The following is a 288,358-nucleotide window of genomic DNA, read 5'->3' as shown; positions in this document are numbered from 1 at the left end:
GTGCTGATTGGCTGTTGCTAGGGGACAATATCTGTAGTGGGTGAAAAGGAATACTGCAACGCCTGTTCCTCCCTGCAGCTGGCCAGACATGTCTTGATGTGCCTGGCCTTTGTTCAGGCTTGTGCTTTAAACTTTAAACCAATAACTCAAAAACCTAATTTTTAATTATTTGGTCTCTCAATTGTGGCTAACTAACATTGAGTGAGCTATCTATAGATCTCAGGAATGTTGGTACTTCCATGCCATGAAAGTTCTACTGCCAGGTCATTGGGCTGCCCAGCACAGTTGCCCCACCCTGAGATAGGATATCTTCCTATTCTGTGGTTGCCTCCAGGCTATTCCTTGGGTAGATAATTTTATTATCTTCTTCCTGTCATTGATTTCCTATGGCCTAGTTCCTGGTGACTTGTGTATGGGTGTCACTTTTGGGGGGATCAGGCCTGGTTCTCTCAAGAGGCTGGTTACTGGTGACCTTCACCTGAGGAAAACAGATGTAATCTTCCTCACCTCTGTGTGCAGAGAACTGAAAAAAATATCTGTTCTGGCAGGAGCCATCCAGAAGGCTGTGAGCAGAGGTGGGGACTTTCCAGCACTAATGGAAAGAGGAAGGGAAAAGTAGCAGGGGTGGCCCAACAACGGGACGGACATTTATGGTGTCAGCTGCCATCAGGAGGCAAGCCCCTGCTCATGGGACACTGGCAACTGGACTAATTGCTGTACTGTTCCAGTCATTGTACATACTGCTGGTTTAACATTTTACTCAAGCCCACTGAAACCTAATCTCTTTCTTATTTTGAAACAAGTTCTCACTGGAGATTTCAGACATATATACAAGGGATACAAAACAATATAGCAAATATCTCACTTAAGATAGAGAACAGGTATGTGGGGGGGTGGGTGGGGAGTGGTGGCACATGCCTTTGGTCCCAGGACATAGGGGGGCAGAGGCAGGCAGATCTCTGAGTTTGAGGGCAGCCTGGTCTACATAGTGAGTTCAAGGACAGCCAGGACCATAGAGAGAGAGAGACTTTGTACTAAAAAAAAAAAAGCAAACAGTAACAAAAACCAGAAAGAAGGAAAATAGGGCCGGGGAGATAATGCTGCGCCGATGGATGTTTGAGTCCAGACTTCCCAACCCACATAGAGGCAGGCACAGTACCCCGCGCGCCTGCAATCCAAGAGCTCCTATAGCAAGGTGAGAGGCAGAGACAGGAGAATCCGAGGAAGCTCTCGGCCTGCCCGTGAGCCTGGCGTACCCAGGGGAAAACAGGAGACTTTGTCTCACGTAAGGTGGAAGGGAAGGAATGCTACCAAGGGTTGTTCTTGGACCTCCATACATGGCAACGTAGTGTCTGTGTGAGTGCCCTCACTCGTGTGGACAGGTAGCCTCAGACACATACATCATGTACACATACCCTCCCAAAAGGCGACAATGTAGACTATCTGTAGACTATTTCAGGCGTCGTCAGAGCCACTCTCCGTGTGACCCCAAGGCAACCAAAAGTCTTGAATGGTATTATTATTTCCATGTAGCTTCTTCTGGTTTTGTTACACGTATATTCGTTTTTGATTGGTTGCATAAAACAGAAGGAGCTAATGGAGAGACGAAGCCATATTATATTAATGCAGGTTGACTGGGAGCAGCAAGGGGGGGAGGGGAATGCACGCTGGGGGCAGGAGGGGAGGGAGAGGCTAGGAAAGGGGGAGAAAGGGTGGAAAAGGGGACTCCTGGAACCAAGAGGGCCTCTGGGAGAGAGCCTCAAGAGAGAAGCCCCACCCTTGGGTGGAGGGCAGGATATGGCAGCCACGCCCTGCAGCCGGTAGGGACTTTAACAATTTCATCAATGGTAAATGTACCGGTCTTCTTCGGATTACTCTAGTGAAATCCCTAAGGCTGGTTGTTTGTAAAAAGCGAAAGGCTACACGCCTGGGGACTGAATATTCAAAAGCATGGCGCCAGCTACTGTAAGGACCCCTTGGTTATATCACAAACACAGCAGAGGAGAGCCTGTCGGAAGCACCAGCTAAGGGAGAGATCACAGAGTAAACAGTAAGCTGAAAATTATCTGGGGCTTGGCCTTGCTCTTTCATGACCATTCCCTCTTGCAGAGAACAAACTTAGAGTTTCAAGTCATTACCTTAATCCTTTCTGAAGACAGTGGCCCTGTCCAACTCCTATGAGGCTTATCTCTTTTTTTTTTCCAGAACTTCCAATGACTTTATTTTTATGTCAGCTTTTTCTTCAAGAAGTTTATTCATTATAATTTTTTAATTAATTTTATTAATTACAGTTTATTCAGCCTTACCAGGCCACAGAGGAAGACAATGCAGCCACTCCTGTTGAGACCTGATAAGCTAGGGTCAGAGGGAAGGGGAGGAGGACCTCCCTTTACAATGGACTGGGAGGGGGACACCGTTGGGGAAGAGGGAGGGTGAGATTGGGAGGGGAGGAAGGAGGTATAGGAGGCTTATCTCTTAAAAGTTCAGCCATCTCTTAGCATCTACACACTGGGGCCCAAGCTTTCAACACATTATTGCTTGGGGACACACTAAACTACTTATAAGTGAGATCTAAGTGATCTCCATATCAGTGCTATCCCACTAGAAATCACTCGGGATGGGGCTGGAAAGATGGCTCAGCTGTTAAGAGTACTGGCTGTTCTTCCAGAGGTCCTGAGTTGCATTTCCAGCAACCACCTGATGTCCTCTTCTGGCATATAGGTCTACATGCAGATAGAGCATACATACGTAAAGTTAATAAATATTTTTAAAAAAGAAAAGAAAAAAAAGTATTTCAAAAAAAGAAAAAGAAAGAAAAAAAGAAATTACTAGGGAAACAATTTATAAGATTTTTGCCTATTTTGATATTTTATGAACAATACCACATTCAGTATGGCCTTCTGAAATTTGCTTTTTTCTCACCACACTTTTTTCATATTAGTCTTTTTTTTTTCGGGGGGGGGGCAGGGTTTCTCTCTGTAGCCTTGGCTTTCCTGGACTCACTTGGTAGACCAGGCTGGCCTCGAACACACAGAGATCTGCCTGCCTCTGCCTCCGTGAGTGTTGAGATTACAGGCGTGCGCCACTGCGCCTGGCTTTCTCATCACACTTTTAAAAACTGTGACCAAGTGGATTTGAGACATCCATTCTAAATTCTGTGTAGCACTTCGTCTTCTGAAGTGCTCTCTACCGGCCATACACTGCTGCCGCCCCTGGGAAGCGGGTTCTTAGTTCACAATGAAAGGCCCCGCCTAAGGAGCAAATAGCTCATGTCCTTTATCTGAGCCCTCTTTCCTGGACCTTGGGAGAAATTACCAGGGGCTGTCACTGGATGCTTGCTGTGCTGACTTCAGGACATTATCTGAGTTTGAGAGAGCACTCACCCTTGCACAGGATTACTGTGGGGTCTAAGTGACTCGGGTCACTGACTTCTCTACATCTTTGCCCTGGATGGAGTCCAAGTTAGGCTATCAGTGGGTAATTAGTTTGCCTATCAGAAAGGGGAAATGAGTCCCAACAAAGCGGGAGAACCACACAACTCAGGAGTAGAAGAAGATTGCTGGTCTCCTGTACCTCCCAATCCCTGGCCCCAAATAAAAGACGGAGCGTATTTTGGACATCAGCCTAGCAAGCCATCCGAGCAGCCAGCAAGACTGTTGTCCCTTGGGACCTTTCTAGAAGGGCAAGGCTTGGCAAGGGGGGCGGAAGCAGAGTGCTGAAATGGCCGAGTACCACCTTGGTGACTATTCAGTGACAGGACAAACCCTTTCCCTGTAGACTTAGTTCACCAGCCAGAAATCTCCTGGCTGAAAGGTTCTGTCCTCGGACTTCTGGCACTCAGTTTTCTGGCCCGTGTCAAACATTCCTTGAGAACTGTCTAGGCAGTCAAGTGCTGGCGCCTGCCACCACGTGGTTTGTTTTTTTTTTTAGCCAGATCACTGAAGGGATCCTTTCAGCTGTTAGCCCGTGGAAGATTCTCATTTCTCAGGCTTCCCATCACCCTTTGATCCAATAAGCAGCGACTGAAGAAGAATCCCAGAATGTTCGGGCTGGCTGGCGTGAGTTCTTGAGGTGGTCTTGTCCAGCACCTGATGGGTCATTTGTTAATTTTATAAAGAGGTGCTGGGTCCCTATGCAGGCCAGCTTCCAGGCTGGGCACCAGGAATACAGTGATAAAGAAAACCAGTAGTGGCACACAGCTGTGATCCTGGCTCTCGGGAGCCGTGAGGCGAGAAGACTTAGATTAGTTTGAGCTCACAGAGGCTTCAAGTACAACCAGGGCTATGTAGCAAGACTATGTCTTAAAACTCTCCTAAAAGGGCCAGAGAGACGGCTCAGTGGTTGAGAGCACTGGCTGCTCTTCCAAAGGACCCAGGTTCAATTCCCAGCAACCACATGGCAGCTCACAACTGTATGTAATTCCAGTCACAGGGGATCTGTCACCCTCACATATACGTGTGTGTGGGCAAAGCACCAATGCACATTAAAACCAAACCAAGCCAAGCCAAAACAAAATAAAACAAAACAGAAAACACTCCCCTAAAAATCAGGGCCAGGAGGGAGGGATTGGGAGGGGAGGTGGGAGGGAACTACAGAGGGGATACAAAGTAAATCAAGTATAATTAATTTTTTAAAAAAAAAAAGGACAAAAAAAATATCAGGGCCAGGAACAGTGGCACACAAACTTTAACCCCAGTACTAGTGGGGCAGAGGTGGGGGAGCGATTTCTGTTAGTTCAAGCTTAGTCTCATCTGTGTATCAAGACACTGTATCAAAACAAAAGCAAATAAACCATAGCAACCCAATAAAAAGTCACAGGGCTGGAGAGATGGCTCAGGGGCTAAGAGGGCATTCTGTTCTTACGCAGGCTCTTCAGTATCCTGCACCCATGTGGTGGGGAACCTCACGACAGCCTGTAGCCTCTGCCCTCCACTGAAGTCATGTGTGCACACACCCCTAACCATGCATAGGCACATACCCCAAACTTTAATATTAAAAAGCCTTTATTAATTGACAGGGGGGAAGGGGAGTGAGAACTGTGCCCTCTTGAAGACTGCCAACAGTGGACGGGAGCCAAAGGTGACCAAGCAACCCCCACAGGAATGAAATCGTAATGCTACCGGTCATGTTTATGCAGGTCAAGAAGGCGTTTAAATTACTTTTCTGTTGCTGTGGGAAGACACCATGACCAAGGCAAATTAGGGAAGAGTTATTTGGAGCTTACAGTTCTAGAGGGTTAAGAGTCCATGACCTTCATTACAGGGAGCATGGTGGTAGCATGTTGCCGGAACAGCAGCTGAGAGCTCTCGTCTTGAGTCACAACCGCCTGGCGGGTTGTAGACAGACAGGATCAGAATGGCGGGCTGGAGAGCTGGCTCAGAGGTTAAGAGCACTGGCTGCCCTTCCAGAGGTCCTGAGTTCAATCCCCAGCAACCACACGGTGGCTCTACAGTGAGATCTGGCGCCCTCCTCTGCTATGCAGGCATCATGCAGATAGAGCACCGATATACATAAAATAAAAATAAATAAATTAAAAAAAGAAACGCCCAGTGACACACCTCCTCCAACCAAGTATTCAAATATATGGGCGGTGTGGTGGAGGGGCATTGTTATTCAACCCACCAGAGAGAGCTTCCTGGAAGAGGGGAGGCTCTGGCTGGCAGTGGAAGGAGGGGTATATCGCAGCAAAGCAGGCTAGAGTGAGCTTTGGAGGAGAGGGCAGCGTGCATAAGATGGGACCTGGGCCATCTGCAGAGCGGAACAAAGGCACGTGACCAACTCAGGCAGAAGAAGGAACAGGGTCAGCTGTGCTACAGGAACATGAAATGCAAGGAGAGATATTACCCTCCATCCGAAAAGCGACAGAATCCAGAGGGACTTCGACTAGGACATGGGGCACGCTCAGACAGAACTCTTTTTTTTTTTTTTCTCTATCTGCATGTACACCTGCATGCCACAAGAGGGAATCAGATCCCAGTATAGATAGTTGTGAATCACCACGTTGTTGCTGGGACTCAGAACTTTGACTGCTGTATGGTCATGAAAAGGGACAGGTAGGACACATATTTAAGAAACAAAATCCACACAATGTCTTGGATAGGGATAGAAAGCTTGTTTTTATTACCCCCTTTCGAGACAAGGTTTCTCTGTGTAGTAGCCCTGACTGCCCTGGAACTCGCTCTGTAGACCAGGCTGGCCTGGAAGTCAAGAGATTCACACGCCGTTGCCTCCTGAGTGCTGGGACTAAAGAAAGGTGCCAGCACCACCCAGCTTTAGATACGTGCGCAGGAGGATCAATGCAAGTTCCAGACCAACCTGATCTACATAATGAGCTCCAGGCCAATCAGGGCCACATCATGACAAACTGTCTCAAACAAACCAACCAACAAATAAAAAGCTGTTTTTAACAAACCCAGATCACCAGCCGACAGGCTCGTTAGTTCAGTGTTGCTCAGAGTACAATCTGAATGATCTAAGATACAACTAAAGGGCCTTCTGACCTTTAGAATTCTACAGTGAAGGGCCGAGTCTGCATTTGTGATGAGCTCCCTTGGCAATCCCCTCCTCTGCTCTCATTCAAATGCCTACACTAACAAGAAACCGCTGTTTTCCCCGTGATCAAATAAAGGACTACAGAAGTCTTCATCTGTTTGGGCTGCTATAACAGAATACCGGACTGGATGACTGACAGGCAATGGAAATGTACTCCTCACAGTTCCGTGGGCTAGGAAGTCCAGAATCATGGCATCCCATGAGGACCTGCTTCCGGGTCCTTAGACAGCTGTTTGTCACTCTGTCCTCTGAGGCTTCTTTTACTTTCTCTGTCTTCCTCTCTCCCTTCCTTTTCTTCCTCTTTTTTTAACAGGGTTTCACATAGCCTAGGCTGGCCTCAAATTTGCTATAGAGCCAAGGATGACCTTGAATTTCAGGAAGGTTCCGCTCTGGCCTAATTAATCACCTCCCAAACGTCCATCTCCTAATGCTACCACATCAAAGGCTAGGACTTCAAAATTCAAATTTGGGAAGGAAGTTCCCAAATATTCGATCAATCTCTGGATCCCCCCAGTCTTCTCAATAAAACAGATACTCTTTAGACTAAGGCCCTCCTACACAATGTCCTAAAAAGACTAATCCAAGATGGAGTCACTCATGCTCAGGTTCTATGTCATGAAAGAGAACTCGGGCTATTTATTGGCAAGAAATCAGGGAAGAAATAATAACCAACTCCTACAAAGCCAAATAGAATTCTGTAATGTTTTTTTTTCCCCCCCGAAAGGAAAGTAACTTCAAAATCACCAATCCGGCAAAGAGTGGTGGCAAAGACAGGTGGATCTCAGTGATTTTTTGAGGCCAACCAGCTCTACATATTGAGTTTCAGGCCAGTCATGGCCAACACAGCGAGACCCTGTCTCAAAAAAACATAAGTATAGATGAGCTGAGGTGGGTGGGTAGGAGGGGGCTCTCGAGGAGAGGAAGGAGTGGTCTACAACCAGGATGTTAAGTGAATAAATAAATAATTAAAAACCAACTAAATAGATGGTAGATAGATGAGCATACAGCTAGCTAGATTAAAATGAATAATAAACCTGCTCCTTGTTCCTCATTTTTCCTTTCCTCGGTTCTTTTGCTTTTAGCATGTTTTGTTTTGTGGTACTGTGGTGGACTGAACGAACCCACGACCTCATGCGTGCTAGCCACCTACGCTACCAGTGAGCTGTGTCTTCTGGGCCCCTCCCCCTGTCTTTTTTTTTTTTTTTTTAACTTTGAGAGAGGGTCTAAGTTTCCCAGACCAGCCTTTGAACTTGTGAGCCTCCTGCCTCAGTCTCCTAAATAACTAGAATTGCAGATTTGGATCATCAGCTCAAACTTCGTCAGCCTTTTTTTGTCTACCCCTTTCTGCCCGACTCATCTTGCAGACCAAGTGTTGTGAAGGTCAGTAAGGTTTTTTGTTTTTGTTTTTATAAAAGTCAATTAGAAGGCAAAATGTTTCACCCTATATAATGGATCTTGATTTGATTTTCTGCAATGTGAAAATTAAAGGCAAGCAAACAAACAAAAATTAGACCTATTTTTTTTAATAAATTTATCTTCTTTTATGTGTGTTTTGTCTCCATGTAGAGTACATGCATGCAATGTTCAGGGCGGCCAGTAGATGGCGACAGATCTCCTGGAACTGGAGTTCCCCACGAAGTTGTGAAGCAGGAAGAGGGCTGGGTGCCAGGAATGTAAGCCAGCCAGGTCCTCTGTAAGAGTGGCCGGTGCTCTTAACTACTGAACCCCAGATTAGATCTTTTAAAACTCTCTTGCAGATCTGGATGCGGTGCTACATGTCTGTAATCCCATCATCCAAAAGACTGAATTAGGACGATGTAAAAGTTGGAGGCCGAGTGTAGGCTAGAGTGAAACATTGTCTCAAAACAACAACAAAACAAACAAACAAAAACTCAGGAAGACTAGATTTGCTGAAATGTTTTGGGCAGGTGTCCTTGCTGCTGATAAAATCAGGGCACATACTTCTCTCTCTCTCTCTCTCTCTCTCTCTCTCTCTCTCTCTCTCTCTCTGTTTCCTAGTTGGCCCAGGTACCTCCTTGTCTTTTCGGGGCTTCACCCTCTGAGGCCCCTCTGCCCCTACACTTTAACCTGTGCCTGTTTTGTTAAAATGGCCAGGTAACAGTGTCACCCACCACAAGGTCAGGGCCATGGGAAGGGTGATGAGCCATCTAGATTTCCCAAGACTTTCCCGTTTTCGTACTGAAACCCTGTCTTTCAGGAACTCCTGGGTCCCAGGGAAAGGAGGCAGCTAGTGACCCCACAAGCTGTGTTGGACCAGTGCGGTCCTGCAGTTGGTACCACACCCAGCTCCCCAAGGACCTTTGTTCTGGGAAGTCAGCATGGATGAGCTGGGAAGAACACTCTCCACCGAGCTACAATTTCTTTTTCTTTCTTTCTTTTTGGTTTTGCTTTTTGAGAGAGGGTTTCTCTGTGTAGCCTTGACTGTCCTGGACATGCTTTGTAGAGATCCACCTGCCTCTGCTTCCCTGAGAACTGGGATTATAGGCACACCACCACCACCCACTCACCACTCACGGTTCAATTTCAACAATCTGTGTCAAGGTGGAAGGTGAGAGTCAATACACACACAGAATTAAACATAATAAAAACAAATCTTTAAAAAAAAAATAATCTGGGCGTGCTGGCACTTGCCTTTAATCCCCACACTCAGGTAGCAGAGGCACGAAGTTAGATAACTCCAGGGGTCTTCCTCAACCACACCCCACCTTGTGTTCTGAGGCAGGGACTCTCACTGAACAGGGAGCTTCTAAGGTTATGGGACAAAATTAATTAAACAAAGACGATTAGGCGTACGACAGATCTTATATATAAAAGAGGTTTATTAGATGGATATGGAGAGAGAGAGAGAGAAGGGAGAGCAGGACATGATGGGGAAAGAAAGAGAGAGAGAGGGAAAGAGAGAGAAGGGGAAGAGAGTGGGGGCGCCCCGATAGAGAAGAAAGACCAAGAGAAGCCAAGAGAGAAAGGACCAAGAGAGCAAGAGAGAGACCACATGTGTGGGATTGTCCTTTTGAGGGGCAAGGTAACCACGCCTTCCAGGTGTGGCCACCTGGCTGGCAACGCATGATGACATCATAAGTTGCTAGGCAACCCAGAAGCAGGTTTTGTTCCAAAATTCTAACAGAGCTGGCCAGCAAGCACCAGGGATCCTCTTTAGTGTTGGGGTTATGGTTACATGCCTATGTGCCTGACTCTTTTACATTTGCTGGCTGATCCAGCTCCCCAGCCCTTATTTACCAATTTTCTTTTAGGGGTAGACTTGGGAGTCAGCCCGGTTTTAATGAGAGCTCTCACATGAGAGCAAAGTCCAGGCATTCCTATCATCATTCAGGTCCGGGGGAATCCCACACAGCCTTTCTACACTTGGTAGTTGTCTCTGGCCATTTTTCCCCATTGCTGTGGCAAAAGCCCCTCAAGGGAGGAAGGAGTTGTTCTGGCCCTGTTCCAGAGGGATTTTAGTTTGTTACAGTGGGGAAGGCATGGTAATGAGAGCAGCAAGGCACCCAAAAGGTTTCGGGGTTTGGTATTCAAGAGGAACAATGAGATGGGCTGGCCTTTGTATATGAAACATATTATGGAAGTATTTCTTTTTTTGAGATTTATTTATATATTATGGATCCAGTGTTCTGCCTTGCATGCACCCTGCTCACCAGAAGAGGGCACCAGATCCCAGGTGGTTGCTGGGAATAACACTCAGGTCCTTTGGAAGAGTAGCCAGTGCTCTTCACCTCTGAGCTATCTCTGCAGCCCTTAGGGAAGTATTAATAGCATAAACAGACAGGCACACAGCCCTATGGAGGGGCCTCCTAGGAGAGTCCAGGGCCAGTAGATGCCGGGGAGGGGTAGATTGAAAAGTTTCCTTTTTTGATCCCTAGTTAGCCACTGCTGAGGATAGTTAGCTAAAGATCATTAAGTGAGATAAACATCTCATTTGGCTGGGTAGGGCAGTGATGACAAGGATCTAGAGAAACAACTTGCTTTAGGTCTACAAAACGAATGACTGTAGTTGTTGGAACTGTCACTTCAAATTAAAATGGAGGAGCTCTGTAAAATCACGGTGTGGCCCTGGCTAACATCCCCTGTTGGAAGGGATATGAGGAAGCAAGTCACTTTCTGCAAGCTGACTGGGAAGTAGAAAATCCCACTAGGAGCCTGGAGAGATGGCTCAGCAGGTAAAAGCACTGTCTGCTCTTCCAAAGGACAGGGGTTCAACTCCCAGCACCCGCATGGCAACTCAGAACTGTCTGGAACGCCAATTCTAAGGGATCTGACACCTTCACACTAATGCACAGAAAATAAAATAAAATTAATTATTAAAAAAAGAAAAGAAAATCCCACCAGAACTAGGGGTGGGTATAAATGCCTATTGATCTCCTTCTACCAGCTTGGCCCCACCGCCCAAACCAGTGGTACAAATCAAAGCCCTTACAGATCAAAATCCATGGTGTGTGCTAAGAGTGTGCTAAGTTGAGGAGCTGGGACTCTCCAAGCACTCTGAAATTCCTATCAGATCACTATGCTTACCGGCATGCCTGGGACTGCAATCAACCCTGTTAGGTATCAGTTTTGGTTCTTGAGACAGGGTCTCACTGTGTAGTCCTCACCGGCCTGGAATTCACTGTGTAGATCAGGCTGGCCTCAAACTCACAGAGTTCTGCCTACCTGTCTCTGCATCCTGAGTGTGGGGAGTTAAAGGTGATTGCCGCCATGCCTGAATGATTTATTGTTTTTTAAAGGTTTATTTTTATCAATTTTTTAAATAATTTATTTACCTTTATTTTATGTGCATTATTGTGAGGGCGTCAGACTTCCTGGAACAGGAGTTACAGACAGTTGTGAGCTGCCATGTGGGTGCTGGGAGTTGGACCCGGGTCCTTTGGAAAAACAGACAGTGCTCTTAACCACTGAGCCATCTCTCCGGCTCCCTATTTTTATCATTTTAAACTGTGTCTCTGTGTGCGCACGTGCACGTGAGGGCAGTTGTCCAGAAGATGCTGTTGGATCCCCTGGAGCTGTAATTACAAGAGACAGTGAGCAACCTGAGTTGGCTTCTAGGAACCAGACTCCAGTCCTCTGCAAGAGCAATATGCTCTCTTTCTCTTTTTCGTTTGTTTGTTTGGTTGGTTTTGTGTGTGTGTGTGTGTGTGTGTGTGTGTGTGTGTGTTGGAAGCACAGTTTCTCTGTGTGTAGCCCTGGCTGTCCTGGAACTTACTCTGTAGACCAGGCTGGCCTCAAACTCACAGAGATCTGTGAGCCTCTGCCTCCTAAGTGCTGGAATTAAAGGCATTTGCCATCATACTCAGCTGCTATATGCTGTCTTAATGTCCATGTCCTACATTGTGTGTGTGTGTGTGTGTGTGTGTACATTAGTAAGTGTAGAAATCAGAAGATAACTTACTGGTGTGGCTTCTTTCCTTCCACCATGTGGGTCTCTGAGATCAAACTCAGGTCATCAGGCTTCACAGAAAGGACCTTTACCCACTGAGCCATGCTGCCAGCCCAAATCAGCCCCATTTGAAACATCACTCTGTCAAACATATTTCACAGAACCTGAGCCTCACAAAGAACAGAACACAAACACACCCCAGGAACAAAAAATGGTGGGAGCCAGGCTGGAGAGATGGCTCAGAGGTTAAGAGCACTGGCTGCTCTTCCAAAGGTCCTGAGTTTAGTTCCCAGCAACCACATGGTGGCTCACAACCATCTATAATGAGATCTGGTGCCCTCTTCTGCTATATAAATAATAAATAAATCCTAAAAAAAAAAATGGTGGGAGCCAGAGAGCTGGCTCTGATCTCTTCCTAATATTATACTGTGCAGTACAGAACTGTTACACTTCTTGAGCATTCCATGAACACAGCTGACACTCACTACTACCTCCCCGGCACTGTGCCTGGACTCTGGTGAGTAAGACATGGTCTCAGAGGAAAGAAGCCAAGAGGAGATGGGAGCTGGGCCAGTGGGGAAAGTGCTTTCCACAGAAGCCTGGCCTGTAAACCCAGGATGGGCATTACAGTGACAGGATTCTATAAGACCTCTTGCTGTCCAGTGTCACCGAGTTGGTGACCACCAGTAATCTCACTAGAGATACTGTGTGAAGAACACGGTGGAGAGCGATGGAGGGAGACTCCCAATGCTGATCTCCCGCCTCCACACATGCATGACTATGAGTGTGCACACACACAGGTACATACACATATAAAAGCATGCAATAGCATGAGGCACACCTACAGGGGGAAGGAAGCCGACAAGACAGGCATGCTAACGCAACACTGCAAGGCCCAACTGTGCAGGTGTCTGGGCTGTGCTGGTATAAGGACGGGGCGTCCTCCATTTCAACTGCCTGCTGTCCCTTTTCTCTGTGAAAGCGTCCTCCCGCTGTAACAAGCACTTCAGCTCGGGAAGGAAGAGGGTGGACTACAGCTAAGGCCCATTACAGAGGCCCTCGGGGTGCTCTCTTTCTGACAGTCAAAGCGATCCCCAGGGTAACTGCCGAGAATCGCTGATGACGGCTCACAAAGAAAGCCATTTGAAATGGCAGAAAGAAGCAAATGGAGAAGGGATGCGTTCCGGTGGGACATCAAAAGAGCTCAGACTGCTCAAGCTGCCAGAGAACAGAGAAGGAAGGGAGGATAGCTGCAAAAGGATTGCATCCCACCAGTCCACACCCCAACTGTACGAACGAGCAGATGGAGGCTAGGAGAAGGAAGAACTTTGGTTAGATGTTGGTCTTTGCGGAGAAACCCAAGTGTAGAGTTGAGTTTTGTGCTACAAATAGGGTATTTTCAGCTCCTCACACTGGGAAGTGTCTGTTTCCTGGTCCTTTTTTTTTTTTTTTTGAACTTTTAAAAAAAGATTTATTTTAGTTTTAATTTTGTGCGTGTGTGTGTGTGTGTGTGTGTGTGTGTGTACATGTGCCTGTGAGTATGGCTGCCTGAAGAGGTCAAAATCTGATCCCCCTGGAGCTGGAAATACAGGCACCATGAGTATTGGGAGCTGAATTTGGGCCCTCTGCAAGAGCAGTGTGTGCTCCTATCCTTTGAGCCAACTCTCCAGCCACAAGTTTGTTTATTTGTTTTGTTTTAATCTCTCTCTCTCTTGGTTTTTCGAGACACGGTTTCGGTTTCTCTGTGTAGACTTTGTTGTCCTGGACTTGTTTTGTAGACCAGGCTGGCCTCGAACTCACAGAGATCTGCCTGCCTCTGCCTCCCTGAGTACTGGGATCACAGGTGTGCGCCACCGTTACCAGCTATTTGTTTTGTTTTGAGGTAGGGTCTCACTGTGTAGACTGGACTGGCCTTAAGCTCACAGAGATCTGCCTGCCTCTGCCTCTTGATTAAAGGTGTGTACCAGTGCAACCTAATTAACCACAAACTTTTGGCTTTCCTGCTTCTACCTCCCGAGTGCCTATAGATTATAGGTGTGTACTGTGATGTCCACTTAGGGAAGAAAGGGTTTGGGGGGGTTGTCTGTTTTTTGAGATAGGGTTTCTCTGTGTAGCCCTGGCTGTCCAGGACTAGCTTTGTAGACCAGGTTAGCCTCGAACTCACAGAGATCAGATTGCCTCTGCCTCCTCGATTGCTAGCATGCACCATGCGGCCAGCCGAAAGGGTTTGTTTTAACTTGTAGTTCCAGTTTAGAGTCCATCACTGCAGGGAATTCAAGGCATCATTGGAAGCAGTTGGTTGCATCCACAGTCAAGAGCAGAGAGGAGGTTTGGAGAGATGACTCCCACTGAGTCCCCTAGTGCTACCTGTATGGGCATGGCTGTAGGGCCATCTGCAGGAGCATGAACAACCTTTCAGGGACCACACCTCTGAAGAAAATTGACTTGTCAAAGACAATAGATAAATTGTGCTCATTTAGGGACAGATGCTGCCTTCCCAGGAATACCTAATCAAGGATGTCAAGGACAGTACTTAAGCTAACTTAGGGCCAAAAAGGATAACTGGGTTCCTAGCACTCTCCTCTCCTACACTGAAATAGTGCCTCTTCGTAGTTCTATCTCACACTTGTTTACTGAGAATAATTCTTGTACATTTTTGTTTTAGATTTATTTATTATATGCGCAATGTTCTGCACACCAGCAGAGGGCTCCAGATCTCGTAATAGATGGTTGTGAGCCACCGTGTGGGTGCTGGGAATTGAACCCAGGACCTCTGGAAGAGCAGCCAGTGCTCTTAACCTCTGAGCCAACTCTCTAGCTCCTCTTGTACTTTTTTTTTTTCTGAGACAAGTTTTCTCTGTGTAGCCCTGGCTGTCCTGGAACTCACTATAGACCAGGCTGGTCTTGAACTCACAGATACCTACCTACCTTTGCCTCCCTGAGGGCTGGCATTAAAGGCATGCGCCACCCCTGCCCAGCTTAAACTCTTAAACTTTGAAAATATTGCCTTGGGCTGGAGAGATGGCTCAGAGGTTAAGGGCACTGGCTGCTCTTCCAGAGGTCCTGAGTTCAATTCCCAGCACCCACATGGTAGCTCACAACCATCTGTAATAAAATCTCATGACCTCTTCTGGTGTGCAGGCACACATGCAGGCAGAATGTATAAATAATTTTTTTTTTTTTTTTGCAAGAACAGAGAGCTTTATTGGGGCTTAAACTCGGTCCTTCCACTATCACCAACACAGCTGACCAGAGAGGAGAGCCTAAATAAATTTTAGTTAGTGAGACACCATGATCGAGGCAACTTTTTTTTTTGTAAATATTTATTTATTATATTATGTATACAGTGTTCTGCCTGCATGTACACCTGAACACCAGAAGAGGGCACCAGATCTCATCATAGATGGTTGTGAGCCACCATGTGGTTGCTGGGAATCGAACTCGGGACCTTTGGAAGAGCAACCAGTGCTCTAAACCTCTGAGCCAGCTCTCCAGCCCCTGGGGCAACTCTTCTACAGTTTCAGAGGATTAGTCCATTATCGGTATGGTGGAGAAAGCATGGCAGCACGCGGGCAGACTCGGTGCCTTCTACACCTTGATCTGCACGCACCTCCTCCAACAAGTGCCTCTCCCTGTGGCCGAGCGTTCAAACACTCGAGCCCATGCAGCCCATGCAGGCCATACCGATTCAAACCACCACAGTTTGCATGTATGTATGTATGTATGTATATATGTTATGTGACCCCGTACTTCTGGGGAGACATAAAACAAAACAAAACAAAAAAACTTCTACTTGTCTCAGATAGGGTATCGATAACAAGACCACAGTATAGAGGTCACCAAAGTGCAACGTGGCAAACCAGTGAGATTGACTGGAGTTACTTACAGGAGCAGAAATGACTCAGAGACAGCTGCATCACCAGAGGCCGCCCAGCCTCGTGACAGATCATGGAAGCTGGGAACCTGGAGCACGCTGCACAGCCTGCGGGCAGCTCAACAGGTTGGAGGGTGTCCGTCCTTTCCTGGTGACTCACTGGTCTCGGCCCCTTCCAGGCAGCTAGGCTGTCTTTGTTTCTTCCAGGTCGCTCACTCTGGGCCTGAGAGGTGTAGCTGGCTGAGAGTGCCTATTAACAAATCTTTAATCTCTTACATAGTCTTGAGGAGTGAGGGACCTACTGAGTCTGGTTAGCTTCAAGGACTTCCTGAAGCTATTATGTGTTTACTTCCTGTCTTAAGGAGGTGAGGGATGGAGTACTCCACCTCCCCTTAGAACATCCTGTTGTTTCACCTTCCAGTAAGCGTCCTGTCTTAAAATATCCCATTGTTCCCCTTCCCCTTTCACATCCTGTGTCTTAAATAGTTTCTCTCTAAGACTGAATGTTTCAATGTCTGAAGAAACTGCTACACAACAACACATCACAGACCTAAACCTACTGAAGGTTTAGCGGTCATCTTAGAATAGGAGGCAGGGAGATTCTAAGAGCCAGAGGTGGCCACCGACTCATCGGTAAGAGGTCTTGTCGGCTACTGTGAAACAGTATCTGCTGCTTGGGACAGGGCCCCGGTACACATGACTGCATCCACGGGACCTACAGAAGATCAAACCGACCAAAAATCCGGGCGCAAACGGGGGAGGGGCTCGGGAAGGCCCACCCATAACTTTGAGGAGCTACTGACAACTGATGACTGCTGCAGAGGAAGTCCTGAGACGCTAACCTTTGCACATACAAGCGGCGCTAAGTGGACTCAGGCCGCTTGAAAAAAAAAATATCATGAAGTTGGGAGAGAAGAGTGGTGGGGGTCAGAGGAAGAATTGAAGGGGAGGGAATGGATATGGTCAATACATGACATATGCCCATATGATATTCTTGCTGGGCAGTGGTGACACATGCCTTTAAACCCAGCAAGTAGAGCTCTGGGTCCTGCCTGATCTGCGGAGCAAATTCCAGGATGGCCAAAGATACAGAGAGAGAGAGATCCTGTCTCCAAACAAACAGAAGGATATTCTCAAATAAATAAAGAATGGAGGGGGGGCGGGGTAGAGAGATGGCTCGGAGGTTAAGAGCAAGGTTAAGAGCACTGGCTGCTCTTCCAGAGCTCCCATGGTGGCTCACAACCATCTAGACTGGAATCTGATGCCCTCTTCTGACGCGCAGGTGTACATACAGATAGAGCACTCATATACATAAAAATAAGTAAATAAAATAAAAAAAATAGAGAGGAGAAAAAGAAGTAGGTATGACTCTCCTTTGAGAAGCCCACACTTGTCCTATCCCAGCACATTTTCTTCTCTCTGCCTCTCTGGACTCCCCCCCCCCACCCGTTTTTAACAATAGTTTGTGTGTGTGTGTGCCTGCTTGTCCTCCATGTGAGCACCTGCCATCCTCAGAGTTCAGAGGGAGCCATCACATCAGAGCCCCTGGTGGTAAGCCACGGGGTGGATTCTGGGAACCAAACCTGGGACTTCTGCAAGAACAAATACTCTGAACTGCTGAGCCACCTCTCTCGAACCCTTTGTCTCCAGTTTGAAAACATCCCACTCTTGCTTCATATTTGCCTCACTGTGAAACTGATTCTTGCACAAGCCACCAATCCCGTTTTTGTCTGGGTGGAGGGTCTCTGAGCATAGTTCTTCAAGCAGCTGCCCGCCTGGTAGGGAGCTTTGTAAATTTTTTTTAAATTGACACAGGGTTTCTCTGTGTAGCCCTCGGCTGTCCTGCACTTGCTTTAGTACACCAGGCTGGTCCCCAACTCACAGGGATTCTCCTGCCTCTGCCTCCCAGGCGCTGGGATCACAGGCGTGAGCCACTGAGCCGGGCCACAGTTTGTCAGTTTTCTTTAAAGCTCAAATCGCTGGGCTGTGGATTTGGCTCAGTGGTAAACTAGAGGCTTACCATGAGCAAGAAGGCCCTGTATTTCTTCAGCACCCAAAAGAGATAAATATATATACAAATAAATATCATTTTAAAAACTGCACAATGCCACCTGGCAATCCAACGTCTGGTATTTATCCTAGAAGAAAGAAGGCTCCTGTCCATGCCAAAAACATACGGAAATGATCATAGCACCACCCATCCGTAAGAACCCAAAAGGAGAAGCAACCAAGCTCCATTGCACCTGACACCTTGGGATTCTATACTAGGTAGTTTTTGCTGGAACAATTATTTTTACTTTTTTGTTGTTGTTGTTTTTTGATTACCGTTTTAGGGGACAGGTTCCCGTGTAGCCCTGGGGTGGCTTCAAACTTACCCTGTCACTGGAGCTAGCCTCAAACTCTTGATCTGCTTGTCTTGACCTCCCAAACGCTGGGGTTACAGCGTGTAGCGGCATGGCATACCCGGTTCGTTCCCTGGGGCTCAAACTCAGGGCTTGGTGAATGTTAGACAAGCACTCCACAAACGGGGCCGCATTCCTAACTTCTATATAGGGCAAATATTATCTGATTAATAGTATTTTGAATGATCTTTGTATTATATGTATGTGTCTTTTAGAGTGTACATCCTGTGTACTCACAAGAGGCCTTAAGGGATCACTGGCTTCCCTGGAGCTGGAGTAACAAGACAGATGAGAGCTGCCCAATGTGGTAACAGGAACAAGATTCGGGTCTTCTGTAAGAGCAGTAAGAGCTCTAAACTGCGAAGCCATCCTTCTAGCCCTGATAATATTATTGATACACACACACACACACACACACACAACATGGATAAACCTGTAGAAAATTATGCTGAATGAAATAAAGCCAAACCCAAAATTTCCTATGGACCAGTTTTTGGGTTTTTGTTTGTTTGTTTTTTGGTTTTTGTTTTTTTGGTTTTAATTTTTCAAGACAGGGTTTCTCTGTGTAGCCTTTGGCCATCCTAGATTCACTTTGTAGACCAGGCTGGCCTCAAACTCACGGAGACCCTACCTCCCTGCCTCCTATGGACCAATTTGTAGAATCTTCAAAATGATAACATTTTAGAAATGTAGAATAAATTAGTAGTTATGGCAATTTGAGGACATTGGTGAGAAGGAAGTGGGTGTGGCAAATGCCTGTAATTCCAGAACTCTGGGAGCCAGAGGCGGCTGGATCTATATAAATTCCAGGCCAGCCTGGTGTACTAAGTGAGTCCAGGACAGCCAGGGGTACACAGAGAAACCCTGTTTTGAAAAACCAAAAACCAAACCAAACCAAACAAAAAAGAGACCACAACAGGGAGTCCTTGGAGTACAAACAAACAAACAAACCCCACAAAGATTTACATCCAGAAGCAGACAGAGCCCTGGGACACATAAGACCTTATCTTAAACGGAGGGTGGTGGTACACGCCTGTGATCCCAGTACTCAGGGAGGCAGAGGCAGTGGGATCTCTGCGAGTTCAAGGCCAGCCTGGTCTACAAAGCGAGTCCAGGACGGACAAGGCTACACAGAGAAACCCTGCCTTGGAGAAAAAGAAAAAAAAAGTGTTATTTTTATGTTATGGGTGTTTTGCCTGCAGGCATGCCTGTGTCCTGCATACAAGCCTGGCGCCCACAGAGGCCAGAAGAAGATGCTTATTCTCCTGGAACTGGAATTTCAGGCAGTTGTAAGCTGCCATGTAGGTGCTTGGAAATGAACTTGGGTCCTCTGCAAGAGCAGCCAGTTCTCTTAATCACTGAGCCATCCTTCCAGCTCTCTTGGGATGTACTTTCTTTTTTCTTTGTTTTTGTTTTAGGTTTTTGTTGTTGTTGTTGTTGTTGCTGTTTGTTTGTTTGTTTGCTGAGACGGGGTTTCTCTGTGTCATCTTGGCTGTCCTGGACTCACTTTGTAGACTGGGCTGGCCTTAAACTCTCAGAGATCTGCCTGCCTCTGCCTCCTAGACTCCTGGGGTTACAGGCGTGTGCCACCGTGCCCAGCTGGGATGCACTTTTCAGTGTGATAGCTATATATATATATATATATATATATATATATATATATATATATATACAAAGGATCAAACCATGTAGACCTAAAAATACAGCCAATCACACAGGGACATACCCAAGTAACACTGGAAAAAATATTATTTTCTTCTTTTCAAGAAGTGTGTTTGTCAGCCTGGTCTACAAAGTGAGTCCAGGACAGTCAAGGCTACACTGAGAAACCCTATCTCGAAAAACAAACAAACAAACAAACAAACAAACAAACAGTGTACTTGTATGTGTGTATGTGTATATACACACATCTGTATGTGAGTGTGGGGGTAAGAGGAGGACACAAGATGTTCCACTCTGTCATTGTCCTCCCTATTATGAGGAGACACAGTTTGTCAGTGTGCCCGGAGCGAGTCTGAGAGAGCCTTTAAAGCCCAATAATCCTCCAAGGCCCCCTCCCCAGCAATGGAGTCAAATGTACATGGCCACAGCCAGCTTGGAAAAAAATATTTTTAAGTACATGTAAGATGTGTGTGTTCATGTTTAGATGTGAGGGTACACATACGAACACACATGTGGAGGTCAGAGGACAACCTTTGTCACTTCCCCCCTGAGGACTTACAGTAACATTGGAAGCCATCGTCCCTTGAATCGATCCAGTTGGCCTGGTTCTTAGAGAATTCGGTCGTCTGTCCTCATGAAGTCTGGTTCACCCGAAGCCATGCAACAGAGAGACAGGGGGAGGAATTAGCCCTTTAACCAGCGGATGTCTTTTTCCCTCCCCAGAGCAGTTGGTAAGGAGTCTACTCCAAGGCCTAAATTTTCCTTTGTCTTTTTTTTCTGTTTCCTTTTTCTGCAGTGCTGGCTAGAGCCTGAGCATGCTCCTTAATGCTCTGGAGTTTTCCTGGTCCTCTCAGCTCCACTCCCTGCTGTGTGATTCTTTGTCTACTGTCTGGCTGACCTCCACTGCTGGCCACGTGGGCTTCACTCAAATAGCATGGCTTTCCTCTTCAGCTGCTCTCTTCTGACAGCTGCCTAGCTATCCAGCTTGCCTGCTCTGTTGCTTTCCTCTCAAATTCTTCTGTCATTTTATTAACAACACTAACAATTCCAAGAAGGGGCCTCAATTCCCCCAGTATCATACATTACCCAGGTAGGGCTCCCCAAAATGTCTGGGAACAAATGTCTCCGAACAAAATGTCTGGCCCCAGAGCTTCCAGGAGGGTTCTCTCTCTCTCTCTCTTTTTTTTTTTCCCTCCACCTCCCAACTAATACAGTCAGGAATCACCAAATCTGTTTTTTTGTTTTTGTTTGTTTTTTGTTGACATGAGTTCCAGGGATCCAGATTCGCTCAGCGAGCTTTTGAAAGCTATTAAAGTGCTCTCTAAGGAGTCTGATTCCCATAGCTCCTATGAAGTTCTATTTTGTTTCTTGGTCCCCTCTTCCACTCTTTTCACTGGGATGGGCATGGCAGCGTTTTATACTTGCTTATACACTTCTTCCTGACCACAGAGAGCTAGTTAAAACAGGGGTCTTGAGTATGTTTTTCCTTATAGTTTTTCGAGTCAGCAGCCTGGGAGCCTCAACAGGAGTTGGCAGAATTCAGTTATTCAGCTCCATGAACCCCAGGGAACTGGTGATCCAGTAGTAGACCTTCCAACACATTTCATTGGCTAGAACTGAACTAAAGTGTGACCCAGAAGCTAGCTAGCTTTGTGCTTTATTATCAAACTTGAGGATCACAACCTGCACCCTAAACTGGATTTCCCGGGGGTGGTGACTCCAGCACTCAATCCCAGCACTCAGAGGCAGTGGGATCTCTGTGAGTTCAAAGGCAACCTGTTCTACATAATTCCAGCTCAGCCAAGATTAAGTAAAGACAGCTGTCCCAAAAGGGGGGTAGGGGCAGGAAAAGGAGATTTATCCCACGTTACCACCTTGGGAAAGGGAACAAAGGAATCCATCCCTCTGTCTCAGCTCCCGTCTCGTCTCTCCTGCAAAGTCACCTGAGAAAATAGAAAATTTTCTCCATTTCAGGTCTCAAGGCCTTTCCTTTTCTGAGCATGAGGCTCCTAGGAAAATTTCACCTTTAGGGCTGTCTATTGTTTCCAATAGTCTGCTTGCCATAGTCTCTCTTTACAGTTTTCTCGTTGCCGCCTAGGAGGCCAGCTACAAATGGGTAGGGGGGTATATTTCGGTGGCACACCTTTTCTCCATTCCAAGAAACCGGTCAATGGTCATTAGCGGCCCATCAATTTAGCACCAGATTTTCAGAGTGGGGAAAAAAAAAATTTCAGCCAGTCCATTTGATTTCAGAAACGGTCAGACTGGAGGTCATCACGCCCCTTTCACCGGAGGAACGGTGGGAAGAAACGTGTCATTTTGTCCTGGGAAACACAAACTCGTTTCCCCGAACTGGATGCTGGAATGAAAAAGGGAGGGAGAGAGCGTAGGAAGTAGTTACTAGAGAAGGGCAGTGCCTCTGCGGCGGGCAGGTTACACTACACGAACAAGAAAAACTCGGAGACTTTTTTTTTTTTTTTTTTCCCCAGTGATTCCAGAAGCAAAGGGTGGGAGGACCCTGCGGCCCGGCCCGCTGATGATGCGGACAGCACGCTGCTTGGACCGGATCCAAGACGCCGCTGGCAGCCGACCATTGCTCATACATGGGGGGAAGGGGCGGAGACTCAGCTGCAGTTGAAGCATGGCTGCAGCTCCTTAAAGGCCCCAGCATTTGCTTGCATTGTCATTCCCAAATCTAGCTCCCTTAGGGACTTCATCCAAGTCCTAGGGTTGGCTGTTTTTGCTAGTTCGGACCAAAATAAAATTCCCTTCTGCAGGATTATTTGGTAGTAGCTCTGTGCAAATCGGCCTCTGGCCCTTTAAATTTTCTTTCTTTTTCTTTTTTGTCTTTTTTTTTTCTTCTCACTGCCCTGCGGCAGATGCTTGAAATCCTCTTTGGCAAAAGGAATTCTCCTTTTTCAGACTTCCTTTTTAAATGCAAATCAGGCCCCGTGTTGGGGGAAGTGAATCGGTTTGTCTGAGGTTAGCCTGTAGATTCCTGTACAAAAAAATAAAAAATAAAATGAAATTCTCTGTCTCTCTCTCTCTCTCTCTGTCCTCTCTCCTCCCCCCACCCCCCGCCGCGGATTCTTGCACAAAAATAACAAATGAAATTCTCTCGTCACTTCAATTACGTGTGTAAATGCCAGGTGCAGATGCCCGCAGTGGCCAGCAGAGGGCGTCAGATCTCCTTTAAGCTCGAGCTACCGGCGGCTGAACTCTAGTCCTCTGCAAGAGAGGTAAAGGCTCTTAACCGGGGAGCTACGTCTCCAGCCCTCCCCGAACTTTCTGTTCAAGAGTTACCAGGTGCAATAGCTTTGATATAAGAACTTCACCCCCTCCCCTCGCCAATCGCGCGCGCTCACACGCCCAGTCCCATGCACATAGCCAGGTACTACAGGTACAAACAGAAGGTTCTTCGGAGGGAGGTGCAGGAAACCAAATGTGTAAAGGCGCAATTACATTGTCAGGTTCGTGCTAGAACCGTGCTTACCCCGGCACATGTCATGGGGGCTGGGTTAGGTAGACAATGGAAGGCTTCTTGGAAGGGGTAGGGTTAGCTGAAGGACAAGTTGACATGACCTAGTGCTACAGAAGTAATACGCCATCTCAGTGAGAAATCAGTCCACATACTTAGGAGATGAATGGAATCTCTTTAATAGTGGTTGGCTGATTGGGGCTAATACCCAGATAAGAGTTGACCCCCAACAGAAGATTTTACTAGCTTAATGTTATGAAATATAATAATAATAATAATAATAATAATAATAATAATAATAAAGGAAATATAATGATGCAGCGAGGGGGTACTATGGTGGGTCCATGCCAAGGTATGCCCCAGAGGAATTACACCAGGCAACAGATGAGGTTTATTGGGGGAAGGGAGAGGAGTGAGGGCCTGGAGAAGGGGTAGAGGCAAGCAAGTGGACATACAGACAGGCAGATGGATGGGTACAGGGCCATGAGGGCAGAGAGCAGGACAGAAAGAGAGAGACAAGCTGGGAACAGAGAGCCAGCTGGGGTGGCTGCAGTCCTTTTGTGGGGCCTCACACTCCTATTGCTCCTGACGGTGGTGGTGGCAGGTGATGATGTACGCAATTGCTAGGTCCCTCAGGGGCAGGCTAACCGGATCCCCTGCACCCGAATAATATACATTTCAGGAGGATGTATTCCACAAACATTGCCAGCCTTAAGCCTTTAAGAGACAGGAGAGATTACCAGTAAGGTCACTTGGGTAGATCAGAGGTTTACCCAGCAAAGATACTGCCTATTGCTAGAATTACTTTAAGTATACTAACGGTCTTTTCCCGAATTGGTGTTGCGCAGGGCCATCTTGTTTTCGTGAATGCGAAGCGGGACTTAATGACTGGTTGTAAGCCAGAGCTATCTCCTTTGTAGTGGGAGCGGAGTCTCCTGTCTGGAGAAAGCATCTCCATCCTAGCGTCCAAAGTTTCGCTTATCTTTAACAGGGCCCTGTTAATCGCCGCCTGCCTTCAGTGAGTCAGTGTTATCAGCCATGTCATCACCGACTACCAAATACCATGCAGGTACCCTTTAAAAGGTCCTTGCTCTCTAGGCCTGCTCCCTTGATCTCCTGTTCTGTCGTTCACTCCCTGCATATCTCTCTATCTCTGCCTCCCCCCAGCCCCACCCCAATGACTCTCTTGTGTAGTTGTTTCCCTGGTGTGATCTCTGCATACCTCAGCCCTGACCTGCCGAGGTATTCCTCCTCAAAACCCTAACAGGCCTCGCATATTTTGGAGGAGGCGCTCCGTTAGCTAAATTCTACTCCGCCTGAGTTGATGGCTCCTAAGCAAACCTGTTAGTAAATTCTTCATAACATCGTTTCTATTCTTTTGAACGTCTGCATCGTTAGTGTGGAAGGCAGGAGAATAGACTGCAGAAAGCAACATCGAGGTTAATCCCAGCGGTCTCGAGGCAGAGCCAGGTGATTGAAATTGAGTTAATGGCAAGCCATAGTTAGATATAAATAAATACAGGTTTATTGGGAGCAGCTGGGGAGGGGGAGGGGCAAGGGAGAAGGGAGAATTGCTCACAGAGGGAGAAGGGAGGGGGAGAGGAAGCAAAATGTCTGGATTATATAGTGACGGGGCCTCTGGGAGAGGGGAAGGCCCTCCCTTGGGTTGGGGAATTCAGGGTAGAGGGCAGGGATGCCAGCCACGCCCTGCAGTGGAGAGGGACTAAGGAATGTCCGAAACCAAAAGGCAGGCACATCTCTTATTTTTATTTTGAGGCCAGCCAGGACTGCATGTAAGACTCTGCTAGAGGAGGAGGAGGAGGAAGAGGTTAACTTACGTATGAAGCCAGTTAGCAAAAAAAAAAAAAAAATAGGAAGCCCTTGCACTTACACCTCTAGTGGAGAATGTTCAGGGCAGTTTGCAGGGAAAGACTGGAAGCCTTCTAAGGGATTAGGAATTAGGCAGGCTGACTGAGGCTCACAGGGAGAGGGACCATAATTAGATGATAAAGGTGGCAAACTTCCAAGATGGCTGCCTTCTTCTTCACCCTCCAGACCTGAGACAAAAGCCTGGGTGCTTAAAATTAAGGTCTGATGGGCTTCCCCTCGCACCCCAGCCAGTAGAGCCCCCCCCCCCACCTCCGCTCCTATGAACTGGTTCAACAAGTTCAAGGCCAGATCACAACGTGTTTAAGTCAAAGTTGTGGGCTTATCAGCCACCCTGTCTTTGATTAAACTGAGCTAACCCTAAATTAGGGGAGGAAACGCCTTTAAAGAGCCCAGCCCTCCTGGAAAGACTGGATTTTCCGCCTCCAGAGTCGCCTTCTGCTTTGCAGAGGCTCCTCCTGTGTGCCTTGCTGCATTTGTCTCCTTGCTGCTAATAAAAGCAGTTCTTCGCCAGCTGATTCTGACAGCCGGAGGTGATTTTCCCTGCCGCTACTACCCCTTGCACTTGAGATTTTCCCTGCCTTGTAATTGACTGACAGAGAAAGAAAACTCAGTCAAGATCCCTAGAAGTAACAGTAACCCCTGAACAGGGGGGAAAATACAAGTCAATCACTGAATTTGTCAGTCAGCCAGGACAGCCCAATCAAAAATAATAATAATAATAATAATAATAATAATAATAATAATAATAATAAGTCTAAAACAATCAAATGATGTAGAAGAAACACAAAATAATAGAATTGATGTTAAAAAGGAATTACTCTGTGATTTGTAATGAACCAGCCTGCCTCCATATTAGGCTCGAAAGCCATCTTATAGTAAAGACAAACTAGGTTCATTCCTGTTTATGATTAAATCTGTTTTTCAGGGACTGGGCTATGCCCCATCTGTAACCTCAACCACAAGTGGTTCTCTACTGTCTGTTCTCTCTGCCTGTGTTTCAAAAGGTTATTATGACCAGCTGTTGTTATGACTACCTTACGACCATCTTGCAACCATATCTTTGTTTCAGGAGATTGTTATGACAACTTGTTCTGCTTCTGTAACCCCACCTAGCTGCCAGCCAGCGCCCCCAGTTGGAAACCCCCTACCCCTGAGCTAGAAGAACCTTGTCTTCAGCCGCATGGTGGTGGCTCAAGTCTTTAATCCCAGCACTAGGAAGGCAAAGGCAGGTGGATTTCTGAGTTTGACCAGCCTGGTCTACGGAGGGAGTTCCAGGACAGCCTGGGCTACACGAAGAAACCTTGTCTCAAAAGAACAAAAACAAACAAACAAAAAAAAACTTGTCTTCTATACATCCAGGCTGACCTCTTGAACCCTGCCTTGAGGGGAAGCAGCCCAAGTACAAAAATTTTAAAAAAGCTTGCTTTAATTCATTTGCCGTGATGACTCGGGTCAATGGTCTTTTCCTCACATCTTTGTGATTAACATTTGCTTAGGAGTCGTTAAGTCACACAAAGTAGAATTTAGCTAAGAGAGAGTGAAGGCTCCAAAATATCCCAAGGATAAGTAGTATGCTAACAAAGACTGTCAGAGATAAGTGGGAATTTAGCGTGCTAGGATGTGTTTCTTCACCGGGATTGACTAGCTAGGAGGCTCTATTTGCATAACAAGGAACATGCCTCTAACAGGCAGGCTGCTCGAGGGGGCAGTGCAGGCCTGCCTGTCTAAAAGTCCAAGGTTCTCTTCCTGAGAAAAGCGTGATTCTGTCAAGTGGACTGGAGGACCCCTATTGTTAGCTATTTGAAAAAAATATATATATATATGTATGTATATATATATATATATATATATATATCCAAAGTGGTGACGCACGCCTGTAATTCCAGCACTGTGGGAGGCAGAGGCGGGTGGATCTATGTGAGTTCAGGGCCAGCCTGGTCTACAAAGCAAGTCCAAGACAGCTAAGGCTACACAGAGAAATCCTGTCTCAAAGAAAGAAAGAGAAAGAAAGAAAGGATCTGGGTTCAACTCCCAGCATTCATATGGCAGCTCCTAACTGTCTAACTCCAGGGGATCTGACACCTTCACACAGACATACATACAGGTAAAACATCGACACACATTAAACAAACAAATAATCTAAAAAAAAAAAAAAAGTACAACACTGGTGTACTTAAAATAATCCTGACAATATCTTTGCTGTATAAATCTCCCATCTGCCTCAGTGGCCAGATTTCTTGCAGTCTCCTGTCTGTTTTTTTTTCTTTGTTTTGTTTTTTGAGACAGGGTTTCTCTGTGTAGCTTCCTGTCTGTTTACATTATTCAAAGTGTCACCTGGGGCCAAATGAGATTTAAGGATACCCACATGTGGAATGCATAAGCCTAAAGTGAATGTAAGCTAGCAAAATCTACTCAAAGCCAGCGCCTCTTAGAGCATGTGGTAGTTTGCAAGAAAATGGTCCCAATAGGCCCATAGGGTGTGCCACTATTAGGAGGTGTGGCTTTGTTGGAGTAGGTGTGTCCCTGGTGGGCGGGCTTTGAGGTCTCAGATGCTCAAGGGAGGCCTAGTGTCTCACTGTCTCTTCCTGCTGTCTCTGGATCCAGATGGAGAGCTCTCAGCGGCCTCTCCAGCACCTTGTCTGCCTGCATGCCGCCATGCTTCCTGCCGTGATGATGATGGTCTAAACCTCTGAAACTATAAGCCAGCCCCAGTTAAATATTTTCCTTTATAACAGTTGACATGCCCATGGTGTCTCTTCATAGCAAAAGAAACCCTAACTAAGACGGAACATTAGCCAGAAGTGGATACTCCCATTAAAAAGTCTTTTTCTTAATCTCTTAAGTGTGCTGAGTGACTTCTCACTGGGGAGGCAGATTATTTCCACAACAAAGGAACACACTTGACGTCAACCTCTGACTTATATACATGTCCACGTGCTCTGGAAACATTACAGGGTTTATTTTGTTTTTTTTTTTTTTCTTTATTTTTTTATTACATTTATTTACTCTCTGTGTGTTCACATGCACATGTCCATGTGAGCACATGTTGTATTTCTAAGTTCATGCTATGGCGTGTATGTGGAGGTCAGGGAAGAACCTACAGGACTCAGTTCTCTCCTTCGACCACGTGGGTGCCGGGGATGGAACTCTGGTTGTTGGGTTTAGTGGTGAGTGCCTTTATTCACTGAGTTATCTCCCTGGGCCCAAATTAGTGTCTTGAAAGTGAATTCCAAACAAGTGAAGCTGAAGGACTAATTTGGAGGATTTTCCTCCAGTTTCATCACTGCCTTGATATGGGCAGGGGTGTCCTGCTGGAGAATGGGCAATTCACCTCATCACATTTATGTCGATTCATGCAGCAAGGCTTCTGAAGTAAGCCAGAGAATGTCCCCAGGGTCTTCAAGTTCCCTGCCATTTGCTACCACTGGTGGGACAGAGGTAGCATCACTGACTTTCTTCAGTGTCCAAAGCCTTCACTGTGTGGCTAATGCTTGGAGGACCTGCTGAATACGAGTATAAGCAACCCTGATGCTCAGGCTTTCACAGCACTGGAGTAACCTGTGGCTAAAGCCTTTTGACAGATTCTAGGGGCCTACTCATTAAGCAAAATTCCTTGGGAACGGAATTACAATATCTACGCTGCTTCTCTGTCCCTGATGCTAAAATTCTTTCCTTGAGAGAGATGCAAATGACTTCTACACATTCATTTCTCCTAAGGTCCCATCAACAAAACCAAAGTACCTTTCCACTGAAGCTCACTCTGGGGAACAAATGAGTTTTTTGGGCTTACTTACTAAGCATGGGTGAGGGGTTCCTGACAGGAATATGGGTGACCCCAAGACAGCCATATTGTAAGGTGTGCACGCAGCATGACTGCCCTATGGGTTTGCAGATGGAGCCCCCTAGCCTGTAGTTTTCCCCATCCTATATACTGTAGCCCCTTCCTAAGATTTTGAGGTCACTTGCAGTGACGGCAGACCTGTGTACTGAAAGGAAAAGCCAGATACTCAGGGGAGGGTCCAGTGACCTTCTGGACCCCTCCTTTTCCAAAGGGATATCAACAGTCCACAGACCAGCTCCTGGTGGTCTCCTGCAAGCAGGCACAGCTGATCTGATGGAGATGGCGGCTGTTTGGCTTGGAGGACAGTCTCGTACAACAATCCTCCACACGCAGAAAGAAAGCTGTGCCCTTGATTGAGTTCTGTGGATACTGGAGGACGCGTGTTCTTGACTCAGACATAGTACTTAGTCTTTTGAATCAGTTCATGCCCTGAAGCGGCATCCTTTGAGCAGGGCTCATAACAAACTCTGTCTTTGAAGCCGTCCTACAAAGCCACGGGTCATCTTCAGTTACACTGTGAGTTTGAAGCCAGCTTATAGTAAATAAGATTCTGTTTCAAAAGATAGATACGTAGGTAGGTAGGTAGGTAGGTAGGTAGGTAGGTAGATAGGTAGGTAGATAGATAGATAGATAAAGAAAGAAAGTAGTAAGGTTACATCAATGCTTGGTGATGTGTTTTGGCTCATGGTCTCAGAGAAATTTTATCCACTATGACAGGGAAGACAGGCAGAGTGGCTGTGGCTTATGGAAGTGTGAACTTGGGGTTTATTTGCACGACGGAAGACAGAAAAGAACAAAGAGGCCTGAACCGGAAGTATCTCCTTCAAAGGCCCACTTGTAGTAGCCTTCTCCCAGCCACAGCATTCAGAATAGCTCCACAGCTGGGTACCACACATTCAAAACATGAGCCAGGGTGTATGTGCATGCGTGCGTGCGTGCGTGCGTGTGTGCGTGCGTGCGTGCGTGTGGTGTACGCAGGAGTATGTACTAAACGTGAACTACAACAGGTGCCATGGGGTGAAGACAAAGCAGAAGCAGGTGAAAAAGAGGCAAGCAGTCCATTGGTGAAGGGCTGGGCTATTTTTTTGCCCACCAGCATGATGAAAATGCTTGTCAGTCAGTTAGGGGACACAGATAAAGTATGTGTCCATTGTGGTCTTCTGGGAATCCCTCACAGTTCACAGATCCATTTCAAGAGTCGAGTCTTATCCTCATTTTTGGAGAGCTTATGTGAGGGCAGTCAGTCTACATGACCAGCTAGGGGCATTTTTGTCCACTTGACAGGATGACTGCATGATGACCATGAGTTCAGCAGACATCTAAAGGTCCTGACAGTTATTTAATGTAAAATTGTGTCAGCTGGGTCCCTCTTTGCTATGTTTCTTTGTAGCTGTTTTGTTGTTGTTTTTGTTTTTGGTTATTCTTGTAAGACAGGGTTTCTCTGTGCAACCTTGGCTGTCCTAGATTCACCTTGTAGACCAGGCTGGCCTTGAACTCACAGAGATCCGCCTGCCTCTGTCTCCCAGAGTGCTGGGAATAAAGGTGTGCAAGAGCTGGTAATGACCTGGTGTGGTTGTTGTTTTGTATTGTTTCATTTGTTTCTAGGTAGCTCAGGTTGGCCTTGAACTTTTATTTTTTCAATTCTCCAGCATGTATATCTGTGTATCTTGTGCATGCCTGGTGCTCTTAAAGGCCAGAGAGGTTATTAGAGGATTTTCTGGAGTTACAGGCAGTTGTAAGCTGCCATGTGAGTACTGAGAATTGAACCTAGGCCTTTTGGAGGAGTGGAAGAGCAGCTAGTGTTTTTAACCCCTAAGCCATTTCTCCAGCCCCAGTTTTTGATAATTATGAATTCTCTCTGTGCTGTGTCTAGGCATGCTCCTTCTTCCGTATTCAATGACAAATCCAAGCCATCTGGGCTGCTAGGCTATGCACAGCTCGACCTAAAAAGGCCCTGGAGTGCTGAAACTTCATCCATCAAAGTATCAGCATTCTCTTGTGGACTCTTACAGGGAGCCTGCCAGGGATGACCACTTAGACACAGTTTATAGACAACTGAAAGGATTTCAGCTGCCTGGGACTACACTCAGGGATCCAAGTGTCCAAGTGTCACCCAACATTTAGGGCAAGGGGCTTTTCAAAGCCCCCCCCCCAAAAAAAAAGCATCCTGTTATCTTATTTGGCAGCTGCAGGCAGAGGTTCTGGGTAATCTGAAAGCAAACCTAAAATAAGCTATTTGCTTGGGGGAGGGGGAGGTTTGCACAAGCAAGCTGTTTAACCAAAGCTAAGATAAGTAGATGGAGGGGAAGGTTTGCATAAGTAGACAGTTAAATAGAAGATAAGATAAGCGGTTAGGTGGAGGGAAAGGTTTGCTCCAGCAGACAGTTTAACAGAAGGTAAGATAAGGTAGCTGGAAGGGAAGGTTTGCACAAGCAGGCAGTTTAACAGATGCTAAAATAAGCTAGTTGGGGCATATTGACTTTGGGGTTCCTAGAAGAGGGTTGGGTAAATTTCCATGGGATTCTATATCATAGAGATCAAATTCCAGTTAAACCTGAAATGGCCCCAGCAAGAATACAAGATGGAGGAACTGTCTTGCCTTGTCACAGGACTATCATAATTAAAAAAAAAAAAAAAAAAAAAAAACTGGAACAATCTCTTTCTAGGCCAACTGTATTCAGTGGCCAAACTGATTTACTAAAGCTGGTAGGTCTGGTGTGTGTGTGGGGGCAGTATTGTTGAGGAAAGTCCAGTCAGAAGTCCTTTAAAGATTTCTGGGGAGCTAGGGATATAGCTCCAAGACCAAGCATTTGGTACTTGCAAGCTGGGTTCCATCTTTTATCACACCATTGGTGAGGACTTTTTTTGGTTTTGGTTGTTAGACTAGCCTTCAACGGCTGAGCATCCCTCCAGCCCCGCTGGGGACTTTGTAAAGGAGGACTGGTCAGACTCTACCATCGCAGCTGTCTGTGGATACTAGGCACCATGGAAGGCCCATTGAATACCTTAACAATGATCCCAAAGTGTGTGACTTTTGCAAGAAGAAGAGCATTATTGTCAGCCTGAAAATACACTGGGTGTTTAATCACCCAGATCGGCCTCAAGGGTTACAGTGATTTGCTCAAACTCGGCCACGGTGGAGCAGCAACCCCACAACCTGGAAAAATGCCAGCAGAAATGAGGCCTCCCTCCCCCCACAGGTGCAAAGATGGGCAAGGATCCATCGTGAGGCTGGAGTCATAGGTAGCTAAGTCACGAAAATGACTGCTGCACAAGCATGAGACCTTGAGTTTGATCATAGCTTGGCTCACTTCAGTTGTCTACTTGATACAGGCCAGAATTACCTAGGGAGAGTAACTGAAGTAATTCTCAATTGAAGAATTGCTTAGGTTAGACTACCCCCCTCTTTGCCCCCAACACATACACTGAGACAGGGTTCCTCGGTATAACCCTGTCTGGAACTTGCTCTGTAGACCAGGCTGGCCTCAAACTCACAGAGATCCATCTGCCTTCGCCTCCCTAGTGCTGGGATTAAAGGAGTGTACCACCACAGCCCACTCTCTCCAGATTTGATCTCAGCTATTCATGTTAAGGGATATTTATTGGCTTTTATACAGGATGTTTGCGTATTTGTAGTTGAGGGTTTCTGAATTGGCATGCAGCACCTTCAGCCTTCTTGGTTACCTAGTTCTTTCTAATACAGTCTTCAAACTCCAGGCTTCTGCTACTTACACACACACACACACACACACACACACATATATATATATATATATATATATATATATTTTAGGGGGGTGTTCTAGCTCTTATATCCCCAGCTTGTGGCTTCTCTCTCTTGGCATGAATTCCTCTTGGCTTCTTTGGTCATCTGTCATACAGCATTGTGGTGGTTTGAATGAGAATGGTCCCCATGGGTGCACAGATTTGAATACTTAGTCATCAGGGAGTGGCCCTGTGGGAGAAAGTGTGCCACTAGGAGTGAGCTTTGAGGTTTCAAAGCCTATGCTGGGCACAGTGTCCCTCTCTTCCTGTTGCCTGTGGATCCAGATGAAGAATTCTCAGCTACCTCTCCAACACCATGCCCCTGCCATGATAATAATGGACTAACCATCTAAAACTGTAAGCCAGCCCTGATTAAACGTTTTCTCTTATAAGAGTTGCTGTGGTCATGTTGTCTCTTCACAGCATTAGAACACTGACTAAGACAAGCCACTGTCCTCCAAGTCAAACAGCCGCCATCTTCATCAGATCAGCCGTGTCTGCCTGCAGGAGACCACCAGGAGCTGGTCCGTGGACTGTTGACATCCCTTTGGAGAAGGAGGGGTCCAGAGGGTCATTGGACCTGAACCTGAGGTTATTCCTTCCAATACAAAATTCTAGTGCATAACCAGGCATGGTGGAGCACACCTATAATCCCAGCGCTCAGGGAGGCAGAGGCAGGCGGATCTCTGAGCTCATGGCCAGCCTGGTCTACAAATAGACCAGGACAGCCAAGGCTACCCAGAGAAACCCTGTTTTGAAAAACTAAAAAAAAAAAAAAAAAAAAAAAAAAGAAAAAGAAAAAAAGCTATCATTATTGTTATGACTACTTGGGCACAACTCATTATTTTAATGAATAATTCTTATTATAATATTACTATAGATACTATAACTATAAAGACAATAATATACATACTAATAAAATAATAATTATTATAATGAACAAGGATGTGGATAATGCCAAAAAATTGCTACACTGGTAATTCTTCACCCAGCTCAGATAGTGGCTTCTTTGTAGCCACACAGAGGGTGCCCCTTCTCCTAATGTTCCCTAGCCTATGGATCAAATCAGCTGTACCTGCTTGTAGGAGACCACCAGGAGCTGGTCTGTGGACTGGTTTTTAATTATTTATTTATCTTTATTTTTTATTGTATGTGCATTGGCATTTTGCCTGCATATACATCTGCATGACGGTGTCAGATCCCCCGGAATTGGGTGTTACAGACAGGTGTGAGCCGCCATGTGGGTGCTGGGAATTGAATCCCAGTCCTCTGGAAGAGCAGCCAATGCTCTTAACCACGGAGCCATCTCTTCAGCCCTGGCTGTCCTGGAAACTTGCTTTGTGGACCAGGCTAGCCTCAAACTTAAAGAGAGTTCTGCCTGCCTCTGCCTCCTAAGTGTTGAAATTAAAGAAAGGCACCATCACCCCCAGGTATAAATATCAATTATTAGACTTTGATTTAATACTCATAAGTTAATAAATTAGGCAGTGTGGTGGTTTGAATAGGAACGGACCCCATAGATTCATGGGTTTGAATGCTTGGCTCACAGGGAATGGCACCATTAGGAGGTGTGGCTTTGTTGGAGGAAGTGTGTCACTGTGGAGGCAGGCTTTGAGCTCTCATGCTGTGTTCCAGCCACACAGTGGCACAGTCGCCTTCTGCAGCCTTTGGCGCAAGATGGAGAGCTCTCAGCTCATTTTCCGGCACCGTGCCTGGCCTACACGCTGCCCTGATCCCCACCATGATGATAATGGACGAGGCCTCAATTAGATGTTTTCCCTTATAAGAGTTGTGCTGTGGTCATGGTGTCTCTTCACAGCCATGGAAACCCTAACTAAGGCAGGTAGGTTTAGTGAGAATTTTGGAATTTGGGTTCTTTAAAAAAAAAAAACAAAACACACAGAAATATAAGAATATGTTGTTGTTTTAATCCCATGCCCACGTAGGGGGCATTTGCAGCAGCTGACTGTGATTTGCCTTGTGCTCTGGGGTGGGGGTGGGGGCGGGGGCATGGTTTTGCCAGGTGCAGATAGCTTCCTTGATCGTGGTACATGTGGAATTGGAGGGACTTTTTCAGAGGGTAGATAAGGGCTCCAGACTTTATTCTCCAATACGGCTTTGCCAGCTGGATTTCAACAGGATGTTGGCATGTCAGAATAGAAGGCATTAAGAAGGGGGGTGGGGAACCATGGGGGTTCCCACAGTGTCAGCCCTGCTCAGGCGATGTCAGTAGTTAAAAAAAAAAAAAAAAAAAAATGGGCTTGTGACCTTCAGGCCCTGCACCATAGTAACTTCCTCATAGTTTTCAGCATCCTCTCCTGAAAGGAGTGCAGCTGTTGTCTTGTGCCTGGGGCCCAGCAGCCCCTTTGCTCTTCTGACCTTAATACCTTCCTCATTCCCTGCATTTAAAAGCTATCTGTGCCTGCAATATTCACCATAGGAGGTATGGATGCTGGCTTGAGACAGGGCACATGTATCCCAGGCTGGATGTCTCACTGCTCTGCTTACACCTCTCAAGTATCCGGATTTCAGGTGTTTGCCACCAACATCTGGCTTGTCTGATGCCAAGGAGGGTGTCATTACGTACAAGGCATTCTACTGACTGAGCTCCAGCACCAGCCCCATAGTACATGTTGGTTTTGGTTTGTCTATTTTACTAGAAATCAACATCATTATTCTCCAGCAACCTTTTTAATCTCATTAATCTTTTACACAAATAATGATAACTGAGCACTTCCCTTACTAAGTTCAGAGCAGAGAGACCTGGGACACAAAGATGGATGCCTTGGCCTCTGGCAGTTTAGAAAAGATAATTAAGATAATTATACATGTTCCGAGAAAGCCAGGAGCAGTGGTGTATGTCTGTCGTCTGTCATCTCAGCACTTGGAAGGCAGAGACAGGCAGATCTTTGTGAGTTCAAGGCCAGCCTGATCTCCAAAGTGAGTCTAGGACAGCCAAGGCTACACCAGAGAAACCCTGTCTCGAAAAAAGAAAAAAAAAGTCCTGAAATAATTAATGCAAATTGACCAGAGATAAATGTCATAAATGGATGTTTCTTAATCCATCAGCTATTTTTTTCACAGTCTAGGGCCAGACATGGAAGCACATGCCCTTAATCCCAGCATTGGGAGGCAGAGTCAGGTGAATCTCTGGGAGTTTAAGGCCAGCCAGGGTTGTAATTATGCGTAGTGAGAAACTGTTTCAAAACCAAACGTATGCCAGGCACGGTGGCACAGGCCTGTAATCCCAGCCAAAGTTAGGTGGATCTAGTTTGAGGCTAGCCTGGTCTACAAAGTGAGTCCACTCGAAGGCTGCACAGAGAAACTCTGTCTCGAAAAAACCAAAACCAAACTAAACCAAACCAAACCAAAAAACAAAACAAAACAAAACACTCAAAACAACAAATCAAATATCCAAACCTACAAACAATCCTAGGATACACTAACGACAGTAACTGCAAGATCCGAAGCATCCTAAATAATTATAGATGCAAAAGTCACTTGGAAAATGAAGTGACTGGGCCTGGATCCAAGACAGGTGGGGTAAGTGAAATCAGATAAGAGGGCTGGGGCACAGTTCAGTCGGTTAAAGGTGTTAGCCATGCCTGCCCGCATGTGTGAGTTCAATGGAAAAGCAAGCTAGAAGTGCTGTTTCTAATTGCAGTCCTGGCGAGGTGGGGACATCACCGCCTGCTGCCCTAGCCTAATTACATGAGCCCCAGGCCACTGAGAGGTCTTGTCCCAGAACGAAAAACAAAGTGGATGGCACCTGAAGAGGACTTAATCTGAGGTTGTCTTTGGCCTGTTTTCAGGACTTGAGGTCTGGCTCCTCCCGCTCCCGCGGCTCTGCAAGCCTTGCTGGAGTTTTTCCGGGGGGGGGGGGGGATCTGAGCTGGGAATCTAAGAGAACAGGGATAGAGCCTCTGCTAAGAATATGCTAGGATGGGTTACTTTTGTCATACTGCTACTCATCCATCTCGAACAAGGAAAGTTTGTTTTCGTCGAGGGGTCTATCATTTAAGGAGAAGAAGGAAGGGAAAATGGATACTGTCCAAAGGCAGAAAGTTTGCTGGGCCCCTGTTCTCTCTTAGCAAGAGAACAAAGTGAGGGCTGGGGAGATGGCTCAGCACAGGGGTTCTCCATCTGTGGGTCTCAACCCTTTTGGGGGTCGACTATCAGATATCCCGCATCTCAGATGTTTACATTATGATTCATAACAGTAGCGAGATTACAGTTATGGAGTAGCAACAAAATAATTTCATGGTTAGGGGTCACCACAACATGAGGAACCGTATTGAAGGGTCGTAGCATTAGGAAGGTCGAGAACTGGCTTAGCCAGGTGTGGTGGTGCTGGCCTTTAATCCCAACACAGAGAGGGGCAGGGGCAGGGGGATCACTGCGAGTTCAAGGCCAGCCTGGTCTATAAAGAGAGTCCAGGACAGCCAAGGCTACACAGAGAAACCCTGTCTCAGAGAGAGAGGGAGAGAGAGAGAGAGAGAGAGAGAGAGAGAGAGAGAGAGAGAGAGGAGGGAGAGAGAGAGGGAGAGAGAGAGAGAAACCACTGGCTTGATACATAAAGTACTGCACTGTTTCTCAAGCAGAAGGATCTGAGTTCAGATCTCCAGAACCCATGTAAAACCTAGTATAGGGAATAGAATGGAGACTGGTGGCTGGTGGGGGGATGGGGGAGGGATCCCCCCCCCCCGCCCCGTTCGTTTCAGCTCCAAGGTCAGTGAGAGATTCCATCTCCAAAACAGAAGATGGAGAGTGATTGAGGAAAGCATCTGATACAGACCTACAGACCTCTGGCCTCCACATGACATGTGTACATACACCACACACACACACACATAACCAAGACAGATAAAAAGCAGTGGGGTACAGAGCTGAGTCAGAGTGACTGACGCTATTGCTATGCTGCTGCTGCTGCGCCCGTCCCAATTGTCCTGGAGGCTGTGCACAGCAAGGCAGGACAGGTGACTTTTCCCACCAATCCCAGCCCTGGGGAAGTGGGTACTTAACTTCTAAGCCATCACCTCTTCTGTTTGTTATCTGGAATGGGAAGTCTTTCCAGATGAATTGGCTGGTACTTACTAATCCCAGGGCCAATGGGAGCACAGCCAGTTGTAGCCCTGCTGCAGCTTCTAATGGCTGGTCACAGCGGGACTTGTTTTAGGTAGTGTTTCTGTTGTTGTTGTAAAAAAAAAAAAAACACCAGGACCAAAAGCAGCTTGGGAAGGACAGGGTTTGTCTCAGCTTACCTGTTAGGATCACAGTTTATCAGGAGGGAAATCAGGGCAAGAATTCGAGGCAGGGACCTGGAGGCAGGAATTAAATAGAGGCTATGGAGGTGTGCTACTTACTTGCTTGTGTCTCCTGGCTCTCCGAGTTTGTTTTCTTAACACACCCAAGCACCCACCTAGGGGTAGCAGCTGACCACAGTAGGCTGGGCCCTTCCACATCAATCAAAAAAAAAACAACAACAACAAAAAAAAACACCAAACCAAACAAAAACAAAACATCACAACCTTGCCTAAAGCAGGATCTTTTTGGGGGGTGGGGGTTGTTGGTTTGTTTGTTTGAGACAGGGTGTGTCTGTCCTGGATTCACAGAGATCTGCTTGCCTCTGCCTCTGCCTCCCAAGCTTGGTGTTTGGTGGCACTTTTTTGATTGCCAGTTCCCCTGTTGTGAGGTATCCCGAGAAGAGAAGACGACTTGGACATGAGCTTAAGCCACTCACTACAAGGTCTTTATTAGCTAGCCAGCAACTACACTGGGTGTTCGGTATCCCAGTGAGCCTTTCTCTGGATGAGCCTTTTAAGCATAAATGCCATGTTCTGGGCTGACATGCTTCAGTTAACAAGAATCGTTAGGCAGAAGCAGAACTAAAGAAGCCAAAAAACTAGGCTAGTACATTTAGGGACTTTCCCAGAACTATGGACTTGGATGGATTAGCTTTTTGTTCTTGTTTTGGCTGATGGTGCTGCCTATATGCTGAGTTCTATGGTCTGAATGGTACTTCCTGCAGCTGCGCTAAGGTCTGGGGACTTGTAATACATCCTCTCAGGTAACTCTAGCTCAAGTTGACAAAAATCTAGCCAGCACAGGACTAAAAGGAGGGTAGACACAAGGAGATGATGCCCCGTCCATTCCTGGAGAAAAGGGAGACAGTGGCCTTGGGGAAGTTTGAAGAGGAAGAAGCTGGAAACCAGAGCTAAGTGCACTTCGTTTTGACTGTGTAGCCCAATCTGGCCTTAAGCTCCTCACAGAGATCCACCCGCTTCTGCCACCATGAGCCACCTCTTGCCTGAGACTGGTTCTGGCAACTGGATGTGGTGGAGCAGCCAGTGGACTGGAAATGCTACAGAACCAACGATTCAGCAAGAGCCCTAGTTAATGAGGTCACAGACACTGACTGTGGGACAGCCATACCACCCATGTCCTATCACCCAGAGAGACTTGAGTCTAAACTTGGAGCCTCTGTCTGCTAGCGTCTAGATATCTGTGGCGGTCCAATGCCCTGTCAGCTTGCAAGTAAGGTAAGACTGCAGAACTTTCGTAGTCTTCACCCATAAAGCCCTGGCTTCCCTGTACCGCACCATAGAAGCTAGGCATGGTGGCATATGCCTGCCATCCCAGGTGAAGGGAAAAAGATCAGAACTTCAAGGTCCTCCTCAGCAACATAGGAAGTTTAAGACCAGCTTGAGTTACATGAGACTCTGTTTCAGAAAAAAACAAAAATACATAAATTAATAAACAAATTAAAGTTGTTTAATCTTTAGCAGTGATTCTTTGAGTGGAGGGGATACATATCCGAGAGCTGAGGATGCCTCAGAATTTCCCTGGTTTAATGCCAGAACTCTGCTATGTGCAATACAAGGTCAACTTTTCATTTAGGCAGTCTCATCCTTCACACTACACTCAACCCGACAATTTCCTCTGAGCACAAAAGTAGATTAGTCACTTCTGCCTTCCTGTGAGGATAATACATGACTGAAACACTAAGAAGGGAGGGCTTTATTTCATCTCATTCTTCCAGAAAACTCAGGTCGTGGTGGATTGATCTCATCTCATGTGCTTAACCAGAACATCATGGTGAAAGGAGCGTGTGGCAAAAGCTGTTATTCACTTCTTAATGGATAGGAGGCTGAGAGAAGGGGAATACAGGGAGGGGTGAGGGCAGGGTATAGCCCATACAGAAGTACATACCCCACAATGACCTACTTTGGGCCCATTCTATCTTTCACCACCTTCCATATGATGATTCATAGGATGAATCCATTGATTAAACCAGATCCCCCGGGGTGGTTGTGGGTACCAATCTTGTAGGCATTTTGTTTTTTTCTGATCTATCTATCTGTCTGTCTGTCTATCTATCTATCTAATTTGTTTGCTTATGGTTTTTTGAGACAGAGTTTTTCTGTGTAGCCCTGGCTGTCCTGGGATTACAGGCATGCGCCACCATGCCCAACTAAAAATGCTCATTTTTCAATCAAACCTATTTATTACCTCTTACACATCATTTTTAAAGTTCAATTATTTAGTTTAGAAGGTATTTACCAAGGGCCAGCAAGATGGCTCTGTGTGTAAAGGACTTTGCTGCCAAGCCTGACGACTTGAGTTTGATCCCTGGGACCCACATGGTAGATGGAGAGCACTGACTCCTACAAATGTTCTCTGACCTCCACACATGTACCTACACACAAACACACACACACACACCTCATACATACTAACTAATGTAAAAAGAAGTATTCACCAAAAAGCCTTCGGATTGCTTTTACTATAAAGTTTATTAACATTTTAAAAAGTTGTGTGTGTGTGTGTGTGTGTGTGTGTGTGGTCATGTATGAGGTCAGGTCAAGACAGCCTTGAGTGCCGGCAGGCTGTCTGGCTTTTGTGTTTCTGGGAAATCTCTTCTTTCTGCCTTCTATCTGGACACAGGTATGCCGGGATTGCAGACACGCCCAGCTTGTACTTGGGTCCCTGAGCTCCAAATTCAAGTCATCATGCTTGCGCAGCAGGCTTGTGGAACAAGCACTTTTACCAAAATGAGTCATCTTCTCAACCCAAGTTTATAACTGTTAGAGTGCTTCACACTCAGGCATCAGTATGCCTTTATTTTGTCTGTTGATGGTGGTGGTGAATAAATTCTACTTTCAAGTTCTCCCTCCTAAAAGAATGTATTACAGTAAAAAGTGTCATTATCCCACCATGCTCTGACCCTCCAGCATCTTCACCTGAAGGTTCTAAAAGTTTAGCTATCATAAAACCAGAGCATCAGCTCCTATCGGTATGTTAATCTCCTTTCTCCCCCTTTCCTGCATAGAGTATGATCCTGGGTTCCCTGATAGAACTTAATTGTCATCAAAATTATAAAGAACAGGGCTCCTCCATTAAAGGCAAGGCTCACAACCAGAAATAGAAAATTATAAAGAAAAAAAAATGAGCCAGTTCTGCAGTGTTCATTTTGTTTTAGGTTTTTCGAGAGAGGGCTTCTCTGTGTAACCTTGGCTGTCCTGGACCCACTCTGTAGACCAGGCTGGGCCTTAAACTCACAGAGATCTGTCTGCCTCTGCCTCCCTGAGTGCTAGGATTCCAGGCCTGTACCACTGTGCCCAGCTGAAGCATTCATTTTTAAACTCTATTTTATTTGGGGTTCCTTAAAACCTTTCACCTCTAACCTCCTAATGCTGGGTAGAAGAGAGAGGTTAGTGGGGAGAAGGGGCACAGACCCCTTTACTTCTCCCAGCTATTTAGGGTCAGTGGGGTTCTTTGAGGGCTCTAAATATGTCCATCAACAGCAAACACGGCTAACAGTCTCATCCAAGCCGCTGAACCCCGAAATGTTTCTGTCCATCTGTCTGTTCCAAACCACCACACCATCCATCTCTGGTTTCTTCAGACTGCTACAGGCCACACACCAACACATCACGCACCACACTTGCTCTTTCTGGGCTCTCATCTTTATATCCTAAGAGTCATGGACCATGCCTCTCTCCGTTACCAGCTGTCAAAGGCCACAGCCCACAGGAGACAAGTATCAACTGCCAACGAACTACAGCCCAACCAAAATCCCACACTTGGGATTGAAACAAAAACATTTATGCAACATAACTGAGTTTACAAAGAAACCAAAACTTCCATTACACAGTTCAAGCAGTAGAGGTGAGAAGAATTACTTTCTTTTGTTTGTTCATTCTCTGTCCATTCCTAATGTTTTCTGTTGCCTGGTGCACAGATGCAGGTCAACAAAAAAAGATACACACACACACACACACACACACACACACACACACACACCTGTCATACTCCCAGAAGTTGAGGCGGTTAACATTTCCTCTTTCGTTTCCCATTTTAACATTCAAGTTATGCAGGTACTAGTTTTCTTTCCTGCCCCTACCCAGAGGGATTTCTATGTGCTTAAAACTTATGATTTATTGATTTATGTATCCATTGTGTATGTGTGGTGCATGTGTGTACCATGGCACATGTATGAAGGACGGCTGCCGGGAATTGGTTCTCTCCTACCATGTGGGTTCTGGTACTACAACTAGGGCCATCAGGCTTGGCAGCAAGCACCTTTATTCACTGAGCCACCTCCTCAACCCTTTTACAGTAGGATTTATCTGTACAATAAAACTAGATGCTGTTATCCCTCTCCAATACAAAAATAGGAGCCAGGCGTAGTGGCACATGCCCACATGCCTTTGAATCCCTGTGCTTGGGAACAGAGACTAGTAGATCTCTGTGTGTTCAAGACCAGCCTGGTCTATATATAGAGAGAGTTCCAGGCTAGCCAGGGTTACACAGTGAGACCCTGTCTCAAAAGGGAAAAAAGAAAACTAGGGGTAGAGCTCAATAATAGAGTCCCTGATTGGCAAGTGCAAATGTGCTAATGCCTATCTCCAGCAAAACATTCACACACATGTGCTGGCACTCTAGCTCAGTGGTTAAAAGTACCTTTGATATAAGCCTGACAACCAGAATTCAAGCCCCAGAACCCACAAAAAGGTGGACGGAGAGAACTGACTTTACAAGGTTGTCCTGTGACCTCCATACATGCATGGATCCTCCTCCTACTGCACAACAACAATAAATATATTTTTTAAAACCATCACACACACACACACACAAAACTAAATATGAACATATGAGCTAGGCTACATACAGTGCTAGTGTTTATGCACAAAGATACTTAGGGCAGCAATAGGGCATTTTGTGAAGCCAGGACAACAGCAAATACATACTGACAGAAAGCATAGAAAGCCAAATAAGAACAGGAGCCTAGACTGTAAGGGGTCCAACAGCCCAGTGGCAATGGTTTATGGAAAATCCTAAGAAGGCTACAGCAGCCTGGAAAGGCTGCAGCAACCTGGGTCTTAGAGTCATCCAGCCAAAGCGTGTTTTAGGGATAAAGATCTACACTGAGCATAATTGCTCGCTAATCTAGATTGAACAGGATAGTGACAACAGAGGGACAAACAGATCCAAGATAACTATGATAGGGGAACAGTCAGGGCCTCTTGGAATAAGACAGAGCCCTTGCTTAGTGGGCCACCAGCATCTACTAGGCATTCATTAAAAGGGTTCACGACTGAAACCTGTACGTTCCATATCTCTGGCGCATGTTTCAGGGGCACGAGAGCCATATAAAGAAGATGGATGTAGGTCTGTAAGACTGAGTGGGAGGACAGGATCCCAGCTTTGATCTTTACAAGCCAATAAACACAGCTTACCTAGTCTCCTTTGTACTCAGCGACCCTTTCTACTTTTTTTTTTATTTCTGATTCTGAGCTCCTATGGTCCTTAGGTACTTGCTTTCAGTTGTCTTTGAAAATGTTGCTGAGTAGTACATTATCACTTTTCTAATAGCGTGGCTGCAGATAAAACCTCTGACATACGAGTCTTAATGCTAATGGTTGCCTAGGTTATTCTTTAGAAGAGACTTGAAGGCTGACTTTATTTTATTTGGGGGTCATTTTTCCCTCTTGGAGGCCTGTTGACTCTTCTTTTGGGTCTGAACAGGTGTCTGATGGATGGCCTTTTGACATCAGGAGACTGAAAACTCCATCCTTAGACCATTTTCTAAGCAAACACTGCACAAGGAGCCAAAGAGACTGAGTACATGGGCACAAGCTACCAACTGCTTCACTGCCAATCAGCCTCCTTCAGGCCTTCAGTTACTCTGTTTCTTTACCCCGTAACTATCCCCAAAGATGAGGAAGATTCGAGGCTTGGGTCTCCCATGTCCTACTTGGCAACCTTGCAGATGTGTTTTTTTGTCGTCTGCACACTTATTTCTGTAACCGATGTAGCACTCATTGATCAAAAAGAGCCTGATTTGGTACAAAAAACCGCCACCATATTTTAAGATATTTCACAACAGGAGACACTTTCAAGCCATGAAGTTTGAAAATTCATTTCTGTCTTCTAAAAACTTAGAAACGTTACATTTACTTGACAATGGAAAGCATACTAGAACAAAGGACAAAAGCTACATGGTCATTTGTTGTTTCCCTTTTTTTCTTCTTATAAAATGGTTATGTGGTATTTACTCTGTAAAGCAAAGGTGACAAATCACAATACGAAAAGCCTGTTATGGCTTAAAGTTTTGTTGTGTATGAAATATGCAGCACTGAAAAATGGAAGGGCAGAGCTCTGACCAGCAGAGTTAAGAAGCTAAATCTCGCCATCTTCTTTTGTCATTGTGGGACACACACTGCTCAGTCAGTTCAGAGGAATGAAGACTTGCACTTTCCCATGGACATAAGATCAAGTGTGCCAGTTAGGTCATCACATTACAGTATAAATATGTATATATATATATATATATATATATATATATATATATATAAAACAGACCTGTAGGGAAAGTGAAGGGTTAACTTAACAAGCATGTGTTCACAGGAACACATGTATGGAGGGAAAACAAAAGCTAAGCAAATGAAACAAAGGGGATGCAATCCAGCTTTCTCTGTGGAGCTTTTAACGGTATCCTGTGTGCATATACTTAGGGGACAAAGGGTCACCAACTCGCACCAACACAAGGTTTAAATCCTGCACTGTATTCATCTCTTTCTTTTTGTAGTTTGTTTGTTTATTGGTTTTCGAGACACGGTTGGTTTTTCTGTGTGGCCTTGGCTGTCCAGGACTTGCTTTGTGGAGTTACAAGGGAAAAGAGGCTCACTCCAGGATAAAAGATGGTCTTGCAGGTAGCAGGGAGGTCCAGCGTCTGATGGGCTGAACCTCAAACCACTATGGGGAAGCATATTTATTGCTTGTTACGCAAAAGTTGTTTTAGGGGTAAAACAAGTTCCTCCGGCCCCTGATCTCAGCTGTATGTTTTTGAAGGAGCACTTCATCCTTGCAATTTCAGTCCTTATTGTGCACTATTCCACAATGCAAGACACTCCACGTCTGCCAGGACCATCTTCTGACTAAAGTCATGCAAAGGCTGTAAAGCTCCATCAAAAAAAACAAGAACAAAAACAAACTGTAAATCATAGAAAATACTCTTTTCTACAATGATTTCTTCAAGGTCTAAGTACTTCTAGAAGACAACTACTTAATTCTGATGTTTAACCTAGATATAATGACTCTACTAATTTTTTTTCCCTCTACAATGCCTGTTTCTGGCCTTTGAGGACCGCAGGCATGCACATGGTACACAGACATACATACAGGCAAAACACCCACGCACAGAAACCAAACCAAACCAACCTTATATGACCAGGTGGGCCCACAGAGATAATCTCCCTATATGAAATTACATTATCACAGGAGAGATCGCGTATTCACAGCTTTGATCATATCTCTACATTCTGGATGCTCTAAAAAGAGAGATCTTTGAGGACTGCTAAACAGATATTTCGTGCCTGCCACATCCTGTCCTCCCCCCCACCCCCAGTAGCTCATGCTTCTCCTAACTAGAAATCATAGTCACTCTTTACCAAATTTCCCAGGGGGCTTGTTCCATTTATGCTTGTCCTCAAAGTCCCACTTCCCATCTAAATCTCATAAGCTCCAAAGTCCAAAATCTTATCCAGTCATTTAGCTCCGGTGTGGCTGCGCCTCCTCACACAGTCTCCCCCCCCCCATCTATGGACCTGTGAAGCTAAAAGTACAAACTGCAGAACATGGTGATAGCTGAGGTCCAGGCTAAGAGTTCTTGATGTTCTAGTTAATAGGGAGAAAAATGAAGGGAAAAAAGGAGTCACCAATGCAGGCTGTCGTGGTATGCATCTCCAATGTCAGTAGTGGGAGGCAGAGGCAGAAGTCTGAGTTCAGGACAGCCTGGGTTGCATAATGAGATCCTGTTTTACCTACACACACACACACACACACACACACACACACATACACACCACCCACCTACAGGGCCCTAAGCTAAAGCAGTTTTAAAACCTAGCTGAGAAACTCTTAGGTTTCTTAGACTTGGGAATAGAGCCTCATGGCTCCGGTTTTGCCCTCAGGCCTTCCAGCTCTTCCCTCTGAGTCATCCCTCCCACCCCCCATGAAGAACGTGTTTACAGCCTGGGCAACTTTTCTTTACACACACGCGTGGGGGGGGTCCGCATGGGAACGCATGGACACCTGAGATCAACCTTAGCTCTTATCCTTTGGGTGGCCGTCCACCTGGTTTTTACGAGATAGGATTGCTCACTGGGCTGAAGGTTGCCAAGTAGGCTGGACTGGCTGGTCAGTGAGGCCCAGCCATTCTTTTGTCTTTGCCTCCCCAGCACTGGGATTATGAGTGAACCACCGTATCTGTCATTTTTCCATGGGTTCTGGGGAGCAAATTCAAGTCCTCATGCTTGCAAGGCAAGCATTTTACTAACTGGGCCAATTCTTTTAAGTTTTAACATAACTTGTTTGAAATCTGAAGTTGTGGTTTTCAATCCTCATGACAAATGCACAAACCTTAAAATACCTCCAATTCCCCCTTCCAATTTTACATGTCAGTATTTTCATTTCATTTTTTAAATTAATTTTTTATTTTTGTTATATTAATTACAGTTTATTCACTTTGTATCCCAGCTATAGGGACCTCCTTCTTCCCCTCCCAATTCCACCCTCCCTCCCTCATCTCCTCGCATGCCCCTCCCCTAGTCCACTGATAGGGGAGGTCCTCCTCTCCTTCCATCTGATCCTAGCCTATCAGGTCTCATCAGCACTGGCTGCTTTGTCTTCCTCTGTGGCCTGGTAAAGCTGCTCCCCCATCCAGAGGAATCATTTCATTTTTAATGTACTGTAATTGTATTTTTTAAGAGAGTCATTCCCTATGTAGCCCAGGTTAGCCTCAAATTCAAAATCCTCCTGCCTCATCCTCCCAAGTCCTGCAATCACAGGCATGCACCATGGGAATCTGGTTCATTTCTGTACTTACAGGTAATCAAGATCATATCTAGGTCTTAAATTACAGATGATTAATTAAAAATTAAAATTAAATATCTAGCTGACAATAGGTTCACCCGCATATTTGTTGATTTTTAAAATTACATTTCTTTTATTTTTGCGCATGTGCGTGCACATGCGGAAGTCAGAAGCCATGATGACTTGAACAGGAATGGTCCCCATAGGCACATAGATTTGAAAGCCGGGGAATGGCATGACTTGAGAGGGATTACATGTGGCCTTTCTGGAGTAGGTATGGCCTTGCTGGAGGCAGTGTGTCACTGGGGGTGGGCTTTGGGCTTTCAAAAAAACTGAAGCCAGGCCCAGGGTCTCTTTCTTTCTACTGCCTGTGAATCTGGATGGAGAACTCCCAGCTACCATGTCTGCTTGTATACTGCCATGCTCCCAACCATGAGGACAGCTGACTAACCCTCCCTCTGAAACTGTAAGCTAATCCCAATTAAATGCTTTCTTTTTTTTTTTTTTTCTTTTATCTTTTTTCCCCCAAGACAGCGTTTCTCTGTGTAACAGCCCTGGCTGTCCAGGAACTCTCTTTGTAGACCAGGCTGGCCTCGAACTCACAGAGATCTGCCTGCCTCTGATGGGGTTAAAGGTCAGAAAGCCTGGCAAATGCTTTCTTTCAGCATGGTTGCCATGATCATGGCATCTCTTCACAGCAACAGAGCAACTGACTAAGATGGAGGCCAGCTTGCTGGAGTAGGTTCTCTCCTCCTATCATGCGGGTTCTGGGGATTGGACTCAGTAAGTCAGGCTGCTGAGTTAGCTTGCTGATGGCTACATTTATTGATTTCTTTCCCAAATGTTTCCTAGTGTGTTTGCTTTCTACTGCCGTTTCCACCTTATACTGTTTTTCCAGGGCTTAAAACATTTCTTTCTGAAGCAAATCCTTAAGAGGTTGCTAAGTGATACAGGAAGTCATGCTACATCAACAGGGTGTCAGCACCAGGCTGCTGATTCAAATCCAAAATGATGCTTAGACGTGCAATGAAATTTCATGTGATGTAGAAGACATGCGAGTGATAAGCTCATTCAGCCTTTGTCTGAAAATGCCTTCACTCCTCTTTCTTTTCAATACAAAATTTAGTCTCATGATGTGGCAGCTATGAAAATATGCCACTCTAATCTCTTGCTCCAAGAAACATAAGTGACAGATGGCCTCAGTCCCCTGTATTCTTAATCTATCAAGGCATCAGGGCAGACATAGTCCTTCACAAAGGCTGCTGATAGCAGCCAGTGACTAAGCGTGGCATGGGTATCAAGGCAGTTCCATTTCTGCAGTATGTGTGTTTCCTCTGATGGGTATTTGGGTCTGACGCTGTCTCATCAGCCTGACAAACCTTTTCCAGAACTGCCCCGCAGTGTAGGAATCTGTGCAATAACCTGCCTTCCCCAGGCATTAGGACTGCGTTGTCTGAAGGCTCCTCCTCTTTCACTCTCACAGACATCTCCCTGAACAGTCCTGAGTGGCCAACTTCATCCTGGCTTCTGTCAAAGAGGGTCCAGAATAACACATGTCTTTGAGAAGCTGAACCAATATAAAATATATACACTCAAACTCTGGGTCCTAACCCTGCCCACATCTGCCACCTCTACACACATACAAACACACACATTGTTTTTTTTTATCTCTATTGCTAATACATTATTTTGATTTGCTACGTAAATACACTAAACATGAGCACATGTTTTGCTTTACTTTATTGGAGATACAGTCTTTACCTCCAATTGTCACTTTCACTGCCTCAGCCTTCCAAGCACTGGGATTTCAGGCACCCACAGCCATATCCCACATTCTTCTTCCTTTCTTGCATACAAGGGAACACACTATAAATACTTCTCTTAGCATTACTACTATCATTATTGTTGTTGTTTTGAGACAGGGTTTTCTCTGTGTGGCCCTGGCTGTCCTGAAACTCACTCTGTAGACCAGGCTGGCCTAAAGTTCAGAGGTCTATCTGCCTCTGCTTCCTGAGTGCTGGAATTAAACATGTGCTTCACTACACCCGAATTCTCTTAGCTTTCTATATTTTATCTTCTAAGTCTCAAATGGGTTTATATGTTTCGACATTGTGTTATTCCATGTTACTGCATTCAGGAAAACTGCCTTCATCTGTTTTTGCATATTCTCTTCTTTTTAGCTGTATCTAACCTGCTTTGCAACATATCCACTGAACTACTTTTCAGGGCCCGCATTTAAAAACATATGTTTGCTTTTATTTACGTATATCGGTGTTTTGCCTGCTTGTTTATCTGTCCACCGTGTGCCTTTGGGGTACCTGCAGAGGTCAGAGGACGGTATCAGATTCCCCTGGAACTGGAGATGCTATTGGTCGTGAGTCAGGGCAGGCCCTCTGTAAGAATAATGCATGTCCTTAACATGCTTCGACACCTCTCCTGCCCCTAAAGTGCCTGTATTTTTTTTCTTTTTGTTTTGTTTTCAAGGCAGGGTATCTCAGTGTAGCCTTAGCTCCCCTGGACTCATTCTGTTAGGCCAGGCTGGCCTCGAACTCACAGAGAGATCCCTGCCTCTGCCTCTCAAGATCTGGGATTACAGACATGCACCACCACTTCGAGAAGAGGGCGTTAGGCACCCTGGAGCTGAAGTTATGGGCAGTTGTGAGATGCTTGCTATGGGTGCTTAGATCCCAACATGGGTCCTTTACAAGAGAATTTAGTACTCTTAACCCTGAGTCACCTCTCTAGTCCTAGATTTTCTTTTAAATATATTTTATATTAGATTGTGTGTGTGTGTGTGTGTGTGTTGCAAGTATGGAAGTAAAAGGACAACTTTCAGGAGTCAGTTCTCTCCTTCCACCACATGTGTCCCAGGAATTTGTTAGGTTTAAAAGCAAGCATCTTTATCCACTGAACCATTTCACCAGCCCAAGCTTTTGTTTTTTGGGGGTGGGGGTTGAGGGCCCTTATTCTTCTTTTAGATTTTATGGTTATCCAAACTGAACTGATTTTACATCCTTTTGATTTTTTTTTTTAGCCTACTGTCTCAGTATTCTAAGGATGGGTGCAGGCTCTTATCGTTTCACTCCTTATGTCTCCAAATTTGTGCTAGTGGTGGATTGGTTTTCTGTCGGCTTTTGAAATCTTTCATTATAAGTTTGACAGTGACAGGATGCCGTTTTTCAAATTTAATTTAATCCAACCTGGAGTCTTTGCATTTAGTTTTGCCAGGCGTATCAATTAGGGTGCAGTAAGGAGGCAGAAACCACACCAGTAATTTGAACATGGTTTGTGAACAGAATTAGTAAAGATGATCACTAAATGGATAAAGGACTAGTGAGGTGGCTCAGTCAGTAAGACATTTGCCTAAAAGTGTCAGGACTTGAGTTCAGATCCCCAGAACTTGTAAAAAAAAAAAAAATGAACAGTGATGGCATCTTCTTGTCATCCCTGTGATGGTGAGATGAGAGGCTGAGACAGTTTGACCTCATGAACCCACAGTCCAGGTAGGCTAGTCTACTTGGAGAAGTTCCAGCCCCCTGAGGAACCCTGTCTCGAAAAGGTGGAAGACTCTCGAGGCCTGGTGTCCAAATGTGTTTTCTGACTCATACACACACATGGATGCACCTCCATGCACCCCTCCACATACACCCACCCACAAAGGATGACTGACAGGAGACTGAAAAGAAGGGAAAGTTAGTATTGCAAGAAGCTGCTACCTCTGGAGTGGAAGTTCTGGCTTCGAGGCAGGCCAACGCTTTGGCACTGCCCTGTCCCACCCAGGCTACCGTCCACACCGTTTGACAGTATAGTTTGTGGCTGGCCGGACAGCAGAAGAGTCCCCCAAGGGTCAGCATGGTAAAGCTGGGCAAGGCTAGAGACAAGCGGGCTGCTTGTCGGGGTGCTAGTGAGCTGCTGCTGCTGAGCAGCTGGCACTAAGAAACGGGAGCTCATGGGCGGGAGCTGCTGCTTAGGTACATGCCACCAGGTCTCTACACACTGCTAATAAGGATGCTACCTGCTGGCAATTGCTGAACGGTGGGGGCCACTAGATCGGCTACAAAACCTCTTGGAGTAGACCTGCCAGGAAAAGGAAACCAGCCAAACTCGAAAGACAAGTTCCTGTCGCTGTTGGGCTTTGTACTGTTTCTCCAGCACCTGACTAAGCTCGACAGTGTGAACCTGGTAACAGCTTATAATGCCAATATTACAAACCAGGCAAAGAAGCGGGGGGAGGGGGGGGAGGGGGGGAGGGGGCGGCGACTAGGAACCGTGAGGCCACAAACTGATAAAGGGCATAACGTGTTCTAGGGGGGAATCAACTAGACGGCTGGAGTTATGGTGTTTTTTGTTGTTGTTTGTTTTTGTTTTGTTTTGTTTTTCAAGACAGGGTTTCTCCGTGTAACAAGCCCTGGTTGTCCTGGACTCACTTTGTAGACTAGACCAGGCTGGCCTTGAACTCACAGAGATCTGCGTGCCTCTGCCTCCCAGATTATGGGTGTGTGTCACCTGGAGTGGTGATGGGTGGACTTTTAATACTGACTTTACAGCTTGGGATGACCGAACAAGACGGGTAGTTGAAGTCAGAAAAGTCAAAGTTTAGAGATTTTTTGAATATTGACTTTTTAGGCAAAATTCCTTTCCCTTGAAGCTTTCCGTATACCAATATCTGCTTATAAATGAGGCCCCACTTTTGGGTGGCATCATTACATCCAGAATGTGGATATGAAACGACTTGCCTTTTGGAGCTGGGGATCTGCTTCTGTTGGTAGAGTGCTTGCCTAGCATGCATGGAGCCCTGGGTTCTGGTCCTACACTGCATGAAGTAGGCATGGTGGTAATGCTTGTCATCTCAGCCACTCAAGAGGTAGTCAGGAGGGCCAGAAGTACAAGGTCATCCTTGCCTACACAGTGAGTTGAAGAAGCCACGAAAAAAAAAAAAAAAAAAAAAACAAAAAACATCCAAACCAAAAACCTCCCACTTCAATATTGGAAGATCGATTCTGCAGATTCATTCAGCTAACAGAAACCTACCTCAAATCTCTCATTGCTAGAACACAGACTTCCTTCTATAGATCAAAACTCCACAGACAAAGAACGGTATCTTGGGTCCTGTTAGATGGCTCAGTGGCCACCGACACTTTATGCACCAATTTGGTGACCTGAGTTCCATCCCTACAGCCCCCACACAGGAAGAAGTAGAGAACCAATTCCCAAAAGTTGTCCTCTGCCCCATCTCCACAGGCATGCCCCCACCCCCGACAATAATGATAAAATAATTAAAAAAAAAAAAAACAGGTGTCTTTAAAGAACAAACACACAAATGAGAATAACTGAGAAAGATCCTCAGCACACTTGCTGGGAAGGAGTTTAGGGTCAGAGAGTAGGTGAGGTGGACCTCCCATATCAGTAGACTAAGGGAGGGACATGGGGGGAAGTGGGAGGGAGAGTGGGATTGGGAGGGGACAAGGGAGGAGGCTATAGCTGGGATACAAAGTGAATAAAATGTAAATAATAATAATAATAATAATAATAATAATAATAATAATAATAAATAAGCAGGACTAAATCAAGCAGGAAGCAAAAAGGAAACAGTGATAAATAAAGGTACTTACTGACTCCAAGTTATTCCCTAACCTCCACGTGGCTGCCGTACAATGTACACGCTTCCTCACACACGAGAAACCAGTTTCATAAAATCAAAATACCTTAGGCCTGTAAGATGGCCAAGCCTGATACTCTGGGTTTGATCCCTAATACCCACAAATCTAATATTGCTGGCGTTGGATGCAGCTGCCTACTCATGAAAGAGAAAGAAAAGTAGCGCAAGTATGAGCCCGCTCGGGGGAGTAGCACTGCCCGTACTTAGGGCCTGTGAAGGAGGCCCAGCTGCAAACAGCACCTCGGAGGACCTTTCGATAATTGGTTTGGAAAAGGATTATTGGCAAAACAAAAGGGAGCACTGTATTAGTCACTTTTCTTGTTGCTGCAATAAAATACTTAATAAAAGCGGTTTAAGGAAGGAAGGGTTCGTTTTTGGTTTAGTCTGAGGGCACAGTTTGTCTTGGCGGGGAAGGCAGGTCATCCCACCTCAATTTACTACATCTAGAAATTCCCCCCATGGATATGCCCAGGTGAGTCTACATTCTGTCAAGGTCACGGTTGGCATTAACCATCACAGGCATATAACAGCCAACCACTGTTTTTAAGTACTGTGTATGTATTATTTTGTTACAATCAAATAAAGTAACTCCTTAAGAGGGTAAAGAAGGTCATTCCTGTTTTATTTGTGAGATTGAATGAATCAGGATTTGAACCTAGACAATATTACTGGTAATCTTTTTTTTTTTTAATTTATTTTTATTCTATGTGCACTGGTGTTTTGCCTGCATGTGTGTCTATGTGAGGATGTCGGGTCCCCTGGGACTGGAGGTACAGATGGCCGTGTAGGTGTTAGGAATTGAATCCCGGGTCCTCTGGAAGAATAGCCAGGGCTTGTAACCACTGAGCCATCTCTCCAGCCGCCCCCACCCTGGTTTTTGTTTTTGTTTTTTTAAGTTAGTATTTTATGTATGGGTATAAGCATCATGGTATATATGTAGAGGTCAGAGGACAACTCTGTAAAGTTGGTTCTTGCCTCCTTATACATGGGTTCCAGAAATCAAACTCAGGTCAATAGGCTTGCCCAGGAAGTGAGTTATCTTGACAGCCCCACATCTTTTTTCTTTCGTGTTCTGCTGCAGTGTGGCAGAGCCAGCATTTTCTTCATTTATTCCTAAGCATTTTGAGAGCCTCTGAATCCAAGGCAAATGGTGACTAAAGCAGGGGTAGAGGAGAGGCTAGTTAGAGGTAAGGTACTATCCCAACATTCATTCACCCACTTGCAGCGGGCAGGTACTAAAGCAGGATGGCACAATTATTATTTTTTTTTTTTAAGATTTTGTCTCGGCAGCCTTCTACTGGCCACATGCAGGTATAAGCGCCTGCACATACACATGTGTATTCACTAGGCACATGCCATAGTCCCGTATGACCTACGAAGCAACGGAAGAAGGCATTTTGAAGGCCAGATATCCTATGAGAAGTCCTCAAGATGCTGCTCATTTGCAGAGACTGGGAAATACCTCCCCGAAGGGACAATGTTTGAGCATGGCTGTAGTGAACACATATTGGAAGGCAAGAAATTACTCCCCAAATCTGTCCTCTGACCTCGCATGCATACCATGGCATGCATGTAGGCACTAAATTAAAGAAAAGGGCGGGGCACGTAGTACAACTGAGCTGGCAGCATGAACGAATGCAAGAAAATGGGGGCTTAAAATTCGGTCCAACCACAGAGGGTACTAAAGGATGTATTAGTAAACAAAAGTTTAGTAAACAAAGTTTCAATGCCCTGCGTGATTTATAATTGGGGAAGGTAAATGGGACCAGGATTTTGAAGTCCCTATGACAGGATAGGTTTGATTTTGTGACAGAGCAAGACGGTTCCTCCATCTTGTATTCTTGCTGGGGCTATTTTAGGTTCAACTAGAATTTGATCTCTATGACACAGAATCCCATGGAGAACTACCCAACACTATTCTAGAAACCTGAAATCAAGATGCCCCACTAACTTACCTTAGCTTCTGTTAAACTGCCTGTTTGTGTAAACCTCCCCCCTCCAGCTAACTGCTTAAACTGGTTGCTTGTGAAAAACCTCACCTTCCAGCTGCTGAGAGAGGTAACAGTATATGTGGGGGGGGGGATTCTTTTCTTTTCTTCTTTTTGCCTTTCAAAGCCCCTTGGTCTGTATGCTCAGGGCTACACGTGGGTCCCCAAACACCTCAGTGTAGTCTTGGCTGGCTGGAATAAAGACTTTCAATTGACTATAAATTGTCTTGAGGGGTCATCTCTAGTAGGCTCCTTGTAACAACTTTTATTTTGCTGGCCTGTGTCCTGCTGAATAGAACTGATGAACGAAATAGTTCTGTTCCTGCTTTCACTGTCGCTTGGCCTTCATTTCCCAGCCTACCTTGACTGGAAACTACCAGTAGAAACTTGGAGAGCTTCTAGAAAAGTTGTTTTATAAAGAAAGCACAAATTTCCTGATACCATTTCTTTCATGCCAAGTGTGGGGTTGCAACCATGTTTATGATATGTAAACATGTTTTTGTTCCCCCCCCAAGTGGGGGGGTTTAGTTTGTCCACGCCTGTTAATTATTTCCTGCGGAGCACGGTCTTTGCCAGTGGGAATTAGTTGAATTCTGAGGACTCTGAGGGGGTCTAAATATGATAGCCCAGGGAAGAAGGCGCAGTGGCTTGGAGACAGAGGAGGGCTGCTTGCTGTCTTTGCCGTTTGCTATTTACCTGGAACTTCTGGATTTACTGACAATAGAGGAATCCTACGACCCTGCCCAGGAGGAAGAAGAGGGCTATATCCCCTTTCCCTTACAACCTTCTTTCCCCTACCTGGGGTTAGGGGATTGGAAGGGAGGTACAAGCTTCAAGAAACCCCCAAAGTAGCGTTTGAAAACCTAGGGCCTACACAACCATTTTGTGGTCATGAGCTTATGGAGTACGGGACTCTGATACAATTGAGATACTAACCAAATCTCTAGTAATGAAGAGCTTTAAGCAAAGCTCTGCACACTGGCAGTCATGCTTTCTACACTTGGGACCCAAATTACTCCTAATGGATACAATCGATGGGTGATATTTGGATATTTGGGCTTTTTAGAACTAAAAAAAAAAAAAAAAAGCTGGTCATGGTCATGCATGCCTGTAATCTCTGCATTCCAGAAGCAATGGCGGGAGGGCCAGGAGTTCAAGATCATCATCAGCTACACAGCAAATTCAAGGCCAGCCTGATTTACAGGTCTATGTCTCAAAAATTTAATTAAAAAAATAGAGTAAAAAAAAAAATAAGTGAAGGCTGAACTTCACTTATTTTTGCTTTTCTGAAGTCAGAGCCCACAGTGTTAAAGACTGAGACACATTCCGGTTTCTGGCCCAGGTCAGCCTGGGACTGGGCAAGTCTATAAATGAGCTGTTACAACTACATACCAGGGACAGACAGACAGGCTAAAGTTCAGTGGCATGAGTCATCAAAACAGGACTGTGAATGGTCTGTTCAACCTATTTATTGTTTGTTCTATCTGTAAACATGCTCTGTCATCAAGCCTTGGTGCTGTGACATTAAATCATGACCCATAGTGTCAAGTTAATTGAATACAGCATCCATAAAGAGGAGCTAACTGGCTTTTATTCACATTCAGCAGGACAGACTGGCAATTTTTTGCCCATGTGAGGCAATTTTGTCTAACTTTTCTGCAGTTATGTGGAGATTTCAAGGGCTCATAAAGGATGGACCCAATGTCAGGTTTCAAGGTACAGTTTCATCCCCTTGTACTTGGATATCTTGGTGGTACATGCCTTTAATAGTCTTTTGACAACATTCAGAGGAAGCAGTTTATTTAGCCTTCATAAATAAGCAAAGCAAATCTCAAGTTTCTAAAACAGGTATGGGGGTTTAACACCGTAATCTCAGCACTTGGTAAGTAGAAGCCGGCGGGGTGGGGGTAATACAAATGCAAAGCCAACCTAGGTTACATAATTGAATTTCAGGTCCAACCTGGACCAACCCCCAACAAAGCAACTATAAAACTCAGGTTATAATTTCTATTTTCTTCTGGAATATTGTTTCTAAGCTTTCCTTTTAAAAGCTTAAAATTTGGAGTATCCTTCTCTTTTCACTCATTTCATCCTGTTCAAAAACTGTAGAAAACTAAGAGTTGGGCATGGTGGTTTTAGTTTGGAGTTCCAGATTCAATATTTCAAGTACATTTCTCATAGAGCCCAAGCCACAGTTGCATTGGGTGGTTTAGAGCGGACCTGAGCCCTTTGGACTCAGCCCTGCTTTGAAACCACCATGAAACTGAATCATTTACATTTCACTGGCGCCCCAACATTAATTCCATAACCATCCTGCCTTTCCCTTACTCGGGCAGTAAAAGGCATTATTCCTACCTCATTGTTCTGCATTTATGTATGCCGTGTGTGTACAGATACCTATGGAGTCCCGAGGTGGGTGTTGTAGCCCCTGGAACTGAAATAACAGGAGGTTGTGGCCTGTCCCTTGTGGGTGCTGGAAACTAAACTTTAGTCTTCCGCAAGAACAGCAAATGCTCTTAATCACTGAGCCATTTCTTCAGAACCACCCCCATGCGCTTTACTCTGAAAGATATCATTTCAAAGGGTACTTTAAAAGAATAAGTTTCTCAGTCAGCCTGGAAGCAGTAGTCACCCAAAGGTGCTGGCTGTTACGGGACTTTCTAGCTGTAGTGAGCCCTTGGGACAGATGTTATTTTCTGTTACCTGTTCAGTTGGCTTTATTTGTGTATTATTCCAGGCTACTGAATGGCTGACACACATTTGCACTTTCTCACTCTGAGCTGATTTTTTTTTTTTTTTTTTTTACTTTCTCAGTCCCTTCTTTTGGCCAAGAGCCATGAAATTCAGCCCTCAGAACATGATTTTGAAAGCTCCAAATCTGTACTACTGAAACCCACTCAATGGAAGGCCATGCAGACAGTTGAAGTCAGGCTTTCATGTTCCTTTCCTTGTGAGAGGAATTGTTATTTTATGTAACAGTGACTGAGCAGCAGCATTTATGAATTAAGATATAACACACTTGAATATTCTAACAGACAAATGTAACATATTTTGCTAGAAATTAAGCTTTGTAGTGAACTTTGTAAAGGAGTCAAGGGCCTCTGAGGAGTCCAGAGGCAGATGTCGGTGTAGTAGCTACATTAACCTAGTCTTTCAAAGAAAGTTCCTTATCTCCTATAAAGTACTTGGTGTTAAGTACTTTATAGGACGTACTTTAAGTACTCAGGAAGCTACTTGGTAAACCAAATGGTCTACCACAAAATGTCTGTACTAAAGGAAATTGGGTAGAGAGTGAATACAAACGCAATAGTTGCTTCTCCCCAGGAAGACTTTCTCTGCATAGCCCTGGTTCTCCTGGAACTTGCTCTGTAGACCAGGCTGGCCTTGAACTCACAGAGCTCCACCTGCCTTTGCCTCCTAAGTGCTGGGATTAAAGGTACATACTGTCATCACCACCCAGGTAATAGTTACTTTTTTTACAGTTGAGAAAAGTCACAGCAAATTGCAGACAGGTGTCCTGTTGGCCCCCAAAAGTGATAAAAGCTGCAAAGGACAATATTTAATACTATAGCCATACATATTATCATTGTTTTGTAGTCCCCCTGTGTAGTTCCAGTTGGCCAAGAATTCACTAAGTAGAGTAGGCTGTGTTGGAACTCACAGAGATCTGCCTGACTCAACCTCCCTAGTGCTGGGATTAAAGGCGTGTACCATTATGCTTGGCTACAGTTTAAAAGACTCAACAATTTAATCCTTGGCTTTCTAAAAAGGGAACATTTCTTGTGTTATGAGTGGATGAAATCTGTTCACATCAGCCTATGACCCAGTCATCCTGTGCTTTATGGATACTTTTTTCTTTTTTGAGGCAGGGTTTTTCATGTAGCCTTGAGTGTCCTAGACTCACTTTGTAGATCTGTCTGCCTCTGTCTCCCAGAGTGCTGGGATTACAGGTGAGCACCACTGAGCCTGGCTATCTATGGACATCTTATTGCCCTCTGAGAAACCTGCGTTCAAAGAGCAAGAAACTTGAGTTTTAGTGCTGTGCTAGGTAGTACCAGGCAATGACATTTTTTTAAATATTACAGTTTATTTACTTTGTATCCCAGCTGTAGCCCTCCCATTCCCTCCCAATCCCACCCTCCCTCCCTCATCTCCTCCCTACCCCTCTCTAAATCCACTGGTGGGGGAGGTGCTCCTCCCCTTCGATCTGACCCTAGTTTATCAGGTCTCATCAGGACTGGCTGCAATGTCCTCCTCTGTGGCTTAGCAAGGCTGCTCTTCCCTTGGGGGTGGGGGGAGATCAACGAGTCAGCCACTGAGTTCATGTCAGAGACAGTCTCTGTTCCCCTTACTAGGAGGCAATGACATTTTAATCATAACTAGCAAGATGTCTTCCTATACTTTTCCCCCAGAAGACAACGTGTCTGGCTTTCAATTGTAAAAAGATTTTTTTTTTTGGAGAAGGGTTTCTTGTCCTCAGCACTACTGACCAACAATTCTTCCTTGTAGGAGGGCTGTTGTGCACACTATAGGAGCTTCCCAGTGTCCTTGGCTTCTACCAACACCATCCTAGTACCCGACAATGACAAGCACCTCCAGAGGTTGTGGAATGCTTCTCAGAGAGCAGATGAGCTGCTGCTTCAGAAGATGTGCTCAAAAGTCTTCTTGGGTCTGTGAATAAGAGCTGAACTGATTTGGACAGTGAAGAGTTGAGCAAAATGTAATTTTTTTCTTTTCCTTCCTTTTCTTTTTTAAAACTGAGACAAGGTCCCTATTATGTAGGCCTGGCTGGCCTGGAATTATATATGGACCAGGCTGATCTCCAACTTGCAGAGGTCTACCTGCCTCCTGAGTTCTGGAATTAAACGTGTGTGTGTGTGTGTGTGTGTGTGTGTGTGCCACTATGCCTTATTTTCTTGAGACAAGTTCCCCCTCTATAGCTCAGTGTAGCCTTAAACATGAAAGGATGCCTCTGAACTTCTTGTTCTCCTCTTTCCATTTCCCTGGTATTGGGATTTGTGGTATGGACTACCATGACCAACTGATGTGGATTGAAGATAGGATTTTTTTTCATGTTAGGCAAAAACTCTTATTAGCTGAGCTCCATGCCCAGACCAAGATGTGGTATCTTCAAAAATATTTAGCTGCAATTCCACAGAAGTGAGTACCACTATCTCTGTAGAAAAAAAAAATCAACATTTCTCAAATAGAAAAATATTAGCAACATTTTTTTGCTATTGCTATAGTTGTGTTTTAATTTTTGAAGTTGTGACTTTTTATAAGGTTTGCTGATGTTCAGAATGAATACATAATGATCAGACATATTCATATCTATAGTTGGGGGCAGTTAAATAAAAATCATAAAGGCGTTCCCAGGCTTTGGCTCCAGTTTCTGGCTTAACTTTACAATTTGAACAGATTCATGATAGAGGTGGGAAGGACAGGCACACAAAATATCCTAACTGCATCTTTTAAATTTCCCTACCAGTACTGGTTTTGAATTTACAGCTAGGCACGGTGGTGCACACCTGTGATCCCAGTGCTTAGGGAGGCAGAGGCAGGCAGATCTCTGTGAATTCAATGTTAGCCTGGTCTACAGAGTGAGTTCCAGGTCAGCCAAGGCTACACAGAGAAACCTTGTTTTGAAAACCAAAATAAAAAAAAAAACAACTGTGAATTTGCTGACTGTGGTGGCACACGCCTTTGGTTCCAGCACTCAGAAGGCAGAGGCAGGCAGATCTCTGCAAGTTGGAGGCCAGTCTGGTTGCCATAATGAGTTTTGGGTGAATTAACAATAAAAAAACAAAACAAAACAACAAACACACACACACACACACAAAAAAAACCCCAAAAACCAAGAAGCTAGTCAATGAATGTGGGGCTTGATGATGTGACCGAGGAACTCCTGTCAGTCAGCACCAGCAGAACTGAAGTGAGTGGCATCCTCTCTTGGGGTAAGACACATCTGGTTTACAAAGACAGGAAAAGAGAGCATTGGATGCCCTAGAGCTGAAGTTAGAGGCAGTTGTGAGATGCGTGATGTGGGTACTGGGAATTGAACTTGTCCTGTGGAAAAGCAGCAAGTACTCTTAACTGCCGAGCCAACTTTCTTGCCCCCAGCCCCTCATGATTTCTATTTCAGGCTATTCTAGCATTGTCTCTCATTGACAAGGGTACCGAAACCTGGAAGGTATGTAACTTTGTAGACAGCTACAGCAGCAATCTATGTGCTAGTACGAATGCATTATTCTTCCATCCTAAAGGGCCATAATCTCTGACAAGTATTTATGCTATTTAATTTATATACAAGTGACCTAGGAAGACTGAAGTACTTTGACTGGTTACTCTCCCATAGTTTCATTCCAGCCCCTCTCCATCGAACCTTGGGGCATAAAACAGTTTTGAGTTATGACAGGTAAAGGCTGAAGCAAATCAAATTGGTATTTCTATTTAACTAAATTAATATGCTTTCCTATCTCTTTATCTATCTATCTTTGTGTGTGTGTAGTCCTGGCTATCCTGGAACTCCCTCTGTAAACCAAGCTGGCCTTGAATTTAGAGGTCTGCCTGTCTCTGCCTCCACGTGCTGGGATTAAAGGCATATGCCACCACACCTGGCCCTAAAGATAAAAATAATTTTTTTTATTGAGGCCATTTCAGGAAATCAGGCATAACAGTTATCTTAGCAGTGCGTGTACACGTGTGCAGATGAGTATGAGTGGCTAGAGGGCCTCAGCTGTCATCCACCTCTTTTCTGTTTTGGAGATGTTCTCTCACTGCCTTGGACCAGTGAAACTCTCTCTAGGTAGAACCTCACTATCTAATAGAATAAATACAAAGAGGTAAGGTTTGTGACTGTGTTTATACAAGAAAACACACCTGAAACCGTATCAACGTCATACAGAAATAAAAAGTACTAGAGAAGACTATGGATCATCTTATACAACTATCTTTTGTATGTAACAACCAGAATGTCTTAATTGAAGTCAATATTGTTTTCAAAATAGAGAAAAAAAAACTTTTAATAAGACAAGTCAAAACTGGAAAAGAAAATGAAATGGTCTGATTCTAGCTGACGCCAATGTGTTGTTTCCCCAGGAAAATTAAAAATACAAGATATGACCTTACACCTGCTAGAATAGTTCTGAACCAAAAAGGATGATGATAAAGACAGGGAGAAAAAAAGAACTTTATATACTATTGGTGAGACCTCAAAACTACTACAGCTATTTTGGAAAACTACTAAAGAGATTACCAAATGATCCAGTAATCTAATTTTCTTGGTGTACATTAATTGGAAATGAAATTACTATGCCAAAGAGAGAGCTCTGTGTAGTCCTGGGTGTCCTGGAACTTGCTCTGTAGACTGGGCTTGCCTTGAAATCAGAGATCTGTCTGCCTTTGCCTCCTGAATGCTGGGATTAAAGGTGTGGGCTGCCACCGCCCAGCAAATACTTTTCCTTTTTGAGACAGGATCTCATATAGTCCAGGTTGTTGTTGAGAACAGCTTTAACTCCTAGTCTTCCTGCCTCTACTTCCAAAGTGTTGAGATCACAGGAGTTCATCCACTACACCCGTCCAAGACAGTATCATTCATAATAGCCAAGATATAGAAATAACCCAAGTGCCTATCAACGGATAGAAATCAAATGGATGGAAAAGATGTAGTTTAGTGGCGGAGAATGAGACATAGCATTATAGCATTATCGAGGTTCCGTGCTTGACCCCCAGCACACTCACATACACAGGTAAGGTGACTCATGTAGTGTCCTAACATTCGGGAGTGACTCTAGCTGAACGTCAGTCTCGGTTATATTGTGAGACTTTGGACATATAAACAAGTTGTGTACTGTTTGCAATACACAATGGACTATTATTTAGGCAAATAATAAAATGTCATCTGCAACAACATGGATGGATTTAGAGGATATTTATTTATTATTTATACAGCATTCTGCCTGCATGTGTGCCTGTGCACCAGAATTCACTATAGATGGTTATGAACCACCATGTGGTTGCTGGGAAATGAACTTGGGACCATCTGGAAGAGCAGCCAGTGTTCTTAACCTCTGAGCCATCTCTCCAGCCCAGCGGAATCTTTTTTTTTTTTAATGACTTTCCAGAATTTTTAATAGTTAAATGTAGAGGACTGGTTCATTTCAGCACTTTCACTGCCAAACCAGCGGGTAGGGACTGCTTCAGCTCCTCTGCCTTCTCCTTGTTTGTGATGGCCAGGGTGTAAAGGTACCTGCTGCAGTGAACCTTAAACTTCACATTATCCTTGTTCTTCTTGACCTTGACAGATTTGGCATCCTTCCACCGCTGGGCTGTGAGTAGAAAGCCCTTTCCTCAATTTTCCCAGGCATGGTGATGGGAACTCGGCGCTGGTGCCCGCACAGGGGCAAGAACCGAAGCAAATGGAAAAAGGATGAGACTTCCGCTTCAGAGCAGTTAAACCCGCCCAACCCAGGTGGAATCTTTTTTTTTTTCCCCTTTTTTTAAAATTTTTCATCAATTACACTTTATTCATTCTGCATCCCCCCATAAGCCCCTCCCTCCTCCCCCCAGGTGGAATCTTAAAAAGTCTAATTCATTAAAGCAACAGAGGCTGCGGGCAGAGGAAGGGGAAATCAAGAGATAACACTGTTTTAGTTAGGCGGCAATATCTAATTAATTAACTATCGGTTAATATCTCCGATAGTTAGTACAGCTCCTACAGCCGAGAGTGGGTTTTAGTTGGACCTGAGGTGCACAATTATAACCCCAGTGACTCGGGAGACTGAGGCAGGAGAGCACAAGTTGGATATCAAGTCTTAATTTACGCAGCAAGTTCCAGGTAAATCTATGCCATTTAAGGAGAACTCAATAAGAGGCAGCTGGGGATGTGGTGGCAGCATGTGTGTCTACTACAGGCAATTATTTGGTTGTGTTCAATCCTTAGTCCTGCCAAAAGGCAGCGATGCTACAGTGGGTATGAGAGGTGATAAGATAAAGAGTCTTGATATAGTCATTCGGCAGTATATTCACGCATTGCAATTCAACACTGTGCCCAATAAATATATGATTTATCAATCTGAAAAACGGGTGAGGTGGTGCAGGAGTTTGCGGTCCTAACTACTTTCAGCCCAAGAGCCAAAAAGGCCACCCACCCCCCAAAACACAGCGAGACCAAGAATCAAAGAGTACTGCAATTGTCCAAGTGGGAGAACAAAGAGAATTGTCTAACCTTAGGAGCAGCACGAGCATTTGTTATTCCTGCGGGAGATGAAGTTTGCAAATGATGTTAACAGGAATAGTTTAACAGAAACAGGCGCTTTTAACAATGAATTCTCCGTGAGTTGTGCGTGAGAATCGTTAGGTAACTAAATAAAAAGCAAAGCAAAGCAAAACAAAAAACCCCTCGAAGCCCCGACTGCATCTGAATCTATGGAAGTGAAATCCAAAGGCTTTTTCTTCTTCTTCTTTTAAGGCTTGCAGTTTATTCCAAACGGGAGCCAAGATTACAAAACATATAAAACATGTGGAATTTTGGAGGAAAAAGAGTCAGTGAGAAAAGATGCGGCAATAACCCAGGCAGGACAGGGCGGCTACTGCAAGGGCAGGGACAAAAGCCCAAACTGCCAGCGAAGGGTTTAAAGACTACAAGTGTTTCTCGGACAGGCTTTGGGTGACAGCAATGAGCTAGGCTCAGACGACATGGCATTCAAATGACGTTATCGTGCCGCCTGCCTCTGTTCGTTGTCTCCCATTTTCCCACAGTTGAAAGATACGTACACACACACACACACACACACACACACACACACACAATAAACGACTGTAACGTTTTCTCCCACGCGTCGCGCCAGGGATGCCTTTGGCAGAGGGCGCGTGGGAAAAGTCAAGGCGCGGTCACCGCCGGTGGAAAGCTCGCCCTAGCGCTGGGGCACCTCCCCCCGACACACACACAGGGGAGACCGGCGGCTTCTCCGCCAACCCTCCCCGGAGCCCACCGATGGGCTGCGGCTACCTAGGCGCGTAGAAGGAACGCTCTGGGCTGCTGACGTTGCTGTGACGCCGGCCCTACCGGCGGCGTGGTTTCCGGCGGCGCCTGTTCGGCTTCCCTACCCACGCACCCACCCCCACCCCCTCCCCTCCTACCTCCAGTCCCTCCCACCCTCCACCCCCCCACCTCCTTCCCCCTCAGCGCCGCACGGAGCGGGGGGAACGGTCACAGGTTGCCACTGGAAGGGGGCCCCCGCGGGTTCCTTTTCCGTTCTGTCTGGCGACTTCCGCTCCACAACGCAGCAAACATGGAAGCAGAAGCCGATAGGCCCGGCGGCCGCTGAGCAACCCCACCAAAAACTCCCACCACCCTCGCGGTCCTTCCTCCCCGCGCTCGCCTCCTGGCGGCCGGCTGGACCGTCCGGCCCTGTATGGGGGCGGTCCTCTGCAGCTCCGACTCGGCTTCCTGTTCAGAGGCGGCCTGGCGCTAGGCGGCGGCCACTCTGCCCGCGCCCGCCTCGGTGCGGTCACCGAGCCCGGGAGGAGGCTCCAGGGCTGCATCTCGGGCGCTCGCGCCAAGCCGGGCTGTGCGCCGCCATGGCCCCAGTGCAGCTGGAGAACCACCAGCTGATCCCTCCTGGCGGCGGCGGTGGCGGCGGCGGCGGCGGCGGCGGCGGTGGCGGCGGCGGCAGCGGCTCTGCGTCCGCCCCGGTTCCCCTGCCTCCGGGAGCCGCCGTGGCGGCGGCAGCGGCCGCCGCAGCCAGCCCTGGTTACCGGCTTAGCACGCTCATCGAATTTCTGCTGCACCGGGCCTACTCGGAGCTTATGGTATTGACGGACCTGTAAGTGCCGCGAACCCCCGTCTGCTTCTCGGCTCCCCGCTTGCCCTTCCCGCCCTGTGGGCAGAGAGAGAGAGAGAGAGAGAGAGAGAGAGGGAGAGAGAGAGAGAGAGAGGCTCGCGCCCGCCGTTTACTGAGCTCTACCGTGTAGCGTAGATATTTGAAATTCATGGGGTTCAGATTCCGGGGATGAGGAGGAGGAGGTGGTGGTTGGGGATCTGGTTGGGGATGAAAGCCCGGAGACTGGTTAGCTTCGCGTGTTACACTTGCGCTGAAGACTGTCTTTGGGATTTTTGTCTTGAGTTCCCAACAGCGCTGTATTGATTTCTTGGTGGGATCTTCTGAAAAACAAAACAAAACAAACAAACAAAAAAACCCACCTCAGACGAAGAGAAAGCATCTAGAACTACATAAATAAAATTTGAACGCGATTTTCAAAGCCTGGGTATGGTTTACACCCTTCTGACAATATGTTTTAAATGTAGGTTACGGTTTCTCTGAACGCAGGAGGTAGATTCTGTTTAAAATACTATGATTCTGAGTCTTCCTGAAGCATTTGAAACCGTTCAGAGTCTTTGTGACTGTAGAAAGTAAAATACTTTTTTTTCTATCGAGCCTTCTGATTTCAGTCACCTAGTTACCTAATTTGCCTTGGGGCGTGCTCAGAGTGTTAATCCCTTCAGAATACTAGCAGCATACACCGATGGTTCGGTGAGCTAATAAACGGCCTTGTACAATTTTGAAACTCTGTTTTAAAAACCTGAGGTTCATAAAAGTTTTCACCCCTTCCCTATTGTGAGGCTCAGGAAAACATTTCAGTACGTAGACGTTAGGCTTTATCTGGTGATACTTTTTACTAGAGATTCAAATATTTGTACATGACTAAAAGAATTAGCCAGGGCTTCACTTCCTCTTGTAAAAGATTCCCTTTCAGTTTTGATGTACTGTACTTGTGAATGAGACGAAGCCTAACCTTGCCGAAAGAGGTGGTATTATCATTTAGTTACTCATGGTTATTGAGATATGGTCTTCCTGTATGGTCAGGCTGCCCTTCTAGCCTTCAGTTCTGGCTCAGCCTCTTTAGTGTAGTGTTGGGATTACAAGCATGCGCCACTACAACTGGCTGAGACTCTTGTTCTTTCTTTTTTTTTTTTTGAACGCGTGATCCCGGGTTTTGTAAGCGCTAGGATTACAGGTGTGAGCCATCCCTCCCTCCCCTGCCCCCCACGGCTTCTGAGAGATAAATAGCTGTCATGCTTAGAAATTCTTGTAGCAATATATTTTAGGAGTTCATATGAATTGAAGAGAATATTTCATATATGTCCTATGCATAGCTGTGGTTAAAAACACTGATCATGGATCATGCAATTTGCTTTTTCTATATTTGTAGTAATTTTCTGTGTTTCTAGAATATTTGTAGGATTTGTGGAAATTCATTGAGTTGTGTGCTGTTTTTAATTTTAGTGCTTGGTTTATGGAGAAGCATCTGTTTTATTGACGTGGAATGATACAGTTTTAGTCCTGCACCATTTGTACTTGTATACATCTCTCAAGCGCAGACCTCAGCTAAATTCCACATCCTGTGTCTAGATCCATACAATTCAACATCTAACCCAGAGGGGAGAAGAGGGAGGGAGGGTGGGACTGGGAGGAGATAAGGGAGGCGGCTGTAGCAGCGATACAAAGTGAATAAATTGAAATAAATCAATAAACTAATAAAATTCAAAAAATTTAACCCAGGAGCTGCCTTTGGTAGTGGATCTATGGGATCTATGCTTGTGGTCTCAGTGTTTAGGAAGCTAAAGCAAGAGATCACAAGCTTTAGGCCAGTCTCAAAAAACTACATAGTGAGACCCTATATCCCCAAATACTCCCTTAACTCTTCTCTGTCCCCGCCCTCCTAATCCTCAGCCAGACATGATGGTGCATGGCTTTAATCCTTGCAGAAGTAGGTGGGTCTCTTCGGTTTGAGGCCAGCCTGTATAGCCAATTCCAGGAGAGCAAGGGGCTACATTGCCCCATCTCAAACCATCAGACAGCACCAACCTTCCCTCCACCCTGCCCCAAATACAACAAAAACCACACAGAAAAAAAAGTTTTTAGAGTATTAGTGATCATAAAATTTGTGGTCTAAGCCAGGATACCCTTGAACACACACACACACACACACACACACACACACACACTGCCTTAAGCATAGTGTTGTACAGTGTGCCCCCAGTACTTCAGAGGTCAAGGCAGGAGGATCAGAAGTTAAAGAATGGCCTGTAGGCAACATAGGGAATTTGCTGTCAGCTTGGGCTGGCTGGCATTATGTTTCAATAATAATAATAATAATAATAATAATAATAATAATAATACAACACATTGGGCTAGGACTGTAGCCTAATGGTAGAGCACTAGTGGTAGAGTGGTAGAGCAAGTTCTGGCTTCTGCTCTTCAGCACCACACATTTAAAATAAGTTAATTAATAAAAGCCAGACAACTCACATACACTGAGACTTCGCTATAAAAATCAGGACACGGTCTTTTTTATGTTTAGGGCCTTGATAGAACTGTTCCTTATCTACTCTACCTCTTTAATTCATGTGCTAATGGTCTCATTCTGTTCTATTGACCTACCCTAACCTTGCTGTTTCTTGATAGTTCATGGCGGCAGTTTACAATTTTATGATGTCTTTTCCAAAAATACCTGTGGTTTTCCTTCTCATTTCCTTTAGGTCTTAGCTCATGTATAACTTAGATCAAAGACTTTCTTTCTCTAAGTGCCCATATAACAGTACTTTGCATCTGTTCTCCTCTGGTGTGTTTTCCTTACAGTGCTTACTGCTTGTGACATCATTAGTATGTTGTGCCTCTACCATGGACTAGAAATTCCAGGAAAATAAGGATTTTGATTTGTTTTGCTCTCCCCATGAAAAGAACAGTGTCTGTCATGTACTTGGGGCTTAACTAAATGCTTGATCATTTAGTACATGAATGAATTAATTTTCAGAAATGTCTCTCTTAAAACCATGGATACTTATGGGAAAAGCAACTGTTACTCTTGATACAATTAAACGATCAACTTTCCAATTTGATATGTGCCAACTAAAATTACTTGATTTTGTTTTTGAGACACTGTTGCTCTTTTGTAGATCAGGCTGGCATGGAACTTTGCATCCTTCTGCCAGAATTAGTGTATTAACGTAGAAGTCCTGAGGGATATGTATTTAGTTTTTCAACAATGAGTCTATCAGAAACACAAAAGATAAAAAATAGTTTCAACAATTTAGGTGATTGGTTTGAGCCCCAAATTTCTAGATTTTCTTTTGCTGCTTGTTCATCTCCAGCACATACTTTCTGCCTTAACTTTTTTGGGTCATATATTCTGTTCTTTGCTTTTTAACCTCTTTTAAGATCAGCACATGCTAGGGTTTCAGCCACATGAACTTCTACTAAAGTGTAGCATAAAAATGCTCTATGACTCTTTCACCATTTGCATCTTAGAGCTTTTCCCCCATGTGGTGAATTTTCATAAAGGAATTTAAAATAGAAGTGGAAGTGTCAAGGAGAAAAGGGAGGCAGGCAGCCAATCCTGTCCTTTGTCTTAGAAATGGTAGCATTTCTAATGGGAGCTGATCCTTTAGGAGTCTCTGGGGCAGGTAGGAGCTGGAGCAGTGGGTTTTTGCCTTCCTATTTTACCCATAAGCTCTACTCTGTTCCCATCCCCCTAATCCTCATTTTCCCCCCCTCCCTCCTGAGAACGAGGCCCCTGGGGGAGTACCCTGAGGAGCTTTTTTCATGTAGAGGAACTGTTGAGGGGCTGCTTTTCTTTGCAATCTTTGAGACAGGGTCTTACTTTGTATCCTAGGCTGGCCTGTGGCAAGCCTCTTGTCTCAGCCTCCCAAGTGCTTGTCATTACAGACATGGTTCTTATTTGCAGCCTTCTAATGGCCTTTCCATTTCTACTTGGCTTTCTGGTATGCTGGTCTTTCTGTCTAACACCCCTCCTCCTCCCCATCTGGCTTGGTGTTCATCAGTGTCCGGAACACTACCTCTCCCCTCGCGATTGAACCCTGGTGTGTGCTATGCAGGTGCTGTACCACTTAACTCTGTACTCCAGTTCCTTACCTAAAGTTCCTCTGTTACTCTGACCATATCTGTAGCTTCCATCTATCCCAATGTCTTCCCTGAGAATAAGACAGCTCACTTTAGTAGTTTCCCCTCCTTGTACCCTTTTTTTTTCTATTTTGTGAGGCACATATGGGGTTTGTGTGTGTGTTGGGGGTGGGGTGGGAAAAGAGCATTAAGCAGCTGGGTGCATTCTTCGGGATCTGATAATTCTGGGCAGACTTGAGAGCTGTTGAGTCTTGGACCATGAAGCTAGAGATTACTGGAGCGTGGAGGTTCAGAAAGCTGATTTAAGATTTTTCCAGGCATCAATAGAAGAGTAGTATAATTTATCAATGAGAAAGCTGACACAAGGTTGCTGCCAGTGACTACTGGAGAACTTGATTGTACCCTAGCTTCCAGATTCGCCTACTATAACACCACATAATAGGATCGCTGCTAAGAACTGAAGTGCTCACTGGGTTCAGAGAAGGTGACAACTAAGTGCTACTCCTACACCTGTAGCTATTTCGGTCTTAAAAGATTTTTTTTTTCTGACTCTGATACTGTGTGCTGATGTAATCTGGAGTCAGGATGTTTATTTATTTATTAGAGACAGGGTCTCATCATAGTTCTGGTTGTACTGGAACTCACTATGTATACCAGACTGGTCTCAAACTGAAATGGATTGTCCTGCTTCTGCCTCCTGAGTGCTGGAGTCAAAAGGTATGCAGCACCACGGCCCAGGAGCTTTTTCAATGTTCCAGATACACATAGTATCTATTGAAGTATTTTGAGTGTAAAGAAATGTTGCTTTCTCAGTTTTTACTTCATAGCTATATTGTTGCTAAAGTATAAGTGCAGGGAGTTAGCAGCTGCTTGAGCCAGTAGTTACTATTTGCTCAGTTTTTCTGAAATATGAAGAAATGTAGTCAGAATAAAGGCTATTATCATATTTTGATGAAGGCATGCATATATATTTAATCAACTTTTTTTTTCTCTTCTTAGATTGCCAAGGAAATCTGATGTGGAAAGGTGAGTATGAAAAAAAAAATCTTAAAGCTGTCTCCTTATTGATTTTTTTTAAACTCTTGAGAATGTAGCTATTGACGTAGGAACCTAGGAGGAAAGAAACCTAGGACTGTGTATTTTGTTGGCAGCACAAGGGAATGCAATTCTTGTCTTCTTGGTACTTGGGTGTAGAACCTTTGTTCTTGAAGCCTTTTGAAATGACTGATCAAGGCAAGTCCTTGGGAGGAATAGGAAAATGTAACTGTATAGTCTCTAATGGAAGTTGAGTAGACTGGCTTTAGACACCTGCTGTCATGATGTGGTTAGATAACTTTTAGCACATTGACTTTAAGTCTCCTGCTTTTGCTGTTCTATAGTTGAAATATTTTTTGTTTCAATTTAAGCTTAGGGCTTACGACTCCTAGGTTTCGTAGGCCAAAGGAGCAAGATTTAAGGAGACCGAGTTATTGCTATTTAAATTGGTACTATAACATAAGGGTTACTTGATCTTACTTTTGATACTACCTATGTGCCTTGGGGTTGGTTTTTAAGACCAAGTCACTAGGGAGGTTTGTAGTACTCCTTAGCGGCTACCTCTCCCTTAGCGACACCAAAGGCCCTATTTGTATACCTCGACAGGAATGAAAAAGATAGAGCTGGAAAGCACAATTGAAATTGAACCTGTATTGTATTGAAAACCCACCCGTTTACAAACTGTCGCGGGGTAGGAAGGGACGCTGGGCTTTTGAAGAGCTGACTCCTGCACCGTATCAGTTGAGACTGAGGTGTCAGAAAACCATGTTACAGTAGTCTACAGAGAAGGCCAATTTTCTGGTAGAGGAGCATATTTAGGGAGAAGAAACTACTAGGTAAATCTAGTTGCTCGTGGGCGAGAGAGAAACAACCCTGACCTTCCGAGTCCTGAGGTAGGTGGTGTCCAGGAGGCTGTATATTTGTGTGTGGTGCCTTCCATTCTGAGCTGTGACCCCAGCCCTGTCAGAGCTTAATGTACTTTTAACACGTGTGTTGGATCTCAAGGTCTTGCTTGTCTTCTTTGAAAATCCTTGACAGACAGTGACAAAGAACCCTTGGATTTTCTCTGCTTCTAGTAATCATGGTGTTAAGGAATCCTCCAGGTTGTATGTGGTCTTCACACACGCTCAATAGCAGCTTGACTTTTGAGTATTCAGTCAGCAATAGACTTGAGCAAAAACTTATTTGGATACATTGTTGCATCATAGTGATGGCATTGGCAAGATGCAGAGATGTTGGTTTGATGTATGGGTCATTAAAAAGTCACATTAAATTAATAAATAGTTTCGACTGCACTTGGAGGTAGGTTGGTATTCTCCTGGATCTTCCTATTAGTCCTGGCATGCTGATCTTTTCTTTTTTTCCAGTGTCTTAAACCTTGAAAGGTAGACTGTCAATTGTGTAGTGGTTCTGAAGGAAAGAGGTCTAGCTAATAGATAGAGGGTAGAAAGGATTTAATGAAGCTCTTAAAGCTTTAGGAGATGATAAAAAGATTGGTGATTGCTGGGTGAAAAAGCAAAGAACTGAGTACAGTATCAGAATGGATATGCACAGAACTACCGGTTACTTATCAGTATACTGTCTTTGATTGTCCAAAGTAATGGACAATTACCTTCAGCTTTGCCATCAAAATTCATTGGAGTAAAGAGTTTCATAGTGAAATTCTTTTTTTTTTCAGTTACTTTATTTAAGTTAGGAAATAGCCCTTGATTTTGTAGAAAAAAAACCATAGTTTCAAGCTTTAGTAAAGAGTATATTTCAAGTCCTCTAACCAAAATGATAATTATAATGGAATTATAATTCACTGTAGAAAAAGTATTAGATTTATTTATTGCTCTATGGTAAAAGGTATGAGGACACAGAGATGAGATGAAATTAATATTTATGTAAATATTCAGGTTAATTTTATTGTGTTTGTAAACAAATCTTTTTATTCAGATAAAAAAATCGTGAAATATAATATGCTGGTTCAGATGAGAACTTTCTTCTTTTATAGGAAAATAGAAATTGTACAGTTTGCTAGCCGCACACGCCAACTCTTTGTTCGATTATTGGCTTTAGTAAAATGGGCGAACGATGCTGGCAAAGTAGAAAAATGTGCGGTGAGTTAAACTTTTGATTTCACTTTGTATAAAATAACTTCGAAAGCTGGACATGGTAACACATGCCTCTGATCCTTGCACCCAGGAGGCTGTGTAAAGATGGTCATCGGATCTAGGTTACAGACTACATGGCAAGATGTTGTCCCCAAACAAATAACTTTAAATGTTACATGCTAACTTTAAACTTTCGCTTTAATATCTGTTGATTTCATTGTCATTAGTGATGTCAATAATCATGTTCCTTTGTGATAATATATACTGCGTTTCTGTGGAAGCCTAATATTTGTTTATTGACAGGACCAAAAGGAAGAGGAGGATATATCTGAAAGACATTATATACCGAGGAGACTTTAAATATAACACTAGAGGAACTAAAGGGGAAGAAGCATTTAGCTTCAAAATTGTATGAGTCCTTAGAACAGTGGTTTTCAACCTGTGGGTCGTGACCCCTTTGAAAGACTTCTGTCTCCCAAAATATTTATATTATGGTTCTCAACAGGAGCAGAATTATAGCTGTGAAGTAATAATAAAAATAATGACCACAACATGAGAAACTGTATTAAAGGGTAGCAGCATTAGGAAGGTTGAGAACCACTGCTTATTTAATTAATTAAGAATTTAAAAAGAGGGCTGGAGAGATGGCTCAGAGGTTAAGAGCACTGGTTGCTCTTCCAATGGTCCTGAGTTTAATCCCTAGGAACCACATGGTGGTTCACAACCACTTATATTGAGATCTGATGCCCTCTGCTGGCATGCAGGCACATACGCAGGCAGAACACTGTATACATAATAAATAAATAATCCTAAAAAAAAAACTTAAAAGGAATTCCTTAAGGGAGAAGTTTCTGTTTTTATATAATTTTGAAATTATAATTTGCAAATTTTTGTATGCTAAGCAATATTTTATATACTGATGTCAGCGAACTTTGTGTCTGCATTTTATTAAACAGATAGAGTAGTGCAGGCTGGATAAACTGATATCTCAGTTTTGTTCCCATCTTCCCAGAAGGAGGTGTCTGTTTTTCTTTTCCCTTATTTTGGTTTCATGAACATTTTCACAAGATTCTTACAATAGCCTAAATCAGAGTCAAAACCAGTTCAAGCAGTTGAGACTGTGTTTTAGTAGTATTGTGGCTATGAGTAAGAAGTTAGTATTGGTGGAATTGATAGAACACTGCATTAGTTACAAAAAATAGCATTTCTTTTGGGTCAGTACATATATTGAATCTAAGAGAAGAAAACAAATTTTCTTGCTCTAGTTTTTGTAATTATTAAGCTTTATTTTTTTTTTGCGGGGGGGGGGGGGAAGGTTTTCACCTGAGAATCAGTTTTCTCATCTCTAAGGTGATAGTTAATTATTTGGTTCTATTTTCTAGAGCTGTAGAAATTAGGCAACAAAATACCTGTAGAAATTAGACAACAAAAGATACAGATCACTAGATCACTGTCTATATATGGTATTCTATTGTATTAATTCTGGGTGATTTAAGTTGTTCACCAGAAGCCTGTTTGAAGGACATGAGAGAAAGGAATGCTAGATATGATGTTAAACAGGTGTCAAGATTTGAAGGAGGTAGTCTACTTCTGCACTGACTAGAAAACTGGTAGAATTTCTCTATTGGGCAGAATGTTGGTCTGGATCTAATTCTGGGCAATATGTGCTAAGTATTTACTGTGTTCTAGATGCTATTCTGAAGTTTAGGTATGTAGTACTTAATTTTTCAGAACAACGTCATGAGATTGGGAATCATTACCTCCGTTTTGCTTCCCTGGGTAGTGGTGGTGTACTCCTTCAATCCCAGCACTCAGGAGGCAGAGGCAGGTAGATCTCTTGAGTTTGAGGCCAGCCTGGTCAGCAGAGTTCCAGGACAGCTAGGGCTATACAGAGAAACCCTGTCTGTCTGGAAAAGCAAATGTTAGATAAGTGTCCACTTGCCCAAGGGGACAGGGCTAGTAAATTAGAGTTAAAATTTATATCAAGGTAGTCTAGGAGTCCATGATTTTACCTACATCTTTGCTAGCCAACACTAGAAGTATGTCAACAAATATATTTTTTAATCTTGATATTTGGTATTATATGTGTGATATCAAAAGTGGAGAAATGAAAGAAAATTACTATTTTTAATGTTAAATACAAATCGCTATATCTTCCAATAAATATGACACCACCTATATTAATTTATTTTAAAGCTTGTTTTAGAGTGAGTAATTGATATTTAATAAAAAAGATAATTTTCAAGGCAGCTTATTTATCTACCCTTTGTTTTAAAGATGATCTCAAGCTTTTTGGATCAGCAAGCCATCTTATTTGTGGACACTGCCGATCGCCTGGCCTCCTTAGCTAGAGATGCCCTGGTCCATGCACGCCTGCCTAGCTTTGCTATCCCATATGCCATTGATGTACTGACTACTGGCTCTTATCCACGTCTTCCAACCTGCATCCGAGTAAGTGTTTTGCCCCTATGCTTATAAAAGTTGAAGGTTTTGGATTTGGATTATGTAGCATAGGAAAAACCACATTTTTAAAGCAAGTAGTTCATATAGGTCCATTTTTTTTTCTCTACAAGTAAAAATGTGGTAGTTAGTAATAAATTGGGGCCATACTGTGAGTAGATTTTGAACTGGGGAATCTTTCCTTTCCTCCTTTCTGTTGTCTTTGTTTCTTTATTTCCTTCCCTTTCCCTGTCTTTGTTGGGAGTGAGCAGATGTGTAAATATAATGTAGTGTCTATTTCAGGTGTGCCAGAGCCCGAAGGCAGAGTTGAACAGTTCCTGAGTGGGTAGTGAGATTGAATAAAATAACACACTACACACAAGATCAGTTTGAGAGGGCTGCCAGTAGAACTGTTAAACCTGGTTAATTCCACAATTCCTTTTTATAGTCAGAGCAAAGCACCTTGCTACAAGGAAGGGGTTCATTGAGAGGTCAAACTTGTTTACCTCAACCACTTGTCTGTGTGATCCTTCCTCACCCAAACAAAGAAAGTGGACTTGCAAAACATCCTGCCTATCTCTGTCTCCCGGTGAAGGCCAGGGTGAAAACATGTTTTTCTTTTTTTTTTTTTCTGAGAGCTCTCCACACAGGTGTGACTATAACGCCATAGCAGTAGCATTTTGGAAGTGCTTTAAAACTGTATTATGATAGTTGAATGAATTGGTGCTATTGTATTCTATACATCATTTAGGAAATAAGAGTAAATCACCTATTGATAGTAACTTGGTGTTATAAACGGAACACAAGAAGAACATGGTTTTAGCAATGTGGTTGAGAATTACTTGTACTCAAATGCATGGTCTGTATTATTGGATGAAATGAGTGTTTTGATTGTCTTGGGTAAAGTAAGAAAATGTATGAAGACATATACATCTTTTGTATATTATTTAAAAAGTATTTCTTATTTTTTGTAGGATAAAATTATTCCTCCAGATCCAATTACCAAAATCGAGAAACAAGCTACACTTCATCAGCTTAATCAGATTCTTAGACATAGGCTTGTAACGACAGATCTTCCTCCACAGCTAGCAAATCTTACAGTGGGTATGTACTTAAGACTTGTTTTTATAAGAATATTTTCTTAAGTGGGCTTTTGGGTTTTGTTCAGAGAACAAGTAGATGATTTTTGTGGTGTTTGAACTTGTGATTTGCCATCTCCAATAGTTCTCTTGTTAGTACCCAAAAAACACAGTGGTATTTGCGCTGGGGAGAATGAGTTGGGAATACCTGAGGCCGGAGAAGAAAAGAGGTCCCAAAAGTTGAGCCTGGAGAATATGCTCTGCTGTTGATTGATATGTAGGAAGAGTTGCCTTTGTCTATTTAACGACCTGGACACTATCTGCTGTCTATGCTTGAACCACGGACTTGTTTCAACACATAGGACAAAACTTAGAGTCTATTTAAAATGGCTCATAAATGAGACTGAAACTTGGAGATTAGCCAGAAGCTTACTGTTTTAAAGCAATGTATACTTCTTCCTTTTCTAAAAGTAAATGGCCGTGTGAAGTTTCGAGTTGAAGGAGAATTTGAAGCAACCTTGACAGTGATGGGCGATGACCCAGAAGTTCCGTGGCGCCTTCTCAAGCTAGAAATTTTAGTTGAGGATAAGGAAACAGGAGGTAAATTCATCATAGTACTGGTTTTGCCATTCTTATATTAGTGAAGTATTTCTGTGGAAGTGTGTAACAGTTGTAACAGTTTATTCTGTAATTTGAAGCAAATTTTTGATAAGCATAATTACTTACTGATTGGAGAAATTGCAGCGTTTTTTCAGTGTATAATCTGTAGTTTTCTCAAGATAATCTCAGTTCCTTTTTTTTTTAAATTTAAATTTTATTTTTAGTATGCACTGTCTCAGTTAATGCTATAATGCTGACTTCTTTTCTTCTGCCAATGGAAGATGGGCGAGCTTTGGTTCATAGCATACAGATCGACTTTATCCATCAACTGGTGCAGTCTAGGCTCTTTGCTGATGAGAAACCTCTTCAGGACATGTACAACTGCCTACGTATCCTTCTGAAATTTGAGACATGTACTGTAAGGATTTTGTGTCTCCCTCTTTTCTCTACATTTCCTATTTATCCTTTGTCCTGAAGTGTGGTAATCTGGCCTGTCCTTCCCACACCCAACCCTTTTGGGGTAGAAATGGACACGGAGAACCACCCAGCCTGAACATTAATGATACAGCTATAAGATAGATTTCAAGTTTTACCACTGAATTTGCAAGCAACTCCTCAAGCGATTACTTAAAAATAGCACTGTTTTCTGGGTAAGGTGGGTACATGCCTGCAATCCCAGCACCTGAGAGCCAGGTGAGGCGCAAGATGTTGCTTTTGAGGCCAGCCTGGACTACATAGCTAATTCAGTCTGTAGTACATAATGAGAACCTGTCTCCAAAAAGGGGGTTGAAAAATGTATTATCTGATCAATTTGTATTTTCTGAACAATGATGAATTAAGGGACAGGCCTGGACCCCAGTTTTGTTTATTTAGGCCAAAATCATCAGCTGTTTTTCTAAAATTATGCCACATGCTCCACTACTTCATATGATGAGTCATTTGGAAATATAATTCAGATTTTGTCATATTGAGGATGAGTCATTAGACAAAGATGATTCTAGAGGATTTCTTCATAGCCAGCTTTTTGGGAATAGATTCCTTGTAAAATGAGATTTACCTGTGCTTATTAGCTACTTGGTTAAGATACTATATTTTGCTTAACAAGATCAATCAGATTGTTTCTGCTTATCCCTTCAATTAGAAGTGTTGCATTCCCAGACTCTAATGTTAATCCGAGAGAGGTGGGGAGATCTTGTACAGGTGGAAAGATACCATGCTGGAAAGTGCCTCTCTCTTTCAGTTTGGAAGTAAGTAAAATTGGTTCTGGTGGGTCTGTGTGATAAGTGAGTCCTGTCTTTTTGGCTGCTTTTCCTTGTAAAACTCATTTATCACATATGAATAGCTACGTGCCCATAGTAATGTACTTTAATTTAGTGAAGTCACACTATCATGTAGGCCACACGAGACATCCATAATTGCTACCTCTGTTAGAGTACTATGTATATTTTTAAGTTAGACTAGCTTACTGTGGGCTCATGCTGGATTGTTCAAAGACTATTAGTTCAGATTGGGTTTTGGGTGGCGCTGGTGATCAAACCAAGGGCCTTATGCATGCAAAGTAAGCCCTCTGCCATTGGCACCGTATCCCTAGTCCCCAAAGGTTAGACTGTTGAGCATCACTTTTTGAAACATACTTCTTATCACAGTTTCTCTTATTTGTTTGTCTGTTTATCTATCTATCTATTTATTTATTTATTTTTGAGACGGTTTCTCTGTATAGTCTTGGCTGTCCTGGACTTGCTTTGTAGACCAGGCTGGCCTCGAACTCAATAGAGATCTACCTGCTTCTGCCTCCCTGAGTGCTGGGCTTAAAGGCACATGCCACCAGGCCTGGCTTAGTTTCCCATTTTAAATTGCAACTTTGGAAACTGATTTGGAGAAAATTGGTATGAGGCTATTTATCATTTTTAATTCCTATTTGAAATTGATGTCATTATAATGTTCTGTGAATAAAACAGAAGCAGATACTACTTATAAGGCAGTTTCCGTTTTCAGGGTTGTGTGTGTGTGCATATATTTAATTTTTAAATTCACTAGCTATTTTTAAAGTGTAATAGAGCAAATTCTGAATTGGATGATGGAATGTCTTTTCAGTATTCCCTGCACAAACACTGAGGGCCTGTTATGTTCAAGGTTCTGACTCAGTAGCATAATGCTTGTTTCTATTTGACTGTAAAAGTTAAAAAGCTGTGTTTATATGTCATTCTCCCTCTGCCCCCTTTCAGTCAACAGGTTCTAGGGAGAAAAACGGGCACAGCATCGGTTCACAAAGTTACAATTAAAATCGATGAGAACGATGTCTCCAAGCCTTTACAGATCTTTCATGATCCTCCTTTGCCAGCTTCTGATTCTAAATTAGTAGAAAGAGCCATGAAGGTAAATGGTTGTCAGTGTATTTTAATATTGATTTGATTAAATATAGTTCAGCACATATAGAACTTTTAGCACAAATCTTTAAGATATGTAATAATTTCTAAAACCCTGCATGAAGCTTGTTTTAGATCAGCGTTATACATATATTTATTTTATTTTGTCTTTTTAACATCTGGTACTGTAGAATATAATAATATCTTTCAGTTTTAGTGTGTAAGGGAATGCTGTGGGTTGTATTTAAACTGAATTATGGTCCTAGCCTAATTTAAGTTGCATAGTTTAAATTGGACCATTTAATTTTTAATGTCTGGCATCCGAGAATTTGTGACTACTGACTGATATGTATATATACTCTAGATTTACATTTAATGAAATACTTTGTGGTTGTGTTTTGAGGCAGGGTCTCACTATGGAGCCATTTCTGGCCTGGAACTTGCTATGTAGACCAGAATGGCCTCAATTCACATAGATTGAGTGCCCTGCAAGAAAGAGTCTTATGTCACATAGGCTGGCCTCAGTCTTGTTATATGTCTGAGAATGACCATGAATTTCTGATCTCCTGCCTCTACCTCCTAAGTGCTGGGGTTATAGTCATGCCCATCCCCCACAGTTTTTGAAGTGCTGGGGAATAAAATTCACAGCTTTCTGCATGTTGAGCAGTCGACCAGCTGAACTTCACCCCCAGCCTCCTATACTTAGCAAAAAACTAATTTTAGTTTTGATGCTTCCAATATTATACAAAATAATTAAAAGCTCAGAATCATTTAAGTTATGTTCTTACATCATCTAAATTTGCTAATACTGGTTAATCTCCAATACTGAAAAGAAGTACCTTAAGACACAGTTGTGTGTGCTCACACTTTTATAGTCAAAATGTTTTAATTGTGCATTGGATTTTGTTGTTGCTGTTTGTGCAGATTGACCACTTATCAATAGAAAAGCTCCTGATTGACAGTGTACATGCAAGAGCCAACCAGAAGCTGCAGGAACTGAAGGCCATTCTTAGAAGCTTCAATGCTAATGAAAACTGTATGTGTTTTTAATTGATACTCATTATTCTTTAATTTAAGGGTTTTTCTCATATGACTTTCCCTTTATAATGGTTTTGTTGAGGATGGTGGGCATTTGTTGAATTTAACCTGAAATCTACCAAACCTGTCCTAGTTTTCACTTTCTCTGTCTCTCTCCATCTACCCACCCACCCACCCAACCGATCTTCTTACCTACCTACCTACCTACTTACTTAGGTTGTCTTTATTTTGAAATGTTTGTACATTGTCTCTCCTTAAAAGTTTGTACTTACTGAAATAGAAACATTTTAACATGACTCAGCATGATTTCACTGTGACATTTTCATATGTGTATATTGTACTTTGTTCATATTCACTCCCACTACTTCTATCTCTTGTCCTCTTTTTCCCTCTCTGATGGCTTCCCTTCTCCTCTTAAGTAGCTCCCCTTCTGCTTTCATTTGTTGTGTATGTTGTTAAATATCCCCTTTGATGCTTTTTAAATTATTAAATTTGGGTTCTTCATGTCAAAGAAAATATACTTGTTTTTCTGAATCTGGCTTATTTTAGTTAACACGATGTGCTCTGGTCCCATCCATTTTTCTGAAGATGCCACAGTTTCGGTGTTCTTTAAGGCTGAATGAACTTCCGTTGCATAATATATTCCACATTTTAAAATCTGTTCATCTGATGATGGGCATAGGGGTTGATTTTCAGTCTTGGCTACAGTAAACGTGCATGTGTGTTGTAGTAAGCTGATTTAGGCTCCCACCTAGGACTGATGTCATTGGGTCATACAATAGTTTTAGGTTTTTGTTTTTGTTTTGTTTGTTTGTTTTTCGAGACTTGGTTTCTTGGTGTAGTTGCCTTGGTTGTCCTGGAATCTCTTTGTAGACCTGGCTGGCCTTGAACTCACAGATATAAACCTGCCTCTGCCGCCCTGTGTGCTGGGATTGCAGCCACCACACCCAGCTTTTCAGTTTTAGTTTTTTGAAGAAACTAAAGACTATCTATGGATTTCCTCAGTGGATATACTAATTTATTGTCTCCTCATTGCCAGCAGTTTTTGGTTTCTTTGTAGTAGATATTCTGACTGTAGTGAAATGGAATCTATAAGTGTATCTGCATTAAGAGCCAAGGATGCTGAATATTTCGTTTATTCATGAGCCTATTCTTTTGAAAACTGTAGTGTTCATTTACTCATTTATAATTTGGGTGATTTTTCTGAATTTACTTTTTTGAGTCCTTTATAGATTCTAGATACTAATTTCCTTTCCAGATATACAGCTGGCAAAAATTTTGCTTTATTTTATAGTCCTTCTCTATATCCTGGTAATTGTTTACTGTGCAGAAGCCTTATAATTCCAAATAATCCCATTTGTTTCTCTGAATGTCCCTGGTTGTCCTGGAACTGGACCTGTCGGCCAGGCATGCCTCTGCCTCCCTGTGTTGGGGTTGATCAGGTGGTCTTAGTTTCCTGGGCTTATTTCTGGGGTTTTTATCCTATTCCATTTTGGTCTATGGGTCTGTTTTATAACAGTACCATGCTATTTTGTTACTACAGCTGAGTTGTATAGTTTGAAATAAGGATCTGTGATACCTCCAAACTTGTGGGTGTGGATGTAGGCCACAGGACCGTGTGGGTCTTGTTCTTTAGAAATACTACTTTACTTTAGTTTTTATTTGTTTATTTTGGTTTTTCAAGACAGGATTTCTCTGTATTTCCCCTCAGCCGTCCTGGAACCTGCTCTGTGGACCAGGCTAGCCTCAAACTCAGAGATCTGACCTCTTAAATGCTGGGATTAAAGGTGGGAACCCTTACTTTAGTTTTTGAATCAAGATCTCTCACTGACAATTTGCCACATAGACTAAAGTGAACCCCAGGGATCTGCCTGTCCACACCTTCCTAACAATACAAATGAATGGTACCATCATATTCAGCTTCTTTTTTTTTTTTTAAGATTTATTTACTTATTATGTATACAGTGTTCTGCCTGCATGTATGCCTGCAGGCCAAAAGAGGGTACCAGATATCATTATAGATGGTTGTGAGCCACCATGTGGTTGCTAGGAATTGAACTCAGGACCTCTGTTAAGAGCAGCCAGTGCTCTTAACTTCCGATCCATCTCTCCAGCCCCGTACTCAAGTTCTTAATTGGGTTTTGGAAGTCCTTGTGTGTCCTTGTATTTCTAAGACAAGTACTTCACCTACTAAGCTACTTCTCCCCACTCTCCACTCATTTATTTGCTTTTTTCACACACACACACACATATATATATTTTCACAGCATTACAATTTATTTAATTTGTGTCCTGGCTATGGCCCTGTCCCTTGTCTCCTCGCAATCCCACCCTCCCTCCTTCTCCCCCTATGCATCTCCCCTAGTCCACTGATACAGGAGGTCCTCCTCCCCTTCTATCTGGCCCTAGCCTATCAGGTCTCAGCAGGACTGGCTGCATTATCTTCATCTGTGGCCTGGAAGGGCTGTACGCCCCAGGGGGAGGTGATCAGAGAGCTTGTCACTGAGTTCATGCCAGAGAAAGCCCTGCTCCTCATACTAGGGACCCCTTTGGATACTGACTGTATGGGCTACATCTGAACCGTGGTTTTAGGTCCTCTCCATGCATTGTCCTTGATTGGGTTATCAGTCTCTGCACGGCCCCCAGGGCTCAGTTTTTTGGCTTTGTTGGTCTTCTTGTGAAGCTCCTGTCCCCTCCAGGTCTTTCTGTCTCCCCATTCTTTCATAAGATTCCTTGCACTCTCTCCAGTTTAGCTATGAGTCTCAGACTCTGCTTTGACACCTGGATCAGTAAGTCTTTCAGAGGCCCTCTGTGGTAGGCTCCTGTCCTGTTCCCTGTCTTCTGCTTCTGATGTCTGTCATGTTTGTCCTTTTGAATGAGGATTGAGCATCTTCCCTAGGGTCTTCCTTGTTGTTTAGCTTCTTTAGGAGTATAGATTTTAGTATGTTTATCCTATATTATATGGCAAATATCCACTTACGAGTGTATATACCATGTGTGTCTTTCTGCTTCTGGGTTACCTCACTCCAGATGATCGTTTCTAGTTCCCACCATTTGCCTACAGATTTCTTGATTTCCTTGTTTTTAATAGCTGAGTAATATTCTGTTATATAAATGTGCCACAATTTCTGTATCCATTCCTCCATTGAGGGACATCTAGGTTGCTTTCAGATTCTGGCTATTATGAATAGAGCTGCTATGAACATGGTTGAGCAAATGTCCTTGTTGTATAGTTTAAGCATGTTTTGGATATATGTCTAGGAGTGGTATAGCTGGATCTTGAGGTAGCACTTTTCCTAATTTTCTGAGAAAGTGCCAGATTGATTTCCAATGTGGTTGATTTCCAAAGTGGTTGCTCATGGATGGGTAGGATTAACGTAGTGAAAGTGGCCCTCCCACCAAAAGCAATCTACAGATTTAATGTAATTCCCATCAAAATACCAACACAATTTACAGAACTTGAAAGAACAATTTTCAATTTCATAGGGAAAAACAAAAAACCCAGAATTGCTAAACAATCCTGTACAATAAGAGATCTTCTGGAGGTATCTCCATCCCTGATTTCAAGCTGTACTATAGAGCAACAGTAATAAAAACTTCACGGTACTGGCATAGAAACAAAATGGTGGATCAGTGGAATCAAATAGAAGACCTAGAAATAAACCCACTTTTTTTGTTTGCTTTTTGTTTGGTTTGGTTTGGTTCTGAGACAGGGCCTTTCTGTAATACTGTCTGGTCTGGTATTTGCCATGTAGTTAAGGCTGCCCTTGAATTTGTGGCAGTCCTCTTGTCTCGGCCTCCTAAGTGTTGAGATCATGGACATGAGTCACTATGTCTCCTTCAGCATTGTCTTACTGTTCAGGAATGCCTTGGCTTTTTGCTTCTGTATATATAGAGTTTAGGATTACTTATTTTAATTCTGTAAATTTTTAATGGGATCACATTCAAACTAGATCATTTTCACTTTCCAGAATTAGTTCTTCTCGTGTACGAGCATTTTGTTCTATCTTTGTGTGATTGATAGATACATGATCTTACTCTGCAGCATAGACTAGGTTGAAATGTACTACGTAGCTTATCTGACCTTAAATTTGTAGCATTCCTACTGCTCAGCTTTTAAAGTGCTGGTATTACAGGTGTGCACCATCATAGTTATTTATATTATAAGGTCTGGGGATTATACCCAGGGTTTTATGAGTGCTAGGTGGCAAATACTATCAACCTAGTTGCATCTCCAGCTCCTCTCCAGGGCTTTTATTTTGAAGTGATGTTGAACTTTTTTGGAGGCCTGTTATGTAATCTATTGAGATCATACGGTTTCTGTTGCTAGTCTCTGTGTTGCATTATGTTTAATAATTTGAATTTGTTGACCCATTTTGGCAGGGGGTTGAGATAGTTCCTCTGTGTAGCCTTGTTTTATAGACCTGGCTGTCTTCAAACTCACAGTGATCCGCCTCCCTCTGCCTCCCAAGTGCTGGGGTTATGGGTGTCACCTGTCTTTGCTGAACCCTTCTTACTCTTATGAATTGAAAACAACTTGACCATCTTGATCTTGGAGCATTATCTTTTTTTTTTCTTTCCCTTCGTAAGTTACCAATCTTTTATTATTGAACTTAAGACATTTTGTTCTCCTAACTATAAAAACAGCATCTACCCTGAGATCCAGGCTGGAGGCACAGTTCTTAGAGACGATTTAAAACATATGCAAGAACTGTACAAAAACATGATATTCTCCAGTGTTGTCGAAGAAAATATTCCTACATAATTTTATTCCAAAGCAAGGAGCATCTCCAGCACCACAAAACAAAACAAAACAAAAAAACAAAAAAATAACAAAACAAAAAAACCCAAACCTAAGTAAAGAAACATCTCATTTAAAAGTGAAACAAGAAAAAAAAAAGAAAAAAAAATGAAACAAGCTAATACCCTCTCTTCCTGATGGCTCAACTTCTTCCTCCATTTCCTGGAAGACTTAGAGCAGTTGTTTTCCTGCCTGTCTATGAAGAGTCATACCAGTTCCCCTTTACTACCACTAGGAAACAGGTCCCCGATTTTCGTGCTAGATTTCCAGAAACTCACAAACTACCCTGAAGCTATCAACAGGGAGGGCCCGAGGGCTCCTTGAAAGAGGTCTTTCGAAGAATAAACATTACAGATAACCTTTTAACCTGTAGGTCTAACCTAAACCTATCAGGTAAAAAGAAATAGCCACAGGCACTGTACTCAGCTGGACAAAAAAGGTACAGGATCCTTGCCTCTTAAATGACCTCATGTGTTTTGCAAGAAGTGGCTGTATTTTGGGTCAGGCCATCCCTTTGTTCGTTGGGGCTCTGACCTTGTCTTACCTGGAGGGCTAAAGTACCAGAGTCTGTGAAAGAGATGAGGTTGCACAGAGCTGTCATCCCTGTAGCCTGATTCTTGGCTGCTTTATAGAAGCTTTCTCCAGTAGATGGGTATTTCAGAACAGAGAAATTTTCAGAGATTTCATAACTGAAAAAGACTCCCTAACAGCTGCTCGAAACAGGGTACTCTGTGTGTCCGGAGGTCAAACTCTTTCCAGGTGATGATGAGCTTTTTGGCAAACTTCACCAGTAACTCATTGGCTCTAGAAAGATCCATCTCACCGTGGAGAGGGAAGAACCATTTGTGGAACATGGTGCCATTTTTTGTTGTAGATTGGCAAACATCCCTCTACCCCCAGCATTAGAGCTCCAGAGCAGCAGATAAGGTTTTGGGGGGAAAAAAAAAACCTGAAAAGGTTCTGATTTAAACAGGACACAACCACATAGTTGAATAGCTTCCAACCCTCTGCTTTCCCGATATTGTCTTGATGGGCCCAGACCATAAGGACAAGGTCAAAAAGGGACATGTTCCTGTGAAATCCATCTCCATAGCTAGTATGAACAAAACCGTCTTGATAAATGGTCTTGACAGCTCTTGATAAAGTTTTGCAGACTCTGCTGAGGTGGAACTGGTTTCTAGATGTGAAAGCAGAGCCTGTGTGGTTGAGTGTACCTTTGGTAAGGCTCATGATAGGCACCCTGTCCTGGAATGATGATCTTCACATCTCTTACATCACACATTTAGGATTCAGTATGGTATTGGATAAACATTTTTATTTTTTCCATTACAAATCCCTTTAGCTTCATGAAATTGGTTTTCTGAAATTTGTTGAGTTATTTCTTTTTGTTGTTGTTTTGTTTTTTGAGACAGGGTTTCTCTGTGTAGCCTTGGCTATCCTGGACTCACTTTGTAGACCAGGTTGGCCTCAAACTCACAGAGATCCGCCTGCCTCTGCCTCTCTGTGTTCTGGGATCACAGGTTTTTATTTTTTTATTTTTATTTTTGAGACAGGGTTTCTCTGTATATCAAGCCCTGGCTGTCTTGTACTTGCTTGTAGACCAGGCTGGCCTCAAACTCACAGAGATCTCCTGCTTCTGCATCCCAAGTGCTGGGATTAAAGGTGTGTGCCACCATGCCTGTCCTACAGCTTTCACCAAAGCCCATGGTCACATTAGAAGTCATAAGCCTGAGAAGAGTTGCAGGGTTGTCCCTTCAGATGCAGACCAGCTAGCTGTTGGAGGCTCAGGGCTTGTGAGGGAGGTGTTCTTGGTCTTGTTCACAGGGCTGATTACTGCACTAGCATGGCCTTCATCAATGGCTCCCATGTTGGCCCCCTCGTTGGGACCTCAGCTTTAGGCAGGTCAGTTTCTGGTCAGGTTTAGGGTGAAACAGAGAATCTTTTCACTGATTTTTTTTTTTTTTCCTGGAACTGCACATGAGCTTTTAATTGTGCTGCTGAATTTGGTTTGCAAATATTTCCTTGAGTATTTTTGCACTCATGTTCATTAGAAAAATTTTTGTATGCTCATCCTTGTCTGGTTTTGGTATCAGGGTAATACTTCATAGAATGAGTGGTAATGTTCCCTCCCTTTCTATTTTTATGGAATAGTTTGAAGAGTGTTGGTGTTCTTTTTTAAAGCTCCAGTACAATTTGACAGTGATTAATCCATCTGATACTGGATTTTTTTAGCTAAGGAACTTCATTACTTCTTCTGTCTCATTGTTCTTTCTTTATAGATCTGTTTAATGTTATATCTCTTGATTTTAATTTAGTATGTCATATCTAACAACTTAGCCATTTCTTCTTGTTTTTTTTTTTTTTGAAGATAGGTTTTTAAAGTATTCCCTAATTAGCCTCTGGATTTCACTTTATTTCACTGGTATTTACTGTAATGTTTTTTCATATCTAATTTTTATTGATTTGCTTTTCTTTCTTAGCCTGGCCTATAAGTATTTGTCTGGAGGACCTGATTTTTGTTTCAGTGAGTCTTTGTATTGCTTTTCATTCCATCTTGTTATTTTCTGCCCTGATCTTGATTAGGCTGTTGAAAAAGCATTGGCTGCTTTGTACTTTTGAAATTTGCCGTTTAATACTTGAAAAAAATATTATAGTTTGAGACAGGGTTACTTCTTGTAGCCCCTGTCTGTTCCAGGACTAGCTCTGTAGACCAGGCTGGCATAGAACTCATAGAGATCTGCCTGCTTCTCTGCCTCCCAATTGCTGGGATTAATGGTGTCTACTTCTGCTGCCTGGCTTGGAGTATATAAATATTAATGAATATATATCATTTAATTTTTTTATTATTTTATCTTACTTACGTTGGTGTTTTGCCTCTATGTATGTCTGTGTGAGTGTAGTCGCCCACGACCACCAATAGTAACCGCATGCACAAGGGTCTGGGAATTAAAAGAGACAGAGAACATGAAGAAGTGATGCCAAGACAGTGCTCTGATCAAGGCGCCATCTTTATTTCAGAGTAAACCATTTATATAGGTTCCGAAGGAAACATATACACAAAACAGGAAACTTAACCAAGCAAAACAGGAGGTGTCTGCTGAAAACAACAATAGTGAGCCAGCCTAACTTGCAGACATGTGACCATCTCAGGTCCAATGGAATGGCTACCTCAGTTCCCCCTTTTTCATTTATGACCAAAGACTCATAAGGCTTCTTTTCTTTTAATACATAAATTATGAAAACTGTTAGGTAAAATCTACATGTGCAATGTCCAGTGTATGTGTATTTAGCAACTTAGGAGAAAGTATCTGATTATTCTATCTATCTTGACAAGTTTAGAGTCTTATACCTAAATTAACTTATTCTAAATTAGCTTATACCTAACTTATACCTAAATTAACAATATCATTATTGATATTACAAATACGAAAGGATTTCCTAATTTCTGAATAACTTAGGTTTAATTGTAGCACTATGACTAGTTGGTCTTCAACCCCATCAGAGACTTGAGAAGGAAAAAAATTAGTTGTTATAGTAAATAGGAAGTGCATGTTAGCAGCTTCCAAAAAATAAAAATTGACAGAGACAGTTTGCTGCCTGAACAGTCACCTATAACCCTTTATAACATTGGAGCATCATCTTCAGCCTTCTGGCTCAGAATATTTGACAGACATACATGTGAAGCAGGAACCGTTTAGGACTTGCTTACCTTGTCCTGCATTTAAGCTTGCCCATTTTTGTCGTGAAGTGAGGGTATTTTCTTCACCTGAGTGGCTTGTTTGCCACAATTGAAGCCATCTCCATATGGAGGTTCTTTGATGCTCATCGTCTTCTTTCAGGTAGGTGGGGTGCTGCCAGGAAATGACTTGTCTCATTGTCAAAGAATCTTTAAAATAATGAAGACACTTTTTAAATGCCATATTCTATAAGTCTCTGAAGTTTTTGAAGACAGATATATCTATCTTTATGTAATTGATCTGTCTATAAAATCATATCTATCTGTTAAACCTAGGATGTGTACTCCTGTGATAAATTAGACTAGTGTCTGACATGACTATGAATTGAATAACTAGCAATTAACTTGCATTACCTAATGATCTAACCCATTTTTAATAGCTGTTTAAAAGTATTGGAAGTAACCTTGACTTTCTATCAATATACTAAAGCTTATACCAATGTATCAAAAATACATATTTGCATCAATATGCAAAATTCTATACCTAGTTAAAATTAACCTTATTTGAGAACAACAAATAAAACCCTAAGTTGAGTAGATTCAATAATCTACTTTTTGTCTTATTACTTACTTTTGCATCAATATGCAAATGCTATACCATAGTTAAAATTAATCTTATTTGAGAACAACAAATAAAACCTTAAATTGAGTAATCTACCTTTTGTCTTACACAACCCTAAGTTGAGTAGATTCAATAATCTACGTTTTATCTTATTTTTATAAGATATACCTGTTTATTCCTTGTTCACTCTGAAGAAGATCATTAATAATTATAAACATCTCCCAATGACAGTAAACATTCATAGCCACAGAAAACAACCAAAAATCTGCCCAAACCCCTTTAAGGAAAATTGGATATCATTCTCAAGGATTTCTTCTAGCTGACAGTTTGGACACGTAGAATTCCTGTAATGGGGCCCAAAGAAACTTGGGAAAAAATGGTTAATTAAGCAAGTACTGACATTTGTGGGCCAGTCTTTGAATGTTTAGAAATTTCAGGCTTAATAAAAGTCCTTTTTGGAACAGTCTAAAATGCTGGACCAATTAAGATTAGTAGCTCTCTTCAAAGTTCTTTTGGGAGCAGGCTTTAATGAGTGTTTTTCACTAGCATCGTCATTTTGTTGGCACGGATACACTTGTCACAGGAAGCACAGTCCTCAGACAGGTCCAGGCTCTTTCGATGGCCGAGGACATTGGGGAGGCAAGCTGGCTTGCCGCTTGGGCTCGGGGAGCAGCTGCTCATGATTGCTCCGCTGGCCAGCTTGCCCCTCCACACTCAAGGACGTGCTCCCTTCCATCCATACCTTAGTCTCAAATAGGAAGTCTGAAGAAGGCACATAAAATTTGGTCCCTGTTTTGCTTTCGCCAAAGTCTCTGGTCCAGCTGCCATACCTTAGTCTCAAATAGGAAGACTGAAGAAGGCACATAAAATTTGGTCCCTGTTTTGCTTTTCGCCAAAGTCTCTGGTCTCTGGAACTTGTGCCTCAGGCTGCAAAAGTTAAGGTGACTTCATAAAGCCTGAGAGCGGTTCTGCTCTTGAACAGGTACAATGCGCCGTATTTTGTGCTGAAGGCAAAGTGCAGCTGAGATTTTGTTAACTATTTGCTTATATGTCTAGTCTGTGGGACAACAATCTCTTCACATAATTGTGCTTATTACAGTTCTTTCTACAAAGACTGAATTTAAAAGTATCCAACAACATTTTCAATTACAGTAACATTCTTAAATTATAAATTAACAAATTTTTTTCTATTTGCTTAAAAATAATTTATCAAATGCTAACTTCCAGATTATCTGGAAAACTAAAGATACAAGTTGCTAGAAATCTGGCATCCCGATTAAATTCTGATTTTTAAAAGTATATAAAATGTCCCTCAAATTACTCCAAGTCCCACTGCAGAAGTGTTTATTTCACCCTTTTCATAAGGTATTAAGTTTACAGCTTGCTAAACATTTTACCCAAACATGGGAAAACTGCCTGGAAATGCAAAGCACAATGAAGTAGGACAGAGTCACTTCGACCCCAGCACTGAGACCTGCAAATCTGGACTTTTCAAAGTTGCATAGCTGCAAGATGGTCACTGCTAACAAGCTATTGCTCAGTTTTATTTCAGAGGAAACAATGTAGTTCAGAAACTGCAGTTCAGTAGACTGTTCTACATTTACTCTTTGGATGGACAAAAACAAACAAACAAACAAACAAACAAAAAACCAAATACATTTAAACAGCAGCTGAACAGAACTTAATAAAAAGTTAAATCAACTTTGCAGTTAGTTAACTTTGGCATCTGAATACAAAATGTTTATCAATTTAGCAGTGACTAGTCCAGGATGTGCAGCATTTTCAGAATCCCTGTGTGTCCCTTATATGCAAGTTTCTTTCCCCCATAAATTAACAGGCAATCCTTTAATGATGAAAGGTTTAACAGTTCCTGAATTTTCCTCCTCATCTTTCTAAGTAAGCATTTGAGAACTAATGCCCAATTCCCTGAAGGTGGGTAATGGTAGGCCCTTTAGGCCAATTTTGGGGCCTGTAGTTTTTTACCCACTCGGTCCCAAACCGTTATATTCAAAGTCCCACTTTCAGGAAACCAGGGACAATTAACATCTACTTGATTTAAAAGGTCCTAAAGAGGGGCTGGAGAGATGGCTTAGAGGTTAAGAGCAATGTCTTTACATCCAAAGGTCCTGAGTTCAACTCCCAGCAAGCACATGGTGGCTCATCTATAATGAAATCTGGTGCCCTCTTGTGGCCTGCAGGCAGAATACTGTATGCATAAAAAAAAAGTCCAAAGAGTTCAACTTTCAAACCCAACTCCTTGTGTTTTGAGTAATTGAGCATTTCAATAAATGCTCCCCTGCTATTGCTCTGTGCCATATTGTGCTGTCTGACTCTTGCTGATGGGTGATCACCAATGTGCTTTCCTTTTGGCCCAATCGACGTCCTAAGTCACAGCGTTCCTCAGCAGGTCCCTCGTCAGGTTCAATCCTGGGTTTCGGCACCACCTGTAGTTGCCCGCGACCACCAGTAGTAACTGCCTGCACAAGGGTCTGGGAATTAAAAGAGACAGAGAACATGAAGAAGTGATGCCAAGACAGTACTCTGATCAAGGCGCCATCTTTATTTCAGAGTAAACCACTTATATAGGTTTCCAAGTAAACATATCCAAGCAAAACAGGAAACTTAACCAAGCAAAACAGGAGGCTTAACTAGGCAAAACAGGAGGCTTACCCAAGCAAAACAGGAGGTGTCTGCTGAAAACAAGAATAGTGAGCCAGCATGACTTGCACACACATGACCATCTCAGGTCCAATGGAATGGCTACCTCATGTGAGCATGTAGATCCCCTGGAACTAGAATTACAGACAGTTGGTTTGAACCTGGATCCTTTGGAAGAATGGCCAGTGTTCTTAACTGCTGAGCTACCTCTCCAGCCCTTTATATCCTTTTCATTACAGTTTTTTATTCATGTGCTTGGGGTGGGGAGGTATGAATGACACAGCATATTTGTGGAGGTCAAATGACAGCTTATAGAAGTCAGTTTTCTGTGAGTCCTAGGGATTGAACTCGGGTCCTCAGGCTTCACTGTGAGTGCTTGTACCAGTTGAGTCATCTCACTAGCCCTGTCATATCATTTCAGTGTGCATTTCTTGTTTCATGGTTTTTGATAATATCACAATTTGGTATTAACATTTGTTTTCTACCATGAGAATGTTGGACAAAACAGAAATTGTAGTGGTTTTCTGACTTGAAACACTGACAAAGCGTTTGGAATGGCAAATAAATACACAGTACATTAGGGATTTAAGGTCTACAAAGTAGATAGAGCTCTGAAGGTAACAGTGTAGTGGCTGCCCATCAGAAGCTGACAAGGACCAATTGAGAGCAGTTCTGGAAGCTGACCCTCTCACACCTATATTAACATTGCCAAAAATCTCAGCATGGCCACATAGTTGTCATTTGGGATTTGAAGCACATTGGAAGAGTGAAAACCAGCTCAGAAGCAGACCTAAAATCCTAACAATTGTTGAACCACCAGTCTCTCCTATTCTATAGAAACAAACCATTTCTCTATTGGAATTGTGATGTGTGACTGACAGCGACTAGCTCAATGGAAAAAGCTGGAAAAAGCTCTGAAGCACTCTGCCAACTCTAACTTTCATCCAGAGAGAAAGTTTTCCTGCATTCTCAGTGTCTCTTTCTTTGCTGAACTTCTCATTGGTGTTGTTAATTTCACATTTGTTTTTCAGGCTTTTGAAATGTGGATCCACCCTCCGTCCCTCATCTCCTCCTATGCCCCTCTCCAAGTACACTGGTAGGGGAGATCCTCCTCCCCTTCTATCTGACCCTAGCTTATCAGATCTCATCAGGACTGGCTGCATTGTCCTTCTATGTGGCCTGGCAAGGCTGCTTCCCCCACGGGGGGGGGTGGTCAAAAAGCCCACCACTTAGACAGTCCCTGATCCCCTTACTAGGGTACCCGCTTGGAGACTGAGCTGCCATGGGCTACATCTGAGCAGGGGTTCTAGGTTATATCTATGAATGGTCCTTGGTTGGAGTATCAGTCACAGAAAAGACCCCTATACCCAGATTTTTTGGTTCTGCTGCTCTCCTTGTGGAGCTCCTGTCTACTTCATGTCTTTCTATCTCCCCCTTCTTTCATATGATTCCCTGCACTCTGGCCAAAGTTTGGCTATGAGTCTCAGCATCTGCTTTGATAACACTTCTGGATAGTGTCTTTCAGAGGCCCTCTGAAAGACTCTGGTAGACTCCTCTCCTGTTTCCTGTTTTCTCCTTCTTCCCATGTCCATCCCGTTTGTCTTAGCTGAATGAGGATTGATCATCTTACCGAGGATCCTGCTTCTTGCTTAGCTTCTTTAGGTGTACAGATTTTAGTATGTTTATCCTATATTATATGTCTAGTATCCACTTATAAGTGAGTATATATCATGTGTGTCTTTCTGCTTCTGGGATACCTCACTCAGGATGATCTTTTCTACTTCCCACCATTTGCCTGCAAATTTCATGATTTCCTTGTTTTTCATTGCTGAGTAGTATTCCATTGTGTAAATGTACCACAATTTCTGTATCCATTCCTCCGTTGAGGGCTGTTTCCAGGTTCTGGCTGTTACAAATAAAGCTGCTACAAACATGGTTGAGCAAATGTATAGGCATACTTTTTAACTCTATTTTATTTAGGATTCTTAGGCCTCTTTTCCCCTTGTCTACCCCAGTTTCTTCCAACACCCCAATACTGGGTAGGAGAGAAAGGAGGCTGTGTAGTGTCATCAGGTTCCTTTTTGAAAGTCCAATCTTCATTTCAGGACATCTTCAACTGCTTCTCATCCATCAAACTGTATCAACAGCAATCAGGAGCAGCATGGTGGACACCAGCAGCCCTCTTGTTTCTCAGAGCCCCCTTTCTCTGGGCCCCTGGCATTTATTCCCTCTCCAGAGTCCTCAGATTTAAACTATCTGCAGCTGGCAAAGGTCCCCTCTCAGAGTCTGCATGAATCAAATAGTCTGCTGCTGTGGACCATCTGAATCAGTGCAGTATCCTACACGTGGGATCAAAACAAAAACATGTCTATATTCCCAAAAGTATTGCACACTAAAGAAAAATGCATAAACAAAATAAGATAATTATAAAAATGATAAAAATAAAAACAAAAGTTTTAGTGGGAGGGAAATTTATCTTGAAGTCTGTACTGTGGATATATTTTTGTGCTTATTTTTCTTTAATAATAAGAGTAACTAAAATTCAACAAAAAAGACTCAATATGGCAGTTCACACTTAAAATGCCAGCACTCAAGAGGCTGCAGCTGGAGGATCTGGAGTTCAAGGCCAGCCTGCACTACATAGTGAGCTCAGGGCCATCATTTCAACAGCCCCATATATAAAGTAAAAAGAATACTGAAAGTATAATAAAATGAAGCAAGTAGGAGAAGGGGGGAAAACTAAATGGCAACGTGTCAGCACTGTTTTTTTCTGTGTATTCTAATTACTATCAGAGTCTTCCAGGTGGGGTGGTCAATTGGAGCTGGAGTCTCTTCTTTTTCCTGTTGTTTAGTAGGGGCACAGAGCCTGAACCATTCAAGTGTCGGATGTCCGACAGCTGTCTTCATTTTGGGAAGTTCCCTTCTTTGCATGCTGGAAACCTCTGCTGGCCCCTTTTAGATTGCTGCCTGTGAGCGTTGCAGGTTGTCCCATCCTCCAGAGACTCCCCAGCTTAATGCTGGCGGGGGGTGTATCAAGAAAGCAGAGCACTGGTAGTCTGTGTCTCAGTGCTCTGAGTACAGCAGTGTAAAACACCCTTCAGGAGGGAAAGGCTGCAGAAGGTGAGAGAATTCCGCTGGACCTGAGCTTCAGAGTTCTCAGTCCCACCAGCAGAGAAGCTTGCAGCAGACAGGTGTCTCCAAAGTTTGGGCTGCCTGCTGACCTTGCTCTCGGTCTGTAAGACTGTGCCTGGGGTCTGTTCTTAGCATCAACCCTTCAATGCCCAAGCCTCCTGCTGCCTGAACTCGGCCTGTGCACATTTGGCTCTCCTGCTCTTCATAGCTGCCTTTCACTACAGTCTTGCACCCAGGGGCTGTAGTGTTGTCCCCCAGGCTCCTTGACTTGTGATTATTCCATACTAGTTCCTGCTTTAAATAGTAGGCCTCCTCTCAAAATGGCATCCAATCACAGACCTTCAAGACCTTCATGAGAAAATGGACCTCATCTCCTCTACTGACTCATCACACTGGAGTCATTCTCTTACCAAATCCCCAGCTGAGAATGGGAATCCTCTGCTGTTGGTAGAACTGCCAGTCGCTTTATCAGGGCTTCCTAGCCTAACTTTTGGATGAGGCTTCTGTGTTGGGTCTTGTGTCCACCCTGGCCCTCCCCACCAGGGAGTCTTAACATTTCTAGGAACTTGGGGAAGGGAAGCTTAGCAAAAATGCCAGAACTGGGGTGAATGTATTGGTTAAGTGCTTCCCTCCCCTCCTGTCCGGCTGTATGTTTGTGTGTATTTGTTAATTGTTAGTGTTCAATAATCTTAATTATAAGCTTCAGTAGAAGCTACATCCTTTCATCTTTCAAATAAAGATGTTAAATAGAGGTCTAAAAATTCTGATTAGAATGTATAATTGAAACTCATGGGAGCTAGAAAGGGCAGTAATCCCCCATTCTTTTTTCTTAGCAATGTTGTTGAAATATTCATGTACATTTCATGGGACTTTTAATATACTCAGAACAGTTCAGCTTTAGAATATTTCAGCCATCAGCCATCTCCCAAAGAAACCTTCTCTTCACCAGGGAGCATTCTGCATTTAATTATCTCTAGCTCCTGGCAGCTACTCATCTACTCTGTAGGTTAATATGTGTAAACATTTCATGTACATGAGTCATGTAATGAGTGTTCTTTTACATAGTGTTTTAGAGGTTTATCTATGTTATAGTAGGTTCTCAATAATGAATTTTACTGTCATATATACCATCAGTTCAGTGATGGACATTGTGGTAATTTTTGATTTTTAACTATTGTGAATATAGCTGTGAATATTTGTCCAAGATTTTGTGTGGACATACACTTTTATTTTTCTTGCATATATACTGATGAGCTGGGTGGTCTGGCCACTGTTTAATATTTTGACATACTGAACAATATTTCAAAAAACTGTGTGTAACTGTTCTGATTTCTCCATAGTTTCATCACTGCTAGTTATTGTTGCTTTTCGTATTTAGCCATCCTAGTGAGTGTAAAGTGAGATTTCATTATAGTTTTGACTTGTATGTCCCTATGTTGAGCATCTTCTCATATCTTCAACAAAAAATTTGTTCAGATCCTTTGTCCATTCTATAATTGCATTTTCTTTTTTCTTATTGAATTCTAAGAGCTCTTTTTATATTTTGGATTTATATATTGGATATATATATCGCAATTCCATTATGATTTGTAATAATTTTTTTTCATGCTTGATAACTTTCTTTATGGTATTTCTACTATTGATTTCCATTCCTTCCTTTCTTTTGATAGGGTGTCATGTGGTTGGACTCAAATTTGCTGTCACCAAGAGTGGCTTGAACTCTTGGTTCTTCTACTTCCATCTTCCAAAAGTTTCCAAGCACTAGTACTAAAGGTGTACATGCCCAGATTTTTTGTTTGTTTTTTGAAATAGGATCTTACACTGTGCCCCAGGTTGGCTTGTTACTTTGTATAGATCAGGCTGGTCTTGAACTTGAGGCAATCTTCCCGCCTCTACTACCCTAGCTCTGAGATTACAGGTGTATGCCACTATGCTCACATTTTTTTAAGTTTAAATGGCACTCAGTGTATATTTTTCTTTTGTTTATCCACCTTATGTTATACTTAAGAATTGATGTCTTAAAAACTTGAGATTCCAAAAACATACACTTTTATTTTCTTTAAAGGTTCATATTTAGCTCTGAATCATTGAGTTCATTTTTGTGTATGGTATAAGATAGGTGTCAAGGACACTATGCAGTTGTACCGGTAACATTTTTTAAAGAAAACTTACAAGCATTTTGCACACACACCCCCCCCCCAGGTTCATTATGTAGCCCCTGCTGTCCTGGAATTCACTCTGTAGACCAGGTTGGCCTGGATAGAGATCTGCCTGCCTTGGCCTCTTAAGTGTTGAGATTAAAGGCATGTGCCACTACATTGGTTAAGCATTTTGCAGACTTGATTTTTCTAATTTCTAATTTTACAAAGTAATAAAAATCTAAAATTTTATTGTTGGAGCTCTAGAAAGTGAAGAGTAGTGATGTTGTGATAGGCGTTTGATTACTTTGGTTTACATCATTGTTAAAAATAATTGCTAAAGTTTAATTTAAAAAGGTTGGAATAATTGCCCAGGGGATATTATTTTCATACGTAATCTCTAGGGCTGAGGATGCAGCTCAGTTGGTTGACTGTTTGTCTGGCATTCATAAAAACTTGGGTTCACCCACTGAGGGCGAAGCAGCCTTGTCAGGCCACAGAGGAGGACAATGCAGACAGTCCTGATGAGACCTGATAGGCTAGGGTCAGAGGGAAGGGGAAGAGGACCTCCCCTATCAGTGGACTGGGGGAGGGATATGGGAGGAGAAGAGAGACGAAGGGTGGGATTGGGAGGGAGTGAGGGAGGGGGCTACAGCTTGGAAACAAAGTGAATAAACTGTAATTAATAAATAATTAAAAAGAAAAAACAAACAAAAACCTTGGGTTCAACCTCATTTCTACATAAAATCCAGTGTGTTGGCCTGTGCCTGTAATCTTAACAGTGGGAAGTAGAGGCAGCGATTAGGAATTTAAGATTACCTCGAACTACATTGGTTAGCTTGGGGTACTTACATAAATCACCATATATCAAATCAAATGTGAACTCTTAAACTATTTTTGAAGGCAGGGTCTCCTTATGCAGCCCTCGTTGGCCTGGAAATCACTAACAATTTGAGGCTAGAGGTTGGCCCAAACTCAAAAGAGTTCTGTCTGCCTCAGGCTCCAGATGAAAAGTGTGTGCCACCACACCTGGCTAAGTGTAAACTCTAAAACACATGCTCTGGTGGCAGTGCTTTGGGGTATTGATTTAAGTTCTCAGAATTTCTCTTGCATGCACACTGTAGAGCTGTCTCCACATGAGTAGCCAGAAGATCTGAGTTCAGCTGCATGCTCTCCAACATATTCATGCTTTGGGCCCCATTTTCCAACTGCAATTAGAAGCTGTGGTCAGCATAGCTTCTTTCTAGGTCTCTAGTTTCAGTAGAAACACATGCTGCCTCCATTTTTTTCAAGCCCTTGTTACTACGGTCCTAGGTATTTGAGAATAGTGTTATAGAGATAGTGATTTGGAAACGAGGAGGGAGCTTCCTGTTGAGAATTGGTCCCTCCAGTCCTGTTTATCAGCACTTTTCAAAAATGAGGACTACCAGGGAAGAGGGTCTGTTCAGCCACCATTTTAGGGTATAAATTGTTGTTTTGATACATGAGTCTCGCTCTGTAGTCGTGGTTAGCGTGAAACTCAAAGAGATCATCCTGGTTCTGTCTCCAAGTCAGCGCCAGGATTAAAGTTGCTTGTGCCTGGCCTATAGAACTGTAGTCCGTTCTTAGAATCTCTTAGTTCTGTTGCTCTCAGTCTGTTGCTTTTCTCCCAATTCCTAACTGGAATAGCCTGAAGTGAGTGATTTAGAGATTGGAGAATTTCAAGAAAGGCCTCAGGGAAGGCATACCTGCTGGGCTTTGGAATAACAGAAAAGTATAGTTTCTGTATGTTTTCCTTGGGTGGGGGGGAGTTGCCTCAGGAAACCAGGTGTGAGAAGACCAAAACAGCACAAGGCAGGGTGTTATGACATGGCCAGTTCTCAGTGAGGTCTGAAGTCTCCACCCACTAGACCTGAATTGGCATTGTTAGGTGGAAGCAGCATATTACAAATGACCATTCTTTTTTTTTTTTTTTTTTTTTTCAAATGACCATTCTTAATTGTGCTTACTTTCATATTTCTCTTCATTTTCTCACAAACAAAACCAATCAACCAGCTAGACCCACCAAGTGGTGGCCATAGAGTGAGTGTATTAAAAAAATAAGTATCAAAGCTATTTTTTGATGCCTATCTGTACATGATTATTCAAATTTGATAATTAGATCAAAATTATAATTGTTGTCCCAACTGCCAGTTGTACTTTATTTTATAGTTTAAAATGATTTTGCTTTAAATTTTGCTTTAAATTTTGCTTTATATTGCTTTGTAGCCTTTCACAAATTTTAACTATATAGAAATGTTTTTACAAATCAGTAACTCCTATCAGATGATGTGGCTCGCTAGTAGAGTATAGACTTAGGCAGAACATGTTTTAAGATTCCCAGTGCCACATAAACACACACACGGCGTCGGCAACCCTGCTTCAAAATGTAAAGACTTAGTATAATGCATAATATAATATGTTCAGCAAGACACTACTGGTTTAATTTGTTGCGCTGGTGTTGAGTTAGAAAACACTGTTAACAGATTTTTTTTTTTTAGTCTGCTTCAGTTTTTTACTTTTTAATTTTGTTTCTCTAGTTAGTACCAGTGGTGTCTTCCCCATTTTAAATACTGCAAATTCATAGCGGGTGGCGGGCCGTTTCTGTGATCCCTAAAGGAATGGTGGCTCACCCTTTATAACAGCTTCCCTTGGGAGGCTGTAGCAGGATTGCTGACAGGTAGGCCAACCTGGCCTGCATAGTGGGTGCCTACAGGGTAGATCCTCTCTTAAAACAAAAGTGAATGTAAATGATGTGCTTTTCTCACTCATGCCATAACCAGGCCTTGTTCTGCTCAGCTAGATGAGACTGGGCATATTCATTGTAGGATAGCTACAAATTCTTTTTGCAGGGGGCCACAGGACCTTTCTTTTTCAATCCCCGCTCTCAGTGGTACTAATTGCTTTAAGTGCTTTGCCCTCCTAAGTTTCATTATGACTGCTTGAGGGATTAAAGGACAAATTCATAGGGCCTTGTGGAAATACCACCAAACTGCTAGACTAAATATATCGTCAGCTTTAGAGGTTTAATTATAGGAATTGTCTACATCCTCATCCAGGACTTGAAAATGAGGCATACAAATGAGAAAAAAAAATTCCCATGTAATAATGCTGAGTAGTTCTTAAGTGTTTCTTGAAAAACATGAGCTTTTGCTATCAGGGGAAAAAAAAAACCCTTTTTAAAAGAAAAGAAAAGAAAAATTACATTGAAAATCTTAGTGGGCTATAAATTGGTGTACTGTTTTTTTTCTTGAGACTTTTAAACTAATTAAGAAAATCTTAGCTGGCCCTTGCTAGCACACACCTTTAATTCCAGCACTTTTGGGAGGTAGAGGCAAGTAGATCTCTGACTTCAAGGTCAGCCTGGACTACACCAAAAAATCCTGTCTGAAAAAAGAAAAAGCATAACTCTGACCTATTGAGTGGAAGTAACTCACTTAATTGGGATTGGTCTTTTATTAGATGGAGTAACCCGTTTTTGAAATTGGATTTCAGATTTTTTCCCTCTCTTTTTCTTTCATACACAACACAACACACATACACACACACCTTTTGTGAATCAACCAGAAAATGTCATTTTTCCTTTTCAGCTACTACTGACACTGTGACTCAGCTCCAGACTTTGTAAAATCATGTCTTTTCTTTTATATTCAGACTTCCCTTTATTTCTACTTATTGAAAATTTATTTTGAGAAAATACTAAGAAAGAAAAATAATTTTTAATTCTCAACTGTTTAGCTTCCATAGAAACTGCACTTCCAGCTCTTGTTGTTCCCATCTTGGAGCCCTGTGGTAATTCAGAGTGCCTGCACATTTTTGTAGATTTGCATTCTGGGATGTTCCAATTGATGCTTTATGGACTTGGTAAGTAAGCGTACTAAGTATGACTAAATGGTAGTCACTCAATGTAAGAATTTGTGTGTGTGTGTGTGTGTGTTTTGCCTGCACTTATGTATGTGCTCAGTACCAAATAGGTCAGAAGAGGGTATCATATATCCTGGAACTAGAGTTACAGGTAGCTGTGAACCACCATGTGGGTCCGGGGAATTAAACCTGGATCCTCTACAAAAGCAACAAGTGCTCTTAGCCCCTAAGCCATCTCTCTGGCCAAGGAAAAATATTTTTAAGAAAGCAAAACAAAAGCTATCTACTATAATGTGTAGGAAGGGGCATTGTGCAGCATTGAAAATGAGTGTGGAAAGAATAATGAACTGTCATCTCTTCCTTGGAACTTGGTCTGATTTGATTTTTTTTTTTCTATCAGAAGTTAAGCTGTTTATTATGTAAAAATAATAACATTAATGGCTGGTGGTTTTTAGATTTTTTTGGTATCAGAAATTGTTTTATGTAATAATAATAATATTGATGGCTGTTGGTTTTTAGATTATCTGTTCAGGAGGTTTTTTTCTTATTTTATCACTAATAATTGATATAGACATGACTACAAGGAATTGCTAACGTCCTTTGTGTCTAGAGAACATACTCATGACAATAAAACTATATAATAACTTGGGATATGGAGCCCTAGAAGAATTTTCTCTGGCTTTAACTCAGTAGAAATGAAAATTTGATTTCTAGGCAAGTGTTTGAACTGAACTACATTCTTAGTCCTAAAGTTTGCTCTCTTTTGAGGCCACAAAGCTAGTTCCAAGACAGCCAAGGCTACATAGCAAAACCTTGTCTCAAAAAACAAAGCAAAACTGGCAGTTTCAAATGATATATGTTTACTTAGGATCAAAAGTATTTTCTATGACTGGTCAATGTTTTCTATATTTTCCATTTGAAATTAGTATTAAACAAAATAAATTGATTACAATAAGGGATTTTCTGATTCTGTCATTTGGCTATAAAGGTAAATTTAACTTATATTTATTTAAAAATTTTTTTGGGGACAGGGTATATAGATTGGCTGGCCTGGAACTTGCTATATAGACCTGGCAGGCCTTGAATTCATAGAGATAACACTGTTTCTATCTCCAAGTTGTGGTTAAAGTCATATACCTACCATACCTGCTGAAAGGTAGATTTTTAAAACATATTTGCAGTTCAGGGAAATAAGACTTTGAATTACATATTTGTGATAGGTAAATGGCATAAAGCAATGGTTTGTTTTTTTAAAGTGTCCCCCCAACGTTTAAAATGAAAACATCACTTTTTATTTGTTGCTCAAGTATATAATAGTTAGTTCCACATATCAGCAGACATATGCTATCCCAAGGAAGCACTGAAATTACATCATCTTGTTACTACTCTTCATCCTTTCCCGCATCATATCCTTCAACTCAATTCTTCTCTGGGGTAGCAATGTCCTAATAGGCTTCAGAAAACTTTCCTTTTTTTTTTTTGTCTCTTCCCTCATATACCAGTTGACAAAGGGCAGATTGCATACATCAAGTCAGACATGTTGCAAGTAAGCCCAGGCCTCAGCAGTGGCTGTGGTGTTGGTCAGCTCACTACACTTCGGCTAGGTCCAAGAGGCATATCTGATATGCAAGTCCTATAAAAGGGTCCTTTGACCCCCAAAGGGGTTGCCACTCAGGTTGAGAACTGCTGTAGAGGTAGGTGCCCCTCTCTTCAAGATCCCTTTTGCACTAGGCTTCCTCACAAAGTCGGCCTTTTATCAGCATTGCAATGGAGATAAGGACTCAGTGTTTGAATTGGGAGGCAGGACATGGCATAGTATACCACAATGGCTTTTTATTTTTGTCTATTTTTTTCTAGATTTTGATCCAGTTCATTGAGATAATTTTGTGCCTTCCTTTTTTGCTTAGTGTTCTACTTATTAATATTTTTTACTGCCATTAAACTTTATACTGGTGTTTTGTAAGGCTGTCATTTTAGAGAACAGGTCTTGTTTATGCTCTATCATTTGTATGCTGTAAAAACTAACATTTCAATAGGCTGTGGGTTGTTTTTTTTTTTTTTTCCTATTAAGGTTCTAAGTCTAGTAATTTAATTTGGAAATGCTATTTAACTCTTCAAAATGCAGGCAAAGAACTGTTTTTGCATTTGCTACTTATTCTTGCCAGTTATGTGTGAAGGAGGTAAAGGGAGTTGATTGATAGTTCCTGATGAATTTAGTTTATTTTCTTACTCAACTGGTTTTCTGCCTAAAAAATAATTGTTACTTCAAATTTGGCTACCTAGATAAAGACTTTGTTTGTCTTGTAAACAGTGAATTAATGGGTTCTTTATTCTGTAGACCAGGCCACTCTGGAGGACATGGAAAAATGTGTGAATGATGACATGAAGCGGATCATCCCGTGGATTCAGCAACTTAAGTAAGCTTACTTAATTTAGCTCAAGGCTGAAAGGGAAGCCTCTTTTGACAGTATTTATTTTCTTCTCCACCATGAAATCTGAGCACCTTTGGTACCTTGAACTCTTAAATTGCCTTGGATTATATCCAGGATCCAGTCCACATATCCAATTCCCCTTTAGATCCAATGTTGGTCAGAAGGGCATGACATTAAACTTTCATTCCTCCCCATATTTTCTCTAGAACAAGCATGTCACAAACTACTTAATGATTATTTGTACCATGTCCTCTGATAGAATCCTATTTGTTCTTACTCAGAATCTTTGTGATATTAATTCTCAGCAGACACTCCTACAGTGTCATTTAGTTTCTTTCAAAATCACCCGGTTAACAGAACCAGAGATAATTATCTGGGCTTTCATTACCATTCTGGCTGTACTGAGGAACCATTATGGTAACTCTTAACAAACTATTCTTATTATTCATTTATTTCTATTTTTGAGATAGGGTCTCACAACAGGCCTACCTCAGACTTATGTAGCTGAGACAAGCTTTGAACTCGTGATCCCCCCTTCCTCTACCTCTCAAGTACTGACATTATAGAAATGTGCCACCATGTCTAACTCAGAGTCTTTAAAATATTATATAAGATTCAAGGAATTAAAACCAGTTCCAGAGATAAAAAGTCAATTTGACAAGCCAAGCATTGTGGCATACCCATAACCTTTAACCTCAGTGCTTAGGATGTTGAGGCAGGAGGATTGCCATGAGTACTACAAGTATATATATGGTCAAGCAGAGGTACATAGAGAGAAGGGGAATATTGTTGTTCACTTGATGTGTTATGAAGGTGTTGTTCCAGAATCTTCCTCTTTTTTTTTTTTTTTTTTTTTTTTTGCCACTTCTAGTTTTGTAGCTTTAAAAAAACAAAACAAAAACACTATGGTCTTAAGCCCAGCCTCAGGAAGGCAGAGGCAGGTGGATCTCTGTGAGTTTGAGGCCACAAAGGTTCATGGTCTACAAAATGAGTTCAGGACAGCCAAGGCTGCACAGACAAACCCTGCCTCATGAACAAACAAACAAATAAAAGAATGAATGAAGTGTAGTTTGCTTCAAGCATACACCGCTTTAAGCATACAGTCGGTTAGTAGTAAATTTCCCACGTTTGACAACTGTCTCCACGGTCTAGCTGTAGAACATTTAGTATCTTTCTATTGCCCATGTATGGTTAATCATCATTGCTAGTCCCAGGTGATTACAAATCTATTTCTCCAATTTTGTTTTTTAGAACTTTTCATATAAATGGCATCTTTCACTTGTTCTTCCTTTCCTTCCTTCCTTCCTTCCTTCCTTCCTTCCTTCCTTCCTTCCTTCCTTTTCTTTTTCTTTTTTTTTTTTTTTATCACAACAGGGTTTCTCTGTGTAGCCTTGGCTATCCTGGACTCACGTTGTAGACCAGGCTGGCCTCAAACTCACAAAGATAAGCCTACTTCTGCCTCCCCTACTGCTGGGATTACAGACGTGCACCACCACTCCCGGCTTCCACTTATATTTTCAAGGTTTATGCTGTGGCATGTCTCACTATCTTTATGCTTGAATTATATTCCACTTAATGGATGGACCACATTTTCTTTATTCTGTAGTAAGTGGGGTTGTTACCACTTCTTGGCTGTTGTGTGAATTAACATTTGCATTTTTCTTTGGCCAAAATTTAACAGTGGAATTGCTGAGGTAGAGAATTATGTTTGGCTTTTGAAAGATATTCCCAAATTGCTTTCCAAAGTAGCTATGCCACTTTGCCATTTAATTCAATGTATGAGGGTTTTTGTATTTGCTTTTTTGTTTTTTTTTTACACTTGCCTCTTGGCTTTGGTACGAGTAGATATGGCAATCTTAGTATATTTTGCCCTAACGGTTAATGATACTGAGCATCTGCTTCACGGGGTATTTTTGTATTATGGAAAAAAAATTCTAATAAAAGAAACAGCCAGGCATGGTGGCACATGTCTCTAATCCCAGTACTTAGCAGAGGCAGGAAGACTGCTGAGTTCATGCTGGTCTCCATAGTGAGTTCTAGGTCAGCCAGAGGTACATAGTGAAGGCCCTGATCCTCAAAATACCAAACCAAATTCAACAAAAAACCCCTCAAACAACCACATATAAAATATAAACCTCAACTTTTGTTAGTCAACAGACTTAAAGTAACATATATTTTAATTTTGAAAAAAATCAAACATACCCTAGGAAATCATTATAGAAGCTGCACAATTTTCATTCAAAATGTTTATAGGATTCCTATAAAGCTTACATCCAATTTTTGGTGCATAGATTCATAAGAAAATGTCAAGGGTGAAATAATAAGTTAGGCATATGGGTATATGCCTCTTGTCCCAGCCGTGAGGAAGTTGAGCTAGGGGGATTGTGATGGGATGCATAGTTAGACTGTCCCAGAGACCAAAAAAGAGTAAAAGAACTAGTGATTCCACATACACTTTAAAAGACTACCTTGTATATTAATATTTACATGTTTTGTTTTGGTTTTGAGACAGGGTTTCTTTGTGTAATAGTCCTGGTTTCCTGGAACTTGCTTTGTAGGCCAGGGTGATCCACCTGCCTTTGCCTCCCTCGTGCTGGGATTAAGGGTGTGTGCCACCGTGCCTGGTTTAGGATGTTTGCTATAGTAGTGAGCTTGTCTTGGCTTGTGCTTCATGTAGGTGTGCTGATAAAACTAATCTGAGAGGGGTTGGGAGGAGAGTGTGTATGTTAACGGTTTATCTTTCTCTTGTAGCACCATTAGTAGACATAATAGTCTCAAAAGTAATTGGATCAGAATGGATATCCATTTGCACCTGTTGCCAACAATGAAACAAATGATGATACATTTTTAAAGTTTATCTTCAATTGATTCTTTAAAGTTATGATTAAGTGTTAGATGTGTTTTAGTGATTAAAAAAAAAAAAAAAGAAAGATTTCCAGGACTCTGGAGGCAGAGATAGGCAGATCTGTGAGTGTGAGGCCAGTCTGATCTATATAGTGAGTTGTAGGCTCACCAGGCTACATAGTCAGAGCATGTCTTAAAAACAAAAGCAAAGCCAACTAACAAAAAAAAAAAAAAAAAAAAAAAAAAACCAAAACAACCCCTCCGTTTCACTTTTGGGGTTGCTGGCAAACTACCCTGAAGATGTAGCATATTCTGGCACAGTTTCAGTGCATGTGGCTAACACACCATATTTCTATAACGTAGTTGGTGCAAAGAACACTTTTCCTCAAACTGACCAACACCCTATGTAGTAAATGGATTGAGTATGCTCTCAATAGTTTGGGCACGTTAGCACTGCTGTGAAAGTGCATCTTTTTGTGTTGTACCTTAGCTCATTGTGCATCAGTAGGAATCTGAGGGCTGGAGAGATGGCTCAGAGGTTAGGAGCACTGGCTGCTCTTCCAGCGGTCCTGAGTTCAATTCGCAGCAACCACATGGTGGCTCACAACCATCTATAATGAGATCTGGTGCCCTCTTCTGGTGTGCAGGCAGAACACCGTATAAATACTAAGTAAATCTTAAAAAATAAAAGAATCTGAACCAGTGCTTTAGTTCTTTTTCACATAGTTAATTATATTTTATCCTAGCTACAAGGATGGTCACATACAACGTCTGAGAGGAGTTCTATAGCCACCTCATCAAAGTAAAATTCAGTGTTTGACTTAAAAGGAGGGAGGAAAGAGGGCAATTAATGCCAGACACTTTACATATATTTTTTTATAAAAAGTGAGGTTGATGTCTACAGCAATGAGAAAGAAATAATGTTTTATTCTTGCTTGTTTTATGAATACTTTATTTTTTTTATTTTACTTTTTTCAGATTATATCTCCCTCCAAACCCTACCATTTATCCCTCCCTACTCTTCTTCCAATTCCTGGCCTCTTTTTTTTTTCCAATTGATGTTGTATGCACATATGTATATACATTTGTATTCCAAAATATAACCAGTGGTGTCCGCATACTGTTGACATGTAGGTATATTTTCAGCCCTGACTTTCTGGCACTGGACAGTTGGTGTGTTCTTTCCACTTTATAGGCTTTTTGTTTTGTTTTTGTTTTAGTTTCTCTGTATGTAACCCAGGCTGTCCTGGGTGCTCACTTTGTAGACCAGGCTGGCCTCGAACTCACAGAGATCTACCTTCCTCTACCTCTCCTGAGTGCTGGGATTACAGGTGTGCACCACAACTGTGCCATATCACTTTAGGTTTTTTATGAAGTTGTTGAATTTTCTTTGGGCTGTCTTTAAGCATCAAGAGTCTGCCATTCCCTATGCTAAACTTAAGCTCCTGCCTTAGGCTTACAGTACATTTTCCTCCCAAATAATCAAATCATTCACAGTGCAATTTAAATTTCTCACTATAGAAATAGAACTAGCAGCCAAATATAAAACTGGAGAAATGACTCATTGATTTGGTCATGTGTCCATTGACTAAATATCAGTTATTCCATTTTTTAAATATGTATTTTTTTAAAGATTTATTTAATACGTATACAGTGTTCTGCTTGCATGCCAGAAAAGGGCACCAGATATTATATAAATGGTTGTGAGCCACCATGTGGTTGCTGGGAATTGAACTCAGGACCTCTGGAAGAGGAGCCAGTACTCTTAACCTGAGCCATCTCTCCAGCACTATTGCATTTTTTTTTTAAAGACAGGGTTTCTATGTGTAGCCTTGGCTCTCTTGGAACTCACTATGTAGACCAGGTTGGCCCACACTCACAAAGTCCATTTGCCCCTGAGAGCTAGAATTAAAGTTGTCTGCTACCACTGTCTGGCTCTTTCAGTTATTTAGTGCTCTTTAAAATTTATAAATCAGTGGCATACTGTTACCCAGAGAAGTTATAATTTTATTGTGTGGATTATCTTTTGAATTAAGGTTTTGGCTTGGACAACAGCGTTGCAAACAATCTATAAAACATCTGCCTACAATAACCACTGAAACATTGCAGCTTTCCAACTATTCAACGCATCCCATTGGAAACCTTTCTAAGAATAAGCTGTTTATTAAACTCACCCGTCTTCCACAATACTACATTGTAAGTATGCGGAGCATGATTGGGATTGTTCAATTTCAGAAATTCTGGATGTATACAGAAAGCCTTCTTGTCTAATTTCACTTGAAAATGAATTTTACTTAGTGTCTGACCTTCATGTAGGGATTTTTCAACCCAGTAGTACAACTGAAAGAAGAAAAGAAGTCAAGGCTCTGCTGGGAAATACAGGGCAGCCTCTATCTCTCACTCTTGTGCCTCTGCCATTGTGAGGCCTAGCTTGTTGGGGAAGCTGTGTTCATACTAGACAAGGAAGGCTTAGTTTCTGATTGTAATTAAGCATGTCTTTGGTTAGATACAAAAAAATTAAGTGCAACTAACTAACTGTTCTGAAGATTTGGGGGTGTTGGATGTCAAGGCAAACTTGATTGATTTTAGGTGAACATGAATTTGCATGAACACAGACTGATTAAAGTAGCTTTTTTTTTCTATTTCTTCATTGAACACATACTCTATTTTGTCGATGGCTTGTACCTTTTTGTGTACAGTAGATTCTTCCTTTTTATATTTTCATTCTTCCTAGATTTTTTGAGATATGTTTTCATTTTTCAGTTGTTTTTTTTTTTGTTTTTGAGATCTTTGAATTAGTTAGAATTATTTTTTTGGTCAGAATTATTTTTATGAATTTACTATAAATATATTCTCACACTTAAAGAAGTTTCTTTGTATAACAAAGACATATTTTCAATGAAAATCTAAAAGTTTGAAAATTATAATTCAAGGTTTCTGGTTGAAAGGAATAAAAATGACTTTTTAAGGTTTTCAGATACACCTTTTAAACATACTGTCTCAAAGTGATACCCGGTTCCACTGATATATTGAGTTAATAGATTAATGCATCTATTACTGACATGGCGCTATCATTTTATAAATTTTAACCCCAGGTGTGGAAATAGATTTGACATGTAGTTAAGAGCTATGATTTCAGTTCTTGCTGAGTTGCCTGAGTTACATGTGAAGTGACAGTGAATAACCAACCTATGAACATACATAGACCTTTGCACTCAGCCACACCAAAAATAAAATTAAAGTAGGTACATACTATTTAAGTTTCAGGCTTTATTTGGCATCAGTGAATAGCCAGCGTTTAGTGTCCATGTCTTAGTAGTAAAACAAAAAATTGTTTTAATGGTTTAGTTCAAATCTGAATATAGGTTACTCTCCTTCCTTTAGGGTTATTACTTAGGGATGCTATATTCATGAAGCAGAAAAGTTACTACAACCATGGCCATTAAGAATAGGATAGGAGCCAAGTGGCAGTGCCACATGCCTTTAATCTTAGCGCTTGGGAGGTGGAGGCAGGCAGAGCTCTGGGATCTCTGAGGTTTAGGCCAGCCTGGTCTACATAGCAAATTCCAGGAGAGCCAGGGCTACACTGAGAAACTGGACTAGAAAAACAAAAACAAAACAAAAACCAAAGAATAGGAAAAGATTACTATAATTGATCACCTTAGAATTCCCTGGTTTGTTTTGTTTTGAGACCAGGTTTCACTACCTAGTGCAAGTTAACTTTGAATGCATTGCTATAGCAATGCAGGCTTTGAATTTGAGTGTGTTTGTATGTGTGTGGGGTTGGTTGTTTGTTTGTTTTTGCTGTTTGGGCTAGGGTTTTTTTGTGTAGCCTTTGCTGTCCTGGAAATCACAGAGGTCCTCCTGCCTGTCTCCTGCGTGCTGAGATTACAGGTGTGCCCCCACTCCTCATCCCATGCCCAGCTGTGTGTGTGTGTGTTTTAATTTTGATAGTTTCTTGCATGTATGTTTGTATATTATGTGTCTATAGATGCCAGAAGAGGAAGTCTGATCCCTTCCAACTGGAGTTATATGTATGTGGTTGTGAGCTGCCCTGTGAGTCCTGTGACTTGAATTCTGATCATTTTGAAGAGCAGCCAGAGTTCTTAACCTCTGAGTTAACTTCCCAGCCCCAGGCCTTAAACTTGTAAACTCTATGCCCTAGCCTCCTAAATACTCGGGATTAAAGACCTGACCCACCAGGCCTGCCTCAAATTTTTTTTAATTCCTGTTCAGTATAGATTTTGGTAAATGAATATAGCTGTAACTTCTATCTCACTAAGGATATATATTTACCATGCCACCAAAGTGTCCTCATGCCTCATGCTCTGTTTCTGTTTGTTCTTTTTTTTTTTTTTTTAAGGTAGATCTTGACATAGTGGATAAAAGCAGCTGGATTTCTAGGGAAAAAGAACAAAGACACTGTGTGACCTAGGACAAGAAATGCATTTTTTTTTATGTCCTTATTTCTTCCTCACAAAAATAAAGACAGGTTCTGCCTCCTTGATGGTCCTCTTAGTCACTTAGGACAGCTATGGCATGCTTAAGTCTACTGAAGAACTGCTGCTCATTCATGATGGACAACCGCCAGCGGACCGCATTTTTCAGTTCCACACCCAGGGTTTAGCTGGGTGTGGTGGCAGTTTGGTTGGTGGAGGCAGGAAGAAGCAATGCAAGGCTAGTTTGTCAACTTCTGAGCCTTCTTTCTAGGCCCCAAGGCTAGTTTCTCAATAACAAAATGAGAATTCATTTTCACTTGTTTGCCGGTGAGAGAAAATTGTCAGGGTTTTTTTTTTTTTTTCCTTTTCTATTTTTTTCTTGGCTAATAAATGGAATTTTAGAGTGTTTTCCCCGGCAAGGCAGGCAAAAGGGCAGTTTAAAATAGATACCATTCTAGAAGACCCAGTCCACCTCAGTATATAATGTCAGTAATTGAATTAAATAATTTCTTGTGTTTAGTGTTTACAAACTCGTTGTAAGATGGAAAACGTACAGTGGTTCTTATTCTACTGGATCTCATTTCTTTCTGATTTGGGCCATTTTAGGTGGTGGAAATGCTTGAGGTCCCCAACAAGCCTACACAGCTATCGTACAAGTATTACTTCATGTCTGTGAGTGCTGCAGACCGTGAGGACAGCCCTGTCATGGCACTACTGCTACAGCAATTCAAGGACAATATCCAGGACTTGATTTCCTATACAAAAACTGGCAAACAGAACAGAACTGGTACCAAGCACAAGGTAGGTATGATCACAGAGAAGTTAGCACAGAATTTATTAGTACTAATGTTTTTGTAACCCCTTCCCATTTTATTTTTATTATTATTATTATCATCATCATTATTACTATATTATTATTATTTTGGTTTTTTGAGACAGGGTTTCTCTGTGTAGCCTTGGCTGTCCTGTACTCACTTTATAGACCAGGCTGGCCTTGAACTCACAGAGATCTGCCTGTCTCTGCTTCCTTGAGTGCTGGGATTGCAGGTATGTGCCACTGAGCCCATTTGGTTTCATTATTTTTAAACAGGAAAAAATTATAGATTTTTTTTTTAATTTTTACAGAACAGCAGTGAAAAAGTTATACACATTTTTTTAAAGGATTCTTCCTTTTTTGAGAGTAGGCGAGAGTAGAAATCGAACCAGGGCTTTGTGTACTCTAGGCAAACACTCTGCACCGAGTGATATTCCCAGCCCTTGTTTGTTTGTTTTTGAGATAGATTTTTTTTTTTTTTTTTGTCATGTTGCCTTTCTTTGTAGCCCTGGCTGGCCTCAAACTCAAAATCCTTTTGCTTTTGCTTCCCTGAGTACTAGAATTACAGAAGTGTACTTTCATATTTGGCCAAAAGCAAGTTACTTGTGCCTGGGTTAAGATTGGTTTAGTACCCTTTTGTTGAGACATCACATTTTTTGTCTTGGTGTCAAGCTTTGTTGTAGTGCTTCCATTGCCTTAGTGAACTGTAATCACATATATCTTTTTACACATTAAAAAAATTATTTTCTAGTTGTCTGATGACCCATGTCCGGTAGAATGCAAGAAAGCCAAACGATTAGGAGAAATGTGTGCCTTCAATAAAGTTCTAGCTCACTTTGTTGCTATGTGTGACACCAACATGCCATTTGTAGGACTTCGATTGGAGGTAAGTTGGGAATTTTCAAGTATTAAGTTAAGTTGCATGGCTTTAGCAGGAAAAGTAGTTCCAGGTTCACACAAGCTCTTTTGTGTCTCATTCCATCACCTCCTTAGATTAATGGAAATTGCAATTTTCCCAATTAAAGAAAGTGCACACTTTTCTTCTCCATCATAGTAAGAACATTATGTAGGTCTCACTAGAGATGGCTGTAGCTGGTCTTTGTTACTTTGTGGGTTTTTTTTCCCCACCCTTTATCCTCCTGGTTTCACCATCGAACACTAGATAGGAGAGGAGAGAGGAATTTTGAAAATGCCCGAATCTGACTTCTTTCATTTCTGTTTTGAACATGGGTATTAACAAACCAAAACTAACTTCCTTAAATGACCAACAAACATTGACCCCGCCTCTCGGGGGGAACTCACATTTATGTACCATCTGAAAAGTTCTCAGAATTCCAAACATCACACAATCATAGGAATTACCTGCTGCTGGCCAAACCATGCTTCTCCCAGTGCACGAGGTAAACCATAGTCAGCTGCTGCAGAAGACCGAAGGAGCCTAAACCTGGGATTCAAACGAAAACACATTCTTACAATAGTTCTGTGTTTTTAAATTCCAAAATTGTCACTATTGATAGCTACTTAATAAAGCATGGCTCTGTGTTGAATTGGTAATGTTTGTTGCTTGAGTACTAATAATGCTGGACCCCTTTCTGAGAAGTAAATCAGAAAAATAGTAAACTAAGTGTTATCTTGGTTATGGAAGAAGCACTTGGCTGATGCAGAATCAATGTCTTTCATGAACACGGTGTTGTAGGAGCTGGGGGGGATGGTTCAGCAGTTGACAGCTTTGACTGTTCTTCCAGAGGACCCAGGCTAAGTTCCCAGCACCCACTAGCTCACAACTGCTTGTAACTCCAGGGGGTCTGACACCTTGACACAGACACGCATGTAGGCAAAACAACAATGTATATTAAATAAGTATAAATAAATCCTTAAGAAAAGCATATGGTGTTGTGATATCTACCATGATCCTCAAATGTGAATGGAAAGGGAAGTAACAACTCTGTTTTTTCAAAAAGGGTCTCTGGTGGCCTAGCCTGGCCTTGAACTTCATATGTGGATAAGGATAAACTTAAATTCCTTATGTTCTGTTTTTACTCTCCTATGCTAGGATTATAGTTATATGCCATTGTGTCTACTGCAACCTCCATTTCTTTCTTTCATTATTATATTATTTTTTTATGTGCATTGGTGTTTTGCCTGCATGTATGTGTGAAAGTACCTGATCCACATTCTTCCCCTTTGATCTTATCATTTGAATTGCTTATGGGAGTATTACTGAGTTACTACCTTGGTGCTGGGAAGAGAGTCATACATGATTTTGGGGCAGTACAGTGCATTGCTATCCTCTTCACTGTGCAAAGGGGAGAATTTGCAGAAATGTATGGTTTTGGCAGGTACACTTGGGACCGACCGATAACCTGCACAGATGTCTTTGTCCTTCTCCTGTGATCTATACATGATGCACACATGGAAACTTCCTACAGTACTTTCTTGAATTCAGTCAAGCTCTTAAAAACTTAATTACAATTTCTCATTCAAGTTGGTAGATACATTAAAATACAACCTCCTTTTCTGCTTATAATAATGTACCCTAAGCTGTGAATAACTACATGTAATCTTACTGGCAGTATTTGTCTCTCTACTGATAGCAAGTCATCTTTTGAGCTGTTCCTCACTTTGTTTTGTCTATTTGCTAACTTTTTAAACTGTTCTTCCTGATTCTCAAAGTAGGGTTAGAGAGATATTTAAATCATTGTTAGAACAGGGTATGTAAACATCCTGTCATGGAAGACTTGTCTTATTTACTTGAGGTCAAGTCTTTCTTCGCTCCATTAGAGGACCTTCTGGCAAGCCTTCCTATCTTCCAGCTTCATCAAATAAGTTTCAGCCCCTATCTCTATATTTGCCTGACTTAAGTTTCATTTTGATCAAACAATAGAATCACAAATAAAACCAGTCTTAGTTTTGTAGTTGCTTCATTTTGAACTACTTGAACTGATTCTAGATTACTTTTAGCTTATAGAAAAAAAAAGGGGGGGGTTCATCTCTTGATTTTTGAAGATTTCCTTACTGTGGAGATTTTCTTTCAAGCTAAAGTCTAAAGTACCTTTGACTTGTACTTGCTTTACTATAGTTTCCAAGGAAGTCTAATAATAAGAACATTGCTCATGCCTGATGTATTGTCACTTTGGCAAAGACTGGCCTGATTACAGATGGGATAAAAATAGATGACATGCAGAGAAAAGCTGGCTTCTTTTGAGTTTAACACTACTGTGCTTTCTCTCTTTCCAGTTGTCCAACCTGGAGATTCCACATCAGGGAGTGCAAGTGGAAGGTGATGGCTTCAGCCATGCAATTCGCTTATTAAAGTAAGCTCGTGCTCTATGTTGTGTCTGATTTGTTGTCACACCTTGTGGTCACACCGGAGAACAGTTTTTCTCCTGCGAAATGGAATAAAAGAGAGCCCACAGCTTTGTGTAGGTGATGGATTTCTATGTAGAATTGCTGAGGTCTAGGCGATGTTCTCTTTACCCTACTGTGTGGCAATCCAGCTACCTAGCATTGTAGGGCATCATTCTTCTTCTTCTCTTTCAATTGTTAAACAGATAATTTACTGAAGGTAACTGTTTCAGGCTTGATTTTTGTAAGACCCTCCAGGAGTCTTTGGGCTCACTTAGCACAGAGATGTGGGCTAGTTCAGAAGTCAAGATGGAAATTCCCGAGAAAGTGCCAGTTGATAAGAATAGCTAGAAGCAAGGGCTTATAGTAGAAGGTTCTAAGCAGAGGAGGCAACTGCTAATAGGAAGGGTTGGACGTAAGAGAATGCTCAGCATGCTGGGCCTGAATGTCCAGCAAGGTGGGGGAGCTAATGAGAGTTGAACATGCAAGGTGTAAGCTGAAAGGATTAGAACCTATAGAGTTTTTGTGTTGTTAGCAATGTAGACCTTATCCGGATGACATTAAGAAACTGTCAGAAACTGGACACCAGAGCAAATTCCTACACCCTCAGCTATTCAGGAGGCTGAGGCCAGAAGATCAAGACCAGTTTGGACTTCGTAGTGTGATGCTCATTTCAAGAAGCAAAAACAGCACATAAAAAGAAATCATTAGAAGCTGGCCGTAGTGGCACAAGCCTTTCATCTGCCTTGGAGGCAGAAGCAGGTGGATGGCTGTGAGTTTCAGGCCAGCCTGGTCTACAAAGTGATTCCAGAATAGCCAAGGCTACACAGAGAAACACTGTCTCAAACAAACAAACAAACAAAAAGCCATTAGATGATTTTAAGTACAAACTGACATTAATAGGTAAGTTTTTTCCTGGAAATTGAACCTGAATGCAATATGCAGAATAAGAGAGAATGAGTAGCAAAACCAGTTCCTGAAGTGGTTCATGTTATTATGATTGTTGCTAGCTTGGACTAGGGTGGGTTCCTGCAAAGACATAGGTGATGAAATAGTCAAGGGTTGGTGATTACATTGATTTTGGAGGTACAGGTGAGGTAGGAATGATGTTTATTAATTTTGACCTAGGCAAATGATAGGTGGTGGTTTATGAAGTAAACGACGACGCTATAATATGAAAGGATTTTGCTAAGATTGAGGGGCCTTCAGATCCTTTGAGGAAACACAGATGTGTCTCAAGCTCAGGAAAACAGATTTGGACAGAGGTGATACAAAGTTACCATCTCAGTGGTGGTAACTGAGTGGAGGTGGTAATTAATTGAACAGAACCGTGCAAACAAATGGAGATGGGTGCTGACTGGTGGTATACATCCATAATCCAGCACTTAAGGATATGGAGGCAGGAGAGCAGTCGTGAGTCTGCTTCCTGCCTGAGTTAGATAGTGAGGTCCTTTCCTAGCCCCGAACACTGTCAAAACCCAAGAGGGCAAACCAAAGATGGGCATAGGGTTTAGTTTGAAATGGACAGAGGATAAAGAACCATGTAGTGCTTATAAGTATAGCTAATAGGTGGAAAGGTGAATATAAGAAATGTATAATGATAAGGAGATATCATAATGAACCTCATTATTTTGTACATTAAAAATTAATAACACCTGGAAAAGGGGCGCTGTGGATATAGTTCACTTGCTAGTATATTTTCTTGAGATACATGAGGCCCTGTATTGATCCTCAGCAACTTATAAACCAGGTTTGGTACATGTCTCTAATCTCAGTACTCAGATGGAGGTAGGAAGAGAAGTTCAAGGTGTGGATTGCTTTGCTTAAAATAGAGATCAAAATATTAACAACAAATTCTATTTGGCCACCACAGATAAGTAGATTATAATAATGTGTTTTGTTCTTAGTCTTCACAGTTTACACAGTCTTTAGAAGTACCTTGTCAGCATTTTTCTGAGAGCTTTCAGGTTCATCTTCTCTAATCCAGGGGATGGAACCCCAGGGCTTGGGGCATGCCTGATGAGCTTCGTATGTTCCAGTGACCTTTCTACTTGAACTCAAGCGAACGCTCTAGTGTCCTGCCTAGGAAAGATGCATTTCTTTCTTTCTCTTCTTTCTTTCTCTCTCTCTCTCTTTCTTGTTTTTTTTTTTGTTAACTTCATTTCATAATAACACTTAAGTCTTTAATTCTGTCTTTTCCCTTCTATATTTAAAACCGAAAGAGGAACTATAAAGATAGATAAATTTAAAGATATTTCCCAGTGAATGCTATTGTTGTGGTAGGATGTTTAAAAACGAAGGCAAAAAAAAATAATATGTATCTTTATGATTTACTAAATTAAAATCATGTACTGATCTAATTAGGCAGCTGTTGTTACACATTTGATTTTGAGAACGTCTTCTTTTAAGAATTTAGCCCTAGGTGTTTTAATATAAAGGAAGAGTATGAGTTGAGCCTTCCAAGCTTTCCATTTGAGCACATTCTCTTCTCTTGGCTGAAAATGTGTTCGCTCTACACGCGCAACCTCTATAAACCCTTTCCTCTTTTCCACCAGTCACACGTGGATGCTGCTTTTGCTCTCAGCTCCTTCACTAACCTCCCCGCTTTCAGATGGTTTGTGATGTCTGTAAGCTTGCCTCAGAACAAAGCTGACATACATGTGCCCTAGAGGACTTTAGACGAGTATCTTCAGGTTGTTCAATACTAGAGAAAAATCACTCAGGAGGAGCTATTTAAATTAAACTTCAAGAAGTTTTTGCAAGTATTCACATAAGGTTAACCCTCTTTGTTCATGAAATAGTTCCCTCTGTTCTTATTCTTTTAAATATTACTTTAAGATCTTTTTTGCATATGCTTGTTTCACCTGCATGAATGTTTGTGCACTGTATGTGTATGCAGTGCCCTTGAAGGACAGAAGAAGGCGTCGGCTGGAGTTGTGAAATGCCATGTAGTTGCTGGGAATTGAACTGGGCCTCTCTGGTAGAGTAACCAGTGCCCTTAACTGCTGAGCCATCTCTCTTCAGCTTCTGGTGCTTGGTTCTTGCATATCTTACGGTAATAGGTTTATCAGATTCCTCTAGAGGGATCTGGTTTTATTTTTTCTACTTGTGCAATCATTGGCGTGACCAAAGTTTACCCTGTCTCAAAAATCTAACACTAGCAACAAAAACTAAAAATGACATGGGATGCACTTTCAAAGGTCTGCTATAGTTCAGAGCTTAAATTGAGAAGTCTTAACACTTACCTTAGTTCTCACTTGGAAATATGTAGGTTCTGTGATTTTATTTTGTAACCAGATGGATTTGACGGGAAAAAAAAATCTACCTACTGTGAAAAGAAGATGTGTCTGCATATATGGTCTCAAACTCAAAATGTCCATCTGAATTGTCTGATTTAGAGCTTCCCCAAGGATGACTTGTGTAGTGAGAACTAAGGATGGTCAAGTTGAAGGTCATTTATCCAACATTGTCAATTTCTTCTTTCTTTTTTAGGGCAACAGAGACAGATTCTCACTCTGTAGCCCAGACTAGTACTGAACAAGATGATCCTCCTCACTCAGCTTCCTAGGTCCATGGATTATAGACAGGAGCCATTATGCTCAGGTAGCATATGCCGTTTCTATAATTATCTAAAATATAGTCATCTGAGTCATTGTGGTAGCAATAAAAGATATATAGTATGCAAAACTGGCTTGAGGGTGACACCAGGGATTGAATGTGAGGCCTCCTGCAGGCTACACAAGATTTCTACCAACTGAGCTACACCCTCAGTTCCAACCTAACAAAACATGGTATTGTGCTGCTCAACCTCATTTCCCTGAAGAACTGGGACGATACTTGGCAAACATTTTATTAGTACACCAAATAGCATGACAGATGCCTAAGTTGAATGTGGGTGGTGCATGTTTATAGTCCTTGCACTTACTAGGCTGAGACAAGCGGAAAGGAATAGTTCTGTGTCTTTTTTTCTTTTTAGACAGAGACTCATATCACAAAGTGGATTCAAACTTGCTGTGTAGCTGAGGGATGGCCTTAAACTGATCCTTCTGCTGTCACCTACCACTATGCTGACCTGAGAGTAAAAGTTAAGATTATCTTTGTCGACACACTGAGCATAAACTCAGTCTGGCCTGCCTAAGATTCCGTGTCAAAAGAAAAGAAAAGAAAAGAAAAAAGAAAACATACATATGTGCAGAAGTATCTAGATAACATACAACGGTTATTTTGTTTAGTTTAACTGAAGGGAAATTTGTTATGGCAATGCCCAAGAAGAGTCACATCGTCAGTTTCTTCTTATACCTTTCAGCAAAATAAAGTTGAATGAATTAAGTGGAAGTCAGTGTGTAGAGTTTTCTTTAAGCATAAAGCTCTAGTTTTATTAATTTGTGCCAAGTAAACACGATAACTAAAATTTCCAAATAACTAAAAAAGGGTCAAAGCTGTTAAATTTTTAAAAGTTTGTTTTGGACAGTCCAGAGTAAACTGGTTCCTACAGCTATAGATTGAGCTATCTATAACATGATGCACTCAAATTCAGTCTTAATTCATACTAAGCATTTATCATTAGTATTAATGCCAAGGCACATCACAATTTACTGAGAACCGTATACTTGCCTCCCCCATGTATATGTGTATTGTGTGGGTGTTTCTCTTTGTGTATGTGTGTGTATGTTCCTCTGTCCAGCCTTACATATTACATATTAAAATCTAACTACATATCTACATACAATGAAAGGTTTTTTTCTAGGAGGAATTTACAGGAAAGTAGTTTGGGATATGCCAGATGGCATAAGGCTCTCCACAAGGTGCTGGACCAAACTCAAGAGATGACTCTGTGGATAAAGATATCTGCTGCCAAGCTCTGTCTGTCCTAGTTTAATTCCTAGGATCCATATGATAGACGGAGAGAACTAACTTGTGCAAGTTGTCCTCTGACTTTGACACACATGCCATGGCATGTATGTGCATACACTTACAAAATAAATTTTTAAAAAGAAATATTTTAAAATGTCATCTATGGTAGCAACCTGTTACCAGAACAATGCCAGTAACTGGGTGAAAACAATAACTGCATTCTGATTTGGCATCCACAGTATCTATTTTAAGGAGTCAAGCATGAATAACGAGTGTGACAATACTGGTAGTAGGGTTAAATGTTTCAGAACTGGCTTATCTAAATACTGCTTGGTGAAATGCCCCATCTACTATGATTGTCTGGATTTGACTGTAACGTTACACACTGGGTCTTCATGTGACTTCTAAACAATCCTCAACTTTTAACATGGATGGAGAAAGCCCCCTATGGAGCAGAATCTGTCCATCTACCAAAGCTGTAAGTGGAAGAGAAATCTACAAAATAGTTCCAAATATTGCCATTTCAGTTTTTTTTTTTTTGTTTGTTTTTTTTTGGACTTTGATCCACACATACCTGGGTCATTTGTCACAAGTTCCTTTCTACATTGCCTTGCATTCTCATGCCTCTACCTCCCTAGTGCAGGAATTGCCTCTCTTGTGCTGGCATTATAACCATATTCTTGTAATACATTTTTGGATGGAATAACTTCTTTTTCAATGCTTTTTTTTCTCTACCACTATGCTACATTCACCGCTTTTTTTTTTTTTTTGGATTATTTTTTTTTTTTTTAATGGATACAGGGTCTTTGTGAATGCTGCTCAGGCTGACCTTGAATTTTAAGATCCCTCTCCCTCAGGCTTGGGTAGCTGGGATTACTGATTTATACACTCTATGGAATAAATAATAAATAGCCTGTTGCCTATAGCTCAAGTCTTGATTTTTCCACCAAATTTTAGAAAGTTTCGGAAATTGTGGAAGTGGCCCTATATATCCACACAGATGCTAGAAAGATAATGCATATTTGATTATTTTCTTTAAAAATTTCGGCTCTTTTCCATCTATTTAGCTGCATGTGCTATAGGTTTTTCTTGGTAGTTAGTACCCCCACCCCCACCCCCACCGCCCCCGCCGCCCCCCGCCACCACCATCACCACCATCACCATGGTTTCTCAAGGCCTCTCTGTAGCCGTAGTGGTCTTGGAATTGCTCTGTAGAGCAGGCTGGCCTTGGAGATCCGCGTGCCTCTGCTTCCCGAGCCTTTAGCGCGCGCTGGTAATAAGAGGCATGCACCGCCTCTGCCCGGTTTTGTATACCACTTACCTTACCTAGGTTTTTGTTGTTGTTGCTGCTGGATTTTTGTCTACTTCTCTCCCCTTAGGCTTCCTAGGCAAGCGCCCTACCACTGATCTAAATCCCCAGCCCTGGAGAAGCGGGCCTTTCCTGCCCCAGTTCCTCAAGTTCCTGGAGGCCACTTCCCCCTCACCCCCCAGGCCTGGGACCTTCCGGTTCCTCCCACCCACTTCCTCACCTGCCCTCCTCTCTTTGGGTCCGCTTATCTCTACAGCCGCCGCCTCCTCCGAGAGCAGCGGCTTGCATGGATCCTGCTGCTGCCTGACCTAAACCCTGCTGGCCCTCCGCTTCGTTGGCTGCCCTGGAGGGACCCAGTGGGTACCTGAACCCTGTTCCTGAAACTGCGTCAGGACAGCAGCTGCCAACAGCCATATCTGCACACATCTGCCACAGAGTGTCTCGCGCTGCCTGCCAGACCCCGGTGCTTCACCCTTGTCCTCGTCTTTCCTCTTTTTTTTCCTAGTTATTAACAGCTGCATGTTGTCTGGTGGTGGTTTGGTTCCCGCCAATAATTTCAAACCTCAGTCAGCAAAAGTCGTGAAGATTGCTGCAAGTTCTAGACTGCCGTGGGCTATCGAGGAAGAAAACAGCAAAGCAAAAATCTGCATGTTGAAGAAAAAAAGATGTGTTGAAAGCTTTAAATTGAGAACATTGAGATACCGCATTTTTTTAATGCAACTTACCAGACTTTTTAAATATATACGTACTTAATTTTTTTGGCACATGGTAAAATTTTTTCAAACTCTTAACTTTTTAATTTCTATGTCAGTAGTTAAAACGTGGAGGCGAGGCAATTTTGCCCTTTAAGGTATATAAGGCCATGTTTAGAAATATTTCTCATTATCGTTAACTAGGGGTCAGACTGGTACCTACTAGGTTGAGGCCATGGAAGCCCCAGGTAGCCCTCCACGATAAAGAATTAGACAGTCAGAAATAGCAATATTGCAATAACCAAGAAGCCCTAGTCTAGGTATTGTGAATGAGAGAACAGAAACAAGTTTCTGGATTTCCATTATATACATTTTAGTGGGTTTTTGGGTTTTTTTTTGTTTGTTTGTTTTTTTGTTTGTTTGTTTGTTTTGCCTTGATGTGAATAATTACGAAATCTGAGAGCCATTCTAGGAGTTGAGAGATACTATGTAAATAATACAGCACATGTTAGTTTGTCTCCTGAGATAACAGCTAAAATATATTAGCTCATAATGCTGTATGGTGTGATGAGCAGTAGCTAAAGCTATAGAAGGAAAATAGGTGTTTTGTTGTTGTTGGCTTTTTGTTGGTTTGGCTTGGTTTGGTTTTTGGTCTTTAGAGATAGGGTTTCTCAGTGTAACAGTCCCTGCTGTTCCGAACTTTGTTTGTAGACCAGGCTGACCTTGAACTCACAGACATCCTCCTGCTTCTGCTTCCCAAATCCCAGGAGTAAAAAAGTATATGCCACCACACTCGGCTTAGGTAGGTGTTTTTAAAAAGGAATGCAAACTGTTGACAATATCTATGTTAAATCTGTTAGTACAAACTAAAGTCTATCACAAGCTCCAACTCTACAAAGGAGGAGGATGCAAAGGGGAGATAATCCAGAATTTTGTTAGGGCACTACTGGCTTTGGTTCTGGGTGGTGGCGGCCTTTAATCCCAGCCCTTGAGAGACAGAGGCAGGTGGATTTCTGTAAGTTGAGGCCAGCCTGGTTTACAGAGTAAGTACCAGGACAGTCAGGGCTGCACAGAGAAACCTTTGCTTTTGCTCCAAGGGGGTTTTAGCATATGCGTGTCTGCTCTATTAAGCCACCTATATATTTATCTCTTTTTCATCAGTGACTCATAAGAGAAATTTTTCTGTTGATTTTATAGTGAGGGAATTGAGAGTCAATTTAATGTGGCTGTCAGAATTAATGCATGTCTCGAGTTCTTATTCTTGTACTGTCATCAAAAATGGCTTTACAAGTGTTCCCCTTAGCTTTTTCTTGATGATGTTCTAGATAGATTTCATAGAACTAGTTAGTGTCTTTGATTTTCATTCTCTGGAATTAGAACCCTTTTTAAGTAACAAGATTATAGATAAAGACAAACCTCACTTTAAAATGTTCAGATATGCAGGGGAGTCGTTGTGCACTTCATTAACCCCAGCACTCAGGAGGCAGGGGTGAGCCTGGTCGAGAGAGTGAGTTCCAGGATAGCCAGGGCTACATAGAGAGACCCTGTCATGGTATGGGGGTGGGGAAGATCTTAAAATGAGAGTCCTAATATAGATAGGTTGGTGTGAACTGATGTGGGTTAATTATCAGTTGCTGGGAACCGCTTCTTCATAGAGGAGATCTAGAAGCCCTCTTGGACCGGAAGCTCTGCTGTCAGACCCCGTCTGTCATTTTTACTTTGTGCTTTGTCTTTATGTATAATGTACATTTCATATGCTGTCTTTCATCACCAGAATTCCTCCCTGTAAGGGAATAAGCGAGGAAACCCAAAAGGCCCTGGACCGCTCTCTTCTTGATTGCACTTTCCGATTACAAGGTAGAAATAACCGCACGTGGGTGGCAGAGTTAGTGTTTGCAAATTGTCCACTTAATGGCACTTCAACCAGGGAGCAAGGTGAGATCTTTTACATACTGTTTTTGCATATTTCTAGATTTTTAAGGTATTGATTACTATTGGTCTTCTCTTTTGAATCCTATAGGACCTTCCCGACATGTTTACTTGACATATGAAAATCTGTTGTCTGAACCTGTTGGTGGTAGAAAAGTAGTTGAAATGTTTCTTAATGACTGGAGTAGCATTGCCCGATTATATGAGTGTGTGTTGGAATTTGCACGTTCTCTACCAGGTAACTGTGGTAATCTTCCTTTAAAATTAAAAATACCTCCTTCACATAACAGAAAAACATTGTTTAAAAAAGAAAATAGTCAAAAAGTGTTTTGAGGAAATTTGTCTCAGGAAAATTGTCTCAGCCAAAGTTGGTGGTACACATCTGTAATCCCAGCACTCAGGGAGGCAGAGGCAGAGGCAAGTGGATCTCTGGGAGTTCGAGGCCAGCCTGGTCTACGAAGCTATTCCAGGACAGCCAAGGCTACACAGAGAAACCCTGTGTGTCTTAAAACAACAATAACAACAAAAAACAAGAAAGGAAATTTGTCTCCTTTTCCTCTGCCTATAATTTCTTTTCTCCTGAGAAAAATGACCATTTCTTTTATTTCTAGAAATTTGGGCACATAGATACACAGACTTGTGAGTAACATACCTGTGTGTTATCCTCATATAGTACTCATTTACTGTGCACATGTGATCTTATAAACATTTTTGCTATGCCAGCATGTTACCATTATAGAGGAGCTGTGAGAATGCAGCCAGTAAATGAGGCAGACTGAAGTCTCATGCAGTAGCCAACTTTCTTCAGAGCATCAGACAATTTAAACTGAGGGCCAAGAAGAAGAACATTAGTATCAAAATGACAAGCAGGGGAGCTGGAGAGATGGCTCAGTGGTTAAGAGCACTGTCTGTCCTTCCTAAAGGACCCGGGTTCAATTCCTAGCACCTACATGTCAGCTCACAACTGTCTGTACCATCAATTCTAAGGGATCTGATACCTTCATACATAAAATAAAATTAAATAAATTACTTAAAAAAATGACAAGCAGGGTGTGGCAAAAACATGTTTTCCCATAGAAGCATATAACCAAATAACAACCGTCAGTAGTAGTGAATAATCTGAAGCAAGTGCACTCCTTTCCTCTGTGCAGCCCTGGCTGTCCTGGACTCGCTTTGTAGACCAGGCTGGCCTCGACCTCACAGAGCTCCGCCTGCCTCTGCCTCTGCCTCTCCAGGTGCTAGGATTATAGTTGTACACTGCCGCTCCTAGCTTCCATGCGCTAGGCTTTCTCTTAACCTTCTCTGTCCTTGCATGCTACTGCCTTTTGAAAAAGAAACAGAGCCAGGCATGGTGATGTGTGATTGTAATCACAGCACCTGGCAGGCAAAGGTAGGAGGGACGGGAGTATATTATCACCAGCCTAGGGAATCTAAGGCAAAATCTGGCCTGAAAGGAGACTTGTCGCATCAAAAGTAGACATCATTTATTAAAAATTTCCTCCTTCTCAAACCTGGTTTTTATGTTTTTTTTTTTTTTTTTCATGTACTATCAGTGATTTTTTTTGTTTGTCTCTGCTTAGATATACCTGCTCATCTGAATATTTTCTCAGAAGTTCGTGTCTATAATTACCGAAAACTTATCTTGTGTTATGGAACCACCAAAGGAAGTTCAGTAAGTATATGAATCAAAGCACGGAAGTTCCTTTCTCATGCATCTTTTCAAAATCGAAAACTTTAAATGAAAGTTTCCAGGCTTTGTGTCATGTGCCTCTAAGCCTGCACTCTATAGGCTGGGCCAGAAGGATCTTGAGTTCAAGGCTATCCTAAGCTTCATATGGAGATTGTGTATAAAAAAGAAAAGAAAAGAAAAAAAAAAACAACAAAGGAAAGAAAACTACCTTAAATAAGGGCTCAAGTAAAACAGCAGATAAAATGGTAAATTTTAAATGCTTTGCTGAAATAGAAGTGATATAATGCTGAATTCTTCAAAGTTGAAAAAAAAATAGTGTCTTTAGAGCATATAATCTTGATTTTAAAACAAGCACTTTTGATGCCTTTTTTTTTATTTCACTGATTTCAAATCAATTGAGATTCATGTCTGATTATATATGAATGGTTGTGAGAAATGCAGTGTATCTTTGGTTTGAGTTATATGAATAACATCAATTTTTGCTCCTTTCCTAATCCTAAATATGTTCCCTGTAATCTATATTTACTTTTTTTTGGTGTTTGGTTTTTGTTTCTGTTTGTTTTGTTTCTTGGAACAGTTTCTCTATGTAACTTTGGCCATCCTGGAACATGCTTTGTTGACCAGGCTGGCCTCGAACTCACGATCTCCCTGCCTCTGCCACTCAAGCTCTGGGATTAAAGGTGTGTGCCACCACGGCTTGGCTTATACTTTCTTATTTCTTTTTTTAAACAATCCGATCAATTGGGGACTAAAGAGAGGACTCAGTGATTGAAAGCCCGTACTGCTTCTCATAGTGGATCCTGCTTTGGTTCCCAGCAACCGTCTGGAAATCCAGTTCCAGGGGACCCTGTGCCCACTTCTGGCATCCTTGCGCACCAGCCACGGACATGGTACACATAGAGACTTGTAGGGGAACACTCACATCAAATCAATCAATCAATCAATAACGAATTAATCAATCAACCAGCCAATTAACCAGTCTTGAAAATTTTTCAACTCGTTTTTCTCTAGACACGGCCACAACTAATAATGTCCAAAATTGCTTACGTTTTTTTAACCATAAGTAATTGAATGAACCTGTGTTTAAGGTACCTTCCTTTTCTTTTATCACAGTGCTCCTTCGTTGGTGGCACTGAGAATGACTCTGCAGTTCAATAGAAAAAGAAACACTGAGGATCAATGTTTTTTTTTTTTCTAGTTTATATAGTAAAAGGGAGCTGATACACATACGTATGGGCTCTACAGTTCTATATCAGCAGCACATTTGGAATTTGGGGCATATTTCACCATGTAACTCATTCTCATAGAAAAATCGCATTTAGATGTTTGGCAATTGGCCCTTTAACATTTTATTCTTCATGTCGAATCTGTTACTTAGCAGTGTTTTCAACATGTGCTTTCTCTGATTCAGATTAGTATCCAGTGGAATTCCATTCATCAGAAATTTCACATTTCTTTGGGGACAGTTGGCCCAAACTCAGGTTGCAGTAACTGTCACAATACCATTCTCCATCAACTTCAAGAAATGTTTAACAAAACACCAAATGTGGTTCAGTTATTACAGGTAATTAAATTTACTTCTCTGTCTATAATAGATCTATTAGCAGTGTTTTATCATGTGAAACACCTCAAACAATTACTGACATTTGTCTTTAATGACTATGATGGGTCCCTTTCTATTACATGTTTTAAACACTATCTTGAGACTTAATTTGATGAAAGCGATATAGTCCCCTTCAAGAGAAAGTTTTATAGAATGTCCCAGGATGCTCATTTGTGCCAGCGATACATTGAAAATGATACCTTTTTAGCATTTGTATGGTGATCTTTGTGTTTATTTCTCCCAGGTTTTGTTTGATACTCAGTCACCGTTAAATGCCATCAACAAACTCCCTACTGTGCCAATGTTGGGCTTGACCCAGAGAACGAACACCGCCTACCAGTGCTTCTCCATACTTCCGCAGTCGTCCACCCACATCAGACTGGCCTTCAGGAACATGTACTGCATTGACATATACTGCCGGAGCCGAGGCGTTGTGGCGATACGGGACGGGGCCTATAGTCTTTTTGATAACAGCAAGTTAGTGGAAGGCTTTTATCCTGCACCAGGATTAAAGGTAACGAACTTCGGTGTTAGAGGATGATCGCTAGAAGAAACAAACCCAATCTTCAGAACAGTTCTCCTGAGGAATAAATGTTGTCCCATTAGAATTTCCTAAGTGGCAGCTTCATTTGGAGGAGCTCGGATTTCCTTGAAGTCCGTGAGATGGTGGGAAGCCCCTTGTTTCCTCACTCTCTGATAAATTAAGGCAGGAGATACCAGAGAACCTCACATTTGCTTGTTCAGAGGAATACTTTATTGCTGGAGATCCTTAGGAAGCGTCAGTGTGTTGGTGGAGTCAAATAGTTCCAAAGGCTCGCTTTGAAATCTCACTGTCTCACCCCACTCTTCAGATAACCCTGTTTTCACTTGTCAGAGAGCTGCTTCTCTTTGTGCTTATATAATCATATCTCCGAGTACCAAGGTACACTGTCACTTGCTGAGTAATTCTCACCCTGGCAAAGGAGGGTTTACAACTTTGAAATTTTGGTGTTATGCACTCTTTCCTCCTCCAATGTATTTCCTCCTAAATACATTGGCCTTTTTCCTGGTTGTATAGTAAGGTTAGGTAGCAATTGTGATTGCATAGATAGACTTTTTTATGTGTGTGTGTGTGTGTGTGTGTGTGTGTGTGTGTTATTGCTGTGAAGAACCTTGATGTCTTTTTGGGCCTGCACTTATGTGTGCACACAGGTACACACACTTGCAGACAAACAAAAGCCCTAGGCAATGTAAGGAAGCACGGATCAGTGCGGTTCATGGGAAGGCGGTAGGAGCCTGAGGTGGGTTGTTCCGTTGTGCTCAGAGTCAAGGTTAAGCATTCTAGGCCCCACGACTTTGTCTCACTTCCCTTCACCATTCTGGGAATAGACCTGTGATAGTAGCTGCCTGGGAGACGGTACACAGGAGCTTGGTTGCAGAACCGTGGAGGGTATCCGAGACCTTGTGCGCTTGGCAGAGTTTCTACTTTCCCTTCATCCACATGAGAGTGCCTAGGTGTAGAATTCTAGGCGATGATCATCTCTGTAAAATGTCAGCACGTCTGCTGCCTCGTTCACTACATTGGATTGTTACCAGGTGGTCTCTTCCTCTCCGAAAACACATCCATTCTTTGCAGGATGGTGTGATTCTTCCTTGTTTTTTGTTAGATGTTTCTGGTAACTCAAAAAAAAAAAAAAAAAAAAAAAAAAGAACACACACCCTCCACCGACCTGTACCTGCACGTAGAGCAACAATGCACACACTGAGAGACACAGAAGAGACACACAGACATTGCTCGAGACATAAACTCCAGTAGCCTTGTTCAAGTTTTTGATGGCATGTCTTATTTAAAAAGCCTGTCTCACTTCAGGGTTCAGGATTCAAATTAGGCAGTTTAAAACACCAAAAGGTAACTGTGTCGGGGCAGGGTGGTGGGGGCTGTGTACATGTTTGCATTGTACAAATTCCTGTATTTGTGTGTGTGTGTGTGTGTGTGTGTGTGTGTGTGTTTGTGTGTGAGCAGAGATTGATGTCTGCTCTCTTCATTCTTTTTTTTACTTTTTGAGTTAGGGTCTCTGAACGTGGAGCTCAGTGACGCAGCAAGACTAGCAAGCCAGCAAGCCATAGGGACCCTTCTGTCTCTGCCTCCCCAGTCCTGGGATTATGATCGTGCATTGCTACCCTGGCTCTCTCTCAGGGTTCTGAGCATCCAAACTGAAACCCTCATGCTTGTGTAGAACACACTTGACCAACGGAACCACCTTCCTGGCCTAGTTTTGTTTTGTTTTTCCTTATAATTTTTTAAAGACTTATTTTTTTTTATTATACATATAGTGCTCTGCCTGCATGTACACCTGCATGCCAGGACATTAGATGGTTGTGAGCCACCATGTGGTTGCTGGGAATTGAACTCAGGACCTCTGGAAGAGCAGTCACTTCTCTTAACCTCTGAGCCATCACTCCAACTATTTTTATTGTTAACAGTTTTCCTCAATGACAAGTCTTCCCCCAGAATTCCTGGCATCTCGTTAGATTGTCCTAATATCATTTTCAGGGATATGTTACAATATTCTCAGCAATCAAACATGTTTTACTTAGGTTTGCAAGATGGCTCAGCAGGTAAAGGCATTTGTCTCCCCGTCTGGCAACATGAGTCTTGGCCATGAAACCCAGTTGGTAGAAAGAGACAACTGATTCCTGCAAGGTGTTTTCTGGCCCCTACAGAAATGCTGTGCCAGATGCAGACGCACATGCACATAAAAACCTCTTACACACACACACAAATAAATGAATACATGGAAACCTCAGATGTGCTGCTACAGTAGCTCAGTTTCCTCTCTTTCCATCTGTAGACTTTCCTGAACATGTTTGTGGACAGCAATCAAGATGCTCGGAGAAGATCTGTAAATGAGGATGATAACCCCCCTTCTCCCATAGGAGGCGATATGATGGACTCTTTAATATCACAGCTCCAGCCACCTCAGCAACAGGTAAACGTCACCCTAAAATTCCCCCCTCCCATCTGTGGAACTCCACAGCTTCTTAAGTGCTCAGCATTTCTTTGTTGAAAGTCAAGAAGTCTTTAGAAGGGCCAAGAATCCCAGGAAGTTCTTAGGAAAACATAGTGACAAAGTCACTTTCAGGATGTGAGGCAACCTTGTGTTGGGCAACTTCAGTGTGTCTTCAAAGACAGCTGCTGTAAGTCTGTTCACTAAGGCCTGTGCAGAGCCAGAGCTTTATTTCAAGGGTTCTAATGTAGACAGCTTTGCCTCGCTGTACAGCCACAGCTCTGATGCTTTCAGCCCGTTCTGCCTGCTTCCCATGTCTGCGAGTTGAACAGCCCGAAAAAACAGCCCTTGTTACCTCTCTGATCCTCTTGAAATAGATGGCAGCCAGTGAACTTGCACCCCTAAGCCCGTGCCTTACGATGCACCAATGTGGAAGAGACTTCATGTCTCAGGGCACAGAGTGCCTCTTGGCTGGAGCCCTTAACAGCTCGGATTTTAGCTGCTTACGAATCGACAGTTAAGGTTCTAAGGCGCATCCTTCAGAATTGATTTTATAGAAGAAGATCTCACTGCTTCTCACCCGGCATCTTTTTCAAACAGCACTGAACTACGTGTTGCCCCTGGGTTGCCTTGCTTCTGCGTAGTGAATACAACTTGCTGATGCGTGTGTCTTTAACAGAGCACTAGCTCGCAACAGCAGGAGAGTTTGTGTGCTGTTCCTCCCAGTGACTTACGTTTCTTTCCTCCTCTGTATTTGGCTTTCTTCCTGACATTCCTAAAAATACAGGGCAACCCAGTAAGACCCCATATGAATGCCTCTGTAGCTAGAGTGGGGCTGTGAAAGACGTTGACTCAGATGAGATGAAAATGCTAGGGCCATCACTATGGAAGAGGTCTTTGCCCAGCAGATGCCGCAGGAGTGATGGTGAAGATGATTATCACTATTATTAATTGTGGGGATGATTTTGCTGCAGTCTAGATCTTTCCTGGAGTTGATATTGGGCAAAGAGTGAGCCACTTATTCTTGGAAAGAAGTGACGGAGATTGGCTAGAAGGTGGCCACAGCTATAGCAAGGGTAGCACCATAGTGATAATTGATGGAGATTTGATCTATATTAGTATTCCCCTTTTCTCTAAAGAAATAATCCATTGGCTGCTCTCCAAGGATTTTTTGGTCACTGAAAATTCATGTGATACAGTAGCTTATTAAACATTCTGCTTTTGTTAAGAGTTCTATGTACCTGCAACATTTCATACTGGGTATGAAATTTCCAACTGGGAGAGTAGTTAGAGTCTAGGGAAAAAGGATTAGAGGTGTGTAGATTAGGTATAAGTTACCACGTTCAAGCAATGTTAGAATGATTCATCACTTTGTAAAAACTCTAGGGATTCTTTGTTTTTTTGATAGTGTTGTTTATTTCTAAATCATAAAAAAGCAACAGCAACAAAAGTTACATTGGTGACAGGGTCTCACTACTTAGTCTTGTCCATCCTGGAATCCCCCTACTTAAACTAGGCTGCCATCAAAGTCACAGAGATCAGCTTGCTTCTGTCCTCCAAGTGCTAGGATTAAAGGCGTGTGCCGCCCCAGCCTAAACCTTTTTTCCATACTCATTTATTTGGTGCGCTTGTGCCCTGGCACATGCGGTGGTCAGAGGATGACTTGCTAGAGTCCAGTTTCTCTTTTCGGCATGTGGGTATTTGGAATTGAACTCAGGCTGTCAGTCTTTGTTTCTTTAATATGTATATCTAATTCAAAAAGAAGACTTGAGTTGGTGTCATGGAAGTCAGAACAGTTGTATATCTTTGAGGAGGTGCTAATGACTTGGAAAGACTGTCCTGGTAGTCAGTGTGTAATTTTTTTTAAGATATATTTTATTTATTTGTTATACATATACAGTGTTCTGTCTGTATACCAGCAGAGAGCACCAGATCTCATTATGGATGGTTATGAGCCACCATGTAGTTGCTGGGAATTGAACTCAGGACCTCTGGAAGTGCAGCCAGTGCTCTTAGCCTCTGAGCCATTGTTCCAGCCCCCCAGTGTGTAATTTTTATTTACTTTATTTATATTTTGAGACAGGATCTTCCTGCATAGCTCTGGCTGGCCTAGAATTCATATGTAGGCCAGTCTGTCTTACCTTATGAAAAAACACCGGCCTCTGCCTGCTCAGTTGGGGGATTAAAAGTGTGTGCTATTTAACCTTTTTAAACATTCATCAAATGGTGCCTTTAAGATATCTTTATTTTTGCCACCTTGCTGGTGGGGGAGAAGGGCTGGAGAAGAGGCAAGAGAGTCCGCATGCAGCCTTGTGGTCTGGGAGCCCCTGGTGCAACAAAGGTAAAGCTCTTACTAGGGCCTCAGCCGACAGGCTTGGCAATAGCTATGCTCCCCTCCTCTCCATTGTGCTGTTCTGACTGTTGTGATCAAGCCTGTTTTAAACTTGTTTAAACAGAAGAAAAAAAAAAAGATCTATGTTTGCCCTTTTTTCATCTTTTGGGGTTGGTGCTAAGAAGCCCTCCGAATGGTCCTATGTTTGACAGACTGTTGTGGGCTTTCCTACAATACACCTGTGACAAAACCCTGTCAAAACTCTGTCTTGAACCCCTGGCAACAGGATTGTTTACCTTTATACCAAGAAGTCTGGGAAAGCACCAACATTTGCATGTGATAATGTGTCCGGTCAGACTTCAAGCAGACCTTTGTAAGTTCGAGGCCAGCCTGGTCTACAAAGTGAGTCCAGGATAGCGAAGGCTACACAGAGAAAACCTGTCTCGAAAAAACAAAAACAAATAAAAAGAGGTTCCTTCATGCTGGGAGGTCAAAGTTCTGATGCGATTATCTAAAAGAAAGACGCTCATCAACAGGGCCTATGGTGGTTCCATGTGTACAGTATTTGTGACAGAATGCAGGATGTTTTCCTTATTGAGGAGCAGAAAATCATGGAAGTGTTGAAGGCCCAAGCAGAGGGTCAGAACGTGAATCAATATGAAGCTTTTTAACATTGAAAGATTTTCTGTATTTTCTGTATACATGATCAGTACCTCTGTACCTATTTTAAAAACAGACTTGGAAGGTGTACAGCTTACCTGGTGTAAGACACACCATTCTCGTGTGTAGACGTGCACACATGTGCGGGTATCTGTGTTGTTGGAGGAAGGATGCTACCACAGAAGTTCTATCCCCAGCTACACATACCCCTTTTTATCTGCTGCAAAACAAGGCAGCAGTTAAACTAATGGGAATTGAAAGGTTCGCCCTGAGTTTTACAGGTGTTAAGACAAAGGATTACAAGTAAAACTGTGGCAGGAAAGTAGGCAAAACATGCCATGAGGGATAGAAGAAGTGATGTTGAAGCCCATGAGAAATGAGGGGTTTGCTAGGTTTCAAACTCACTTGTAAACCACCACTCTTCCAGACTTCACACTGTGCGTGGTTGGTGTGTATTTTGAATAATTCTGCATCTAAATGGTTTCCTATTTGCCAGCCAGTGAAGCAGCAAACTGATACAGATCTAATGAGGGAAAGTCACAGGTAGACTCTCCGTGGTTGTCCAGCATGCCAATATTAACTTCTCTCTCTCTCTCTCTCTCTCTCTCTCTCTCAGCCATTTCCAAAGCAGCCAGGGACATCGGGCGCTTACCCTCTTACTTCACCCCCTGCGTCCTATCACAGCACAGTTAATCAGTCCCCTTCTGTGATGCACACACAGTCGCCAGGTAAGATATGGCTTCTTCTCTTGTCCTGCTCACCTCCTGAATCCAAAACAGACGTACTTAATAAGTAGCATTGCACAGGTGGCCTCGGGCTCCAAAGAGATTCCTCTTCTGTTTTCTGCCTAGGTAGCTGCTTGCATCCACTGGAGTAGTGCTGCAAATCCACATTGGCAGTGGTTTAGGAGCACTTTTATAAGACTTATATTAGGTGCCCAGACCCAGTCTTACTGCACTACATCCAGGTTTGCGGCTGATCTCATGGTGTGCGTTAGAGAGTGACATTCACAGGCCTGGGACCAAATTTTACCCACTGCCTATCTTCTTAAGCAAATGAACAAACTGGAAGAAAGCCATGTGGGCTTATGTTTATCCATGGCTGCCCCTTTTCACTCTCTTTCTGGTGTTCTTTTATATTTTGAGACAGGCTTGCCTGGGCTGGCCTCAAACTCAATATATAGCCAAAGAAAGTCTCGAGGTCATGATCCTTCTGCTTTCTCCTCCCTAGTGCTGGGGTTTTAGGGGCATACCACCATGCCTGACTCCTTTGTGATTGCTGTCCTTCTACTCCTGCTTCATTTGTCAAGCTTTGGTAGACGTGACAGGGATTTGTTCTCCAGCTTCCAGAGTCAGGCACTTCACATCTTATCTGTTCTGACAAAATGGCTTTGCTGGGCAGTCCTACGCACTGTAAATTCCGGGTGGCATGTCACACTTTTACTCTGGATGTACCGATTCTGTGGAATCTCTTGAGCCTCAGGTCCGGCTAGGAGCTGGGTACCAGCGCCTGGCTCCCACTTAGCATCTAACAAGTGACATAGCTGGCACAATCTCTTAAGGGAAATAACTTCTCACCTTGCAACTCCCATACTTAAATCAATATGATGAAAAAAGTCAAAACTGTTATTGTAAAAGATGCATTAGGTAATATTTCACGTAAAGTAAAGAAATGAAATAATTTTGTCAGGCTTGGTGGTAGAAGCCTGTCATCTCAGCTACTTGGAAAACTGAGGCAACAGGATCAAAAGTTCAAGACCTCAAAAGCAGACAAATACAGAGAGTGCTGGGGCAGAGTTCAGTGCTTGAGTGCTTGTATAGCATGCACGAGGCCCTGGGTTCAATTCTTAGTAGTACAAGAAGAAAAAGAAGTCTTTTTAACAGTATGTATAGTAAAAGCCTTTGATTTAGTAGATCAGTCAACTAAAGGATGTTTTTATAATTCAAAGATGCTCAGCATATTAGCTAGATTGGATCTAGGTGGAGTGATACTAAGGATGGATCTCAAGACCTCACACATGCCAGGCAGATGCTTTACCAGTAAAGCAGCCCAAACCTTAAATTTTTTAGTAATAAATTCAGCAAACACGTTTACTTTTAAATTTTCACCTTGTAAGGCAGAGTTGGTAGCATGTGGGTTTTTTTTTTCTTTATAAATTACTCCTCCAAAATCCCTTAATAGAGATGTATGTACAAGTGTGCACACAGAGAAATGTGCACGAGCCTGCAGAACCCATTAATCTGCGAGATGAAGGGATCTGGCTTGTTTACCCCATCCACTCCGTTTGTAAGCGAGAACAGCGTAGAACACTTTGCCTACCTGATCTTCCCCCCTTCTTCCTTTGCTCCGTGCCTCTGCCACAGCCACTCAGATTGCGCTTCCGTTTATTAAGAGTTTATTGCTTTTGTTTTTAAAGTCGGTTCCTGGAGGAAGAAAGGAGGCAGCCAGATCTTTGTTTTTACGACAAATGTCTAAATTTCTTGGTTTTTGGAGGCTATGTGTCTGTGTGGTTCCTCTGTTTAGACTCCCAAACAGTCTGCACCTGTAATGACATGTGTACTGAAATTTACTAAGGGGCCATTTTGAAAGATAGTTTGGTAGAGAACTGGCCATTTCTGCCCTAGAGATGCTTCTTTGCCTGCATCCTTTACCTTTGACAGTGGTCAAGATGAGCCCTGAAGGATGGCTTGAAGCAGGCCAGATGCAAGGACACAGAATGGGTGGGTATTCCAGGCAGACCACACCCTGTGTAGGGAACATGAGGTCTCATAGTGCACTCTGCTCAGTGCCCAGAATGACACAGGGCACTTATCAAGATTTTGGTCCTTACTGGATCAGCTATCCATATTTGGACTTTACTAGGGCCAGAAAGGGGCTTGGTTTTCAGAACAGGGAAGCTGGATTTCAGAGGTACAGAGGAAAGTTCTCTGAACTTCATGGTTGCAAAAGTCCCAGAGATTTCCACATGGAGGTATGCAGGAGACAGTTGGCTCTGTGGAAGCCTGCAGCTTATTGGAGCTTCTCGGACCACAAGTTGAACATTTGGAGGTTGTCACCCCGAGGTTCATGAAAGCCAAAGTGGGTGGGAGAGCTTAGCTCCTGTGAATACCAGGGGCGAAGGCACAGCTGGGGAGGATATAGGCAGAGAGAGACCCAGCACCCAGGGGTGTGTCTCTTAGGAAGAGTGGAGACTGTTGTATAATAGGAAGGGGAAAAATGAATTTTGAGTGATTATAACAGACATATAGTGCTTGCTATGACTCTGCCAAGCCCTATTCTAAGCACTCTACTCATTTAATCCTCACAGCAAACTTATGGCATAGGTCCTATTATTATTCCCATTTTATGGAGAAAAACCGAGGCATTGGAGAAGTTAAGTCACTTGTCAGATCATACAGCTAAATAGGTAAATATAACGCATAAAGGTTACTCAACTTGGTTGACATATTTCTTGAGTATAAGATTGCGTACGTATTAAAGAGCATACGAAATGAAATTATCCTATATTATAGTATGAAGAGTTTGAAACCTGCTAATACTGAATGATAATATAGCAAGTATTTATATGCTGAGTTTATTTATAGTTTTGATAACCCATAGCTCCCCCTTTCAAAACTTTCAAAGTTAAAGTCAGTCCCATGGCTTTAAAGTTCCTGTCTTCCAGCTTTTCCATGTATTTTAGACTTTGTACTGGAACTGCAGCCTTTTTTTCTAATTGTTGAAATCAGCACTTCCCCTTAATAGCTAGTGGCTTGCCAAAGCTTGCCATGGCTGAAACTAAATTCCTGGTTGCCCAGTCTTGAGTCCTGATCCTGTTCTTTGTTTTAAAACCTAAGTTCGAGCACCTTGTTTTAAAACCTAAAGTAAAGGTTACCTCAACCAACCTTTAGTCATGCTTGCAGCTCGTACCAGCCACTAGAGTGATCCTTGTAGGACAGAAGTTGGTCAGTGGCTTCTGTTCCAGACTCTAGTTGCCACACACCATTCGGGGGGCAAATTAGACATCCTTAGAGTGGCCTACAAGTCCGCATGTGGTCTGGAATTCACCTCCACACTCTGTCATCTCCTCTCCTGTTACCCTTGTTCATTCTTTTCCAGCCCCCAGGCCTCCTCCTCGTCACACTAACTGCCCCTTCTCTGGAGCCTTGGATTAGCGCTTCTGTTTGCCCGGTTTATCTGATTCCCTGTGCTATGTCCTGCATGTCCTTTTTGTCTGATTTACGTGTCCCTTTAGAGTCTTCCCTCTTCCCCAACAAGGAAGTGCCCTTTTTCTTTTCAGTGGTTTTCTCCCCAGCACTTGTCATTGTCTTATATAGGTTTATTGTGCTCATTTTACTAGAATGCATGCTCCACGAGGGCAGAAATGGTCTCTCATGTTAACTATGTCCTCCGTGCCTAGAACAGTGCTTGGCAAGAAGTTTATAATCTCACCGATTTGTTGTCTAAGTACATGACTAAAAAGTGTATTGGACACAGATTCTTCTCAGTTAGTGAGTATAAGAATTACAACATGGTTCCATGGATTTGAACTTTTTATTTTTATTTTATTTTATTTTTTGCAATAGTGAAGTCCTTCCAATTTTTCTTCATGCTATCTATGGCACCTATTCTGCTTATCTTTTTAGTCTCTAGGGAGTTTTTTTTTTTTTTTTTTTTTAACTTGTGGTCCTTGGACAGGACAGAATATGTGTCCTGCGAGATCATCTGTAATTATTTTTCTTTATTAGGAAATCTGCATGCCGCCAGCTCCCCCAGTGGGGCTTTGAGAGCCCCATCACCGGCGTCATTTGTTCCAACTCCTCCCCCATCCTCGCATGGAATCTCAATAGGACCAGGGGCCAGTTTTGCTAGTCCACATGGTGAGTCCCTACATGGAAATCGCTATAGCGTTGAGAGCTTGATGTGAAAGTGATTTTTGCTAAATCAAATTTCTTATTGAAAAATTAGTATTTATTTATTTATTGAGAAATAGCGAAGATATGAGTTGAACAAAAAGGGAAGACTTTTTTTTTTTTAATAGTTTTCCTACACAGAGGCAGTGGCCAGTTGGGTCTGTGGCTGTCTTCCCCTATTTCCTTGCTCTACTTGTCCTTCCTGTCACTGCTGCTTGCTTGCTGGCCTTCCTACATCTTTCTGAGCTTGCTCTCCCCATCAGATACCTCCCCAGACCTGGGTACCTTACCATATGAATTGTTATGAAACTTGAACTTTCAATGGAAAAAGAAAAACATTTTGAATGGATTCAAATAAGGATTAGATAGAGTTAGTCAGTGAAATATCCCCATTTGTTGTCATTTATGTTTTTCAGACAAGATCTCACTGTATAGCCCAGGCTGGCCTCTTAAGTCACAGCAATACTCCTGCCTAAGTGCTGAGATTACAAGTATGAGAAATGACACCTGACTCAAATGTTTCCTTTTCATTTCACCAGCCACCTCACATCTCTTTGTAGAGGCATGTTGCGTTACCGATTTCTGGTATATTCTTTAAGATGTATTTATTTTTATTTTATGTGTATGGATGTTTATCCTCATGTATGAATATGTACCCTGTGCATTCCTGGTGCCCCTGCCTAGAGGTCAGAAAAGGGCATCAGCTCTCCTGGAATCTGAATTACAGATGGTTGTGAGCCACCATGCCGTTGCTGGGAACCAAACTTTGGATCCTTTTTAAGGATCTTAACCACTGAGCCATCTCTCCATCCCTTGACTTCTCATATATTCTTTTTCTTTTTAAAAAAAACATATCCAAAATATGTTTATTGGGATGGCTCCCATTCATCCTGTATCAGGTGCATTCAGTGCTGCTTCCTCCTGAAGGAGCATCCTTCTGTCAGCCTTGCTTTTTCACCATTAGGCTGACAAAGAACAGTGGAGCAACCAACACACAATACTACCGTTTGTGCATGGCTAAAAACCGTGGTGGTTTTATAGCCTCCTGGGCATTTCACATCCATAACGTAGGAACTGGGGCTCTGCACCAGGCGCTTTTTCTTGTGTTTCCTCTTCCCCTCTTCTGGAGGAGGTATGAAGGAGATCCTTTGCGAGAGGCATTTTTCGCATAGGGAGGTCGTCACCGCCAGAAAGGCTCTGATATATTCTTGCAGACCTGTTTTACACACACACACACAAGCATATACATATCTCTCTACGGCCCAGAGCACATGGCAGCCTATTAGGCACATTGTCCAGTGTTCACACCATGCCACACCACAACATGAAGGACTTCTTCAGCCTTTCAGCTGCGTTCAGGTACTACTTTACTTTTCACCAACACTATTGTTTTTGAACATGTTGTCAGTGACAACTTTGTTACCATACTACATGGCTTCATAGCACCCCTTGTCTGAGTATACTGTAACTTAATCATATATCTGTTTTGCATGTTTCTATTTTTTTCACAATTAAAAATGGTACCATATGTGCTAACATCCATCATGATCTTCATAGGTAAGTTCCTAAAGATGTCATTGAGGTCACACCACATTTCCGAAATTCTAAAGTTTTTGCATTATAGGGCAAATTGCTCGCCTGAATGGCTGTACCAATTTTCTGTAGCATCACGGGGGAATGTTGTCCTTCAGCATTACCAAAATGAGGTGTTAGGATTTTCTAAAACTGACTTGGTCATTGCTTTACTATTGGATATGTGTTTCTTGATTAGTAACGAAATTTCACCTACTGAATTCAAACTTTTTTTTTTTTTTAGAATGATCATTTGTCTTTCTTGTGCTTTCTTTTCCTTACTTGTAAGACTTCTTTTTTTATAAGTCAGGGCCATTTATTCACTAAAATAGTAGAAATATTTTCTCAGTGTGTTATTCGGTGACAAAGGGATGTGACTGGTACGTTAAAGGTATCTTCATGACAAAGTTTAAAATATATCAAATTGTTAAGGAAGCCACTGCCTTCAAAAGTTGTTTCTCCCTTCTGTTTCTTAGTCAGTGTGTCCTTCATTGATTTTTTAAAAATGTCTTGTTTTCCTCCCTCATCCTTTTCTCAGTAGAATGGAAATAGTTTGTCAGGGCTGGTCTTCCTTTCAGTAGAGGGTGATGTATTCTTTACATGTTTGGAAGCTTGTCTGGAGGTAAATTTACCCTTTCTTAGTCTTTTCATTTCTTTTAACTCTTTAATCAAGTTCAAAAGCACACAAACTCTCACAAGCAGGGCATGTTGGCGCACACCCTTAAGCCTGACACTGAGGAAGCAGAGGCAGGTGGATCTTTGTGAGTTCAATGTCAGCCTGCTCTAGGACATCCAGGGCTATACAAGGAAACCCTGTCTCAAAAAACAACCAAAAAAGCAAGTACAGAAACTCCACAAATTAGAGACTTAGGTATAATGTGTTAAGAACTGTCAAATTTTAGTGAAAGAAAACAACTAAAATACCTCACTATTTAAGGCTATGACTGTTGTCACATACTTTGAGGACATTAAAATACAGGTATTGAGAGTCATCTCTTTGCTTTGTTTTCTTTTTCCAGGAACCCTTGACCCTAGTTCTCCGTACACTATGGTGTCACCAAGTGGACGAGCAGGAAACTGGCCTGGGTCTCCTCAAGTGTCTGGACCCTCACCAGCAACCCGTTTGCCTGGAATGTCACCAGCCAACCCATCTCTCCATTCTCCTGTTCCAGATGCTTCTCATTCCCCTAGAGCTGGCACAAGTGAGTGTTGTCAGCATTATGGTCTTCCAATGCATGAGAGATAAATCATTTTGCCCTCATATTTGAAAATCACACCGTGTTTCTTAATGAGAATTTCCAAACTGTGGACTTTTTTCCTTTGTAAATAAGTTCTCAGATTCATTGGCAAAGTCAGGAAAAATGTAATCAGAAAAAGGGTTGCGCCCTTTAGACGCCTTAGGAAGCGAGTCCCAGAACTTCTGACATGACTGCTAACTTTGGCCTACAATACCGAATCATAAAAGATACATTAAATTAACCAACATAGCCGGGCAAGGTGACTCATGCCTTTAATCCCTGCACTCAGGGAGGCAGAGACGGGTGGTTCTCTGTGAAGCCAGCCTGGTCTACAGAGTGAGTTCTAGGACAGCCAAGGCTACACAGAGAAATCCTGTCTTGGGAAAAACAAAAGTGTTCCTACAGGGTCACATTGTAGAGGGCCTGGATATGGCAGTTGATTTTGTTATCTGAAAACTGATAGCAAGGAATAATTAAAAGAGTCTCCGTTAGCTAGCCACCATCCATGATGAAGACAAAGCAGGCAATAATGGGATTTGCAAATGAAGTTACCTGCTTTCCTTCCCAAAAGGTTCCCAGACAATGCCAACCAACATGCCTCCACCTCGAAAACTACCTCAGCGCTCCTGGGCAGCATCCATCCCCACCATCCTCACTCACAGTGCCTTGAACATCTTACTGCTGCCCTCTCCAACGCCAGGCCTTGTGCCTGGCCTGGCAGGTAGTTACCTTTGTTCCCCACTTGAGAGATTCCTTGGATCTGTCATCATGAGGCGACACCTTCAACGAATTATCCAACAGGAAACGGTATGAGTATTATGCATCTTTGGTCATTGTCAAAGGCAGAATAAGATCTTTGTGAAGGTCACCTTCTTAACCATCTTATTGGAATTACACTTCCTTTCTTTACCCAGCATTAAAAATGGACACCATTGTTTTCTGTCCTTAGGTTAGAGGGTTGTACAGTTTCCTATGCTGTGTTTTTCTAGATAACGTGGTTAACCTGGACCTGGGGACAGGTCACCATGTTGCACAGAACCAGTGGACACAGGGTCTGACCTTGCACATACAAATGACTGTTTGCTCTCTCGAGTGCTTCTGTAGACAGACTGATTTTGAAGCTGAGTCTTCATCAAAATCAGTGTCAATCGGTTACAAGCGTAGAACTCATTTAAAAAAAATAATGAGAAATTAAACTTGTTTAAAAAATAAAACATCTGAATAATCTTATGATGGTAACTTTAAGAACTAGGTCGTCATTGAGAGCATGAGTCCTCAGGTCTCCTTGCTAGGTTTGCTGGGATGTGCTCCAATGTAGATGGTGCATCTGCCTGACTGCTGGCACTTGTGGCCAATTGAGGTGCTCCCTGCAAAGACCTCAGGGTAACACATTGGTATGCAATGCATTCTTTGTATATAGTTACCATCATTATCAGTATCTGTATGTGTTAATGAAGTAGCTGAACTGGTTATGTTTGTAAGTCTGTAATAGCTACTGTACAGTCGCCTGAAAACCATTTCACAATCTTCTTAGTCAGATCTTGAATGTAAAAATATTTTAAGATATTGGCATATTTGGATTGTATAAAATAGTGGGTTTCATTTGACTTTTTTAACTTTAGTTTTAATTGTATTCTGTTAATTTATGTGTAATGAGTGTACCACATGTACACAGTGTACATGGAACTGGAATTACAGTTGTGGGATCCCCATGTGGCTCCTGGAAATCGAATCTAGGGCCTCTGGAAGAGCAGCTTCATATGTGGACATAATACACTTTCTCATACTCCCTTTGTCTTCTCTTTCGCTCTAACCCTCCCCAATAGTTAAGTATGTTGAATACATTAGCATTCAGCCTGGAGGTGAGAGTTGTGTTGTAGCCTTCGTTCCTCTCCTCATGGTCGCTCTAGCAGTGGGTCTGTGGGTCTCATCTGTCTCCCCTGAAGCGACATGCTTGTTTTTCTATTGAAACGATTCTGTCAGCAGTATTTGTGTCTTTCCCTGCTGATGTGCTGTGTTCTTGTTTTACAGTTGCAGCTGATCAATTCGAATGAACCTGGCGTAATCATGTTCAAGACAGATGCCCTGAAATGCAGAGTAGCTCTTAGTCCCAAAACCAACCAGACCCTTCAGCTAAAAGTGACACCTGAAAATGCAGGACAGTGGAAACCTGATGAGCTTCAAGTTTTGGAGAAATTCTTCGAAACAAGAGTATGTGTTTCCCAATGCCTGCTTTAATTTACTCCATGAACCAGAGAAGTCCAAGTAGAATAAAGAATAAGGTGATTTCTCTTCCCCCTTGTAGGTTGCAGGACCACCATTTAAAGCCAACACGCTCATAGCCTTCACCAAGCTGTTGGGAGCTCCAACACACATCCTCCGTGACTGTGTGCATATTATGAAGTTGGAATTGGTGAGTTACTGAGAAACAAAAGCTTGTCTAATGAGATATGTTAGAAAGGGCTGCTGAGCGGTGTTTATTCTAGCTCACTTATTTTGCATTGTTACATTTTTCTCTGTATTTTAAGACAACAGATTATTATTAAATAAGAATAACAAATAATTTATTATTTAAAATTTTTAACAGGGTCTTACTATGTAGCCCTGGCTGTTCTCAAACTTATACAGATGTGCATTCCTCTGGCCCCTATTTATTTCTAATCTGATTCCCCACCTTCGTTGGTCAAAGACTTTCTGTCCCTGAATAGCTATGAAGTCTCAAGTGCTTAGTCACACAGAGCAGATGCTGACTGGGCAGCAGCCATCTTTAGAGCTCTAGGTATCTGTTCTTGCTTTGGTTTGAGCTGCTGTTTTCTTTCCTTCCTTCCTTCCTTCCTTCCTTCCTTCCTTCCTTCCTTCCTTCCTTCCTTCCTTTCTTTTTTTTGTTTTGTTTGTTTGTTTGTTTTTTGAGACAGGGTTTCCCTGTACAGCTTTTGGCTGTCCTGGACTGGCTTTGTAGATCAGGCTGGCCTCAAACTCAGAGATCCAACTGCCTCTGCCTCCCAAGTGCTGGGATTAAAGGTATGTGCCTCTGAACCTGGCTGTTTTTTGTATAGCTTTGTCTGCATTTGTATTAGTTTGCTAGAGCCAGTAAAGGAAATTGCTACTAGCAGAGTGGTTAAAATAGTAGCAGCTTCTTCAGTCCTAGCTCTGGAAAGAAGTCCCAAAACCAAGGTGTCATTAAAAACATACTTTTTTTTTTTTTTAAGGACTCCACAGGAGAATATGTCTTAATGTCTGCCTTGGTAATACAAACAGCCTTTGGCTTATATACCCATCACCCTGATTTTTGCATCCCCATGTATCCTGCTGCCTGTATCTTTTTCCCCTCTTATGAAGGATAACAAGCATGAGGGCTCAATTTGACCTCTTCTTTGCTGATTACACCTGCAAATTACACCTTATTTTACACCTTATTTTCAAGTGAGGTCATACTGAACTGATCCTGGGAATGCAGACTTCATATCTTGTAGAGGCACACAATTCAAACCATAGCAACCGCCAGTATTTGCTAGTGTTCGCAGTAAAGACCATTTCCAGTGCATCCAGCTCGAGCTCTTACCAGAAATGAAAGCACATCACACTTAAGTGCACTGAGTAAATCTTGGAGATCTTTCCACATTTCAGAACATAAAATGTCCTTCTATTTCCCCTTTTTAATAATCTTAATTTTTTAAATTAGTGAATGAAAATGGCTAAACGATTACTCTTCCTCCCTAATCCCCATTCCTATCCTGGAATTGATTGAACCCAGGATCTCATGTACCCTCTTGCTGAGCTATAACCCCAGCCCCACAGTCTTCTCTAGATGATCATTTTGTTGGATTCTAACACTTTGGTATGAAAAAAGGCCATAGTAAACTTTTTAAATAGAGGAGTTGCTTTATCTGTAATGTCCTTTTCTGGGAAGAATTAATGGATCAAAGAACACATAGCTGTCACTTGGCAAATAGTTCTCTGTAGAGGGTACCCTGGTTCCTGTTCCCAGAAGCACATGCAGCTCAGTTACCAATCTTTGTTTTTTCCCTCCTTCATTTTATACCTTTGGTAGTTTTACCTATTTTATACCTTTGGTATAAATAGCTATTAAAACCTTTGGTATTTTTAACTCTTTGTTTTTATTATTTAGTTTTTCTTTCCTTACAAATTTACTTTTATGGAATGTTTGCCTGCATATATGTCTGTGTGCCACCATGTATGCCTGATATCCTAGGAGGCCAGAAAGAACTGTCAGATTCCTGTGGATTACAGTTATAGGTATTTGTAAGCCAAGGCCAGTTCCTCTGGAAGAGGAGCCAGTGTTTTTAATCACTAATTCATCTTCCTAGCACCTTTTCTCCCCCTCTTAATTTCAAATGTGTATGTATGTGTGTTTGTCTGTGTCTAGGTTTGTACATGTAAGAGCACATGGAAGCCAAAAGAGATCATTGAATTCCCTGGATCTGTTTGTGCTTTGTGACATGGGTTCTGGGAAGTAAACCCAGGTCCTTTACAAGAGCAACAAGCTCCCTTAATATCTCTAGCCCAAGAACCCTTTTCATTTTATTTTGTATGTGAATATGTGTGTATGCCGTCTGCATAGAACAAAAGAGAGGGCATCAGAAGCCTTTAAGTTTGAGTTAAGTTGCTTGTGAGCCACCCCACACGGGTGTTAGCAACTGAATTCGGGTCCTCTGGAAGAGCAAGCAGTATGCACGCTTACCTGCTGAGTCATCTCTCAAGCTCTATGCTGTGGGTAGTTCTTAAAATTATATGTTTCAACCTTGGTACTAGCTGATTTTGTTTCTCAAACTTCCCAGTATTTTTATATTAATATTTATTTCTTATATTGATCCCTCTGATTGGGAGGCAGTGGTCTTTTTAAATTCATATATATATATATATATATATATGTGTGTGTGTGTGTGTGTGTATATATATATAATTTGCTTTCTTTTAGCAAAATTGAAGTCAGACAGGGTTCTTTGCCTTACAGTCTGCTCTTCTTTTTCATGATCTTAACGTTAGGCTTTTGATCTGATAGGCTATACATTACATGTCAGAAAAATCTCTTTGAAAGTTTGCAGGAGTATATAGCTGTTTATAAAAGCTCCAGCAAATTACCCTTTAAACCATTAACACAGTTCCACTAGTTTCTTTATAAAAGCAGTTAGAAACAGGACTTGGAAACCAAGATGGACCCCAGGCAACAAGAACCTTAGGTGTGTCATATGTTGGTCCTTAATTGTGGGAGGGAGCAGCATATGTCAGAGTGTCATTGAGCATGATGAGAGCCTCAAATCAAGATGTGGGACTGAAAGGAGCTATAAGCATGTATGTGAAGAGGAAGCCCCCACATAGGATTCATAGATGCAACAAGGAAGCCCTGAACCTTGTTGGCTTTATGAAAGCAGTGAAGTAAGAGGAGATGTCGGAACCGGTGTAGCAGCTGCAGCCATTGGCCTTGGGAGTACTGAAGTGTCCAGCAATGAGAAAACAGCACACAAATTTACCCCAGAGTTTTTAATTACGTATTTCATGCATATATTTCTTTCAAAAAAAAAAGTGTGTTCTGTCTGAATGAGTGTAAGATGAAATTCTAACTCCTCATACTATGCAGTTATGATATTAAATATTAACAGGATTTTGTCATCCCCCCCTCTTTCACAACAGTTCCCAGACCAAGCAACACAGCTAAAATGGAACGTTCAGTTTTGCCTCACCATCCCCCCCAGCGCACCACCAATTGCACCTCCTGGGACACCAGCTGTGGTGTTGAAATCTAAAATGCTATTTTTTGTAAGTATCACCTGACCATCATCTCTCTCTCTCTCTCTCTCTCTCTCTCTCTCTCTCTCTCTCTCTCTCTCTGTATGTGTGTGCGTGTGCGTGTGCTGTTTCTGAGGAAAAAGCCATATGAGAGTAAAACAGCAACTGTGGAGATAGCTCTTACTGCTAAATATATGCCCAGATTTCTTTACCATTAAACTTCATGGTATTCCTAGTTCCCTTACAAAAAGCAGAAATGTATTCAAGGTGGTAGTAGTGAGACAATTGTAATACTCAGTTGCTTGTCACTTTTTTCATCATATTTAATTTTCTTGTAATTGTTATTTTTTTTCTTTTCTAAGACAGGGTTTTTCTGTATAGCCTTGGCTGTCCTAGACCCACTTTGTACACCAGGCTGGCCTCAAACTCACAGAGATATGCCTGCCTCTGCCTCCCCGAGTGCTGGAATTACAGGCGTGCACCACCGCACCCGGCTGTAATTACTGTGTTTTAATCAGAAGTAAATGATAGTGCCTCTCACAAATTGGAACACATATTTGATTTTCTGTTTTTTTTTTTTTTTTTTTTTCATTCTCTTTGTGTGTCTACAGCTTCAACTGACTCAGAAAACATCAGTCCCTCCCCAAGAACCTGTTAGTATAATAGTTCCAATCATTTATGACATGGCTTCAGGCACCACGCAGCAGGCAGACATTCCCAGACAGCAGAACTCTTCTGTTGCTGCGCCCATGATGGTCAGCAACATTCTGAAGAGGTTTGCAGAGATGAACCCGCCGCGACAAGGTACATGAGCAGTAGACGGTATCTTAATGCATATATGTTATAAAACTTCCTTTGAGAGCGAGCTCCCTCTCCTTCCTTTCTCTCCTCCTTCCTTCCCTACTCTGCACCCCGATCTTAGTACTAGCGCTCTGTTGCCATGGCCCTCTCTTAATGTCTGCTTGTCACTTTCTTTCTTTCTCACTGGTCCTTCATTTTTGTTCATTTCTCTGCTGCCTGGACTTCTTTTTTGTTAGCGAATTACTATTGGGACTGAGCTGGTTGATAATACCAGCAGCTTGTATTTATAGTACACATTGCTACAAAGCCCTAGGTTAGGATGATAGAATTTTCCGTGGCTGTGAATTCCTGCCTTGCCATCAAAACCTGCCACTCTGTACATCACAAAGTTGAAATGCATGTTGGTTTCTCATACTTCATGGTACTATCATGAATAGAATACTATTATTAAAAGTTGTGTATCTATCTAAATGTTTTGTGAAGAATAAAAGCTGATACAAATGGCATCACTGCTTTTTGGGCTTCTTATGTAAGTGTCAGGTGGGTGCAAGTGAGCCTTTTCCCTGAGTGCACGATGAAGCTCCGAGACTGGACATTTCCAAGGAAACTAGAGTGTTCTTGAAAGATAAATGAGTTCCCTCGATACTGGAGTAGCCCACGCTTAACATGTATGTGACTCCTGGCAATGCCAAATTTGGTGTTCTAAAAACTCAGCTCAGCAACGAGAACTTTTCTTTGATTTTGCTCATTTCTAATACTGAGAAAATTTAAATGAATATTTGCTTATCTTGAATGCTAGGGATGTCCTCTTTATCCTTCTTAGAATATCTTGCACACAGAATTATGGTGAATAAGGGAAAAGCTGTTCTCTGAAACATTTTTAGGTATCACAGTGTCAAAAGTTTTAAGAATCCTAAGGAAAAAGAAGGTGGTTTTTTTTTTTTTGTTTTTTGTTTTTTTTTTTTTTTTTAAAGCTGTTTATTCCCCTATACCATACCTAGGTGAGTTCTTGCTTCAGTCTCTAAGGAGTACCCTGGGCAGTAGAGCACACTATGCTTACTAGTTACAATACTTTCACTTCTGATAGTTTTCCCGCTTTCATTCTTTGACCTCTCTCTTCAACTGAAAATTGGCCCTTAGGAATCAAAATCGAAAGCTCCCACAATTCTCAAGGTAGCAGTCTAGTAGAACTTTGATGGTTGCACCATTCCTTCACCGAGGCATATATATATATATATTTTAATGTAGCATACCTTCTGGACTTTAAAAATTCAACAGGGAAATGTTTTGATCCTACTAGGATCAAGCATCTTTTTCTGCTTATCAACGAACATGTCAACAAAGTGTGCATGCACGTGCCTGTGCACTCGGGCACGCACGCACCCACATTTGCACACACACAGCCCCTCAGTTCTTTAAGAAATTGGTAAGTCACTGTGGGAGTGTTTTCTTTTTTTCCCTTGTTCTTTCTTTGTCCGGACAACCTTTGGATTTCCTTTGGCCTTTTGTTCTGTCCCTTCATTTTCCAGTGCTTGGCTCGAAGGCTTGGCAGTGACCTGTACAGGGACACTGTGGTCTGCCCTTTAACAGAGGCCATAATTCCTAGGAGGGCTTCAGTCCCCTCACCTGTTTCAGCCATGGTAGGGTCAACACATGTTCTAGTGGGAAGGGTCCAGTTTTGTTCTATAATATTTCAATATTTGTAATCTATACAAGAACGAAGAGGCAGAGAGAGAAATTGAGAGGATGAGGTATCAGTGACGCCTCCACAAATCTAAAAACCTAAAAATAGGTTTAGAGTTTTCCTTGCCTCTTTCCTACTGTGAAGAGCTTTGAAAGAAGGATTGTCCGAGCGTGGTTCAGTGGTGTACACCTGTACTCTCAGTACATGGAGGCCGAGGCAGGAGGAGTTTGAGTTCCAAGCCAGTCTGGGTTACTTAGTGAGACCAAAAAGGAAAGAAAAGGGGAAAAATCAACTTACGTTTAAATCAACTTTTTCTCCTTTAAAAATAAAACAAACACAAAACACACTTTATTTTTGTATTTAATTGACTTCAGTCCTAACGCATAACCTTAGAAGTCAAACATTTCCTTGAAGCAGACAACATTCAGGAGCTGGCATAGACCTTCCTTGTCCCGCTGCCACTAGCCAAGTGCAAAACTTCACCTGAAAACAATATAAAATGAAAATGTTGAGTTTCTTAGCCACAGTAGTGCTTGGTAACCATGGCGCACACACGTTTCCACTGTCACCGAAGGTTCTGTTGGGCAGTCTTCCTGTTACTGTTGCATATTGGAAGCATTTTTTATATGGCCTTTCTTGCAGCCTTAGCAGGATATCAGCAAAGGAGTCACCAATGCGTGACTATAAACGAGAACTGTCGTTAAATCCAAAACACATTAAGCCTTCTGTAGACTTTTAAAGTTTAACCCAGTGCGGCACTTTCTGTGCACGGAGAGCATGTCTTTCTCTCTGTTTAAGCTTGACACTTGCCCCAGATTTCTTTCCCCACAAAAAAAAAAAAAAAAAACAAAACCCAACCCAAATACAATGTTATACCACACCAGTTTCCGTCGCCTAAAATCTGACTAGTTTAAATAGTTTAAAATACTTAAGTCTTTTATTTCAAATTCGTGACTGATTTTAATCATCCCTCCCCTCACCGCTGTGTTAACGTCTCTCCTGTACTGCGAATTAGCTAATGACCATTTTTCTCTGTTGCAGGTGAATGCACAATATTTGCAGCTGTTCGTGATTTAATGGCTAATCTTACACTGCCCCCTGGTGGGCGTCCATAGACACTATTGTTTTTAAACCAGGAAAGCTGACAAATGAAACAAACAACACACACACACAAAAAGGCTGAATCCAGCCATCACTTTTAAAAAGGAAAAGGACTTTTTTTTTTTTTTAATTTTAATCTTAAGAGCTAAATATTCTAATCTGGGAAAAATTTTCAGGGTGCACTTCTTTCATCAAAAAGACCATCAATCTTTTGTATAGTGAACTTGTATAGTATGTTTAAAATGCGACACATTTCAAAGTAGGTAACAGATCAGTCTCCATTTGCCGGTCATAGACTTACTATTCTGTTTTATACTATAAAGTAATGAAAATGCCAAAATTGTTTATTTAATTGTTTTCTTATGTTTTGGGTGTAATAGTCTTTTTTATTTTTTATTTTTATTTTTTTTTTAAGGCAGGCCTGTCATTTTTGAATACTGTAAAACTGTGACAAACTTTATATTGAAGCTGTATTTTAATATGACTGCTTTGAATCCTTACACAGAAATGTTTTGGGAGCTGTTAAACATATCCCAAAAAAAAGCAATAAAACTAGGATATAAAAGCTACACTCACTTGTGTGTGTATAAGCCCTCTAAGAGTTCTTAGGGCCTCCCTTCATCTTAACCTGGTGGGGCCAGTCAGTTTTTTAATTACATATGTCTGAAAATTGACCAAAAACATTTCTGTTTTAAGGTTAAGGTAGTTTCTTCAGACATTCCTAATATGACTGGTGATAGCATTTAGCACCTCAGTTGTTTTTTAGTATAGGATCTGGGAAGAACTTTGTCTTTTGAAAAAGAGACAGTGATATATAATGATCAAGGATTCCAAATAATGCAATTATGCTCATATGTGAGGAAATGGGAACTTGTTTTTGCTAGGAAAATGTCATTTAAAGGATACTTCTGCACACAGCATTAACTAGGAAACAAAAAATTTGAATGCTCTAGCTTGCATGAAGTTTTGGTGACATTTCTTTATCTTATTTTTTACGTCTTGCCTTCCCCAGCATAAATTGGGCTTGTTCTAAACAATCTCAATTTAATCATTGTCAGCAAAACAGTAGGATGTTTTGCTTGACTAATCCTCTCATTTGAGAAGTCCCACAGTGCAGGGTCTGGCCAGAGTCCAGTGGTATTTCTGGCACTGGTACCTCTCCATAGGATTTCTTTCTAGAGTACGGCACTGTCTCTTGCAGCCAGTCAGGGACTGTTCAAGCTTTTTAAATATAATCTGGCTCAAATGTCTTCTGATGACTTGATGTTATCTGGAGCAGTCTTTTTGTTTTGTTTTGTTTTGTGTGTGTTTTTTTTTAAATGATAATAATGTTGAGCTATTTAGACAATGTAATAATGGTTCTCGAAATTTTAGATGTTTGATTCCATTTTAAGATGATTAATTGAGCTTCTATACCTATAACCACCAGACTCTGTTTGATTCCATTTTAAGATGACTAATTGAGCTTCTATAACTATAACCACCAGACTCTGGTTGTAAGCATCTTACTGCAACTATATCACCTGTTCTCAACTTTCCTTTAGTTTCCCTTTCCAGTCAGAGTTGAGGCCTTCCTTGTCTTCTGTGTCTCATTTCTGCCTTCATCTCCTGCTTTTTCACCCAACTCTGCCACTATTCCAGAGTAGGTGACTAAACTTTTATTCTTCCTTAGCTTAACCTTTTTCTTCTTCTGTTTTCAGTCCTCTTCACAGTGGTAATCACATGGGTTTGGCAATCTAAGATGTCTTGGGTCAGGAGTCAGCCCTTTTCTATTTGGAGCTGAATCCTTATCTTTCATGTAGAAATCTACATGTATATACAAGAAATGTATTTTTATCTGCAGGATGATATTGTTTCAAATAATTTTATTAATAGAATTAACTTTTCAGGTATTTTCTCTTTTAAGTGTGTTTTTGAAATGTTAATTGCATTTTTATACATGATGCATTCAATGGCTTTTTCCTAATTATTACTCACCTTTGAATGCATTGTGTAAATCAAGTAAGATAGGATTCAATGAAAGGAATTTGATTTTGATGCTTATTAAGAGTAAACCAATGAATTTGAATTTTATATCATGCTTGGTACTTGGAATTGATATATACTTTATTAAAGCTTGGAAATATTTAGCATTTGAATCGTAACTTTCATCACAAATCATGTCATTTGCCTCTTTTGTTAACCAGGTTCAATCAAAGAAACTGGATGCCATAGTGATTTTTCTCTAGTAGGTGATTTGGAACTTGATTTTAAGGTGTTTTCAATGTGATTTTAGTATTTACAGTAATAAATAAAATTTATACAAGTTTCAGAGAACTACCAACTCTCTAATTTTGGTGAAGATGTTTTGGGTTATAGTCTTGGCTTAGTATTAGTTTAACCTTGAAAGAAGACATCAGTACTAATTCACCCTTTTCCCTTTTACATCTGCAGAAGTGTTACTTCAAAATGTATAGAAGGACTTTTAGAGTCAGGAGCAAAGCGAGAAGTTCATCAAACTATGGCCAGTTATTAATAACACTTTTTTTTTGCCATGTGTTTTTTTTTTTTTTCCCCTTCAAAAGAAATACCAATTACATTTTTTTTTCTTCTTTCAACAAACAAGACAGGGTCTTTCCATGTTGCCCAGGCTGGCCTAAAACCTCTTAGGTCTAAGTGATCTACGTAGGAGTATTGGGAAGACAGGCATGTCCAATCCCTCCCAAGCCCCCACTTTTCAAGTATTCTTGATACAAAATTCATACTTACAGAAATGTTTAAGAGAACTTATGATGACAAGACAGAAAAGGGAAAATGTTAATGTAGATTTCATTGGGTTTTCTGGAAATTTTCATGTGATATGATGGGAGTCGGGTATTTGGATTCACTTTCTATGGGTCCAATATTGAGCTCACAAACACAGAATTAAGAGAGCCTGCTTGCTCTGTACTTTGAGTCTCTGAATCACCAGATAGAACCCACTTCCAACTGGCCAGTGATTTGATAAAATGTCCAATAATGTAACTGGTGGATGAAAAAGCATATTTAGGTCGATATAAAAGCAAGAGCTAGCATTTACTGAACGCTTACTTTACGCCAGTCACCATTCTAAGTGTTTCCTTGTGTATACATGGCCCTCACCACATCGTGAGGTAAGTATTAATAACCCCCTCTTACGGATGATAAACGGAGCTACAAAGAAGTAATTTCTTAGGATTAAAAGTAGGATCAGCCAATATCAAAACACAATGAATTGGCAATGAACACAGAGATGGTGCACCTAACATTGCCTATGCTGTGAACCATGCAGTCTTGGGAAAGGCTTCGTGTTTACAGCGTTCTTTTCAGGGTCTCTTGATTACATATCTCTTCAACATGTTATCCAAGTTCAAAAAACCAATTAAAGGCATCACTTGCCTTTGACAATCTAACGCATTCTGGTCTCTGTAGCAAATATAACTGTCCTGTGCAGCTGAAATAACCATGGTGTACCCTTTTCTGGAGGTTTCAGCTTGTGGCCTCGCAGCCCTCCCTCCAAATCCAGAAAATAGTTTCTGGCCCTGGCGTCACACAACGCAATAGGCCCACGCTTCAGGCAGAGGGGCGGGCATATTCTGTCGATGCCCCCGATTTGCTGTGGTTATTTTGTGGGTTTAGGAATGAGTTAACGTTGTAGAATTGCATAATACAAGGGACGTGTCATCCAAGAAACGTGCCTTCAGCACACCTCCATCTTTACAATAAATTAAAGAACGGAGTCCTCAGCACATCAAAAGGGAATCAAGTTGGTTAAGAGGGTTGACAGGGTATTTGGGAAATGAAAACTAAGGCTTACAGGCTTCCATCGGAGAGACTGCTTCAAGTCCACAAACCGGAGCAGTTCCTTTTAAGGGGGGCGGGGGAGGGGTGGAGCTGCGGCTCCCCGGATGTGAAAGACTTGCCCTCCTCTAGCATCCGTGACGTGTGCAGTGCCCAGTGACGCTAAGCCTGGGAGCCACTCAGGCGCTTGCTCCGGGGGAGCTTCCCAGGGTCCTGCGCGTGCGTAACGCCTCCGGCCCTGCCTTCCACCGCCTTAGGAGTGAGACATGGTGCTGTCGGAGCTGGCAGCGCGCCTCAATTGCACTGAGTACAAAAACTGGGTGAAGGCAGGACACTGTCTGCTGCTGCTACGCAGCAGCCTACAGGGGTTCGTCCGCCGCGAAGTGCTCTCCTTCCATCGCGGACTGCTCGCCGCGGTCCCCGGCCTTGGTCCCCACGCCACCTGCCGTGGCGGCTCCCGGTGCAGCCCGCGCGCTCGCCAGGTGAGCTAACTGGTGCGGAACTTGGGTTGGGCACCTTTCCCCAGCCCGTCCCCAATTCCTTGGGCCCGCTGTGTTTTTCCTTCTTGGGGCGGGGCTGTTTACCACTCCCAAGGGTGTTCCTATTTCGCTGCCCCGCCTATCCGGCTCCCTCCTGGCCCCCGCCCCCTGTAGTTTCAGCCTCACTGTCAGGCGTGCACCGAGTGGAAGCGCGAGATCTTGAGGCATCACATCAACAGAAATGGAGACGTGCACTGGGGAAATTGCCGGCCCGGCCTCTGGCCCGTGGACGCTTGGGAGGTGGCCAAGGTAAGTACTTGCAGCCTGGAGGAAAGCAGAAGGTGGGTCACGTGGTGGCCTAGGGCGGAAGGTGGTTTGTGAGTGCAAGCGGGGACTAAAACTGCAAGTACCAAGAGTTTGGTTGATTCTCTCCGTCTAGTGGCTAGTGGTTAGGAGCTATTATAGTGGACCCCATCCCAGCTTGGTAAAAGAGAAGCTTCTCCGTCCTTGCTTCCTGCAGGCGTTTGAGCTTTGCTTATTCTTGGAAGCTATAGTACAGACCCAGTAAGAGATGCTGGGGCAAGATGCAGAGTGAAACCAAGTGCAGTGGCCCACGCCTATAGTTGCACCATTGGAGAGGCCGCGGCAGAGCTGTTTGGGGCATATGTTAGTGTTACGCCTTGTCTCAGAAGAGGAGGAGGAAAGACACAGACCCAGGGACATGGAAGTTAAGGCGTGCTTTCAGGCAGGCGTCCTAAAAGGTTCATTTTGTCTGTGGAGTGCCAAGAGGATGCCTGGCTAAGGTATTTCTTTTTAGAAGGTGGAAATGTGAATTATGAGGTAGGGGTTGTTAGGCCTGACTTGAGATTTCTGTCACTGTGTCTTGACTGCCTGGGTTGATTGAGAATTTGTTTCAATTTCTTGACGTTTTCCAGAAGCTCAGTAGTGAGTGGGAGGGAGGGATCAGAAGTAGCTTCCCATCACAAATGGACCCAGGGAGTTATTGTAGGGGCAAGCACAAAATTGGCAGGTGGAAGGGAGCATTTCCTGGGATGCAGGTAATATGTTCAGTCTACCTCAGTTCTCTCCCTGTCTTTATCTGGTTTATTAAGGCAAGGTCTCCTGTAACCCAGGCTGACCCTGAACTCCTACCCATCCTGCTTTAGCCTTCCAGGGGCCTAGGATTACCCATAGTACGGCTACAACGCCCTTCTCCTGATTTTTTTTTTTTTTTTTTTTAAGATTAGAAAGTTTCAATTGGGTTGGGCTGGTGGTGCCTGCCTGTAATGCTTAGCACTTGGGAAGCAGAGGCAGACAGATTTCTTGAGTTTGAGGTCAGCCTGGTCTACGTAAATAGTCTCCATTAGGTAGGCCCTGTTTCAAAGGCTCCAGGAGAAGGTTTTATGGCGTTAATGTGTAAGTGTAGGCCACCTGCCATCTGGTGCCCACAAGGGCCAGAGGAGGGAATTCGATCCAGTGGTGCTGGAGTAGCAGGTGGTTAGGAGTCTCCCAGCACGAGGAACTGAGCTCCAGTCCTCTGGAGGAACAGTAAGTCCTCTTAACTACTGAGTTGTGTCTCCAGACCCATCACCACCACTACCCACTGTTTTTCATTGCCACCATAGCGTTACCAATTTCTACTTTTACCTATAGCCGGGGGGGGGGGAGGGGATGCCTGAAAGAAACAAAACTCGCCCCTTTATTGACCGCCTTTGACCCATTTGGTCTCTGATACAGCTTTCATAGCTTTGCAGCCCTGCTGAAGCCTGTGCCACCTCCTATTGCCAGCCTTTCTCTTGGTTGCTGGTCACCTGCAGACCACTTGGTTGAACCCCCTCTCTAAGTCCTTCATCTCAGTTCCTGGGTTCCCTGGCTTAGCATCTACTCGCCGCAACCCTGTCCACAAATTCTTCCTCAAACACTTGGTTCTGCCCTTTGTCTCCCAGTGCCTCTCAGTTCTGGGTAGTTTCCTTTGCTCCTTGGCTTTGCCACCCTGTCCATCATTATAACTGCTTCTCTGCAATGATCTTTATTGTTTTCTTTCTCTGAACGTGCCTGGCTCAACCCAGGCCCACGTGACACCGTCATGTGCTTCTCCTTGAGAAAAGGATCTCTGAAGAGAACTCACTGGTTTCACGTCATTCTTTATCCTGAGCCCTAATGCTTCTCTGCGGACTTCCCTTCCTGGAGGTGTCTGTTTCTGCCTTCCCTCATCAATCTCTTCTTCCCGTGCCCTGTCATTCATCCCAGCTGCTAGCTTTGCTCATGCCTCATGGAACTGATGGATACCCCAAGCACAGACTTTGTTGTTTTTTGTTGAACCTACAATTCTACACATATGTTTGTCTCCTCTTTCTGCCAAAAAGTGACTTCCCATTTTCCCTGTACCTCCACCTGTGTGTTGGATCTCATCCCCTCTCATCTGCACAAGGACTTTAAATCTTTAGCTGTTCACTCTTCTGCAGCCTTTTCCCATCGCCATACAAATTGCTTTACCATTACCTTTTGTTTAATATTTCAAAAAGGAAGTGTCTTCGTTAGGGTTGCTGTTGCTGTTTTTGAAATACCATGAGCAAAGGGAACTTGGGGAGGAAAGGGTCTGTTTGGCTTATACTTCAATATCACTGTTCATTATTGAAGGGAATCAGGGCAGGCTCCTGGAGTCAGGAGCTGATGCAGAGGCCATGAGGGGGTGCGCTGCTTATGGACTTGCCCTTCATGCCTTACTTAGCCTGCTTTTTATAGAACCTAGGACCACCAGCCCAGGAGCAGCACCTCCCACGCTGGGCTGGGTCCTCTGCTATCAGTCATGAAGAAAATGCCCTACAGGCTTGCTTCCAGTCAAATCTTACGGAAGTGTCTTCTTTATTTTGGTTTCCTCTTCAGATGATTTTAGCTCGGGTCAAATTGACATACAACTAGGTAGCACAAAGGATTAAGCAGAATTACTCTATATCCCAGCAGTTCTATTCCCGAGTATACACAGAACATAAAGGGGGGGGGGATCAGGAATGTGTTGCTTAGGGTGAGTGAACCCCTAATTTCAATTCCCTTTCCTACCAGAACACTCTCAGATCTGAAAATACATGTCTACAATAAAAAAGAAGGTAAGAGTTTCATTCTGGGTCTGGGAACAGTAGCCAAAAGATAGAAACAATCCAGTGGTCTGCCAGGCAATGCCTGGATAAACAGAGACTAGGCAATGGAATAGCATCTTGCTGTAATAAAAGGAGTGAAGTACACAAAATACAGCAGGGATGAATCTTTCTTAAAAACATAATGCTTAATGAAAGGAACCTGTCACACATCATACGATGGGAGGTTATTCACACATATTGCTCAGGATAGGCACGTCTATGAAGGCAGCAGTAGTTCCACAGCCGCTAGAGCCTAGGGGCAGGGGCTGTGATGGCTTATGGGATATGAGGTTTCCTTGGGAGAGGGTTGAGAGGCTCTAAAGTTGCCCACAGAGATAGTTGCTTAAAACCTCTTGACGGAAAACCTGTGACTTCTATACTTCAGGAGGGTATAGCAATCACTTGGTGGAGATATATATATATATATATATATATATATATATATATATATATATATATCCACTTGCGAAATACTTCGAAAATAAAAATTAGGAGGACAGAGGATTTCTCTAAATCCATCTGTCCCAGCTCGTTTATTTCTCTGTTAGCAGAACTACCTCACAAGGAGGATTTGATGTCTGTTTATTCTTCTGTCCCCACATTGTCTTCAGCTCATGCGACCCGTGCTGCTTCTGCCCCTGCTCCTGCACTGCACCTGTGACCCCTGTTCTCCAGCTTTCTCCCTCTTCCCTCCAAGGCCTTTACAGGCTAGAAAAACACTCCTATTACCGTGAGCTACGCCCCCAAGCCTGGGTTTATTTAGTCTCTTTAGCTCAGGTTGGCCTCTTGTCTCAACTACTAGATCTGCAGGTATGCGGCACAGCTCCTAGCTTCATCGTTCCTGTCTCTCAGAGGCACGCACCACTCCCCACTTGCCACTTGTGTTTCGACACCCCCGCCTCCTGGCATCTATTTCTCCTCCTCGTTGTCTCTGCTGATGACCTCGGCATCGTCCACTCTTCTGAGCCCCAGGCGTACACATGAGCGGCTGACCTGAGCCCTCGGCTTCATCTGCTCAGCACTCGGCATTTAGTTCCGCTGGGGCAGGGATCCAGGCCTTCATGCATGTGGTATAAGCACACTCCACCACAGGGTTCTAGCTCCGGCCTGTCCCTAGAATCATTCTACCTCCTTAGTGTCCCCTCTTGGAGTCCCCTGGGTTCCCACCTGCCCACTGTTTTTGGAGCCCTTCTCCTCTCCACTGTAGGCTCCCATCTTCTGCCTATATTCTAGCCGCAGCCACCCGCCTGGTTCTCTACACAGTGAGGTGTCTGGGCTTTCAGGTGGGACTTTGGTTTGTCTCCTTGTAGAATACTTACGGGAGGTTTCTTGGTACCCTTCAGAAAAACTCCACACTCGCTGCAGAGCCCACCGGTGGGGACCCAGCATGGCCCGTCCTTGTCCATTTCTCCAGCCCCAGCTCCTTGGTGAAGAGCTACCTGGGGGTGGGCGTGGGGGTGGGGGAGAGGCTGTCATGGCTGTGTGTCTACTGAGTGGGACACGCTGGTGAACAGGGCTGTAAGGAGGCTATAGAGCTTCCCTGGTGGTTCCTGTTTCCAAAAGAGAGGGGCTGATGACCAAAATAAAACCAATACAGCACAACCCAGTTGTTTTTATTAGCAAGAACATGCTGGATAGAATCCACTCTATGGTGGGGAAGGTAAAGCTAGGCTAATTTGAAGGCATTGAGGCGCCCCCCCCCCAACCGTGTTTTCCCCTCAACAATAGCTGAATTGAGCTGTTTGTTTCCTTTGGTCTCATTACATCAGTTCCCTGGGTAAGTTAGCCTCTTTGTTAACCTCTGTATCATCCCTAATAGACAAAGAATGTTCTTGACAATCTTGTGTTAGTCTGTACACAGAATTCTTTTGAGTTATGGGAGGCTTAAGTGTGGGGTTCTCCTACCATCGGAGCTTAATCGCTTTGACACGGTTTCCCCCTCTGCTTACTGCCAGACTTCGGAATACCAGTATGATCAGTCCTGTACAAAACATCATGGCTCCTTCCTGACTGGATTGTGTTTATGTCTCTCATTTAGAGTTCTCATTGTGAATATATATATATATGTATATTTTTGAGACAAGGTCCTCTATATATCCTTTGTCAGCCTGGAACTGTTTAAGAGTAATTTTTTCATGTGTCTTCTGTTCTAGTCCCTTAGCAGAAATGTACCCTTGGTGCTCCTAGTCTGGTATAGCTGTTGCATCCAGATGTTAAGTTTGCAGATGTTTCAGAAAGAAAAATGTATTCAGGTACTGCTGTCATAGCATTTGTGCAGTTCACTTTAGAAGATTCTGCTAAAGGGAGACGTAAAGCCTTCCAGTGTGTCTGGTGTCTCAGTCCCAGGCTCCTGTGGCGCCTACTCGCCTCGCACCATTGACATCATAATCACCGATGCTGCTGACCTCTTTTTTCTTTTAATTTTTATTTGTTTGTTTATTTATTTATTTATTTATTTATTTTAATTTTATTAATCACATTTATTCATTTTGTATCCCCCCATAAGCCCCTCCCTCCTCCCCTCTCAATCCCACCCTCCCTCCCCTTTCTGCATGCATGTCACTCCCCAAGTCCACTGATAGGGGAGGTCCTCCTCTTCTTCCTTCTGATCTTAGTCTATCAGATCTCATCAGGAGTGGCTGCATTGCCATCTTCTGTGGCCTGGTAAGGCTGCTCCCCCCTCAGGGGGAGGTGAATAAAGAGCAGGCCAATCAGATTATGTCAGAGGCAGTCCCTCTTCCCATTACTAGGTAACCCACTTGGATACTGAGCTGCCATGGGCTACATCTGTGCAGGGGTTCTAGGTTATCTCCATGAATAGTCCTTGGTTGGAGTATGAGTCTCTGGGAAGTTCCCTGTGTTCAAATTTTCTTGTTCTGGCTGCTGACCTCTTAGGCCATGCGCTAGGCACAGTGCTCTCCCTGTGTTCACTCACTTCCTCCTCACACCATCCTTTAGTGCAGATGAGAATACTTACCCCTAATGACTGACAAAGAGACTGAGGCCTAGGTAACTATGCCTAAGGCCACATAGCAGTGGCCCAGCAGGTGTTTTTAACTGGCTCTGTTGCACTTCTGGTTCTTATGGTGGCGGGTAGAATTTTTCTCAGGTCACTAAGGAACTACTTAGTCTTTTCTAAGAGCACAGGCACTGCATTTTTGCCAAGGCAAAGGAAAACGGTATTTACCCTTGTAATATGTACCTCTAAGACAGGGCAGAGGCTGGTCATGGTGGTGTACTCAGGAGACAGAAGGTGGATCTCTGAGTTTAAGGCTAGCCTGGTCTACATAGCAAGTTCCAGATCAGCCAAAGATACATAGTGAAACCCTCTCAGGAAAAAAAAAAAAAAAAAAAAGAAGAACATAAAGGACAGGGCTGGGCATGGTGGTACATGCTTTTAATACCAGCACTCAGGAGGCAGAGGCAGAAGGCTCTCAGAGAGTTTGAAGCCACCCTGGTCTACATAGTGAGCTCCAGGATAGCCAGGACTATAGAGAGAGACCCTGTCTAGGGGCTGGAGAAGAGGTTAAGGGCACTGGCTGCTCTTCCAAAGGTCCTGAGTTCAATTCCCAACAGCTATATGGTGATTCACAACCATCTATGACAATATCTGGTGCCCTCTTCTGGAGTGTAGGCATGCAGGTAGAACACTGTGTACATAATAAATAAATCTTTAACGCCAAAAGGGAGTGACCCTGTGTCAAACAAACAAACAAAAACAAAACAAGAGAGCGAGCCAGTTACATCAGCTGTATGTAATACTGCACAGGGATAGTGCAGCGCTTTCGTTAGTGTCCAGGCTGAGGCTGACACTTGCTCCTCAAACTCAATGAGGTTCTAGCTTGAAATTTCAGGGGATAAGAGAATATTAGGCATCCGTCAGGAAATGTGGAAAGACTTTGCCTTTCCAGCCCCCTGAGTTGGCGGACACTCAGGTGACCTAGTACCTTCCCTACTCTAGGCCTTCATGCCCCGAGGACTGGCAGACAAACGGGGACCTGAGGAATGTGATGCGGTTGCCCTTTTAAGTCTCATCAATTCCTGCGATCATTTCATGGTTGACCGGAAGAAGGTCACAGAGGTAAGAACAGTCTGACAGAGGGCTGTCCGCCCAGCCCTTCTGGTCAGTACTGGGAAGACTAGAAGGAAACGCCAGCCTCGCGGATGTCATTTGTGTAGCAGCATTCGGAATGACAGTGGCAAAGGAAGACCTGTGTTCAGAGCTGGCATCACTAAGCGGCCCATAGTCCTCCTGTCAGGTGTACCCTCTGTGATGTTCAAGAACCTGAATGTAGTCAGGCACTAACCCTATTTTCTCTGCAATTAGTTTCCTGACAGTTTGTCACTGTGCTTGTCTTAGCCAGTGTTCTATTGCTATCGGGAGACACCATGAGCCCACAACTCTCATAAAGGAAGGCATTTCACTGGGGCTGGCTTTCAGGTATAGAGGTTTAGTCCATTATCATCCTGGTGGGAAGCATGGCGGCCAACAGGCAGACACAGTGCTGGAGAAGGAGCTGAGAGCTCTACATCTGTATCCACAGGCGGCAGGAAGAGAGAAAGAGACTGGGCCTGGCTTGAGCATCTGAAACCTCAGAGTCCACCCCCAGTGACACCCTCCAACAAGCTCATGCCCGTTCCAACCTCCTAATCGTGCCACTCCCTGTGAGCCTGTGGGTGCCATTTTCATTCAAACCACCACAGTGCTGTTGGCCATTTAAGTAGATAGACCTCGGATTTTTTTTTTTTCTCTGCTCTGCCATAAACAAAAGTAAAGTAGTTTTCTATATAAAAATAAGTGTGAGGTATTGGGGAGAAAGTCAGTAAAGAACTTGCTATGCAAGCATGAGGACCTAATTTTGGATTCTAAGCACCCATGTAAAAGCTGGGTGTGGCAGTGCACGTCTGTAACCCCACTACTGAAGGCAGGGGCAGAGGCAGGAGGATCCCAGGGACTTGTTTGGCAGCTAGACTAGTAGAATCAGAAGGTTCCAGGTTCACTGAGAGACCTTATCTCTAAAAGTAATGGGGAAGTGTGTGTTTGTGTGTCTGTGTGTGTGTTCTGGTTATATCTCGAGTCAGAATCCTTCCTCTGATGAATTGTTTTAAGACATTTAGGGGAACGATGCAAAACTTTTTGAAAAAGGAAACAAAAACCTCTCTACTGCTGTGATCCAAACACCATATCCAAAGCGACCTGGAGAAGAAAGGCTCGTTAAACATGGCAAATTCTTCAGCTTCAGCTAACCAGACACCACAGATTTGTAATTCAAAATATTACACGAGCCCAATACAGTCTTTAAGGGACTCTCCTAAATGCCCCTCTGGAACACTACAACCCAGACTCTTAGTACGCTTATCTTCCAAATTCCCACAGAACAGCCTAGTTCCAAAATCCGTCCACAATCCTCGGGGGGGGGGGTGGGGGGGATAGTTGAGTCTATCGCTGCAATATTTCTGAACTTGATCCTAGTTTCTGTGTTAAGGTTTCTATGGCCATGATAAAACACCCTGACCCAAAGAAACCTGGGGAGGAAAGGCTAATTATTTCAGCTTATAGTTTTACAGCACAGTCCATCACTGAGGGAGCTCAGGGGAGAGATTCAAACAGGGCGGGAACCCAGGGCAGAAGCTGATACAGGGGCCATGGAGGAATGCCACAGAAGGGGTGACGCCACCCACAGTGAGGTGGGCCCTCCCAAATCAAGCATGAAACTAGACCACGGGCCAATCTAACGGAGGTAGTTTTCTAACGGGGGAGAAACCTGAGGTTCCCTCTCCCAAAATGACTCCAGCTTAGGTCAAATGGACATAACCAAAGACATTAGGGTGGGGGGTGATTTCCAGGGCTAAGGCTGGAAGTTTCTTTGCATTTTTTAATCTTCTTTTTGAGGCAAGGTGTCACTGTGTGTGCCTTGAACTCATGATTCTCTTGCCTTGGCCTCCCAAATGTTGTGATCACAAATGCATGCCACCATGACTTTCTACTTTTTTTTTTTTTTTTAATTTTGAGCTTTATTTATTTTTAATGTGTATGGGTGTCCTGTCTGTGTGTCCAGATGTGTCTCATGTACCACAGTGCTTATGGAGGCCAGAAAAGGGTGTCAGATCCCTTTGGACTAGAGGAGGTAAAGATGTTACTTGCCCTGTAGGATCTAGAAATCAAACCTGGGCCCTCTAGAAGAATAGCAAGTGCTTTTAACCGCCGAGTCATCACTCCTCCCCTTCCTGTATTTCTCTACCTTGGTTCTTACTTATGTGGCAGTGGGTTGAATAATTCTTTACCCTTTGACAGTATTCTGTAGCCAAAACCTGGCTTGTAGTCTTTATTTATCCTACCTGAATTTACAAAATTATGTATTTTTTACATTCATTGCATATGTATGAGTGTACACATATGTGTGTGCGCCATACCTGGCGCCCATGGAGGTCAGAAGAGGGCATCAGATCTCCTAGAGATGGAGTCACAGAAGGCTGTGAGCCATGTGCATACTAGGAACTGAACCCAGTTTCGTTTCTTCTCAAGAACAACAAGTGCTCTTAACCACAAATAGGGTTCATTTGTTAGGTTTGTAAACACGTGTATAGATAGGTATGCTCATGTGTGACTGTAAAAGGACAACTTTCAAAAGTCAATTCTGTACACTGTGTGTGTCCCAGGGATTGAACTCAGATTGTCAGGCTTGGTGACAAGTGCTTTTACCCACTGCAGCACCTCACTAGTTCCTGCCTAGTTATTTGAAAACAATTTTTAAATTGGTTGTTATTAAAATCTGAATTTCCGTCTTCTTTGAAGACGGCTTGGTGACGATGGGGCTCATAAAGCTTTCGTAGCAAAAGCAACAAGTAGCGTGAAAGCCACTGCTTTAGATGGGACATCCATTCTTCGGTCATGTCAGTCCCCTCTGCCTTCATCTCCCTACCTGCATTTAAGCCAGCTTCCCTAAGCCTAGCACCTGACCCTTGAAAGCACTTCCGAATCTGAGCCACAGGGACCTCACTGCTTGGCAGGTAACCTCTGGGCAGGCGGAAAGTAAATAGAGGTCTGACGTAGGGGCTGGCGGCCTTTATTGTCCTCTGTGCCATTTTAAGTACACGCCAGGTCATGCAGTGGTCTCATGAAAGGTCCAGCCCTTGTCCTCCAGATACCAGACTACACTAGTACACTAGTCAGCTTTGTAATTTAGTAAAGTCTTTTTGTAATTTTTTGTTGTTGTTGTTGTTTTCGAGACTGATTTCTTTTTAGAGCCACAAGGTCTTAAGTTAACCCTGTTAACTTACAGAGCTTTTAAAAGTGTTGAGTATGTCAAATTTATTATTACATTTATTTACATTATTTTTACATTATTACCACATTTACTTGTTGAGGAAGAGGGCCTCTGCCACTCTGCACATAAAGAGGTCAGAGGAGTTGGTTTTCGTCTTCTGTATGAGTTCATTTTCTATTGCTGTAGACCAAGGCCTCCTATAAAAGCAAGCCTTCAATTGGGCGTACAATTTCAGAGGTTAGAATCTGATGGGGGAGCAAAGCATGGCAGCAGGAAGAGCCAAGCGTGCACATGAACTGCACATAGGAGGTAGAGAACACACTGGGGGTGGCATGGACCTTTTGACACACCGAAGCCTGACCACACCGAAGAACCGTCTCCCAATGGCGCCACACAGCTAATGCTTCCCAAACAACTCCCTAGCTGGGGACCCGCTCTGCAGACATATGAGCCTATGTGGTTCATTCACATTCAGTCCACCTTATCTTCTACCACGTGGGTTCCTGGGATTGAGTTCCAATTCTCCAGCTTAGCCACGAGCACCTTTACCTGCTGAGCCATCTCACCAGGCTGCCTTTGAAGGCTCTTCTCTTTTTCTGTAGGTGATTAAGTGTCGGAATGAGATAATGCACTCCTCGGAGATGAAAGTATCATCTGTATGGCTTCAAGATTTTCAGATGAAGATCCAAAATTTTCTAAACGAGTTCAGGAATATCCCAGAGATTGTAGCAGTATATTCCAGGATAGAACAGGTAAAGACTTTCTAGATTTTGTTTGTTTGTTTGTTTTTTGAGACAAGATCTTGATGTTAGCCCTGCCTGCCCTGGAACTTGATAAATGGACTAGGTTGTTCGCAAACGTGTTTATGGCAATCCTCCTGCTTCTACTTGATGAGTCCTGAGATCATAGGTATGCACCACCATGCCCAGCTAAAACTTCATTTAACGGTTCTGGTATACAAAATGGAGGGGTCAAAAACATTCACTTAAAATTGGATGTTAAAGCCGGGTACAGTCGTGCATGTAATTCCCAGCACTTGGGAGGCCGAGGCAGAAGGATATTTCAAAACCAGCCTTTGTTACATACTAAGTTCCTGGGAAGCCCGAGCCTACACAGTGAGACCCCGTCTCAAACAAAAGGCAAACCAATTTGATGCTAATTTAAACTCCATTGTATTTGTTTATTATTGGTGTGATGCTGATGATAGTGCACACACCCAAGCCCTCCTGAGTGCCAGGCCAGCACTCTCTACTCCTAGTCTTGATCTTATTCTCTTACTATGTGGAGAGCTTGCTTGGGCTAGAACCTAGGGCTAGGTAGGCCTCACACATGGCAAGCACTTTGTCACTGAGCTACAGCCCCAGCCCCAAATCACGTTTTATAATGTGAACAAAGGGGGAAAAATGCTGATATAAAATCTGGAATTAGCAGAGCTGAGTATTTAATGCTAGTGTGTGGTTAAAATCGATTCAGGCAATGGTGTTGTATTATAACTGTTTTGAACAATCCAGTAGAATCTCTCTTTGTTGAAGTAGCTCATTTATTTTGCGTGTATGTGTGCTCACGTGGATATGCACAACTGTACACACACACACAAACTCACACATACACATACGTGTGCATGCCACAGAGCATACATGGAGATCGTTTTATGATATCCAGGAATGGAACTTGGGCCATCAGGCCTGTACTCAAGTATAGGCCCTCGGTTACTGCTCTACAAGTGGCTGAGGGTGTAGCTTGGTTAGTTATCTGTCATAGTTAGTGCCTGAGTTTCATCCGCAACACTACAAACACTAATACAGCTTAGGAAATGAACATTTAATGTGAGGTGAATCCAGAAGAAGTTGGGGAGGAGTAGGGAGTGTGATAAAAATATATTGCGTGTCCTAGGAAATAATCAAAGAATTAAAAGACGGTTTCAAACCAGAACTTCAAAAAACCAGTTTGTTGACGTATTTGTGTGTCACCCAACAGCTGCTGACGTCTGACTGGGCTGTTCACATCCCTGAGGAAGACGAACGAGATGGCTGTGAACTTGAAATAAGAGGTTACTTGAGTGTGAACCAAATCCATGAAATCGAAATGGAATTGCTGAAGGAAAAACTACAAGAGATGTACCTTCAAGCAGTAGAAGAAGAGGCGTTGCCCGAAGAGGTAAAGGGATGAAGAAGGGTGAGAAGGAAAGAAAGACCGTGGTGGCGGCAGCGGCAGCTCATTTTGACAGTGTTTCTCTTGCTGTGATAAACACCATAAATGAAAGCAACCTGGGGAGGAAAGGGATTCTTTCCGCTCACGGTTCAGGTCACGTTCCGTCCCCCAGGGCAGGGACCTGGAAGTGGGGACTAAAGCAAAAGCCAGGTAGAAAGGGTGTTTACTTGCTTGCTCCTCTTCTTGGCTTACTCTCAGTCTGCTTTTTAAAACAATTCGGGCCCCACCCGCCCAGGGATGTCACCACCCACACGGAATTAGACCTGGGTCGCCCCACATCAATCCTTAGTCAAGAAAATGCCCCCCCCCCCGTCCCCAGGGCTACCCACAGACATATCTGGTGGGGACATCTTCTTGGTTGAGGTTCTGTTGAAATGAAGCTCCAGGCAGGACAAACACGGAGAGCCGGGTTTCAGGTTTGTAAGTCAAGTGATTTCGAGAAGTGCGTATTCTTTCAATACTTACGGGGCCGTATGTTTCAGTGGGCATTTTCACTTAGGAAGAGTTGAGAATCCAGTGTGTGCCCCAGAGTGAAATAGTGCCATAAGAGCTACAACAGAATTCAGGTGCTTGAACGGTTATCTGCTGTCAGGTGACCACCTCCCCGGAAAAAGGAAAAGATGCTATTGAGCTCTAGCTTCTAGCTCAAGGATTTAGGAAAAGGTCAGTAGCTGGCCTGGAAGGAAGGCTGCTCTTAGCAGGCTTGTGAAAGGCCAATTAGTCTGGGCTAGGCAGTGGTCAGGAAAGCACAGGCGGTATGGTTAGGGAGGACCGTGGCAAGGTAGGACGAAACTGTCTTGAATTTTTTTTTTTTTTTTTTTTTTTTTTTTGGTGCCACTCCAAGCTGTTTGGACCTTCGTCCCTAATAACCATATGGAAACAACAGATCTTTACAAACAAAGAAAACACTAGGGTCAGAAGTGGATTTTAACAGGTAATAAGGGTTAAAAAAAAATGTGCAGCCTCCCACGTACAGCAGGTCTGCTACCCCTGGCCCTGGCAACTATATATTTCTAGTTTTTCTTACCCATTAGAGTCAAGAGAAGAGGTTAATTAGCCTGACCTCTGGGCAGCAGATCTCTGTGTAGAAAAGATAAACTTCCATTTCTCATGCCTTTTTGTTCAGTAGTCCATGGACTGTTTCATATCTCAGGCAGTGAGGTCGTTACAGGTGGACTGAAAGGGAGTTTGGGCTTAGGTGGCTGGAGGAGTGATACCTTTAGCATCCTTTACTTGGAACAGTACACGAGCAAGCACACGTATAACTGATGTTAGCAAATTAATAAGCCCTTTTAAATGAGTGTGTGCCCGACACAGTGCTGAAGTATTCTTAATAGACTCTTGAACCCACCCCTCAAAATCTCCTGGCTCATGTTAATATTGTCATCATTATTGTAGAAGGGAGTTAGGAACCGTCCCACCCAAACTCATACAGCTAGTTAAAGTAACAAAGCCTAAACGACTACGATTTCCCAGAACTTTTAGGTTTTCATGTTTACTTCCTCTTCCCCTTTACATGCAAGCATCCCATTTCTCCCCACCCCCACCCCATTTTTTTTAACTTTTTTTTCAGAGTATCCTGTAGCCCAGGCTGCCTTCAAGTTCATTGTGTAGCCAAGGAGCCCCTCGCCTTCTTGACTGCGCCTCCCACGTGCTAGCTTTTCACGTGTGTATCAATATCTTAGATCATCCTTCTTCTTAAGAATTTTAGTCGATTGCATTTTACAGCGCCAGGGATGAAGCCCAGGCTTTGTGCTTTCTTTGGAGACAAGGTCTCACTAGTAGCACACCTCAGGACAAAGCCTCCCCTTTAATCTGCCTTGCCTTCAAGCTGGAGCAGTCACCCTGCTAAAGCTATGAAAACCCTCTTAAGCACGTTCATTGTGTTTGTCGCTTTCACAGAAGGGAAAAACTGGTACTGTTTCCACTCAAGCCAGTGTGGAACAGAAAAGAAAGCTGGAAGCAGGCCGTGGAGGACAGAGGGTTCTGCGTAAAAGCTTTAAGCAAAAAAGAGCTAAGCAGAAAGGCTCGGCCATTTGGGGGCTGCAGAGAGACTGACACCTCCTAGGAAGCCAAGGTTAAGGAGCTTGGTGTGCTCTGAGGGGCTGGCTGGCTGGCGTGGTATCTGCATGAGCTCACTACAGACAACCCTGTGTCTGGCCAGGGCAACAAGCACAATCTAGAAGAGCCCATGCTTATTAATACATGCCACCTGGGCCCTTGACAGGTTTGTTTCCGGGAGGTAGCCAAAGCCTGGCATTTTGTAGGGGCTCAGGGCAGGCTTTCGGTCTTCCACCTAACACCTCCACCTGAAAGTCAGCCTTCTTTGTCTGCTTTCTAACCAGTCAGCATGCCTCCTGTCATCAGCATCTGCCTGTCCGTCCCTACTCCAGCCTCACTAGTTTTTCCTCCCACATCTTCGGCATCGAGCATCTGGCTATTGGAGTCTTACAACTTAAACGCGTGCTGAGATGTCACACTGGTCCTGCTGTGTCCCAGTCCCTTCTTCCTTTCACTCCAAAGCCGAAGGGCTGCCTTTCCACCACTGTGCTGTGCTAGTATTCCTCACGAGAGTTTAAATCTTGAGTTTGTGTGAAGTTGGTAGTCCCCCACCTAATAAACAAACATGCTGGATCCCCTCATCAGAGTTCTTTTGGGGTGAAGAATTTAGCCCAGTGGTAGGCAAGCTCAAGGCCCTGGTCCACTTCCCCAGCACCATCAATATAATACTGGCATTTTTGTAACAAGCATGGGAACCAATGAAGGCATTCTAGGAAAAGAGTGTGGACACTCCCATAGTACTACTCTGAGCTTCCTTGTACTCACTAAAATGTACGTTGTTGGGTGATTCAAATCAGGGTAATCTCTATGCATGAGAATTCTGGCTAACTCCAGGAAAATGCGGACAGACTCCACTCAGTCAGAGTTAAAGCTGTCTTCTATTTCTACAAACAGAAATGTCCTTCGTGGACGTGGCATATGTGTGAGGGTAAATTCCACATGGCGGCTTGACCGAACAAAAGGTTTGGAATGTGTTAAAAATGGGACCTACATAACTGGAATACCATTCAGCCATTACACATCAGGCTTAGGGGGCTGAAAAGATGGCTTAGAGCGCTAGCTGTACTTGCAGAGGGCCAAGGTTTGCTTCCTAACACCCACAAAATGGCTCCCGGTCAGTTTGTAACTCCAGTTTCAGGGGAATCTGATGTCCTCTTCTGGTTTCTGCAGTCACCATACACACACACACACACACACACACACACACACACACACACACAACACTCATACACATATATCTAACAAAATAATGAGACTTGAGGCAGGAGGATCTTATGTTCAAATCCAGTCTAAGGTAAAGAACAGGAGCCTGACTCAAAATATATATACACTTCTATTTTTCTTGTCTGTCTGTCTATTTATTTCTGGGTGGTGATGGTGCACACCTTTAATCCCAGTGCTCTGGAGGTAGAGGGAGGCAAATCTCTGAGTTTTAAGGCAAACCTAGTCTATAGAGTGAGTTCCAGGACAGCCAGGGCTACACAGAGAGACCCTGTCTCAGAAACCCAACATTAAATATATTGAACTCTTTGCTACTAGTAGATTCAGAGGGAGAGGGAGAGTCATTACCTGCAGTTGTGATCTTAGCAAGCTCCTGTGGGTAGCATCAATCTGATGCTCACACAGATGACCCCAAATCTAGTCATGAATCTAGGAACAGGATAGTTAGGGAGGAATTGGAGGATGAGAGGGATGAAGTGGGGTGGGGAGAGGGCGGTCAGAATACATCATAAATGTGTGAAATTGACAGAGAACCAACAAGATAAAAAAAGTGTATAACACAATGAAATGTTCTTTCTAGTCTCCCACAGAAGAGATTACTTGCAGAACAGTGTCGTACATGCACTCTTGTGATTTTTAAAAATGCATGTATACAAGCACATGACATGTCTTTGGAAGAAAGAGATGGCTATGGTCACCTATAAAGGAGAAAATGGGTTAACTAAGGGCAGATTTAAAAGATTGACTTTTCTGAATGTCATGCCCTGTTGACTTGGAATTTTGATATGTATACATTTGATCTGCTTTTATAGGTTTATCTTCTATCAGTAATATTTGCACAGGCACAAAACTTCCAAAGCATAAGGTGAAGACTTTGCCTATAAATTGCAGTTTTGAAGCAAACACCCCCGTCTCAGACTTAGTTAATACTGGATGGTGTGTGGTTTGAGTGGAGAATGCTTTTTTTTGTTTTATCTATTTATATGTACAGACCTACAACTTGTCATCCTCCTACCTCAGCCTCCCAAGTGCTGACTTTAACAGGTGTGAAAAACCACACCTGCCTGAGTGCACCCTTTGTGTGTGTGTGGGGGGGGTTATATTGTTTGTCTGAGACAAGGTCTCATGTACCTCTGGCTGGCCTTCACCTCGCTTCGTAGACCAGGCTGGACAGAGAATTCACAGAGATTCACCTGCCTCTGCCCTCCCCCGTGCCGGGACAAAGGTTTGAGCCACCACATGTGGCACGAGGGTGCCTGGTTTTAAAGGATGTGTTTGCTTTTGATTTGCACACCGAACCTACGTTTGGATGGGCGCCAGAAGCCAGCGTCTGTGTCTCATGGTAGACGTATAGTGTAACAGTTACCCCGGGCTTTTCCTCCTGCAGCTCTCGAATCAACTGGATGCAGTGAAAGGATTCCTGAGAAACAACACCGATCTTAGAAATGGCCTTACAGAAGACATGAAGAAGCTAGACAGCCTTCATCTACAGCATCAAAAACCAATTTCAAAGGACGTGGGGAGACAGACCCCCTGAAAGGAAAGCTTGAAGTGAGTTTAGGTACCAGATGTTAAAGAGGGACGCAATTGCCTCATCCCTTTGATGTCTCTCTTATGGGAAGCCACATTGAACCAACAGTCTCCCTTGCTTTTTTTTTTTTCCCTGTTCCCTTACAATTACAAAGGAAGGCCGGCTATGGTGGTGTACACCTTTAATGTCATCATCTGGGCTGGGGGGGTGGGAGACCGATCCAGGTGGATCTCTATGAGGCCAAGGCCGGTCAGGTCTACAGGGCAAGACCCCCGTCTTGAAACAAACAAAACATCCAAACCTCTCCAAAAGGCCGGACAGCTGGCCAAGTGCCCATTGTGTGGTTAAGGACTCACATATCTGTGAAGCCTCAACTCTGCAGCATGTCAGCCAAATATACCCGAAGCCAAGGTCTGCTGTTAGCTGACCCTGTATATCATTTGTAACTCAGTCAGAAAGCATTCTGCCCACAGGTGCTGCCAGGGAAGGCCAGCCCCTGCTGTGGCATTAATTATGCTTGGCTGGTGTACATTAGAAAGCTGATTAACATAAGCAGCTCTATTTTGTTGGTTTTTTTTTTCTCCCAAATAATATGAATGAAAATACTCTCTTTTATTTTACATGGTCCCTAGGCAAGATCCAGGCACATTTTGTGAAAGTCAGCCTGGCCTCTGGGTCAGGCATCCTCTGAACAAAAGGAAAACGTTTCCATGAGTTTTTTTTTTTTTTTTTTTTTTTTTTTTTTTTTTTTTTTTTTTTGTCGTCCTGGCCTTTCCCATAGTGCTTCAGAGATACTTTCTTCATATTCACCGACTCGGAATTGTGTGAGGTGTAGTCAGAAATACCAGTCTCCTGCTGGTTTGGTTTTTTTTGTTTTGTTTGTTTTTTTTTGTTTTGTTTTGTTTTGTTTTTTGTTTTTTGTTTTTTTGCTATCACCCAGGGACTTTTTGCTGTCTCTAAGGTGAGTGTTTCCTGGTCCTAAACTGTAGCTGGTGAGGACTAGGTCTGTGTGAAGGAGTGACCTGCTCCCGGCAGAGCTGTATGCACTCCCTGCTTCTGCCTTGAAGTTTTACTCTGACGGGGCCAAAGAGTGGGCTGGGGTATGTGACCAAATTTATTTTTTTCTTCCGATGAAGGTAAAAGAAAAGTGGCTGTTTTGTACTATTTCTCCTGAGCGTGGAACTGTTGCTTCTGGGCTCGAGTAGCCGTGGACAGCAAGGAAGGGAAGGCCAGGCTGCTCAGTGGTAGGCTAGAGAACAGTTTGACTGAGTAATGGCAGGGAAGGGCCCAGACCACTGTCCCAGAAGGGATCTCTGGAAAAGGTCAGTTGTTCGTTTTCTGGGGACAGGGCACAGATGAGAAGCTAAACTCTACCAAAGTTGAGATGGCTCATACCCGTGGTGACCTCAACCACTTGGAAGGCTGACATGGGAGGATCCCAAGTTCTAGGCCAGCCAGGGCAACTTAATGAGACCCTATCAAACTAAAAGCAAATCATAAAGAGGTGGAGGTATGGTATGTTTGCAGAATATTTGCTTACTATAGCAGGCCCTGGAGTTGGTCCTCAGCATCCTGTCCCCCAAAGACGAAGCAGACACCCCTTGGTTCCAGTGCCTCCTGAGCAGTGTGCCCCCTGTGCCGAGTACAGGCCCTAGGCCTCATGCTCCATGAGTGCTTGCTTGTGAAAATGCTAGTTACACCCTTAGCTAAGCCAGCTTTCATTCTGTAAAATCTGAACTTTCATCATTCTTACAGATACCCGAACAAATCACTGGCTCTAAACATAGTCATAAACTCATTCACAACGCCTCTATTTCCTCTCTTGATTCCTGAACAGTTGAGGAGCCTTACCATTGCATGCTCTGTTCTTGTGGGAGTCAGATTCACTTTCCCTCCATCTGCTCATTTCCAAGGCCTGTGGCACTAGACTGTTTTATGTCACTTCTGGACGTTGCTGTATTCCCAAAACTACCTGGAAGAAACACTCCATGCCAAGGCTCAGCCAAGATGAGTTCATTCCCTCACTTGGCCACCTGCCTGTCCGAGAGGGACCCTGCGGAGAATGGGTTGTCAATACAGACTGGATTCAGCATGTATTTTGACTTCAGAACCCAGTCAGTGCAAATGTGCCTGCAGCTTGCTGATTTAATCTTCCTGATTGCTGTTTGTTTTTCACTCTTACGTCCTCATTCTTCCTATATTTGTGAAGTTCCTTGAGAAGACTTCAAGAGTAAAGCAAAATTTTGCATTTATTTTTGTCAAAGAAAAAAAAAAAAAAGACAGTCGTGAAATAGCTATTCCCGTCTAGATCTGAACTAGAAAACATGGAGTCTTGATTTCCTAACCCATGAAGACGCGGCTTCTAACTGTAGCAAGTTTGAGATTGGGACCTTTCATTTTACACCTGTGTCTAATTTGTCCTTACCAGTCCAACACACACTTACCAAATGTCAAGCCTGTGCCAGCCACTGAAGCTGATGCAAATGTAATGAGTGGTGACATCCTGTCTGACTGCCTTTGTTTTCTACTGTGACAAATCAAAGGTATTGTTCAGGAAAGTTGACACAAGTAACATTCCGTTGAACGGAAACAGAAGAGAAGACACTTAATTAAAAAGGGCTCTAAAGTAAGTGCGGCCTCTCCAGAGGCATCATCCTGTAGACATCTCTTCAGCAGCACTGCGCATCTGGACACAGGGTCTGTATGAACGGACGCTTCCCACAGCATTCGTACCCAGCCACTAGTAGAGAAGCTGCCATATAACTGTTCGAGAGAAGGCGCCCAGGCTGCAGTGCAGGAATACGAAGTGCCTGTAAGACATCCAAAGGAGCGGTTTGGGAGGGTGGGGTAGAGTTCCATGGGGGGGGGGGGGGCACTTGCTTGCCCAGCATGTATGAGGCCTTCAGTCGGATCCCCATTCCCCTACCAAAGGCAAATAGAAAAGCGAAGTATTTAATAATACGCAGCATGCTGTAGCGCTGTTTTGTATGGTATGAGAACAGGCCTGGAAAGGTCTGGTTTTTTTCCAAGTCTGTATGCTGTCTGTTATATCTGGGAGAGGAATTGTCGCTGTGGGGAATGGTCAGAAGGAATTTAGCTCTTTCTATTTTGTATAATCTCTTTGTAATAAACATGTACTCATATACTTTGACATTTTTATTAGTTTTTAACTTTAAAACAATACATATGAACGACATATACCAAATTACAAGCCTTCTGTTATCTGATTACATGGATTTTGCTGTTGCCTCCTTTTTGTAGCTCCACCTTCAGGGATGCTTTCAAATCCTAGCACCAGGGGAGCCCAGAGAGGGTGTGCATTCTACCTAGGCTCCCTTCATCTCCCTGTGGAGGGCCTTGTCTCCATCCAGAAGTATGGTTTACACTCAGTCTCTCCCTGGGACACAGTGCTTGATAGTTTTGAAAGAATTTGTAAAGAAAAATGACTATGGTTGCAAAGATAAGGCAAGGTTCTTAGCTTTAGCCTTTTCTTTATCAGGAAATGACTTAAGGGAGTTGTTGACCAGCACTTCTGGAAAACTAGCTCTGTTGAATTGGAGAGGGTTGCTGGCTTCCAAAAGTCATGGGAGAGCCCTGGAAATGGTTTTACATTCCCAGGGTCTGGAAGGATTATGCCTGCGAGGATTGCGAGATGGTTGTTAACTGGAATAACTTGAAGAGTTGGTTTTTATTGAAGTATTGGTCACTTAAAAAGTAGCATTGGTTACTTCACTTAAACACGTCCTAGGTAACAGAGGCCAGCTGTCCTAGGTGGCCATGTTAGAAATTAGGTAAATGAGCTTAGTGCTGCATCAAATTAGAGTGGAGTAGTGCAGTCTTTTAGATCAAGTCTCTAAGCTTTTTGACCTATAAATTCTAATTATACTGATAAGGAATTATCAGCAGAGATTACCTCCTTTCCCTTTACCAGGTTAATTAGAAACTTACCTGCGCTGAAAAGCCCTTCACTCACCAGTGGCCTTTATTACAATATATTCAGATTACGAGATCCACTGTGTGAGACATGCCTCAAATATTAATTTCTACCCATGTGATACTCAATAAAGGGAAAAAAAAATCCTTGAATGTTTTAATAAGAATCTGAACTTAGTTCACTTTGCAGCTTGAAGAAGTTGGTTTGTATTATTGCGACACAGTCAAGGCCCATGCTCTGACATACGCACGTTAGTAATGAGCATAGAATTCTCTAAACTGAACATTTTGTGACAGTTCTTTGCAGGGCGAGTCTGTATCACAGTACTGACTGTCAGAAAGGGGCGGCGTGTTTTGTTTTGTTTTTTTTCCAGAACTTTGTGTGGTAGGTTCGGGACCTCCTCCAAACCTCCAGATATGATCCCCAGTGAGCCCTCCCTACTGCTATTCCACAGTGAACCAGGGTTGGTTGCTGAGCATAGCCAAAGTGATGAGGCAAAGTGCTTAAGCCACAACAACAGTAAGCTGTCTGTGTCAGCAACAGTCTTCTGGAGCTGTCTGCAGGAGGACAGAGAGCTGACTCCTCCCACAAACACCCACGAAGCCGAAAAATCGATATTCTGGCCGGGCTCCGCCTCAGAGACCACACCAACTGTGAGATAGTGTGTGTTGTCCTAAGCTGTTCAGTTGTGGGGCGGCTGGTTACACTATGACAGGCAACTAATATCCTGTCCTATAATTTGTTCCCGACACTCCACCCTCATACTCAAAATGTGAAAGGGACCCTTCCCACAAACAGAACTGAAGCTTAGACGGCTTAGAGGCTGCAGAAGATGAGAGTTCCTGGTGCTTTCCCTGGAATTCCACTGTCGGGCCTGTCCAAGTCAAGAGCTGATGGCTTCAGAGCCTCTCAGAAGCATTCCTCATTTCTTTGCATTGGCAAACTCGATCAGAAGCAGGTTCAGCACTTCTGAACACGTGTACTGGGACCTCCAGAAACCACATGGGCCTTCCTCTATCCAGAGAATCCTAGGCAAGGCACATGTGGCTCAAACCCCAGAGGACAAGCTGTCAGAGCCATGATAATCTCACCTCACAACCTCCATCTTCTCTCTTCGCAAGCTCTCTGCTTTAAGATATCATTTGCACCCAGAGAATTATCAGGGGCTGCTCCAAGCCACTGCTGCTGATCAGTGGCTCCCACCCTCCATCTCTGGCTAGTTTTCAACCCTGGGGCAGGGCAGATCAATTACACAAACGGTTGTGATTTTCCACTTTAAATGGTAAATAAAACGCATTGTGATTCGGGCATGTTCACCTAGAACTTTTAAGAACCGACAGAAACCATTCTGAGTCGTTCATCCCATCTCCATGGCAGCTACCATTATTTATTTCTCTTGGGCACCAAGAGACGCTAGACTCTTAATAAGTAGATCAAAATCTAAACGGGGATTTCACTGTTATTCATTTAAAGCCACTTCTAAACATCTCCCTAGACAGAAACAGCGCGCCCCCCACCCTCTTTGGTGCAGGGATTTGTCACTACCAAATCTTGAGTCATCTGTGGCATCGAACACCCTTCTTTGCCCCGGGCACCCAAAAGCCTGTTCCCTAGAGGGGTTTGGTTTGGTTTGGTTAGCAAAGCTGGGAGCGGGGAGCTGGTTTGGTTTTCCTCCTGTCTCCTTCTCTTGTCTAACCCTGAAGTCACTGGAAGAGGGAGACCCACCAACCTGCCCTCCCTACTCTCACCCAGGAAACCCTTTCCCTCCCCCGTTCACCAAACAGGCAAGACTCAACATCAACTTGATGCTTTTTTTAATTAACCAAACTGCAGGTTTAAATTGGGTTTGTAAACCAAAGTTTTCCTTGGCGCTCGTGAACAGATGTGCCAACAGCTTCACGACAGCTGAGCGTGGCGGCAGCGCGACAGCTGCATGTGGGACCCAGCGTGCTTTACGGCTGAGGCCCCAAAGCACAAAGGCGCTGGCCGTTGCCACGTCAGGAGCTTCTGTGAAGCTGGCATTCTGTGCTTCATTGTTGGCTGGCAGTTTGGCCGCTGGCACTCTGAGGCTAGCATGGCGGGGCTAGCAGCGCTAGTTCAGAAAACCCGAGACTATATAAAGACCAAGGAATTCCAGGATTACATAACCAGCACCCACTTCTGGGGTCCTGTGGCCAACTGGGGCCTTCCCCTAGCCGCCTTGAGGGATATGAAAGCGCCTCCCGACATCATCAGTGGCCGCATGACGACGGCGCTCACCTTCTACTCCATGGCTTTTATGCGCTTTGCCTACCGGGTCCAGCCTCGGAACTACCTGCTGTTGGCATGCCATTTCACCAACTTCTTGGCGCAGAGCTTACAGGGGAGCCGCTACCTGAAGCACCGCTACAGTGCCAGAGCCACGGCCAAAGCCAGCAACGCTCTGGACAAATAAGCTTGATGACTGGGGATATGGGAGGGGTAGCCTGAGCCAGACTTTGCAGCTTGCAAGCACTGGACATAGATCCTCCTAAAGAAAAGCCAAGGAAAACTTTGGTTTACAAACCCAATTTAAACCTGCAGTTTGGTTAATTAAAAAAAGCATCAAGTTGATGTTGAGTCTTGCCTGTTTGGTGAACGGGGGAGGGAAAGGGTTTCCTGGGTGAGAGTAGGGAGGGCACGTTGGTGGGTCTCCCTCTTCCAGTGACTTCAGGGTTAGACAAGAGAGGGAGACAGGAGGAAAACCAAACCAGCTCCCCCCTCCCAGCTTTGCTAACCAAACCAAACCAAACCCCTCTAGGGAACAGGCTTTTGGGTGCCCGGGGCAAAGAAGGGTGTTCGATGCCACAGATGACTCAAGATTTGGTAGTGACAAATCCCTGCACCAAAGAGGGTGGGGGGGGGGGCGCTGTTTCTGTCTAGGGAGATGTTTAGAAGTGGCTTTAAATGAATAACAGTGAAATCCCCGTTTAGATTTTGATCTACTTATTAAGAGTCTAGCGTCTCTTGGTGCCCAAGAGAAATAAATAATGGTAGCTGCCATGGAGATGGGATGAACGACTCAGAATGGTTTCTGTCGGTTCTTAAAAGTTCTAGGTGAACATGCCCGAATCACAATGTGTTTTATTTACCATTTAAAGTGGAAAATCACAACCGTTTGTGTAATTGATCTGCCCTGCCCCAGGGTTAAAAACTAGCCAGAGATGGAGGGTGAGAGCCACTGGCCAGCAGCAGTGGCTCGGAGCAGCCCCTGATAATTCTCTGCTGGAGGTGGGCCTGTCCTCCTCACCCCACCCCACCCCGCCCCCTGTTGCGATGACCCAGGCCGTTTTTCTTCAGTTACTTGCTTCATCCGGCCTGTAACTCCATGGCAATACAATTTCTCAAGCAGGTACAGGATTTCGTCTTTACTAATATGAAGCCAGTGTGCCATTTCACTAACTATTTTAGCATCTGTGTCTTCTGAACATTATTTGCCTGCCTAGCCACAATACTATCAGCCTAGCCACTCATAAATATTCAGGTCTATTACAGCACAGTTAGCTGATATCCAATATATATTTAAACGCTGGAGCTTGAAGGCTCTTTGTTTTCTTTCCTCTCATTCTTCTTAGAGAGGACAAACTCAAAAGCCAGTCAAAATTCACATTTGATTTACTCCTTGGTTAATTTCCTTTAATCTAGGGTGGTTTGTCTTATTTTATTTATTTTATTTTATTTTATTGTCTTCTGTAGTGTTGTTATTGAAGAGTCCAGCCCATTGGCTCTCCAGACTGTCCTTAACTTGGATTTGTGGGTTTTTCAGAACTCAGTTATGCACATTTCTTTTTGTAGTTGTAAAACAAGAGCACCAGGTTCTCCTGTGTCTTTAAATGTATCATCAGGGAGACATCTGCTGTCAGTTTGTTCCATCATTGGTGGTAAGCTGGATACTTGGTTAAGGAGTTGTCTGGCAATTTCTCCATCGTAAAGGTTGTTTTCTCCCCTCATGGATCAACAAGTAATTCTAGGTAGGCACTTTGATAGTATCTGAGCACTGTATTCTCCAATAGGTTTCTATAGCAACTTTTCCCAACATAATCTTTTTATTGATTATTTGGGAATTGCGCACAATTCACCTTCTCACCCTTGTTTCCCATTCTTCCCGAGTTTCACCCTCCCACCCTAGTGCCTTTCTTCCCACAAAAAGACACACCAAGTCCAATCTGTGCCGACCATCCCGGAGCATGGTCAAACTCCCCATGGCCAGCCCCTTAAAGAGAACTGAGTCCTTCCTCTACCCCACCCCCACATGCCAGAAACTACACTTCAGTATCCCATTTGTAAGGACTTTCTTCACTGGCTTGCTTCCCTCCCCACCCCCGTTGGTGTGTTTGTGGCGGGGGGGGGGGCAGGGATTGTCACAGAACCCTTTTGTGTCTCAAGCAAAAGAAGCTCCCTGGCCCATAACAAGCAGCAGCAACATGGACTCCAGATACCAATGTGGCCTCTGGCAGCAGCACAGACCGTGAAGGTCTTCCGAGGAGGCCCCAGTCCAGAAAACAAACTGCTTGCTATCTCGGACATCCTGCTGTACTCCCATCACCTCCTGTACCCCTTTGCCTCTGCGTCTGTCGTTTTACCACCACCTGCCACACACCAGCTCTGCTTCGGCCATCTTTCCTTCCGGTTTCATCAGTCCGGTTTTCAAAAGCATCTTCCTGTAAGACCCGCCTTTTCTGAGTTGTTGCGGTGATGCTGTGGGCTCTGCAGAGGCTTCCTCGGCTTATGTGTAGCCCCCCATCAGAGCTTCCGTGGGTCTTGGGCTCCCTGGAGGTTCTCCACAGTCCCTCAAGGTGACAGTGCTGCCGCCATTTTGAATCCAATCTCCATTACAGTTTTTGACACCTGTTAATGAAATTCTTTTCTGAAGGCTTATTTTGTTTTTGTTTTTGGTTTTTTTTTTTGTTTTTGTTTTTGTTTTTTTGCACATGCATATGTGTACATGTTTGCCTGTGGTATAGGGGGCCAATGGAGACCAACAGCGGGTGTCTGATCCCCCTGGAACTGGAGTTAGAGGTGGTTGTCAGCCACTAGACATGGGTGTTTGGGAACTGAACTCAGGTCCTCTGGAAAAGTGGCAGACACTCTTAACCACTGAGCCACTCTCCAATCCCACTGAAAATTATAAATTTGGTGGTTATTTCCCCAATGATTTTACTTTGTCTAACAAAAAAGCAATTGTTGGGCTAGAGAGATGGTCCAGTGGTTAAGAGCACTTGTTGCTCTTGCAGAGGACCAGGGTTCAATTCCCAGCACGCACATAGCTGCTTGGAACCATCTGTAACACCAGTCCCAGGAGATCTGAAGCTCTCTCCTGACCTTCAAGGGCACAAAGCACACACATTTTGCACATATATATATATAAGCAAAATACTCATACATCTTTAACTTAAAAAGTAGCAATTATTGAAAAGTAATTTGAGATGCATTAAAATAGTAATATCTCCTGTGTTGATTTACAAGCAACCTTAAAAGTTCATGTTAGGGGGCTGGAGAGATGGCTCAGAGGTTAAGAGCAGTGGCTATACATCCAAAGGTCCTGAGTTCAATTCGCAGCAACCACATTGTGGCTCATAACCATCTATAATGAGATTTGGTGCCCTCTTCTGGCCTGCAGGCATACATGTAGGCAGAATACTGTATAAATAATAAAGAAAATATATTTTTTTTAAAGTTCATGTTATTTGTGTCTTGCTGGGAGCACAAAGGTCCTTGCACCCACAGATCTCCAGGGAAAACAGAAATGTTAAGCACCCAGGATTGTTCTTTCAAAGGGAAGGAGATCTAACCTGTTTTTCCAGAAGGCTAGGAACTGGAGGTGATGAGTAGCCCAGTGATCTGGGTTCTCTGTTGGGCCCAGACATATCAAGCTCCTACAGCCAAAACTGGAGGTGGCTAGTAATTTAAATGACCCTTACACATTACCTATACAGCCAGGGGCTCTCCAAGCTCCTTCAACCAGGAGCAGAGGTGGCTGATAGCGCAAATGACTTCTACTTCATATGACCGAGACCAGGTTAGATCCTTCCTTAAGCTAGTAGAGGTAGGCTATATCTCAAACCTATCTTGGAAGAACAGGCGTGCACTTCTTGTGTACTGGGGATTGTGTTACGCCAGGAAACTTCTCCCCAAATTATACTGGGTTTAAATATGCTGGCAATAAACTGCCTGAAATCAAACTCTCGAGAAGTTTGACAGGTCAGCCTAAACTGAATTTTTATTCTCACCTCTCCAGGGTTCATTTTCCTGCCTGTTGTCATACCCGAAGGGACCCCCCTCAGTGTATATTTACATCTCAGCTACTTCATAAATATATATTAAAATATATAGTATAGCCAACAGAGTGATAGATACTGCACTTGAAAGGCTTGGGTTATTAGGGTTCTCTAAAGGAACAGAAGTAATACAATGAATATATATGTATATATATATACATATGTGTGTGTGCATACATATATATATATATATATATATATGGGATTTATTAAACTGGCTAAATAGGATGTGATCTGAGCAGTCCAATATTGGTTGTCTCATGATAGAAAGGTTGAGAATCTAGTTATTGTTCAGTCTATAGGGTTGGAGGTCTCAGCAGTATCAATTTGGAGCTAGAGGCCTGGAGGATTCCTGAAGCCAGACACATTAAATCGGTTAGAAGAAAAAGTGGGGAAGAGCCTAGAACTCATTGGCACAGGAGACAACTTCCTGAACAGAACACCAACAGCACAGGCTCTGAGAGCAACAATCAATAAATGGGACCTCATGAAACTGAGAAGCTTCTGCAAAGCAAAGGACACTCATAAGAACAAAACGACAGCCTACAGACTGGGAAAGGATCTTCACCAGTCCTGTATCTGACAGAGGGCTAATCTCCAGTATATATATATATAAAGAACTCAAGAAGTTAAACAGCAACAAATCAAGTAATCCAATTAAAAAATGGGGTACGGAGCTAAACAGAGAATTCTCTGTACGAGAATATAGAATGGCAGAGAAACACTTAAATGTTCTTAGTCATCAGGGAAATGCAAATCAAAATGACCCTGAGATTTTACCTTACACCCATCAGAATGGCTAAGATCAAAAACTCAAGAGACAACACATGCTGGAAAGGATGTGGAGAAGGGGGAATACTCCTCCATTGCTGGTGGGAATGTAAACTTGTACAACCACTTTGGAAATCGATCTGGTGCTTTCTCAGACAATTAGGAATAGTGCTTCCTCAAGATCCAGCTATACTACTCCTAGGCATATTTCTAAAATATGCTCAAGTACACAACAAGGACATTTGCTCAACCATGTTCATAGCAGCTTTATTCTTAATAGCCAGAATTTGGAAACAACCCAGATGTCCCTCAAGGGAGGAATGGATACAGAAATTGTGGTACATTTACACAATGGAATACTACTCAGCAATGAAAAACAAGGAAATCATGAAATTTGCAGGCAAATGGGATCTAGAAAAGATCATCCTGAGTGAGGTATCCCAGAAGCAGAAAGACACACACAATATATGCTCACTTATAAGTAGGTACTAGACCTATAAGATGGGATAAACATACTAAAATCTGTACACCTAAAGAAACTAATCAATCCTCACTCAGCTAAGACAAATGGGATGGGCACTGGAAGAAGGAGAAAACAGGAAACATGACAGAAGCCTACCACAGAGGGCCTTTGAAAGATTCTACCCAGCAGGGTATCAAAGCAGATGCTAAGACTCATAGACAAACTTTGGGCAGAGTGCAGGGAATCTTATGAAAGAAGGGGGAAATAGTAAGAACTGGAGATGACAGGAGCTCCACAAGGAGAGCAGCAGAACCAAAAAATCTGGGCACAGGGGTCTTTTCTGAGATTGATATTCCAACCAAGGACCATTCCAACCAAGGACCCCTGCTCAGATGTAGCCCATGGCAACTCAGTATCCAAGTGGGTATCCTAGTAAGGGGAACAGTGACTGTCTCTGATATGAACTCAGTGGCTGGCTCTTTGATCACTTTCCCCTGAGGGGGAATCAGCCTTGCCAGGCCACAGAGGAGGGCAATACAGCCAGTCCTGATGAGACCTGATAGTCTAGGGTCAGAGGGAAGGGAAGGAGGACCTCCCCTATCAGTGGACTTGGAGAGGGGCATGGGAGGAGATGGGTGAGGGAGGGGGGATTGGGAGGAAATGAGGGAGGGGGCTACAGTTGGGATACAAAAAGGAAAAAAAAAGGACTTATTTGAGTGATTTATTTGTATGCACACCTGTATGCCAGAAGAGGGCCAGTATAGATGGTTATGAGTCACCATGTGGTTGCTGGGAATTGAACTCAGGACCTTTGGAAGAGCAGACAGTGTTCTTAACCACTAAACCAGCAGAAACAGGACAGATAACTTGCTAGTGAGAGTTAGGACAAACAAGCAATAATTTCCTTTTTTTTTTTTTTTGTCCTTTTATGTAGGTTCCCACCAGAAGGTGGGGCATGAACATGGCTAGTGAGCTCATCCTTCACCCTTCAGAAGAGAATGATGGGAGAAGAGAGAAGACAAGCAAATACAAAGATTCCTAGCTTATCCTAGCCTTAAGAATGTGCCAATCACACATTCTTCTGAAGTTCTTGGTCCCAGGGCCTATGGAATCCTCTTGACATGAATGACCACAAGTCAACACAATTTTCTGGTGAGTTCAAGCGCATCCAATTTTTTTTCCTTTAAAATTTAATTTTGAAATAATTTCAAACTTACAGGAAAGTTGGACTACTCTTTACAGTCTCAAGAAAGCAAAAAATACTCCCATATTCCCTCACGTATCCTTTACCTAGATTCGTACCAAGGACCAATCTTTCTCTCCTGGTCCCTGAACCCAAGAACATACTATATAGCTGGGGATGGCCTTAAACTGTTGATCCTATGCTTTCACCTTTTTTTTTAATTTTTATATTAATCACAGGTTATTTACTTTGTATCCCATCCAAAGCCCCCTCCTTCATTCTCTCCCAATCCCACCTTCCCTTCCTTATCTCCTCCCATGCCCCTCTCCAAGTCCACTGATAGGGGAGGTCCTCCTCCCCTTCCCTCTGATCCTAGCCTATCAGGTCTCATCAGGACTGGCTGTATTGCCCTCCTCTGTGGCCTGGCAAGGCTGATCCCCCTTTGGGGGAGGTGATCAAAGAGCCAGCCACTGAGTTCATGTCAGAGACAGTCACTGTTCCCCTTACTAGGGAAACCCACATGAATGCTTTCACCTTTGGAAAGGTGATATTACATATCTGGCTCCCAAGTGTTGCAGGGTAGCGTGGTTTTCCTTCCCACCACAGGCTCCCAGAATAATGACTCGTGAGACAAAACATATTATTTACAAATGCCTGGGCCATCTAGCTAGGATTTTCTCTGACTAGCTCATAACTTAAAGTAACCCGTTTTTACTAATCTGCATTTTGCCACGTGGCTAGTTGCCTGTGCTCACACACCACGCATCTGCCCTCTTCCCATCTTGCTGGTGCCAGTCTTCTGGCCTGGCTCTAGCCCAGAACCCTTTCTTCCTTTCAGGTGTCCCACCTCTTATTTCCTGCCTCAGCTATAGGTCATTAACTTTTATTGACAGGTGCTGCCATCCATACGACACACAAGATAGTCTCTCAACACCCAAGGGTATTTTTAAAACCTTTTTATTGATTCTTTGTGAGTTTCACATCACGTACCCCAATCCTACTCATCAGCCATCTCTTTGTGTCCACCCTTGCCACCTCCCCCTCAAAATAAAATAAAAAAAAAAAAACAACTAAAAAAAAAAAAAAAAAAAAAAACACAGAACAAAACAAAAATCTAGTTGTGGAAGCTGTAGTAGATCACACTGTGTCCCCGTGTCCCCCAGTATACTTCTCTGTCCACCCTTCGTTCATTGCAATGACTTGTTGGTCCAGTACGAGGCCTCTGGCTTCTGCTACACTATCAATACTGGCTCCTCACTGGGACTCCTCTCAGGTATCCTGTGGTTCCCCTGTGTCATGGAGATCCTGTAGTTTTAGATCTGCAGGACCAGCCCTTTCATGCACTCCAGCAGTTCATCGACAAGATGTATGTTGTGGCAGGCCAGTTCAAAGCCCCGGCTCTGGGTCTGGGTCTAGCTGAGTTGGTCAACCCAGCAGCTCTCCTGCACCTACACCCCTCGGGTGAGCTCTCCAGCACTGCTTTGGTTAGCCCGAGATTGTTTATTCATGCTGCTGTGTACTTCCTGGGCCTGTAGGCATTTACATACTTTCTTTCATCACATCAAAATCAAGACGTTTAGTTTCATATCCAATATACAATCCATCATCAAATTTTGCCAGTTGTCTTGGTAATATCCTGTTAGGCCCAGCAAGAGCCTAAATATAAGAAGGTATGAAGAGAACTCAGGAAACTAATCATCCATCGATGCAAAAACGCAAGAGACTCTTCTTAACCATTGTACAATGGCGTCACCCCTGCTGGTCAGCTAGGAGTGGCCCCGGGAGACAAAGAGCTTAGGTTTTTAAAAGACACAAGGTGGGAATCTCCTGGGGTTGACTTCTTGGCAAGTTAGGATTGGATGAAGTGTCTAACTTTTAAAATAATTGGTTGGTTCTGGGCACCCTTAGGTCTGGTCAGCCCTGTCGTAAATATCTGATCTTCAAGTCAGTTTGGAATTTCCTGACATCCACAGTTAAATGTGGGAGGGTGATTAACTCATCCCATGTCTGTTCTGAGGAGTGGGGGTTACAGGCTTTGGATCAAAGGTCAGGAGAAGGATTGGGGCCATTTGGCCCAGTTTCCAAACAAAGCCCATCTCACTGGCACCAGCCGGTGATTTTTTCTCCATTTAGTAGAGATCTCTGCTTGTTCTCTTCCTTATCTCTGCCCTCACAGATGGCTAATGTCAGGAACTTTTACATTCCTTGGTTCTCTGAAGAAGCACTAAGAGGCTTTAATTAACATGGGCCTAAAACTTGCAAATATAAGTTATAAGGCAATTAAAAGAAACATAGGTTACAAAGTTAGTCTGATTCTTTCAATCCCATAGAGTAATTTGTTGTTGTTGTTGTTGTTGTTTTTTTAAGTTCCTGATCCAGATTAGAATTATATGTGGCAATTATAAAGCCCCTTTAGTTTCTTCTTTAGAGGACTTATTTTTATTGATTGTGATCTTGAAGAGTCAGTTGAAGCCTGCAGTTTTAACGGAATGCCCCTCAGTTTGTTTCCTCAATGCCCACCTCTATGGTCTGAATATATGTGTATTCTTGAAGAATTTATACCTTGAATTGGACATGTTGGCACACACCTTTCATCCCAGCACTTGTGAGGTAGAGGCAGATGGATCTCTGTGAATTTGAGGTCCACCAGGAACAGACAGTGAGACCTTGTCTCAAAAAAAAAAAAAAAAAAAAAAAATTCATACCTTGGCACTTAAGTCCCCAGGTGGCAGTTTTAAATGGGGCCTACCAGACCTGGTAGTGTATGTGTTATAATGCAATACTTGGGAGGCAGAGGCAGGAGGATCAGACTTTTAAGGTCATCCTCAGCTATTGTATTAATCAGGTTTTCTTTAGCAGAATAGAACGAAGAAAGAGAGAAGTTGTGTGTGTGTTTATGAAAGGGATTTATGAAATCGGCTTACACGACATGGTCCGAGTAGTTCACCAGTGGCCGTGTTCGCTCGGGAGAGGCCTGGAGCCTAGCAGCTGCTCAGTTCATGAAGCTAGATGATAAGCAGTCCCAACCTGTCCTGGAGGAGATGTGGAAAGTTACCAGTCTTCGGGTCTTGTTATGCGGTTGAAGAAACTGGACACTGATATCTTTGACGGATGGTGGCAGTGTGGCAAAAAGCTAAAGATTTTCCCCTCAGACCTCCTTAGGTCTGGCCCACTGGAAGATGCTGCCTCCATTTAGGGTGGGTCTTTCCACTTCAGTTCACCTAATCCAAACGGCTCACGGGCCCACCAGAGGCTTGTCTCATGGGTGATTGATTCTTAGAGGCAGAGCGACTCATCCAAATGCTGAATTTCCCAGATGCCTTACATTTTGGATGTCCTAGCTTCCAGAACTGTGAGGAATATAGTTCTGTTATTTATAAATTACCCAGTCTTAAGTCATTTCATTAGAGCAATTCAAATGGACCCTGACAGCCATCTCTCGGGTGTTCGCTTTTGGCAGCCACACAATGGAAGAGAGGCTGTTCCTCCAGGGCGTTGTATTAGAAATCGCGAGGTCTCTCTGCGGCTCTTTCTAATGCTAACGTGGTGGTTGCCAGCTCTCCCCTGTAAAGTCAGGGTTTCCTCCTTTGCAATTAATAAGTACTTTGTGGGGGAGATACTTTGAGACCATGGAAATGGGCCTCCTCATGAAATATTTAACCCTCGGGGGTTAACATCCATTGATGGCTCTTGCCAGAACCAAGCATTAATGACAACCGTCGACATTTTTAAGAGTTTCTGTCTCCTAATTGAAAGCACTAAACATCAGAAATGTGTTTCATTTACATTTTCCCTGGAATACTGGTCAGTACTTTTTTGTTTTTGTTTTTGTTTTTTAATATAACTGTTTCTGAATCACGGCTTTGTGAAAAATAAATAAATAAATAGACGGGGCATTTAAGATATGAGTATTTTAGGAAAGATTTCCTTTTTGCCGTTTCCCGTGCTGATTTCTTTGGAATATTTATCTGTTCCTCACTTCCACCAAAGGGAATAAATAGCATGGTGCCTCATGAGGCTGGATGAATAAAACAATAGGCCATTATAATGGCTCTGCTATTTTCAGTCACTGCTGAAAGCAATTTTCCAACCATCTGTGGCCCTGATTCTAATCTCTTTCATTCTTTACTCTTTTGTTCATGTGTGTACAGTGGCCGGAGGCTGGTTGCTTCTCTGGCATCCACCAGGAGCTACAAGCTACAAGGATGAGGATGAGGATGTTAGTTTGCTGGGCTGTGCCTCAGTTTGCCTAGTGCCCCCTTGTACGGTCACCTCAGGTCCGTACAAGGTGCCTCAGGGCAATAAAATGGCAGAAGGGAATAGGTTGCCACTCAGTCCCCGGGAAACCCAACATTTCACTCAGATTGTCTTTGTCTCGTGCACAGGTACGCAGCCACCTGGTCCTCTGCTCAATCAGCAGAAGTTGCAGTTTTCTTTCATACCCTCTCAGCTCAGGGCCCACTTTAGAGGACCCTGTTGCAGGGGTGGCAGAACTTTACCGATCAGCAAATAGGGCCCCCGCTGGACCTGAGACTTAAGTGACACGAGATTAATAGGAGAAAAGCCTATGAATTTCATAACAGATTTCCATGTCCTATAAAGACGTGGGAGGACTAACTTGTATTAGATTGAACAAAGAGGCAATTGTAGACAAGTCAATCACCGGGAGGACAAAGGAAGATGCTAGTTCTTCTTCTTCTTCTTTTTTTTTTCTTCAACAATTTTATTCTTTATTAATTACACTCTATTCACTTTATATCCACCCTGTGGTTCCCTCCCTCCTCCCGTCCCAATCCCTCCCTTCCTCCACCCTCTGCATGCATGTCCCTCCCCAAGTCCACTGATAGGGGAGGTCTTCTTTTCCTTCCTTCTGATCCTAGTCAGTTAGGTCTCATCAGGAGTGGCTGCATTGTCTTCCTCTGTGGCCTTCCTCTTGTCTTCCTCAGGGGGAGGTAATTAAAGAGCAGGCCAATCAGTTCATGTCAGAGACAGTCCCTGTTCCCATTACAATGGAACCCACTTGGACACTGAACTGCCCTGGGCTACATCTGTGCAGGGGTCTTAGGTTATCTCCATGCATAGTCCTTGGTTGGAGTATCAGTCTCAGGAAAGACGCCTGTGCTCAGAATTTTTGGTTCTGTTGCTCTCCTTGTGGAGTTCCTGTCCTCTCCAGATCTTACTGTTTCCCACTTCTTTCCTAAGATTCCCTGCACTCTGCCCAAAGGTTGCCCATAGATCTCAGCATCTGCATTGATAGTCTGCAGGGCAGAGCCTTTCAGAGGTCCTCTGTGTCAGGCTCCTGACTTGTTCCCTTTTCTCCCTCTTCTGATGTCCATCCTCTATGTCTTTCTGGATAGGAATTGAGCATTTTAGCAAGAGTCCTCCCTCTTGATTAGTTTCTTTAGGTGTACAGATTTTAGTAGTTTTATCCTATATTATATGTCTATATGAGTGAGTATATACCATGTGCATCTTTCTGCTTCTGGGATAGCTCACTCAGGATGATCTTTTCCAGATCTCACCATTTACCTGCAAATTTCATGATTTCCTTGTTTTTTTATTGCTGAGTAATATTCCGTTGTGTAGATATACCACAATTTGTGCATCCATTCCTCCACTGAGTGGCTCTGGGCTGTTTCCAGCTACAAATAAGGCTGCTACAAACATGGTTGAGCAATCCAGTTAAAAAATGGAGTACAGAGCTAAACAGAGAATTCTCAATAGAGGAATATCGAATGGCAGAGAAACACTTAAAGAAATGCTCAACCTCATTAGCCATCAGGGAAATGCAAATCAAAACGACCCTAAGATTTCACCTTACACCCATCAGAATGGCTAAGATCAAAAACTCAAGAGACAACACATGCTGGAGAGGTTGTGGAGAAAGGGGAACCCTCCTCCACTGCTGCTGGGAATGTAAACTTGTTCAACCACTCTGGAAAGCAATCTGGCGCTTTCTCAGACAAGTAGGAATAGTGCTTCCTCAAGATCCAGCCATACCACTCCTGGTCATATATCTAAAAGATTCTCAAGTACACGATGCTAGTTATTCTAACAAGGTCTCTGTGCACAGGATTCTACTAAAAAATTGTTTCTCTTGCTCCGTAGAGGGCAGGTTTCTGAAGGAGAGTTCATTTGTTTTCTGAAGAAATGAATCTGCTGTGTGTCAGGTGCCTTTAATTGAGAGAATTAGCCATGCCTATGGCTAATCGGCATTTTTGGGGGTGGCCTATTTACCGTCGGAGCAGTAAGTTAGTGCTCACTCCTACCGCCTACTCTTTGTACCAGAAATAAAGACTTGAACCCTTTCTGTGAGATGATCAACTGCATTTCACATCTCAAGAAGATAAACAAACACAGGATTTTTACTTTAAAAGCCTCTCGTGAAAAACAAACAAACAAACAAAAATTTTCTTGGGTTCTGGAGATGGAACCAAAGTCTTGCACTTTTTAGACAAACACTCGCAGGCCTAAAACTTTTTATTTAAAAAATATTCTCTGCTCGTTGGCTGGAAAACTAGCTCGGTTAACAAAGTCCTTGTCTTGCAAGCGCCGGAGCCGGAGTTAGTGTCCCAGAACCCACATGAAAAGCCAGGTGTGGCAGTTCACATCCAGCGTTTAAGAGGATGTACTCCAGCTGCTGTGCTAGTGTACAGCCCGAATCTCAGCACTAGGGAGTCAGAGGTAGGTGGATCTCTGTGAGTTCGAGGCCAGCCTGGTCATAGAGCGAGTTCCAGGACAGCCGATGCTATGTAGAGAGACATTTTCTCAAAGGCAAGCAAGCAAGCAAAAGAACATATACTTCTCATGAGGACCAGCGGCTGGAGAGATGGCTCAGCTGCTAAGAGCACTCGCGGTCTGCTCTTAACAGAGGTCCTGAGTTCAATTCCCAGCAACCACATGGTGGCTCACAACTATCTATACCCTCTCCTGCCCTCTTCTGGCCTGCAGATGTACATGCAGATAGAGCATGCATAACATAAAATAAATAAAAAAAAATCTTAAAAATAAGAAAAGGACCAGAGTTAACTCTTGGCACCTATGTTAGACAGCTCACAATTGCCTTAAGTCCAGCTCCAGGGTGAGCTGATGCCTCTGGGTTCTATGGTCACACCTTCTATGTATCTCAGGTACACATGGACATACACATAACTAAAAAAGGATACATTTCTTTTTGTAAAAGCCAAGCATGGTGGCACATATTTGTAATTTCATTGCTGGAGAGGGAGGGAGGGAAGGAGGGAGGGAGGGAGGGAGGGAGGGAGGGAGGGAGGGAGGGAGGGAGGGAGGGAGGGAGGGAGGGACAGGCATATCCTTAGGATTTGCTGGCTAGCTAGCCTAGTCTACTTGAGGAACTCCAGGCCAGTGAGAGAGCCAATCTCAGTAACAAAGGTGGGTGGCCCCTTAAAGAACAACTGCCAAGGTTGTCCTTTGCCCTCTGTCCACAGTGTGTGTCCTCTGAGGATACACACACACACACACACACACACACACACACACACAAGGAGTGGGGGAGATACATGGATGGGGTGTGTGGGGGGGAGCAGAAGGGAAAGGAAGAAATATAAAACCTATAATCCCAGCACTCTGTTGTGGGGCAAAGGCCCAAGACCGCTCAACAAGACCAGAGTTCAAATTTGAAAGTCTTTATTAAGCAGGCTAGAGAGCAATGATTCTCACAGAGCAGCCCCAACTGCTTTCTGCAGGAAGCGTTTAAAGGCAAGAATCATGTCCTGGTTGACAGGTTCAGGTGGATTGTAGAGCAAGCAAGCAATTTAATAGAAACAAAGAGTGGCAGTTAGCTGGTACATCTTGACCTTAAAATTTTTGGAACAGGGTTGGGTCATTTTTAATTTTTCATAGAGGAGTCTTGGTGGGTGTCAGCTCTAGGTCAGACCTAAGATGGCTTATGGCAGGGACAGATGGAGGAATCTTGGCCCTGCTATATACTTATGAGTCTGAGACAGGAGAATTGTGAATTTGCAGCCAGCCTGGGCTAAACAGTTATATTCTCTCTCTCTTCCTCCCACCCCCCTCTTTGGTCACCGTCACAGCTTCATGCAATGGGCTCTTCACAGCCTCGCCTACCCATGGCCTCGGTGACTCTCCGAAACCAAAGAGGAAAAGGACTTGGCCCCTTCACTCTTGCATTCTTCATGACTCCAAAGCCAGCACCAAATTTGGCGGCCAGCTCAGGATGGACATGGACCTCCGGAAGTCACTTTAGCACACCCCTTTTGGTGATGTTGCTTTTCACAAGCTTGACACTTAGCTGGGTGGGGTGCTGCCCAGAAAACCCCATATCCCCATCTCAAGTGTGGAGCTGGAGGCCTCTCTTTGATTGTGCTGATCTCTCAAACATTTAGAGCCTTTCTTCCAGCCCGTGCTATTGTTCCAACATTAAGCTTCCCGGTGTGCTTCCTCTCTCCAATTTCTACATTTTGTGTTTCTTTCTGCCCTACTTGTTCCTTTTCATTGTAGATTGGCATTCGTGTTATCGATAACAACCACACCCCAGGTTCAATGTTCTGATGTCTTGAAGTTTCCTTCACCAAAGAAATTAGTCCATTAGCTTTAGGCAAGTTCTTTTTTTGTTTGTTTGTTTGGTTGTTTTTTTTGAGACAGGGTTTTTCTGTGTAGCCTTGGCTGTCCTGCAGTTTATTTTGTAGACCAGTCTGGCTTGGAACTCAGAGAGATCCACCTGCCCCTGCCTCCTGAGTGCTGAGATGTGCCACCACACCCAGCTGGCAAGTTCTTACGGGCAGAGAAGACAGCTGTATTATTTGCCCAGATATCACAGGAATGGCCTCTGGTGTGGTTGCTGTTGAAGTCCTTGCATTATCTTCCAGGCTCTCACCAGAAGGGTGATACATTTTCTGAAAACATCTCTTGCCCTCAGAGACTGAACTTTTCCCAGACCTGGCAGCTGAGTCAGTAAGATGCCTTGAGGTCGTGTAAGACCATGTAGCCCACCTGCCGTCCTTATGCAGAGCCAGCTGACTTAGGTGTAACCTGCCTTTAAGAACAACGTGATCGCCCTGACTATGCTTTGAATACCCCACGCGATCAGCTTTTACAACCTCAGCTAAATGCAGAGCTTTCGTCTTAAATTGTGTAGCTTCCTGCCCCTGACCCAGAATCCTGTTTCTCTGGGTGTCTGCACATTGTAGTAATTGTTTTCTGAAAGCGACCATAAACAAAACAAATATCGACCATAAATTTCGGAAGCAACATGGGGATATAGGTTGATGACGTGTATGTGCTTTTGCATGTTATTCTGGGATATGTGTGGTCAGTAAAGTGACTTCTTCGATTGTACAGCTGTTTAAGACTTCTGTACAGAATCCCTCCTTCCTTTCCCAAACCATGTTTTCCACACTGTTCAGTAAATACAGAGCAAAACCATGTACTAAACATACACACAGGCTCAACAGACACACAGGCACACACACATATATGTATGTATGTGTATATATATATATATATATATATATATATATATATATGTCATATATATATGTATGACAGCCAGGCTACTTAGAAATGTTTTGGCTTGCCTTTTTTCTGAGACAGGGTTTCTCTGTGTAGCCTTGGATGTCCTGGACTTGCTTTGTAGGCCAGACTTTGTGGCCTCAGACTCACAAAGATCCACCTGCCTCTGCCTCGAGTGCTGGGATTACAGGCATGCGCCGATGTACCGGGCTTGGCTTGCCCTTTTCCTTGCATTTCTTCATAGCACTGTTCCATTCTTCCACTCAAAGTCTTGACTCAGCCAAATTTGCTTATTTATGAAAACAATTTGACCTTTTGAATGGATTTGTGTGTGTGCTAGGGTTGAAAGAGGCCTCACCCATGTTAAGATCATCCACCACTGAGCCACATGACTAACTCTTGCCTAGAGTTGGTCTTTAAAGTCTAAATTTGGGGGCATAAGTGGGCTTGCCACCCAAGCATGACAACTTGAGTTAGATCTAGGACTCCATGGTGGAAACAGAGAACCTACTCCCAAAAGTTGTCCCAAAAGGACAGCCAGGGTTATGCAGAGAAACCCTGTCTCAAAAAAAAAAAAAAAAAGTTGCCCCTCCCCATACTGATAATAAAGTATAAAATGAGGAAAAAAGTGTAAATTTTTATCAAAGCATGTCTCACAATTGATACAGGTCAGTTCCCCAAGTTCATAAAGGGCCCTTTTGAGATCCAGTTTTCTAATTTCTAGAAAGTTTTCTTGAATCTGTCTTTGGAAATTAGCTCTCTCCTGTTATTTCTCTTCGGGGACTTCAGTTGTACGATTTTGCACAGTTTCAGTTTCCCCCCTCCCATTTCCCTCTTACCCTTTTGACTTATCTTGATCTAGTTTCTTTTGTTTCTCACGCTATTCAACAGTCTTTCTTAAATTCCATTAGAATCACTTCTTCTGTGAATGGCTTGTAATTTATTCACCTCTGAGGTAGTTGGTTAGTTTCTTTCCTGAGTTCAAGCAAACTCTCATGCAGTTCTTCTTATCTGTCCCTTCCCTTTTTGCCCATCTCTATTCTTAGCTTTTAACTTCCAATTGAAAGCATTTTTTAAAGGGCCAGGCACAGTGGAGCGCGCCCTTTAATCCCAGCATTTGGGAGGTAGAGGCAGGCAGATCTCTAGGAGTCTGAGGCTATCTCGGCCTACACAGAGAGTTCCAGGCTAGGCAAAGCTATACAGTAAGACCCTGTATTTAAAGAAAAATGTTTTAAAAATATTTATTTATTTTTATTTGTGTGTCTGTATGCCATGCGAGTGAGGGTACTCTTGGAGAGCAGCAGAGAGTACTGGATCCCCTGGGACTGTTTTTAGAGACTATTGTGAACTGTTTATGGAGGTGCTCAGAATTGAACCTGGGTTGCCTGGAAAAGCAGCCAGATCCTACCAATGTGGGGTGCTAAGAACTGGGTTTTTTTTTGTGGAAGGACAGCAAACAAACTGAACTGCTGGGCCATCTCTCCAGCCCCAGAATTTATTTTTATGTGTATGTATGGTGGGTGTATGTGTGTACATGTGTCCTCAGACACCAGAAGAGGGAATTCGGTCTCCTGAAGATGAAGTTACAATTATAAGCCACTTGATGTGGGTGCTGGGAACCAAATCCTCTCGAAGAGTAGCAAGCACCCCTAAGTTCTGAGCCATTTTTCCAGCCTTTTGAGATTTCTTTTAATATTAAAAAGTTTGAGAGCATACATCTTTGTTAGTTTTCGTGGTTGACTTTTATGAAGACAGTTCTCAGCTAATTCTTCATTGTTTCTACTTGTTTGGTGGTCTGTCTGTTTGTTTTGGGACAGCATCTTCACTGTGTAGCTCTTTCTGGCCTGGAACACAAAGCATAGCCTAGGCCTGGCTTTGGATGTGCAGCAGTCATTCTGCCTCCGCCTCCCAAGTGCCAGGATTACAGATGTGCACCATCCCTCCCATGGGAGTTATTTAACTCTATATGGGGTCCCTAAAGCCTCTACCTCCCTTCCAAACCCCCAACCCTAGGTGGGAGAGAAAGAGGGCTAGAAGGGAGAGGGGACTCAGACTGCTTTACTTCTTCCAGTTGGGTAGGGTTGTCGGGTTCTTTCTGGGGCAATACAAATGCCAGCCATCAGGGTATCAGCAATTGCCAGCAAACGGGGCAAGCAGTCCTCCGTCCCTTTCCCCAAGCCACCATTGTCTCTCTGGGAGCTCATATTTATATTCTTCCGGAGTCGTCAGAATTCCACTAATTCCAGCTGGCAAAGACCATGTCCCTCTCTGAGCCTCGTGAGGCAACCGTCAGCCATGGACAGATGAAGGCGGTCCCATATTCCACACTTGGGCTTTGAAACAAGAACCTGCTTACATAACATGACTGAGCTTTTCAAGAAATCCACACTTTCACTCTCCCACCTTACCCGGCCTTGTTCGATCATTTCTTATTAGTGTGTATATGGGGGTGAAGGGTGGGGGTGTAGCAGGCATGTGCATGCCACAGCAGGAGTGAGGGGGTCAGAGGACAATCTGTGCAGTCGGTTTCCCCCCTTCTACCTTTACAAAGCATGCCAGGGATTGAACCTAGGTCCTGAGGTTTTCCCGCTTTCCCCGCTGAACCATCTTACATTGCACTTTCTTCTTCTCAAGGAGGAACTAGAGTTCATGCCAGATGAGGTGTGTATGTGGGGGGGAATAGGACAGCCTGGCATGGTCCTATTCCAACTGGGATGGTCCTTGGATAGTCTGTGGTAAAGGACCATTTTGATTCATTTTATGTAGATGAGTGTTTTGCCTGCATAGATGTCTGTGTACCCTGTGCTTACCCAGTGCCCATGGAGGTCAGAAGAGCCAATGCCCCTAACTGCTGAGTCCTCTCTCTAGCCCCAAGGACCAATGGTTCCATTTTTAATTTAAAATCCAAGGTGGAACAGTATTTTTGGAAAACACAATCAAATTGGTTACTCTGTTGAAGTCTTAAAAATGACATAAAACGTGAGCTGAACTGTTTTCTTATACTTAAAGATACCACTGTTCTTTAAATCAATGTAATTAAGAGAAACAAAAACCTGTAGGAAATAAAGGTGACTGCAAGATAATTAGCGGGGCTGGGAAACGACATGAGGGTCTGAGTTTGAGCCTCGGAACCCACCTAAAGCCAGATGTCAGAAGTAGAGACAGGCAGATCTCTGGGGCTTGCTAGTCAGCTAGTCTAGCTCAGTCACAAGCTCCGTGCCAATGAGAGACCCTGGCTCAAAAACAAAAACAACAGCTGGGATACAGAGTTAATAAAATGTAACTAATAATAAAAATAAAACAAGAAAAACACAACCAAAACAACAACAAGATGGATGACACTAGACGAAAGATACCTAGGGTTGACCTCTAGACCTCACACACTTGCACACGTACACTTACACATGCGTGCGCACACACATCATTCACAACTTTTCCATCCCATACACACAACTGAATAGGAGTCAAAGCAGTTCTACCATATTAAATGTCTATATGCTCACTTTGAACCAAACCACTGTATACCAGTGACATTTTATAGTGGCAATTAAGCTTGTTAACTCTTAACCTAAAGGGTTGGATTAGTAACAGGTTTACATGCAGAGGATGGTGTGTAGCATAGATAGCCTATGTTTTGTCTTAATAAGTTGTTGATTTTTTTTTTCATACAGTCTTGCTATGTATTTCCAGTTGACCTGCTACCCGCTACATATCCCAAGCTGGTCTCAAACTTACAGCAATGCTCCTGCCTCGGCCTCCCAAGTGTTGGGATTACAGATGGGCATCACCACACCTGGATATAACTAGTTTTCCAGAGATATGCTAACAGAAATGGAAAAAAAAATTGTTTAACGTAATCCATCCTGCTCAGTATATTCATTTGAAATACTCATCGAAGATACAATTTCTTCCCCCATGTCTTTAACTGTATACCCAGCAATTTATGATATTGGAGCAGGGCACACGCCTATAATCCCAGTACTCAGGGAGGCAGAGGCAGGATCTCTGTGAGTCTGAGGCTACCCTGCTCTACAGAGCGAGTTCCAGGACAGCCAAGGCTATACAGAAAAAAAAAAAATTGGGATGTAGCTCATTCCCAGTAAAACACACAGGCATGAACACATGTATGTGCTCTCTCCCTCCCCTCCACCTCTCTCTCACACTCACACACACACACACACACACACATGTGGAATTAAGTTAACTGTAGTGGCACACACCTGTATTCCTAGCATTCAGGAGGTGAAGGCACAAGGATCATAGATTTTGTTTTTTTTTTCCCCAGAAGGTTTCTCTGTGTAGCCTTGGATGTCCTGGAACTCGCTCTGTAGACCAGGCTGACCTTAGATTCACAGAGATCTGCCTGCCTCTGCCTCCCCAAGGGCCGGGATAAAAGGCGTGTGTCCCTTCTGCTGCCTGGCTCAGGGTTATAGATTCGATAGTAGTTTAGGCTATAAGGTTCACCTGGACTATACACAGAACCTGCCTCAAAGATTGTAGTGGTGTATACCTTTAATCCCAGCACTCGTGAGGCAGAGGAGAAAGAATGATCTCTCTAAGTTCAAGGCCAGTCCGCTTTACAAAGCAAGTTCCACCAACTGCTAGTCTTGAAGCAAAACAAACAAACAAACAAACAAAAACCAAAAACTAAAGAAGTTAAATATCAATTCTGGATTTTACTTATTTGTGGTAATAGCTGGCAAACTGCCTTTATTTTAACACGTTTGCCTTCATGACGCGGTTTCACTGTGACTAGGTTAGAAGGCATTCTGTGTGTGAATCACTCTGCAAGCTTTACAGCAACCAAACTTGTTCAACAAGTTTGTTTTGCTTGGCAATCAGTCATTGAATATCAAAAGTGCTGGGGCACAGGCCTGCAATTGCTGCAGTTGGCAGGCTGTCATAGGAGACCAACCAGTTTGAGGACAGCCTGGGCTACAGAGCAAGTGTCTTTATCGTGAGACCCGGTATCAAACAAACTTCTCTCATCAGAGTACTAACTAGGACCAATCCTGCTTAAGCTTCAGAGTAGTGTGTCTGTAGACAACTTTTCAACACTAACTCCATGTTTTTTGTTTTTTGTTTTTTTTTTTTTTTTTTAACTTACCAGGCTGTGGCAGTCCATTTTGCGTAGGCTCCCAATCTAGAAGTCACCTTCTATCTTCAGGAATAGAGATAGGTCAGTGGCAAGAGGACTAACCAAGCCTGGTGCTGCGGTGCATGCCTTTAATCCCTGCACACTGGGAGAGGCAGAGGCAGGTGGATCTCTGTGAGTTTAAGGCCAGCCTGGTCTACAAAGTGAATCCAGGAGAGCCAAGGCTACTCAGAGAAACCCTGTCTTGAAAAACTGAAGGAGAAGGAAGAGGAAGAAGAGAACGAGGAGAAGGAAAAAGAGAAGGAAGGAGAAGGAGGAAGAGAAGAAGAAGAAGAAGAAGAAGAAGAAGAAGAAGAAGAAGAAGAAGAAGAAGAAGAAGAAGAAGAAGAAGAAGAAAAGGAGGAGGAGAAGGAGGAGGAGGAGGAGGAAGGCTGTAAAATGATTATTAGATGTTGTCTCTTAAAGCAACAGAATATGCCTTCCTACTTCCTCATTTTGTCATGTAAGGTTCATTTCCAACTGGGAACATTTTTGGTTTAACCTCCCGGGCTTTCTACCCAAGACGTGCATGTGGTTAAATGGAAAATTCAGTCCAAAGAAGCCAAACATACACACTGGGAAAAAGACACCACCTTTAACAAATACTGCTGGTCAAACTAGATGTCTTCATGTAGAAGAATGCAGAAAGATGCATACTTATCACTCTGCACAAAACTAAAGTCCAAGTGGATCAAAGACCTCAACATAAAACCAGACACACTGAACCTGATAGAAGAGAAAGTGGAGATTAGCCTTGAACTCATTGGCACAGGAAAGGACTTTCTGAACAAAACATTATTGGTGCAAGACACTAAGATCAACAGTTAATAAACGGGGACCTCATGAAACCAAAAGCTTCTGTGTGCCAAAGGACAACATCATTCAGACAAAGCTCAGGCCCTAGAATAGAATTACACATTCAGTAGAGGGTTAGTATCTAAAAACATATAAAAGAAGAACAACAAAAAACTGGACATCAAAATTAAAAACAGAGGGGCTGCAGAGATGGCTCAGCAGTTAAGAGCACTGACTGTTCAAGAGGACCCAGGTTCAAATCCCAGCAACTCCATGGTAGCTCATAACTGTTTGTGACTCCAGGATCTGATACCCTCACACAGACATACATGCAGGCAAAATATCAGTGCACATAAAGTAAAAATAACATACTTTTTAAAGTGGACAACAGACCTGATCAGAGCTTTCAATAGAGGAATCTCAAATGGCCAAGATACAAAGAAAACATTCAATATCCTTAGTCACCAGGGAAATGCAAATCAAAACTACTTTGAGATTCCATCTTACACCTGTCAGAATAACTAAGATCAAGAACACAGATGGCAGTTCATGCTAGGGAGGATGTGGAGTAAGGGGAAAACTCCTCCATTGCTGGTGGGAGAACACATCTGTACAGCCTCTATGGAAATCAGTGTGGTGGTTCCTCGGGAAGCTGGGAATCAATGTTTCTCAGGATCCAGCTCTACTATTCTTAGGCATATGCCAAGACTCTACACCCTACTTCAGAGACAGGTGCTCATATTCATCGCTGCCCTCTTCACAACAGCCGGACCTGAGGAACAGCATAGATGCCCCTCATCTTTAGAATGGATAAAGAAAATGGGGTCCATTCACCCAGTGGAATACCATTCAGCTGCTAAAAAATGGATAGAACTAGAAAAACCCATCCTGAGTAAGGCAACCCAGACCCAAAAGAGACAAATATGGTAGGTTTTCTCTTGGCTTTTAAGCCTTCAAAAGGCATGCTACAATCCACATAACCACTGAGGTTAGGTATAGAGGAAGACACTCTGGGGAGGGAGAATCTTCCAAAGAATGAGAAATAGAATATATAGGGGAGACTAGCACGGGAGCATATGAGACAAAATGTCTCCAGAATTCCACTGAGTTTGTTTATGTTAGCCATCGACTGCTGAACCTGGGGCCTACCCTTAAGCGGGGTTAATACATCCAGTATATTCCGGTTTCTGATGTTGTGTTTTTATGGGTTTTGCCTTTGCGTATGTGCCTGTGTGTTTCTGTGTTTCTTGTGGGTTTTTTTTTTAATTGTTTCTGTTTATTTGCCTGTTTCTTTTTCAAAGTGTGCTTGTGTGTGTGTGTGTGAAGTTGCATGGGGGGAGAAGCAGGGAGGAGAGAATCTGAGAGGAGTCAGGGAGGGAAAACTGATTCGAATATATTTTATGAAAAAAAAAATACATTTCAATAAAAAGACTCAGTCCGTAAAATCTGTGGTACCAGAAAGTAAAATTTTTAGCTAAAAAAAAAAAAAAATACAGAAGAACACAAGGATCATTAAAGGGGCCCCTGATGGTTTATAGCCTTAGACAACTGAATCACAAAATAAATGTTGGTAACAGATTCCAATGAAGAGACTAAAACAGATTCCCTGAGGTCAGAGCAAGATGAGTTAATGGAGAAGAGAAAGTTCCTCTTGATACAATTAAAATTTATAGGAAAATGATGGAAGTGTGGGAAACATCACAGAAGTGTCAGGCAAAGCCCAGCGATGTGTGCAAATGTTCCCATGAATGGCTGAAGGTCTGATATTTTAGAACAGGAATGCTGCCCAGCACTATCTTTTGAGCCGGACCACCTTCATAAGAGCAAATGTTTGCCTGCAAAAGATCATGGCGGTGGGCTGGTTGACTGCTGGCATGCCCTCCTAAAAGGGGATGGAGCAGGTCAGGTCACTCGTATCTGAGTATCCAGCAGTCAGTTGTATGCAATTCTTTCCTAGTTGCACGTGGCCTGGGGGTTCTGGGTAAGCACTAGAGTATGTAGGCTGAGGGGTCAAGCAGCTTGCCGGAAGCCATCTTCCATGCTGGGGGAAGACTTTCCAATGGGATTACTTTGGAGGTTGCTCATGTCCAGGTAGGTAACCCCTTTCCCACGTTCTATAAATAAGCCCAATATATCCATTGGCTCTCCAGGGTGAACTTTAGTGAGATCAAACTTGGCTTTGTTATTGGGACCTCATGAAGGGGGTATATACTGTTCACAGCCTCCTGCCAGTAGGGAGAAAATTCTTGAATTGGGGGAGGAATCTGAATTTTTTTTAACAGTCTTAAAAATGTGTGTATGCATGTGTGTGTGTGCAAGCCATGTCACCTGTATGGACAGCCTGTAGGCGTCAGTTCTCTTCTACCACAATATGGAGCGCATGGATTGCAATCAGATGGTAAGGCCTGGCAGCAAACACTTTAACCATTTCTCCGCCCAATGACTTCAGTTTAATTAAACACATATCAAACCCAAATTGAAGGCATTCTATAAAACAACAGGCTATTCTAAAACCAAACCAAAACAAAACCAGCCACGTGTCCCAGGTGAAAGAGGGGTACGTAGACATGACAAGTAAACAGGACATGCACGCCTGGGACTGGACCCCAATCTAGTAGGAGGGTGTTAGGACAACTGACAAAGCTGGTACCTTTGCTCACAAGCATGCCATCATCAGTGAGCCGGGCGCAGTGGTTCACACACCTTTAATCCCAGCACTCGGGAAGCAGAGACAGGCAGATCTCTGCGAGTTCGGGGCCAGCCTGGTCTACAGAGGGAGTCCAGGAAAGCCAAGGCCACACAGAGAAACCCTATCTTGGAAAACAAAAAAAGCCATTCCCAGCGGCACAGCGGGGAGCCAGTGTTCCTGGAGCTCACTGCTGTTGGAATTTGTTTATATTTATTAGGCAGCCATGCATTTTATCATGTGCTCCTTACCTACGGCCAGCTCCCACAAACCCAGGGTCTAGCCACTCGCATTACACAGATTAAAAACCGATTCTGAGACTCAAGGATTTGCTCCAAAGTGGTCAGCCGGTAAGTGAAGGCACAGATTACATCTATCTGTGTGACTGCAATCCATTTCATCATGGCACTGATAAAAAAAACAAACAACAGCCTTCCCTCATTACAGTTCTCAAAAGAAACCATCATGCATCCAAGCATTCTGTCACAAAAAGGCTGGAAAACAAAACAAAACAAAACACAACTTACCAAAATTCAAGGCTAAAAGGCCTGCTTCCAGGACATAGCCATCTGACGGTGGAAACTGCTCGGGTTTTGTTTTGTTTCTGGGTTTTTGAGAGAGATACTTGCTATGCAACCCTGCTGGATTCAAACTTGGGGCGATCTTCCTGCCCTAGCTTCCTGACCATTGGGCAACAGGTGTAGGTAAGAGGGGGAAAAAACAGGAAACAGCCACACTGGCTGGTCAGCCTCTTGAGTGTATGACAACACTACCACGTCTCTCCTGCAACTTCCTTCCTTCCCCTCCCTCACCATTCCCGCCCTTTTTAGCACAGCACTTTCAAGTACACGGTCAGAACGTAAGCTACCCTATATGGGAAACAAATAAGCCAACATTACATAAGAAGTCTACTCCACTGTATCGGGCCGTCTTTGAGAGGGGGAAACACGCCAGGGACTGTGCTAACACGTAATAAGCTGCTTTCTCTAAAAGAGAGCCTTGGTCCCTGATGGGAAAGACTATACCACCACCACAAGGCACAGTCCATGAAATTGTTCATTTAATAACCCATTAGAAAGTTTATAGACTGGAGAGACAGCTCAATTGATAAAGCACTTGCCTAGCATGTCAGGCCCTCAGTTCAATCCCCAGAACTGCAAGAAAGCAAAGAACCGCTGAGCCGCTGGCCAAAAAAGTAAGTTTAAGCAGCCTGGAAGGTTGGGGCAGAAACATCATGAATTCAAGGTCAGCCTCAGCTATACATAGCACGTTCGAAGGCAGCTTGAACGACATGAGACCCCGTCTCAAGACAAAAGGCTCAGGAGGCTGGCCACGGTGGCACTCAGCTACAATCCCAGTACTCAGGGCTCAGCCTGGATCACATAACCCAGCAGAGATTACAGAATTGAGGCCCGTGCCTCAGAAAAACCATTCAGAGCTTCTGAGAAATTTGGGGGTGGGGTGTGAAAGAAAAAAGACATGGCCAGAGGAAATAAAAAAATTGATTCTGCTATCGTGGTCGTGTCAACAATACTCACCACACACAGGATCTCAAATGTTTTATAAAGCGGGGATAGCCTGTCAGCACGATGGACAACAGTCCTCCCTGAGTCTGCCCATCCTGCCTTGCTTCTCACAGTCTCCACACTGTGATTTATGGTCCTGAACAAATTAGACTTAATTTCAGAGCAACTCATCAGCCACAGGTATAATCATCTTGGCAGAACATTTCTTCTAATTAATTGCTTTCTGCCCTAATGTAGAGGGAGGCTGATGCCATGTACCCTATGTGGGTTAGTGCAGCCATGTAATTCATTTTTCTTTCCCTAGAACTCAGGTTCATCCGTTTTCAATTCCAAAGACATTGGTTTACTTCGTATTTAACCGTAACAGTCCAGCTTCCACGGCAAAGCTTATGTCAGATATTTGTGGGGGGGGGGGGGAAAGAATTGAATCTAAGTACCTCGCAGTATGAGAGATTCCTGATGCTGTCAGGACACAGGTCCTGTCTGGTACCCAAGGCTCAGGGTGGGAACTGTTTTGGGGGGTAGGCAGCCAGATGACTCCAATCTCCAGAAACTTGGTGAACGGTTAAGCACGCAGAACACTTGTGTGGCTTTAGGACAGTGTGGACTTTCTCTCCATGAAGTATCAACTTCACTCTTGCTTAACTTCGGTAAGAGGCAAAAAAAAAAAAAAAAAAAAGATTTCCTTTGCTGAGTGGACATTGAACCTATAACTGTCAGAAACGTGTGCAAAAAAAAACCTGCCCCTTTTCAAAGCTGGCATGCTCCGTGTTGCCTAGAAATGAGCTGACGATTGTTTCTGAAGAGGCAGACTCAGCTCTAACTAAACTACGCAGGGCTTCTGCTTCATGGACGGCTGCTACAGAACACAAACCTGAAATTCAAAATTTCAAATGCATGTGTTTTAAGAAATGAAACTGTAACCCTAATTCCTTACACCTCAGAAAGCCCTTTATTTTCTAAGTGCTTGTTCATCTTTTAAAATGTTACAGTACAATTTAAGCCTTTCCTACATGGTCAGGTGTGAATTTAGCATGTATGCTGTACAAGTTCAGTAACGGGAATGGCAATTAGAACACCTTCCAACATTGGCAATTCTCGGGAATTCCAACGCATTCTCGGGAGGCAGTGAGAAAAAGCAAATGGAAAAAGCAGCATGAACTCTTTGTAGAATAAAACAGCCAGTCCTGGTGAAATAACGGCCTGTTTAATTAGTTTTTTAGAACATAAATTTAGAGTTGCAATGACACAGATTTTGAATTATTAACTTTATTTGTCATTCTGTATAGAGATTGGTCCATTTCCACATGAACGATAGCAATCATCCACCTCCGTGTAATAGTCTACAAAATGAAGCTGTACCACACACAAGCCAGAGTAACTTCACAGGGAGAAAGTTATGGAAATACACATATTTTATATTCATGCTTCAAGATATCCCCCACAGATTTATTTTTATAGATCTAATCACAGGCACTTATACTCCACAAAGCTTGTCTCTTCTGAAACCAACATAGTATTTTAAATATTTCTAATATCTCTACTAAACCACACGATCAGCAAACTTGCAGAAGAGATTAAAAACAGCTAGCCTACCAATGATGGACATTTCCAGAACTAAGCGATTGTATAAGCATATGCAGTATTTTTGGGCTGCTCTTAGTTAAAATCTTTCCTCCTGTCTCAGAGATATTTACATCAGATTTAGACATTTACAAATGGTTCATAGTGAATAACAGCTCAACTAGGACTTATCTAGCCTGTGCAAGGAACTCAAGCATTTGAAAGCTTCTCTAAGAAAACCCAGTGCATTCTCCAATATGAACAATACAACTATTCTAAGTGGTTTACATTTCTTCCAGTGCAGGTTTCCAAATGTATTAAATGGAATGAAATTACATTAAATGGCTATGTCAACAATATTGGAGCATATTATGGAATCTATACCACAATTCATTTTGTTAACATATACTCTAAAGAAACCACGGGCACACACAAAATAGAGAACAAAATCTATGTTTTTTTTTTTAAATAAATTTAAGGTATACTGTCTACTTTAAACCATATTGAAAAGATATACTTGAACAAAACAGCCAATCACCAAACCTGATGTTTAAGTCTAGCATAAGGAAAATTCAATCCATTCGAATCTTTTGGTTTGTCATCCTATAAATGATGCTATCGTATCCAGGATCCATATTCCAAAAACTGTACGAGGTGACAATCACAGCCAAGGCGAAGGTGACCATAATCCACAGTATCAAGTTGAAAACCACTGAGTATTCCAAGTTATACTTATATGCAAGGTTATAGGGTGTTGCAGCGGTCTACAATGAAGAAGGGAGAAAATATCAAGAGGGAAGCACTTTAACATATGACTCTGGACTTAATGTCTATGATTTGCTGTCTAACGGATGCTTACGACTTCCCAAGTGGAGGAAAAGCTACCTATCCACCCGTGGAGGAGCCAGGGGCGGCTGTTTCCTGGAGAAGACAACTGGCATGGCTGCCAAAAAAAAACAAGGTCCAACTTCGTGAGAAGAGTCAGTGGTGACCAGTGCAACCGAAGGTTTGAGGATCCTTTGACCCAGTAAGCCTAGCCCCTAACAAAAATATCTCTATTTGGACCAGGAGCCGTGCAAAAGTATCTTTAGTACAATGGACAACTGTGGCATGTTCAGACAGCAGAGCACAGAGCAGTGAAGTGACTCAGCTCCAATAGTTTTTTTTTTTTTTTTGTTTTTTGAGACAGGGTTTCTCTGTGTAGCCCTGGCTCTCCTGGACTCCCTCTGTAGACCAGGCTGGCCTAGAACACACAGAGATCTGCGATCTGCCTGCCTCTGCCTCCTGAGTGCTGGGATTAAAGGTGTGCACCACCACCGCCTAGCTTCCAGTGATTTTTTTGCGGGGGGGGGGGGGGTTGGAGGGTTTCAAGACAGGGTTTCTCTGTGTAGGCTTGACTGTCCTGGACTCACTTTGTAAACCAGAGTAGCCTCAAACTCAGAGATCTGCCTGCCTCTGCTTCTGACTACTGGGATTATGTCACCACAACCGGCTTCCAGTGATAACTTTTAAAAACAACAATGAACAAAGAAGATCAAAACCATGTATGTAGTATGGTTCCATTTGTACAGAATTCAAACCTGGGTAAAATGAAACAGTGTTTTAAGACCAAATAGGCTGGGCACAGTCATGTACACCTTTAATCCAGCACTCAGGAGGCAGAATCAAGAGGATTTCTAAGTTTGAGGCCAGCCTGGTCTACAATAGTGAGTTCCTGGACAGCCAGGATTATATAGGTAGACCCTGTTACAAACAAACAAACAAACAAACAAACAAACAAAAAACATAAAAATAAAATTCCATACATATACAGTCAAAGTATAAAGGAAGGAAGTGATTCACAGAGTACTGAGGAGAGCAGGATAAGGAGGTGGCCTAGTGGCAGAGACTTGCCTACAATGCCTGAAGATCTGGTTGCATCTCCAGTGCCATTTTCTTAAAAAAGTGACAAACTCAAGAGAAAAATTCCTCTGTGCACAGGTGACAGCAGAGGGATAAGATAAGGAGGGCTGCCAAGAACAATGTTCCTGTGAAATGTATACAATTTACCCTTGTTCGTTCAAATGCTGATTTCTCTGCCCCACTATCTGGTTTCAATCCTGACATTGCATTGTGATGTTTATTCTAAGCATCACCTGTCTCAAGTTTGTATAAACATGCCACCATTTGTTCTCTGTATTGTCAATAAAACAACCAGCCAGTGCTGAGCAATGGAGAGGATAGGGTGGGACATCTTGGTCTGGAGTGGGAGGAAGAGGAAGGAAGCAGGAGAGAGGAGAATCTAGAGGAGAGGACTGGGAACCATGTGGAGAAATGAACCAGACCTAAGATATGACTAAAAGCAAGTATAATGTGGGGAATCTGAATGGGAGGAAGCTATGGGGACTTGGAGGTTTAGGATGGAGTAATTATTGCCCAGCATTGTGCTTTAGGTTAATTAAATAAATCCTAGTCTCCGTGTGGTGATTTGGGTATACAGCTGTTTAGGAATAACTGCTGCTTTACGAAAAGATAAATCAATAATAAATATTTATAACCCACAACACATCCTCTCTCAAGTGATTCAGTATTAATATTTACTCTTCAATTATATTAAAGGTTACCTACCTAAAAACTGTAGGTGTGGCCTACTTAAAGTGGCAAACATGATGTTTCAACTGTCTTTTCCGTGTTGAAGTGGTATACAAGCCCTCCACATGAGGGAGGGATGGGGTTAATTCCTTCTCTACACGGTCTGAAAAGCTGAATTTATTCTGGGAAGGACATCATTTGGGATATGCCAATCACTCTGGCTAGAGAGGAGGCTGGGACTGGGGAAGCTATGGAGCATCTGGCTTTGAACCTACACACAGCGAGACACCGCAGGTCAGTTTCAGGCAGAAAGTAAGGGACACGATCAGATTTGCCTTTATAAACAAAAATAAAACTTAGCCTGGTGTGGTAGTGGCGGTGGCGGTAGCAGCACACACCTTTAATCCCAGCACTCGGGAGGCAAAAGCAGGCCAATCTCTGTGAGTTCCAGGACAGCCTGGTCTACATAGGGACTCCCGGTTAGGCAAGGCTACACAGTGAGGCCCTGTGTCACCACAAGAAACATAGCTAACTGATGATAGTGCAGAGGATGACGGGGAAAGGACCAGCGAGAACGTAGGGAGACAAGGTGGGAGACATGAGTGCAAGGTGCATCTGGCGAGTTCCTCTAGCACCAGCGCTTGGCACGGTGTGCATACTAAGTGACAGGTCGTTAAGTTGTTGCTGTTGTGTTTATTTTTATTTTCCCATGCTAAAGAACACGGCTAGAGCCTGTATACACATGCTCGCTTTCTTTCTTTCTTTCTTTCTTTCTTTCTTTCTTTCTTTCTTTCTTTCTTTCTTTCTTTCTTTCCCTCCCTTCCTTCCTTCCTTCCTTCCTTCCTTCCTTCCTTCCTTCCTTCCTTCCTTCCTTCCTTCCTTCCTTCCTTCCTTCCTTCCTTCCTTTCCTTTCTTTATTTTTCTTCTTTCTCTCTCTTTCTTTTCTTCCTTCCTTTCCTTTCCTTCCTTCTTCCCTCCCTCCCTCCTTCCTTCCCTCCCTCCCTTCCTTCCTTTTCTTGTTTGAGATGGCTGATTTGCTCTCCACCCCTGGCTGGCCTGTATTTTACAATCCTCCTGCCTCCACCTACAGAAATCTGGGGTTGCATATGTGTACCCTCATGCCTGGCTCAATTCCTTAAACTCTTACCACTGCTTAAAGTAACAGAAGCTTTCCACTGGAAGTGGTATCAACTGGAAGACAGAAAAGGAGCCGATGGGCCCACAGATATGTGCATTCCCCTGTGGGGACCTCAAAGTTGACACAAAGGAGTTCCTACCCTTAAGTAGCTCTTTCTTGGATTTATGTATATTTGCTAAATCAGTTCCCTTCCACACGCGTTTTGAGTGTATTATGTATTACACAGAATTATTCGGTCCTCACTACAACCTAATCTGCGACCATCACATACTCAGAAGAAACCTCACATGGGAGCCTTTGTCCTTTGTAAAGTAGGAGACACCAATATCCTGAAATGATAGTCTAAGGAATGGTTTGTACCCCAAATACAGACAATCTCATTCATCAATTCTGAATGTCATCTTGTGGGCAATGCCCGTATGTTATTTGATGTTCTTGCAGGCTAATTGTGACGTTTGTTGCTTTAGCCACATGAAACTCTATGGTCGGTTAGCCCTTTGTTAAACCCTTTCTTTGAGTTTGTATTGGGTGGGCTAGCTGTGGGGGTCCCCTCTGCACTGCGCACAGAGGGCGCGGACTAGCAGAGTTCTTACACTGACTTCAGCTGGGGAACAGAGACCTGCTGCTCATGTGGGAGTGGTTTTATGTTGACTTCTTGCTTGGAGGCTTCCTAGGCAGTACAAGTTGAAGCCTCAAATCCACACAAAGGGAGCCCTGTGGTTAACAATGCCCTGGGAAGGAGCCCCCACCTCCCCGCACATAGGGACCAAAGAGTGCCTTTCTGGTTCCCTTTGCTGGTGGGCAAACTATCACTATTCCCTTCTACGGAGGGTACAGCACTTTCTGCCTCCCTAACTTTATAAGGAGGTACTGGTTCCAACCTCACAGACAGCCAATGCCTCTTGGTAATGCAAGTGGCAGCCTGCTTAACTATAGGTTTCTCCTCTTTTCTTTGGAGAAATCTTTTATTTGAGAGCTGAGCTAGGTACTTGAAACTGTTGATTTTTTTTTATCCAGCACTTCTAAAGGCTTAATAGTGGAAACTGAGGAGGCACGGAGAAAGGAGTCCAGGCTTTAGATGTTTGGCATTTTTTTTCTTTTTTTGAAACACAGTCTTGCTACGTTGCCCAACCTGGCTTTGAACTCACACCAATCCTCCTGCCTCAGCTTTCTGAATGTTTGCATTCCAGGTGTGCACCATCACACCTGACTGAAATACAGTCTTAAAGAGATACCCTTCTATGACAGTTCCATCTGTAAGGCAACAACCTCCAGCCTGCCATCTCTAGCTTGTCTTAAATCGGTACTGGCTATAACCTTTTTACTCCAGTTCTTCCACCGATCCTTAAGACTGAGCACGGAGGACCCTGTAAACGGGCCCAAAGGGACAGGCCTACAAGCTACTGTCTGTCTGATGGCAGCAAGTGGTGGGGCCAGCAGTAAGTATTTTTTGTTTTTCTTAGACAAAGTCTCATGCAGCCCAACCCAGGCTAGCTACTAGCCTCCTCTGTAGGTCCTGCTTCTACCTCCCAAAGGCGGGGATGACAGGTGTGAAATGTTCTGCAAGTCTAGTCACCTTTTCAACGGTGTGCTGCTATGGAGTAGCTGTACTACATCCCCACCAGTGCCAGTGAGTTGAGGCTCTCTCTCTCTCTCTCTCTCTCTCCCTCTCTCCCTCTCTCTCTCTCTCTCTCTCTCTCTCTCTCTCTCTCTCTCTGTGTGTGTGTGTATGAACCTGGTACCCAGACACACAATTTTACCATGGCCGTCAAGCTCCTCTCTGACCCTCTGTGTCAGTGGGGTACTTCCTAATGCTGCGATCCTTTAATACAGTGGCTGGCGCTGTGGCGGCACTGTCAATTTGCTTCTCTTTTGAATCAACATGGTTTTTCAATGGTCTTAGGCCACCCCTGTGAAAGGGTCATTCAACCACCAAAGGGGCCATGACTTTTCAGTCAAAGCAAGATCCATACTGAAACACTAATCAGCTAAATCAAAGTTATAAAGAGGTGTAGACAGAGGGTCCCAGAAACTGAGGTACCAGGTCACAAAAATAACGTGTCTCTAGAACAGCAGAATCCATAGGCCGAGAGAGGCATTCTACTCCCTCCCATTAACTTCCAAATGGCTCCTTAACATTAAATTACCTTACCAGAACTTACAGGCTTACTTTCACTCCCAGCTCGGAATTTTATATTATCTTATGTCAAGCCCAAGGTAGGAAACCTGAGTTTACCTAAGCGCATTCATGTCACTTACAGGTAATGTAGAATTTTATTCTTTCATTTTTCTGCCCCCTCCTCCCAGTTAGTTGGGGGGGGGGGGGTTCTTGAGACAGGGTCTCATATAACCCACCCAGGCTGACCTCAAACTCATTATGTAGTCAAGCATGACCTTGAATTCCTGAGCCTCCTGTCTTTACTTCCTAAGAGCTAGGACTATAGACTTACACCACCACACTCAGCTTCAGGGGTTCTGATTTTTTAATTACATCTTACTTAGAGTGTGTATGTATGTAAGCGTGTGGGTGTCGAAGTCAGAGGACAATCTCCAAGGGTCCCTCTGCCTCCTTCTACCATGTGGGTCCTGAGAGTCGAACTCAGGTCCTCGGGTTTGGCAGCAAGTGTCTTTACCCACAGAGCCACCTTGCCAGCAGCCCAGGGTCTCAATTCTTTAGAGGAAGGTAATTTTGGTTTTAAAGCAGGATCTGAAAACAGACTCACCTCTTGTTTTGACTCAAGGATGGTCCTTGACTTCCTCACAAGGGATGTGTCGAATGATTTGACAGTCACTAACTCGACCACTGCATTTCCACCATAGAGACTGTACATGTCATCTGCAAACTGAGAGTCGGTTATTGGCACTGTGATTAATGGCAAAATACATGTGCTGTTTACATTTCTATTGTTGGTTAACGAAAGTTCGATAAAACTGACCCTTGGTAGTCTCAGGGAACTGGTTCTGCAACTTGTTACACATTCTGAACTATGTACTCTTATATGAAATGGCATAGTATTTGTATAGAACCTATGCGTAGCATGCTGTATTGTATATTCCAATTCGTCTCTTTACCTCTCTCTATGTATGTGTACATACATACACACCACTTAACATTATTGAAATGCCGTGTGGATGGTTGTTATACTCTCTGGATTAGGGACTAATGGCTATATCAATTAGGGATGACTGACAAGAATTATGGATATAAATGTTATATACAAGGTATTGTTTGAAAATATATACATTGCACAATGGATAAATTAGCAAATTAACATACACACTAACTTACATGCCGATCATTTTGTGTCTGGTAAAATTATTTGTAGCTTTATAAATAGTCACATATTATATAGTACTAATACATATTAATACAAAGATATATTTAATGCAGTGTCTGAAATAGAAAAGCCTTTCAGGTTTGCTTATGTTAAAATATTCAGTAAAGAGTTAAGCCTTAATATACATTCAAACATTTAAATAAAATTAGGGACTGAACTTGATGGTATATAAAATGGGGGATTGAAAGCAGAAAGGGGAAATGAAGAAATCTGCCTAAGTGGTCTTTTGTTAATTGTGGACCTCACAGTAAAGAGCTATATTTTCCATTTATTTAAACATAGTTAGAGCAGTACGCTTTAGGATATATATACATATATGTGTGTGTGTGTGTGTATGTATGTATATATTCTGAATATGTATATATTCAGAACACACAATGCTGCCACTGCTAGCACTGGAAAGAGATTCCAAACAGACTTTTTTGACGTTGAGGATTGGCTGATTTTGATCTTTTTGTGAGAGGGTCTTACCACTCGTCCAGGTAGGCCTCAAACCTATGATCGTCCTGCCTTTAACTCCGAATGCTGGGATTACAGATCCAAGTGCTGGGATTATAGACATATGCCACCGTACCACCCAAGATGCATGTCTGAGCCTACACCATTCTTCTTCTGTTAGGCTGGTATTGCTTGGCATTGAACTTCGGGCCTCACACATGCTAGGTAAGAACTCTAGCCATGAGTTATCCTCCCAACCCCACCCCTACACTATTCTTAGACATAGTATCTGGAGAACCTTCAAAGAACTCAGACTGCATCACTTGGGCTGGGGGTGTGTCTCAGTGGTAGAGGGCTTGCTTGACTAGCATGCGGGCCAGAACCTCCCCCCTTGTTCAAAGAAAAAAAGAAAAGACTTCCATCGAGGGCATTCCTCAAAAGATCTTCCCATTAAGAGACTAAAATGGTTGCTCAGATAGCAACCCCTCTTACCAGTAACACTGCTATTTACCTTTTGGAGGGCATCGACCAGAATCCTAGAAGCATCCCTGAACTGTTCAGAGTCTTCCCCATAACGCTTCCCCAGTTCATCCAAACCTGCCAGCTCCAGTGAATACAAGTCAGGAGAATGATCCTTGGCCAGATGCTTATGTCGAGACAGCTTAGAACAAACGAACAGAACAAATGAGATGTCAAATACAACCAAGTGAAAAGTTTTACACCTGAATAAATTACACGGCCACAGAACCACCCCAGCGCTCTACAGCCCTGAAACAGTTGAAAACAGAAGCCAAGGGAACTTCCTTAAACGAGTTTCTGATGAATCTAAATTTCATTGCTTGGTTTCAAAAGCTTAGATGTGAGACGAGGCATGAAGCAGTAACTGGTTGGACTGACAGGGTGCCAGGGATTCATGAACTATCAGTGTCTTCCCCCTGCATACCCTCCCGGAACACCTCACTGGACCCCAGCACTAAGAAAACCCTGATAAACCCTTGAACCAAGCCCTGATAAAAAGGCTTGAGAAACCACTTCAGAAGCGAGCAGACAACTAAGAAGATCTATTTTAGTCATAAGAATGATTTTTTTAAAAAGCACTCACTAAAAGATAACTTGCAGATAGTTTTTTTTTTCCTTTTCAACTTGGTTAACACTATTGATATTCCAAACTGCTCACTGTTCCTATGTTTTGACGCACAGCTATAGATATAGGAATTGAGTCTTGATGTCTGACAAGGGATAGATGGCCAAATTACAACTACAGCCAGGGAAATTTCATTCCCAGGCCTATCTTCTTTGAGGATTTATGACCTCCCCTGAAGGCAAAAATGCAAAAGGAATGGTCACGAGGCAGAGGTCATTTCCACCACCACCACCACCATTTTCTCAGTTTCATAAATCTGGGGCATATTTAAACTTTCCAACTGGCCTCATTATCATTTAAATATTTTCAAGGAACCAAAACAGACAGAACTTGAAAGTTCGAGCAGCCTACTTACCAAACTCGAGATATCATGCAGCACTTGTAGTTCAGAAAGAAAGAGCAGGTCAACCTTCAGAGACCAAAAAGTGGGCATTACTTTAAATACACAGCAGAGATCCGTACTGCCATTTGTGAAGCAAATACAACATTACAAATACTAATCAAGTAAATTTGTATTATTTTCCTCCCTTTGGTAGATTCACTAGAATTGAACTGAGGCAGCTCAACGGCAGAGAATTGCTTAGTATGTGCAAGGCCCTGGACTCAAGGCCCAGCACCAGAAAAAGATGCATATAAAACACAATTTCATAACGAAAAGGTGATGGTCACTCCCTAGTACAGTAACTACACTCAACAGCTCTACTTCTGATGACACCATGCCTTTGGTTTTCCCTCAGGGGACCAAGGGAACCTGCTATATCAAGAGCCCACCAGTGGACCGGTTTACTTAACTTGCCTTGAACACTTTCTAAAGCGGAGAATTAAAAATGGTGGTTCCCAGGACACCACAATAGCTATAAAAGACAAGAGCCAAAAGCAGGGATGGCTGTCAGGCACGGTAGTGCATGCCTTTAACCCCAGTACCTAAGAAGGAGAGGCAGGCAGCTCTCCATGAGTCTGAGGTCAGCCTCATCCACACAGTAAGTTCCAGGCCAGCCAGGGCTATACAGTGAGTCTGTATCCAAAAAAAAAAAAAGTAGGAGTGTATCTCTACTGTAGCATCCTGAGTATATAAAAAAACCTGTGACTCCATATTAGCAACAGCTGTGAATGAATAATGGCATTAGGTCATCAGGTCTGTACAGTTCAACCAAGAAGACTGGTTTGTAGCCTGCCTGGAACTACCGGAACACTGGTAGGAAGGAGAATGTGCCAGTGTTTACTGGAGTACAGCCCGGAAAAGGTGTTTATCCGTGAGCCCTGGGACAGCAGAAGGAAGAATGTACTCTAGTGGTGGTGCTCAGTGTTTCATTCTCAGTGTTTCATTTTCTACAGCTTCCCATCTTGCTAAGGGTGGCCTGTGGAACGGGAGTGTAATGATGACATTTCTTTTAGTCATTCAGCCACTGAACCACTTACTTCATTATTCCTACTGAGGGAATTGAGAGGAAGTGAGTTGAGAACGGAGTTTTCTTGGAACAGGCGATTGCGAAGCTGCCGTAATGTGACTGAAAGGTCTTCAAAAACGGAATTTGCTTTCCCCACCATATACACTCTCTACAAGAAGAAGCCAGAACTCTGTGTTAGCTGCTTTCTCTGGAGTCATTCCTACATACAGACGCTTGATAGCATTTTTTCATACAACTCGTTTAAAGCTGTCATTAAATAACACTTCTTTATAAGGATCTTAAAGTAAAAACATCGTTGCTTACCTCCTCACTGGGAGCCAACTGTAAAACGACAGGAGTTTCCTCAGAAAATAAGGAGTGAATGGAATTTGCGACACTGTCAAGACTAAAAGGGACCGCCTGAAATGCAAGAGTAAAACTGCAATTATATTTTGAAACGAAGTGGAGAAAAAGTCATCCAGACAGATAAGCAAGCAGCACCAGGAGGACCCACAGGAGGAATAAGCATTTCACATTATTATTGATATACTGTGTATATTAATGGGTTTCATCTTGATATTCAGGCTTCCATATATGCTTTGAATATGAGATCATTTTTTTTTTTTTTTTACCATACTAATATCTTTCACTCTCCCCTCTCTCCTCCTTACCCCCAGGTTCTTCTCTAGTCCCCCTATTAATTTTTGGTTGTCTCTCTTTTTTTTTTTTTTTGAATTCTGGTTTCTATATGAAAGAAAACATGTAATATTTGGCTTTCAGAGCCTGGCTTGTTTTACTTAACATAACTGCTTTTTGCTCTACTCATTTTCTCCCCTTGCAAGTGACATGATTTTTCATTCTTCTTTATGGCTCCACATAAAATTCACCAGAATTATTTTATGATATCTTTTCATACAATATATCCTACCCAACGTGGTACCCAGCCAACTTTATTTTTTTCTTTCTCTTTCAAAAACAAAAACAAACCCCACATAAACAAAAAAATTCACAGCAGCATTTTTAATGGAAACTTAAGAGAACTCAAATATTTTCCAAACACGAGTCCCTTTGAAAGCACAGGAGATTAAAGAGCCCCTTAGTGGGCTAAGTCTAACTTCCAGCACCTAAGTGAGAAATAATTTGCAAACACAAAAAGACAGGCCACTATTAAGCACAAACTAGTTTTGGTGGTCATTTGTGTATTTTTGGAGGATATTTGCTTGTTGAGATGGGCCTCCTACAGCACAGGCTGCCCTTGAACTCTGTATGTAGCTGAGAATAATCTTGAACTTCTGATTCTCCTACCTCTCCACCTGCAAAGTGCTGGGATTACAGGTATGTGCCAATATGCTCAGCTTTGTGTATTTTAAAGAGCAATTCGTTTGGGTTGCAACATCAATTGAACATATGTGTCGCTGTAATTATCTGCTTGCATTAAGAGAGACAGTTTGCTGGGGTTGGCTACCCAGAGGCTATTTAAGCTGTGGGCTGGCTTTCCCCAGGCTCAGATGATTGTTCAAGGTTCCTGAATAAACTGCATTGAAAAAAAAAAAAAAAAGAGAGACAGTTTGAGGAAATCTGAGACACCAAATCTCACTGAGAGAAACAGGCCTCATTTTTAAAATTATAAAATCTTTTGACAATATATAGTGTGCGTCTTCAGATAGAGGTAAGTCTTTTAGATAAGGGTTGATGCACACCTCCTATGCGTGTGTGTCTGTGTAGCATTTGTTTGCCTGGTGCTGGAGGAAAGAAGAGGGTGTTGGGTCTGGAATGACGGAATGGTTGTGAGCTGGCTGCCATGGGGGGGGGGGTGCTAGGAATCAAACCCAGGTCCCTTGCACGAGCAGGTGATGCTCTTAATTGCTAAGCCATTTCTCTAGCTCCTTGAATTCATTAAAGTGCAACACAAATTCAATACGGTATATAAACCGTAAGGGTAAGATTACCAACATCTACAAATGGGAATGCTCTTCCAAATCAACTAGATTAAGACAAGAACAGCAGCAATACCCTCAGAGCACCCACCTCTACCTCAGGGATAACCAAAATTTGAACTTTTATGTTACGCTAGGTTTGCTTTGTTTTGCACTATTTAAAAAAAAAAATAGATTACAAGCTGGGTGTGGTGGCACATGCCTATAATCCCAGAACTTGGGAGGCAGAGGCTGGCGGATCTCTCGGTCCGAGGCCAGCCTGGTCTACAAAGTGAGTCTAGGACAGCCAGAGCTACATACAGAAACCCTGTCACAAAACACCTCCTCCAAAAAAAAAGTTGACAAAATTTCTTCTCTCAGAAATTGTTTTACCTCGGATATTACAGTATTAAAGTAACAGGAGGCTAGAGAGAAAGTGCTGGCTGCTCTTCCAGAGGACCCACACGGCAGCTTAAAACCATCTGGAACTCCGGTTCAAGAGGAACTGAGGCCCTCTTTTGGCCTCCACAGGCACCAGATGTGCACACAACACACAGGCATACATGCAGACAATACACTCAAACACAAAAGATTTTTTTTAAAGCAATACTATTTTTAAAAATAAACGGTAGCTAAAACTGACATCAAACTTAGGTAGCTTCGTTATGTAGCTTCAAACTTGTAAACCTCCTGCCTCTACTTTCCCAAGTGTCTGAATTACACGATACCTAGTGTGGTTTTGTTTTAATGGAGATTTCTCCGGGATTTTTCTTCCAGTAGCTCCATTTACCACTTAAAGGTTACTGTCTATAAGCAGCAAATGAATGCCAGTATAGTACAGGCAGAAATGAAGGTAAATACAATGGAAATGAAGGTAAATACAATGAAGGTAAATACAAAAATGAAGGTTACTGATGAAAAACCAGCATCCAAACGAAGCCGATCAACTTCAGAGTTCTGTGACTTGAACAGACACGATTCTTTCCTTTTATTCAAGGTGCACTTTGCAAACTTCGACAATGAGGTCGCAAGAAACTAGAGAAGAGGAAGCGTAACCAAGCTTGCAAAAGCATGCTGTTACCAGCCTCTGCAAGCGCCTGCCGCTCTTCTCAGGCGTGGCCAGAAACATGTGTGACACTAACTTGCCTGCCTCATTCACCTAGTGAACAGCACCTGGGTCAGGAAAGTTGAAGCCTGAAGGACATGTCCCTAGCAATCAACCCGGAGAGGCTAATGACTATCTAATGCCAGGCTGGGAAGGGAAAGAAATAACTGTATAGTCTATATAATAACTACAGAGACTGCCAAGCTCAAAGGGGAAAAAAAAAGCCTGGGTGATTGGAACATAGGAACTGTTTTCCTACACTGTTTTAGAGAGCGATGTGGGAGTTTTGGTTTCTTTTTTAAAAATTATTTATTTTTATTTTATGTACGTTGGGGTTTTGACTGCACGTATGTCTGTGTGAGGGCGTCGGATCCCTTGGAACAGGAGTTACAGAGAGTTGTGAGCTGCCGTGTGGGTCCTGGGAGTTGAACCCGGGTCCTGTGCAAGAGCATTCAGTACCCTTGACCACTAAAACATCTCTCCAGCCTAGGTTTTGGTTTCTTTGAAAACGTCATTATGCTACGTAAACATGTTTTTGTTTTAATCCCTGGTGTGGGATACGGGCTGTTTCAGATTGTCCCAAGCAGCAGACCCTTTGCCTCATGTGGGCTCTGAGATGGGTGTGGTCTTTGCCAGCCGCAGATAGTTTAATTCTGGGGACTCTGAGATGGAATAAATGCCAGGGCCCCAGGGGAGGGGGGGGGATCAGAGGAGGAAGAAGGCGGCGGCTGCTACTTCTCCCCCCACTGCTCATGGTTGCTGTCGTGGCAATTTGATGAGAAGTCGGGGATATCCTGAACTGAAGACTGGACTTGTCCCAAGAGAACCCAACAACCCTAACCAGCAGGAAATAGCTAAAGAGAACTATGTCCTCTCTCCCCACTAACCTCCTTTCTCTTGTACCTGATGTTGGGGTGTTGGAAAGGGCTGGGGTGGAGAAGGGAGGTAGAGGAATAAGGAACCCAATAAAATAGATTTTTAAAAAGCACGCCAACAAGGCATGTTTGTCCAAGATTTTCTCCATCACTATCACCTGAAACCACAGCAGTCACCTGACAAAAGGGGGCCTTGCCAAGTAGAATTCAAAGGTATCTCCACCTTTAGATTGTGTGGGCACTGTTCTCTGGCCTTTCTGTCTCTCTCCCCATTTTCTTCCAATATAATCAGAGGTAGCCAAACAAGGTCAATCAATAAAGGGAGCTCCTATCATAGCTTCTCGTGTAAGTGAGGCTAGTCTACCCCAAAGCGCTTAGTCTGGATGGGGCTCAGTTGGGAGAGTACTTGTTATACACAGCGCCCTGAGTTCAATTCCCAGCACAAATAGACTGGTGGTTCGTGCCTTGGCAATACAGAGTTCAAGGCCAACCTGGGCTACACGAGACCTGTCTCAAAAAAAAAAAAAAATCAAATTTGGGGTTGCTAATAAACTTCAAATGGAGTTCCGGATTTTATATATTTAATGCATAAATGAAATACATGGTGATTTTCACAGTCATCATGTGATAAATTACAGAAAACAGTCATGGCAAAAAGAATCTGCCTTTTGATCTTTCTTGTTCTCTCTTTCCACTTCACTTGGATTTACTCTGGAAACTTTTCTGCTCTCTTTAGCTTACTATTTATTCTCTAATGTTAGCAACTTCAAATGTCACATGCGTGCTTTCAGACCTGTAAGGCCCTCTTTCAGGTCGCTTCGACTGTACCTCCACAGTTTTCAAATATATTGTTCGTTTATCATTATTCAGTTTTCAGTCATTTAGAAATTTCTGGTGACTTCCTTCCTCTTCAACTCATGAAGCATTTACTGCAACTAGGTTTTCCTACTTTAAAATAGACGAATGCTTGAGAGCTGTACAAATGTGGTTTAAAGAGAAACGGTCCTTTGAAACTTGAAGAAATGTTTGCCTCGTTTCCCATTCTTTTGAGGCATTCACTCTTATATCACTTCAGTGGTTTCTTCTTTCTTTTTGTAAACCACTATCTTTCTAAATAAAACATTTTTTATTATGATATTTGTTTCCCCCCCCCCCCGGCTTAAGCATCATCCACTGACCACCTACCAAAAAAGAAGACTTAGCTTTCCCATGTCACCAGCCACCGTCTGCTCCCTGGCCCATCCTCGCTGTTCCAATCACTCCCACCCAACTCCAAGAGTTACACGAGAAGTTTGAGGAATTTGCATTAAACCGGTAGACACTCATTCTTAAGATTCTGTGCATCATTTCTGCATCCTAACCTTTATACTATACAATCACTGCTTTTCTGTTCTTGCTCTTCTGGTTCACAACAGAAACGGTGAGATTTCTGGTTCGGGTAGTGGAACCTTTCTGATCTAATATGCAACTTAGAAACGTACAATATTGTTATTCTTGCTGGTTAGTGTTCTTCCGGTTTGATATGTGCTAGTGTCATCTGGGAAAGGGGAACCTCAGTTTAAAAAATGTCACTGTCAGACTGGCTTATAGGCCTGTCCATGGGGCATTTTCTTGATTAATGATTCATGGGAGAGGGCCCAGCCCACTGTGGGCGGTGCCACCCCTGGGCAGGTTAGCCTGGATTGTATAAGAAAACAAGCTGGGCAAGCCATGGAGAGCAAACCAGTAAGCTGTGTTCCTACCTTCCCTGTTTCAGTTCTTGCCTGATTTCAATTCATGGTGCAGTGTATGCTGCAAGTTGAAATATACCTGCTCCCCCCAAAGCTGCTTTTGGTCATGGTGTTTATATTGCAATAGAAAAGAAACCAGGGTAGTATTTTTGTGTTATATAGTACATTTGTGCCGTAATCACCATCTTTCTGTGCATTACCGTGCTGAAGCATGCTCCAGGAGTGCTACTTCTAGAGATATATCTAAAGGGTTATTTTTTTTTTTAATTTTGTGCATGTGTCTGTGCCTGCATGAGTATTCAAACGTGTAACACACGTGCGCAGGTGCCTAAAAAAGCCGGAAGAGAATGTAGGATCATCTGGAACTAGAGTTATAGACTGTTGTGAGTAGCCTAATATGAGTGCTAGGAGAACTGAACCCAGTCCTCTACAGAAGCAGCAAATGCTTCTAAGCACTGAACCATCTCTTTAGACCCCTGGGTATATAGCTAAAGGAAGTAGAAATCAGTATGCTAAAGAAATCTACTATATTCCCATGGTCATTGCAGCACTAGTCACAATAGCAAAGATATGAAAAACAAAATGTCTTTTAAAAAAAAATGGATAAAGAAAACGCCCTAGGGGGGTTGAGGATTTAGCTCAGTGGTAGAGCACTTGCCTAGCAAGGGCAAGACCCTGGGTTCAGTCCTCAGCGAAAGAAAAAAAAAAAAAAGACAAAAACAAACAAACAAACAAACGCCCTAGGGCTGGTGGTATAGGACTTGCCCAGCATATAAGCTGTCCTAGGTTCTATTCTAGTACCAAGGAGAGAAAGACAAAGGGGGAGGGGTTGTAGCATATACACACAACAAAAATGCCATTTAGCCTTCAAATGGCCCTAGGGCTGGGGGAGCACTTATGTTTTGTGACAACATGGTTAAGTCAGAACATTGTGCTAACTGAAATAATAATGGTGCTGAACAAATAACGAGCTCGCTGATGTGGAGGATCTAAGGAAGCTGATTTCCTGGAAGTCGGGGGCAGGGTGACTGTTATCAGGACTGGGTGGGAAGTGGACGGGGAAAGGGTGTGTTGACCCAAGTTACGTGGGCTTTTGATATCTCTGAGACAGGGTCTCATGCTACCCATACTTGCCTCAAACTCACTTTGTAGCCTAGGCTGGCCTCAAATTTGCAGCACTCCTCCTGCCTCAGCTTCCCAAGTACTATGATCATACAGACACTGGTTCTTTACTTTGTTCGGATTTGCCATGTGGTCTAGTTCATGGCCTTATTTGAGTGTGTGTGTGTGTGTGTGTGTGTGTGTGTGTAGCTGGGAATTGGACCCAGGGCTTCCTTCATGCATGCTAGGTAAGTACTCCATGACTGAATACATTTCCAGCCCACCTAGTTTCCTGGTTTCTGTAAGCATAGCACATGTACTTGGAAATGGGATCACAGCAGAGTCTGAAATTTTCTTTCTCAAAGTGAGCATCACACAGGTCAGTCTTACAATATGACACAATTAGAAATTAAAATAGTAATCACTGAAAAAGAACTCATTCATTTGGCAATGAAATTTGTAAGTAACAAATGAGTTAAAGAAAGAATCACAGTCTACATTATAAATTAAAACATAAAACAAAAATACCACCCATCAAAAATGTCTTAGCAACGGCATAGCAACAGCAAAGCAACAGGAGGCAATATCTCTTATCTTAGACCGCTCCTCCACCGAGCATGGCCACATTCCAGTAAACTTACAACCACCATGTAATTTTTCATAAAAAATAACTACTTTCAAAAGAGTTTCAAAAGAAATGGTTTTAGAGGAGTTACATTTTAAAAAAAAAGGTATTTTGACTATAATTCATTTTTAAATAAGAAAACAAACAAGACACTGAAGACGGTTCAAAGACACAGAGACTGAAATTACATGCGCACACACGCGTTCCGTGGAGATACTGGAATAAGACTGCATAAGTAATAGTCAAGAGAATAAGACTAATCTTGGGAGCGGTTCACACTGTCAGGCAGAGATAGTGGGCATTCATGTCAGCTGACAGAGGGAGTTCCCAATGTACCCCATTTACGTAAGAAATACTAAAAAAAAAAGAAAAAAAAAAGAAAAAGAAAAAAGAAATACTCACATTCTCCAAAGGGTAGGAGATGACACTGCCAGCGGGGAGAGCCAGTTTGTCCACTCCCTTCACCATCACCATAATGGTAGCCCGTGGCCGGTGGAACAGGTTACCCACGGCAAGCCCTGGCCAGGATAGGTCCTAAATGTTGAAATGTACAAAACAGTGCTTACTTCTCAAATATGGGAACTGTCTCTCCAGTGACGTCTAATAACCAGAGTGAAGGAAAGTTCTGGGAAGACACTGGCCAGGAACACTCAAAGGTGAAGAAGGCACCATGTTTAAGCGACAGCTCCAATTTCCTAGCAGGGGCATGGATGCCTGCCTCCTTCGAGTGCTTAAAAGCGTACTCGTCAGAAAGTTCGCTCACAACTTTTGTCTAAAGAAGCGAGTGGGTAAACAAAACCCAAGTGCATTTTTCCAGACTGTGAACTAGTATTCTATTCCACGGTATCATTTTTCCCTTTAGGTACAACATCACTTTTACATTGCAGTGACAGCAAGAAGTGTTAAAATGTTCTCTCTCGACTATATATAAAAATTATATGTATATATAATATATATATAAAGTTCCTTTAACAGTGACTCGTGATGCCTTACTACTAATTATTTCTGAGACTGGATACAAATTTAATCCTTCAGTGTAAACAATCACGCTCACTTTGGTTGTCCAAAGAAACTGGGGCCCGACGTCCAGTAGTGCCCAAGCATAGCTGTAGGTTTTCCAAGGGCTTGGAGTCTAGAAGTGACTGATGCTATCAGCCCGACAGCTTATCAAGTGGCAAGGGAGTGTAACAGCAAGACAGAGCAAGTGGCATCCCCTCCTAAGCGCATCATGATGTTCAGGCTTCCTGGACTGAATGGATCCAGGCCCCTAGACTATAGCTCTGTTGGTAGCTAGGGACAACCACAGATCATAGCATCATCCTAGGAAAACAGAGCCACTGGCTGCATTATTTAATTTCAGATAAGACATGTAGGCATTTTAGCATTGGTAGCGAATTAACTGCACTGCCAAAAAAAAAAAAAAGCCTATTAATAGCAGCACACCTGTATTATGTAAATTACATGCTAATTTAAAATAAAAATATACTTAAACTACTAGATGAATGCATCTCCACACACGTACAGGTTCTCATGATGATGAACACAAAGCGATATTGATAATAATATATGAAGGCTTGGGTTCAGAAGCATTTGCCTAAGATTACCCCAAATACCAACAAGCCTTTAACGTTTTGTAATCTGCGGCAAATGTACCTGTGTCTGTTTGCTCTCTGATTACAGAAAGAAAGCAATAAAAAAGTGTCTTGGAAGCAGTTACAACCATTTGCTTTGAAGGAGACATACTTCCTTTACAGAGAAGCCCATGGACAGTGCAGCCACATCTGGTATTCGATCTCCGGGTATAGGCCAATTTCCATTTCGGAAAACAACAGACCCTGGTGATCTTAATATGCTAAATTCATTCCCTAAAGCACCTGAGGAGAAAACAGATTGGTAAATGAATTATTATCATTGGAAATCTTTTGCATCCACTTTGAAGTTTATTGAACATAATATGTTCTCCCCCCCCCCCCCCCGCATTCTTCACTGGCTAAACATGCTTAAATTATGTAATTATGTTTGGATAAAATACTAAATCGGAAGTATGAAGAAATCTGGGGTAGGATTCTAGGGATGGGACCCAAATCTTTACGGTACAGGCACACATGCTACTACAGATTTGAAACAGCCGAGTCCCAGATTGGAGCTCCAAGTCCATCAATGATTTTCCCCCTAAAGCATCCGTTTCAGAATCTGAGTATAATACACTGTCCTGGAACGGGGTACACATGTAAATATGCAAGCAGATTTTTATTTTTAAAATTTTAAATTAGCAAATATTAACTATGCATAATGAGTTTCATTACACATGTAAATATGCAAGCAGATTTTTATTTTTTAAAAAAATTTAAAGTAGCAAATATTAACTATGCATAATGAGTTTCATTATGGTATTTTTATAGACGTATAATGGATTTTGATCATATTTACCCATTATCCCCTCTTGCCTCCCGTATTCCCACTGACCCCCTTCCTTCCTCTTCCTAACTAGTCCTCTATTTTCGTGTCTTTTCGGGAAGTGAACCAGGGTTTCATAAGGTCTGTACAGAGGGGCACAGGTAAAAGATTACTTGCAGGTGTGTATGGGCTCTTAACCAGTGGCTATACCAAGAAAATTCCCTCTCTTCTCCCCCCTTCCGCAACCATTAACTGCCTACAGCTCCACAGGGATGGGTGGGGCCTCATAAGACTCTCCTCAACCCCCTCGATATTGCTAACTGTCCACATGTCCTCAGGGAGGGGTGAGGCTTTGGGAGCCCTCCACAGGACATGGTAGGGCCCGTTCTTTTGCATCTAATTACAGCTGGTGTGGCTTCAAGAGTGCCATGACCATGACATGCCTGCAAGACAGTGTTCTACAGCAGCCCTTCTGCTGTGACATTATTTTTGTGTATTTGTTTGTTTTACACATATGAGCATTTGCTTACATGTATGTATGTATGTATGTCTGTGTACCATGTTTGTGTGTGGTGCCCTCAGAAACCAATGGAGGGTATCAGATACCCCAGAACTGGAGTTTCAGATGGCCGTGAGATGTGGGTGCTGGGAACTGATCCCAGGTCCTCTGGGAAAGCAGTCACTGCTGAGCTTCTCTGTAGCCCCAGGCTCAGACACACTTTCTGCCCTCTCTTCCAGAATGTTCCCTGAGCACTGGAGGACGGAAACAGGGTTTTTCTAGCGCTGTAGACACCCTCCTACATGACAGTTTAGCAAGAATTAGATACCAGTGGTCGTTCTCTGGAATTTAAAAAGCAAGAAGCTAAAGCCCTGATACTAAAAAAAAGGGAGGAAACCTGATATCTTTGAAGGCAGATCAGCTGGCTTCTGAGTAGGGGGCGTCTCTCCACTCTACGTGTGTGGCACAGAGAATGCTGTGTGACAACATGGGAGCGCTGGGGCTGAGGCTGGGGTTGCACACGGTTGGAAACAAAGAAGTCACGTGGAGCCAGGAATGGTGGATCATGCCTTTAATTCCAGAACTCAGGAGCCAGAGGAGAACAACTTGGGAGGGATGAGTGTGTTTTGTGTCAAGGATACCTCGGCCTGTGCTGTGTGAGAGGCACCCTTGAAAGAGGAATATAATTTTAATAGACAAAAGTGAAGGGTGTAAAAAGATCCAGGTGAAGAAAAAGGTGTAGCATATGTCGCAGGGAGAATGTCTTCTCCGGTTGAACTTCTGTTCGGCCCCCAGACATCTCTGTAATTTACAGATGGCTGACCTTCCTATCAAAAGTATGACGTTTCCTATTTTACTCTAAGGCTGCCAGGCTTGTACATCTTTACAGGCTAGTAGACATCATCTTAGGATACGGTGTGTTTCCTTCTGCCTCCTCTGCGTGGGGAACTTAGTGGAATGGGGACTTCTGAGGGTGTGTGTGTGTCCGTCTGTGTGCGTGCTGGTGTTACCAGGTGGTATATAAACTGCCTCACTCTTTAGAAAACAAGAGTCCGGGAACAGTGTTTTCGGGTGGCACGGCAGGAAGGCGAGAAAATGTCCCCTGTAATCACTACCTAATAAAAGTGGATGGTGTCTACTGCTAAAAAGTGATGAAGGAGAAAGGGGACTGATTTAAAGACCTCCTCCCCGAAGGATGGAGGATCTGGCCCACTCGCCAATGTCGGAGTGCTCTGTTCTGTCTTTGTGGTGCCAGGGACGGTCTCCAAGGGTTGAGGCATGCTAAGGCAAGCCCTCCGCCCCTGAGGTATACCCCCAGAAAAACAAGTAGCTAACAGAAATTTTTGGGTTCCTGTGGAAAAATTAGTTCCAAGTTTCAAACCAATCTTGGCCCGGCCTCCTATGGGGAAAATGAGGCTTTGGGAAGGTATCAGTGTTATTCCCTTGATCTCAAGAAAGAAATGCTTAAGCCCATGCTATGTGAATGAAGCAGGAAGCCACAATAGACTTAGTTTTGCAGTACTGATGTCAGTACATAAAAGGCTTCAGGCTGGTACAAATACAATAGGACCAGTTAGGAGTTTCAATTCAGCCCAGGGCCAGGGCAAGAGTTTTTAAACGTTTAGCTGAAGGCAAATGAAAAAAAAAAATTAGCAGGTTGGAATGGTCATCCGTAACCAACAGACATCTTGGTTGATTACCCAGTAGTAGAGCTGCACAGAACCTTCAGGGCAAAATTCAAACGGGTACCTTGGCAGCACACGTTTTAGGACCCATCTGGACGTGGAGATAGCTTTGTTCTGAGATGAGCCCAGGCCTTCAACCCCTATGGGGTGGCATGATGTAACTGCCTTGCCTTTGTCGTTCCATCTGACCACAGCTGCCCAGGACTCCTTTAGTGGCCATGAGGGAGGCTCCTAAGAAGGGCGGCCTTGTCCAAGCTTCAGCACGTTGCAGGTATCACATCTCTCGGACGCATGGCAGAAAGCCAACTGTCCTTTACTCGAATGCTACCAGTGATTGGGGAACGCCACCTCAATTTACAAACACTGTTTGCCAGAGGGCGGCTCCATGGTCCCAGCATTCTAGCTCTTTGAAAAACTTTTCCTCGTCCTGAACTGAAATAGGCTTCCTAACCTCCAGCTTCCTAGGCTTCCATCCCTCCAGTCAGTCTCCAGGTACCCTGGCCCCAGCTTCACAAAGAAAGCCTATGGATGCTAGGCCACCTGCTTGCTTGCTCTCCTCACCAAAAGAACCCTAGCCCTGTGTCTTCACCCACAAGTCATGAGAGAGGAATATCCAGTCTAACAAAATCTTCTGTTTGGATTCCTTACAGACTTTAGTTCATCCACAGAGGAAATTATTCACTTAGTACATTTATTAATCCAGTTTTGTGATACATGACAGAGCAAGAGGTGAGTGACTATATGGAGGTAGGCATGAAAACATGTCCCAGCAGAATCTAAGCTACTCGAATGCACGGATTGGAGTGTCTCTTGTTTGCACATTCCCAGGGCTGAGAACAATACCCAACATACAGCTGCTTGCTAAGTCACACCTGAACCTACCAACCTCTCCCCTCTCGTTGGCACAAAACCAAGTCCCATGTGCTGCCCTTCTAAACTTAGCACCACCAAAAACCCCTACCAGTGTCTTGCCAAAACAAAAGCCACCTTGAAATTAAATATGCTTCCCTTCAGGAGAAGAACCCTAGAACTGTACAGTCCGCTCCTTTGTTTTTTTCCTTCACCTTATGCTGCCTGCTTTCGACTCCAGTCTCTGCCCATACCACTGAAACTGCACCAACCCCCAAAACACAATTCTCCGCCCTTAATTACCTAATTTCCCCCCACACATTGGACACCGGCAAGTCCCTCTTTGCAATGCCATCCTGGCCTTCGTGAAGACAAGGCCCCAGGTGTTCCTTCCAATCCCTTTGACTACTGCTCTACTCTCCTGTTCATCCTTTAAAGCCACGGTGCCAGACTTCAGAGATTGGCTCTTTCAACATAAAAATGGAAAGTACCCCACACACCTACCTGTCTCTAGAATACATATGGTATACGTGTGTACAATAATTGATCACAAACCTGTACTGTATTATAAAACACACGTGAAGCATTTTAACCTCTATAGTGTTCCTTCCCAATGTAATCATGCTACAAACCCAAGCTGAAAACATCTGACCATTCATATTTAAAAGGATTAAAAAAAAAAAAAAAGACAAGCGGAAATTGTAGTATATATTTCCAGTACTCAACTGACTCACATTTAAAAGATCAGAGGACTTCAATTCTACTTCCTGCTCCCTGACTGAGCCCATCTACCCCTCAGGTAGTGAACCCCAACACACTGCCAGCCCCGAGACTTTTATTCCCAGTCTAGCTCTCCCTCAGTCTTTGGCCCACACCCTCAACAGTGGCGTTTCCTTGTAAGTCTCACTGACCCCTTAAACTCAACAGTTGGTTTGAACCCGGATTCTCCAGCTCTCCACCGACTTCTGCCCTCCCTCTTCCACTCAGCTGCCCAAATGATTCCCCTTTAAACCCTTCTGCATCGCCAGGGCTCATCAGCCACTGCTTTGAGCTGCTCTTTTTCCTTCTTCTCTGCTGAATCCTCCTCCACGATCCACCGCCACACCCGCCCCTCGCCAGGTTTGCTATGGCTGGCTGCCCATGACCCTCAGATCCCAGTTTTCTCTTCGTGTTTTCAAAACACCAATCTGTTTATTTACCCCTCTGCTTAAAGGCCTGTGCTCACTGCCTAGAGTCTTGTAGAGAGGACTGAAATGTCCCCTGGACACAGCAGCAACCTGATTTCTGAGCTTTTGACAAACCCTCCGCTCTTCAGTGCTCATTATCTCTGCGCTCACAAGGCACGCACGGCCCCACCTAAATTCTTCTCTTCACCTCAGCCTTTCACAAATTTTGCTTGGGAGGCACTTCCCCTTTGGAAAGTTCCTTGAGCCTTTCCAGTCTGTGTCTGGGAGTCAGTATGTCTTTCTTGGCCAACTCCACTGTCTTGTGCAGTGAGTATCTGTGAATGGTGAGTGGAAGCAATAAACTGAGAGAGAGAGAGAGAGAAAGAGAGAGAGAGAGAGAGATATGGGGGCTACTTCTCGATGATGTATGTCCTCCTCGAGGCCATCAGTTTCCAAAATCAACTCCCTCCTTTACATCGCATCTCTACAAATTCCATGTGTCAGCTCTTGGCCCTTCTTCTCTAAGGCTAACTATCTGAGCTTTTTCAGACACGCCTCAGGACACAGTATACACGGCCCAAGCTCCCTGAGACTCTCTACTTCCCTAACACTGTTTTAAACCAGAGCTCTTAAAGATGTTTTCCACTAAATCACACTTAGTCACTGTGGAAAATCACACTGTATCCTCCTCACCTGACAGGAGCAGGCAACACAGAAGCTCAAACTGTCCTATGAACTAGACTATTTTAGCAAGGACAGCATGTCCAAACCAGGAAGAGAAGCAATTATTTTACCTCAGACAAAACCCAAGCAGGACACCTAAAACCTCACTGACTCAAAATGTCATAGAACTGAACACTGTGGTACTCCGAAGGCAGAGGCAGGCGGATGTCTGAGTTCAGGGCAGTTAGGACTTCAAAAGATGTCAGGCATGAGCTTAAAACACAGAATTTCAACAGATGTCCAGCTAAACAAGTGCCAATGGAAAAGATTTTTTTTTAACTTTAAAAACAGAATCAAAATAAAAGAATTCTCTCAAAGTATATATATATATATATGTACATATGCGCATGTGCAAGTGTGTATGTATATGCCAGCATATAGATCTGAGGTCAACCGCCAGTGTCTTTCCTCAGGAACTGTCTACCTTGTTTTTTTGTTTTTGTTTTTGTTTTTTCAGACAGGGTCTCTCATTGGGCCATGAAGCTCATGCATTAGGCTACAGTGGCCGGCACAGACCCTCTTCTGATCTACCTCCCCACCCTTAAGATCATTAAGCACACACCACTGTACCCAGTTTTTTTTTTACATGGGAGCTGCGCTTCAATGTGGCAAGCACTTACCAAGTACCTCAAAAAAAAAAAAAACCCAAAGCATCTTGGTAAAGAAGTCAAAATGGCCTTTCCAGTGCCAACAACAGAAATGAAAAAGATCCTAACATTTAGGAGGCCTGAAAGTACTTGTAACCATTAACACAGAATGCTGGACACCTCCAGGGGCAGAGAAGAGCTTTGGTTTTCAAAAACATCACTGGTCTTTTTTACTTCAATTGCCATTCCAAAAGTAGGACCTCCCAGCACCTCATGCAGCACAGGTATGAGGTATCCTTGACACAAAACACCCTCCCAAGTTGTTCTCCACTTGGCCTTTTTTTTCTTTTAAGACAGGGTTTCTCTGTGTGGTTGTCCTGAAACTCTGTAGACCAGACTGACATCCACCTACCTCTGCCTCCAGAGTTCTGGAATTAAAGGCATGAGCCACCCACCATTCCTGGCTCACTTGACTTCTTGTGTTTTACTGTGTGCAACCCCAGCCTCAGCCCCAGCACTCCCATGTTGTCACACAGCATTCTCTGTGCCACACACATAGAGTGGAGAGACGCCCCCTACTCAGAAGTCAGCTGATCTGCCTTCAAATCCAGCTTTGATACATACTACTCCTGGCATGCCGGCTTGATTTGTCATTCTGCAAAACAAGGATCTATGGATTACTGTAAGATGAAACGCATTACCACATGATACCCAAGCCACAGGCCACTTATGAACTCATTTCCACTCTTCTTATTCCATGTGAGAGAACCTGGGTTCCCCTAAGAAAGCTACCATTTTACTTGACATGTGACCCTAAAAGCATGACTCACACCCTAGTCTCCAAATCCTTCACATTGGGAACTGAGATCAATACTGAGAGATTATGTTCATCTACAGAAATAATCGTTATAAAAAAAACAAAAGGCTCAACTTTGCATCCTGAAATGGATATATACGATGGAGGCAAACATGAGGGAGGAAAGGTTTCATCCGTTGTTATTAACAACCATTTGAAACGGTGGAGGAAAAAAAAAAAAAAAAAAAGGACAGCAGCCGGCGGCGGCTAACATTGGCCAATGTTCCCTTCTTGGTAGTGGGTTGCGGTTCAACCGGTATTGAGAAACGAAAACCCGTCCTCCGAAGGGCCTCGAACAGGGAAGGAATGATCCGGCAAACGGGAGGACATGGTCCCAATCAGCGAAGGGCTGCTCCCCCCCCCCCCCCCGCCCAAAAGGCTGCTGTCCGCTCCGGAGTCCCCCAGGTGGCCCTGGCCGGCTCCGGAGACCACAAGGCCGCTCCGCCTGGACCAGAGCCCCGAAGAGGGCCGCCAAACCCAGGCCGCCCCCACTGCGGCTCCCGCCGGCAGCCGCGCCCGCCCAGGGTCCCCGCACCCCCCGGCCTCCCGCAGTGCCCCCCGGCTGCTCACCCGCCACCAACAACGACAGGAGAGCGACCGGCACAGCCATGACGCCGCGGCTGCCGAAGGGAAGATGGGCCGCACGAAGACGGACGCCGCCGGGACCCCAAGGAGCACCGCAGCCCGACAGAGTGACGCGCTCCGGGAGGCTCTGATCCCCCCCAGGCCCCTCCCTTTTAGCCGCTCGGCCAATCGCCAACGACGCCGCCACACAGGAGAGACGTAGCTGGGGAAGCGTTCGCGATTGGGGCAGGGCCTTGCGTGATGGGTGGGAAGCTCTGCCAATAGGAGTCAAGGGTTTTAACATCGGGGCGGGCCCTGCCCGCAGGCTCACAATGATCGGTCACGAGGTGAAGGGTAGGGCCGGCGGTGAGAGCAGGTGGCCCCATCGCTGGCAGGTTCTTGAAAGACCACAGTGAGGCTGACTCCCTGGTGTGGACCTCTTTGTCCGGCCTACGGTGACCATCTTCAAGGCTTGTGTCTGCCGTTTCCCGTCTGTGCCTCCGCCCTCTGCGAATGACAGCTGCGGAGAGCGCCTGGCTAGCTCGGGTTTTGCTCTAGGGAGTACACAGAGGTTGAGCACCTGCGGAGAGGAATCCGGGCGCCTAGGGGAAGCCCTGAGGTGCTACGTAAATGTCCCGCTTGGATGGGAGTTGTAGATGAAGAGTAATTTTTAGTGATAGATATATACATATATATGTATATATGTATGTATGACCTACGGTGACGATGAAGTATCCTTTGTCCATTGTCTGAAAGTCAAATAAAACTGTTATTTTTTTATTTTTTTATTTTATTTGCTGTATCGAACAACCCTGCCTCCCAACGCTGCGATCTACAAGGAGTGATCCGACAGAACATCGTTTACTTCATCTCTTCCTCCCTTGGTTTCTAACCTGTGCAAGATGCTCAGGGGAGGCCATATAAGGGCTAGACATACTAATTAGAGCAAGATCATCCCTTCCCACACCCCATAGGCTTTTTTATCTATGATGTAAGGCAAGAAGTGACACTGTCCATCGTGTGTGGTTAGAAAACATTACCCCAGCTGATGACCTTGAAGGAGGAATATGATTTTAATATATAATGAGAGGATTTGAAAAGATCCAGGTGAGGAAAAAGCGTAGCGTGTATGGCAGGGAGACTGCCTTCTCTGGTTGAACTTTTAACTGTTTAGTTTGACAAAAGAGATCTTATAGGATAGAAGGACAGAGTTAAATGTTTTGTTTCTTTTTCTTTCTTTCTTTCTTTTTTTTTTTTTAATTCTGAGGATGGACCCCCAGAGCTTTGCATGGCTCTACCACTGAGGTATGCCTCAACTAGGAAAAAAAAAATTTTTTTTTTAAAGATCTTGGCTTGTATGCAGAACTACAATTCAGTACAAATGGGACGTTGTTTGGTGCACAGATGTGAGGTAGGTGCAGTGGAGTGGAAACAGCTCACTGGTTCTCAGTTTACAGACTCTGTGCTCTTCTTGGAATTGGTTAAAGGAGAACAAAAAGAGCTGCAGCAGTTCCAGGAGTTCTCCGGTTCAAACTTACCCAGCCCAAGAACTGGAATGGAAAGCACACTCTCCAAATACTCAGAATATGATTTCTAGAAAGCACCATGTTTATCAAAGCCACTCTTGATTTATAATGCAGTTTGGATTTCCTCACTCAACCTCGGGAAACTCTCTCTCATCCGATAAAATTTGGATGCCTGTGTCTTTAAAGAAATCTGAAGAGGGGGTTGTTCTTCTATGAGAAATGTAAAATTATTGTATTAGAACCGACATGTCTAAAGCAAGCAGCTAATTTCAGAAACCTAAAGTGTGACATGACTACCATGCACATTAAAAAATAATAATTTAAAAATCATTTTTCAAGGGCCAAGCGGTTGGCTCAACTGTTGAAGCCACTAGCTGTGCAAGCCTGAAAAACCTAAGTTTGATCCCAAACCAATCTGGATGGTGGTGTGTCCAAGCACTCTGGGGTTGAAATAGGAGGCAGAGACAGGAGAGTCATCTGGAAGTTCCAGAGCCAGCTAGCCGGGAGTACACAGCATAGCATAAAAAGCAAGAGAGACCTTGCCCCAACAAGTTGGAAGGCTAAAACCAATGCCTGAAAGTTGTCTTCTAACTTACACACGCGCACACACACACAAAAATAAGTAGATAAATAAAACGTAATTTAACATAAAGTCACTTCTGTGCTCGCCAGCTAAAATTCTACTCTTTGTCTGTTTTCTGCGAGTGGAAGAACAGGTTTGAACTGGTAGCCCTGCAAGAATGTGTCCAGATGAATCTTAGTTAGGGATACAGTCAGGTCGAGTGGAATAGAGCTCCCACAAATCTTGCCTAAAGAAGCATATGGCCTTTCCTGCTCTTAAAACAATTCTAGGACATTCTGATTTATTTTAAGTTGAGAAAACGCAAAAATACGATAAGTGGATCAGAATATGAAATAACACTTTCTCAGATGTCAACTTCACTCTCACTCTGTCTTGACAAATACTTTTTTTTTTTTTTTGAGGCATTAGTATTCTGCAAGATAGACACTGAACTGGCAAGCCTTCTCTTTGTGATGGAGACGCTGAAACCTAGGAGAGTGCATATGTCCTTACAATGACCCATCAGCAGTTCTGCTTTAAGAACGCAGCCCTCCATTGTGTAAATGTACCACATTTTCTGTATCCATTCCTCCACTGAGGGACATCTGGGTTGTTTCCAGATTCTGGCTATTACAAATAAAGCTGCTATGAACATAGTTGAGCAAATGTCCTTGTTTAATGGTGGGCATCTTTTAGGTATATGCCTAGGAGTGGTATAGCTGGATCTTGAGGTAGCGCTATTTCTAATTGTCTGAGAAAGCTCCAGATTGATTTCCAAAGTGGTTGTACAAGTTTACATTCCCACCAGCAGTGGAGAAGGGTTCCCCTTTCTCCACAACCTCTCCAGCATGTGTTGTCACTTGAGTTTTTGATCTTGGCCATTCTCATGGGTGTAAGGTGAAATCTCAGGGTTGTTTTGATTTGCATTTCTCTGATGACTAAGGATGTTGAGCATTTCCTTAAGCGTTTCTCTGCCATTCGGTATTCCTCTATTGAGAATTCTCTGTTTAGCTAGCTCTGTACCCCATTTTTAAAAATTGGATTACTTGATTTGTTGGTGTTTAACTTCTTCAGTTCTTTATATATTCTGGATATTAGCCCTCTGTCAGATGTAGGGCTGGTGAAGATCTAGCCTTTCATAGAAGACTTCTGAAAGACTACCCACCAGGGTATTGAAGGAGATACTGAGACTCATAGCCAAACTTTGGGCAGAGTGCCGGAATCCTTATGGAAGAAGAGGGAGATAGAAAGACCTGGAGGGGACAGGAACTGCACAAGGAGAACAACAGAGCCAAAATACCTGGGCCCAGGAGGACCTGCAGAGACAGATACTCCAACCAAGGACCATGCATGGAGAGGACCTAGACCCTCTGTTTAAAGGAAGCCCATTGGCTGCTCAATTTCCAAGTGGGTTCCTAGTAAGGATTACAGGGGCTGTCTGGGACGCGAACTCAGTGGCTGGCTCTTTGATCATCTCCCCCTGGTGGTGCAGCCTTGCCAGGCCACAGAGGAAGATGATGCAGCCAGTCCTGATGAGACCTGATAGGCTAGAGTCAGACGGAAGGGCAAGAGGACCGCCCCTATCAGGGGACTAGAGAAAGGGCATAAGCGGAGAAGAGGGAGCGTGGGTGGGATTGGGAGGAGTAGAGGGAGGGGGCTGCAACGGGAATATAAAGTGAATAAATTGTAATAAATAATATATAAATAAAATTAAATTTAAAACAAAGAACAACAACCAAAAAAAGCGAACACAGCCCCCCCCCCCCCCCCCCGCCCTGGGCTCCATCTTTAGTAAAGAACTGGCGATGTGCAGTTAATATTTTCACAGAAACACGTAGAGGTGGAAGCAGGACCTTATGTGTAATGCCGACCAAAGTAGTGTCTTACAAGAAACCTCCGACCTTATCCATGGTAACACGACCCCTCAGCCAAGGCCAGACTCCTGCCACCCACTGCCCTAAGGGGAGACAGGAAACAAAGGGTGCCTTTCAAACTGGGGGCTGGGGGTGGGGCTTAGGACTGGAGCAAAGGTTTAGCGGTGAAGAGAGCTTGCTAAGGACCAGAGTTAGTTAGGTTTGGTTTCTAGTACCTACATCAGACTCCAGGTTTTCTGGTGCCCTATATTAGCCTCCACGCATATGTGATCCTCGCGCATGTGAATACCCAAGCACATGTGAAAAGTACACACATAAAGACGGCCCTTTAAAAGTGATAATCCAACTGGGCAGTGGTGACAGATGCCTTTAAGTTCGAGGCCAGCCTGGTCTACAGAGGAATCCAGGACGGCTAGGGCTACACAGAGAAACCCTGTCTCGAAAAACAAAACAAAACAAAACAAAACAAAACAAAACAAAACAAAACGAAACGAAACGAAACGAAACGAAACAAAACAAAACAAAACAAAACAAAACAAAACAAAACAAAACAGGTGATAATCCACGCCTGGTTCAGATCCATGGGCTCTACCTCCTGGCCAGCTGTCTTGGATGGCATCCTGTTGCTGTGTCTCTCCTGCCACGACGGACTGAGATCTCTCAGAATTCAGGAGCCCTAGTCAACATTTACTCCCCTAGCTTGGTTCTCGTAGGGATTTGGTCACTGTGATGCACATGGAACTAATATACTCAATAATATATCCAATCCACAGGGAAAATATGGAACAGACTCTTAGAGATGGGCTCTAAAACACTGGTCCACTACTCCTTGAAGATGTCAAGACACCAAAGATAAATAATAATAATAATAATAATAATAATGCAAACGAATAACTGTCATAGCCAGAAGGAGCCTAAGGAGACATGATGACTAAATGTACTGAGGTATCCTGGATGGGCTCATGCAACAGATAAGAGTAGTTTGAATAAAGCGGGGACTTTGGTTAATGATAATGTACCCGTACTAGATTATTGACAAATGGGCCATATTAATGGAAATAATAGGAAAGCCTGGCTGTGAGATGCAGGAGGGCTCTCTGTACTGTCTTGTCAAATTCTCTGGAAATGCCGAAGTGTTCCTTAACAAAGAAAGGAGACATTGTAAAGTTAGTAAAAATGTAAGCCCCCCCCCCCCAAAAAAAAGGGAAAAGACGAGCGGTTTCCAGACTACATGAGCACATGCAGAACTCAGTCAGCAAAGCTGTTAGAAAAAAAATAGCAGACTTGCAGAAAGAAGCACTTTACAAAAGAGGAAATGCAGAGGCCACTTAAACGTAATTACAAGTTCCTCAACCTTGGGAGTGAGGAAAGGCAAGTTTGAAACTCTGAGACACAGACTGGCAAAAATTAGTGGGTCTTACCATACCATGTGGAGGTAAAGACCGTGAATCTGTTTATTTTGAGACAAGCTCTCTATGTAACCCTGGAGCCCTGGAACTCATGATAGAAACCAGGCTGGCCTCCAACTCAGGGATTCATCTGCCTCTGCCTCCCAAGTGCTGGGATTAAAGGCGAGCATCACCACAACCAGCCTTCTTACCGTCTTTGCAGCATGCTTCCGCTGACAAATCTCTGCCTTCTCACCCATTCTTTTTTTTTTTTAAGCCTGGCAGCATGTACGTGTCTGTGTTGTATCTAGGTGGGTGTGATCACCCATGCATGCATGCGCGGAGGTTTATGTCTAGTGTCTTCTTCACTGGCTCACCTTATTTTTTGAGCCAGAGTCTTGCTTAACCTGGGCTTTGCATAGTGACTTTTGCATATGCATATAGAATGGCTGTCAATCCAAGCGAGCCTCAGGAGACCCTCTCTTCTCTGCTCCCTCGGTGCTGGGATTACGGTGTACACTGCTATGACCAGTTTTTATGTGGGTGCTGGAGATGTAGGCGGGTCTTTATGCGGGCAGTTTACTCTGCCGAGCCGTCTCCCTGCAATACCAACAGCAAAATTATGATGGCTCAAAAGCCATTTGGTTTCTCTGATCTCAGCATATGTGGCTGCTGACTTATCTAAGGCAGGTCATGCACATAAATTAGCACTTATAAGGTGTGCCAGAAACTCTATCCTCAGTATCCAATTCCACTCCCCCACACCTACTGTTTCCTCTCATATCTCAGGCTGGAAAGCTAAAAAACACACCTCCCAGACTCCTTTTTCACCGGAGGTTTCCAGGTATGGTTTGGGTTTCAGTGTTGAGAGGTGCTTTTGTGATATTTTGGAAAGCGAAAGCAAGATAGAAGAAGCCATGCCCCTGCTGTTGTGGTATTGGCTAACAGGATGAGGCAAAGGCTCCAGATACCACTGTCAGCTTCCAAAGATCTCCCCCCAGCACACACACAAGTCTCACTCAGTACCTCCGACTCCTCCCAGCATCCTCTCTCTCTGCCTGCTACCCTAAACCTCTCCAGCCCAGGGGCTTGGTTTCCCTTCCCCTAGCTTCTCTTTCCTCTATAAACCAGCCATTTTGGCCATGCACTCGCTTGGTTTACTCTTGGCCTCTTCCTTATGTATTGGCCCTCTGTCCCCTCTTTTGTCCTCCTCTCTGGCTCTATCTCTCTCTCTTCTCTCATGGCCAATCTATTCTGCTAGCCATATTCAGTCTGAACTCTTCCAGATGCCTCTGGCTGTACTCTCCCTCATATCCACAAAAAAAAAAAAAAAAAAAAAAAAAAAAAAAAAAAAAATCCTTCTCCTCAACCATACCTAGGAGCAGTCATGTCCTCATTTTCATTCGACCACATTCCCAACTTCATGGTGGAACTAACAATCACAGAAACAAAACGGCGGTTTTCTAATCTCTGGAGTGCAGCTGAAGCTCTGGGATTTTGAAATCTGGGACAATCCCTTCACTTCTATTCCTCTAGCCCTTACAAGTGATTTCTTCAGCAATTCTCAGTCTGCAACTTTTCTGCTTGAAAGATTTTGTTTCCAAGTGATTTTTAAAAAATGTTCTTTCATGCTTTGCCTGCAGGTATGCCTGTGTGAGGGTGTCAGATCCCCTGGAACTGGAGTTACAGACAATTGTGAGCTTTCATGTGGGTACTAGGAATTGAACCTGGGTCCTCTGGAAGAACAGCCAGTGCTCTTAACCACTGAGCCATCTGTCCAGCCCTAGAATTTTGCTTCCTAATTATATACACCCTGACTAAGGTAGAGAGTGATCTCATACAAGTTTTCATGGGTTTGTAATTTAATTGAACCATGGGATATTGATTCTCATGAATTTGAAATCACACACACACACACACACACACACACACACAGAGATAGAGAGAGAGAATCAATCCAACTACAATAACAGAATATTCACTGTTTTTGAGCATAAGTGAAACAGACTTGGAAGGGTCACAAGGGAACTTGCTGGGGTACTGGAAATTTTCCTATGACTGGTGGTCACATGAGCGAGGAATGCACATAGTCAGAGGCATAAGCTGTTTGCTTAAGGTTTGTGTATATTGTGTATATTGTGGCTGAGGATGTAACTTGATGGAAAAGCAAAGGTCCTGGATTCTATCCCCCAAACAACAACAAGAACATTCACGCATTTTACCATGTGTAAATCACAGGTATATATATATTTTTTCTTTACTGCTGTGGCTTGAACCCAGGGCCTTGTATACATAACATGTACTCTAGCACCAAGCTACACCTCAGTCCTTAGCTCCTTATATTAAAAAAAAAAAAAAGACAAGTATTCTCAGAGTTTTGAGTTTTGCCTATTGGATGAACATATTTAAATTCACATCAATAGAAAGTGTGTTTATGGGGCTGGAGAGATGGCTCAAAGGTTAGGAGCACTGGCTGCTCTTCCAAAAGTCTTGAGGTCAATTCCTAGCAACCACATGGTGGCTCACAACCATTTACAGTGAGATCTGGTGCCCTCTTCTGGCTTGCATAGTAAATAAACAAAATCTTAAAAAAAAGAAAAGAAAAAAAGACAAGGTTTTACTATGTAGCCTTGTTCTTAAAAAAAGAAAGAAAGAAAGTGTGCTTACTCATTATGCAATATAGTGTGTTTGCAATGTACTCTACATCCTGGTTCTGATAACTCAGAGCAGAATCGTTGGGGAATAAACTAAATTTTATGTTCTGTCCGAAGAAGCACCAAAGAGCAAACGGATAGGTGTTTCTCTGCATATGTAAAATAGGAAAGAGAGGAATCAGTCTCATAGGCAAGTGCTTTGCTTTTTGTTCCTATACCAAGATGCCCGAGGCTGAGTATGAAGAAAAGAGTTTTGTTTTGTTTTTTAGGATACAGTTCTAGAAGCTGGAGGTCCAGGACTGAAAGCCCTATCCATTCAGCCTTTATGAGAGGATGGGCAAAAGAAGTTGCACGGTGAGAAGGAAAGCCAAAGCGCTCCACAGGCCAGGCTTGGTTTGATACAGGGTCTGATGTAGTCCAGGCTGTTGTGCCTCCGAGGGTAGTGTAGGGTGATCTTGATCTTGCCTTCATCTCTGAAGTGCCGGGATTACAGATGTGTGCCACAGTGCCTAGTTCTAACCCTCCCCCCCACACTGTGGTTCTGAGGACTGAAGCCAGGGCGTCCTACATCCAAGGCAAGTGTGCTACCTCTGAGCTACATCCTTAACTCAGGGGCCAGGCTTGCTCCTCCAGGAGCTCACCAGAGTCCCAGAAGGATCACACCGGTGTCTCTCAGGAGCTCATTTACCGATCACCTAACGACTCTGACTTCCCATTTCTCCCCACCACGAAGGTCTGAGTCCTTTGCCTCCAGGTCTCCGGGAAGCACGTGGCTGTCTGCCAGCTTTCCCACGATGGGCTGCTGATTCGCCCTGTGGTAAACGCTGCTGTCCTCGGAGTCAGCTCTCAGCTGCGCTTTGCCTAATCACCCTAGGCACAACTTCCTCCATTTCTCCCCGATTTCTGCGGATATTTAAAGCCTCCAGAAAAAAAAAAAAAAAGTCATTCAGGGATTTGTTGAGACAGGGTCTCACTCCGTACTTTCTGTAGCTGCCTTGAACTTGGAAGCAACCTTCCGGTCTCAACCTCCTGATGGCTGGCTAATGGGAACCGCCAAGCCCAACCTTCTTGTCTTGGGAGAGCATCTTCCTCCAGCCGGCTGCTGTATAGCTGCATTGAGGGCCCAAAGGGGAAAGCCAATACCATGAGCCCCGTATGTACCCCAGGGCAACTATAACTGCAGCCCAACACAAAATTGCAAGCTCACCCAAGATGAGATTTTTTTTGGGGGGGGGGGTATTATTTCTTTCCCTGTAACTCGATCGTGTGTAACTCTGGAGCGTGAAAAGTATAGATGACAATTTCACCTCTCAATACTAGAAGGTTGGACACACTTGAGGGACTCAGGAATGAGTTGTTCATTACCCATCCATCTGAAGCATCAGAAAACCCGTGATTTCTTTTCTCATCACCTCTGTGATCATGATAATGTATTGAGAAGAAAAAAAAAAAACAAAACTCTGATCTTTGGATACCCTCCCTCATTCTCCCGGGAGGACCACGCCAGGAACCCTACATCACAGTTTGTGGGAACACCTTTCGCCAGCTGCTCAAACATGAAGGGGGTGGGGGGAGGAGTACCTTGGAGCTTGTCACATGTTATCCTAGTTCACACGCCCTCTGCACAGATCCCAGGTTGCCATGAGAACTGGGAGTGAAAGTGGTGCCAGGAGACAGGACACAATGGGGAGAGTTGGTGTGTGTGTGTGTGTGTGTGTGAGAGAGAGAGAGAGAGAGAGAGAGAGAGAGAGAGAGAGAGGCGGGGCAGAGAGGGAGAGATGCATGTAGGTTTTCAGAGAGGCCAGAAAAAGGGCACTAGATCCTGGAGTTGAAGTGACAGGCAACTCTGAGCTGCTTGACCTGAATGCGCGGAACTGAAGTAGGTGTTCATTAATATTAAATATATCAGGAGCAACCAACCAGTCTTCAGAAATTAATGACAGTCCACACTTTAAAGCCAACTGGAATCCAACAGCAGGCTTTTGTTGACACTCTTCCTTGCTTTTCCTTTGCTTGTTTTGAGACAGGGTCTTTGTTATATAGTCTAGGCTGGTCCCAGACTCCTGGCCAACTGCAGTTTTTTTTGTATTTTTTTTTTAAATAAGATTTATTTTTATTTCATTTTTGTGTATGTCTATGAACCACGTGCAGGCAGCAATTAAAAGCTACTGAGAGGGCTAGAGAGATGGCTCAGAGGTTAAGAGCACTGCTTGCTTTTCCAGAGGTCCTGAGTTCAATTCCCAGCAACCACACGGTGGCTCACAACCATCTATAATGAGATCTGCTGCCCTCTTCTGGTGTTCAGGTGTACATGCAGGCAGAACACTGTATACATAATAAACTAAATAATTAAAAAATAAAAAAAGCTACCTCGAGCCACCCAACCTAGGTGCTGGGAACTGTCCCCCCAGCCCCTTCTTGTCTACAGGCAAGTATAGTGCCAGCAGGCACATCTCAACCTCTGGAGCTCCAGTGACCTGGGCACTTCCCACCACCACCGTGTTCTCTCCTGTATTTTATGTTAAATGTGCCCATGTCAAATTTGACCAAACTGAAATGGCCTGTGCATGCTTGAGTTAATCAGATGTAATTTCTGTTGCAAGTGACTCATTGGTTCACTCTAAGAGAGGAGTGAAAAAGCAGGGGCGGGGGAGTTCTGTACAGTCAGGATGCAGTGGCATTTAATGGCGGGTTTTGTGAAGACCTTACAAGACACAGTTGTGGCACATTCAGCTGCCTGGGTGACCTTGGACAAGTTACCTTTCCATGCTCAGTTTTCTCGGAGAAGGGTATGGATTTCCAGAGGTGGCAGGAGGGTTGAATGAGGGAATTATGGGTAAAGAGTTTAAAAGAGTGCTTATCCACTGAGCATTTGTTCTTAGCTACAGTGGTGATTACCATTATTAAAGGCATCTTTTTAAAGTCTTATTTTTAAATTCTCTCTGAGTGCACGCGTCTGTGTGTGCACATGTACCGGCACACGCCATGTGGAATCAGAGGACCATTTTTTGAGAGTCACTTTTCTCCTTCCACCTTGGATTTGAGGCAGGGTCTCTCTTGTTATTTCTACTGGGACTCTGGACATTTCAGCTTCCAACTGATTGTCTCTGACTCCCAGGGCCAGGACTTCAGACATGAGTCACCACATGTATGGCTCCCCTTTTCCTCCATTGTCTGGCATTTCCACTCATTTCCACTCTTGGTCTCAGCATCTGTATCTCTCTCTGATTCTCTAGTTCCTGGCATCTTTCTGGTTCCTCATACTGAGGTATCTTGGTGGTGGGAGGCACATATTTCTCACTATGTTCAAGACTGTACATGTTGGCTTTGGGAAACCTCTCTTCTCCCCATTTCTCTTTATCCCTCTTGATTAGGTCTCTCTGTCTTAGGATAGGATGTGTATGAGCTTACCTATGACAATGTCTTTTTGAGTCAGTATGGTCTTGACCTTCATGCTCATGTTAGGCCCAGCAAGAGCCTAAATATAAGAAGGTATGAAGAGAACTCAGGAAACTAATCATCCATCGATGAAAAAACGCAAGAGACTCTTCTTAACCATTGTACAATGGGGTCACCCCTGCTGGTCAGCTAGGAGTAGCACCGGGAGACAAAGAGCTTAGGTTTTTAAAAGACACAAGGCGGGAATCTCCTGGGGTTGACTTCTTGGCAATTTAGGACTGGATGAAGTGTCTAACTTTTAAAATAATTGGTTAGTTCTGGTCACCCTTAGGTCCAGTCAGCCCTGTCATAAATATCTGATCTTCAACTCAGTTTGGATTTTCCTGACATCCACAGTTAAATGTGGGAGGGTGATTAACTCATCCCATGTCTGTTCTGAGGAGTGGGGGTTACAGGCTTTGGATCAAAGGTCAGGAGAAGGATTGGGGCCATTTGGCCCAGTTTCCAAACAAAGCCCATCTCACTGGCACCAGCCGGTGATTTTTTCTCCATTTAGTAGAGATCTCTGCTTGTTCTCTTTCTTATCTCTGCCCTCACAGATGGCTAATGTCAGGAACTTTTACATTCCTTGGTTCTCTAGAGAAGCACTAAGAGGCTTTAATTAACATGGGCCTAAAACTTGCAAATATAAGTTATAAGGCAATTAAAAGAAATATAGGTTACAAAGTTAGTCTGATTCTTTCCTCAGATGGTCACTCTTGCTATGGATAATATTGATGGGAATATTGGCATGAGCATTCTCACTATATAGCCCAGGATGATCCCAAACTCTCCACCTTCTTGGGATGGGGAGATGGCTCAGTTGGTAAAGTGTTGACCATACAAGCGTGACCTCAGTCTGATCCCTAGAACCCAATGAAGAAGTCAGATGTGATGACCTGTACTTGTAATTCCCACACTGCAAACAAAAACAGGTGGATCACTGGGGCCTACTAACCAGGCAGCTGAGCTGAAGGGATGCACTCCAAGCCAGTGAGATACCCTGTCCCAAAAGGTAAAGCAGATAGCACCCGAGGAATGCCATCTGAGGCTGATCTGAGGCTTTCACATTGCTTGTGAACACACACAAACACACCTCTAGTCTTCGGCCTCGATCTCCTGAATGCTGGGATTTGGGGACGTGCATTATCATTCCTTATGTTAGACAGCAGAATACTTTTTCTGTTGGGAACTTCAGTTGGTGTCTGAGCCAAAGCAGTGGCTCGTTCAAAGTTGTCAGGGTTCGGTTTGTTAAGTGTATTCGGCACACCATAGTTAACAGTTAGACTGCCCATCCCCTGAAAGACTTCCAGTTAAATAACTTAGTGATAGCCCCCTGGAGTTTGTGGGACTTTGGTTTCAGGATCTTCTTGAATATCTAAATGTCCTTGGACACCTCTTGTATAGAGTGATGCAGTATTTGCATAGAACCTACACACATCCTCCGGTAGTTGAGATCACCTGTAGCTTACACTCTCTTAAGACAATAGAAATGCTAAGTAGCTATACTGTGCTGTTTAGGGAAAAGAAGCTAACAAAAAGTTGGTACTGTTTTTTTTTTTTTTTTTTTTTTTCTGGAATAGTCTAGACATGGGGTTGGTTAGCTCTTTATACTTGGAGCCTATGGCTACACAGGGCCTGGCCATCTGTCCATTCATACTTTGGAATGTTCTGCAGCTACAGTAAAAACAAAAAGGTTTACAGATTGATGGTTAAGATAGAGTGTTGACAGAGGTGCCAGAGCCTGCCGGCAGAGTCAAATGGTTCTTGAGTCGGGAGTGAGGACTGAAATTAATAAACCAACACACAACACATGGGACCTTTCCGAGAGGCTGTAGTGGAAAACTAGACGCCTTGCTTTATTTCAGACTCCTTTTAAGCCAGAGCAAAAGCACCCCAGGACAAATAAATAAATTTACAAGGAAGTCAAGCAAAAGGTGTGTCCTAGACAAGGACACCCCACCTGCTGTTTCAAACAAAAGGTGAAATAGACTTGGAAATTCTTCACTGACTCCAAACTCCAAATGAAGGCCGGTCTTTCCGAAGAGATTAAAGCAAGCTGGAAGACCAGCAGCTCCCGACACAGAGGAGGACAATGCAGACAGTCCTGATGAGATCTGATTGGCAATGGTCAGAGGGAAGGGAAGGAGGACCTCCCCTATCAGTGGACTGGGGGAGGAGCATTGGAAATGAAGGAGGGAGGGTGGGGTTGGGAGGGGAAGAGGGAGGGTGTCGCAGCTGGGATACAAAGTGAATAAATTGTAATTTATAAAAATATAAATAAAATTTTTAAAAAGTGAAAAAAAGTGTTGAATGAAAAAAAAAATCAAAGAATTGTGCCCCATCATTTATATAAAAGGAGGAGAGAGATGATGGATAGACAGAAGTACATTCTTGTTTCTACAGATATGAAACATCTCTGAAGAAAGCACAGGCCACTGATAAAATTGCTTACTTTTGAGGGGGAGGAGCAAGGTGGCTGAGGGGAGGGGTGAGAGAAAACCCTGTCTATTTAGTTGCTCTGTCACCAGAATTGGCAAATGCAATTCAATGTTGCCAACTAAGCAGCCAAGTATGGTCTGACGAGCTGCCCCTTCCAGATCTCAGGAGCACCTAAACCTTCTTACAGCTTGCTCTTGGATTTTCAGCCTGCACAAGAATGAGCTTATGCCTCTCTGTTTACGGCATCAAGTGTGTGGTTTGTCCTGGTTCTAGTTGTTCGTATTTTGGAACACAACCTGCTCCTGGGTTACCCAGCAATTTATGATGTCATCATGTGTCGCCAGCCAGGTGGCCACACCTGGAAGGCGTGGTTACCTTGCCCCTTAAAGGGCCAACCCTGACATGTGGTCTCTCTCTTACTCTTACTCTTACACTCTTACTCTCTCTCTTACTCTCCTCTTACTTTCTCTCTCTCTCTCTGTGCCCCATCTCCCTTTCCCTTTTCTCTCCCCACCATGTCCTGTTTCCCACTCCTTCCATACCCTCCTAATAAACCTCTTGCAGACAATATTGGTTCACCAGCCTCATGCTTTTTTAATAATAATAACATTACACTAGTAGGCTGAGACACTTGGCTGGACTGTGTGGGACTCTGACAAAGGCTGCTATTCATTCTTCTCTGTATCTGACTCACTTCCATTTCCTTTGTCCCTCGATTCCCAGGTCAGTGTTGGTCTCCCATCCACCATGGCTGTCCAGCCTCCAGCCAGAAATGCTACTCTCCCTAAACCACCATTCTGTTACCTTGAGTCTGAGAACTATACACTCACCAAATAAAAGAATGGCCTCGCCTCGCCTGAGGAGGAATAAAGTGTGGTTATGTCTGGGCCTTACCTGTGTGGCTTGTCATCTGTGTCACTTGCTCCAGATGGGCTTCAGGACGAGGGGGACTCACGAACCCCTGCCTCATGAGGCTGGGGAAGGAAGAGCATACAGCCTACAGACCTGAGGAGGAGAGTCTTTCAGATTCAGGCTCAGCTTAAACAGGTGGTAGGTTGCCCTGCAGTGAGAACACTATCCTTTGTGAGTGTTTAGGCTGGAGGACCAGAGCTGCTGAGAAAATTGAAGCCTACAGGAGGCAGTTGAGCCCTGTTGTAGATCAGGAACCACAAGTGGCTTGCGCTCAAAACGAAGCCTATGCTACTCATTAGCTGGGTGTGATGGGCAGAGTGGTCTCCCCCAAGGGAGGGTATGTTGCTTTGACTGCTGTTAGCAGGGCTGTTGGCAGACATCTCTCAGCTGTGGGTACTTTGGGGTCTGCCTTAACTTCAGAGGACACTTTATCTAGATTGTAACCTTTGGAGGGTGGTCTCCATTCTTTGACTGATGGATGCTGGAGCATGGAAGTCCAGACATCTTGGGACAGCTGTGGAGGGCTAATCTCTTTCTGTGGTTGCCTGTGGGGGTGGTCAAGGCTGACCCTGGGTTTGTATCATGGCCATTTGACCTCTTTTTCCTCTCCCTTCTCCTCTTTCCAAGGGTATTTCATCAACCCACTGTGCTGCAACAGCTTGAGTGTAACCCCCAAAAGCTCTAGTGCTGGCTATGTTCAACAGACGGAGGTAAACATGCCTATAATCCCAGCACCCAGGAAGCTGAGGCAGGGGAACCAAGCATTTGAGACTAGCCCATGCTTCCTGGTGAGTCCCTGCCTCAAACAAATGGCAACAACTCAAACAGTCCCCCCACCCCCAAACTCAAAATGAAACAAGTTCTTGCATTGGGAACTTGTTTCTCAAATTCCTGTGGTGATGGTATTTGGAGTAAGGACTTCGGAAAGTAATATTGGATGACATGAGCATAAGGCATCTTTGGTGGCTTTATGAGAAGAGGAAGAGAGATTTCATCTAGCAAGTTTGTGCTGTTTTCAACAAAATCTCAGTAGTTCGATTTTATCAGGAAAGACTCAGGACCCAGATCCTGGAGTGAAAGCCTGCTAGCTCAGAGAGGCAGAGAAAGCACCCAGCTGACCTTCCTACTCAGCTCATGTCCCAGAAGGAAAAAGCCTGTTTTCCTTCTCCACACTGTCTTAAAAACCGTTCAACTCAATGTTCCTCCTTGTGTTTTCTTATGTTCCTTTCCCTTTCCTTTCCTCTCCTCTCCTCCCCTCTCCTCTCCTCCCCTCTCCTCTCCTCTCCTCCCTCTCCTCTCCTCCCTCTCCTCTCCTCCCTCTCCTCTCCCTTTCCCTCTCCTCTCCCTTTCCCTCTCCTCTCCCTTTCCCTCTCCTCTCCCTTTCCCTCTCCTCTCCCTTTCCCTCTCCTCTCCCTCTCCTCTCCCCTCTCCCTCTCCTCTCCCTCTCCCTCTCCTCTCCCTCTCCTCTCCCTCTCCTCTCCTCTCCCTCTCCTCTCCCTCTCCTCTCCCTCTCCTCTCCTCTCCCTCTCCTCTCCCTCTCCTCTCCCTCTCCTCTCCCTCTCCTCTCCCTCTCCTCTCCCTCTCCTCTCCCTCTCCTCTCCCTCTCCTCTCCCTCTCCTCTCCCTCTCCTCTCCCTCTCCTCTCCCTCTCCTCTCCCTCTCCTCTCCCTCTCCTCTCCCTCTCCTCTCCCTCTCCTCTCCCTCTCCTCTCCCTCTCCTCTCCCTCTCCTCTCCCTCTCCTCTCCCTCTCCTCTCCCTCTCCTCTCCCTCTCCTCTCCCTCTCCTCTCCTCTCCCTCTCCTCTCCCTCTCCTCTCCCTCTCCTCTCCCTCTCCTCTCCTCTCCTCTCCTCTCCTCTCCTCTCCTCTCCTCTCCTCTCCTCTCCTCTCCTCTCCTCTCCTCTCCTCTCCTCTCCTCTCCTCTCTTCTCCCTCTCCTCTCCCTCTCCTCTCCCTTTCCCTTTCCCTTTCTCTTCCCTTTCCTTTTGTTTTCTTTACTGTCCTGTCCTAATCTTTTCTTCTCTTTCTATGTCCTGAGGTTGGAACCCAGGCATCCTGAATTCGAAGTGTACACATTTTCAAGAGCAGTTTTTTTGTGGTTGTTGTTGTTTGTTTGACTTTGCTTTAGTCTTTTGTTTTGTTTTGTTTTGTTTTGAGGCAGGGTTTCTCTGTGTAGCCCTGGCTGTCTTTTGGAACTCACTCTGTAGACCAGGCTGGCCTTTGATTATTGGCGATTTCCTCTAAGGGCCCATTTTTTTAGAAGCCACGCCCTCCAGAGGATGCGGTTTAACTGTACGTATGTTCCCAAGGCTTCTGGTGATTTCAGGACTGCAGCAGGAAGCACAGAGCTGACTACAGAGCTGAGGTGGGTATTCTAAGCCACAGCATATCATATCTGTTCTGTCAAGGCCTTTCTTTATTCGAGGAGCGCTATGAATCCTCCTCAGAACAGTAGCGTCAGCCTGCAGTCCCATTAGCATCACAGGGACAGGGTGCTTCTCTTGTTTTTCACAATACCTGGCATGGTTACTCAAAACAAATCCAGATGTTTTGGCTTGGTTCTTTTTTTTTTTTTTTTTTTTTTTTGAAACAGGGTCTTGTTTAGCCCAGGCTGGCCTTGAACTTCTGATCCTCCTGCTTTTGCCTTCTGTGTTCTGGGATTACAGTCAGGCACCACCATGGCTAGTTTTGTGCAGTACAGGGGCTTAAACTGAAAGCTTCATGCATACATCCTTCCATCCTTAGCCCAGGACGTCTTTTTTTTAAATTATTTTCTTTTGTTCACTTGTTTAAATACACAAACGTTATGCTCCTGGTTTTTCTTTGTTTGTTTGTGATGTCATCTGGCCACAAATTAGAATCTCCTGAGTGAGGAGCCACTCAGGAGATTGCCATGACTGAAGTGGAAAGACCTGACCCCAACCATGGGTGGCACCTTTTGGTCACAGCCCAGACAAAAAGGGGATTTCAGAAAGCAGCTCATCCATGGCCTTTTGCTGGCTCGGCTTTCCCACCCCGACGCTTGATTCGCCTGGTTGCTGTTAAAATATAACCCACACTACTTAGACCCACTTACGGTTAAAAGAAAGGTGTCCTCCATAGAGGTAGCTTTGGTTAAAATCCCAGCCCAGAGTTTTCCTTTATACTGGCATGTGGCCTCTGAGCACTTGCAACTGGCTGTTCTGAACTGCGATGTGAAATGCATGCCAGCTTTCAAAGAGGACAAAAAACAAACAAACAAACAAAAAAACCAAACAGAGCCAGTTTTGTTAATAATGGCTTGCATGTTGAAATGATAATATTTTGCATCTGTTGGGTTAAGTAAAAATTAGTCTCATTTGTCCCTACGTTTTGACGAAATATGGCTACCAGAATGCTTCGACTCGAGTCAGTGAGCTGTGCGGTAGCTGTACTGGCCGGATCGATTGCAGTTTCTTCTTCCCCTCATTTATTTACAGTCTGACATCTGAGACACAGACCGGCGGCGCCCAGCCCAGCCTGTCGTTTGCTCAGTGCTGGGTGCTCCTGGGAAGCCTTGCTGCTCAAACCTGAACCTCTGTACACTGGGTCAAGTATCAGCCTAGCATCGCAGAAGCTGCCCTGTTTGGGCCAGGTCACCTGTCCCCTCCAAACTGGCCTGTCTTTAGGTCATCGGTAACATTTAGCTGCCCTAAACCAGAACTTTTTATGTATGGGTATTTATTTAATTTTTGTCAGCTCTATATGTGTATACCCGTCCTGGTCATGTTTGCCAACTCCCACCAGAACCTTTGAAAATGAAACAAACAAGAGAAAACCGTAGAACCAATGGCAGGCTTGGAGATGATGTGGAGGAACCTGATTGGTCACTCAAAGCTATACAATGTCTTCTCTCTTCCGGAATAAACAAGTCTGCATCTGCTTGCCCTCGGATTGCATTCACCCGACTCCCTGTGTCTGTGTGATGACTCGGAGCCTCTCACCCCCTCAGCCTGGACCCCTCGTTCTCACCCACGGGCTGCACCCCTGGAAGGATGACCAGCAGCCTTCCTGTTTCAGAATCAGGTTTAACTTATAAATTAGTAACATCAAAGAAAACCCCCAGCAACAGTAACTAATAGTAAAATAGGAAGAGTCCTATAATATACTGAGCAGAAGCTATTAGGGAGGCCTAGGATGGTGCTGCATATTGATAATCCCCAGAACTCAGGGGTATTGATTGGGCGTGAGTTTGAGATCAGCCCAGACACTAGAGAGACTCTCTCAAGGGAACAAACAACACAGGAATTGTTTGTTTCTAAAAATTTCCATTCAATATTACCAAACTTCAGTTGACTAGAGGAAACTGAAGTTGAAAAAAAAAAATCAGAGCTAAGAGAACACTACTACAAAATGGGGTGGACGGATGCTTCATTGACTAAAGCGCAAAGGACCTTCTTTTACCAGCCCTCACATCGGAGGATTCAAAATGGCCTGGACCTTCAGCTGCAAGGGATTCAAAACTCTCTTCTGGCCTCCGTGGGTATCTGTGCTCACGTGCACATACCCACAGATGGATAACACATAGTTAAAAAGAAAGGGTATGATGGAATTTTAATAGATGTGACACGGAAGCTCAAAGTGGCTCTCGTAGTGGCTGCTAGCATCTCCAGGAATACAGGTCCTGGCTAGCTTGTTGGATGATGGGGAACAGAGGAGGCACAGCTGAGTCACATCTATTAGAGAAAGCAAGTCACGTGACCGAGCTGACCTCCAGAAGCGGGGTAGACTGATACACCTGCTTCAAGAAGGCATTGCAGAGTCCCATGGCAACTGCTTGGATGGGAGGAGGGGCAAGACTCGTAACTATCTCTCAGCTACCACAGGCATGAATGGATTTCTTGAAAAGATACAGAAAGGCCAAAACCAGCCTAGGTCAGCCATCAACCCGATGACCCCAGAGATTTGAGTCCAGTTGACTGCCTCAGCATTTACGGTTGTGTGTCCGCGGGTTCAGAGTGCATGTTAGGCAGCCTGATGGTAGAAGTTAGCCAGTACCCCCACAACCTGAGGGCCCGAGCTTGCCTTTGGCACACGAGAGAAGGACAAATGGGTTTTTCAAATGCCCCCACTGCTCATACTGGTGGATGAAATGGTGCCCCATTTGTCTCCAACTGCAGCAGGCCCGCCAGAGGCCTAGGAGGTCTACAAATCAAGCCATATTGTGGGAATGTATGATTTAATAATATGATCATCCATCAGACCTTAACAGCTCCTTTAGAAAAATCTCCGAGGGTCATAGGAGGGCCAAAAGCACCACATGTGTAACGAGGGATAGATAGCTAACGGTCCTTCTGGAAACTTCCTTATTTTCTGACTTGTAGAAGTTCCCCCTTGTAGACTCAGCAAGGTAGTAAGTAACGCTAGTACCGACATTCCCGGCCTGTGGTCTTTAACTAGCGTTTCCTGCAGCCATGTGAAAGGCATTTCATGGGTTCTCACAGCTGGGCCAGAATTCTTAAAGAGTTAGATGTTATGGGTGATGTCCCTCCTGGTGAATAGAACCCTTTGTCATCTCACTGTTAGCAAACTTAGATCCTTTCAAGTGACTTAAGAGCACTTTTGCAGGCCTGAAGTTCTATAAAGACCTCTAAGTAATAGCAACAATAAAAGCTTATTAGCCAGTTCGGGCTCTGAATCAAGACTTTCCATCCTTGGCATCTAATTAGACGTTTTCCATTCCTAAGGAAGAGGCAGCTTTACACCTCTCCTCCCCTCCCGATTGGGAATAGAATAGCGGTCAGGACTGTAAGAGACACACAAATGTGCATCTAAATAAAGATTTCTTTGGGATTGCTTTCCAACCCTGCCAGCCTTGGTCCCTTGGCAGGTGTTGGGAGTTTTGTTAGTAAGAAAGCCATCGTTTGGAGGTCACTCACATATGCCAGTTGTTTTAGAGATATTCTCTTTTAAAATTTATTATTATTATTGTTGTTGTTGTTGTTGTTGATGTGTGTGTGTGCATGCCATGGCATGAATATGGATGCCAGAAAACAACCTCGTAGAGTCAATTTGACAGGATTCCACGGCAAGAGCCTTTACTGGCAGAGCCATCTCACCAGCTCCTAGGGATAGTTTACTATTAAAGTCTTATGACCACTTGCAGTATGAGGCTGCTACGGAATTACCCCTAAATTAGGAGGAAATGGGGCCTGTGGGCCACTGAAAAGCTGACTCCAGCTCAAAACTGAAATGCTTTAGCATCAGGGCCCCAGACTCTCATAAGCCTTGTTGCTGATTAATCTATGCCTGTTTGGTCCAATAGCGTGGCCTATGTGGCCAGTCCAAACCAAGTTGTGCTCTGTATAAACTCCAAGAAAGAAGAAGAAGAAGAAGAAGAGGAGGAGGAGGAGGAGGAGAAGGAGGAGGAGGAGGAGAAGGAGGAGGAGGAGGAGGAGGAGGAGGAGGAGAATGGAAGGTACTCTGTCTTCAAATTAATTGCCAGTTGAGGTGATGCTGTTTGGGTCGGACTGGGTTAAATACAGGCCAGTTGCTGGTCTGTCAATCAATCTCGATGGCTTCTTTTCACCTTTAAAAATGTATTTAAATTTTTGTTTTGCTTCAAGGTCTCCTTGTCTGGCTTACTTGCATGTAGACTAGGCTGGCCTTGAACTCAGCGATCTGTCTCTCTTTGCCTCCTGAGCTCTGGGATTAAAGGTACATACCACCATGCCCAGGCCTCTTTTCTTGCGTGTGGGTATCTAAGAAAACTATCTTTGATGTAGCTTAAAATTTAATTTGTATGGGGAACAGGAAGAAAGGGAGAAGGTCACATTAGCATAAGGCGGCAGGGAGTATGACCTGGTGGCCCGTTTCCGGATTGGAAGGAGTGAGTGAGGGATTAGGTCGAGAGATGGTTCAGCTGGGGGACCATGCCAGCATGAGGACCTGGGGTAGAGTCCTCGCACTTGTATAAAAAGCTGGGCTCAGAAAGACGCATCAGTAATTCTAGTGCTTCTAGTGAGGGGCAGAGACAGGCAGCTCGCAGGAGCCTGTGGCCAGCCAGTCTAGCTGGATTTGTGAGCTCTAGGTTCAGTGTGAGATACAATCTTAGAGAACAGAGAGTGACTGAAGAAGACACGTAATGATGTGGACCTCGGGCACCCCCAAACCTCTTGTCCCCACTAATCAGCACATCAGCTTGGAGACACGGCACAGCCATGTGTTTTGTGAATAGGCTGCCTAGACCGTGGTAGTCTTATCAAATTGTGTGAACTGAAGAATTGCCTAGTGACACCATAAGCTAGCTTAGTCTGTGGAAACGTGTGATGTGGTGTTGGCACGAATGACAAAATCGGCTAACAAATGCAGGTCTGAAGACTTGTCCCTGCCATTAAGCCTGAATGTGCAATCCTCATTCTGCAGCCTCCTGAGTAGCTAGCTGGGAGCTGGGTTCACAGGCACAAAATACTGTGACCAGCTCAGCAGCCCTCTTTGGACTAACTCAGAGAGCTAGAGTCTTCCTAACCCTGTCCTTTAGCCTGCTACGGCATCTACCTCCGTTGTGGATATATATTGCAATTGGGTTTGGAGATCTTTGAGATCCTTTCATGGGTCTTGTTAAGAGCTGGTAGACCCCGCAGTGGACAGCTATGAGGATGGGTCCGAGAGTGGCACCTAGGGGTGGCATTGAGCTTTTGGATGACCACCCACCACAGTTCAGAAAGGGCATTTTTTTTTACTTTTCTCACGTCACTGTCACACACTGGGTTCCCCCGGGGAAGCTGACTCTAAGATGGTATTCCTTCTAGCTGCAGGATTTTCATTAGTGACAGTCCCCAGGATCCACCCTTGAGGAAGGGGAGAAAGCAGAAGTGGGCAGGAGAGGTTCCATCTTGATGCGGTCTTTAGGGAAGTCACAGGCCACTCGGGTGAGTCAGAGAGAGGAGAAGCCAGTTGGCGATGTCTTAACACTTTCGTGTCTGTTAGTCGCTGGCTGTAGGACCCCCCTGGGAGAAAAATGAGGCGTTGGCCAGAGTGTGCAAGGCACCTGGAAGGACTTGAAAGCCAGGGACAGATGTCTGGCAAAGGGCTTCCTTTTAGAGGGGGAAACCCTTCTAAAGCAGTCACATAGTTGACTGAGGTCCACTGTCCAACACTGATTCTCTCCAAGCTGGGTCCAAGCTGTTGACCAGAGTAGGACACTCCCATGGGCCAAAGCACAACAATCAGGATTTGAAGCAGAGGACAAACGGGCGTGACATTTCACCGTTCACACTAAGGGGCACACTGGTCATAGAGTAGTCAGGGACTGGGGTTGCTGACCCCAAAATATAACTCCAGGCTGCCAGGTCTGAGAGCTAGAGAGCTGTCTTCTTCCACAGACCTCAACTGTACCTCAGCCAACACCATCGCTGCCCCCAACTCCTTAAAAGACCAGCGTGGAGACTGGGCCCCACTGTCCCTGCCTCTGAAGAGAAGAATTACTACACTTACGGCTGCGGTTTTGTGCTCAGTATTTCAGAGGCCTCCAGACAGACTACAGACTGTGAAAAAAGGTATGGAATCTCTCGTTGGTAACGGATTGGGTTCGTCACAAATTTACCAGATCGAGAATCCCAGATAAAGGGTTTCAGCCTAGACCTGAAGATCATGAAAAATATGGAGGGGACCCCCAGAACCCTCATCAATTGCACACTGTTCCGAGAATACAAAAGTCCGAAAAAGGCGTCCATACTGGGAGAAAGACACGATCAAGATGTTCGGGCTACAGAAGGCGCACAGCCCTCAGAGTCACAAGAACATCCCCTCAGGGAACGCAAAGCTGAAGGTGGATAAACGCTTGATACGGATCAGCCCCTGAAGCTGCCACAGGGACTCCCCACAGAAGAGAACACGTCTGGCGCCTGCCTCAAGAGCAGTGGTCCTGCACTGGGGAGCTAGCCGTCTGACGCCTGAGGAAACCGGTCTCATTAAAGGGTGTGTTCATCCAAAAAAAAAAAAAAAAAAAAAAAAGAGAGACATTGCGCCTGCATGAGAGGCCAGAACCCCTGTATTTCTACACTTGCCTTTTCCTTTTGCTTCTTGGTGTGGTTTGTGACCACAGTGTCTGTCCCCCTAGCCATTTGTCAAGTTCATGTCCCGCTTAAGGGCCCTCTGCATGGCAAACTCCTCCGAAGACGTCAAGAAGGTTGTCAGTTCTGGAAGATGCGTTCTGAGCCGGTGACGTTGTCCTAAGGCGATGGAAGGGAGGGTTGAGGAGGTGGTACTGTCTAATGCCCTCTCGGAAAGCGAATGGTTGGATGTCGGAAGGCCCACTCTCCCGTTTCTACTACTGTCTTTCTCAGGCAAGCTGATCTTTTAAAAAACATGCAGCTCACGTCTTACTTTGCTTCTCTTGCTGCCATAACACACTGAGCAATACAACCTGGGGAAGGAGAGGCTCTCTTTGCCTTATCCATCTCCATCACAGTCCGCGAGGAAGGGAAGTGAGGGCTGGGAGCCTGGAGGCAGGAGCTGAGGCCGAGGCCCTGGAGGAGTGCTGACTGGCTTGCTCCCGCTCTCTCGCCCAGTCTGCTCTCTTAACCACCCAGAACCATCTGCCTGTCAGCATTACAGCCCTCACGCCCAGTCTGCTCTCTTAACCACCCAGAACCATCTGCCTGTCAGCATTACAGCCCTCAGTGGACCATGCCCTCCCGCGTTAATCATTCACGGAGAATATTCCCCCGATAGATTTCCCCACAGGCCGATCTGATCGGGGGCGTTTGGTCGGTTGAGGTTCCCTCCTCTGGGGCAACTCCAGCGTCAGTTGACAAACGAAACAGCGCCTTACATTTGGGCCTTGGGGGGAGAGGGAGAGAGGCAGGCCACCGCCTGCATACGTGGAGGTCAGGGGGACGACTTGTGGAGGTTTGTCCCCTCCTCGCACCATGTGGGTCCTGGGGGTCATCAGGCTTGATGACAGGTGCCATATCACTGACCTGAATTGCTCTTTTTTTTTTTTTTTAATGGTTAATATAGGGGTAATTCAAGCTTCACAGGGCCCCAGCAAAATTTAGATGGGAGCATATCTCTCTTGGCCAGGTGCACATGGAGGCTTTATTTTAATTTTAATTTAATTTAATTTAATTTTTTAGATAAAGCTCTCTACAGAGCCTTGACTGAGGGCACAGAGAAACAAACATACATGAAACACAAGCCGAAAGCAAATACTCAAACGAACATGCATCTAAGACTATAGCTTTAAGGCCTGAAACTTCGGAGTCAGAGAATTCTTCTAATAATAGTTAATAAGAACATAATCCTTAACTACACGGAGCGGGCAAGTTGGCTAGAAGACTAACTTCGGGCCACAATTGATTTAACGAACAGAAAACATGAACACGAGACAACTTTAGCCGAAAGGGTGTGGAACAATATTAAGGGCACTGAGGCTTGGCGGAGTGGAGAAGGCGAGGGCTTGGGAACATGAAAAACCGGCTTTGCTCGGAGTGTTGGTCGGAAGTGACCGAGCGCGCTTCGGGCGCCATCGTGTGGCTAACGGAAGAGCTGCAGCCTGCTTAGGCGGGGAGCCAGCCGACCGAATTAGCCTAGCTGTTTTCACCACCGTGGCTTCCAAGTCCCAAGGTTCTTGCACGGGGGTTTTAAAGTAAGATGCTAGAAGATCCCAGGGACAGATTCAAGGATGTTGAAAGAGTGCAAGGGATTCTGAACGTTTATTAGAAGACTAGACCAGTTCTGGGGCTGGTGAGTTTGCTCGGTGAATAACCGTGCTTGCGGCACAAGCCTGAAAACCTGTGTTCAAGCCCCAGGAAACATAGACAAGCAGGCAGGAGAGAAGCAACTCCACAAAGTGCTCCACTGGCTTTCACACATGTGCTCAAAACATATTACACACACACCACACAATAGCAATAAGTAAAATATAATAATTAAAAACAGAATTTCCAAATCCTCTGAACCTCACACTGGAACATGATGTTTTTTTTTTAAGATTTATTTATTTATTATGTATACAGTGTTCTGCCTGCATGTACACCTGCTTGCCAGAAAATGGCATCCAACCTTATTATAGATGGTCGTGAGCCGCCATGTGGTTGCTGGGAATTGAACTCAGGACCTCTGGAAAAGCAGCCTTCTGAGCCATCTCTCCCTCCAGCCTTGAACATGATGCTTTTATCCAGTCACTTACCTCACGCATCTCTCACATACTTTCTGTCTTATCATTTGGGCCTGAAGACTGGTTGATATAACTTTGGGTCAAATTTGTAATTCTGTGAAAAAGAAAAAAAGTTGACCTGAGATGAGGGCATGTGGGAACAGCGCAGCTCCTTCCTAAATCTCCCCTACATTGTACCGAGAGACATAACTATAGGACTGAATTCCCCTTGTGGAATAAAGATTGAGCCGTTGAGAAATCTGTTTCTTTGGGGTAGTTTGCTTCGTCAGTGGCAATCTTGCCTGTCATTTCATCTGGAAAGGGCCAGCTTCCATGAGGACAACAGGCATCAGGTAGTCAAAGCCGTGGTCTAAGCTACTGTGTAGCTAAAACATGCGGCATATAGGCTTGTGCATTGTTTCACTCTACAAACCAGGAATTCTGATCTATCCGGTCTCACCTGAACTCTGTCAGGAGAGACAAGGAGGGGCCGATGAGACGGCTCAGCAGGTGAAGGCACTTGCCACCAAACCTGATTACTCGAGTTCCACCCCAAAACTCACATGGAGAAGGGTGAGAACAGACCCCCTCAGGTTACCCTCTGGCTGCCACACAAGCGCTGTGGCACATAGGTACACTCCCTTAAATAAATAAATAAATAAATAAATAAATAAATAAATGACATTTTAAAAACAGGAATATACAGCACATTCATAATTGTGCTGTGTCACTGAATAGATTTACTTTAGTTTGAGACAAGCATGCTATCATGTAGCTCAGGCTGGCCTCAAACTTGACAGTCAGTGATTGCCTTGAACTTTTGATCCTCTAGGCTCCTCCACTTCCCAAGTTTCCACTGAAGACTACCTCTGAGCCTGTGTCTTCATGTTCTATTATTACTGAGACTAAAGAAAGTTGTGAAAATTTCCTGAAAGCTATCCCCAACTGAGATAGCTTGGGATGTCTTAAAAGGACACACAAAATATCCCACTAAATCCAAATTAAATACTGCCTCAACTCAGCTTCTCCTTTGGCAAATGTCGAAGATTCTTGTAAAGAAGTCTCTCTCTCTCTCACACACACACACAGAGAGATACACAGATACACACACAAATACAGAAACAGAGAGAGAATACAAAGAAAGGAAAATATCTGTGAAAAATAAATGTCCTTTAATTTTTTTAATTTAGAAAGTATTTAAAAATTAGAGTTTACCTGAGTGTGTGTGTTTGTGTGTGTGTGTCATGTGTGTACGGTACCCAAAGGGGCCAGAAGAGGTCATCATATCCCTTGGAACTAAAGTTACAAACAGTTGTGAGTTTCTGGGAAGTCAAGGTTCTGTCTCTGGTTTTAAGATGCTTTGTGGTTGCTGTGTCCTCTAGAGAAGGAGGTGTGTTGTGTCCTTACGTGGAAGAAGGCAATGGGGACAGGATGAGCTCTGTGTGACAGAGGAACAAGGAAGAGAAAAGAACCCACTTTCAGGAATCTTTTTAAAAATGGCATTAATCCCTGGGTGAAGACCGAGTCCTCCACAAAGGTGAAACCTCCCGCTGCTTTGGCACGGAGCTTGATGTTTTTAATACACGGAACATAGCACGAAACACTCATTCTAGAGCTGGTCAAGTGGACAGCCGAGAATAGCCGTCACAGGCATTTTGTGGGAGATTTTTCTCTTCTATGTGGTGTATGCACGTGAATACATGTATGTGTGTGTGTGTGTGTGCACGTGTGGAGTTGCCTATGTATGAACATGCAAAGACCAGAGGTTGACACTGAGCATCCTCCTTTTTTTTTTTTTTTTTTTTTTGAGTCAGGGTCTCTCTCTGAACCTGGAGCTGGCTGTTTCACCTGGGCTGGGGAGATACCTGTTTCCCGCCACGCTGGGGTTTACAGACACACTCCGCTATACCTGGCTTTTCTGTGGGCTTGGGGATCTGAACTCAGGGTCTCATGCTCGAGCAGCAAAAGCTTTGCTCATTGAGCCACCCCCAGCAAGCATCCCTGTTTAGGTATTTGGTTGCTGGGACAAAGAGGTGACTCATCATCTGAAACATCCATGGGAAGATGCCCGGACCCATCGAACCCTTCCCTGGACTTTTCAAACTGGAAACAACACCAAGTAAATAGGAGAAACCTCCCTTGAGGGTTAGCAGCTGCTCCTAGAAAAGGTTCTGGAGCAGTTGGAAATTGATGGGTAATAAGAAGGCCTACACGCCAAAGAGAGAAGAGAAAAATCCCAGAGGAAGAGTTCTGGGTGCCTCCCCTTCGAGGCTCCCATTTCTTTCTCCCCATAGCCTTTGGAGGCTCCCAGTCTCCCGACCATCACGAAGATGAGTGTGTCAGGAGAGGTAAAGGCTACATGGGAAGGAGAAAAAGCTGGGCGATGTGATGACTTCTAAAGAACCCCCCATGGAGAGCAGCGAGCAAGCTCACAGCCACCCTCAGAGAGGAGCACAGCATCGAGTCAGGGTTTGGATTTTATGTTATTATTATTTTTTTTTAAGATGGGGAAAACTTAAGCATGTTTATGTGCTGAGGGTAAAGAGCCAGTAAAAGCAGCATCAATCATAACAAGGGCTCACTAAAACCGGGCCCGAAACGCTGAGCCATAAAAAAGCGTTAAAGGCCGAGAAAATAAGGAAGAGCGGGAAGAAAGTAACCCTTTGTAGTCGAATGCTTGCTAGAGGGGCACAGGCCGGGTCAAGCCCCACGCTCTTGCTTCTTTTCCTCTCTAGGAGGCTGGTCCAGGTCACCAAGAAGGAAACTGTTAGAACCGTTTACTCAGCTGGTCACACTTGTGGTCCCTCCTCAGTCCTGTCTGTGTCCGGCACGGCTGCAGGTGCACGCTGGGGTCAGGCACGGTGGCGCAGCCCGGAAGTCTCAGCGCTCAGGAAGCTGAAACAGGAAACTGGTGAGCTGGAGGCTAGCCTGGGCTATCTCTAAGACCTTGTTTCAAGAGACAGAGAGTTTTAAGTGTGTGTGGCCTAGCGGGCTGGTGCAAGGTGCAAGGGCCCCGGGTTCAGCCTCCAGCGCTGTCAAAGAATCCAGACTAAGTAGAGTCACAGCAACTGTGAAAAAAAAATGGTGGCACAATTGCATTGGGAGGACACAAGGCAGGGATGCCAGAGAGAAAGGTGCCAGTTGCAGGGCTGTGTGGGCAGGGCACAGGATAGAGGTTAGCTTTAGGTGGGCTGAGAGGCCTTTGCTGTGCGGCAGGGGAAGAAGGAAGAATGCTTGAGTTATCAGGGGTATGCTGGGTGTATTCCTTAGGGAGGATTTGTATAGCCCAAACCATAATGAACAGCATCTTACCCCTTAAGAGCCTCTCATAGCCAGTAAGAAGTCCAGGGATGCTTGTCCCGGCCACAGTCTCCAGCTAATTGATCCTTTTTCAAGACTCCGCTCTGTGAGCTACTCTGCTCTGTGATCCCTAGCTGTTCGCCTTTTCTCTTCACGCTTGTCTCCTCATGGCGTCAGAAGGGCTGCTGCCGTCCCAGACATCGAGTGCCCTTTTAGAAGAATGAAGTCGCCGACAGCTTCTGCTACACTGGGGTTTGGAGCTTGAACAGTGGGGGAAAGGAGTTCAAGTAGCCGAGAAAGGGAAAGGAGACACACATGAAATGTTATCCCACGTGGGCTGGGCTGCAGCTCAGTTGGTAGACCATTTGACCCGCGTGTTCAAAGCCTTGGGTTCCCGTTCCATCCCCAGCCACTGTGTGAATGAGTGAGGTGGGGCATTCCCGTAACAGCAGCGCTTGGGAGGTGGGGTCAGGGGTGTCGATGGGGCCATGGGTTCCCCTCTGCAAGAGCACACTGACCAGCAGCCAGAGTGTCCAATGGGGCGACCCTCATCAGGAAAAGGATAGGCCAGCAGTAGGAAAAGTCAAGCCTGCTCTCTGCCAGGTGCCACCGAACTCACACTTGGTCAGTTGAATTCCAAACAGGGTCCCACGGCTTAGTCATTGTTCAAACCAACACTCAAGGGGCTAGTGTAGGAAAATGAAACCACTTGGGGATTTTATTTGATTTTGATTCTACGTGTACGAGTGTTTCACCCACATGTTTTTCTGTACCCCACAATGCATACAAATGCTCCCGGAGGCCAGAACAGGGGGTCAGATCCCTGCCAGACTGGAAGAGTTCCAGATGGTTGTGAGCAACCAGGTGGATGCTGGGAATTGAGCCCAGGTCCTCTGGAAGGGCAGACAGAACTTTTATCCACTGAGCCATCTCTCTAGCCCCTGACCTGAAGTATTTTAAGCAGACAAGAATTTAACGTAGGGTACTGTGTTCAAGTCCATCCAGACTGCTGTGAAAAAAAAAAAAATGCCTCGGACAGCTTATTCAAAAGCAGATTTGTTCTGGAATATTTGGTGTGTGGTGAGGGTGGGCTTCTTGCCTCACAGAGGCTGTTGCTCCCTCATTGTCTGTATTAGAAAGTATAAGATAGTCCCTTGGGCCCACCCTTCCGTGGCACTGGGGATTGAACCCAGGGCACGAGCGTGCTAGACAAGTGCCCTGTCACTGAGCCACACAGCCTAGCTTTGGAGTCTCTGTACGACACTGATCCCATTGATGAGTGCTCTGCCTTCATGGCCTAATCACGACCCAGAGGCCCCTCTTCCCCAACATCATTGTCAACATAAAGACTAAGATTTCAACATAGGGACTCTTATCTGTCTATCTATCTATCTATCTATCTATCTATCTATCTATCTATCTATCTATCTGTCTATCTATCATGTGTGTGATTGTGTGTGTGAGCATGTGGATGTGGGTAGGTGCACATGTGCCATGGCACACATGTAGAGGTCAGAGAACTTTCAGGAACTGATTCTACCGGGTGAGCATGTAGGTCCCGGGGACTGAACTGAAGTCATCAGGCCTGGCAGTAGGCACCGTTGCCCAGTGACCCAGCATAGACAGGCGTACTTGAATTTAGAGACTTTGCTTATCGAGGAAACAAACTTCCTGACGAAGACAATTCATGCAGGAAAGTTTCCTGTGGCTCACAGTTTGAGGGGCATAGTTTGGCATGGCAGCAGAGCTTGAGGCCGCTGCTCAGGAAGCAGACACCTGTACATGCCTGGACTCGTCTTGCTCGCTTTTTTTTTTTTTTATCCCGCCCATAAAATGATGCCACCTCCATTTAGAGTTGATGACGTCTCTCACACCTCCGGACGCTCCCACCATTGGAAACGCTGTGGTGGGGTGAATAGGAACTCATGGGTTGGACTGCTCGGCCCATTAGGGTGTGGCACCCTCAGGTTGTGTGGTCTTGTTGGGGTAGGTATGGCTTTGTTGGAGGAAGTGTGCCACCGTGGAGGCAGACTTTGAGGCGTCCTCTGCTCAAGTTACACCCAGTATGGCGCAAAGTCTCCCTCTGCTGCCTGGGGATCAAGATGTAGAACTCTCAGTTCCTTCTCCAGCACCAGGTCTGCCTAAATGCACCATGTTTCCCGCCATGATTGTAACAGACTAATCCTCTGAAACTGTCAGCCAGCCCCAATGAAATGTTTTCCTTTATAAGTGTTGCCATGGTCATGGTGTCTCTTCACAGCAGTAAAACTCTCTGCTGTGAGTTTCTGGACCACAGCTGAGCTGATACTGGCACCATGCCTTTAAACCGTCAGAATTGTGAGCTCAAGAAAACTCTTTTCTTTTTAAAGTTATCCAGGTTCAGGTATTTGTGTGATAGTAACAGCAAATGGCCTATAGAAAACTACTATCTTGGTACTAACATTGAACCTGAAGTTTACTATGTCACCAAGCATGTCGTTTAGCCTCTCTAAGCTTCAACTTCCACAGCTAATGAAAATCATAACTCATTTGCTGCTTGCAGGATTCATGTGTAAACCAAGTTAGTTAATGTATGGGAAGTTATAAAGTGGTTTATAAATGACAGGTTTATTATTGTCATATTAAAAATAAACTTTGGAGCTGGGAAGATGGGTCCGTGGTTGCTGTTCTCGAAGAAAACCTGAGTTCAATTCCAAAACTCATACCAGGTGGCTCACAACCACCTGATGCCCTCTTCTGGCCTCTAAGAGCACTGCACTTATGTGCATACACACCCACACATCCACACGGCCTGTAGTTAAAAATAAACTAAATCTTTAAAAAATCTGGAAAGGATCATCCTGAGTGAGTTGTCCCAGAAGCAAAAAGACACACATGGTATATACTCACTCATATAGACATACAACATAGGACAAACCCACTAAAACCTGTGCATCTAAAGAAACTAAGCAAGAGAGAGGACCCTAACTAAAATGTCCAATCCCCATCCGGAAAGGCAAAGAGGATGGACATCAGAAGAAGAAGAAAACAGGAAACAACCTAGGAACCTACCACAGAGGGCCTCTGAAAGCCTCTGCCCTTCAGACTATCAAAGCAGATGCTGAGCCTGATGGGCAACTGTTGGGCAGAGTGAACGGAATTTTAGGTAAGAAGTGGGAAATAGTAAGAGCTGGAGAGGACAAGGTCTCCACAAGGAGAGCAACAGAACAAGAAAATTTGAACACAGGGAACTTCCCAGAGACTCATACTCCAACCAAGGACTATTCATGGAGATAACCCAGAACCCCTGCACAGATGTAGCCCAGGGCAGTTCAGAGTCCAATTGGGTTACATAGTAATGTGAAGAGGGACTGCCTCTGACATAATCTGATTGGCCTGCTCTTTGATCACCTCTCCATGGGGGGGAGCAGCCTTACCAGGCCATAGTAGAGGACAATGCAGCCACTTTTGATGTGAACTGACGGACTAAGATCAGAAAGGAGAGGAGAACCTCCCCTATCAGTGGACTTGGGGAGTGTCATGCAAGCAGAGGGAGGAGGGAGGGTGGGATTGGGAGGGGAGGAAGGAGGGGCTTATGGGGGGATGCAGAATGAATAAAGTGTAATTGATGAAAAATTAAAAAAAAATACGCCTCCAACTTTGAACACAGGAAATGATTCATTTTTTAAAGATTTAAACAAATTATGTATGGATGCTCTATCTGCATTCACACCTGCATGCCAGAAGAGGGCATCAGATCCCAGCATAGATGGTTTTACACCACCATGTGGTTGCTGGGAATCAAACTCAGGACCTCTGGAAGAGCAGACAGTATGCTCATCTGTTGAGCCATCTCTCCAGCTCCCCAGAAAATGAGTTATATTCAACCAATTCAGGGCTGGGAATACCTTTTGTTTCAGGTCTTCAGTCAGAGAGATGTGGAAACGTTTTCAGAATGGGAGCTGGTGAGCTCGGGGCACAAACAATGGCAAACACAGTCCTAGGCACTGCCACCCGAGTGCCATTCCGTCTCTGGCACAGCCTGGACACAAGTAGGTACTTTCAAGTGCATTTACTGGTATTTTATTTTTACCTCCACAAAGTAACACACAGAGCACCCCCCCTCCAGTAAAAATTGGGGTGCTTATGAACCTTGCAGCTCTCCCTTTGTCAGAAAGGGACTTTTCTGTCCCCATGTGCTCCCCTAGTCTATGGTTGCTGTTGTCTGAAAATGACGTGTGTGTGTGTGTGTGTGTGTGTGTGTGTGTGTGTGTACCACAGCATTCGTGAATTTATGTGGAGGTCTGAGGACAGCTTTGGTCCTCAGTCCTCACATGCGTTTTGTTTCAGGCAGGCTATTTATGTTGCTTTTTTGCTGTGGACCCAGGCTGGCTGGCCTCAGTTGTCTTGTTTGGCCTCCTATCTCCTTGCAGGAGTGATGGCTTTACAGATGTTTGAGCAACGCCTTTGGCTCTTTCCATGGGTTCTGGGGTGTTGACTCAGGTCCTCACACTTCTGTGAGAAGCGCTTTTGCTCATTGAGATATTCCCCCAGCCTTACAGCATCGTTCTTTGTTTGGCTTTGCATTTCGGTTTGTGGAGATGAGTCCACACTATAGCACAAACTGGCCTGGAACTTGCTGCAGAGACCAGGCTGGCCACTAGGGCCAACTTAGAGCATAATTCTTAACTTATTTGTTTAGCTTTAAATGCTTTTCCATTTCTACTCTGCCCGTCCCTACCTCTCTTATCCTGATATGGTTACATTGAACTTTTCAATAAATTTCTAGTCAGCGTTTAATTTAGTGTTTAAATACTTCATTTACATGCTTTTCTTTTTTTTTTTGAAACAGGATTTCGCTTTGTAGTCCACGCTGACCTTGAATTTGTGACCCTCGGCCTCTCCTCTCAACGGACATGATTCCATAGGCAGGCTACCATCCCTGGCTTACTTAATATTAAAAAAAAATATTCACTGTATGTGTGGTTTGTATGTGGCACGTGTGTATATGTGAGTGTGAGCTTGTGAGTCACGGAACCCCTACCCGTCTCTCATGCCACTGTAAGGAGTGCTCCTGCGGGTCTGAAATCAGGCTGCAGGCTTCTGCAGTGGGTGTGGCGTTACTGTCTTGCTGGGCCCTGTTTCATTGTCTGCAACTGCTGAAGTCAGCTGACCCGTTAGAGGTGGGTGGTCATTCCCCGGCCACGAATAGCCCTTTCTCTGGTTTCCTAGACATTCACCAGTAATGCAACAGTGAACATTTCCAGTGTCGAAATGTTCACATGAGACACTTGGACGTGTCAAATGTTCCTTCCATTTTCATCTTGGAGTAACTCTGTTGAATAGCCCAGGGATTTATCATCTGACCCAACCTAGACCATTGGCCCTCCCGGCCTAGAATAACACAACTTTTCAAGATGTAGCTTGAGCCTGTAGTCTGAGGCAGGGGCCGTGATATTTGCCTCTCACAGCTCTCTTGTGAAGGCCAGAGTTGAAAGATGGCTAAGATGTGGAAGTTCCAGGATTTTACCCACAATCCTTGTCCTTATGTATGATTTTCATGGGGTAGGGCTATTGTAATGGCTGAGCACGTGCAGGAGCCTGTTCCCCAAGTCTGACAACTCGAGTTCGGTTGCCAGACCCACAGGAAAGAGAGAGCTAATTTCCGGAAGTTGCTTCATGAGGTGAAGAACATAGATTTTTGCTTTCTGTGTATGTGTGCGTATGTATGTATGTATGTATCTGCTTATTTATCTCTCTGAATCAGCTATGGACCCAAGGGCCTCACACATACTAAGCATGTACTCTATCACTGAGCTATGCTCCTCGCCTCAGATCACAGGTTACTTTTTCTACATGTGAACAGTCACGTCACCGCCTCTCTAATCAACATATATACTCTTTTTTTTTTTTTTTCCACTCTTAGAATATTTCTTTCCAGTCTATGCTCGCCCGTCTTTCCCCTCCCAGGGCTATCATTACTGACACCCCTACCACTGTGGTTTCCATTCTGTCTCATTTTAAACTTCATCTAATTTGAAACATGTGGGACTCGCTCACTCTTTGGGGTGTCTGTAAGCGTGTTCGTATGTAGATCAGAGATCAACCTTAGGTGTTGTTCTCTGCATGTCACCTATCTCGGTTTTGGAGATGGTCTTTCGCTGTCCTGGAGCTTACCAAATAGGTGAGGCTGCTTCGCCAGTGAGCCCAGGAATCCTGCTGGCTCTACCTTCCTGATGGTGGTATATTGCAGGCCTGTGCCACCCTTGCCAGTTTTTTTTAATTTTTTTTTAATGTGGGTTCTAAAAATCACACTCAGGTCCCCGATGCTTTTGTCCTAAGCACTTTACTCCAGGACTCTTTTGTACTTGGCATTTCCACGAGGTGGCCCGGAGGCGAGACCCGCCCGGTGGGGTCATTGTGCTTTCTTCTCTCATGCTCTGTGATGTGAATACATTCTGTGGATGGATCAGAGGTTGGGTAAGCCCCGTTCTCTCAACCACTCAGCTGTATGAAGAGAAACTGCTGTCCTCTTGTTGGTTTTGAGTTGTTCTCATTTTTCCCAAGGCCCATGGCCTCCCTAGAGGATAGTCTAGGCCAGCAAATAGGCCAGGGTATACCCAAGACTTATAAGGTTTCATGACTTCAGGTGACACCATGAAGGGCAACCTTCTAGAGACTCTTGACCAGCTGAAAAATGAGATTAGTCTAGATGAGAGCAGGAAGGTGGTGGACTGCCCAGCGTTTGTCTGGGAGGCTGTCTCTTCCTTGGCCCTTCCCATGCTTGACCAGAGGTTTCGCCCTGCAGTGAATTGTTTTGAAATCCCTATGAAAACGGAGCTCCTCATCAGTCCACCTCTCCGTAGTCTCTGCTCTCTCAGCTCCCACAGATCATATATTCAGGATTACAGGGGATGGGGGAGCAGTTTGGCCTCAAAAGCCATCTGTAAAGTTAACAAACAGATCAGGAGGCAATTTGAGGCCGGGCCGTTTCAGGTCAAACCCAGCAACAGTTTGGCTGTGGGCTAAAGAATGGGCCAGGCTGGGCAGGGGCCTGGCGATCCATGCGGAAAGCCTGGAGAGGTTTTATGGGCCCTTGGCGGGCTCACGCTCCTGTTCCAAAGAACATGCCCCAACAAAGGAGCCTTCAAAGAGCAGAAGTTTTATGGTCTTCAGCAGCAAGCTGGGACCTGTTCTCAGGCTCCGGCTCCTGGGAGGGGCTGAGAGCAAGTGTGATTTATGGTAGCCAGACACCTCCCTCCTAGGAACTTCTCCGGGCACAGCCCACATCTGGTGGTCTTGGCGAGCAGCTGGGGGTGGCACTTTACAACCTTGCAGATGATTGAGAGCCTGGAGAACAGGCCGGATGGGCAAGCTTTAAAAGGCCAGGACCGCCGCCGAGCTTAGGGAAGTTAAGATGAACACCTGTGTTCAAGGAGACAAGGGACTCAACCCGAAGCCTCCGAATCCCGAATCCCCATTGTGCTCTCGTGTCTCAGAGCAAAGGGGGAGGGGGAGGAGGAGGAGTCACAAGATGAGGAGGCAGTTTGAAATTCCGGCAGAGAAGATTGAAGACTGAAAGTGAAAGGCCAAGTTCAAGGGGAAGCTGCAGTGGTAGGCCGCGGGCCAGCCTTCTCCGGAGCTTGAGGAGCAGAAAGTGCCCGCTGGTTAGGACAGGTCTGGATGACTCCTCGGTTCTGCATTCACACCCCGGCGTAGGAGCACTCAGAAGCCGACCCCCCAAAAACGAGGGTCAGGTACAGATGCTCACTTGGGAAGAAAACCCCCTCCTGGAAGGACAAGGATGGCCCTCCTAGATCAGTTCATCCAGAAGCCCCGCCCCCCCAGCTGTGTTCAAAGGCAAGTCTGACCTGGGCAACCCCTCAGCTGAGACCCCTCCTTACATGACGTGACTCGAGGTTGGGTCAAGCCAGCAGTTAACACTATTAGAACAATGGGTGTGCGATGGGTGTGCATTCACGCTGAGGCGAGAGGCTCAGGCCAAGTATCTTCCTTAATTGCTTGCCATTTTTTTTTTTTTTTTTTTGAGACAGTCACATTACTGAAACTGGAGCTCATCAATTTGGCTAGACCAGCTGGCCAGCAAGCTCCCAGAATCCTCCTGTCTCTGACTTGTTCCTTGGCACTGGAGATACAGATGTGTTACTTCATTTGACTTAGTGTGTGTGTGTGTGTGTGTGTGTGTGTGTGTGTGTGTGTCCGCGCGGGATGCATGCATGAATGTGTATCCGTTTGTCTGTCTGTCCATCCTGGAATGCTCTATGTAGATCAGGATGGCCCTGAACCCGGGAAGATCCTCCTCCCTCTCCAATCCCGGTGCTGGGTGGGATCAATGGCACGTGCCACCGCCTGCTTGGCTTTTGTTTTCATGTAGGTGCTGGGGAGCTGAACTCAAGTTCTCATGCCTGTCGACTTTTCCCACTGAGCTGTCTCTCCTGTCCCTAGGGCCAACCTTTCCTCAAAGGATATTTTCAGAGATGGAGAGGTGGTTAAGGGCGTACTGCTCTTGCAGAGGACAGGAGTTCAGTTCCCAGCACTCACATCAGGCAGCACCCGGATGCCTGCAACACTCTCTTCATGGAATCTAAGGACTGCCCTGTCTTCCATGGGCACTCTCGCTCACATGTATATGCCCCCCCCCAGACACATATACACGCGTGTAATTAAAAAGAAATCTTTGAAAAAAACATTTTTAGTGGGCCATGGTTGCATCCCGCAGGTGAGGAGGGGCAGCTGCGCTCACCCATCGACCGCCACTTCTCACAGGTGAGATTCATTCTGTCTCCAAGAGCCCTCTGGCCACTGGTTTAGGCAAGAGCATTGGAAAGGAGACTCCCCGGACATATCAGGGCACGTTGGCATCAGTCCCAATATCAAGGCCTCAAGATAGACCTGGGGGTCTCCTGTTAGGATGGGAAGTGTGCAGAAGCCTGGTGATCCAGGAAGGCCTGGCTCACTTCTTACTGATGGTGGCTCTGCTGGGCCCGTGAACCTACCCAAAGTTCATGTCAAGGGTCCCCGAACGTTGAATTGGAATGGATGTACGTCACCACTGGAAGCCCCACTTATATCGGTTCCTTGGTGTATGGAGTAAAGATGAGTGTGCTGGGAAAGACCAAGTAGACACTTCTAAAATACCCCCACATGTACCAAGCTGGGACAGGGATGACCTTTCGTAGAGCAACCTGGCAGGGGCCGGGGGAAGCTGGATGGCAGAGATCGGGGCTACCCTTCACAATATGATGTAGGACTTGTGCCCCCTCGCCTCTATTTTATTACCTAATAGTGTTCCTAGAAGCTCTGAGTGGGTCCTGGTGAATGAAAACAGCGCACTTAATGAAGGAGCGCCTCAACTGTAGCCGCTTTGGGTCGTGTGTCATCTTTGTGCGTGGCCTGTGGCCATGTGTTTCCGTTACTTGTTTCATTGTTGCAATAAACAACTTAAAGAAGGAAGGGCTTGCTGGAGGCGGCAGCGCAGGCCTTTAATCCAGCCCGCTGACACATTTTCTGCATTGTTGGTGCCCTGGGTTGGGTTATCAAACTCCGTATACCCCTTGAATGGTTCTGTTTTATGGACTACGCCAGGAGATTATGAGGTCACACCCACGGGGTTAATCAGGAACAAGAACGAGAGCTAAGACTCAAGACGATTATATTCATTCCGGTCAAGCTGAATCCCTACATCCGGTCTAAGGTGTGCGCAGCCATCATTTCGATACACCCACATAGTTTTGGATACAACTAATACAATGTTATCAACTTGCTTCGGGCATTATGAAATCAAAACAAAACAAAAACCAAAAAAACGTTTCAGGTTGTTTGAAGGTGACAGCGTCCTGTCACATGTCAAGAGTGGAACACACTGGAGCCCTGTGAAATATGTTACTGGTGAAAGTCGGGATGCTAACATAGTTTACAGGCAAGATTAGCCGTATCTACCATTGTCTGCCTAGTCTGAATGCAAATCATGAGGGACTGAAGACAATGTCTTTGTCACATGCATAGCGTGGTGATTAATCTTGGAGGCAAACTTCTAGACATGTCCGTGGAGGACTAACCGGGTCATGTTAATTGAGATAGGAAGAGCCATCTTGACTGTGGGCTGGGGTCTGGGACTGCATAAAAAGAAGAAAGCAAGGTGGCACACCAGCATTCATCTCCCTCTGCTTCTTGACTATGGACAGGGTATGGCCAGCCATTTCCTGCTCCTGTTGTCATGCCTTCCCTGCCGAGATGAACTATGTCCCCTGGAACTATAAACCCGAACAAATGTACAAGTGCCTCATCCAAGATGCTGCCTAATAACCTTTCTTCAAAGGGATGGAGAGATGGCTCAGTGGTTAAGAGCACTTGCAGATCTTGCAAAGGACCCTAGTTCAGTACACACACACACACACACACACACACACACACACACACCTTAAGAGAAACCTTTCTTCATTCAACTTATCTGTTATCTGGGAAGCCAGCATAAAAGTCTGCTTGTGAAGTCAGAGGTTAAGGAAGGTGTCAGACCCAGACCCCCTTTCTCTGCATCCCTTGAAGTTTACTTCCTTGGAGCTAGACAGTCTGTTTAGCAGTTTAAGAGTACTTGGCTCACAGCCATGAGGACCAGCATTCAAATATCAGCACCATATAACAAGCTGTATATCTCCATAAATGCCAGCTCCAAGCGGGGCAGAAACAGGAAGATCCCTGGGGTTTGTTGGCTTCCAGTGTAGCTGAGAAAATGCAAACTCCAGATTCAGGGAGAGACCCTGTCTCAAAGGAATAGGTGGAGAATGATCAGTATTCTTTTCCGGCCTCCACACACATGCACAGTCACATACACGCCATATGCTCACCCATATACAAATATATACATGAATGTTTGTAAGCATTGACTTTCTTTAGTGGGAAAGGATAAAGAATTAGAACAAAGTATGGTTCATCTGAATGAAAATGTCAAAATGAAGCCCAATGCTTTGTACGCTGGCCTAAAACATTGATTAAAAAACAAATTTATTTCTTGTTATCGTTCTTGTCACTCATGGGAGCAAAGGCAGAGGGGCCACTGCAGCTGCATTAAGAAGAGACAGTGTGAGTTTCAGGCCTGTATGTCACAGGCTGTCTTAGAGTTTCTAGTGCTGTGAGGAAACACCAAGACAGAAAGCAAGTTGGGGAGGAAGGGGTTTATTTCACTTACGCTTCCAGCTAACAGTTCATCACTGTATGAAATCAGGGCAGGAACTCACACAGGCAGGAACCTGGAGCTGACGCAGAGGCCCTGGAGAGGTGTTGCTTACTGGCTTGCTCCTCATGGCTTATTCAGCCAGCTTTCTTAAAGGACTCAGGGCCACCAGTCCAGGGCTGATGTCACCCACAATGGACTGGGGCCTCTTGCATCAATCAGTAATTAAGAACATACCCTAAGGGGTCTTTTCTGAGACTGATACTCCAACCAAGGACCATGCATGGAGATAACTTAGAACCCCTGCACAGAAGTAACCCATGGCAGCTTAGTATCCAAGAGGGTTCCCCAATAATAGGACCAGGAACCATCTCTGATATGAACTCAGTGGCTGGCTCTTTGATCACCTCCACCTGAGGGGAGAGCAGCCTTATCAGTCCACAGAGGAAGACAAAGAAGCCAGTCCTAATGAGACCTGATAGATTACGGTCAGAGGGAAGGGGAAGAGGACCTCCCCTATCATTGGACTGGGGGAGGGGTATGGGAGAAGAAGAGGGAGGGAGGGTGGGATTGGAAGGGGGTAGGGGAGTGAATAAGCTGTAATTAAAAATTGTAATAAATGATAATATTAAAAAAAACCATACCCTAAGGCTTTCACACAGCCCCATCTTGTAGAGGCATTTTCTCATTCAAGGTATCCTCTTTCCACATGGGTCAAGTTGACATAAAAACTAGCCAGAACACAGGACCAACCTACCTGTCCTGGAAATTTTGGTGAGCAAAATTTGCAGGCCCGGCCATGTACATAACTGACGGGACCCAGTACAAAATGACAGTGCGGGGGCCCCTTAGACAAGAATGGAGAAAATGTGCTACTAAAGGGACTGAAATATAAGAGCTTTTCTTTAAGAAAATATCTATTATGTACAGAACATGAATTACAGCATGGACTTACAAATTGCACAACAATGATATTTTGGTATCGTGATTTTATGTAATGTGATAAATAATACTTCATTAATGTGATATCCTGATTGATTGTAGCAGTTGTCTGGCTCACTTTTCTGCCAATTCATTTATTAGGTCATCAAACTTTATCCTTTGAGCAACTTCATTTTCCATCAATATAAACTGAAAACGCCATCAGTCACTTCGGGCAAATGTGAGATGGCGGAAAACTGGTCATTTTTAATTTTGAAAAGGCTCTTTTCTGCTGACGCAACCGCAGCAAGAGCTGTTAACAGTGTTTTTATAGGCGGCAACAGCACGATAAGTTTCTGATAAATTATTTCAAAATATAGATTCCAATACATCTAGAGCTGATGATTCTCATGTAGTAATTTTTCTATTAAAAAAAAAACGAGAGAGATTAAGTCTTTTTATAATCAGTCTGGGGGTAAGTCTGAACTTCATTTTAAAGGCAAATTTGTACAACAGCGTTCTCATATTTTCTCTGACGTTTTCTGTGACCGGTGGCTGTCCTAGAAGAGATGGAAAATGGTTTGTGTGATTTACACTTCACCTAAAATGCCTGTTTATCCTCCCTAGTCCTGGGTGCTCCAACGAGAAGAAAAGTTGTTTTTTTGAAATTATCTTCTTTGTTAATAATTGGTTTCTCTGATGCTTAGTCAGAGAAACCATGTTCTTTTCTTTCAAAGTTAGTGACCATTAAATTTAATTCCCGCTTCTAAGCCTGTGTGTCTTTGCAGGGCAATATTGCAGTGGTTTTCAAAACCAAGATTCCAACCTCTGGTGTATTCGTGCATGCACGCAAGCATGCGAGTGTGCGCGCGTGCATGTGTGTGTGTGTGTGTGTGCGTGTGCGTGTGTGCGCGCGCACGCACGTGCGTGCACACGGGCATATGTACATGTGTGTACAGGGCAACCTTGGGTGCTCTTCCTCAGGTGCCATCTACTTTGTGTTTTGAGACAGAGTCTCACTGACCCGGAAGTCACTGCTTAGGCACACGACCAGATACTGTGCCTCTCTCTTTAAAGGTGGGTTCCTGGGGATTGAAGACAGTGTCTCATGCTTTCAAGGCAAGCACTTTATCAACTGGACTCTCCCCCAGTTTTGAAGTCTTTTGGAAACCCTCTTACCCCTGTCTAATATGCTTGATTGCAGCAGCTGCCTGTCAGCCTTGGTTCATTGGTGACTTGTGGGCAGTGATCTTGGGAAAGAGCCAGCTGGCCCTGTCTTGGTCTTAACTCTTCTACTGGAAGGGCTAGTGTTTGGACAGACAGATGCTTCAGGGATAGCTCTGGGATTGACCATCAAGAGAGTTTCTTACCGTGGGACCCAGCCCTTACCCTGCCATGTTTGTCCTCTCTCCTGCTGTCTACTGGAGTAATGGCTGCGGCCATCACCACCAAGGTTCTAAGCCTGGGCCTTCCCTTGCACCGTGGCCTGACGAGGTGACACCGGTGCTTTCTATCCCTGAGACCAAATGACTGAGATAGTCAGGCCTGGTGGGATGGGTTTGTAATCCCTGCTACTTGCGAGACAGAGGCACAAGGACCCCAAGTTTAAGGCCTTTGCTGAGCTAACCCCAGAGAGGAAGAAGTTGTTTGGGGTCACTTTTCCCCAGGTTTCAAGCCCTGTTCACCTGGCCAGTTGTTTTGGGCCTGTAGCAGCTCACACCAGAGCGTCTGCTCACCTCATGGGAAGTGGATTAGAAGAAGAGAGGACTGGCCTGGGGTCTCATTTGTTCCCTTCTAGGGCACACTCCACAGTGACCCAACTTCCTCCAACTTGGCCCTGCTTGCTAGAGTTTCCACTAACTCCCTGTTAGCAGCACAGGCTGGCGAGCAAGCCCTTAACACGTGGTCTTCTTGGGAAACGGTCCAAGCGATCCCTCCTCCCAGTCCTATTTCTTGTTGCCACACACACACACACACACACACACACACACACACACACACCATCAGGTGTCACTTAGGCAACTGGAAGTCCTACTTTCCCTTCTGTCGCTGTGATGAAACACCCTGACGGAAAGCCACTTACGAGAGAAAGGGGCTTCTTTCGGCTGTAATTCCAGGTTACAGTGCCTTGCTGTACACGCCACAGTCAGAAACAGAAAGGAATCCACACATGCTCACTCGCCTGCCGGGGTGCAGCTCATTTCCCTCCATTCTTGCATAGTTCAGGGCCTCCCACCTAAGTCATGGTGAGGCCCACAGTGGACTGGACCCTTCCACATCAATTGACTTTAGACAAACCCCGTAGACAGGCCCGAAGGCCAATCTGGTCTAGGCGGTTCCTCAAGTAAGGCTCCCTTCCCAGGAGATTCCAGGTTCTGTCAGGCTGACGCTCAAAGCCTGCCGCGTGCCATAATCTCCACTTGGAGACAACAGCGCATAAAAGCAAATGTGGGACTCTGATGAAGCCCACCCTATGGGCAGGTTCTTATTGTACTTCCTGCCCAGGTCACTGGTCCTCCAGTGCAGGGCTCCCGTGTCCAATACAGTTGCCCGTGTCTAATACAGGCCCCATGTCAAGGCTTCAGATCCCAGAAAACCCAGAGAAGAGGTAGGGAAGTGACACAGGGAATTAGCAGAGTCAATGCAGCCTTGTAAAAGAACGTACAATTCCTGCAGAAAACCAAATCCCCTTCAGGTTAGGGTGTAATTCTGCTGTCCCCTCCACAGACACTTCAGAACACACTCCAGAATCCGAATGCACTTAGAGACCAGGGTCATTATCCTAGGAGGAGCCCAGGTGCCTTAGGAAGCCGCCTGCTGATGGTATCAGGTGTGGCACTTGTGGAGCTGGCTGAGTCGCCAGGATCCAGGAGGCTCTGCCAGCTTCAAGCCTCTTCTCTTGCCTCACCTAGCTCTCGCTCACACTGTGTGGGCCTTTTCATTCATCCTGAGCTCTGCAATTACTGCTTAATCTCCTCCTTCCTTTAGTATCAAAAACGCCCCCAACAACTTTATTTTCTTGCTTTATTTATACAACAGAAAAGATGCTTAGAAGCAAATCATGCTTGCGTCCGTAGATCTCTACCTGTTTATCTCAGCGTTTACGGAATGCCAGCCGTGGTGGTATCTGGGCACTTAAACAGTCCCATTAGATCAAATTCCTGACAGAAGACAGACCACTCTCTCCCTCCTCTCCCGCTTCTCCTCCACTTCCTCCGTATAAGCCTCTTGGGTAACATACAGAGGGCCAGGGCCAGAGAAAACTGCCAGCCACTCGTTCTCCAGCTCAGAGAGAGAGAGAGAGAGAAATGAATTTTTTGGCAAAGAAACATATTCCCTCCTGGAGGGAGGTATGGGGAGCTCGCAAACTAATTTGGAAGATCTATCAGAGGGTGGTCTTCAATATGTTGGGTAGTTAACACTTGAAATGATTTCAGTTTCATTGCTCTCCAAATAGCAAATTGAGCCCGTTTTTCACAAATGTGGCTTCGCGCACAGAATGGCTTCTAACGGAAGATATTGGGTACTTGCTCACTCCATCTTCCTCAGTCCAGAGTTATTGAGGACTCCAAGTTCAAACGTCTCTTTGCTGTCATGCTTAGAGGAGGCTGAAGGCCCCAGCTCCCCAGGGGGTCTGAGTACAGTAAGCCAGAGCACTGGGTTCTTTTTGTCACTGCCAGCCCTTCCTCCCTGCTCTGTCTCTTCCTTGGCACTTTTGGGATATCTGCTCTAGGGTGAGTACTCTACCTTTGAGCTGTATCTCCAATCATCGCTTTACTTTACCTTGGAAAATTACGAAGACATTTGGTTTGACTATATTATTTATTGATTTGTGGTGTGTGTGTGTGTGTGTGGGTGGGTGGGTGGGTGTGGGTGTGGGTATGTGATTGGATTGAATCCAGTGTTTGAGTGTTCCACTACTGAACTACACCCACACACCCCCCTTTTTTAAGTGAAAGAAAAATTCCTGGCTGGGGATCTAGCTTAGCTGGTAGACTGCTTGCCTCACCAGCCCTGAGTTCAACCCCCAGAACATCATACACTGGGCGCATGCCTGGATTCCCAACACTCATGAGGTAGAGGCAAGAGGCTTGGGAGCAAGATCATTGTAATAGTCTGTCACAGTTGCCATCTTGACAAAACCTAAAGTCACCTGGGGGAAGGGGCTCTGGGTACATTCGTGTCAGAATCTTGATTATGTCACTTGAGCTGGGCAGGGAAATCCCAGACTGTGTAAGCTTGCAGAAAGAGGACAGAGTAAAAGTATACACGGGTTCATTGCTCTCTTCTGATATTGGTTGTCATATGACCAGCTACACTAAGCTCCTGATATCTTAATTTACCCACCATACACTGTGAGCTGAAAGAAATCCTTTCCCCCTTAAGGTGCTTTTGTCAGAGTATTTCATCATGGCAACAAGAAAGAAAGCAAGACCTCCACTACGCAGCAAATTCAAGGCCATTTTTTTTTCCAACTTTACACAGGCCTACAGTCATCTTGGGAAGAGGGATCAACAGTTGAGGAATCGCCTCCATCAACTTGACCCATGGGCCAGTCTGTTAGGGCATGTTCTTGATTAATGTGGTTGATGTGGGAGGGCCCAGCAAATGTGGGCAGTGCCAGCCCTGGGCAAGTGGTCTGGGCTGTATAAGAATGGCAGTTGAGTGAGCCAGTGAGAGCAAACCAGTAAGCAGTGTTCCTCCATGCTCTCTGCTTCAGTCCCTGCTGCCAGGTTCCTGCCTTGCTTGAGTTCCCTCAATGATAGACTGTGATGGGGACATGTGAGCTAAATAAACCCTTTCTTCTTCAAGTTGCCTTTGATCATATTTATCATAGCAATAGGAATCCAAATAGGACATCAGTGTAGGTTATAAGAAACCTTGTCTAACCAAACCAAACCAAGCCAAGCCAAACCAAACCAAACCAAACCAAACCAAACCAAACCAAACCAAACCAAACCAAACAAAACAAAACAAAACCACAAAACACTAGCCAAGAAAACTACGACAACATGGTAGGCTAACTTGAGAATAATTCTTCTTCTTCTTCTTCTTCTTCTTCTTCTTCTTCTTCTTCTTCTTCTTCTTCTTCTTCTTCTTCTTCTTCTTCTTCTTCTTCTTCTTCTTCTTCATACCCATCTCTGCCACCAGACTGTATGGCTGTCCCACCAAGGAGTCCCTGAGAAGCCAGGGCTGTGAGAATGTGAGGCCAGAATTCAGGGTGAGCCTCCAAAGGTCCCCTTTAGTTAGACAGGAAGTTTACATGAGCCTGCTCCTTCCTGGGGCTTTTTAAATCCCTTCCTGTCTCTACCTTTGCTCTTAGGAGTTCTTTGCCACAATCCATTTCTGTCACCCCTGCAGGTCCCCAGTGGCCGTGCCACTTCCTCCAAACAGCTTTTGCTGATTCTAGATAGACAGGTCCTACGTGTAGCTTTGAGATCTCTTCTGTAGATACATTGTTGCTGTTGCCTTATTCCTGCTCCTAGGCTGAACTCTCTTCCTTTATTTTCCTCAAAAAAAGCGATTATTATTATGTGCATTTATTCATGTATATGCACACATACACATGGCATAGCTCTCATGTAGAAATCAGAGGACAACTTGGAGGAGTCAGTTTTCTCATCTGCCGTGTGAGTCTAGGGGATAGAACTCAGATTGTTGGGCTCGGTGGCAAGTGACCTTACCTGCTGAGCCAGCTCGGAGCTTCTGAGATCTCTCTGAAGACGAGAGAGTTGAGTTTCATTTCTCAAAGGCCAGCACCCCTGTGTGGTTTCCAGATCCCAGCACTTGAAGGGAACAGATCTGAGAGTCATCCAAAGGGAGGTGAGCATCTAAGCAGAAAAGGAGGTAGGGAAGAAAAGGAATAGTGCGTTTTCTAGAACCTCCTGTGTTCGCCATCACCACAGACTGGACCTGCTCCAGCTGAGGAAGGGTTCCTAGGACTCTAGGGCTCCCAGACCTTGGTGTCCATTCCAAGTGACTCCAGGACAGGGAGGAGGGCTTCTCACATGGGAAGCAGAGCTTCCACCGGGGCATGGCAAGTCAGAGCTATGAAAACAGCTCCTATTACTACTGCTGTTGCTGCTGCTGCTGCTGCTATGGCAACGTGTGCTCTCATTACTCCTTAGCCTTCACACCAAAGAAAGCGTGGAGAGACTTTAGTTTTCAGGGCCTAAGAACCATGACACCAAGAACTCACCTTGATTCCATTCTGGGTAGCAGTTCAAGAATCTCCCTTTGACTATTATTGGTTGTTGTCTTAGGATTCAGAACAGAGCTGACAGAATGGATTTATCAAGAGAGGGTTTATTGCACTGGCTTTCATGATCCAGTCTGGGTCATGCAACAGTGGCTTGTTTGTACATCGGAGAGGCTGAGACCCTGGTAGCTGCTCAGTCCACACAACTGGATAGCTCAGCAGTCCTGAGTCAGTACTGAAGGGCTGTGGGATTCCTGGAGAGTCCCCTGTGCTTCAGTCCACATTGGAACTCTGAAGAAGCTGGGTCCTGATGTCAGTGAAGGATGATGGGAGGTGGTCGTGGTAACACAGGAGATGAGCTTGCCAGTAAGATGTGACTATCAAGCAGGCCCAAAGCAAAAAGATTTTCCCTTGGACTGCCTTATATCTGGCCCACCATCGGAGACTGTTACCCGCACTTAGGATGGCTTTTCTCACTTCAGTTAACCTGATGAAGAAAACTCTTCACAAGCATATCCACAGGATGCATCTTAGGTACTATCAGTCAAGTTGAAAACTAAAATTAAACATCACAACTGTCCGTGTTGCTGAGAGCTCTTTAAAGACCAGCATTTTCTTTGCCATAGGATTAGGGTTGGGGAGGGGGCACTGTGAATACAGCTCAGTGAGGGTTCTTGCTTAGCACGGATGTGTGTGTGGCCCTGGATCTTATCGCCAGTGAAACAAAAAGACCCGTGGGATGGAGATATCTTGGCCGTTAAAAGTTTTGCTGTTCCCCCCGGGGGACTGGAGCTCAGTTCCCAATGCCCGTGTCAGGTGTCTCACAGCTGTAACTCCAGTTCCTGGGGATCCAAAACCTCTGGCATCCACAGGCACTCATACAACGACATATAATTAAGATTAATAAAAACACCTCCCCATGATGGGGGAGCAGCCTTGCCAGACCACAGAGGAGGGCAATGCAGCCAGTCCTGATGAGAGCGGATAAGCTAGGGTCAGATGGAAGGGGAGGAGGTCCTCCCCTATCCGTGGACTTGGAGAGGGGCATGGGAGGAGATGAGGGAGGGAGGGTGGGATGGGGAGGGGAGAAGGGAGGGGACTACAGCTGAGATAAAAAGCGAATAAACTGTAATTCATATAACAAATAAAAATTAAACACAAAACAAAGCAAAAGATTAGTAAAAAAACAAATCCAAAAAAAAAAAAAAAAGAACATTCTATGACAGATGTGGCCTTTAACCCTAGTCCATGGGAAGAAGAAGCAAGCAGATGTCTGGGAAATCAAGGCCATCCTGGTCTACATAGTGTGTTCTGAACCACCCAGAGCTACATAGTAAGACATTGTCTTAAAATGAAAAGAAAAAAAAAAGGCTTTCAGAGACTAAGTTGCATCCTGTTTGACCCTCTGTTCCAACAGGTGGAGCACAGAGACTAGCTTATAGCAAATATTCAGCAGCGATAACCGTGCTTACTCACCCGGTGCTACCTCCTTCTTCTGTCCACACATGAGCACCATAGCAACCATTACCACTCTTCCTTGACAAAGTGAGGAGCTGGGGCTTAGGCCGACAAGGGCCTTGCCTGAGGTCCTCCTCAGCTAGTGAGTAGCTGACTGTTCAGAACCTGAGCTTCCTGCTGCTGCTAGAACAAACTGACTGCAAAGCAGCACAAACTTCTTCTCTTCCGGGTCCGGGGTGGGGAGGTGGGGGGAGGTCAGACATCTGTGGCTACAGTCAGGCCCGCATTGGAGATGAGCTCTTGTGGATGCTGCAGAGGAATCCAGTCATTTCTTCCAGCTCCTGCAGCCTGCTGCTAATCCTTTCTTCATGCTGATTCATCCCAAATTCCGGTTCTGTGGCTCCCTGATCTTTCTCAGCTCTGCCTCCCTGCCTCCCTCTTCTAAGGACCCTTGAAATGACACAGGACCCGTTCCGCTAAGCTAGGATGTTCTTATCACAACTCGCATCCCTCTTTGGCATTGCAGGTAACACACACAGTGGGCTGTGAGTCAGGACAAGGAGTGGGTGTGGTGGTGAGCGCTTACAATCCCAGCCCTTGGGAAGCAGAGCCGGGTGGATCATAAGTGTTAGGCCAACCTGGGCTATATTTGGGGATCCTATCTCTAAAAATCAAACCAGAACAAGAAAGCCTTGGGTGTGGATATATTATAGGCCAATTATTTGGGCTGCTGTGGTTTCTCTGAAGGTGACGTGGAGGTGTGCATTGAGACTACGTTTTCTCAAAACCGGATAAGGACTTGAGTGTGCATGTTGACAGAGAACCCCAGTAGAGTATTGGGATACATGACAGGGAAGGGAGAAAAACCTTTCAAGGGTACAACTGTTTGCTGTGGCACTGGGGTTCTCTCCTGCATCAGGAGCATTGCTCCCCTGAGGCTTGCTGTGTTTGTGTCCAGGACTGCTGGAGTGATGCTGGGTCACCAACTGGGTACTCATAGTTCTGGGAGCTAGAAACCTAAAATGAGGTTGTTGGCAGGGCTCTGAGGGGTGGTGGTAGTGGTGGGGGATCTGCCCTAGGCATCTCTCCCAACTTCTGGTGACCAGCAGGGGTGCATGGAGTTTCTCGTCTCGTAGATGTGTAACCCCCATCTCTGCCTGTTCTGGTGTCGCTTTCTCTGAGAGTCTTTCCCCATTCCCCTGAGACACAGTCTTACAGTGTAGTCCAGGCTGAACTCTTAACTCACATTCTTCCAGCCTCAGTGCCCTGAGTGTTAGGATCACAGGTGTGTGTCACCAAGGCCTAGTTGCCTACTCCTCTTAAAGCATTATGTGTTTTTAGATTTGGGGCCAACTGGAGTAATTAAGGGGTCCTGGCTCATGCCTTTGAAGAAAGGGTGTGTGTGTATGTTTGTATGTGTGTGTGCGTGTGTGTATGTGTGTGTGTGTGTGTGTGTGTGTGGTGTTCATCTGAATACAGGTGCTCCTGCATATGTTGTGTATCAGCCAGAGGACAACCCTGTGTGTCATTCACCATGAGCTTGCTACCTTGTTCTCTGAGGTAAGTTCTCTTACCTTTGGTTTACAAAATTAGGTTGTACTACCCGGCCAGTGAGCCCCAGGGATTCACCTGTCTCTGCCACCCCGGTGCTGGGATTAAAAGTGCATTCAGATATTCTTTTAATATGGGGACCGGGAATCACCATCAGGCCTTCATGCTTGCACATTAAGGACTTAACCACCGGAGCCATCTCCCCACCCCCTGCCAAGATCCTTTTCCTTAATCAGGCTGCCTACACAGGCTCTGGATCGACCTTTAGGAGTCTACAGATGCAAAACGAAAGTGTCCATTTTCAAAGGGGGTCAGCTTTCCGCGGCAGCCACAAACAAATGCAGAAGGATGGCAGAGACACACGCCATCCTACAAGGATGCTTAGGCTCTGCCTCAGAGAGCTGGGTGGCAAGGAGTCTTAGTGCAGAGCAATGATTTTCATCCCCGCAAAGGGCTCCTGGCCTTGTCTCTCCTCCCGAGTAGATGAATCAGCAGGAAAAGGTCTTGTCATTGCAGGAAGCTGGAGAAATAGGGGGGAGATCGTGTTTCATTGCCTCTCCTCCACCAGCCCCTCAGGGGTTTGGCTTCAAAAGAGCTTGACAACGAGGCTGTCCATCTTTCTGAGCAGGCCAGGTGGAAAGAGGGGTGAGAGAGCTGCTGGGGGGGGGCGTGTAGGGAAAAGTAATTAGTTTGATTAATCTTCTTTTTAAGTTGTTCTCTACATGGGGTTTTCGTGGTGTTATAGACTCAGCCATGCATTCCCCAAATTTTATGAATCCTTAAACACGGACCATTTGTCAAAATAGAGAAGTAAACGCAACCAACTGCAGACACAGCCCTAGGTGTCCCCAGTGTGGGACAAGGACACCCAGTGATGACCCTAGGTCACAGAGGAGTCTGGAGAATCATGATGGGGCTCAAGCCTTCTTGCTGCCTGCTTCACAGAGGTGGCATGCTGAGACACTGTGTCATATTCAGTACATGCTTTCCAAAAGCCTTTCAATGTACCTGCTGGGTCCTTGGATCTGGGGTCGGGGGTGTCCTGCACTTGCTCAAAGATATATCTGGAAGCTTCTCTTCTCTCTGGGAAGATTGTGCCAGCAGGTGCTCCTTGCTGGGCAGGGTGACCACGCTGGAGAGATGGTTCAGTTGATAATGTGCTTTCTGCACAGGCATGAGGAGGGGGTTTGCCCCCCCCAGCATCCAGGCATGCAAATGCACACCTGCAATTCCAGTGCTAGAAAGGTGGAGAGAGGAGTCTTAGGAGCTGATGGCCATCCATCCATCAGCTCATGATTCTCAATGAGTCTCAAGTTCAATGAGAGGTTCTGTTGGTTGAGAGCAACCAAGGAAACACCCATCAACTTTTGGCATGCACACACATGGGGTTTATGTGCATATGCACCCCCTCACATGAACAGACAGACAGACAGACAGACAGACAGACAGACAGACACACACACACACACACACACACACACACAGAGAGAGCGAGAGAGAGAGAGAGAGAGAGAGAGAGAGAGAGTCTATAAACCAATATTTGTCTGTTTGCTGTTCTTGGAACCTTTTGGGAGCCAAGCTGGGACCCATTAGCACTATCACTATAGTCCAAACCAGCAGAAGAACATTCTGGATGGCTGCGGGCTGGGAATGGGCAGTGGTGTGGCTTGGATACAGTTTGTCCCTCATAGGCTTATATGATGGAAGTTCAGGTTTCAGCATGGCAGTGGCAAGGTGGTAGAACCTTTAAGAGGTAGAACCTCTTATATTATAGATCTTGGGGCACTGCCCTTCAACAGGATTAAGGCTGGTCTCTATCTCTCTTTTTTTTCAGATGTAGCCCATGGCAGATCAGTCTTCAAGTGGGTTTCCTAGTAAGGGGAACAGGGGCTGTCTCTGACATGAACTCAGTGGCTGGTTCTTTGATCACCTCCCCCTGAGGGGGGAGCAGCCTTGCCAGGCCACAGAGGAAGACAATGCAGCCAGTCCTGATGAGACCTGATAGGCTAGGGTAAGATGGAAGGGGAGGAAGACCTCCCCTATTAGTGGACTAGGGGAGGAGCATAGGAGGAGAAAAGGGAGGAAGGGTGAGACTGGGAGGAGCAGAGGGAGGGGGCTACAGCTGGGATACCAAGTGAACAAATAAATAAATAAATAGAAAGCAAACAAACAAAATAACAGAACAAAAAAAATGCTGGTCTCTTGATGTGAGTTAGTTCTCATGTGAATTGTTTGTCGTGAAGGAAGATCACCTTTCAGGCAGGGGCAATTCTTGCCATTGACCCATTGTGCCAGTAAAACAAAACTCACTTTCTGTTCTCATTGTGGTTTTGTTTGTTTGTTTTGATGGGACTAATGAAGGGGACTCAATATGCTCTGATCTTCTTGTTTGCAATTTGGGGTCAGTCTCCAGAGTGCTATTCGTTTTGATGGATGGGAAGCCTGTAAGGGGGCTGAGCTAAATGCAACACGTAGAACAGACTCTCTGCCTTGGGTATTGAATCAGTGCCCAGGCTGGGTTGATGAGTCTGATCCCTCAGGTGGCCTGACTTGGCACATTCTAGATTCTCTCTACTCACAGCCACCTGGAAAACATAGGGGCTCCCCATTGCAGCCATCCAATAGCTGTAATGCTGTGACAGTTGGGTAAACACAGCCTATTTCATCCTTACCGGCCATGAAATGCCAGGACTCACGGTCCTAAAAACAATGGTGTTCTCTGTTCTGTCGGTCTGTCCTCCCTCTCCTCCCTCTGTCCGTCTGTCTGTCTCTCTGTCTTTCTCATGTATGTACACACATGTGTGTGGGTGTATGTCTGTGGGGTCTACATAAACATAGTGTCCTCTTCTATCGCTCTCTGCCTTGTTCCCTTGAGACGGTGTGTCTTGCTGAAGTTGGTTTCTCAGCTAGGTTAGCAGCCCACAAGCCCTAGCAATCCTCCTGCAGAGCCCTTTCCTTCTTCTCCCCTCCCCCAGGGATTATGCAGTCACTCCCAGTTTTTCTTTTTTTATTTGAAAGTTTATTATCAGGGTGTGTATGTGTGTGTGTGTGTGTGTGTAAATGCATGGAGGTCAAAGGACAACTAGCAGAGGTAAGTCCTCCCCCTCCAGGGATGGAACTCAGTCATCAGGCTTTTATACCAAGCACTTTTACCCGCCGAGCCATCGCCCAGATTTTTTATGAGAGTGCTTGTGAACCCACACTCATGTCCTCCTGACTGCATGGCAAGCTCTTTTTAGCAGCTGTTCCTCAATCCCAGCAATGGCTGTTCTGGCACCCCTTCAATCAATGAAGGTCTGTCGTCTCCATTTGACCCTTGACTGTCCACAGAGTTCCTAGACCCCGGAACACCCATTTCTTGGCTAAAGCCAAATCAGGAACCAGGGTAAGCAGCTCAGAGCATAGCTGAGCTAGCCATTGGATGGATCGAGGCATGTTCCCGGCGGCATTTTGTCTGTACTAAGGTCACAGCTGGGGTCCAGGCACAGGGGAGAAGCAGGGCCTTTGACACGTTTACTCCCTAGTGCCCTACATGAAGCACTGAGGCCAGCTTGATGAGCCAAGGAATAGAATTGGGGTTCCTCACAGGACCATGGTAGTTTTAGGGACACAGGGCACACAAAAGTCTCCCTTAGCAATTGTTCACCACCCTTAGGGAAAGGGTGGGGCCTTGTGAATCTCCTGAGCCCTCCCAGGGGAAATCACAGGTGCTCTGGTTTCAAGATGGCTATGGTCACATCATGTCCAGAGGACAGATTTCTACCATGCTGCTCACTGTAGGTTGAAAATATCCCGACTGAAGAATGCAGTCAGCAATCCTGGCCTATCACACAGCCCAACATAAGGACTTGGGACACTGTAGGGCACTATGATTATGGGGTTCACTTATTGAGGCAGTCACTGCCACTGCCTAGACCCAGGAAAGATAAGACCACACAGAGCAATCTCAGGAAAAGATCCAAAATTCAAACTTCAAAGTATGATTTCCACCTCGTGGACGTCATTTTGCACCATCACAAAATAAAAAAATTCTAAATCAAGGTATGCTACGTTGGAGAGTATGTTTATTACATGCAGAGGTGTGTGTGTGTGTGACAGAGAGAGACAGACAGACAGACACACACACACACAGAGGGAGAGAGGGAGAGAGAGAGAGAGAGAGAGAGAGAGACTACCTATGCAAGGCAGGTGTATTTTGGACCCTAGCCCAAAGCCTAGGAACTGGATGTAAGTTTACAGTATGCTCTCAGGAGTTTATTGAGGCTCTCATGTTTCTCCCCAGTTACTACCACAGTGTCCCTCTTAATCCCCTCACCCTTCCCCCTTCCTACCCTCATTTTTTGCTTTGCCACTGGCCAGGAAGGGAGGCTGTTTTAGTTACAGTTTCTATTGTTGTGATAAAAACAAACAACAAACAAACAAACAAAACACTATGACCAAAGGGTTTATTTCATCTTACAGCTTATCATCCATCACCGAGGGAAATCAGGACAGAACCTCAAGGCAGGAGCTGATGCAGAGGCCATGGAGGAGTGCTGCTTACTGGCTTGCTCTCCATGGTCTGCTCAGCCTGCTTTCTTACAGAACCAGGGACGACTAGACCCAGGGGTAACACAGCCCACTGTGGGCTGGGGCCTCTCCCATCAATCATCATTTTTTTTTTCCAATTGAAGTTCTTCTTCCTAAATGATTTTAGCTTGTATTAAGTTGTCAAAAATCTAACCAGCACAAAGGTCAGGGTCAACACCACTCTGAAGATTAATCAAACATCAAGGTGTGCAGTGACCAGATGGCCACATTCAAGGGAGGGATAAGCCACACTTGCCTGAGGAATGGGGAAGGAGTCAGAATCTACCTCCCAGCTTCCTCTGGCTCTGGAGCCTGCAGACTTCCCTAGGAAACCAATGGGGTGCTGTCCCCCAAGAGCAGTCATCAATTGAGAGCCTAAGGGATTTGGGAACTAATGATCTGGATGCTGCACCCCTTGAGGGGGAAGTTTTTTTTTTTTTTTTTTTTTTTAGTTCAGAGTGTTTTATTGTAACAACACAAAGGAAACAAGAACATATAAAGTGGAAGGAGAGAATTGACTCCAAGTTTTCTTTTGATTACCACATATAGGGTGCGGCTTATGCATGCCCCTCACATACTAAAATGCAAAAGTATCCAAGTGGGTTCCCTAGTAAGGGGAACAGGGACTGTCTCTGACATGAACTCAGTGACTGCCTCTTTGACCCTCCCCCCCCCCCTTACCAGGCCACA

General features: G+C 43.9%; 4 protein-coding genes and 1 pseudogene across 9 annotated transcripts; 3 read left to right on the top strand and 2 right to left on the bottom strand.

Annotated features, from left to right (window-relative positions):
- The first annotated feature begins 65,475 nt into the window (after window positions 1-65,475).
- On the top strand, window positions 65,476-152,662 carry Med14 (mediator complex subunit 14). Of its 2 annotated transcripts, XM_021660896.2 has the most exons (31): window positions 65,476-65,720; window positions 70,818-70,844; window positions 72,850-72,955; window positions 75,227-75,400; window positions 76,363-76,492; window positions 76,939-77,067; window positions 77,349-77,456; window positions 78,182-78,314; window positions 79,293-79,443; window positions 80,358-80,469; window positions 101,255-101,380; window positions 103,719-103,797; window positions 108,693-108,852; window positions 111,702-111,896; window positions 112,661-112,795; window positions 115,147-115,223; window positions 123,884-124,044; window positions 124,130-124,276; window positions 125,619-125,710; window positions 127,140-127,292; window positions 127,576-127,845; window positions 130,163-130,300; window positions 133,927-134,038; window positions 138,038-138,169; window positions 140,794-140,976; window positions 141,584-141,819; window positions 143,044-143,223; window positions 143,318-143,425; window positions 146,665-146,790; window positions 147,372-147,564; window positions 150,287-152,662. In XM_021660896.2, exons 1-31 carry the CDS (start codon window positions 65,476-65,478, stop codon window positions 150,358-150,360), a joined length of 4,392 nt encoding a protein of 1,463 aa, XP_021516571.1. In that variant the 3' UTR covers window positions 150,361-152,662. The 2 variants fall into 2 exon arrangements, with proteins under 2 accessions (XP_021516571.1, XP_021516574.1); XM_021660899.2 differs by lacking the exon at window positions 138,038-138,169.
- On the bottom strand, window positions 139,108-139,363 carry LOC110563722 (small ribosomal subunit protein eS27-like; annotated as a pseudogene).
- A 1,599-nt stretch (window positions 152,663-154,261) lies between the features above and the next one.
- CXHXorf38 (chromosome X CXorf38 homolog) lies at window positions 154,262-175,257 on the top strand. 5 transcript variants are annotated; one of them, XM_060374806.1, is made up of 7 exons: window positions 154,262-154,626; window positions 154,798-154,932; window positions 161,722-161,841; window positions 165,631-165,780; window positions 167,006-167,185; window positions 171,909-172,072; window positions 173,966-175,257. In XM_060374806.1, exons 1-6 carry the CDS (start codon window positions 154,411-154,413, stop codon window positions 172,056-172,058), a joined length of 951 nt encoding a protein of 316 aa, XP_060230789.1. In that variant the 5' UTR covers window positions 154,262-154,410; the 3' UTR covers window positions 172,059-172,072; window positions 173,966-175,257. The 5 variants fall into 5 exon arrangements, with proteins under 5 accessions (XP_060230789.1, XP_021516576.1, XP_021516575.1 ...); XM_021660901.2 differs by having other exon boundaries at window positions 173,890-175,257; XM_021660900.2 differs by having other exon boundaries at window positions 173,808-175,257.
- Window positions 175,258-177,956: 2,699 nt separating this feature from the next.
- Mpc1l (mitochondrial pyruvate carrier 1 like) lies at window positions 177,957-178,566 on the top strand. Its single transcript, XM_021630666.2, has one exon. It carries the CDS (start codon window positions 178,061-178,063, stop codon window positions 178,418-178,420), a length of 360 nt encoding a protein of 119 aa, XP_021486341.1. The 5' UTR covers window positions 177,957-178,060; the 3' UTR covers window positions 178,421-178,566.
- A 26,954-nt stretch (window positions 178,567-205,520) lies between these two features.
- On the bottom strand, window positions 205,521-232,774 carry Atp6ap2 (ATPase H+ transporting accessory protein 2). The gene is made up of 9 exons (XM_021660903.2): window positions 232,597-232,774; window positions 225,008-225,138; window positions 223,667-223,798; window positions 216,237-216,332; window positions 215,944-216,081; window positions 214,880-214,933; window positions 213,892-214,041; window positions 212,328-212,447; window positions 205,521-206,659 (listed from the first exon to the last, which is right to left on the bottom strand). Exons 1-9 carry the CDS (start codon window positions 232,634-232,636, stop codon window positions 206,468-206,470), a joined length of 1,053 nt encoding a protein of 350 aa, XP_021516578.1. The 5' UTR covers window positions 232,637-232,774; the 3' UTR covers window positions 205,521-206,467.
- Between the last annotated feature and the right edge of the window lie 55,584 nt (window positions 232,775-288,358).

The sequence above is a fragment of the Meriones unguiculatus genome, chromosome X (assembly GCF_030254825.1).
Source record: "Meriones unguiculatus strain TT.TT164.6M chromosome X, Bangor_MerUng_6.1, whole genome shotgun sequence".
Classification (NCBI taxonomy): Eukaryota; Metazoa; Chordata; class Mammalia; order Rodentia; family Muridae; genus Meriones; species Meriones unguiculatus.
The sequence above is the reverse complement of the archived record's forward strand: the minus strand, read 5'-3'. Positions and strand labels throughout refer to the sequence as shown.

Coding starts and splice junctions, on each gene's coding strand:
- Med14 (XM_021660896.2), top strand. CDS start 65,476: ATGGCCCCAGTGCAGCTGGAGAACCACCAGCTGATCCCTCCTGGCGGC. Junction 127,293..127,575: donor ATGTGGTTCAGTTATTACAG/GTAATTAAATTT, acceptor TATTTCTCCCAG/GTTTTGTTTGATACTCAGTC. Junction 143,426..146,664: donor ATATTATGAAGTTGGAATTG/GTGAGTTACTGA, acceptor CTTTCACAACAG/TTCCCAGACCAAGCAACACA.
- CXHXorf38 (XM_060374806.1), top strand. CDS start 154,411: ATGGTGCTGTCGGAGCTGGCAGCGCGCCTCAATTGCACTGAGTACAAA. Junction 161,842..165,630: donor ACCGGAAGAAGGTCACAGAG/GTAAGAACAGTC, acceptor CTTTTTCTGTAG/GTGATTAAGTGTCGGAATGA. Junction 165,781..167,005: donor TATATTCCAGGATAGAACAG/GTAAAGACTTTC, acceptor GTCACCCAACAG/CTGCTGACGTCTGACTGGGC.
- Mpc1l (XM_021630666.2), top strand. CDS start 178,061: ATGGCGGGGCTAGCAGCGCTAGTTCAGAAAACCCGAGACTATATAAAG.
- Atp6ap2 (XM_021660903.2), bottom strand. CDS start 232,636: ATGGCTGTGCCGGTCGCTCTCCTGTCGTTGTTGGTGGCGG. Junction 214,042..214,879: donor TGCATGATATCTCGAGTTTG/GTAAGTAGGCTG, acceptor GTTTGTTCTAAG/CTGTCTCGACATAAGCATCT. Junction 212,448..213,891: donor TGGTCGATGCCCTCCAAAAG/GTAAATAGCAGT, acceptor ACCGACTCTCAG/TTTGCAGATGACATGTACAG.